Here is a 257,807-nt window from a genome sequence, read left to right as displayed (position 1 = left end):
TCATTAATTTTCACTACTGTATTCCAAGCATATATAGTAGCTATTTTCCACAATTTATGTATCCATGTTTGAGCCCAGAGACATTTGGACGATCTCCAGGTTTATGCTATTGCAAACAACACTGCTATAAACATCATTGTATATGAGGAGTGATCAAAAACTACAGTGAATGTTTAAAAAAATTATTACAGTAAAAGACACATTGCCATTAATCCCCCTCAAAATACTCCCACTCTCTTCGAACACACTTATCCCATCATTCTTGCCTCTTTCTGAAGCAGTTCTGGAAGTCCTCTTTGGTGAGTGTCTTTAGTTGCGCTGTTGTGGCTGCCTCGATATTCTGAATCAATTGAAAACATTTATCTTTCATTTTGACTTTGGGGAAGAGCCAGAGGTGGCACAGCACCAGATCTGGTGAATAACGTTGATGAGGATACACCGTAATGTTTTTGACAGCAATTGCCATACCAGAATCGATGTGTGACATGGAGCCTTTCTGTTATGATCAACAAATAAGTTGAATGCTGCTGCCGAGTGCCATCCAACAGAAAGGCACGGATCTTCAACATGGGAAGTGGCACATGGAACCTTAGTAACAGTGTGTGACAAGTTTCTGTGCAGTCAGTCAGGTATGAGCTACGGTTGAGAGAAGGTGTATTGTTAAGTGTGCAGTAAATCATCCCCCATCACAAACACTCTGTGTCACACATAGTTTCTGGTATCATATAGGGTGTCATACAGGGTCTCTGGTCCCACTCCCCACATAAGAACGCAGGATATGGTGAGGCCAAAAAGGAACACCCACGGAGCCATAGATAGGGGAGTCATACCACTACAGTCTCACTGATGGCTGGGTTGGAGACACAGGAAGCAGGAGCCCAACTATCCACAACCTACCGTCCACTTCTCTGCCTGCCAACCAACCTCACTTGCTAGCTGCAATCTGCCGTGCTAACTCAGCCACCATCTTCTTGCTAGCCCCCATTTTCCTGCTAGTGTAGCCACGGCAGTTATTTTAGTGGCCAATGGCTCACTGGTGACAGCTGACGGCCAACTAGCCACAGCTGATAGCCATCCAATCAGTTGATGGCCATTTACTACCTGAGTGAGCACCTTTCCATGTGAGGCCAAGAGCCTGGAAACTGCACTCCTGGCTCTGTCCCCACACACCACCTCTACAGGGTCTCCCTTCACAATCTACGCAACAAGCAACTTCCACGAGGGGCCCTGTGCGAGGAGCCTGGAGGTGAATGCAATATCCTGGACACAGCCAGGGTTTCTCAGGGCATCACCAGTCCTTCTGGGCATAGCCAGACTTCCTGGGCTTCTTAGAGGTACTACCAGTCTCCCCGGGCACAACCAGGACCTCTCAGGGCACTGCCATTCTCTCTGGGCACAGCCAGACTTCCTGGACTCAGCCAGGGTTCTCAGGGCACTGCCACCCTCTCTGGGCACAGCCAGAGCCAAACATCCACCAGTTCCACTACATGGTGGTACGTTCCCAAGCTAACAGTCAAGCAGTCCATTAAATTAGGGATGGAGTCGATTCCCCATAGTCCACAGTCATTCGCCAGGGCTGTGCGTTAGCCTCACAATGTGTGCCCTCTCTGCAGGGCAAGGGCTCCAAGTCCTCCCCAATCTAGGGGTGAGGGCCTCAGCAAGCACTGCCCAGTCTACAGGTCTGCAACGACCTTCGCTTTCTCTGGCCTGTGCTGGTTGGAGAACCGTCCACATCTTCCCACCCCTCCACCGGGGCCCAGCTCCCCGGCAGCTGCTCCTCCTGGTCTTCCTGAGACTGAGCATTCATACATATAAACTGCTCCATTACCTTTTGGAGAGTTTCAGTGGACATCACACCCTGCTCGCTGTGCCATGTGCCATGCAGGATCTCAGCTCCCGCACCCCACCTAAGAACGCAGGATATGGTGAGGCCAAAAAGGAACACCCATGGAGCCATAAATAGGGGAGTCATACCACTACAGTCCCGCTGGCGACTGGGTTGGAGACCCAGGAAGCAGGAGCCACACTATCCACAACCTGATGTCCACTCTCTCTCTGCCAACCAACCTCACTTGCTAGCTGCAATCCACCGTGCTAACTCAGCCACCTCTTCTTGCTAGTCCCCATTTTCTGCTAGTGTAGCCACGGCAGTTATATTAGTGGCCAATGCCCCCTGGTTACAGCTGACGGCCAACTAGCCACAGCTGATGGCCATCAAATCACAGTTGATGGCCATTTACTACCTGAGCCAGCAGCTTTCTATGTGAGGCCGAGAGCCTGGAAATTGCTTTCTGGGGCTCTGTCCCCACACTCCACCCCTACAGGGTCTCGCCTCACAATCTATGCAAGAAGCGTCTTCCACGAGGGGCCCTGTGCCAGGAGGTGAATGCAATATCCTAGACACAGCCAGGCTCTCTGGACACAGCCAGGGCTCTCAGGGCACTGCCAGACTTCCTGGACTCAGCCAGGGCTCTCAGGGCACTGCCACTGTCTCTGGGCACAGCCAGACTTCCTGGACTCAGCCAGGGCTCTCAGGGCACTGCCACTCTCTCTGGGCCTCTCAGGGTACATGCTGGAACAACAGCGACTCACAGTCAAGGTGCTTAATATTCTCGATGGCGGCCGGTCAAGACACAAAAGCAAACATCCACCAGTTCCACTACATGGTGGTACGTTCCCAAGAAAACAGTCAAGCTGTCCATTAAATTAGGGATAGAAGACAATTCCCCATAGTCCATAGTCATTCACCAGGGCTGTCCTGGGGGTAAGGGAAGACCTTGACCTCACCCTCATCTCCCACAGAGGACTCAGCAAGCCTTTCCTCCTGGGACAAGTCCCGCATCCGGGCTGCCTCAGCAAGAACTTCCCAGACCACAGGGCCGCAACAACCTTTGCTTTCTCTGGCCTCTGCTGGTTGGGGAATCGTCCATGTCTTTCCACCCCTCCACGGGGGTCCAGCTCTCCGGCAGCTGCTCCTCCTGGTCTTCCTGAGACTGAGTGTTCATATGCACAAACTGCTCCACTGCCCTTCGGAGAGCTTTGGCCGGCACCGTACCCTGCTCGCTGCACCATTTGTCATGCGAGAGACCCTGCTCCCTGCGCCATGTGTCATGCAGGGTGCCATGCAGGGTCTCTACTCGCGCTCCCTGCACAAGAACACAGGTGTCATGCGGGGTGGCTTGCAGGGTCTCAGCTCCCGCGCTCCCCACATAAGAACGCAGGACATGAGGCCAAACAGGAACACCCATGGAGCCACAGATGGGGGAGTCATACCACTATATTCTCGCTGACAGCATCCGCCTCTCTGCAATCCGCTCTTGCTAGCTCAGCCACCATCTTCTTGCTAGCCCCCATTTTTCTGCTAGCGTAGCCACAGCAGTTATATTAGTGGCCAATGGCTTACTGGTTACAACTGACGGCCAACTAGCCACAGCTGATGGCCATCCAATCACACTTGATGGCCATTTACTACCTAAGCCAGCAGCTTTCTATGTGAGGCTGAGAGCCTGGAAACTGCTTTCTGGGGCTCTGTCCCCACACCTACTTTACCTGCAATAAGATGCCCCAGGCTCTCTTGTGCATTCCCTGCTCCAGACCTGGAACCAGCCATTTCCCCAAGGAGCCCTGGTTCCTCTTAATATTCGAAACTGAGATCTAAGCAGCAAGTGTGCTCATTACCACTGGTATGTTCTTACTACTAGAGCCTCTGATAAATCTGAAAATATATTTATATCTATGTATGTATATACATGTATGCATGTATCTGCACACACACACACACACACACACACACACACACACACACACACACACCTGTCTCTCTTTCAATAGCTATCTATCTATCTCTCCGAAAGAGTTCATACTGATACCTTCAATTTCAGTCCAGCACCTCACGGTTATTTCCAGGCTTCCCTCTTGCCATTTTGGTAAATCTCGTCTTCAACAGCAAGAAAACTGGCTCCCTTTATTCTCAATATAGTTTTTTCTTTTTTCCTTCCTTTCTCCCCCCCTCCACCCCAATTCCCCTGTACCTGACTATCTCCCTAGCACAGCAGTTGCCTTCTCAGCTTCCCAGCCTCTCTGCTGGGCCTCCACTGCCCCCCCCTTTTTCCCAAAAGCAAGGCAGGGAGGGGGAGCCTGGGGAGGGAAAATATGTTTTTCATAGATTTTCTTAAAGACTAAATGATCCCAAATAACACAGTGCCTGGCAAAGAATAGGTGTTCAATGTCTTTAGTTATTGTCACTCCTCCCTTTGTGTTTCATTTGCTTGTTGTCTATAGATACCCCGAATCTTCACCTTTCATTCTAGGTCCTGTTGGTTGGGAATGTTAGTCCTAGCAGTGTGTTTATTTGGACAGAATTTTCTCACAACAAAACAAGCTGGCGTCCCATGAGCTGATCACACAGACGTGGTATCTATACTGGATTTGTGGATACTGGCTTATCGGAGAAAACATACCTCATGCACACTCAATCCTGCTCTCCTACGTGTAAGGCATGCCGTGACCAGTGACTGTGTCATCTGCAGGCCTGGAGATAAGGTGGCCACAGGATGGATAGAGACTAATGGTGGCCAGTCCACCCATGTGGGCAAGACTGGTCCTAATTTGGTCATGTCAGGCAAAGCTATAACTGTAAACACCACCCTAAATCCAGAAATTAAGGTTTCCTAAACAATTCTCGGAAGGCAGTTCCTGCCAGTACTTAAACCCCAAAGAAGCTAAAAGAAACCTGAAACAAAATCCAGATGCATTTCATGGATCATTAGCTTTGTTATGGAGGGCACTGCTGCCAAAGAGAAATGACTTCTCAGGCTTTCTGTATATTGTCCCAAATGGTGTCCTCAGAAAAGTAAACTTGGTGCCACATAGATTAATGTGCTGCAAAGTAAAAATGTCCAGGAACCCTGAGAGCCTCTGTGCTCCAAGAGGTGGGAAGGCAAGTCCTGAGGCGTTCTGCCACCAGGCCACCTGAAAGGGGTGGGCAGATGGGCCTGGGCACTGCAGTGCATGCCCAAGGTCCTTTGGGGTCCCTGTTTGTGTGGTGCCCTCTGGACGGGGTTTGGGTATTTCTAAATCAGCATCCCTGAAGAGGGCTGTAATTGGACACAGTAGAAATCAACAGAAGGGACTAAACGGAGGAATAGGGGTGAGAGGACAGAGAGGGAACTAATGCTGACAGAATATCTCTATGCATCAGACACCATATGTAACAATAAGAATAATAGTAATTATAATAGTATCTTACATTACTGAGCACTTATTATGTTCCAGGCTCTGGTCTGGCTACTTTTCATATATTATCTCATTTATGTCTTCCAGCAGCCTTATGAAGTGGGTATAATTATTATTATCCTTACTTACAGGATCCAAGACATTGAGTAACTTGCTCAAATAGGTATAGCTTGAAAGGGGTGGGAGTAGGTATAAGTGTACATTGCTTCATTTCATGCTCACAACAACCCCATGATACAGATTTTTATCATCTCCATTTTATAGGTGAGGAAACTAAGTCCCTCGGACCTCTAACATCAGCATCACTCAGGAGCTTGTTAGGGTGCAGAGTCTCGGGCCCCCCTTCAGACCCACGGAGCCAGAGTCTGTACAGAACCCCTCAGCTGGACCAGAGGGCTCCAGCGAGTCCACCATCATTAGCTGATGTTGAAAAGCAAAATTTTCACAGTAGTTCAGGAGCAGGTATCAAAGTTTTATTTAGCTCAGGGGCTGGCAAACTTTTTCTGTAAAGGCCAGAGAGTAAATATTTTAGGCCTTGCAGACCATTGGGTCTGTCTTATGTCACAAAAGCAGCCACAGACAATATGTAAACAAATGAGTGTGGCTGTTTTCCAATACAACTCAGTTAATGCCTCATTTAACTCATAACTGTGGGAACCTCAGTTATGGCAATGAGACCTAGTTCAAAGTGTATTTGAGGAACAGGGATTTCAATACTTGGACAGGAAAGGACTACGTAAAATAGTGAATATTGTAGGGGAGGAAAAACAATTTTCCCTCTACCCTTCTAGGTTCTTGGCTGAGACCCCTCCACCCCCCTAATAAAAGAGATTAACAAAAGAAAAACAATTTTGATTAAGCTTGTAAGGGAACCACACAAAGATGTGAGACCCAAAGCAGCCAGGCAATTGAGGCTTATATACCATCCTGAGCTAAGGAAAGGATAGGGGTCAGGCTTCAAAGGGGAGGAAGCCAGTTCACAGGAAGACGAGAAGAGCAAATGTTTGGGAAACAAATGTTTCCCTGCTGTGCAGGTAAGTCTCTCAGATGAAAAAGTCTTCTGGTAATAGCTCTCCTCCCTGTACAGCCTCCCTGTCTCATTTCTTTTAGGCAGCTAAGAGGGAGATAAAAAGTTTTTCCTGAGTCTGCTGGGCTTTATTTACCTTCAGGTCAAAATAATTCACATGCCAAAGTGGCACATTCTGGGGTGGCCTGTTCTGAATTCCCCCAATATAATATGCCTGATTAACTTTCTTCAGGCCGATTAAACTATTAACACCTCTGGGTTAACTTTTCTACTAGACTTAGAGAAAATTATCAGTTTTTGCAAGGTAACCTCTCATCTTACGGAGCCATAAATTGTCATCGCTTCTATCAATTGTGTGTTATTAATTTTTTAAAAAAGAACTGTGACAAATTTGCATTCAAATAAGAGTCCCATTTGACACGGTCCTGCTTGTATTCAAGCAGGCATATTATTTTCTAATAATAGAAAATGCATAGCAAAAAAAAAAATAAGTAATCACCATTTTATCATTTTCCAAGTGTGGGATAACATTTCTCACTGGCATTATAGGAAAAAGCCCTATGACATTCAGCACTGTTGTAAAGAGTGTCATTGAGGACATGTGTACAGATGTAGATATGAACAAAACCAACTCCATCTCTGTGTCCTGGATTTAACTTTCATGCTGTGACCTTTGACCAACTTCACTGTCCTTAGCAAGTATATCGGTGCTTTCTAGTTCATGAGTATCTGTGTTCCATAAAATGTAGCCATAAATATTTTTGTTACGGACAGCCAGAATGGCATGACATCTGAGGTAAATATCAAACTGGTGATAGTATTGATTATAAACAACCATCAGCAGGTATGGCTCCTGGCTCTACCTCATTCTTTGTCTTGTCAGTTGTTACTATCGATTTATACTATTAACATAAAAAAATTACTGTAACAGGGGTCTGTTAGTGGAGAATAATTTACACAAAATCATTGGGTCCTTTTCAGCCCAATCTTCCCATGAGTAAGTTACCGTATAATAAATTCTGTTATATTCTGTGGAGTTGCCTGCTTCATCTTTGGGTCTGAAGATACCTTCTTGTTATGGGGGCCAGTACACCGCTCCTCTTCTGTTGGACAACATGATTTTCTAGCTTATAGGATGTTATGTTGGAGTCCCCACAGGACAAATTCTCCTGTGAATCATATAACCTTCCTAACCAGACACCAGGGCACGAATTTTGTGTCCTCACTGGCTCCCTGGTATTATCGTATTTTACCTTCTTCATTTTTACTTAGTTCCTACTTTCCCCATTTACTTAATTTTTATCTATTTTGCAATTTTATAAATTGCCTTCTATCCTTTTTGGAATACAAATTATTTTTTAAAGGAGAATGTACAAATGTGAGGATTGTTTAGTTCAATGTGCCTTGAGGAAGAAGAGGAAGTGAAGCTGATATTTGATGCTTTGAAGACAACTCATACAGTATCTTTTACAACCACTTACCTGTAGTGTCCGCACATTTACATTATCTCTCACATGACAGAAGTTGAATGCTCCTACTTGGCATGTGCATCACACCTGCCTCACCTGGAGGGACCTGGGTAATGTAGACAGTTACTCTAGTATCTCTTCTTCATCTTGTTTTTTAAACAATTCACATTTTATTGGATTGAAATTAACTGCACAAAATTGCTTTCCCTTCCACACAAAAAAGCAATATTTTCTGTCTTATTCCTAGATAAATCACAAAACTCTTATTTTTGCAATAAGACCAGTGTTTCTGGTAATGTACATAAATAGCAGTAGATATGGTCATGAAATGCTCCCCCCCCCCCCGACCATCAAAAAAGGCAAAACCAGACAAATCAGTTGCCAGTGTCTGTGGATTCAGGTTCTGCCTTGTCTGTAAAACAGCGTTCACTACATCTGCTAAAAGGCTGATGGCCCAGGTAGGGCACCCCTACAATGACAGGGATACAGGTAACAATAGCAGTGTGGATACAACGCCCATTCTTCCATTAATGGTAAGAGTAACTTGTTTACTTATGTTCCCTTGATGAAGACAAAATCTACACTGAAGTCTTCTTCAGGTGAGTACACGGTTTCTATCACTTTCTGGTAATTTCCATAACCATCCATTACAGATTTTGAACAATGTACTTAAAATACACTGTACTCAAGTCAGAAGCTTCATTGCATCTTAGAAAAATTTTTCCCTCCCCCTTCATCCTCTACTTCTTCAACATTTATTTCTTCCAAGAACTGATAAGTCAAATCCTGGTCATTAACTCAACGATAATCAACGTCATGCCCCAAATGACTTCAACCCCGCCATCATATGACAGGAATCACATAGCAGCACTTTCAATACTGTCTTCTTGAGAACACACCAGTCTTCAAAATGTGTGAGTTCAGACCCTGGCCGTTCACCCGGTGAGTTCTCAGTGGCTGCTGGAGTCAGAAGGAGGTCAGAGGGCAAATTCACCTTCAAAGCATAAGTGGCCTGCATGCTCCTTACGGCTTTGCCTCCTAATAACCAATAAAGGGAGTTTTAAAACATTCTCTCAGGTATCTTCAGTGATTTTTGAATTCCTTTAAGGAGCTCTGACACATTTGTATAGAGTTGGCCAAGTGTCAATGATAAAATCCAGATCATGTTTTGTATTGAGTAGTTAACAAAGCCATGTGACTTGGCCTCTGTTCAGTCAGTGTTTTGGGGTATGTTTTGTGAGGCTTGTATCCATGCTTCTTCTCAGTCTTCATCCTGGGAGAATCCCCAGGACCTTAAGCCATGTGGAAACTTTACGAAAAACACATGTCAGGCAGACATAGAGCATCATAAATTGTGGAGAGGAGCTCTTTATCTTTCCCTCTGCTTCCACTAGATAAGAAGCTCCACTGAGTGTCTTGATTGGTAAGTCACTCCATATGTGTTGACGCAGTGTTGGTGTGACATGTTAAGCTGGTGATGTCCCATGTTCTGATGTAAGGGCTTCGAGGTGCTAACCTGGGAATCTCTGTTACTAAGTAGCGTCCTCCACTGAGTATTTATAATAATGTCAAAAGTTAATTGAGATTCTAGGTTCCCTTGGCAAGTCCTGCAGAACTTCCCGGACAGTTTCATTTGAACATCACATTTAATGGCCAAACTTGTGGCTTTCTTAAACCAAAAATCATAATAAAGTTCATTATTTTCTATCACTTCATTTGTAAATCTGACACTAGTCGAGCTGCTGGCTGCCAAGAAGATGCCAGAAGTTTGCTGTGGGAGTTTTTTTTCCCCCCTCAAAGGCTCTTGTTAAGATAGGGCATTTTTGAGAACAGTAAATAAAATCAATGAACTAGAAGTCTGTTCATGCGCTACGGAGCATAAATGCTTGACCAGCTATAAAGCCAGTCCACCTAGCATGTGTGCCAACCTTTATACTGTCTAGATATAAAACAAATGCTTGCAAGAGCTCCACTTCAATTTTAAAAGCATCATGCCTGCCTGACTATTGAGGAAAGCCCATTGCCTCATCACAACATCTTTCTTCACTGCTCTGAAAAGGGGCTGATACTACATTGTTGAACCCTAAATGCAGCAGCCGTCACCGTTGGAAAAAAAAGATCTTCCTCAGTTGTTCTCAATGCAACAGACACCCCATAACAAGCCCAGCCCTTCCAAGAATGGCAGAGTGTGTGGAAACCTTGGACATACTTTTCTAAAAGCCCTTAGGCAGGGCTTTCATGTTGGAAGGAAACTCACTGGACACAAAACAAACCTCAGCACCACATGCCCTGACCATCCCCCACCGTATGTGTGTGTGGAGGACATTACATAGACAGAAAGACTGATTCTTTCTAACAAGTGAAAGTTAACAGAACAGGAACTGAGGGCAATGTGAGCTCACACTTCCTGAGGGTTACCACATGCCAGACAGTGTGTTATTGCACAGACATTGCAGTAATTATAATTAAACATTCCATTAGAATACTGCGATACAGTAAGTTTTTAAGAAATCGGTCTTTCTTCCTGCCCAAATATGTAGCATCCTCCATGCTCACGTACGTACTTTGGTCAAGTCCCTATTGTGTGCCAGGCACGGTGCTGGGTGCTGTACATACTTCTACATCTTCATCATCCTTCATGGTCTCAGTTGTCACACAGAGTTAAATTTTTTTCAGAATGAGAAGCCCCCCTCTCATTGTGAATTAATTGGTCATTGAACAATATGTCATTCAATCCCTTTTGCAGAAAGGAAAAATAAAGCCTTAAAAATTGCCAAAGTCTACAGAAACACTCAGGAACACGTTATATATATAAATTAAACTTATTCAGTTTAACATCTTTTTATTACACACTATGTTCCAGGAGGTTCTGAATCAGAAACTTATTTATTCAGTTTTGTGATTTAAAAAACATCAGCATGGGTTGCAAATACTCAGCACTTAGACGGTAGGTGCTTTCCCACTGCAGGAAGCTTGGCCACAAGCCAGAGCGAGAGAGGCTGGTTTGGGCCGGGCTGCGAGTCAGAACAGGCCCAGGACCAGCAGCAAAGCCCCTTACTCAGGTGCTGGGCTCCCTGCACAGGTTCCCCAGGCTTGGGAATGCCTATGCCCTGTTGTTTAGCAGCCAGTTCCTCTGTCACTTAATCTTCCAGCTCCTGACCACAACACTCCATTGAAAAGTTCTCCATGTTCCTTCCTTTTGTCAAATCCTGTGGCCTTTCTATGGCCCTTATTCTAGGGTTACCAGATTTAGCAAGCAAAAATACAGTGTCCAGTTCAATTTCAATTTCAGATAAATAACAAATGTTATTTTTAGTATAAGTACATTATATTTACTACACTTACACTAAAAAAATCATTTGTTGTTCATCCAAAATTCAAGCTGAACTGGGAGTCCTATATATTATCTAATACCCTAATTCATTCTCTTTGTGTCGTCTGTGGTATTGGAGCCCATGTCCCCCGATCATCCTGGAAAACTCTCTTCCTTTGGGTCATATCACATTTGTCACTTTCCGTTATTTTGTTTTGTTTTAATTTTTATTGGGGAATATTGGGAAACAGCGTGTTTTTCTAGGGCCCATTGGCCCAAAGTCAAGCCATTGTTATCTTTTTTTTTTTTAATTAAAGTTTATTGGGGTGACAATTGTTAGTAAAGTTACATACATTTCAGGTGTACAAGTTTGTAATATGTGGCAGGCCAGCCGCAACAAGTCGATGGGTTCCTGAATGGGGGAGTGGGAATGAATAAAAGACACTCACGCATATGATGATGATGGCGATCGCGGACTCCAGTGATGCTGAAGCCGTCTGAGTTTATTTTACTGCACCAATATAAGCAGTTTGAGTACGTGCAACTTAGCAACGAAAGTATGCATTAACATAGCAAATGTAAATTCTTTAACTTTCACATAGAGGATACAAAATTCACTGAAACTCTCGCAAGCAATTATCTTATCAATTGCCCTGATAGGCATCAGCCTTCTGTGTCCGGGAACTGGCCGTTCCCACCACATTCCTCAGCAGCTTACAAGCGCAAGCTCCCCCCAGGTGCAGGCAGAGACAATTGCCTCAGGGGAGGAAACAGGTTAAGCATAAACCGAGCCATTCTGTAAAGCTTCGAGTCACCTGTAACCATGGCTCCCCACAGTAATATATTATCTATATCTCATATTGTGTGTTCACCACCCAGAGTCAGTTCTCTTTCCATCACCATATAATAGACCCTGTTTACCTTCTTCTAGAGTCCCTCTCCCCCCTTACCCTCTGGTGATGCCTAAACTATTGTCTATGTGTATGAGTTTTTGTTCCTTCATTTGTTTGTCTTGTTCTTTTGTTATTTTCAGTTTTATAAACCATATATCAGTGAAATCAAATGGTTCTCTACTTTTTCTGTCTGACTTATTTCGCTTAATATTATAATCTTAAGATCCATCCATGTTGTCACAAATGGTATTATTTCAACTTTTCTTACTGCTGAATACTATTCCGTTGTGTATATATACCATAATTTCTTTATCCATTCATCTATGGAAGGACATTTTGGTTGTTTCCATGTCTTGGCCACCGTAAATAAAGCTGCAATGAACATTGGAGCACACGTGTCTTTATGGATAAATAGTTTTCTGATCTTTTGGGTAGGTACCCAGGAGAGGAATTGCTGGGTCATATGGCAATTCTATTCGTAATTTTTTGAAGAACCTCCACATTACCTTCCATAACGGCTGCACCAATCTGCAATCCCACCAACAGTGTATGAGGGTTCCTTTTTCTCCACAGCCTCTCCAACACTTGTTACTAATTGTCCTGTTGATAATAGCCATTCTAACTGAGGTGATTTGATATTTCATTGTGGCTTTTATTTGCATTTCTCTGATGATTAGTTATGTTGAGCATTTTTTCATATGTCTATTTCCATTTGTATGTCCTCTTTGGAGAAATGACTCTTCAGGTCCTCTGCCCATTTTTCAATTGGGTTGTTTGTCTTTTCCTTGTTGAGTTGTATGAGTTCCTCGTATATTTTGGATATTAGCCCCTTATCAATAAGAGGCACTGTTTGCAAAGTTCTTCTCCCATTCAGTTAGTTGCCTCTTTGTTTTGTCGATGGTTTCTTTTGCTGTGCAGAAGCTCTTAAGTTTCATATAGTCCCATTCATTTATTTTAGCTTTTACTTCCCTTGCCTTTGGAGTCAAATTCATAAAATGCTCTTTGAACCCAAGGTCCATAAGTTTAGTACCTATGTTTTCTTCTATGCTGTTTATTGTTTCAGGTCTTATGCTTAAGTCTTTGATCTATTTGGAATTAATTTTGGTACATGGTTTCAGATAGCAGTCCAATTTCATTCTTTTGCACGTGGCTTTCCAATTCTCCCAGCATCATTTATTGAAGAGGCTGTCTTTTCTCCATTGTATGTTTTTTTCTTCTTTGTCAAAAATTATCTGTCCATATTTATGTGGGTTTATTTTTGGGTTCTCAATTCTATTTCATTGGTCTGTGTGTTTGTTTTTCTGCTAGTACACTACTGTTTTGATTATTGTTGCCCTGTAGTACAAGCTGAAGTCAGGGAGTATGATACCTCCAGCATTGCTCATTTTTCTTAGGATTGCTTTGGCCATTCGGGGTCTTTTCCATACAAATTTGATGATTTTTTTTTTGTGCTATTTCTTTAAAAAGTGCCATTGGGATTTTGAAGAGGATTGCATTAAATCTGTAGATTGCTTTGGGTAATACGGCCATTTTAACTATGTTGATTCTTCTAATCCATGAGCACAGAATGTCTTTCCATTTCTTTGTGTCTTCTTCAATTTGTTTTAAAAATGTCTTATAGTTTTCAGCATATATAGGTCTTTCACATCCTTGGTTAAGTTTATTCCTAGGTATTTTATTCTTTTTGTGCAATTGCAAAAGGAATTGTTTTTTTTTAATTCCTTTTTCTGAGATTTCATTGTTAGTATATAGGAATGCAATGGACTTTTGTACGTTGATTTTGTAGCCAGCAACTTTACTGTATTCGTGGATTGTTTCTAATAGCTTTTTGGTGGAGTCTTTAGGGTTTTCTATATATAACATCATATCATCTGCAAAGAGTTAGAATTTAACTTCTTCATTCCCAATTTGGATGCCTTTTGTTTCTTTCTCTTGCCTGACTGCTCGGGCGAAGACTTCCAACACTATGTTGAAAAGCAGAAATGATAGGGGACAGCCCTGTCGTGTTCCTGAATGTAAACCAAAGGGCTTCAGTTTTCATCATTAATTATGATATTAGCTGAGGGTTTGTCATATATGGCCTTTATTATGTTAAGGTATTTACCTTCTATACCTATTTTATTAAGTGTTTTAATCATAAATGGATGTTGTATCTTGTCAAACGCTTTTTCTGCATCAATTGATATAACCATATGATTTTTGCTCTGTATTTTGTTTATGTGAGGTATCACATTGATGGATTTGCATATGTTGAACCATCCTTGTGCCCCTGGGATGAACCCCACTTGGTCATGATTAATAATCTTTTTAATGCATTGTTGCATTTGATTTGCTAGAATTTTGTTTAGGATTTTTGCATCTGTATTCATCAGAGATACTGGTCTGTAGTTTTCTTTTTGTGTGTTATCCTTACCAGGTTTTGGATCAGGGTAATGTTGGCCTCATAAAATGAGTTAGGGAGTATTGTCTCTTCTTCAATTTTTTGGAAGAGCTTGAGTAGGACAGGTATTAGATCCTCTTTGAAGGTTTGGTAGAATTCACTAGTGAAGCCATCTGGTCCCGGACTTTTGCTTTGGGGAAGGTTTCGGATGACTGATTCAATTTCCTTACTGGTGATTTGTCTATTTAGATTTTTCAGTTCTTCGTTATTCAGCCTAGGAAGGCTACATGTTTCTAAGAACTTGTCCATTTCTTCTAGGTCATTGAATTTGGTGGCATATAGTCCTTCACAGTACTCTTGGATGATCCTTTGTATTTCTGTGGTGTCTGTGATAACTTCCCTTTTCATTTCTAATTTTGTTTATTAGTGTCTTTTCTCTTTTTATCTTAGTGAATCTAGCCAAGGGTTTGTCAATTTTATTAATCTTTTCAAAGAACCAGCTCTTTGTCACATTAATTTTTTTCTATTTGTTCTCTATTTGTCTTCTTGTTCTCTATTTCATCTAGTTCTGCTCTGATTTTTATTATTTCCTTTCTTCTGCTGACCTTGGGTTTCATTTGTTCTTCTTTTTCTAGTTCTTTAAGGTGTAACGTGGGGTTATTTATCTGGGATTTTTCTTGTTTCTTGAGATAGGTCTGTAATTATATAAATTTCCCTCTTAAAACTACTTTTGCTGCATCCCCAAAATTTTGGTAGGCTGTATTTTCATTTTCATTTGTTTCTATGTATCTTTCGATCTCTCCTCTAATTTCTTCTTTTACCCGGTTGTTCTTTAAAAGTATGTTGTTTAATCTCCACATATTTGTGGTTTTTCCTGCTTTCTTTTTGTAGCTGATATCCAATTTCAAAGCCTTGTGATCAGAGAATATGCTTGGTATGATTTCAATCTTCTTAGATTTCCTGTGGCTAGTTTTATGTCCCAATATGTGGTCTATCTTTGAGAATGTCCCATGTACACTAGAAAAAAAATGTATAGTCTGATGTTCTAGGATGAAGTGTCATTTATGTCCATTTCATCTAATGTGTCATTTAGGGCTGCTATTTCTTTATTTATTTTCTGTTTGGATGAGCTATCCATAGCTGTCAATGATGTATTTAGGTCCCCTACTATAATTGTGTTTTGGTCAATTTCTCCCTTTAGTTCTGTTAGCAGTTGCTTGGTATATTTCGGTGCTCCCTGATTGGGGGCATAAATAGTGATAACTGTTATGTCATCTTGTTGTATAGTCCCTTTTATCATTATAAAATGTCCATCTTTGTCTCTTATTACCTTTTTTATTCAGAAGTCTGTTTCATCTGATATCAGTATAAATATACCTGATTTTCTCTGGATACCACTTGCTTGGAGTGTCAATTTCCACCCTTTCACTTTGAGTCTATGCTTGTCCTTGTAGCTGAAATGTGTCTCTTGGAGGCAGCATATGGCTGGGTTTACTTTTTTGATGCAATCTGCTACTCTGTGCCTTTTTATTGGTGAGTTCAGTCCATTTACATTTAGGGTGATTATTAATATGTGAGGATTTCCTATTATTCTATCATTGGTTTTCTAGTAAAAATGTGTCTCCATTGTTTCTTTGCCTTTTTGTTGTTGTCTATTATTTCTGTGTGGTGGTATTCTATGATTTTTCCCTCTGTTTCTTCTTTTATTACAGTATGTATTTCAGTTCTGGATTTTTTTTGAGTGGTTACTATTAAGTTTATGTAAAAGAAAGTTTAATATTTAGAGTATTCCATTTTCTTCAGCATGCCTACTTTCTCCAATTCCATATTCCAGTTCAGGCCTTACTCTCCCCCCTTTTATGTTTTGGTTGCCACAAATTATCCCTATGTATGCTGGTCAAATATCCTCCTTCAGTGTTTTTTGTAGTGCAGTAGTGTGTTAGGAAATTCTCTCAGCTTCTGTATGTCTGGAAAGGTCTTTATTCCTCCTTCATATCTAAAGGATATCTTTGCTGGATATATTATGTTTGGCTCATAATTTCTCTCTTTCAATAGTTTGTATATTTGGTTCCACTCCCTCCTGGCTTGTAGAGTTTCTGCTGAAAAATCTGATGATAACCTAATGGGCTTTCCATTTTAGGTTACCATCTTCTTTTCCCTAGCTGCCTTGAGGATTCTTTTTTTTTTGAGGATTTTTTTGTTTGTCATTAATTTTTTTTTTTTAATTGGGAAAGGGGAATAGGACTTTATTGGGGAAGAGTGTGTACTTCCAGGATTTTTTTTTTCCAAGTCAGGTTGTTGTCCTTTCAATCTTAGTTGTGGAGGGTTCGGTTCAGCTCCAGGTCCAATTGCCGTTGCTAGTTGCAGGGGGCGCAGCCCACCATCCCTTGTGGGACTCGAGAAATCGAACTGGCAACCTTGTGGTTGAGAGCCCACTGGCCCATGTGGGAATCGAACCGGCAGCCTTTGGAGTTAGGAGCACGAGCTACAACCGCCTGAGCCACTAGGCCGGCCCTTTGTTGTTAATTTTTGACAGCTTCAATACAATGTGCCTTGAAGAAGGCCAGTTGGGGTTGAGATAATTAGGTGTTCTATTTGCTTCTTGGATTTGAGGATCCAGTTCTGTCCACAAGTTTGGGAAGTTCTCATTGACAATTTGTTTGAATAATTCTCTGTTCCCTTCTCTCTTTCTTCTCCTTCTGGTATGCCCATTATTCTTATATTGCTCTTTCTGATGGAATCAGAAAGTTTTTGTAGAGTTCTTTCATTTCTTTTAAGTCCCAAGTCTCTTTCTTCTTCCATCCGTGTAATTTCCAGATTTCTATCTTCGATGTCACTGTTTCTTTCCTCCATCTGGTCAACTCTACTACCTAAGCTGGCTATTTCATTCTTCATTTATTTTATTGAGTTCTTAATCTCCAGAAATTCTATTTGTTTCTTTTTTCATATTTCAATCTCTTTGGTAAAATGTTCATGTTGTTCTTTGATTGTGTTTCTGAGTTCATTAAACTGCCTGCCTGTGTTTTCTTGCATTTTGTTGAGTTTTTTTAAGACCTGCAATCTTGACTTCTCTGTCATTTAAGTCACGTATTTCCATGTCTTTAAGTTCATTTTCTGGAGACTTTTCATTTCTTCCTGAGCTGTCTTGTTGCCTTGGTTATTCATGGCAAATAAAGATTTATTATTTCTCTTCCTAGACATCTACAGGAGTGGGTTCTGCAACAGGTTGATAGAGGTCTTTTGTTTTCCATTAAGTGTTTATTCTCTCTCACCCTGCAGTGTTATATTTTCTCTGCACTGTTCTGGCTTCTCACACAATGGAGAGTTACCTGGAAGGCAGGCTCCTCCTTTGTGAACAGTTCACCTGAGTCATAGGGTGTCGCCTCCATGGGGGGATGTGGAGAGCTTCTGAAATTCCATATCTCTTCCTGCACCAGATTCAGAGCCCGTGTGTTTTAGCAGCTCTGTTTCCTCCTGCAGCGATCCACCCATATATGTGGGGACAGGGGCGGGGTGAGTTGTGAGAGGTGGCCCAGAGCAATGGCGATGACCACCACCACAGCCAGTCCTGCTTCCACGGCTCCCTCCCCTTTGCTGGAACTAGTTGGGCTTCATATCTGTGTCTGCGGACCACAGTTCTCAGAATTGCAAATATTCTGTTCTTTTGATCTGACACTGCTACTGTTTCGCTTCTAGCACTGGGCAGGTGGGGGCAGGGCGAGCTCTGGGAGGGTAGGGAGAGGGCGGCTAGTCTCAGTGCCTAAGGCTTCCGTTCTCTGCTTGGCAGTGAGGGCTTAAACCACCGTTTTCAGTCTTCTTCCCTCAATCTTTGCTCCAAGGTCTCTGCCGTGAGCATTGGGTTCAGCCGTGTTGTATGCTGCCCCCTCAGCCCTGTGGGCCATAAGCGGAGCCCTAGCAGTCCGAGTTCTTCCCTCTCCCGCAGCTGTAGTAGTTTCGGGAAGCAGCAAGCTCGGAGCACTGAGCTAGGTCTGCGTCCTGCGCCCATGCGGCTCCGTCTCCGCACTTCTCCCTTCCATCCTCCCCCCCCCGCTCGCGCACTTTGCCCACCTTTAGATGATTTCGGTAGTGCACCTCTTAGTCTTACCTGTTTGCTGCACAGGGAGTCCTTTGTGGAGTTAGAGTTGTTCAATTTGTTGTAAATTCCAGGGGAGGTTTCAAGAGGCTCACCTTACACCGCTATTTTATGACGTCATCAGCCATTGTTTTCACTCTAGTTGTGGAGGGCGCAGCTCACCGGACAATGTAGGAATCCAACCGGTGACCTTGGTGTCATGAGCACTGTGCTCTAACCACCAAGACAATCTGCTGCCCCTAGCTTTCCCCTTTTTTACTCCTCCTGCTTGATTCAGTGACTTCTGCAGCCTGCGCTGGGATCATTAGCTTATATCCCTAAGCCTCTCGTTTTATGTCTATCTGCTTTCTCCTTGGTGCAGTCATCTATTCCTATCACTCAAATCAGTGGTTTCTATAGTGTGGTCCCAGACAAACACTAGCAGCTTCACCTGGAAACTAGACAGAAATGCAAATTCTCAGGCCCCAACCCAGACCTACAGAATCAGGTCTTCTGGGGAGTGGCCCATCAATCTGTATTTTAAGAAGCCCTTCAGTTGTTTCTAATGTAAGCTAAAACTTGAAAACCACTGGTTTAGATGATCACTTCCACGTTGTTGATTCCCAAATCTTACAAGCCTTTATTTCACACTCAGACTTCCCTCTAGTATTTCAAACTGGAGTGTCCTATGGAATGTTAATATAGGAAAGAAAAGAAAAACAAGCTCTGTGGTCAAGAGGAGTTTACACAGCATTGCAGCATTTCTTAAAATTATCTGACTATTGGGACCTATTTACAGGAAGTTGTAGAAAACGCAACAACAGATGGATGGCTTCATGGGAAACAGTAATCAAAATGGAATTCATTATCGTCCCCTGGTAAATCATCTCTACCTCCGACAGCCTATATCTTTCACACAGAACCAACGTTCTCCTAGCTGCATAGGATTAAAATATTGGAGTTAGAACTTCCTCTTCTCTCATATCCAAGCAGCCTCTGAGTTTTAAGGACTCAGTCATGATAGTGTTGAAAGGTCAGAAACCCAAGGTGATTTCTGAGGGGCAAGCAAGCTGTTGTTGTGGCGGCTTACCAGAGTCAAGCCTCAGGGGACGCCCCTTCACTGTGATGTGGAGACCAGTCCACCCACCTGAAAGGCAATTCTGGCTGGTCGCAGCAACCAGCACTGGGCAGAAGTCTGGGAGGCAGGTACATAGCTCCAGAGCTGCCCACGGGGATACAGGTGTCATGGAGTCAAGGAATCAGAGATAGAAGCCAAGAACCCAAGAGAACCATGAAAAGCTGAGCAGGCCTGTCCTGGAGGAGCTGCGGAAGAGGGCAAGGAACCAACCCTGGTATTGAACAAGGGAAAGAAAGACAGAACAGGTTTGGAAGAGCAGGAGCTATGGTGGAGGCCTAGTTAGTGGAATGAGCAGAGACCGTGGGCTCAGCCTGGCCTCAGGCAGAAGGACCTCAGCATTGGCAGTGGCTGGGCTGCTCCCGCAGGGAGAGATTAAGGGGACTGAGGGGCTAAAGAGCCAGGGAGTCATTATTGGGTCACAGTCATGAATTTCTGCTGGAACATGTGACTTTCATGTCTATACACCACCCAAACCCACCTTTAGTATCTTTGTTTATTATCTTTGTTTCTCTTCCTTTATCCTGGGGTAAAAACGGGGACATGAAGGAAAGGGGTGGGAACAGGGAGTGTGGTAGGATGAGTATGGAAGAGGTTGGGGAGCTTTAAAAAATTATATCTGTGTCCAACCCCTTAGAGATTCTGATGGCATCGGTCTAGTCTCCAGATTAATGCCTCTCAAATATTAATGGGCATTGATTTGGAAGGTTTGGAGTGGGGCCTCAAAATTTTCATTTTGAAGAGATCCCAGGTGACATAAATGCTACTGGTCTGTGGATCATGTTTTCTGTAGCAGCAATCTACAGGAGAGGTTCTCAGAGTGTGGTCCCCAGACCGTCAGAACAGTATCACCAGGAACTTGAGAGATACGCACATTCTTGGGCCCCAGCTCAGACCCACCGAGTCAGAAACTCTGGGGGTGAATATCTGTACATGCAGACCAAGGGAAAAACCTGAGATTGAAAATCTACCTCTGGAAGCAGAGGGCAGGGAAAGACTGAAAAAAAGAGGCTGGCCACTGCAGTCTGGTAATTAATAGAGTTTATTAAGAGAGACTTACATACAAGGCATGTCTTGGGCGGCTGCAATACAAAATGTATCCCTGCACCACTTGGCAGGCACCAGCGAACTCCACAGGGTAAAGGGGTGGATAGTCACGTGGATGCTACTGTACCTGACTGACTGGGTCAGGACAACCACCAGTTCCAGGAGCCAGCACGTAGCAGGAGGCAGGAGAGGGGCGCTGACGCTGACTTACGTCAGAATGAACGGCAGTTACCATCAGACAGTCTCTATGTGGGGGGGGGGGGGGCAAGGGGGGCTGTTGCAGAAAGGAACTTCTACTGTGGCCCGAGTCCAGCTTTTGGGACAGACAGCGGTCATGTCATGGAACAGTCTCTCCTGCACAGTGGAGCCCAGCAACCTGTTTAACCCACCCTCCAGGTGATCCTTATGAATGCTGAAGTTTGAGAACCGCTGCTCTAAAGAATTTAGGAAATAAAAATCTAAAGGGAAAGATGCTGAGTTTCACTATAAGGACAAAATGATGAGTTACTGTGGGAGTAAGACAAAGAAAGAAAGATGAGGTTGGCTCTCTTTGTGTTCTAATTATGAACAGGTATAATCATTACAGTAAAATGAAGACATTATAACCTTGAAATATGCACACATTTGCTTTTTATTTTATATTATTATTATATTTTTAAGGAGGGCGCAGTTCATAGTGGCCCATATGGGGATCAAACCGGCAAACTTGGTGTTATTAGCACCATGCTCTAACCAACTGAGCTAACCGGTCACCTCTGTATTTGCTTTTTAAAAATCTTTTTTTATCCCCCTATCATCTCAAGTAGTAGAACCTTTTTGGAACTAACACACTCACTGCAAAAGGGAGAGAAAAGACATAACAAGCTGTGGCCCTTTTTGCTATGGGCATACCTGGGCCCTGGTGGGGTGCCGCTGGTACAAAAGCCGGTGGGAGTGCCTGAGGCTGGGAACTAAGGATGGGGAACGGGATGCTCGCCGCTCTGAGGCCACAGTATTGCTGAGGTCTTGGCGATGGGAGGTGCTGAGTACGGTAATGTTACTGCTCCAGTGTTACCACGCTAACCTAATGAGTGCCCTGTGCCTGGATTATGGCAAATCACTGGTCCCAACTAGCCTCCCAGGATCAAGCTCTACCCCATCCACTACGATGGGAGTGTTTTGCAGGCTCCTGATTACCCCAGTGCCCTTGCTTTCCCCCTCTCATCTTTCTCCAAGGCCCTTCCTCCACTCCCTTCAGCACCACCTCCCTGTGTGTGTCCCTTTTGCTTCTGTCTTGCGCTGTCCCTTGTGCAGGCCGGTGGCTGAGAATGGACGTCCCAGTCATCTGCTAATTCAGCCTCTATCTCTGTCCATCCACTGGGGTGCAGGTCCCTGCCCCCTCCTTACAGCCAGCTGAGTTCACCACATGTTGTCTACCTGGGCAAGCGATGCCAAGGGGAATAAAAACACAGTCTGTCCTGTGGCAGCCAGATGGCTCAGTTGGTTAGAGCAGGAGCTCTGAACAACAGGGCTGCCGGTTTGATTCCCACATGGGCCAGTGAGCTGCGCCCTCCATAACTAGATTGAAGACAATGAGCTGCTGCTGAGCCGCCGGAGGGGCGGCCGGATGGCTCAGTTGGTTAGAGCACAAGCTCTCAGCAACAAGGGTAGCAGTTCAATTCCTACATGGTATGGTGGGCTGCGCCCCCTGAAACTAAAGATTGAAAATGGCAAATGGACTTGCAGCTGACCTGTGCCCTCCACAACTAGATTGAAGGACAATGACTTGGAGCTGATGGGCCCTGGAGAAACACACTGTTCCCCAATATTCCCCACTTAAAAAAAAATTTAAACATTAAAAAAACAATAACACACAGTCCTTCCTTTAGGGAGCAAGTTACAAACTCTGGGAACCAGCCATCACCATGTAATGTGCGGAGTGTATAATGTGCTAAGTGCTAAGTGCCATGAAAGAGATTCCAGCCCATACTCTGTTCTCCTGGTCTGGCTGGCACTTTTTAGCCCATGTTACACAGGTGCACATTATTCTTCAAAAGGGGTGTGCTGTTTTCCTAAGGAGGCAAGCAGAGTCAGCCTCTGCCACGTCCTTGTAGCTCACACAGAGCGAGGGACATGCTGAGTGACTGGCCACAAACATGCCTGTGGAGCACACTCTGGCTCAATGACAAATGTGTCCACGCTCCCAGGAGAGGAAATGTTGAGAGGTGAAGGCTGCTCAGAGCTGACCAAGGTCCATGTAATATTTACAGTTTGGAATCTTTAGAAAGTTTGTTCACAATTAAAAATTGCCTCACATCTATGTTTAGGAAAAGGCTTTTTAAAGCTCTACTTAAAACACTCGACCTGTACAATCACTATCACTGACATATAAAAGGCTTCCACATTCTGGCAAATGTTACTATTACATGAATAGAAATGGTCAGGAGAGGCCGTGTTCGAATTTCAAACATCATTAACATGCTGCTTTCAGGTCCCCTTGAGCACCTGGTACAAGGGACTCTGGGTTCCTAGGAGGTGCTGTGCAATAGCTTCTTTGAACATTTCCTTCAGAAGTGAAAATGTCTCATGCAGAAAAGAGGAAGAATGTCTGTATGGATGACCCTAACCCGATACTTGGCAGGTCCAGCTGATGTAAGTGCTTTTGTTAACCTGTGAGCTGAGTCTGTGGTTCATCTAGAAGACAGAATCACATAGTTCAAAGCAAAAAATGCATTAAAAAGTTGATTGATTTGGACACCCTGACATGAGCTCATTTTTCTGTGTATTTAGTCATACACATCTAGCACTTAGCAGTTGCTTGGTAAATATTTGCCAATCGAATGAATGAAACACAAACCCTTGCCCAACGTGATGCCTCACCTAACACAGCACTTTGGCCGGCAGAATACAGAAGGGCTCAAAGACAACCTCGCAGGGCCATCGGCACATGTCTCAGTCCGGGTGCAGGGAGGGGTCGTGGGTCACAGTCTCTGTGATACGGCCCTCGGGGAGGAGGGAGGCCCAGGACTGAAAACCACAACTCACTGTCTCTCTCCAGGGGTCCCCGACGGCCACCTGGGGTCTTCCCAGGACTCCCCTCTCCCTTTAAAACCAGTAGTCAGTGCCAGAGAAGGACACTCTCAGTTGGGGTAGAGAACAATTTTAGATTTTAGAATAATTTTTCAAATATCTTTGCCCATGACCCACAATAGGAAAACATTTTATTTTGTGAATCAGGAAAGACACCAACCAATATACAATTGAAACGAAAGTTTCACAACACAACAGAGCCCCTGACACAATATTTTGAGTTGTGACTCTTGGGGAGGAAATACAGTATGCAGTGTTTTCCTATCATATTGACCACAGAATCTTTTTTTCCAATAATCCTCGAACATCTGCAGAACAGCTTAGGGAATGCTGCCCCAGGTGGCTGCTCCCTGCTTTCTCCACTAGCTGGGGGAAACATCGTAGACAGAGACTTCTTCACTGCTGCTCCAGGGGAGGACAGGACCAGGGAGTTAGGACGCTTGAAAGGGACTTGGAGGCATCACTGTACTTGGCTAATCAAATGACTAAGCAGCAGAGCTTTGTCAGAATGTTGAGCGACCCTTGCACAACTGAGTGAGTTGTGCCCTGTCCACCTCCAGGGGCGCCATTCACACAGACTACGTTGAGAATGAGGCCCTTTATACGGTTTATGTTTTAAACTGTATAAAACAAAACAAAGTTATAGAGTCGATCAGAATGTCTAACACATTCTCTTTCTCCCTTGACTACATCCACTGACTCTGGTGTTTTTCAGTAAGAGCAGCTTCTCGGGGTGAGAGTGGGTATGAATCTTAAAGACTGGACTTCTTACTCAGACCCATCAGCTCCTGTTTGGGAAATCGAAGAGTCAGTTCCATCACTGCTAAAGCAGGAATGATGAGAACACAGCCCACCAAGCTGAGGTGAAAACGGATATTAAAGCTCTTTATAAATGTCACTAGTAGTCCCTGTCAGGAAGTCAAGTCCTGCTGCAGCTCCCTGCCCTCAGACTTCGGTGCCCAGGTTTGCTTGCTACCTCATGGTCAATGGTGCTGGGATAGCCCCATGGGCCATCTCAGGGAGAAGTGGGTTGCAACACGGTTGCTTATGCACAGTAGTGGTTCTACAAAAGGGTATTGTGCCTAGCTAAACTTTATGATTTGCTCTGAGCCAGGAGAGGTGGGACTCCTGAACATTGGACTCTGCCTACAAGTCCTTTCACTTGCTGCCATAAATAGGCATTAAATAATTTTTTGCATCAAAATATCATTATCCTGGGTTCTTTGTATATGTACACAAAAATACATGTATATCCACAACATAAAAACAAAATACACCTTTGATCTCAGAGGCGACAATTTTTATGGCAGCATCTGCCTATATCACTTATTGACTGTAAAATGAGCAACTGTATTTCTAAAGACTAGGAGAATGAAGACTTGTAAAATCTCCCCAGAGCACATTTTGTGACGTGGGATTTCATGAGGCTAACATGAATGTCCCAGAGGTGGTCAATGAAAGGAAAACTAGAAAGATTGGTATATTTACTTTTCATACTTTGGTTGGGAAAAAATCATGCTGACAGAGTTGCTGGCCATCTGGCAAAATGTCAACCACTCTTTCCAATTCTTCCTAAAAGCATCAATTTCCTCCCCCGTTCAGTCTTTATTTCCCTGCAGACTTGTTTTCTCCGAAGTCCCAGAACTGCGGGAGGAGGTGACCGGCTGGGCCGTGCTGACGGCAGGTGTCAGCATGTTAGCGCTGGTCTCCGTAGAGCCAGCTATTTCTCCTCCCGTGTCCCCCTCAGTGTCTCTGCTTCTGCAGAAACCTGTCTGTACCGACTGTCTGGCCCGCAGCAATTTCCAGGCAGCGGCTCTATACTTCTTAGAAATGAGGTTGTAGAGGATTGGGTTGATGGATGCACTTAGATAGAAAAGTTGCAACGCAACAATGTTAAAGTACTGAGAGAAGTACATCATCTGGGAGTCTTCCGTATTTATGTAAATGATTCTGCCAACGTGGAAAGGCAACCAGCAAACTATAAATGACAGAACCACCACCACTGCAAAACAAGACATGGGCACCAGAATTAGCTAAAACATCTGAAAACACCCCAAGAAACCACCGGAAGTAATAAGCAACAGCAAAACAAATTAGACAAAATTTTGACCTAGAATGTTTATCCCTACCCCAGAAAACTGCCAGGCTGCAGACAGCATCGATATTTGCTTTAAAGCTGCAGATTTGGCTCATATATGTGTCATCAAGGCTGGACCTAAAGCAAAAGGACCAACTTCTACTAACAAGCTGTTCTGTTCTGGTAAGCTTCCTTCTACACAGCCACTTAGAGGCAAGTTCTCTGCTTTCCGTTGAAAAGAATTCTGCAATGGGTCTGCACAATCTTTTACTTTTTTGGTGTGGGCATGGTTCACTTTAACCTTCAGAATAACCTAACATTAAGTAAGCAAATTTCAGCTTAATGTGATCTATCCTGTCTTCTCAAAGGTGCTGTGAGAATCCACATCTGCTGCATCTAACGGAGACAGGCAGTGGCTCAAGAGCCTCCAATTACCCCTCCTGGATGAGCCCAGCTCACTGATCCCAGCAGCTCTGGAAAATCATTGCGGTTTACGGACCTGGGTATCCCACTCTCAGTGACGCCCTTGGGGACATAGCTAGGGAAGGAGCCAAGGGCTGCCAGATCAGAAAATTGGTGTGCTTGTAACAGCGGTAGCGCCACTTACGCAGGACGCGGACAGTCTGCCGGTGGCCCTTCTCCCGCCCCGAGGTGGCTGGGCCTCGCAACGGTCCCCTGCTCCTCCACAGCTCCCTCCCGATGAGCCCGTAGAGGACGCTGAGGCACAGGAAAGGCAGGAAGAAGTAGGCAGTGGTGACCCACAGCATAACGCGCAGCGCGCCCAGCTGCGCGGGACTTGGCCGGCACTCTCGGCTGAACAGCGCCGCGGCCGCTGCTGACTCGCGCCCCGACGGCGGGGACAGAGGTGGCGCCTGCGAGGACCCGAGGGGTGGCACCGGTGGTGGCCGAGAAGCGCGGTGCGAGGGGGTGAGCTGCATGGTGCTGTTACCGTCGAGGAGCACGTGGACATCGGGATCCTGCTCAACGCCCACCAGAAAGAAGAAGGGCCCCGCGGAGAGCAACGCCACCACCCAGAGCGCAGCGATGAGCGCGCGGACGCGGCGCCGGGTGACGAGGACGCGGGCGCGGAGCGGGCGACAGATGGCGAGGTAGCGCTCCACGCTGAGCGCCGTCATGTGCAGCAGCGTGGCGTAGGTGCAGCCCTCGCCCACGTAGAGCGAGAGGCGGCAGAGCAGCGGCCCGAACACCCAGGGCCGTGAGCGCCACAGGCGGTACAGGTCGAAGGGCAGCCCGAGCAGGATGAGCAAGTCGGACACGGCCATGCTGCCCAGGTACAAGTTGGTGGTGGTCCGCATGTCCCGGTAGCGCCCTATCAGTAGCACCGTCACCACGTTGCCGCTCACCCCGACGACGAACAGGCTCAGGCACACGGCGGTCACTGTCACCAGCGTCCCCAGGGGGAAGGGCGAGCATCGGCGCTCATCGCACGGCGGCAGCTCTGCCCACGCCGGATCCCGCGCGCCCTCCGCGCCCTCGCTGCTGTTCCAGGGGCTGCCCATGGGCGCGCCGCGCAGGCCGGACGCAGGGACACGCTTGGGGTCCCTCGGCACCGCCGCGCCCCCTGTTGGGCCGGGAGCCTAGCGCATGGCCCGGCTGGCGAAGTGCTTCCTTTGGCAGCCCGCACGCGGCGGGCGCGCCCAGCCTCTACCCGCGCTGCCCGAGCCCAGGCGACACTGCTTGAGCCCTGCCGCGCCAAACGCAGCTCTGCAGGGTCCGCTTCGAGGCGCTCCCCTGTGGGTGGTGCGCAGTCTCCGCCCCCGGCCACCACCCGCCCCACTCCCGCGCCCTCTGTCAGGCCTGTCGTTTTCCAGAGCGCTTCCCTCTCCACCAACTGGAACACAGGGGGGCGGCCATGGCGCACCAGCCCCGCCCTGGGAAAGCGATTTCTGGACCCCAGTGAGATTGGTTGCTGCACCTAGGAGAGCCGATGCTTTTGTTGATCGGGTACAGAGGGGACCTTCGAAGGGACCTGGGCTGGCCCCTTAGTTCTGGAAGGCTGCCACAATATGAAAGAGTAGGAGAGGAATTTGGGGCAGATTCTGGAGTCCCTCTCGGGTTCTAGTTATGACTCTACAATCGAGTGATCTCGGATCAGCCCCAGCCTTGCCCATCCCAGTTCTTCTCTTCTGTAAATTCACGAGTGGCGGTGGAGGGAGATGACCAGATAATTTCAACGATCTCTTATCTTTTAACTCTGAATATATGGCCACGACCCTGTTTACTCATCTTAAAGAACAAGATGTGCTTAGGTGTACATTTGAGTACTTAAACACGTGCTATATTTGTTTCTATGTACAAAATATTTTATAAACTTGAAAAGTAGAGTATTTGCCAACACCAGAAAGAACTCAAATTCTGGCAGAAAGACTAAAACTGATGTATGAGTCATGCATTGTGGTCTTGATGACAACAGCTGTCACTTACTGAACACTCAAGCTGTGTTTGGCTCTGTGCTTTCCGTTTAATTCTCATGTCCTTCGAAGCTCATTTTACGGGTGAGCAAAGTAGGACTCTTCTGGAGATCACACAAGCAGAGAGACGCAGGACTGGGATTTGAACTAGGGTCAGCCTGATTCCAGAGCCTGCAGGCCCTAGATCTCCCACTGAACTGCCCGGCTGTGCCCCCTCAGTCGCTCTAGCTCTGCAGTCCTCCCAAAGCACCACAGATTGCTCTGGAACTTTTCTGGAAGTTCTTTATCTCTTTGTGTGCATGGACACCTATAGCAGTTTCCCCACCCAACCTGCTGTGGTTTAAATCCTCAACTTCTTTTCCCAAAGTTCCCTTCTCCTCTCTGGAACTGAAACCTGGCTTTGCCCTGGGGACATGCTTCCGGACAGTCCTCTCACACACAGGAGCTGTGGGCTTGGAGGAGGGGTACATGTCTCCTTCCTCATCATTGCTGTTCCCAGCTGCCCTAAAACCTAACCTTGAATCTAATTTCCTCAGACCCTGCCCTCTCCAGCCCCCCCCAATCACACCCTCATCCCCTGAGGATTTGGGTGCCTGCCCCTCACTGTCTCAAGCACTCCTCCTGATAAAATTCACACCCACATGAATGAGTCTTGCAGTGCTTCATTTCGCCTTTCTGTCAGTGATCTTGTCCTCCACCCCATCTCCGGCAGCAGCTCCTGTGGAAATCCCTTACACCCCGGGAGGGACCTGGGAGCCCTCCTTCATCTCCATTTCATGCATCCCAGTTTCTGACCTTCACACCCATCTTTCTAGCTCGTTTTCTCTAACACCTCAACTCCTGCAATCCTTCCACCACACTGGAGCCTCCAATTGGCTGCTCTTCCTCCCTCTTCCTTGACCCTCACCTGTCTCAAGCGCTCACTTTCCCAATTTAAAATCCATAAGCGAGACTGACTGCTCCCAGGCCAACACCCTCAGTTCCTGTGCCCTTTCTCCATTGTCATACTTGTCTCCCGGATCAGAGCACAGTCACCACCCTGGCTAAGCAGAATTCTCTGCTTGCTCCACGCACACTCTCAAATAACTGTTCACTTGAAATATACAACCTCTAGAGTGGTGCTTAGTTTTCCCTCGCCTTCCTCATACTTATCCTAGTTCACTCACTTTCCCACCCTCCAGACCACTCTTTTACATCCTCCTCTCTCCTCAATCCCCAACACCTCCTCCCCCATCCTTACTCTCAGCTGGTGAGCTTGCACGCTGATTCTCAGAAAGAGTAGAAGCAATTAGAAGAGAACTTCCACCTGCTCTCACCACCACGCCTACCCACCTCCCCTCAATGCCATCCTCCCACACATACAGATGACTGGGGGGGAGGGTACTTGTACCTAAAGTCAGCTCTGCCCTTCAGTATGTCATTCACCTCCTCAAGGACATCACCCTTGCAGTTCTCTCTCTGTCTTTCCTGAATCATCAAATTTTCTCTCTCTTCCAGTTGGATAAAGACGATGTTGTATGTCTCGTATACAATGGAATATTACTCAGCCATAAAAATGAAATCTTACAATTTGGGACAACATGGATGGACCTAGAGGGTATTATGCGAAGTGAAATAAGTCAGAGAAAGACAAATACCATATAATTTCACTTACATGTGGAATATAAAGAACAAAATAAACGAACAAACAAAACAGAAATAGACTCATACGTAGATAAAGGGAACAAACTGATGATTGCCAGATGGGAGAGGGGTTGTGAAGCTGGGTGAAAAGGGGAAGGGATTACAAAGTACAAAATAGTCACAGGGATGTAAAGTACAGCATAGAGAATCTAGTCAATAATGTTGCAACAACTATGTACAGTGTCAGGTGGGTACTGGACTAATTAGGGGAAATCACATCATTAATTACATAAATGTCTAACTACTATGCTGTACACCTGAAACTAATATATCATTGAATGTCAACTATAATTGAAAAATAAAATAAAATTTTTGTCCCTTTTCTGGTTCCATGTTTTCAGCAAACTCCTCAAAAGTTTTTGTCTCACTGTCTCCACTTTTTCTCCCTCCCTTTCCCCTCCCCTAAGCAGAGAAAATGTGATTTCTTCATCTGTAGTTGATCTGATCTTACCTTGAGTTCTCACCTGCTGGGTAGCAAGAGAAAAAGTCATGTGTAGTCAAGTAAAGTGTAGTCCAGTTGGATGAATCAAACAGCCCCTCTAGGTCGTGTGCAGTTCTCTGGGGTAACACACGGATCCCCTCCTACAGCCTCCTCTCCCTTCCCTCGCTTTACCTAAGGGTGTCCAGGTGCATGGCGAGGGGAGGTCAGGTGGCTTAAGATCCTTATGAAACCAGGAGGGAGAGGGGCACCTAGCTTCATGATGGTTCCTGGGGTGCCTGGGCTAGCATTTGCTAGACTCCAGTTTGGCGTCTCCTTGCTGCCTGGCCACCAGGTGCTCTGCTAACCCTGGAGATGGGTCTGTGACTCATGAATTTCTGGTCCCTTTCTTTGACACCATTGATGCTCCTGAGAGCCTCTCACACCTTTCCCCTTGGTTCTCCTGGGCTGCCAACTCCTGGTTCTTTCCTTCCCCCCTCCTCCCCCTCTGCTCTATGGCCTGGTGGTCGCCAGACTCTGCTGAAGCCTCCCTCTGTCCCTCCCTTCCCCACCCGCCACAGCTCCGAGAAAGGCTAACTGGCTCTCAGTCAGCCTGTGCCACACCAGCTCGCCATGCCAACCATGGACCCTGTCCGACTGTTCCGTGTGGCTCACCCTCCTTTCAGACCTCCCATGTCTGTTGCACTCACTCCACACAGCTCATTACCAACTGACATACTGTTTGATTTGCTTTGGGATTTATTATCTGCCCTCCACCACCTCCCAACATCCTGCGCTCCGGAAGGCAAGGCTTTAATCTGTGGTGTCCCTTGCTCTTTCCCTAAAGCCTGGGCCAGTGCCTGGTACAAAGTGAGAGTTTAATAAATATTTGTTAACTCAGGGAATGAATAAAACTTCTGTTCTTTCCCATTTCCAGCAGTTGCGAACAGTACTGTGATTACAGTGGTGTTCGGTAAGTGCTCACTGATAACCTCGCCTGAGCTAGACTACTGATATGGAGAGGTGGCGTCACAGCACGCTTTGTCTGCAGCATGGGTCATGGCGGCTCAAGTGTGACTTGGCCCGTAGGGCAGATCTGAGCCCTCATTGTCATGGCTTGGCATTCCATGTTTTAGGAAGAAATGGGACCTGATATCTGGAGAATGACTAAATCTGCTTTCTGCTTTGTATTTCTAAGGTTATCCACCAGCTTACTGACTTCATACTTCGTCTGAGGAGAGGAAGAGGACATTCTCTGTACACCAGGTATGTGGACACCGCTTTCCTCTACCCTGTGGATACCGCTCCACCTGGTACCTGTGCGGGGCAGGAGTGAGTCATGATGTGGCCCAGCAATGGCTCTGTTCCCCTGGAAGCACGAGGTTGGTGTCATCCTTAGGCTGGAGGCCTCACTGGTTGGCTTTGGACAGGTTGGGATGTCCTGAATAAAAATAAAGCTAACAGGTGCTGTGTGCAAGGCGCTCTTCCAAGTATTAGGTTGGTGCAAAAGTAATTGCGGTTTTTGCAATTATTTTTAACCTCTTAAACCGCAGTTACTTTTGCACCAACCTAATACTTGCATAGGTTGACTTGTTTAATCTTCAACAGCAGTACGTCCATTTTATAGATGAGAACACCAAAGTACAGACAAGCGATCTCAGGTCACGTGACCAGTAAGTGGAACTGTTGTCTGCTTCCCAAATCTGTGGGCACATCCTCTGTGCGGTGTGGCCTCTTGCTTTATAGACACAGGGCTACTAACTTTAGAAGTGGTTGGTGGGACCTGGATTCTGCTGGGAGGCTTCCATTTTTATTCCAGAAATCAGGTTTTGTGGACAAATGGAAGGATATGGAAAATTTTAAGGAGTGTTAGGATACATCTATAACTTGCAAGGTACCTGCTGAAACTTACACAAACTCCATAGGTTTTACACTCTTCTCTCCACAGAAGAGCAGCGTGTGGGGCAGAGGTTGAAAAGGGTATGTGTACAGTAACTGATCACACATTTCATAACACTTTGAGCCAACCTTTTACAGTTGGGCAATTTCACATAGAGTTCCAGATTTTCAGCTTGTGGGAAGATCTGGCAGCTCTGGGCCCACATTCCCTGAAGGTAGTGGCAGTCTAGGCTGAGCCGCGGCCCCCACAGCCCTCAGCACTCACATGGGGGTTGGGTCGGCTTCTATTCCTCATTTGCAAGACCTGCTGGCTCCTCTAGACCTTTTGTGCCAACAAATGCATCCAGTTTAATAAAATGCAGAGATGGCAAAGCTGGCCCCGAAAAGGGAAGTCCTGCCAGAGAAGACCAAGAGCCAGCTCTATCTGAACTCCACCTCCAGGATCTGAGTGGGTCTCAGGCTTTGCCAGGTTTCTTCTGCACAGCAGGAAGGGACATGGCAGGGCAAATACAAGCAAGGGTGTGTGGGCTGCACAGATTCCAATTACTCTGTGACTGTTGTTTCTTTAACCATTTTCTCTTGGTCCCAGTTTCTTCTGAGAGACAGGCTCGCTATGGCAGCAGTTATCAAGCGGGTGGTGGAGAGGGAGGGAGTCCCTGTGAGGGGTGTCTGGGAAGAGGGTATAGGACTTGAAAAAATGAAAAATGCTCTCGGAGATTCCAGTACCCCCCTATGGCCTCAGTTGACAAGCCCTGCTCAGCAATGACCATCTTGGCTCCCATGATATAGTAACTCCCCCTGGGCCCAGCTTCAGCTCCCCTCACCTCTGCTGTGATGTGACATGGTTGGTGACATTTTCCACACCCATCAGCCACAGGAACACAGCTGTCTCAATGCTGCCATTTGTAGATTTAGAGCACTTCGCTGCCCTCAAAGTCAAGGAGGCTGTGAGATGCAAGCCACAAGTCTCTTAGTGCTATAATTGCAAAAATCTCAACATTTCCATGAAGATGAAAATAAAAGTAAAGAAAAACTGTAAACGCTGTTTATGATGCAACTGCTTGAACTGCAGCATCTCCTGGAAAAGCCTATAAGTACCATCTCTGAGTAAAGGGCTTCTGCCGCCCCTCCTTCCGATTTTTAAAAAACACCATCTGCCTGCCCTGCAAACCTCAACAGAGCCCAGTCTGAATGCTCGGTGGCTGTGGACACCCAGTAAGAAATACTTTCACAAAGTAACAAGGAGTGATTTCTGGGCACCCCCTCACCCCGTTATTCATCATCGACAGAGTTGTTATTGTTGGTTATTTTTTTACCTCAGAAGGGGGCTTCCTGGATGTAAGATTCTGTCTCAGGAATTAGGCGTATGACTGAAGTGAGAAGGAAGTTCATCCTTGGGGATCCCTCCATCTTCCATGTGTGGCCCAGTGTGGGGACTTCCCTCAGGGACCCTGAACAGAGAGGGATGAAGAGTGTGGATGGGAAAGAGCTTTCAGGGGCACAGCCTGCCACTTAGTGTGTGAACTTGGGCAAGTTGCTTAATGTCTTTGAGCCTTGTACTCCTCCTCTGTGAGAAGGGGTGTGTCGTGCGGGGCGGCCTGCGGGGTCTCAGCTCCCGCTCCCCACGTAAGAACGCAGGATATGGAGAGGCCAAAAAGGAACACCTATGGAGCCATAGTAGGGGACTCATCACTATAGTCTCGCTGGCGGCTGGGTTGGAGACACAGGAAGCAGGAGCCACATGATCTGCAACCTGCCGTCCACTTCTCTGCCAACCAACTAACCCGACTTGCTAGCTGCAATCCGCTGTGCTAACTACAATCTGCTCTTGCTAGCTCAGCCACCATCTTCTTGCTAGCCCCCGTTTGCGGCTAGCATAGCCACGGCAGTTATATTAGTGGCCAATGGCTCACTGGTTACAGCTGACAGCCAACTAGCCGCAGCTGATGGCCATCCAATCACAGTTGATGGCCATTTACTACCCGAGTGAGCACCTTTCCATGTGAGGGCAAGAGCCTGGAAACTGCACTTCTGGTTCTGTCCCCACAGGGTGCTAATACCGGGACGCCCCTCGCTGAGCTGTTCCATCGAGTAAACATAAAGTCCTCAGCTCAGTGCCTGGCACATAGCGAACCTATAACTATTAGTTCTTATTCATCATTATAATAAAAGGAAGAGGCTATCCCTGGATCCAAACTGGCCCCCTTTCTGGTTTTTTCTTCTATCAAATCTTATGCTTTCTGGTCCCCATGCCTTCGCCCCTTCAACTCTACCTGTTGAAAGTCCAACCCACTTGTCCTTCATAGGCACCCCAAACGTCACCCTTTCCAGGCCAAGGTTCCCAAGCCCCTTAATGGGATTTGACTGGTCTCCGGTGCTCCCAGAGTCCTGTTACCTATCTGACCCCTGACATACTGGGCTGAGGTACAGTTGAGCAGACTTCCCTCTCACCTTACTTCACTAGAAAGCGGCCCCTGTGCTGTGGCCTCTCGTACCTGTGCGCGTGTCTGGGGCCGTGTCTGCAGGTGGGCCGTGTGGTCAGCATGGAGGACAGGTGAGGTTCTGCCACCTGAACCAACAGCCTCCAGAAGTCAGCGGCTAACACCTCGCGTTCATTTCCTGCTCCCCTGGACTCTGTTTCGATTCTGGGGGATGGTCCAGAGCAGTTATCTCCATTTGCTGGCTCTCTGTTCTAGGCTGTGCTACGTGGCTTTGATCACGTGGCATCTCCGTAAGCGTGGATGCTCCCGTGAACTCTAAGGTAGGGGAAGAGAGAAAATGGAGGCCACCTCTTAAATGCTTCTACCTGAAAGTAACTGTGCCAGCTTTAAGCCATTGTCTCTGGCTCCAAACTCAGCCCTCAGTTTCTGCAAACTACTCATCTGCTTTGCCCACTGGCTCCGTTAGGCTTGTCAGTGGGGGTGCTGGAGGGCAGCGGGAGGGGAGAAAGCATTTGCTCCTCCTGTGTGTTCTTCTTCCTCTCAGGGTCATCCCACCATGGCCCTGTACTCTCCCAGCAGCACTGGTTCCGGTCTCCGGCAGCTTTGTGCACAAACAAGCCCCACAAGCAGCAGGCAGCAGCCGCCCCACACAGGTCTGACCCCCAGCTCCTGAGGCTCCTCCTCTAACAGCTTTGGCTCTGATACCCTCAACATCTTTTGCTCCCAACACAAAGGGTGGCAGCTTTTCCCCGCAGTTATTACCTCTGTCACCTCAGTGTCACCGGCTTGCTTTTTCAGCCCCCTAACACTTGTTGAAACAATGCCCAATGTTGAGTGACCTCTGTTAAATACCCAGTGTGGCATCTGTTTTCCTGACTGAGCCCCAACGAATACAGGGACAAATATCTTTTCTGCTCACATTTCATTGACCAAAAGTCACCTGGCCTCTTCCAACTCAGCAGCATAGGGGTGGGGTTGGTGGGGAGTGCCCTGAAGGAGGAGAACCACTATTTGGCAAAGGTCTTCGTATTTTGGAATCCAAACAATGTCTTCCAGTAACTATTGCTGCACAACAGAATTTCCGACACTTCCGTGGCTTAAGGCAACCATTTTATTATGCTCATTAATTTTGTGGGTTAGGAATTCAGGGATGGCTTGTCTCTGCTCCACGATATCTGGGGAGAGGCTTGACAGTGGCTCCACAGCTGGGGGCTGGCATCATCTGAAGGCTCATGCACTCACCTGTCTGGTGCCTGGACCCAGGAGACTCAAAAACTACGTCACCTGACCAGAGTGCCTGCATTATTCTGCACTTTGCTTTTTTTTTTTTTTTTTTTTTAATTTTATTGGGAGAATATCGAGGACTGGTGTGTTCCCCAGGGCCCATCAGCTTCAATCTAGTTGTTAGGGCGCAGCTCAGCTCCAAGTCCAGTCGCCATTTTCAATCTTAGTTGCAGGGGATGCAGCCCACCATCCCATGTGGGAATTGAACCAGCAACCTTGTTGCTGAGAGCTCGCGCTCTAACCAACTGAGCCATCCGGCTGCCCCTCCGGAAGCTCAGCAGCAACTCGTTGTCTTCAATCTAGTTGTGGAGGGCACAGCTCACTGGCCCACATGGGAATCGAACCGGCAGCCCTGTTGTTTAGAGCTCGCGCTGCCCCTGCACTTTGCTTTTTAACTTAATAAATTCTGGTGTTTCATCCAGATCTATAAATACCAGGTCTGACAAGTTCGCGAACTTGTTGCAATGATGTTGCTAACCTTTTTTTTTGATATCAGAGGGATTATTCATTATGAACTTGTGCCAACTGGACAAAAAGTTAACCAAGTTTACTATTTGGAAATGCTGAAAAGGCTGCGTGAGTTAGACGACCTGACCTTTTCACCAACAATTCATAGCTCTTGCATCACAACAATGCACCAGCTCACACTGCAATGTCTGTGAGGAAGTTTTTAGCCAGTAAGCAAACAACGTATTGGAACACCCTCCCTACTCACCTGATCTGGCCTACGATGATTTCTTTCTTTACCCAAAGATAAAGGAAATATTGAAAGGAGGACATTTTGATGATGTTCAGGACATCAAGGGTAATGTGAAGACAGCTCTGATGGTCGTTCCAGAAAGAGTTCCAAAATTGTTTTGAAGGGTGGACTAGGCGCTGGCATTGGTGCATAGCTTCCCAAGGGGAGTACATCGAAGGTGACTGTAGTGATATTCAGCAATGAGGTATGTAGCACATTTTCTAGGAGTTTGAGAACTTAATTGTCTGACCTTGCGTAGAAGGCTACCACATTCTTTTTTCTACAGCTGCACAGTATTCCGTTGCATTAGGTGTGTAATTAATTTTCTAGTTTCCCACTGTTACTCACTTAGGTAATTTTCAGTCTTTTGCTGTTACAAACAGGTTTGCAATGAATAGTGTTGTCCATTGTGGCACAAGTGTGGGAATACTGATCAGTAGGGTAAATATTTGTCAATGGACTTTCCTGATCAAAGAGTATACGCAATGAGTAATTTCATAGGGATTGTACAGCTTAAACTCCACAGCAGTGCAGCTTTTTTCTTTACCAACATAGTGCGTAACCAAAGTTTTGCATTTTTGCCAATGACTGTGAAAATTTTTTTCCATGTTTTATTTTGCATTTCTCTTATTATGTGTGAGATTGAGCATCTTGTCATGTTTGAGTCCTTTGTAGTTCCTTTGAACTGCCAGTATCCTTTGCCTGTTTTTATATTGGGTGATTGGTCATTTTGTCTCATTTCAGAACTCACTACGTTTTCCTGTATTAGAGATTAGATTAGTCCTTTTCTGAGATATGAGTTGAAAATATTTTTTTCCTGTGTGCGATTTGTTTTTGTTTTTTTTTTTTTTTTTTTTTAACTATAGCAGCTTTGATTTTTATGGCATTAAAATGATCAATCTTGCCTTTTGTGGTTTCTGTATTTTGAGGCATGATCTGAATGGTCACTACCATTCTAAGATTAAGTTCTCCCACATCTTCTAGTCTTAGTTTCATTGTTTACATTTAAATGTTTAATTCATGTGGAATTTATCCTGGTGTAAGGTGTGTGTGATATGGGTCCAAGTTTAATTTTTAGATGGTTACCCAGTTGTCCCAACGTCATTTATTGAATTGTTCATTCTTACTCCACTGATCTGAGGTGCCAGCTTTATAAGATGTCACCATACACATGGGATCCTCCTGCGGAGAATCTGTTCATGATGATGATAAGGTATCTGTGTTGGAAACCAACCCCCGGAATGCTCAAACACACTGTGTGTATTTCCTATTTCCAATCTATGGGGGAAAAAAGGTGATGTGTTAACACTGTAAATCAGTATCATATTAATCTCAAGGCTGATCTCATACGTAGTTGCTTCTGTGGGCTGATGCTCCTACATCCAAAATCTCTCTTCCCCAGCCTAACATTTTAAATTTTATTGTGGTACCTGCAGTTGTGGCGATTAGAGAGCCACTGGGGTTTTAAAAAGCAACGGATCCCCGGATGAGGTCTGTGAAAAGGAAATTTTCACAGTGCAAGGAGAGGGAATGTTGAGCTCTCTGGTGGAGGGCAGACCTGGGAGGTGATGGCAGTGCCAGTAACAGGAAGGTTCTGGGGGTGGGAGAAGGAAGGTGCTGGGAGAAGGTGAAGAATACAGGAAAAGTGAGGAGAGGTCAGAGATTTTCTTTCCAATGGAAGTTTACCTCAGACCCATCCTTATGTATGCAAAGGAAGCAAGATGTCAAATGAATTGTACAAAATCAAGTCACTAGCATAAAACTTCTAATTTAATTATCTAGTCTACTGGTCTTTATCTTTTTGAATATGCGTGCTCTCATGCTGAAGATTTGAATAATGTTGGGAAAATTTTTGCAAGCCCATTGCAAGAGGGGAGACCTTAACATTTTCTAAAAGAGGCAGGAAATAATGAATGCATATGAACACAATAAACATATCTCAAAAAAGAATGATACAACTTTTATTTTCCATGGATTTTAAAGATACTTTTACTACATATTTTATGCATTTTTATGAGATTATATTTTTTCATTTGTATGAAGTTCAACCTTATACAATTTTAAGGTGATATGTTTGGTAGTGTATCTATAATCTTTAAAAAGTTTAGAGTTTTTGGAATGTACAGTATATGAGGTAAAATCAAGATTACATTAAAAATTGTTTTCTCTTCTGCACTAATTTTGCAGTGAGGTTCAAATGGCAAGTACACTATTAAATGACATTTACTATCAAAAATAGGAGTTCATTTGAGTTACTATGAAAAACATAAGCCACCGTAACTGCCACAGTGGCACATTTACCATTTTAGACATTCAACTATATAGAAATCTCTGGGCTATTACACTCAAACTCATTTGTACTGCCAAATGTGGCACTTTTAAGAAGTTTCTAGAAAACAATCGCAATCATTTGTTTTTGGGGAAAGTTATCAGGCTATATATAAGAGATTAAATTTAAATAAAATGTAAACATACAGTATATTATAGTGACAGATCATTCTTACCACTTGGAAAGGCCAAGTTTATCCGTTTCTTTTTTGAACAAAGGTTAATGTTTTTTCTACAGCACAGATCATTTGACACAAAACAATTACAACACATGCCCATTCTAATATAAGAAAAATTCTTCAGAGATCTTCAAAGCACAAAACATATGTTCTTTATCAGAAACTGACAGAAGTGCTTAGTAATCACTAAACTGCTAACCTCAGCAACTAAAAATTAGTGATTCGCTATCCTGAAATTCAAATAATAAATTAAAAAGGCTAGTTACAAATGTTTTACAGATAACAGATGTGATAAAACAAGAATTTTAGATAGTTTCATTACAAAGTGTATTATTACTGGCAGTCATTGACATCTATGCAAGATGTACAATGTGACACTTGACAAAATACAATCTGATCATCCAATAACTCACAAATGCAAGCTCACAAAACATTAATGAATTATGTAATTGCAAAGTGCTCTAATGCAACATTAACCACATGCAATCAACAATTTGGAAGTATCCAAACAGACATTACATTAAACATTAGTTTTTCAAGATAGAAAGCAGCTTGAAGTTTACTGGTGCAAATTAATTTTGTCTTTGAATTTGGTGTCCCAAACAAAAAGGTCAGGTTTGATTATGGATTCTGATGATGATGGCAGTAGTTATGGGAGAAGCAGCAAAACTTATGGGAGTTCTTCAAAATTAGCCTATACCAGATGGATGGAGCAAGTGTGTGTGTGTGTGTGTGTGTCTATATATATTTCTACACTTGGTATGTATAGTTTATATGTATGTCACACATGTATGTGCAGGTTTTTATACACATACATAAATAGTTCAAAGGGTCACAAAACCAAATTATATAGGTTTGAAATTCAGAGTTGATTATGATTACTTTAAAAAAGTAATTATCTAAAAGCTCTCTGTTCTTTTCCACGTTCTCAAGACCTGAAGAAGTGCCTGTTGAGTAAACATTAAAATATTTAGGCCAAGTAAACTGTCTGTGCTTTCTTTAAGTGACTTATCTGTGAATTCATGAATATATAGTTGTAATGAAGAACTCCACATTTATCAAACAAGGAAGTTTTTTTTATGCATATTCTTTCATCCAGTTTTTGTTTGCTAAGCCCCTCCAGTTATTCATCATAATCTCACTTACCAAATAATTAAGACAAATGAGGAGGTAGAAATATAGCACTAGATTGCTTTCACAGCATCAGACTTTAACATTTTTATATAGCATGTTAGTGTAAATTTTAATCATTCTGAATCATTTTACTAGGTAAAATCTTTAAAACAAATAGATCAGGTTGTCACTGTTACACTCATGCTGACTGGTCAAAATATCAATTATACATTGTTACCTCTTAGAAAGTTGTTTGACAAGAAGGCATGTCAAAAAAAAAAAAAAAAAAAAAAAAGGAGAGAGAGAGAGAGAGAGAGAGAGAGAGAGAGAGAGAGAGAGAGAGAAGAAAAAATAAGGAAAGAAAAAGCCCCAACCAAACAAACCCCCCCAAATTGCTATTTCTGTGGCTTGCAGTCTAATAAGTTGCCAGCCTCTACCTAACAATATAAGCACTGAAAATGGCAAAAATGATGTACTATAGTCTCAATGCCAGTGCTAAATGCCACTGTTTTTGTAAAAGCAATACAGACATAATTTTAGTACATGACAAAATAAAATGTAATACAGTATTAAAAATAAAGTTATATTTTCACTTGATTACAAAGTACTGAATGATAAAGGCGATTAAAATGGAAAAGAAAGCAAACAGCACAAGGATGACGGCTGCACACTGCTCGTCGCTCAGTGCCCGCCGGGTCCTCGTGCTTCCCTCAGTGTCTCTGTGGGCACTGGCTGCTGGCTCAGTCCTCTGAGAGATGAAGAGCACGGTTGTGCTGTAGGGACCGACCAGGTCCTGATGCCCCATGGGGTCTTGGCACTGGCGAATGGCACACACGCGGAAACGATATTCACAGTTCAGCTGAAGGCTTGAATACCGGAATGAAGAGTCGGGGCCTTTGTAAATCTGTTTAAAAAAAATTATGTGTGGAAGCTGGGCAGAAAATCTGGTTACTTTTAAAATTGGCTAGTTTTAGAATTATTTTTTGACTTGAAAGTTAGTGAGTGCCACTACTTTTATCTTTTAAGTGGTATTTAAAAAAATACCTATCCATTAAAGGACTTACCTGTCTGCTGCATAAGGGCAGGAGAAATTGGAAAAGTGAGGATGTGAGATCTCCCCTACCCTCATAGTAGCTAGAGAACAAGCACCATCAACCCACAGGCATTTCCCTGGTTTCCTCAAATGTAAGAAGTCAAACTTTTGTGAAATCACATTTCATAAAAGGAGGAAGAGTGTCTAATCTTGCTGCCCGATTGTATCTTTTCAAACATATCTGTTGAATGAAATAATTAATGAACAAGAGGAGCTTTCTATAGCTGTCTATGGCAAACCATTTTATAAACTTGAAAGAGATCACTTAGAATCACAGAATTGGATCTTAAAACCCAACTCCTCTGCCTATTCCCGAGAAGGGAGATAACAAGCATGGAACTCCATAGATTTCCAAGAGTGTGCTAGTGATTCAGAGAAGATGTATTGGAATCGGTCACCCCGGGTCCACGCCCTGCTCTACCACTCTACACTCCATGTGATCTTAGAATAACTACCTCAGTGTAATAAACATAAGAATAATTACCTTGTATGGGAATTCTGAGAATGAAATAAACTAAGACTTGTAAAGCCCTTAGCACAGCCCAGCATATAGTGAGCGCTCAAAACACGAGGCTATCATTCCCACTGATGGTTCCCTCCCTGATTCTGTACACCGGAAACCAAGGCTCCCAGTGACTTCCCTGCTGAGCTCTCCCAGCTGGCTGGTGGGCCGTGATTCAGGTTAACCAGGACCTGGGCTGGCATTCCTTCAAGAAGTTTTAGCTGCCTCAATTGCATGTGTTGTAAATCTACATTTTTACATACTGGTTTGCTTCTAAAGGAACAAGGTAAGATCTCTGTCTCATTTTTGTGTCTCCAGAATCCAGCACGTAACAGGTATGTAATAAAAGGCAACTAAATTTGTGAATTACTATTTTTACTTCAAAATGTGTATCAGTGAATGCTGAGAAGATACATAAAGGAACTTTTATTGGCGGAAGTAAACCTTAAGATGAGTCTTAAAGAAAATGGTGAATATATACATTAGTTCCGAGGATGCAATGAGCGTTTCAGAAAGTGGGACTATAGAAATGGTTCATGTCTGGGAGGTGGTGAAAGGACTAACTTAAGTAAATCAGAAGGTTGTATTAGAATGCAGTATGAAATAGCACATATACAACAAGGTCAATTTAGTAAAAGTAAAAAATATGTGTTTGTCTTATGGATATAGAGGCTGATATTTATTTTTGTCTTTAAATTTTTCTTTACTTTCCATTTGTCTCCAAATGAGCATGGTAATATGGTTGGGAGAAAAAAAACTCAACAAATGGCATGAGGGCCATAGGTGAAGAGCTCTGCCAGAGAGGAATATACTAATACACTAGTTGGAAATTTAGGTTTAATTCCACAGGGGCCAGCTCAGGGGTGTGATATTTAAAAAGTGATCAAGGAATCCGTATCATAAGGCTGAGTGAGGGAGTGAGGGAGTGAGGGAGCTGGGCAGGACAGGGCCGCTTCCTGTATAAAAAAGCACAAGGTTATGAAGCTTTGGTATTGTTTTTGTGGATCATTTTTAGAAATGACTTTTATTTGAATAAGAGTTAACAGCTATCTCCTCCCCTCCCCAATTCTTCTGAGAGTTTAAAGCTAGGGGACCAAAATGATGTTAGTGCTCATGACACTGAGGAAATAAAGGAAAGGCTAGAGAGGAGAGGCTGGGAGGAAAGATGACGCGATGAAGTTTTCAATTTTGTGTTTTAGAAGTTGGGAGGATATCTACACAGGGAGACATCTTATAGGGAACTGGAGATACCGGACTGAAGAAAACAGATGAACTTGCTAAAGCTCATTTAAAAAGTTTCTATATCTAAGTGAAGCTATTCAAAATAAACCTCAAGCTTGAGATGAGCTAAGGTAGGTCTTAGAAAGAGAAATAAGAATTAAAATGAATAACACCATTTACGCCTCCCTCACCCTTTTCATATTAACAAGGTAAAATTGTAGTGATTTTAATAAATAGAAAAGGGCTAGTAAAAGCTCTAATAAATTCATAGCTTTTTGGCCTGTAACTTTTGCTCAGATAGTTTAAACATATAATTAAACAAAATAAAACAAAAATAAAGCAGCCCCTTATATTTGCTATCAATCAACTATCCATTTATACGTAGAGTGTAGCAAATATCAATTAATGCAAATTTATAGTTAAGAGAATGGCAGCCAAGGGATTACTGTTTTCACTTTGCATTTTAATTGAGAAATGCAGACTAAATTTAAGCTTGTGAAGTTCGGGCATGCCTAGCTGGCCAAGAACTTTGAACAAGTATGCAAACTGCAACAAAATTTTTATAGGGAAACCTTTAATTTACCAAGTACTTTTACTAAAACAGTTCTTGTTCTTATCTTTTTAAGGACAAGTGTACGTGTTTACTATCAAAGACGACCACTTTTGAAGCTGTCAGTACAGAGGAACAAATTCTGTTTAACTATTTGTACTTTCTGTGCACATCACATATCCACAATCTGATTTACATTGAGTAATATGCACAGTAGATATTACTGTAGCAGTTAGTATAAAACAATGATTTCAGCAATGCATTATTTTTAGAGTGCACTTATTTAAACCTTTCCTTAATATTATGCATTAGATTACAATTAAAAGTAATTATTCATTATGACATATAATAAGGCATATACTCTTAAATAATTTGGTACATACGGTCACACAATGTGATATTTCTGTAATTTATGAATATACTATTGCAAATAATTATTTTGTAGTGATAAATACATGAAGAGAGCAGTAAACACCCTAATAACTGATTGTAGACACCACATAGCTTTAGTCTCTACCATTACTTCCCCTCTATTATTGCTGAGAGTTGTACGTGAACTTGGAGCTTTCAGAGCAGTTCTTAAATTTATTGTGCACAAACACCACTTGGAATGAAAACAAAAACAAAATAGAATTGTGGGTCCCACTTCCAGACATTCAGGTTCATTGGGTCTGCAGATTACTCTGAGGAGCGCTGTCTTTGAGAATCTAAGTTCAAACAGGAAGAAGTTGTACAGAATCCAACAGGCCAAGGTCCTAGTACCCATTCTTGACACTGCCGACAGTACGCTGATTTTGAACTGGGAGTCAAACTCTTCGTACCCAGCACATATGCTAGGAGAAGCTGGCCTGCTTCTTAACTCTAGAGGTTGGCTTAAGCCCTGGCAGTCACTGGTTCAGGGATAGCTTTGTAATCCAAAGCGTTCTAGTAAGTTCCCCATGGCTAAGGGCAGCACTGAAGACACAGAAACAGTGTTGCTGAGGACTTCACTGAGCTCCTGCATCAGCCAGTCCTGAAATCTGACTACCTTTAGGCTGCTCCTTAAGAGGATTTACACTTAATTGCTTATAAACCAGTTTGAATTGATTTTCCTGGCATTTGCAACATAATGACCTCTGACACAAGAACAGCCTGCGACTCCCGACTCCCTCCCGCAAGGGATGGTGGGCTGTGCCCCCTGCAACTAGAAAACGGCAACTGGACCTGGAGCTGAGCTGCGCCCTCCACAACTAAGACTGAAAGGACAACTTGACTTGGAAAAAAGTCCTGGAAGTACACACTGTTCCCCAATAAAGTCCTGTTAAAAAAAAAAAAAAAAAAAAGAACAGCCTTAGGAACAGACTCCCAGTGGAGTTCATCTGCTTTGAAAGTGGCCTACTGTCCCCCGATATTGTCACTTCACCTTGTTATATACCATTTGAAATGTCACTTTGGTTAAAAAGCACTTGCTTTTAAAAAAGTATATACTTCTGAGAGGATTAAAGAGCCAGAAGACACTTGACTTTTGGTAAGCAAATAGTCTTTCTTTTAAAGCCAAAAAGGTCAACTATACTGTGCACATGGGAGTTATGTGTGTGAGAGAAGGAGGCAAGCGTCAGAGAAAGAGTATAATTGTAGAGAATGGGGCAAGTCTAGGTGAGGTGCTACATAGCAGGGTACAGAGCCGCAAGAAGGCAGCAAGGGTTGGTCAAAGGCAGAATGCAAAGATAAATTTGTTTCGTTTGAAGTTTGGCCCAGGGTCCTAAGTGCTGGTTGCTGCCACACTCATTGGCTTCTAAACCCCCAAACTCAGCAACATTACAGGTTAAACAGGTTTTTATAGGCTAGCCTAGAAACTCAATTACCAACTTATAAATAATAATCCTCCTTAAAAACATCAACAGTTTCTACTGCTATAGAATAAAGACCCACCAAGACCTGGCCTCCTCCACCACACTCTCCATTTCTGAGCCTTACTCAGGTCACACTTGAGAGTTCACGGATCCCCCTAAGCTCCCCAGGTCCCCTGAAGACTCACTCAAACAACATTCTGTTTGGAAAACATTCCAAAGTCTAGCTGGAATAAATCATTCCTTTTTATAAAGTAGGTTTCATCTTTATTATGACCTGTTATTTGTTTGGCTATGTAAAATGTGTGGCTATGTGACATTTAACTTTCTTGAAATCAGAACAGTAACTTAATATAGTCCCCGTAATTCTCCACATACTTAATACATGTGCGGTGAATGTCAAATTTTAAGTAAAATATTAAATTCTATGAAGAATTAAAAAAAGAAATGACCTTCAAACTTTTGGACTATAACTTGCCAATAAATTGTAAAATTTTGTGAACATTTAAGAAATTTAGGTGAACATATACCGGATGAAATTCTAAGGAAATCAGTTTTATAGTGTGCTTACAATCTAAAGTAAGTGAAAGTGATGATAGGGTTTAGCTTTTAAGTTAAATCAGAATTAGCATTGCTGTTTCATGTAGTGATATGTTTATTAAAATTCATATACTACTCAAGTGTGGGGTCCCTATTTCCTTTAAACATGTAATACAATTACATTTTCTTTAATATTAATTTTGCTTCCTCCTTGGAAGGAAACCTGCTTATCTGTAAATTATATTCAAATCTAATTACCATGTCAATTTGCAGATGGATTAATAAAGAAAAACGATCACATGCCAAATTTAATATGGCTCTTTGGGGCCTTTTGTAATTTCAGTTAAGAAATTACACTTCCATACTGAACAAAACTTGAAAGAATACCTATGTTGGAAAATATTCTATTATTAATAGTTATAATGGAAGACCGAAATAAAGATGAATGATTTTCTAGTGGGAAAAGAAAATACAAGATGAGATACTAAAATGAAAACAGTCTAGCTTAAAATCCCTCAAAATCAAGAAGGTTGACAGCAAAAAGGGAAAATCAGATGAAATGCATATAGAAATTAGGCTTTTGAGTTAACATAAAAAGTTCTTTATTTTTGAAATTTCTCGGCCAGGAAGGTGAAACTTCCTCTAGGCTTCCACAATAACTGTGTCTACTGTCATATTTACAACACTGCAATATAATTATGTCCATTAATATTATCATAAAAACCTCCTTTATGGTCTCTGTGCTGCTGCCCTTGTCCGACTCTAGCCAAAATGACCGTGTCCAATCATGTGACAACTCTAGTCAAAATCCTCCATTATCGTTTCTGATTTTACATGGAGTAAAAGTCACAGTATGACCTATAATGTCCTGCATGATCTCCATCCCACTCACTGACCCCCTACCATGAACCATCTGACTTCATCTATACCTTTCTTCCTCTGGTTCACAGTGCCCCAGACACACTGGCCTCCTGGTTGTTCATGAAATTTAACAAGCAAGGTCCTGCCTCACGACCTCTGCACCTATTGTTTCCCCTTAACACTCTTCTCTCCATATTCATTTCCTTCGGGTCTCAGTTGAACTGTCATCTGACTGCCCTGTATGAAACAGCACTAGCTGTCCCTTCCCCCAGTACTCCCTATTCATTTTATTCAGTTTTATTTTTTTTTTTCCTCTGCAATTATCACTATCTAACATCTTATATATTGGTGAGTTTCATTGCTTTTTAGTATCTTTTTTTTTTTTTTTACTAGAATGTAAGCTATATGGAGGCAAAGACTTTTTTTTACTCAGTGTTACATCCTGATTGCCTAGTGCAGAGTTCAACAAATACTTGTCAAATGAATGAATACTCTGTTTAAGTGTAGTTCATTCACATCCAAAAGATTTTTAATCCTGAGATACTGTGTAGTTACTAATCTTTGGAACACAGTAAGTACTGAACAATTTTTTTTCAATTATAATTGACATACAATATTATATCAGTTTCAGGTATACAACGTAGTGATTAGACATTTATGTAACTTGTGAAATGATTACCCCGATAAGTCTAGGACCCTTCTGACGCCACAGTTATTACATTATTAATGACTTTATTCCCTATACTGTACTTTATATTGCATGACTATTTTTATAACTGCCAATTTGTACTTCTTAATCCCTTCAGCTTTTTTATCTCCACTCCCAATTGGGTGACCATTAATTTGTTCTCTGTATCTATGAGTTGAAGAAATGTTTTCGAATTAGGAAGATAGTCAAATCTTGCATTGAAAATACATAAAAATGCGAAACGTAAAATATATATATTGACAGAATTGTATCTTGGTACATACCTGTTTGAATTCTGAATCTTTTCCCACCATAGCTTGAAGACTGTAAATAACTGGATCACCTTTCATTGGCTGCAAACACTCCCATGAAATTTCACAAATGTGATCATTTATTTTTTCTATTTTGGGGGCTATAGAGAACAAAAAAATAAGTAAAATCTGCTCTACTTGATTTTTAACTTGGAACATCACACAGACACTTATTTTAATCAAAATCAACAAACATTTAAATCCCAGTTCTAAATTTGAAATAAATATCAGTGAAGTTTTGAAATTTGCAGAGAAATGGTCAATGGTTCACTCTTATTAACTCCAGGGCATACAATGTACAGATGCTATAATGGCTTGATTGACTAAAACATCTGTCAAGGTAAGCCCTATTTTCACAGAGCCAACAGAAGGGTAGATGGAAGTTTAAAAATAATTACTATGATACTTTTAAGAGTATAACTAGAACATAAAAATTTACAATTTAATAAGACAATGAGTTGAAAAGTTATTCAATCCTAAGGCGATGAGTTGAAAAATATCCTAGTTGCTTGACCACATAAGACTTTTTCAAAGGGGTTAAAATCAGCAATATTCTAAGGTTAATTAAGAGACACTAAACTAAAACTAGATAATGGAACAGAAAAATTACTCAGTGGAACTCCATCAACATTATTGTAAACACTATTCAAGAACAGTTCTGTTAACTATGGATCTGCTTAACAAATGATATATTCAAGTACATGGTCCAGGACACTGTATTAGAAGTGTTTGTCATTTGTCCTCAGAGTGTGAGGAATTTTAGTTGTTTTGGCTAAATGCACAGGTACAATCTTGCTGGGGTCATTTTAAAATAACCCCTCTGAAATTAATATATATACGTGTGTGTGTGTGTGTGTGTGTGTGTGTGTACATTTGATTTAAACATTCAAGTTAACTAAGAATTTATGTTTTGCTTAACAGACAACCTGGTTCTTTCTTTGAAATTCAAATGAATGAATGACTCAAAACAACCAAAGTTTGTTTATTAAAAACAGCAAATGACCCTATTAGAAAACCAGCCTATCTATTCAATTTAGTATTTTTATGTTAGATTATTAAAAAGATCAGTGACAAAAACCGGTACTTGTCTGAGTATCAATGTGCCAGATAAAACAGCTTTTATTATTGAGTGAAACTACCAGTAGGTGAGTTTGTATATAAAATTTCTTTCTTATAATTTAAATGTTGGACATATACTGGATGATAAATTTTAATATCAGTACATAAAGCACTTTATGCAAATGCATTTAAAATTAACTTGTTATTAAAGAAAATAACTTGAGGATGTATAACATACCTTTCAAGGCAGCTGGGACAGACTTTGGAGTAGTGAAAATATATTCTTGGGAGAGAGGACCTTCCCCTGCTTCATTACAAGCTTGAATACAGAATTTATAGGATGTTGACTCATTAAGTCTTTGTACTTTGTATGTATGACATGGACCTCTGTACAAGGATACAAACCTAAAATGGAAATGATTCATTTAAAATAATCCTTGAAGTCCGTATGTTTAAAAACTATTAAACAAGTACAGTTGGGACATTATTTAGGAATAATAAAGTACTCCTACAATTTAGTCCAAATAAATATGTGTTTTTCTTCAGATGATGAAAATCACAGAATTGGTAAATATCCCAATTTGACATGGTTTTCTGAAAATTTACTGCTAAATTTCGTATCCAACCATGGTAACTGTTTCTTTTCAGGCTTCTGATTGCTCTGTTTTAATGTACTTATTTTTAAAGATGTTCAGAACCCCACAATTTTCATTATAAATTATTTCTAACTGGAGTCACAGGCATATACTTTGTCACATAAAAATGGGAATTCTCAACTCCCAGGCATAATTTTAGATGATTTGGTGATGTTTTGTAGAGATTTACATAGCAGTATGATAGAATATATAATTTCCCATAAATTATCCACTCGAACTATTAGATGGGAAATTTAACATCATATATGTTACCCATAAGTTGAATGTTCCCCAATATTTTTGATGGGCTGTTTTTTAAATTTTTTAAAAAATTTAATTGAAGAGAAATTGGGAAATGAATAAGTATTCATATAGTTCTAATAGTCTGAAAACTATAGTCAGGTTAAAAATGAAATATTTAATGACCTGAAATAAGAGTATTTCCAAGAAGCAATAATTGGATAAGCCTTTTTAATCTCCAAAATGTTTTATTTTTTATTTTTTGGGGGGGTTTCTTTCAATGATAGGAAAAAAACTAGTGGCAAAACCACTGTTGAAAAAAGCTGAACAGTGACAAAACCTGTGGTCAGGGAACAGATGAAGTAACCTTGGGGCAGCAAGTGTAAATAGTTGTGAAAAATCATTGAAAAGTAACTAAATTACTTATTATTAAATTATTTATTAAATTTATATAGTAAATTTAATAAATTATGGTAGATTCAGTGTCATAAAAATTTTTGATTTATTTTCCATAGCCAAAGGCCACTAACCATACTCATACCCTATAACAATTCTCTAGTTTCTAGCTAAATATTAAGTTTGAAGTTCTATAATAGCATACAGAATATAGACTATAATATAATCTATATTTAATAGGATCTTTATTATTCTATTATCTTTCAACCAAAGACTTATTTAGATCTGTTTTTTGTAAACCTTTTTATACTATCCCAAATGTAAATGCTGGAAATGGGATGAAAATAACTTAAAAAATTAATTCACAACATATATTAAAGATAAATGGCTATACCAAAAACCTGTGGCAAGACAAAGAACCTCCTTTTAGACATAAGGATACAACGAGTACATAAAATTTTGCAGAACAAAGGCTAACATTCACAGAAGCACAGATTTCAGGAAATGACCAATACTATTGGTTCTGTGTAATGCTCCTACTGGTGATAAAGTATTTTTAATTCCATGTGTCATTTTAAATGTGTAAGTATTTCCAATAGAGGGTACTCAATACTTGGTTAAGAAACAAACCCAACACAAAAAACAAAGTAACTGTGGGAAAAACTGTTACCTAGTACTCTGAATCTATCAGATATACAAATTGTTTCTAACAAACTGACTGAAAAGTAGAAATGTAAAATTCTAATTCTTAAAATATTAGAAGAGTAACAGCTGTGGCGGGTATATGGCATTGTTTATGTGGGATATACTGTCAATTAACAGTCCCAGATTGGTATTTGAATAATGTATATTATAAATATTTTGAATAACATTGTAATTAAAATGCATGATTTAGTGGGGGTAATATACAGTATGAATGTAATGAAAATGTGAAGGATGGCAGCACAGGGAAGAACCTGAGCAGTAAGGGAACTGGATAACTAATCAGAGTCTGACAGATCTGACAGTGAGGAACTGCCAGATTCATTTAGTGTGCAGGCCCTGTGACAGGGGTGTGGAGGAGAGTAAGACATAATCCCTGTCCTCAAGAATCTCAGAGGCCTTAAGTCATTCAATCATTTGCCGTAAAAATTGCCTCTTGCTGGAAGTAAGCACTAGGAAGCTAGCAAAGACTGTGTTTCTTTTACTAGCATGAAGAGAGTAAATGGGTTACAGAAAGAGACAAGGAATAGTCCACTTAATTTTTTTCTCTTTTGGCATCCCACCCACCAGTTAAAAACAGGAAATCTTCATTATGTCTTGATGTTTCAAAAATGGCACACTTAAAAATTATTTCTTAGAATTCTAACTCTATTTTTGAAAATTTATTTTATTTACTTATATTGTTTATAAAAATTCACATGCTTAAGACCTAAGAAACTACACAAAGAAGCAATTACCTTCCGTTCTTATCCTCCATCTGAAGATGGTACTGAACAGAATCTGTTGACAATGTCTTTGGGGTTCCTTCTCCCCATTTCAGCTTAAGGTTCTGGTGGCTGAAGGCAACACATTCCAGACGAGGTGGATCAGGAGGGAGGGGCTTGGTTTTTAATTTTATCATGTGGCTGAAAGGACCAGCTCCAAGGCTATTCAAGGCTTGAATTCGTATTCTTAGTGTCACATTAAAAATAAAAATAGAATGTTAGTTTATGATTATTCTATTTAAAGTGTCTCTGGTCTAGGCAAAAATTAACATAGTTTTTATAGTGTACCTGTATGTTGTATCTGGTTGTAAATTGTCTATAATATAGCTTGTAACTTTTCCTACTGTCAAGGGCTGTTTGTCTCCAAAGTCTATGCTATAGGCAAGGATTTCTGAACCGTGGTCACAAGGCTTTTCCCAGCTTACTGCAAGGCATGTAGAAGGTGAATAATGGGGATTGTCGATATCATCATCACTTATTTCTTGAAGACAAGTCACAACAGCAGGAACTGATGGTGGAGTCGCACAGGCTACTACTTCACTGAAAGGGCCTGCACCCACAATACTCAGAGCCTACAAATTAACAGAGCCCATAATTAACAAAGACATGACCATGAAAATGCCCCCAAAACCCCGGACAGATTAAGTGACAAGGCCCTGATCGCCTTACCTGGACTCGGCAATAATAGGTAGTTGCTGGTGAAAGTCCTTTTAATTCATAACTGAGACCAGGCCCACAATAACATAGCTGCATGCTTCCTTCAACTCCTCCCCACTCTAATCGATATTCAGTGACATCAGTTCCATTACTCAAAGGGACCTTTAAATTAAGAAAAGGATAAAGGTCTTAAATTTTGACATTGATTAAATAGCTTTTGGGTAAAAATGTTCTTTACCTGAGCATATAAAAAATTGGATTGCTTTTGAATTTGAAAAAATGTTTAAGCAGAATTAAGACTTCAATATTGTACTTTTATTCGTTAAGGCCTCCTGAATTTAAGATTGGTTAAAAAAATAACTTTGTTTTCAATTAGAAGTAGAAATATGACTGAATTACTTTAGAAAGAGTATTTTAAGGTAAATATACTTCTAAATAATTCTGTTTAGTAATATAAAATGTTTAATCATACAAGGACATTTTCTTTGTTAAATTTAAAAGGAAACCGAGAATGTAATTATCATTACTGATCATTACTATGCACAACAAATACACTGTAGATAATAAATATGAGAAACAGTATTATACTAATTACTATGAATGTTTGTTCTAAATGTTAGTTAAGCTCACCAATGCCTAAATACCTCAGTACTGAGACAAAGCCTTTGATAAAATACAAAGCACATCATGAACAAGAATCTAAGTACTTGTCATGAAATTATACCTTACTTAAATGCTTCAAGGAGAAAAAAGAACTCATTTTTCAGTGTGAATTTAACTAGACTTACTCTTTGTATAACTTAGGAGACAATACGAATAGTATCTTTATTCTTTTATGCAAACTATTCTAATAGCTTAGAAAGTAAATACAGGTCAGTGGAAATCACAGTACCTCCCAATTCACTTGAGCACAAGTTGCAGACCTGCATGTCACGTGAGGGGGCTGGCACTGATCTGGTGGTCCAGGGGCTGTAGTAATATCACATTTTTCCGAAAATGGTCCAAACTAGAAACACAAATTTAAACAGGGCTTTCATTTTTCACCTACTGATTGCATAGCTCTCCATAAAAATTCACAAATAATTAAGCACATCATTTCTCTCCTTTAAGACTAATTGGTCATAATATAATTCTAAAAGTTCACAGAAATTAAAAAGATTTAATCATCATGGAAGTGAACATGTGCGGTATTTTTAATAAAGTTTCATTTACTGTACTTTCTTTTCTTGTCCCTTATTTCTTCATGAACTGGTTTTCATAAGAAGGGTGGGACATTAGGGAATTAGGTAGATAGAATCAATCAGAAGAAATTATGTGAGGAAAGCACAGGAGATGGTAGGCATAAATTATATCTTCAAATTTAGAATAACTTCAGAAAGGTCTAAAATGCATATTCTCTGGAAATACAGAAAGCAAGTATTCACTTAAGATAATTTCGATAAATTATCAGAAACCTGGAAACACAGATTAAAGACAGTAGTATGAAAGATGCTATCACAATGTATTTAGAGCCCTGTAGGGCTGACAAGATGATGACTTCAGATAGGAAGGGATGACTTATGTAAGAACTGCCGAACAGTATATAAATTTGACATATAAGAAATTTAAAAATAAGTTTACAGATACAAATATTGAACGCAGTTGGAGGATGTAAAATATAGTACAGTTCACTAAAATTTGAAATAATGGGGAGGGAAGAAGCTTAGTTTAATTTTGTGAAATTTTAATTTATAGTTTAAAGAAATAGTGTTACTCAGTTGAGGTTAAGGAGTCACTGCTTTGACCTTAGATGCTTTGACCTTAGAGAACCTGCTTTAATGCAGAGAGATGAGAGGTGTCACTGGTGAGTGGAAAGGGCTCCCGCTCTGAAGTCTGACAAACCTAAATCTGAGGCTTATTATCACTTCTTAGTTTGTGTGACTGTGGGCAAGGTATTTAGTTTTTCTTAGCCCCAGCTTTACTCAGTTGTAAAATGGAGATATCACCTATTTTGTCTATTTTATGGAGTTGTACACATATTTAGATAATATTAAAAAAATCCACACAAAACCAGAAATGCTTAAAATGTAAAGTGTTTCTCCTTAGGCGAAAAATGAATCACAATTAGTTGCCAACTCAAAGCTGCATATAACCAGCCTCAAAAAGAACAAGTATTTCATTATATGATCTTGTTTCTACTCTTAAATTTACTAAGTAAACCCTATTAGCACCACCTGAAAGGCAAACTTTAGCCCAGATCAAGTCCAAAGTGTCACGAATTCTAAGTGGGATTTGAAAAATACCGAGATTCTATAACAATTAAGTTACGGTATATACTGATCTTGCTCTTATTTATCAATATAGGGTTATTAAAAATTGTAAAATATGGAATCACATGTTGAAAGCCAAACAGCCACATAATGGGTACATTTACGTATGTTCCATGGAACACCACTGGGATTACAATTCAGTCAGCATGGTATACCTACCCCCATTTTGTTAGCTGCACGCAGTCTGAAGCTGTAAGTCTTTCCAGGAAGAAGGTTGTTCACTGTACATTCTACTTCAGAACCTTGGTAAACTTCTCTGGGTTCATCTTTTTCTACAGGAGACATTTCCACACCATAGCAGGAAATGGGCGATCCACCATCGACCAGAGGGGGTCCTAAAGGTGGAAAGATTTATGCAACTTAACAAAGGGAATATATTTAGTAGTAACTTAATTATAATTTATTACCAAAATGGAAATTACCCCATCGTAATTGTATTTCTTTTGCTTTGGGTCTACCCTGTAATCTGGGAGGGAGGCATGGGCCAGGAGGCACAGCTGGAGTCTGCACAAGTAAAGTTTCAGATACCTGCCAAAACAAAAGCAAAAACAAAACAAAAATGCCCCAAGCCAAATAATCAGACTACTTGTATTAAAGAAAAATAACATGAACACAAAGATTGCACCAATAATTTGAAACTGTACTTGACTACCAACTGAAAATAAAGTTCTCAATAAATCAAAATCCAATTAAATCATTAAAACTCAAATTTTATATAGTAAATAAAATAAAGACAAGTACTACGTGACCACTATATACAAAGAAAGTTATCGAAAAAAATGAAACAAAAACTTTTCCTTTTCTTCTTTACATAAGTAAAAAACAAAAACATCCCAACCTCCAACACAACCTAATGGACATTATTTTTTACCCTGTCCAAATGGATTTGCGAATCTCTTCCAAAGAAGGATGTTTTAACATTCTGTAAATGCTGTCTGCCATGTTTTCAAAAGGTTTAGACTATTTTGAGTACTTGACTGTATACGGTATTTTTAAACTAAACACTAGTTTATTTATTTTAAAAAAGCTCTTTCCTTCTTCCTTTCTACCTAAAAATAATTAAAAAATCAGGTAACCTTTTCCAAATATTTGTCATCTTTTCAGGTGTTTGGTACTGTTTTTAGCTTCTATGCTATTTAAAAAATTTTTTTCAATTTATTTTAAAAGATATTCTCTTAAAAACATTGATACAAACCCAGTGCCATATTCCTCATCTGCACTGTATTAAGATTTATACTTAACTTTCTTTCCAAACATAAATAACATCACCTTATTCAGAAGGTATCTTATATAAGAATGCTATAATGCTGTTTTAGACAAATGGGGTTTTTGTTTTTGGTATGTAGGAGGGGTTTCCTTTTTTTTTTTTTGAAATCCAGGAAGATTTTCTTATTAGATAAAATGAAATGACTGGATCCCAAGCCTGTGGGACAGGACTTGCATTCAGTTAGTTTCACAATACCTGCATTTTCAACAAAAAATTTATAATTCATTTTTAAAAGTACTTTTATTGCATTAAATTCCATTTGAAAAATAATACTGAAAGCTCCAAGAAACCATTCTTAGTTAAACTCACTTAAAAAAAATGACTCCTATTAAAAAACATCTCTCCAGAATACTACATCTGTCTCATATATAGTCAATGGCACACTGTAAGTCCATTTTGGTTACTGGGTCTCTAATAATAAAAACAATTGCCAACTTTTCTGAAATAATATGAGAATCTGTGTTTAAACAGTAAATGATATTTTACAGTTTGTCCTGATACACATAATTTATGAAGCAGTAAATTAGTCTACAATTATTTTATTTCTATTAGGTATGGTTATTGAGCATCATCCGAAAATTTACCTTTTTAAATTTTCTGCAATGTTTTCATTTACTTGTTTTTTCTAAAGCTCAACACCAAGCAGAAAATAGGTATTCATGGAATCCAGACTGTGAGCTAAGTGGTCACTATATTCTGGTCACTATAAAATTAACCACCTGGGTTACAGATATTACTTTTATACATTTGTGAATACATTTCAATATTTGAAGTGGCATCTGGTGATTTGACCAAACTTAAAAAAAAAAAAAAAAATCTGTGTAAGTATTACCGCACTCTGTCCTCCGTCGCTGATACAGTAAACTCGTAAACGATAGAAACAGCCTGGACTCAGCCGATCACAAAGATGTTCCCTAGTAGCTCCACTGTAAATCATGTCCCATTTGTTTCCTGTAGGTGAAGAATAATGTTCAATCAGCTACAAGATAATGTTTAACGTTTTGGTATCATGGACACGGCAGGTATCCTAGCTTCACTAAATAAGTTTATGTAATTTGTCAGAAACAATTTAAGCTTGTTTCGAGTTTCCTGGAAATGATCTAATTTTCTTTGTGTGCAGCTTCCTAGACAAATTTTGCATGGCTTTGTTGAAGGGAAATATCTCTGTAACTCTGTACAGACTTTGGCTGAGATTGATAATTTGCTTTTAATTAAGCATTTTAAATGTGTTTACTGGTCCAGTAATAACATTATAACACACAAAGAGTAGAAAGAACCAAAACCACAGGAAGTTTAGTCTTAATTAAAAGACATCCTTATTTTTCGCAGGCAATAGGTCATTTCACAGAAACAAAGACTAATAAATGTGTCATTCAAGAATAAATTTTACTACGCATAGACTTTATTACTAACACTAGTATAATGTAAGTTAAATAAGTTTTAGAAGATAATTTTTCTCTGATACATCTGGGTATAAATCTAATTATATAAACTAATATTCAGAAGACTAGGTATACTGGAACTGAGCAATGCAAACAAGAAAAAAAATAAGAAAATGTAAATGTAATAATATAGGTCTTACATTTGATCCACTATATTTCTGGAGATTACAAGCTAAAGTGGGTCACAGGCAAAATCCTAACTGCTACAAACAAAGGAAAAAAAATCAAGAAGAAAAGAGATCATAGAAAATGTAAAGTCATGAAGAGTATAGGCAGACTGACTGGTATACATCTGTTATTTTGTAATAGTTTTTCTTACCATTAGAACCTTCTGCCATCTCCACTACGTATTTATTGATGGCTGCCCCTCCGTTGTCTTTTGGTGGGTCTATCCAAAGAAGTAAAAGTGGCATTAGGAAAAGTACATGCAATTTAAAATGACAGAAAATCCTAACAAACAGAATACTAAACCTAGGATTGCTTAAAAAGAAAAAAGAATCGCCTGCAATGCTTTTTTAATATCAGGATTCCATTATTCTATTGTTTTTGCATTAAGTAGTATATAAGCATATTCAATAAATGTTTGTTTTAAATGAATAAGTGATTTTCATTTCTAATGAGAGCCAGGAATGACCCAGGTGACATTTGCTACAAGTTCAGTAATCTTTCATTTCACACAGTGCTATCCCTGCTAATAGTTCTACAGTAGATCCCATAGCTTTCCACAAAAAAAGATCTTCAAACAATGACTCTCACATTTCCTACTGAACTTGCTTGAGCTAACACATTTACTCAAATATCGTAAAAATTATCTTAATATTCAAATATTTTAATCATTTTAAATGTAAAAGTAGTAATATACAAATACGCATAATATCTTACCCCAAGTTATTTTAAAACTGTGTGAATGTATCTTTCCTTTAACTGAAGGCTTTATAGGTACTCCTGGCTTATCAGGGCATGTAGTAAATTCTACTATTTCACTTGGATTACTTTTACCTTCTGAGTTGTAAGCAATAACCTGTGACAAAACATAAAAATATAAAGTAATTAATGTTTGATACCTAATGATATTGGCTTAATGAATGATGACAGACCTAAGGACTCAAAATGATAAAAGTTTTCACACTGTGATGGCTTATTTATGTGAGAACTGATTCTCTTCAATAGGGACTCAGCATATATGATGAGCAGTCAGTATAATCAATCTCTTTTTAGAGTCAGCCCTGGGACTACAAATGTGAGTCTAACAATCTGATACTAAACAAGAGTTATCACAGGAACAAGCTACGTATAATCGCATGATACTCGATGGGCCTCAGGCTCGTTTCACTTATTCTTTCACGTTCTTCAGGGGTTTAACAAGATGCCCACAAATTCTTTGAATAGCCTTTTTTCAAAAGAAAAAGGCTAATTCTTCTTCCCTTTCAATTGTACTTAATGCCTTACTTCTAACAAACCAAATGTAGCAGATATGATGGTGTATAACTTCCCTGTGGAAAAACTTATGTGGTGAAGAACTGAAGCCTCTGATCAACAGTTAGCGAGGAACTGAGGGCTCCTGGCCAACAACCACTTGAGTGAACTTAGAAGCAAGTACTCCAGCCCCGGTCAAGCCTGCAGATGACTGCAATCCCAGCTGACAACTTGAGAGCAACCTCACAGAAACCCTGAATCAGAACCACCCAGCTAAGCTGGTCCTGAATTCCTGACTCATAGAAACTGAGAGCTAATAAATGTTCATTTTTCCAAGCTACTAAGTTGTGCAGCAATAAATATAATTCACATCTAGGTATTATATTTGACTATACTAATTTAATTATATTTATATTTTAACTTATCTCTTCTACTGAACTTAAACCTCAAGTCCAATATCAAACTTGATATGATTTTCTCTTTTCCAAACCCGCTCTATCTCTGCTCTTCCCCATTAGTTAAAAGCACTACCATCTACCAACTTGCTCAAGTGAAAAATCCAGGAGACATCTTTGATTCTTTCTTCTCTAAACCTACATATCAAATCTATAGTAGTCTCCTCTTATCTGTGGTTTCACTTTCTGCAGTTTCAGTGACCAGTGGTCAACTGCAGTCTGAAAATATTAAATGGAAAATTCCAGAAATAAACAATTCATAACTTTTAAATTGTGCATTGTTCAAGTAGAGTGATGAAATTTCGCACAGTCCTGCTCCAGCCCAGGATGTGACTCATCCCTTTGTCCAGCATATTGATGCTGTATATATTAATACTACCTGCCCATTAAGTCACTTAGTAGCCATCTTGACTCAGACAGAGACCACATTCATATAACTGTTGTTATAATTGTTCTATTTTATTATTAGTTATTGTTGTTAATAATTTACTATGCCTAATTTATAAATTAAACTTTACCACAGGTATGTACATATAGGAAAAAAACACAGACACATGTAGAGTTCAGTACTATCTGTGATTTCAGGCATCCACTAGGGATCTTGGAATATACCCCCCACAGGTAAGGGGTGATTACTGTATCAATAAATACTGTCAATTCTACCTCTTTTCTACTGCTACCACCAACTTAGTCAATTCCTCCTTTATCCTATCTTTTCTGAAAGACTACCATATACAACTAGTTTCCCAGCTTCCATTCCTTCCCTCAACCCCACCTACTTTCTACACTGCAGCCAGGGGACTTTATCACTTCTCAGGTTAGAATCCTCCAATGGCTTCTCAGAATAAAATCTAAATTTCTTATCATTGGCTATCACGTCCTATACGATCTCACCCCTGACTACCTCTACTTTAAGGTCTTTTTGTATTAGCAGTTCTTTTCCCTTGCCTGGAATGTTCTTTCTGATCCTGACCTGCTACCTCCTTCTTGTTATTTAAATCTGTTTAAATGTCATTTCTGAGAAGACTTCCTTGACTACCCAAGTCACTCTGTGGCACCTCACCCTATTTTAGTTAACTTATCACTATCTGTTATTTGTTTGTTAATTGTTCAGTCCCTCCACTAGAGTATTAGCTATTTTGACTACTGTTGTATTCAAGTGTTTAGAACAGTGCCTATCACAGAGTAGATGCTCAATAATTATTGGTTGAATGAATGACTCATTGATAGGGACCACTATGGCATGACATGACACCACAGATGAGCCTCCAAATAAATCTACTACCCAAATAACTCACGCAACCCATGAGAACCCAGTAAAATTCAGTCTAATTGTTCAACTTTGCTCAGGCTTCTTCAGTCCCCACATATTCATATGGATTTTCAGGATATTTTCTCACTCTGGGCTTTACAAATGAGACTACGAAGGGGATCAAAATACCTCTCAATATAGTACAGAGTATTTACTTAAACCTAATAACCAAAGAAAACTTTAAAAATAAGAACAGATTCCCTAAAAATCAGAAAGATCCACTAATTATGTTTTTAAGGCTATATAATATTGCAGCATTGCCTCCTTTTACTTCAGTTAGCCATAAAAGTATAAAGCCATAAGGTATCTCTCCTACCCCAATTTTTACAAATAATCAAAACATCCACTTGGAGCACTGTGCTAGCAATTCTAGGTGTGGTGCACCCCCTACTTTCAATGAGTTTAGAATCTTTATGCAGAGACAGGCAATATGCATGTCAAAAGAATTAGGCAAGAGAGGAAAGATGACTATGGTCCAGGGAAGCTTTGAAAAGGCAAATGGAAGTGACATGGGTCTTCATGGGCAACAGCAATGAAAGGGAAGCTTGAGTAAGACAGAGAACAGAAAGCCCTGAGTATAAAAGCAGAAGAGAACAGTAAATAGTGAGCTCTGCTCAGGGAAGGATGCATAATCAATCTGGTGAGGTAGCCAGCGCAAGAACGGAGTGAAAGGCAGTACATTTAAAAACTGAACTGATCAGAGTATAAAGAACCTTATGTCAAACTACGGAAATGGTTGTTCAGAGAGAAAGCTGTGTTTCAGGAAGGTTAATCTAGGTATAAAATAGAACTTAGATTACAAGGCGAGAGAATAGCCTGAAAACAATACAGAACAGGTTTGGTATTCTCTAGAGTGACAGCTGATATAAGGCAGAGATGATACCCTGTTTCCCTGAAAATAAGACCTAACTGGAAAATAAGCCCTAGCATGATTTTTCAGGATGACATCCCCTGAACATAAGCCCTAATGCATCTTTTGGAGCAAAAATTAATATGAGACCCGGTCTTATTTTTGGGGAAACATGGTATATCCAAGAGAGAAAGGGATACCAAGAAAAACTAAGGACTAAATTTGGGCACACTTAGATTAGGGCACAGGAAAAAGGAAGATAGCATAAAATAATACTAGATTAAGATGAGAAAAAGGAAGGGAACACAACCAAGTACGGTCATGGATGCTGACATATAAGTGAATTTCAAGGATGAAAGATAAAAGAAGTTAATGGATTCAGACACTAACTGTTTTGATTTCTCTCCACCCATGAAAAGGACTCAAAAACAAGTAACATGCTGAAGTGAAAATATCTAAGGGCTCTCAGCTCAAGGTACTCAGACTTTGACCTTTAGAAGCCTTGTTACTTGAAAAACTGTATTTCAGGAACTTCAGGAAACAATGTATCAGCTTTCTAGTGGCTCAGTCATAGGGACTGGCCACTAGTCTCTGAAGCTTTTCTTTTCTTTTTTTATTTGGACACCAGGTCCTGGCCCAGCTTCCAATCAACCATTTGATGGAATTAGCATTGTTTGCTTGTTTATTAGTGTGAATTTTTATGATTTTAAGAAATAACTGCTTTCTTATGCTTTAAATTATTATTTCCATTTTTTTAAATCTTTCAAATTTCTTTCAAATGTTCTAATTTTATTTTAGTATTTTGAGTGTTTTAGGATTGTCATTAGTATAGATAGCATCTAGACACTGGCATTTGGAGAATGTGGTCATATTATAATTTTATTTTATGTTAATCATATCCTTATTGTTTCTTTACAAACAATAACATACTATCTAGTCATTACTTCCTGGATTATATTTTTTTTATTGCTTTTGCTTAGTATTCTAAGATTTTTTTAGAGTGTTAAGATTTTATTTTGTTATGTTTCCTTGAAAGGTGTCAATGTCAAGCTAGAAAAGGTAGACTGAGACATAGCAATAGTACTTAATGATTTAAATCCCTTTCAGCTCGTACCCAGTACATGGCAGATTCAAAATAAATATCTGGGCTTCTAAAAAACTTCATACAGTCACCATTTTCTCTTTCCTATTATTTTTTTTCTTCTCTAGATCAGTGGTTCTCAAAATTTCAGGAAGCATCAGAATCACGTGGAGGGCTTGCTAACACACAGACTGCTGGACTTTACCCCCAGCATTTCTAACTGAGTAAGTCTGTGGTGTGTCAGTGAATTAACATTTCTAACAAGTCCCCAGATGATGATGATAGAATGGTCTGGAGGTCACACTATGAGAACTACTGTTCTAGATCTTATTTTAATATGCTTATTTCATAAGCCAGTATATAACTCCTTCCTAAAATCTAGTAATTTGTTAAGATGTGTTTTAGGGACAGTTTTCCCACACCCTCTCTAGCTTCCTGGGGGGGGCGGGAGCTTTTTGGAAAAGCCTACAGTCTCCTTGGAGATAAAGATTGTTTACCCTGCGATTTGAGAGTGACTGCCACAGTGAAACAGTATTAAATAGAAACTGGTGATCTGTTTATAGTGGCTCAATAAGGAATTTAACTCCTATTTGTGTGTACACATTCTTGTTCCTATGCGGTAATAACACCATGGTGTTACATGGTAGTAGAATTCTAAGAATTTAAATAAACTTATTAAATTATAAAGAAAATTAACAACTTCCCCTTAGATGATCTGCTGGTATGATAATCATTACTGAAGCAAAAATACAATCCAGCATCATAAGAGAAAAACTGGAATAAATGTATGCATTTCTCAGGTTTGTAAATCCTGTAAATATGAAAACTGTATTTAGAAATTAAAATGACCTCATGTTATCAGAAGTTTTTAAAATGAAGCTAACATAAAGTGTAACAAATATAATTATGCACTGCATAATCAAATTTCCCATTATCATTAAAATATTCTTTCTAAGGTTCTTAAGGAGTAATAAATTTATCTTTGTTCTTTAATAATGAAAACAATTTACAGTGGCTTCTGTCATTTATTTGAAATGATTTGATTAAACAAGCACCGGTAGGAAAATTCAAATGCTTAATTTATCAATTAATGAGTATCCTGTTATATTTTGGGAAAACTGCACAGAAAAGTAGGCTGGCTTATATCAATTGGTGTATTAATGAATTCAAGCACTGGCTGTGAAGAAATAGCAATGTCAAAGCTAAAATATATGGTAGAAGGGGTGCTACACTAGGAAAGATGCAGAATTTCCATACAGGAATCTCCACAGTAGAAGAATTTTCAAAGCTTGCTGGTGCTTCAAGAGAGCAAGAATAAAATGTAGGGTCTCCATGTCTCAAGCAAGCACGAATAACATGCAGAGTCTCTCTGCCTTCCTCCAGAAATAATTCAGTCCAAAAGCCAACAGATGGGCTAAACAAGGCAAATACTTGTGCTGGGAGGCAGGGGTGAGTTAGGTGGAGACAGGAGCATTTGCCTAGTAGGAACTCAAGCATTCTGATTAGGGAAGGGTATGAGGGGAGGGGAGGAGTTTGATCCAATAAGTAAATAAATTGAGCATAACTGGGACAATGTTTCTCAATGATAATAAAGGGAGTGAGAAATAAGGAAAGGGAGAAAACTAGAATTAACCTGTGGTATTGGATTAAAACTGGAGGCATTTGGTGTGAACTCATGATTAAAAATCACACACACACACACACACACACACACACACCTCTGTCCATTGAAAGGGTGCCCAGGAGTGGCAAAACCCTTATAGCAATAAGTATACTGCCATAATACCGCCTTGTAATCTAAGTTCTATTTATACTTGGCTTCTAAATACCCATCTACTAAAAGGAGCCAGGTACTTTGAGAAATAGCCCATTCCAAGGTTAAAGAAGGGAAAGTGCAAAACTGGAATACTATGTGTCAGAAAGAAAGAGTTCAAAGAGTAATGGGGGGGGGGGGGTTGGAGGGACATGTCACCAGGATTCAGAAGCTAGATTGAAGGGGCTCCCAAATCTGAGACAATCTGATGAGCCTCATAATTGATAACCATAGTAACACAATATAACCCTCTCAATAAAAAATAATCTGAGTTCATACTGATATAAATAAATGAGAAGAGAGAGAGAAAGCTTTTCCTTATAAAACAATGCCAACTAATAAATGTAGAAGGAATGATAAAATTAAAAAATCACCACTTGGCAACCATTAATTATAGTAATGATTCACGCAAGAATTATCAATGGGTGTTAAAACTAGTGGGTAAAGGTTTGACAAGGAACAAGATGTTTACGTATTTACAAAATACTTTTTAATTACAAATGGAATAAGAACAACTCTGCAGTGAAGAAACATAATAGATATCACTTTCATCAAGTGACTACCAGTAATGGGACAAACTGAAATTGTGCACCACTTGATATGATTGATGTACTGAGAAAAAATTAGCATTACTCTTTCTGACATTCCTGCTAAAAAAACATACTTGAGTATGTTTGACAACACGTATATTTTAAAAGATATTTGTTCACATTATATGAGTCTTGTAAAATATTAAAACAGTTTTGAATTTAAATACAGTAGTCCCCCCTTATCAGCGGGAGATACATTCCAAGACCTCCACTGGTTGCCTGAAACTGTGAATCACATTGTCCTATATACACTGTTTTTTTCCCTATACATATATACCTCTGATAAAGTTTAGTTTATAAATTAGGCACAGTAAGCAATTAACAATAACTAATAATAAAATAGAACAATTTTAACAATATACTGTACTAAAAGCTGTGTGAATGTAGTCACTCATTTCAGAAGACCCTTTGCTGAAGTCTTCACACAGGCTCAATGCTTTCTGGTGCAACATGTTGCTGACAACTATAACATGTTTTCTGCTCATGTTTTCCACCCACAAATTTAGTGCCTTTTCCACCTTTTCTTTTATTATGCACTGTGGCCGTTAACTTTTGCAGTTTGAGGTGTGATAGCAAAAGTAGCATGAATTTTTTTTCTTCTTCACAATTTCACGGATAGATTCATTCTTACTGTAGATCTTAGGGACCTCAGCATGAGATTTCTTTTTTCTTTCCTTATTATGTGAAGAACTTTCATCTTTTCATTTAAGGATGCACTCTATAGCTTTCTTTCACACATCCAAATTGCCAGCATTAGTATTTTTGTGCTTCGGGGCCATTATTAAGTAAAATTATTAAGTGACTGAAACATGAGCACTGTGACAGTTGCTCTGATAATGGAGATGGCTATGAAGTGACTAAAGGGGCGGGCAGCATATACAGCGTGGAGACCTGGGACAAAAGGAGGATTCCCGTTCAGGGCCTGATGGGGCAGGAAGGTGTGAGATTTCATCATGCTACTCAGAATGGGGCAAAATTTAAAATTTATAAATCATTAATTTCTGGAATTTTCCATTTAACATTTTCAGACCTCAGTTGACCATGGGTAACTGAAATCGTGGAAAGGGAACCCACAGATAAAGGGGACTACTATATATAAAGTTTAAGAGGCATGTTATATAGTAACAAAGTAAAACACAGCTCTTTAGAAAAAGTCAAAATTATTTAAGATTTAAAACCAAAGGAGTGAAGTATATACTTGGCTTTAAAACAATAAGATTAATAAGAACAGCAAACAAATCATTAAGGGCTTTCAAAGCTCACCTTAAATTTATACTTTGTACTACGTCTGAGATTTTTCACTGTGTAAGCAAGATCTTCTCCATCATATTTAGGCTTAAAACCATATCCCTGCAAAGGGAAAACAAATCTTCATTAGATGGCTGACAGAGGAAATATGAGGAATAACAAATATGTGAAAAGATCCAGGTCCTCCTCATCTACTACGTACAATGTGATCGACGCTCTGCGTGCAATTCTCACCTTGATGCTTCCGATTTGAGTGGACGGATCTAGAAATGCTACTGAACGTTTGCAGAAGGGTGACCGAGATCACTTACTAGGAAGCGAAAACAGTAGCCAAGAGATTTTTGTGTTGAGGGACAAGTCAGATGGATTGATAACTTTACCATCAGTAAGCTTATCCCTAGAACTAACAGATGTTGTAAGAGCTAAACAGAACATAACGTATTTAACTTGCCCTGAACACACAGCTGTGTTCAGGTGAATAAATGAATGGCTGGTTGTGCTGGGAAGTAGGAATAGCATTTAGTTTGGGATTGCTATTTATAGCCCCAGTGACAATGCTTCATTACTTTCCCAATGTTATTTTTAAAGTATAAAAAAACAAGAGAGATATAATCATGTACCATAAAATTCCCATTTAAAAGTATACAACTCAATGGTTTATAGTAATATAAACGTTGTGTAACCATCACTTAATTCCTAATTCCAGAATAAAGCCTGCACTTTATTTTTTCGTTAGCAGTCACTTCCCTTCTTTTCTCATCCACTAATATGCTTTCTGTCTCTATGGATTTGCCTATATCTATACAAACGAAATAACATAACATGTGGTCTTTTGTGACTGGGTTCTTTTACTTAGTATAGTATTTTGAAGTTTCATTCATGTTGTGGCATGTGTCAGTACTTCATTCCTTTATATGGCTGAATAACGGTCCATTGTATAGATATACTACATCTTCTTTATCCATTCATTAGTTGATAAGACATTTGGGTTGTTTCTACTTTTTGGCTATTATGAATAATCCGCTTTGAACATTTGTGTAAAATTTTTTGTACAAACCTGTGTTTTCATTTCAACTAGATACACACACCTAGGAATAAAACCATGCTATTTCTGATTCACATTGCTTCAAAATTGCTCTAAAAAGCTAAGGAACTATACAGAACTAGCAGAAGATACCCTCACTCTTGTTGAGCTTGGTTCTAGCTCACAGAGAAGAGCCACTAGTACCTAGATTCAGGTTGCACTATATAATCACATGTGCGGCTCTTGAAATCTTCTGTGGCAATTGGGAAAGCCGTGTATAAACTAAGTTGGAAATGGGAGACAGACACATTATTTCCTTATCTTTTAGAGCTGCTTAGACTAGAAGGCTGCGGTGATCTTCCCCTATCTTTATTTCCCTCAAGACACATACATTTAACACGCAGTCCATGTTATTCCCTGGCACAAACATACAAACACATAAAAAACAAAACCTATTCCTACACATGAAGAAAACTAAAGACTGAGTTCTCCCTTACTCCCAACCCCTCCCAAACAATAACCAACGAAGGATTCAAACAATTTGGGTAAGGATCTAACTATTGTGGCAATATTTACTATATTGGGATTAATACTATACTGAAATTTGTTTTAAATACCCTATTTAAAATACTTATTCATACTTACTGAAGTTTCTTCCTCCATCTCTAAAATGTAAGAGATTCCTTCATCTGATGGTGTTCCTGCGGGTTTACTCCACTGTAAGGATAACCATGTGACCCCGGCCTTAGTTAGTATAGGACTTGCTGGCATAGAAGGGGCACAGCCTGAGGTGTAATATAAAACTTCTTCACTAAGACCACTGTTGAAACAAATGGTTTTTAAGAAGGAATGAAAAAAAGTTTATTTTTACAGATAAAGAATTTTTGATAATGACATTTTGGGAAAAATGACAATTTTTGATAACTAATTATAATCTAAATAATATATCGTGAATTTGATAACATCTTTATGGTAATCAGGTCAGATATCTAAAAATGAATTAGCATTCTTTTAAAACTGTAGTTTATGTAACAAACACATCCTCATAACTTTTAATATATTTTAACTATATCAACAAAATGATAAATTAAAGCAGGATTTTAGTGGATAATTTAATATAGATTGTGAATAATTTACACAAATGAAGCTAACTAGATAATTTAAAAATCTGTATTAAAACATATCTTACCTTGTACCATAGTCATTTTTGGCTGATAGTCTAAATTTACAACCCATTGCTGGTGACAGTTTAGTAATTTTAAATTGTTTCTGTGAGCCCATATAACACTGACAAAATTCTCCATTTCCTTTTCCCTAAAAGAAATGGCTGATTATTATGTATCATGTACATTATTGTAAAAGGATAAATCCACATCAATTCCTACTTGATAGATACTAACATATTAGCTAGCATACATTAAAAGTCATCTTCGTTGCATGATCTCAAGAGACAGCTGAGAAACACACACCTTTTATATGATACTGTTCGTTAAACGCACAATTCAAAAACTGGGGAACAGGTATCTTTGTATAGATTCTGGAACTAAGTACCCTGTTTTAGCTGATGCTAAACCTTTAGTCAAAGAATATTTTTCCAGGTATGGACCCCACAATCTCTATGGGGGACTGACTGGTAGTGGTGGCAACAGTTGATCTTTGATATGCACAACTGGTCATTCTTCAACCTATGAAAAGTTCTTTGCAAACAGTTTTAAGAAAAGGTCCCCCAAATCTCCACCTAGATAGCCGCTAAGCATCTTTATAATCAAGATTTTGGAGATACTATAGCTTAGATTTAACACTAGACGAGTATAAGCAGAGAGAAAAGCCCAATTACAGCAGGGAGTTAGGAGAGAGAAAAGTCTGCAGCTTGGGACAACTAGAGTTTTAAAAATTTAGGTTGCTACATAAAATGGATGAATTTCTCATTCTCCATTTTTTCTTTATTGTGGCAGTAGAGGTAAAGGGTGATTAGGGTGACTTCTGCTTCAAAGAAAACCTTCAGTATCAGGCTGATTTAATGAACTCTCTTATTAGTTACAACAGTGTTTATAGTTGATTCGATTGAGTTGTCTAAACAGAAAATCAAATCATCTCTAAATAATAATTTTGCCCCTGAGTCCAGCCACCAGGGCTGTACCTGGTTTTGGTTCCAAATCATACTGCGTTAACTATAACTCCCTGAATAATGTTAAATAAAGTTGGGGATAACTGGTAACTTTGATTTGTTTCTGCTTTGACTAGAAATTCTTTTACTTTTTAGTGGTAGTACTTCGCGTAATACAAAAATAACTATGAAATAAGGAATTACCTTTCAATTCCTAATTTGTTGTGAATTTTAACTGGAATGAGCGCTAAATTTTTATAAAATAGTTTTTCATAATTTATTAAGATAATATGGTTTTTCTTCTAAATTACTATCATATAGTAATAGGTTTCCTACTTCTGAATTCTCTTAGAACTTCTGGAATAAAACCTACTTGTTTGTGCCCCATTACTCTTAATTATACTGCTGAATTCCCAAATTCCCAATGAAATTTCCTCTACTCCCCTTTGTCCCTCCTCTTAGCTATGGAAAGCAGTAGGGCATGAGAGAACATGATAAATGACAGTAAAACAAAGTATTAAACAATAAAGCCCAGTATGCTTGCTGTGGTAGGCTGAATAATAGCCCTCAAAGATATTCACGTCCTAATACTTGGAACTTGTGAACGTTAGGTGGTATGGTAATAGGGACTGCACAGATGTGATTAAGTTAAGGCTCCTGAGATGGAGAAATTATCCTGGATTATCCAGGTGGGCCTTAAATAGAATTACAAGTGTCCCATTTAGAGGGAGGCGGAGGACTTGAGGACAGAGGAGGAAAAAGGCAATGTGATAATGACAACAGAGGGAGAAAAGGTGATCTGATGTAGCCATTAACCAAGTAATGAGGACAGTCTGCAGAAGTTGGAAAAGGCTATGCAATGGATTCTCCTCTAGAGTCTCCACAGGAAGCATGGCCATGGTGACATCTTGTTTTTGGCTCAGTGAAAGCCATTTCGGATTTCTGGATTCCAGAACTGTAAGAGAATTAACGTGTGTTGTTTTAAGCCACCAGGTTTATGGTAATTTGTTAAAACAGCCATAGTAAATGAATAAGCTTGCCTTTAAGGCTGATGTAAAAAAAAAAAAAAAAAAAAAAAAAAAAAAAAAAAATATATATATATATATTTAATCAAGGTAATTACCCAAATGACAGCTTGATGGCAGTTAGTTGGAAAAAAACCCAAAAAACAAAACAAAGCAAAAGCCCTGAAACATAGGGAAGTCCAGTTAGTAATGTTTTCTAAGAATATCATCAATTCACTCATGCACCAAACGAAATCATGCACATTGTTTTTAAAGAGGAAAAAACTTAACTACCACACACAAAAGTTATTTCTGCCTGTGGATATGCACACAATTTTAGCCTAATTTAAAAAGATTCAATTTACTTACCTCATCCCACTCTAAAATAAAGCTTTGGATTTTAGAACCATTGTCACTAGGTGCCTAAAACAAACAAAATAAGTATAAATTAGTACTTTTGTAAAAGACTACTGCGATGATCTTATCTAACGACTCTACAATGCTGATGTTCTCTGTGACTTAGCCCTAGAAAAATTTGCACAGAGAATACAGAAATATATGTTTTGTATACCCTCTAATCCTTTTAAATGCAAGGAAAGGAAACAAAGCAACAGGTTACTTAAGTTTTTCTGAGCATTGACTATTTAAGCAAGAACTATCCTTTTATAATCCTTAAAAAAAAAAAAAATCAGCTTCAAGCTCCTATGATGAATCCTGTCATTTCCATTAAAACTCACCTTACGGTCTTTCACCAAAGAGTGAAAGAACTAGGGTGCTGAAAGACGGCTTACTGTCTGGATCTCTGCTTCTAGACTCTGTGCCAATTACTAAGACTGTTAATTTATCAATCTGTTAATCTTCAGTCTCCCTTGGCATTTTATTCCACTATTTAATCAGTCATGGATTTCAACCTTATTCCTACCTGAATTTTCTATTTCAATCTATTTCCTCTTTAGTCCTCACTTGGATGCAGAACAAGTGATCACTACTGTCCTTATAATAATAAATTCATTTATTTGAAGACAACTGACTCAATTAATTCTCTTATCAAAGTGAAATAGTCTTAACTTTTTTAAATGGTTCTCCAGAGACCTGTAATTTTCTGGACTCTATCCAGTTTTTATATAATATTGCTAACAAAGTTAAACAACAATCAAGGATCATCAAGTTTTTAACAGAATATTTCATTACATGGAGGTCCAAATTATTTGTTGAGCACTAAGACAAATACTGTATTTAAAATATTTTTTAAATTCTGATTTTTAACTGGTTAGCATGATCAAAATTTGCTATGTAAGTTACAGGAACTCAATGACTGGCACAGCAGGGGTAGTTAAAAGTGATTATACAGAGAAGGGGGCAGAGGAAGAATCCCTGGGAAACTCCAACTCATACACAGCAGGGAATCCAAAGATAGAGAATGTTGAAAGTCTCAGCAGGAAGCAAGTGGTGTAAAAATATATTTCCCCAGAGTAAATGACTCCAGATTATTCTAGTCTAGTTGCTAAGGTCTCACATTTACTTTGCTTAATTTCTTCTACTTCTTTGTGAGATTGTTAAAATGTCCTGTGACCTGTCCCTCCAGCTTTTCTTTGAGTCAGAGGGGAAACTATTATGTGTAAAGTGTTTTACCTTATTTAATACATCGATTCTATGAAGTACTATTATCCAACTGTACGAAACAAGAAACGAGGCTTTAAAGAGCCCAAATAAGTAGCCCCAGATCGCACAGTCATTAAGAATGGAACAGAACTGAATTTGGTCTATCGGACACAAACCCGGTGGTTCCTACCCAGCAGTATTTCCAAGGGCTGAGCAATAGTACCCAGGTATTAGCAATATTAAGCGAGTAAAAGACCAACTTCAGTCAATTTTTTACCAGGCACTTCTTCACCAGGCACTAGCAATTCTAAACAATGTCAGTTGATACAGTACTTCTCTCACCTTGCCAATGTTCTCATAACATGTTAACCTACAGTAATGACTTTAATTGTACAAGGCAGCAGATTAGAAAGATCTGATATTTAAGTCACTAAAACTAAGCTAGGTTTCTTCAATTTTAAAAGTTATTATCCTTATCATGTTCCAGGGATTGTGCTATAGGCTATACAGGTATTATCTGATAATCCACGCAAAACCTCTGAGATACAATTGTGCACTGCTTAATGACGGGGATACGTTCTGAGAAATTCAGCGTTAGGTGATTTCGTTGTTGTGCGATCATCAGAGAGCACACTCACATACACCTAGATGGTCTAGCCTTACACACCTGGGCCATAAGTATAGCCTACATTCCTAAGTTACAAGATTTACAGCATGTTACTGCACAGGAAATTAAATAAGAGAAAACGAGACTTAAGAGACGTGGTATACACAAGAGGTATTAGGCTGCTGCTGGAGTAATGGCATACTGTTCTACAGTAAATTTCTTTAAAATAAGTAGAATAAAGTAATAAAAAATATAGTATAGTAAATACATAAACCAGTAACATTGTCATTTATTATCAAGTACTATGCACTGTACATAATTGTATGTGCTATACTTTTATATGACTGGCAGTTTGTCTACACCAGCATCACCACAAACATGTGTAATATGTTGTGCTACAACCTTATGACAGCTACGGCGTCACTAGGTGGTAAGAATTTTTCAGCTCCATGATGATTTTATGGGGACCACTGTCATACATGTGGCCTATTGTTGACCGAAATATCGTTATGTGGCACATAACTGTATATAATCCTATTCCCAACAACAAAAACAGTATCCCTCTCTTTCCCTAACCAGGCTGATTACTGTGAGTGTACACTGGACCATCTCTAGTAGGGTGCAAGCCTGGGCCAATCCGCGCGGGCAACCAAGAGGTAGCACTGTCTACATCTTGTCTAGGCCTACTGGGATATTGTTAAAAGACAGTTGAAAATTCAATTGTAATTATGATCAAAATAAAGAGGAGAGCCCTAGAGAAATCCCAACCTACACGAAGGGCATTGGGCTGCTACCCCAATTACCTACCAAAGCAAAGGGCCTCAGCATATTGATAAATAAAATGCTACCCTAAGTAACATGAAATAAAATTGAGTCATACTTATCAATATGTATATACTTTTCTGATTTACATGTGTTAATAGTAGTTTTTAACTACACAAATCATCTAATATCCTCAGAAGAATTAGGAACCAACAAGCTCCAAACAAGGAGTAAGCTCCCAATATTCAAAAGCTTTCAGAAAGAATGCTAGCCCTGAGTTTTGCTCTTGAGGTAAGAGTAGATAACTAAATCAAGATGAGTAGTTATTTTCTCACTGCAAATCAATGGTTGCTAATAGGGGTGGTACACCTTTTAAGGTGATGTTCTAAAATTTTATTGGGGGGGGGTTTCTGATCATTACAATACGAGGGGGAAGAGCAACTGGTGATTAGGGGATGGGGATCAAGGATGCTAACAGTTCTGCAGAGTGTGGGACATTCAGTACAACAGAGAATTATTCTCTGCCTCTAGGAGAGACTTCGGATGTCCTACTGGACATCTATGTAGGTGAAATATCTGTTTATGATTATATAAGTATAGAACCTAATTTCATTTTACAAGGTATTTTTTTTTGGTATAGTTTTAACAGTTACTGAATTTTCCCAAAGTGCAACTACTGTGCAATTTGGGAAAGACTATACTTAATTTTGCTCAGAAATTTCCCAAGACCTATATATTATTTCAGAAAATCGTGTCACCAATGACTGCTGTCTGTGGTATTTGAATTACCAATTCTATCCACAGTGCCTGTCCACTTTATTACATCTTGTGTAGCTAGGTCAAAACATTTACACAATGAAATATATATTATTCTATTAAAAATAATTTTATTCCTCCCTTTAAGGCATCATACTGATATTTTTAAAAATGAGTCTAATTATGAATCTATTTAGGATAAAATTCAGGATATAAAGTTGTTGTTACAAAATATTATAAAAAGGAGTAATGAATTTGAGAATCACTGTTGTAACACTCAATAACATCACATATCCAGTATAATAAGAAATGCTAATTATAAAACAATCTTTCTGGGCCAGCCCGGTGGCTCAGGCGGTTAGAGCTCCATGCTCCTAACTCCGAAGGCTGCCGGTTAGATTCCCACATGGACCAGTGGGGTCTCAACCACAAGGTTGCTGGTTCAACTCCTCGAGTCCCGCAAGGGATGGTGGGCTCCGCCCCCTGCAACTAAGATTGAACACGGCACCTTGAGCTGAGCCTCCCGGATGGCTCAGTTGGTTGGAACATGGGCTCTCAACCACAAGGTTGCCAGTTCAATTCCTTGAGTCCCGCAAGGGATGGTGGGCAGCGCCCCCTGCAACTAAGATTGAACACAGCACCTCGAGCTGAGCTGCTGCTGAGCTCCCGGATGGCTCAGTTGGTTGGAGCGTGTCCTCTCAACCACAAGGTTGCCAGTTCGCCTCCCGGTTCGACTCCCGCAAGGGATGGTGGGCTGTGCCCCCTGCAACTAGAAAACGGCAACTGGACCTGGAGCTGAGCTGCGCCCTCCACAACTAAGACTGAAAGGACAACACCTTGAAGCTGAACGGCACCCTCCATAACTAAGATTGAAAGGACAACAACTTGACTTGGAAAAAAGGCCTGGAAGTACACACTGTTCCCCAATAAAGTCCTGTTCCCCTTTCCCAATAAAATCTTTAAAAAAACACACAAAAAAACACACACAATCTTTCCTGCTATATTTACATATAGCAAAAAAACACACAAAAAAACACAGGAGTGTGATTTTAAGACATAAGAAACAAATGCCTATTTAATATATGTAAAGAGCAAGAGCAAGTTAGCTTAAAGCTCTTTTTGCCTCCAAAAACAATTGAAAATTAATACTGTGGTGGTGGTGGGGGGGGAAGGAAATAAATGTCCAACTGGAAATATTCTAGAGAATATTCTTACCTTCCATTGCAAAGTGAGTGAATTTTTGGTCCGATTGGCTATCCTTGGTGGATTAGGAATGTCAGGTTCACAGCTCAAGGTGGTAAAGCTTTCAGCTTCTGAAGGAGTGCCCTTTATAGAATTGTATTCTGCCTGGACTCTATGGTGATAAAATGAATAGTTTTATCCTGCAGAAAAATTGTATCCTGCCCTTCAATAACATTTCCTTTAAGTATCTGCAAGTTAGTAAGGTGCCCTCTAAATGTTCTACTGAGAAAATATGCATATTAGAAGTAAAGGGTGGCTGTTAAAAAAACAACAACAAAAAAACACAACCAACCAACCAAACAAAAAACTCCAAAACGATAGACCAGTAGCTTTCATCTTTGACTGCAACCCAAAGTAAAAAATACATGTTAAATTGTGACAGAACGGTGTGCAACATGGAGTTACACACAGGCTCACAAACACTATCACACATGCGCGCAACAAGCGTCCTGAAGCAATATCCTTAACTAGGGTAATATACCGATACTTTCTATTCCATTTGATTTAATTTTTTTAAAATGCTGAATATAACCTACAACATTAATTACATGATTCAATAATGCCTGCAATCCAGTTTGAAAAATACTAGGTTGGACAATAGTTTGGGTTCCTCTATAGGAAGTATAATTGAAGACTTCATTTAATAGGAATAATCCTAACCACAAATGTTCTTTTTAAAAATGGAGGTGACTAACTAAATGCATTATACTGAGTCCCAAGCAGGGAAGTCTCTAGAGTCTATAAAATTTTGGTAAATTACAATGGAAGATCTATGCAGAGTAAAACAGTATCTAAGTTACCCCAATTAAATATGAAATCCTAGGAGTTTTAATATCTCAAATTCTTTCCAAAACAGGATATAGTAAAAATATGTAAGTACAAGCCAAGTATTACTTGATTGTGTTTTGCAAAAATTTCAAAAGCCAGGACAATTTTCTAGTGCTAAACTAGATATTGTACACATATACATATTATCTATATTCATTCCAATCCCAACGCACTACAAACAGGGTGCTGTAACCCTTCAATATAATATCTGAGTTAAATGTTTTTGGGAAAGTGTTGATAATTCTATCAAAAGAAAGAGCAAAGTCCATGTTTTTAATACCAAGTAAATAATTAAACTATATTCTAGACTTTTAAGGAAACGACTGAAAATAAAACTACCTATGCTCTATCATATAAAAGCAACACATAGGAGTTCCTTACTTTGCATGGTAATCCGTAGCTGGTTTGAGATCATTTAAAGTGACACTTGTTTCTTCTCCTCTGGGGGCGAAAAAAGGTGGTATTTTATTGATTGATAAACATAGCATTTCCAGAGGATACGCACTATAGGTACTTCACGAAATTACACTGCTTCTTACTTTATCAAATGTTGACCATACTGAAATTCCACTAATATGGAATTGGTATAATTAGGATATGTGCCAAACTTAAGTATGTACCTGCAGACCACTTTAAAACACGTAGGTATGCTAAGCAAATCAATTGTGTAAGCCAGACTTTTTTGATTGGAGTTAACAAAGATATTTAGCTTATTGAAGAAAGGGAACCATTTTTGATTATTTAAAAATCCATTTTGCACATCTTAGAATGTGAAATAACACATGTATTATCAAAATCAAAACGACCAAATTTTACAAGGAGTCTGCCATTATCGCATTTTATTAGAATATAATGTGGAACTTTATTTAAAATGTTACAGCTTAATGAGTAAAGTGAATCCTAATTTAAAGTAAAGCATTTCACATGGCCACTATTACATTTTTAAATACAACAGGACACAATCTTCTTAAAATAATCATTTGATACAACTATTACTTGGTATGTAGCTAACAAACCAGCCTGTTTTCTATTTCTTTTTTTAAATCACTGTTCTCTGTTTCATGTCCTTCAGCCAAGTTTCTCTTCTCTCCACTTTATGGACTTCTCCCCCCCCCCCCCCCCCCCCGCCATCTTCCCTGCTTTCCAGTTATCCTGTTTCTCAAATCAAAGCCAGTAAATATTATGGGAAAGAAAACATGTCTCGTTGGTGAAAATACACTTTAGTGAATTAGGCAGTTGCAGCAGTATCCTCAGAGACCTTGAATTGGTCAAGGGTAAAGACGACTGATGTCCCTCTTGTGCTCTCAGGCTACAATTGGAGATAAATCCTTCCTCTTAGCACAACCGTAGCTAACCAGAAACAGCCATTCACACACACACACACCTCTTTATGTTGATTGTTCTTTATCCCCTATTAACCCCTTAGGTAGGCCTGTCTCTTTAAGAAAAAATGACTAGAATAAACACAAGGAAGTCTCCATAGAGATAGGGAGACAGAACATTTTTATTACCTTATGTTACTAGATGATAGTAGTCACTAGGGTAGTTTCACTTTCCTTTCTTCCCTATACTTGCTATTTTTTGAAAAAAGAAACCAAGGCTGATGTAACTACCCTGTGTTCTGTGTTATGATTATTTGAATAACTAACCACTCGTTTAAAATCTTCCTCGTGCTTAAATGATAACTAATAATCAACTTTACTCTATTTTTTCATTAGAATAAGCAACTTCTATATAAACAAAGGCAGAAAAATAATTTATTTTATAACTGTCAATCATAAATTTCACAATTTTAGCCACTGACTCTTTCTAAGGCTTCTTGGTTTGTCATAAATACTCTTTTGAACCAAGGAAAGAGAACTATGATAGGTTTTCAAAATGCGATTATTAACAAACCAACATACAAATGAGGAACAATGATATTAAATTCATTTTACAGTAAGACATGAGCTTGCACATATAAGAATTAAATCCAATTCTTCAGAGGAGCAATGCCACATTTTATGAGTTCACAGTCTACGAGTTTTCCATTTCTGGTCTTGGCTTCCACATACTTTAATTTATATTTATGCCTCAGGAATATGTGAATAGTGAAATATCTGTTAGAGAGCTTACCGAAAAACAACAAAGCTGAATATGGCCAATGAAAGCCATTATTATTCCAAGGGCATAGACAGAAATGTGTACCGTCGGCATTTGGACTATTTATATTGAAATCACTATCACTAGTCAACTTATACATCCAAAATAAAAGCATGAAGAGAGAAAAATAGAACAAAATTAGTACTAAGCTCTTTATGCTAAATCATTAACTCACATAATGGGAGGGAGTAAAACATAACAAATACCTACGCATATACACTTTTATATTTCCCATCTTTTCCAGTACTCGAGACCAGAATTTCATAACCATAGAGCTCTGGTACAGTGGTCTCATCTGTTTCGCCGTTAATGAAGCTTGAGGGAGGTGACCAGGTAAGTACTACTGTCCTTGCCTGGATGTCTGAAGCCTGCAAAAACATAATATGTAAAAGCTATTTGAAAGAACTGTAACATGCACAATGAACAGTGAAAAATCTAATGGGGTTTCAAGATTAAATAAAATATATCTGTATCTACTTACATACAATGGCTCACAAATAGAAACCTGTCCATTTATAGATGAGATATAATTTGTTCTGAAAGGGTGGATGGGTTAAATAAAAGTTTAAAGACCATTTTGGACCATTCTACTAGGTAGAATTATTATTGCAAAACTGTTAGTGTAAACACCATATACAGTCAAAAGAAAGAATGGGAGAAAAAACTCACTTGTTACGTATTTGAAATCGTTAATTTCCTCAATTTACAAAGTATCTTACAATAAGGAAAAAAACAAACAAACAAAAAACAAAACAAGCAAAGAAAAAAACCTCAAGAGAAAAATGAGGCAAGGACATGGACTATCCAAAGAGATGTAAATATACATGGAGAAGATATGAAATGATGTGTAACTACATTTACAAGTAAACAAACGTAAGTTAACACAAGATACCACTTTTTATCCACCAGCATGTGAGGACTCACGATTATATGGAAGCAGCAGCAGATTCAGAAGGTTAAGTGACCTGTCCTAGGTCACTCAAGCCCTGAGCACCCAGTTAATGCTGCGACTATAGCCATGCTCTCCCTACACACTGCACTTGGGTCACATGTGAGCTTTTCTTCCCCTTTGGTTCCTCAGACGTGCTGTGTTCAGTTCTTTTCAAATACTGGTGAGTGTTTGCAACACTGTCCCCACACCTGCACTGTTCACAGTGCTAACCACTACACTTTTCTTTAAATTTCAGCTCAATCAAGGTCTAGTCCCCTATTATTATGTATTCTTACAGCACTGTATCTCTTTGTTCTGACACTCGACAGATATAATTTTATATTTACTGCATGACGCTTACTTACTCCACTAACAAGTTCTGAGGGGCAGGGCCCTGCCTGTTCTTCCCATTCTATCTCCAGCTTCTAGCACAGCATCTGACATTTTGCAAATGGCTAAATATTTATGGAATGAATACATTTAATTTGGCATTCTGAATGAACCAGAGCATGCAAAAACCACACACACACACACACACACACACACACACACACACACACACGTCTGACCTGTACTTCACAGCTCATAAGAAATCTAACAAAAAAGGCATAGCTACACAAACTGTAAAAAAAAACACCTAAAACAAACAAGCAAACCAAAACCATCAGTATTACTTTATATTAACTTAATACAGGGCTTATTATTTTATTAAATTACACCTTCCTTATAATATTGGACAACAAATTCTTTAAAAGAATTATTTCAAGCTTTATGTGCCTTAAAAATTATACTTTTAAAATAATATACAAGTAAATGCTGCTAGCATTAGCTATTGTGTCATTCAAATAATTCTATTAATGCTATCAAAATTCCTTTTCTAGTTTATCTAGTCATATACATTTGGATATATATAGATCTTGGCAGGATAATGCCTGGATTTCAATCCCAGCTTCAATTCTATTTATTAAATCACCTCTTGCTTTACTTTCCTCATCTGTAAAATAACGAAAATAGTAGAGGGTTGTTGCAGGACTTAAAGACAATAATGCATATGTGCATTCAAAGCTCTTTAGGAAGAGTGTGACACTAGTAAACTTGTGTTAACTTTTATTATGAAATAATTCTGTATATGTTTATATTACTTTACATGTACACTCAATTCTTAAGAGAAAACAAATTAGAATGAAAGAAAATTAGAGCATTCAAATCTATTATTTAGAGTTGTTAGAAAACATAGGACCATAGTAGCCTATTAGATTAGTATCCTATTAGATTAGTCTTATTCAAATTTCCTAAAACAAAGTAAAATTAAAAGATAACCCTTTGTGGAGAAGGTTTAGTTAAGAGTAACAATTTTTTTAACCTTTTCTTGTACAAAAATTAGAACAAAGTATTTTTTGGGTACTTAGCGCAAAATATTTTAGCACGGAATTTTTTGGGATAACAGGTAAGCTTTCTGTTTTGGAAACTAAAAAATATTTTTATCACTGTTTAATAAATGGCCTTATTCTGGCTGAAAAAGCCTTACTGTCTACTTCTTCCACATCTTGTATTACCTCTTCCTCCATTTGCCATGCTTATTCCTGCTCTCCCTCTCCTATTCCTTCCAACTTTTGTGTCTTTTCTAACTCTTCAGAGGCTCCGAGAAAGCTTTCCTGATTGCTCTATTTAAATTAACTCTTCTCTCCTCAATAACTCATAATCTCACCCTATTCTGTAATAGCACTTTTTATAACCACACGATTTTGTCTGTATATTTGTTTTTTATTTACTGGCATAGTAAAGGCTCAATACATATTTTGATTGGTTGTCATGATGTCAATAAATATTTTGATTGACTTACTGAATGCATAACTATGTAGATCTTCAAATAATGCAATGACACAGAACATAAGTTAACACATGCTAAGGCATAACATGTAAGTGAAAAAATCTTGCCACAGAGCAACAGGATACAGTACAACCTCTTTTTCATAGTCAAAAGAAAAAAATTAGTATTTTGGTGGATGGACATATAAAAATGAACTGAAATAGGACTGGAATGAATCCCAAACTGTTAGGCATGATTAAATTGGAGGAGAGGGTAAAGGAGATTTATTTTTACTCTCTATTTTATACTTACGTATTTTAACACATTAATTATAAAATATCTGGGATTCAATCACTGGCACTTCTATTAGCTTGCTTTTAAATCGGAGTCAAGTTATAGCTCTTACAAAAAGCAGAGGAAAAAAATACTAATTTGAACTACTGTGATATTTTGGTTTTCCTTCTATTTTTATCCTAATTTTTTCTAAAGCCCTTTCTTCATAAGGCTGTAACTACAGTGTCCAAATAGTTTGATCTCCAGCATTTTTACACACAAAAGCATCTTAGTGTGTGTGTGTTTTTTTTTCAAATTGGGGAATATTGGGGAACAGTGTGTTTCTTCAGAGCCTATCAGCTCCAAGTCATTGTCCTTCAATCTACTTGTGGAGGGCACAGCTCAGCTCCAAGTCCAATAGCCGTTTTCAATCTTTAGTTGCAGGGGGCACAGCCCACCATCCCATGAGGTAATTGAACTGGCAACCTTGTTGTTAAGAGCTCGCGCTCTAACCAACTGGGCTGCCTCTCTGGAAGCTCAGTAGCAGCTCATTGTCTTCAATCTAGTTGTAGAGGGTACAGCTCACTGGCCCATGTGGGAATCGAACCAGCAACCCCGTTGTTCAGAGCTCACGCTGTAACCAACTGAGCCACCCGGCCATTCTGCATCTTAGTGTGTTTTTGCAGTCTTCAAAACTGTGTTTTAAAAATGGCTATATCATTCTGTCCAGTAAAATCATTCCAATTTATCTATATATTCTTTTGTTTTATTTTTGTTAATATTAGTGTTGCAACATACATTTTTGTTTGTGTAGCTTTTTATTGACAAATAGGACCTCACAGTTTCAGAAGTTTAATTTATAGTTCTTTTAATTACGAGTGAAGAACCTTTTGGGGTCTTAACAGGTTTAAAAATTACAATTTGTATGAGCATTTACTTAATCTTTTTGTTGTATCTGATATAAATGTTTTTCCTATTAGAATGATAGCCTTTATGTAAGCTATTTGAAAAATATGCAGAAAACTTTATGTAGCCAGTTCTGCGGCCATACCTTTTTCTGACTTGTATTATATCTATACTTATAAAGCATTAAGGAATATTAACCTTCTTCTAAAGCTTGATTTTATTGATCTATTTTTGCATCTGGAGTTACCTGGATATATTTTATATGGAAATCATATAAATGGGTTTTTAAGAAATTGCTAATCAGTTGTACCCACACTCTATTAGATCTTTGCCTGGTTTAATGATTTTCAATGTCATTTAGCATATATTAAATCTTTGTTTAAAAAAATGAATTCTTGGTTGAATATTCTGCTTCACTGATCGTTCCTCTCCTCATGTCAGATCAATATGGATCCATTATCGACCTCATATTCTTTATATAGAGTTAAGTTTTAAGGCCTTAACAAAAATATACCAAAATCCTTTATGAATACACTAAATATGAACACACAAAGAAAATACATAATATACTTACCACTGGTTTGACAATGTTGGAAAGAAGTGCTTCAAACGCTTTAGTTTCTTCATCTTTTTCTTTAAAAAAAAATTAATATTTAACAATGAGCTTAAATGAAATCAAATCCTACTCCCTCCCCAATGTCTTCTGAAACTAGGTTAGTATTTGAGATTTTTATTTCCTAGTTTTGACTCTTTAGTTCATATCCAGCAACTTGTGGCTCTTCAGGATTCTTCTGTTTCAGTTTCTATTTTTATTTTAACCATGATTATAAATTATAATCTCACTATATATATATATATATATATATATATATACACACACACACACACACACACACACAGAGTACAGTATATATATATATATATATATATATATATATATATATATATATATATATCTGAACCAGTCAATAAGTTTCTTACAGAAAGTATATTTTTATTCATAGTTGTAAAAATACTTTCTCTCTGCAAAGTTCTCATGTGCCAATCTCATACCTCTTAATGACAAGTTAACTGAGTATTTGTTTCATGACATGCCTTAATTGTGGTTCCCAAAATAGGAATATGACTGATTTGACCATAACTTATAGCCACCACTGATATATCTCAAACTTAAAGTTAACTCTTATGAAATATCAGTGTTGAAAAAGAATGATCAGGAGGTCTCAAAAATATGAGAGAATACTTTTGTAAATGTTAACAAACAAGCCATAAGACTGTTAAAGCATTACAACTTGTTGATGGGGAATGGAAATTTTTTTAAAAAAGGAAGTAGCTGTCAGAGTTCATGTGGTGCAAGTCACAGTTAGAGGAAGGATCCAAAGGAAACATGGGAATTTTAAAAGAAAAGAACTTTTGAAGAAAAGAATTGAGAATACTCTATCCTAACTATAGAGTATATACAGAGGGCGCCAGAAAATGCATACACATTTTAAGAAAGGAAACATCTGTATTAAAATTGTAATACTCAATATATACCCATAACAAAAGATGAATACAAGTCATATTTGACTTCTGCAATTACAAGAGGTGCTCAAAGTGGTCACCATCAGCGTCCAGACACTACTGATTATGACGAACTACTGCGTGAGAATAGATAACATCTCTTAAAATGTGTATACCTTTTTTGGCACCCCTGGTAGATGGGTGAATGACATAACGAGTTGCTATCAGGATCTTACATATAAAGAAGTTGGGAGAAATAAAGAGTTTTGATAAAAACCAGCATAGCTTTATCAAAGGCTCAGAAAGAAATCTGGATGAATGTTATCTGAGTTTTCCTATCAACAGAAATTTCTCTTGGTTAGTAAAATTTATGAGATAGGTAAAATTACTAATTGAATTTCCCCCCAATTGTAAAAAAGAAGTTCCTAGTAACAATTTCAATTCTAAAACATATTTAGGAAGTGTAAGGCTATTAATCTATAGTTAATTTGGAGCATGGAGAAATGACTGAAAGGTTAGAATGTACTTTTAGTAGATTAAACATTGACGAAAAGTAACAAAAATAATAGCTGAGTAATTTAAATAGTTACCTTCTATTTCTGTATCAATTTGTGCACCACCTTTGCCTTTCCCTGACTTGTTCTTTGCTGATCCTGTGTTTGCCCCACTAGCATTCTGCCCTTTTATAAGTCCATTATGTTCACTTATGGGAGAAGGGCATTTCTGGGGTGACGATGGTGGGCTGCTCATTTTATCTTTCTGTGTTCCCTGGCGGTCCTTCAATTTTTTCTGCAAACGTTCATACGTTTTACTAGATCTTTCATCTCTAAAGTTGGACCTTCCGTGTGTAGAATGAGCATCTAGGAAGAAATAAAAACATTTTAAAAGGTCACTTTCTCTAAATACACTGATGCAATCAGAAAAGAACAGGAAATAAATCTGTCATAATTATATAAAACAAAATATTTCAAAGAATAATTTGCAAAAAGAAGCTATTTCTGTGTCTACCAACTGACACAACCAAGCCTTCTGACTTGATTATAATTTTTTTATATAAATCTTTCTTAATTAAATATACAGAGACATTTCTCTCCTTCATCTTTCACCTATTATTACTCGCCATAGAAATAGCTTGGTTGTATGCTATGATTATCATAGGTGAGGACAGTTCTTTTTCTTTCACGCTTTGGTAGGCATTATTTTTAGCATCTCTTTCAACTTCAAACATACAAAATAGGTAAAAATAAAACCACCTGCCTAAATTCCCTTATGATTCAAAAAAGTAAATCACTAAAAAATAGTTTTAGGAGTTAGCAAAAAGAAATGAGTGGATTTATTGCTACTAACAGAATCTAGGTTACAAAATATTACATTTCTGGATATTGTAAACTCAAGATTGTTTATTTAGAAGAATATATTCATTCTAATAAAAGTCACACAATAATATAATAAAATCAATATACTCAATAAATATTGTTAAATCAATTGTCCTCACAGTTTATTTTTAAATTTAAAATCTGTAATAAGAAAAATATTTTTTAAAGTTTCAAAAATCTTAGTAAAATTTCAATGTATCAGTGCTTAAGGAAAATTAGTATAATTTTCTTGAAATGAGTATTATAAGGATATGTACAATAACATTAGAATAAAAAAACATAGGAATTTCGCTATCTACATGTAAAAGAGTGAATTTGAACTCTTCCTTTACAATATAAAATAAAAATTAAAATGAGTTAAAGACATAAAGATAGGCACTAAAACTATAAAACTCATAAAAGAAAATATAGGTGTAAACCTGCATGACATTTGATTAGATAATAGCTTCTTAGAACAACGAAAGCACAAGCAATCAAAGAAAAAAAACCTGACTTCATTAAAATTAAAAACTTTCCTGCATCAAAGGATACCATTCAAGAAAATGAAAAGACAATCTGAGAGAAAATCTGCAAATCACATATCTGAAAGAGACCTCTATCCATAAAAATTCTTACAAGTCCACAATGAAAAGACAAATAACTCATTTAAAAAATGGGTCTGAATAGACATCTCGCTGAAAAAGATACACAAATGGCCAATAATCAACTAAAAAGATGTTCAACATCAGTAGTTATTAGGGATAAGCAAATCAAAATCATGAGGTAAAACTTCATACGTATCAGGTTGGCTAGAATCAAAAGACAGACAATAATACTGTGTTTTCCTGAAAATAAGACCTAGCTGGACCATCAGCTCTAATGCGTCTTCTGGAGCAAAACTTAATATAAGACCCGGTCTTATTTTACCTTATATTATATAAGACCCGGTCTTATATTACAGTAAAATAAGAGCAGGTCTTATATTAATTATTGCTCCAAAGGACACATTAGAGCTGATGGCACAGTTAGGTCTTATTTTCAGGGAAACACAGTAAATTTTAGCAGAGATATGGAGAAATTAGAGCCCTCACAAATTGCTGGTGGGAATGTAAAATAGTGCAGTTACTATGGGAAACAATTTTGTAGTTCTCAAAAAGTTGACTATAGAATTACCATATGAGCCAGCAATTCCACTCTTAGGTATATACCCAGGAGAAATAAAAACATTTGTCTACCCGAAATTTGTATACAAATGTCACAGCACTGTTATTCATAATAGACAAAAAGTGGAAACAACCCAAATATCTATCAACTAACGAATGGACAAATTTATACCTACATAACGGAATATTTTTCAGCCATAAAAAGGAATACTAATTATGCTACGATCTTGAAATAAATCTTGAAAAACAATACGATAAGTAAAGAAAGCTAGACACAAAAGGCCACATATTATATAAACATTTATTATCAAATATACATATTTTATGTACATTTATATGAAATGTCTAGAATAGGCAAATCAAAAGATAGAAAGTAGATTAGTAGATGCAAGAAAGGAAATTGGGACCAACTGTTAATAGGCACAGAGTTTCTTTTTGGGATGACAGAAATGTTCTGGAATTAGCAGTAGTGAATATATAGTGAATATACTAAAAATCACTGAATTGTACACTTTAAAATGGTGAATTTTGTTATGTGAATTATATATCAATAAAAAATACACTGAAACTGTAATTAGTACACATTTTTTAAATATATCCAAAGGTTTTATATTTCACTTAATTACTCAAGAGATTAAATAATAAAGCAACCATAGAAGGGGGAGAGGAATAAAGAATACATAGTAGAAAGGGCAAGAATTTTATTATCAAAATGATCTGAGAGGGTTAAAATCCTCAGCAATGAACTAGCATTGACCTTGTAGGAATTACTTAATATCTGAGCCTCAGTTTCTTCATCTGTTATTTTCAGCCTTATCTTGAGGCTTAAGTGAGATAATACATGTATGAGCACAGTGTCTATCTAACCAAGTTCAGGCTCAATAATAATAGTTATTGACAGTGAAATGTTGGATTAGGTCCCACTTTGGGAATCCATACAAAACATGTATGGAAAAGGGTCATAGAGGCAGTTACTGGTTATAAAACTACTGTCCATTATTAGAATCCAGTGGTAAATTCCTTGGCTTACAACCTTAAATACAATATGACCCTTGTCTTCCACTGTTGGCTAGCTAGTTTTAGATTTGTACTCTTTGTAGATTTGTATGCTTCACTTTCCTTCGCAGCATTGTGAATCATATTCATGTACTCTAATGCGTATCCCTTCTGAGAAACAATGGATTTTAATGATGCAAAATAGTAATTGTAACATCTAGTTTTTTCTTATAATTTTCTTGAACACATTAAAAACATTAAGTCATAATTAGCGGTAAGAAAATGGAAGAGACTGATTTGTACTATAAGTTCTTGCTACAAAAAAATATGCTTATTCTAACACTGCATGAGCTTTACCTGGGAGTTTCTTAGAAATGTAGAAACCCAAACCTCAACAAGACCTACAGAATCAGGATGCATTACTTGGGCAATAGAAATAAGTTTGAAAAATATATATGACATATGTAATGTACCTACTACTTACAAGTTGGGTTGCACATTTAAAATTTTATATTTAGAGTTATTTCTTCTACAAAATTACTTAGCATAAATGACAGGGACTGCTAAGTGCAAGGGAAACAGTGATGAATAAAACAGACTCAGTCTTAGGGGGTTTACAGTCAAATAAGGGAGAAAGTCATGAAAATAAACAACAAAAAAATCAAACCATGTCGAGTTCTGTGAAAGAAACAAGTTTCAGTGCCAGAGATCGATAAAGCAAGGTCATGGAAGGTTTCACTCAAAGCTAAAATCGAAAGGAAAAACAAAGTTCCAAGGAAAAGGGGGAAGAGCATTCCTGGCACAGAGAACGCCAGTGCAGAGGCACTGAGGCAGGAGAGCTTGGGGGTTCTGAAAAACTGAAGCCGGGTAGTGGGGACAGTGGGTAAGGTAGTCAGAGGCCACAGGACAGTGGTTTGCAACCAAGGCCAATTTGGGTTCCTAGGGGTCATCTGGCAACGTCTGGAGATATTTTTAGTTGTCACAACTGGGTGGGGGTGGGGAGAGGGCTGAAGTTGTGTGCCATTGGCACCTAGTGGGTGGAGGGCACGGATTCTGCTGAACATTCTACAAAGTACAGTCCTGTCCTCCGTAACAAAGACTTACCAGTCCCCAAACACCAAGAGTGCTGAGGCTGAGAAATCTTGGTCTAGGGGAAGGATTTAGGATTTTATTGTAAATGCAACGGGAAGTCACTGCAGTAGGAGAACAGTCTGATTTATATTTACTCTGGCTGAACGTGGATTTTTGGGACCAGAATGACAGCAGAAAAACAGCTGTAAGGCTGTTGCTGAGGTTGCCCTGACAAGAGCCGAGGGTGGACTAGATCCGAACAACAGTGGAGAAAATTTGGGAAACTTCTGAAAATGAAACTAATACCAAATGATGTGGAGGAATCAAATTTTACCATCTGGTTTTCACGTAAGCAAAGTGGATAGTAGTACCATATATGGTACCATTTATGGAGATGAAGGTGACAAGAGAAAAGATTTATATTTTATTAATGCTATAACTGAGATGAATGAGGCATGGAAGTGGAGTTATCTATCAAGAAGACAGAAACATAAGTCTGGAGTTCAGAGGAGAGGTTTTGGTGAAGATACAAATTTGAGAGCTGACAGTATAGTATGCGAATAGTACTTAAAGCCATAGGAAAGAATAGATTACTATTTTGTGTGTGTGGCTGTCTATTCTTCCCAACAATTTATTAACTCCCTGAGGGCAGAGGTTATGTCTTGCTGTTTTTCTCAGTCTCTCAACAGAACCTAGCAACTTTGGTTAGTGGCATCGCAGTCTTCAGGATTTAATAATGTCATGGTTATTCCTGGCTGAAAATTTTCTTCAGAGCCTAGACAGCAGAATGGAGAAGCCCTTTTGTTTGAATGTGTCCCCACCAAATATTGCTCGATGATATGTTACTTCCCCCTCTTTAATTTTCTGTTTACTCATGTTCCTTGAAAGATGACCATGAGGATGAAATACTTAACATAATGCTTGGGTAATAGAAAATGATTGTGATATTGTTACTATTTTTTGTTTTCTTTCATATAATATGATAATAGCATCTATTATGTCCAAGCAAAGAATAGCCAACTTCGTAACACAGGAATATTTTTAGATGTCTTACCTACATCTCCATATACTTGTGAAGACTGATACTGAGGCATATACTGTGTTGCCATGTCTCCAGCTCCAGTGACTGGTGAGTACATATGGCGCGGTGGAGGGGGCATCATGGTTGGGACAGGAATGAAACCGGGCAGAGGAGGATGTGGAGAACGATGTATGACTGTGTGACCACCAGGATGAAACTCTGGTGCCTGAGGAACCACAACAACTCTTCGGACACCATTGTCCTCAATAACCTATAAAATGAACATGAGATTAAAAATTTCTTCCATAGGATGCAAGCAATTCTTTTGAAATATGTTAGACTACAGTAAGAATTTTTACACCATTAAAAGTTAATTAAAAAATATTACAGAATCAACATGAAGACTATTAAATACATTAAGTACATATGAATTAGCATTGAACATGAAATTGTTTTTGTTATATAATGCAAAATATATCTTAAAACAATAGGAATATAAACAATGAGCTCTGATATTAGGTATTTACCCTGTGTGCTACGTGCATTTAATGATGCAGTAAAAATGAAGGGAGACTCAAAGGAAGTTTTAGTTTGGACACAATCAGAGTCAGGAGTCACTTTCTTTTTCCATATTATGGGTGGGAGTTGGGGGAACACAAGTTGCGGAAAGAACACAAGTCATGAAATAGAAATGGGAAAAAACCTGGATTCTGTCTCCTAAGAACAACCATATATTGAATTTAGGTACAAAGTTCTTATGACCATGACCAGTACAATTTTAACGGTTGAAGATCCTTTTAACGGAAACAAACACCTAATATGTTAATTTCCAGTTAAGAAAAGTATATGTGGCTTCGAATTTTAGAAGTTACACATTTTTTAATAAGGGTCACGCTATGGGGAAAGACTTTTTTAAATGACAAATTTATTCCCTTTGAACCTCACTAGGGCAGCAAGGACATACAGGAAAGCCTAAAAGGATATAGGACTTTACCTCAAAATGTGGAATCCCTCTAAAATAGGGCCCTTACTTAGCCTTTTTAGACTTAAATGATTACTATTCGAGATATATATATACATATATATATATATACATATATATATATATATATATGTATATATATATGGCTAATAATACCTTTCCCAAGGAAACAGAAAATAATTAAAATGTAAAGTGCTAACGTAAAGGCAAATTATGATATTTTCAGGAAAAACAAGCTTTATTATGCTTAACAGCAAATTTTGTACATAAAGCTATATGTGCTTGGTAGGTACATTAGAAAACACAGATAAGCCTAAATTACAAATAAATCACCGCTTTACAAAGTAGATAGCGGCTAATAAATAGTTTATTAAACTATTCTTACCTGTTCGAGTGTGAGATAACTTGTCTGTAATATGGAACTAGAAGATCGAATGAATTCACTGTTTTTTATGCTAGCGCTAGAACTACGCCTTGCTTCCAGCAAAATGAATGGCTCACATGCCACCTTTCTCCCTTATTTAACTTAGTTCTGGATTCAATCCTCAGACAAGTACCTATGATAGTAGACACGAAATCATATCTGAAGCCCTAGCTCAGGAGAATCTGGAAAACGTTTATAGCTTTTCAGCCTGTAACCTACAGAAAGGGGCACTAGAAGGATTTGGAATGAATTCTGAGTGGCCAAACCACAGAGTCTGTCACAATATACTATCACCTGTACTAATTCTCCGACTCACAAATTTCTGACAGGATTTCCGTTTCTGATAGGATTATAGTTCACATTCTTCAACCTGACATTCAATCTGGTTCCAACCTACCTTGCTAGCTGTATCTTTCTTCTACACCAAATCCTGAACCCTTAACTCCAGATAGGCTGGTATACTAAAAAATCCTATCTTCATACTGATTTATACAGTTCTGTATCTCCCCTCTTCACTTTGCTTCCCTTTAATCTATAACGATGTGAATCCTATCCTTCCAAATCTAGTTCTAACTTTACCTCCTCTCTCATTTAAAAAAAAAAATTGAATAAAAACAACGACACTGACAATTTAGGAGAAAAAAAGTGATGTCTTTGTGAGGGCTCATATACACGCGGCAGACAAACACAACAACGAAAGGTAATTATTTAGCATTTAGCATGCTGCAAGACGATAAATACTATGGGAATAAAACAGAGTTGAATTAGAAGTATTGTGGGAGGGGTGACAGGTTGTAGTATAAAATAGGTTGATCTGGACAGGCCTTACTGGCAAAATGAAATTTGAATAGAGGCTTGAGGGAACTGAAGGAATCAGCCATGCAGAAATCTAGACGAGTGTTCTGGGCAGAAGGAACGGTTAGCACAAGGCCCCTAAAGTAGAAGTGACTAGAAGGAAGCCAGTGTGACTGGACTGGCACAAAGGAGGAAGGACAGAAGCAGATGAGGTCAAACAGACAGGGGATGGAGAGGTGTGGCCAGGTCCGACAGAGCCATTTAGACTATTAAGAACTCGGACTATAGTATCTACTCTTAGCGAAATGGGGAATGACCAAAGTTTGGGGGAAAAGAGGGATAGAAGCCACGTGGTTCCCAGCCAGGGGTGATTTTGCCCTCTAGACATTTGGCAGTATCTAGAGATATTTTTGGTTGTTACAAATGGGGGCAGGGGTGTATTACTGTCATCCAGTGGGTAGAGGCCAGAGGCCAGGAATGCTCCTAAATACCCTACAACACAGAAGACAACCCGCTACAACAAAAAGTCTAAAATGTCTACAGTGCTGAAGTTGAGAAATCGTGTTATAACCTTACATTTAACAGGATTACTCTGGCTGGTGAGCTGAGAATAGATTGTAGGGCAAGAGCAATATTGGGAAAACCGTTCAGGAAGCTATGGCAGTAATCCAGAGAAGAGATGGTGGTGGCGTGCACCAGGGTGGCGGCACTGGAGGTGGGGAGATGTGGCCTGCAATCTGCATATATATCTACAGGCTTTTTCTTTCTTCTCTGATGGAATCAGCTAATCTTGTTCTACCTTTAGAAGTGAGAAAAGGCTATAGAAGGGTGGTTTTCCACTAACTGTGATGGAGAAAGCTGTAGAGGGGAATGAATAGGTTTGGAGGTTTAGGTTTTAGACATGTGAGTTTGATAAGTCTACGAGACATCTAAGTGGAAATGTCGAGTAGGTAGTTAAATACAGTCCTTCACAGTTCTGGAAAGATTGGGAAATGACAATCAGTTGAGGTAGGAAGAAAACTAAGAGAGTGTGTCAGTAATGTCTCCCTCCTATCATTTCTATTACATTTATTCTGTATCACGTGTTTGCTATAACACTAGTATTTGTCAATTTTCCAAATGTGTATGTCTTACTCTGTAACTTAACTGTAAGTTCCTCAACAGACATGTATTAACTATTTAATCCTCATACCAATACTATAAATAGGTACTATTATCATCTCCATTTTTTAGATGGGAAACTGAGGCATAGAGATGTTAAGTAACTTGCTAAGGTTATACAGGTAGTAAGTGGAGGAGCTAATATTTGAACTCAGGCAATTTGGCTTCAATTCTATGTTCTTATCCACTTTATGGGCATAGAATCCACAAGTACCTGTCTTCTAGTGTCTTTTTTTTTTTTTAATTTCACACACAAGTGAGATCTCACTGGTTAAAAAGGAAATGGCTAACACCTAAACTACATAATAAAATTAGAATCATTTTTTTTTTTCTGCTGAAAAACAACACTTAAAATACAAAGATAAGCTGGGCAAAGGGAGAATGGGAGTTATTGCTTAACAGGTACAGAGTTTCAGTTTTGCAAGATGAAAAGATGGCAGAGATGGTAGTACAACAGTGTGAATATGCTTAATGCCACTGAAGTGTACGTTTAAAATGGTTATGGTTAAGTTTTTTGTTATATGTGTTTTAGCACAATTAAACAAAATAAAAAGCTACTAAGATGCTGGGGGCTGGGGGGGGGGGGGACCAGATCAGGACTAAGAGAGTGTGGAGAACTCCACTACTTCAAATAATAACCATCTGAGTGTCCAGTGACTTCAGAGTGAGGATGGAGACCTCAAACTACCTGTTAAGTCTCCAGCCGCTGAGAAATGGCCAACCATGTAGACATCACATTTTACACCAACAAGGTACACTGATGGTGATAATGAAAATGAAATCAACAAGTTGTGAAAAGTAAAAAGTAAAATATTATCCAAATTAATGTATGTAAATAAAAATTAAAACAAAGACAATAAAATATAAATTAAATGAGGCTATCAGCAAGGTTTGACCACTTAACCACGTACTCATATGTCATGCAATTTCTAATTAGGTAAAGCTCTATTTCTTTTCTTTGTTGAATAGAGACATAATTGAGAGAGGCTGCAGAGAAAGGAGGTTGTGTTTACTATCTGACATTTTATTTTTTGTGTCTTCTCCACCAGAATACACATTCCATGACAACTTTGTTCTATTTACCATTTTCTCCCCAGTGCCTGGTGCAGTACACCTGGAATATGCTCAAAAAATTTTGTTGAGTGAATGATATGACCAGCAATAGGTGTATTCCATTAGTTCTACTAGAATGCTGTACTTCTTTCCCCTCCTAGTAACACCAAGCTAATAGGGTTCTGTGAGTCTTCAATTCCTACAAATTTTGCTTCCCCTCCACTCTATGGTCTCACCTTGAACCCAAAACGACTCCAACTTCAAGCTGTTAAACAATAACATAGGTTTCTGACCATTCATTCAAAAGATCTTTATTTTATGTCTAACTCTACGCGCGCGTGCACACACGCAATGTCAGTGACCACAAACTTTCTCTTTAGCTCTCTAACTATAACTCTTCGTCCTCATCTAAACTTCTAAGTGGTCCTACTTTCCAGTCTCTTACACCGCTACCCATCTTTTTGTGGCCATTTTCCCCAAGAAAGACTGAGAAGACTGAGATCAGACTAGTTTACAGAATCTGAAAAATTTACTGACCTCATTGCTGCGTGCTGCCATAAAGGCAAAGTGACATACCAAGCCCAGCTTAAAGTCGTAATCTGACACTTTTCCTGAGTTGATATAGGCCCTTTCCTAGCATTATGCGATCTCCAATCCCCTCCTTGTTAGGTACCCTTTCATTACCGTAACAACCCATGGTCCATAAAAAACAGAGGAGCCATTACAAGAAAGGCAGAAGAAGAGAACTTTCAATATTGCCTCTCCGGAGTCCCATTCCGGTTGTCTATAATCTTTTTCTGATAAGTCATTAACTTAATCATTAAAATATCAAGTACTGAAAAAGCAAGTTAAAATATCAAGCTGCAATGCTGTTAGCGACTGTAAGTTAGTATTACTTGCCAGAAATTAAGTTCCTTCTTTTTCTGTCACCTTTTGCTTTCTGTGTCATCAAAACATTTTGTTTGAGTTTTATAGTTTTTGTTTCCCCATTTGATACCTCAGTTAAGTTGGCACATATTTCTGCCTCTATGCTCTATGTCAATCTCTCACAAATTTCCCTTTCTTATTTGTTAAATTACAATAATAAAGCTCATGACGGATATACCTAAAATTGTTTTTAGTTAGAAAAAGGGCTAATGGGAAATATACTAAATGTTTACAGAAAGTATCTCTGGGTTACAATATTCAATGTAATTTTTTCTCTATCCTTTTATATATTTTCCAAGTTTTCTACATAATGATGATCAGAAAAATAGTTTAAAATATATAACTATATTTGTTCTTTATCGCTAAACATATTTTCCATTGCCTTGTTTGCAAAATTAATATTCCTTTATATTTAAGATTCTGGTGAACAATTTCATTTTGCTTTATGTATATCATTTTAATTAGCTTTAGGTCTCTGTATCATATCGAACAGTATCTTATGTATTTTATATAGTGTCATGGTGAAAACAAGAATTTCTTTTTAAAAATAATTATGTTTTTTATATAATGATCTTTTTTTTTAAAATATAAATTTTATTGGGGAATACTGGGGAACAGTGTTTCTCCAGGGCCCATCAGCTCCAAGTCGTTGCCCTTCAGTCTAGTTGTTAGGGCGCAGCTCAGCTCCAAGTCCAGTAGCCATTTTCAATCTTTAGTTGCAGGGGGAACAGCCCACTATCCCATATAGGAATTGAACTGGCAACCTTGTTGTTAAGAGCTTGAGCTCTAACCAACTGAGCTAAGGGGTTGCCCCAGTGATCCATTTTTCTGATCCAGCAATAAAGTTGTACGTATAGCTAAAAAATTAAGTCTCACTATTTCCATTACTGTTGAGTAGAATGCTAAAGTATCAGAGCAATAAAGTATAAAGATTATAAAATAAACAATATTGTAGAACCCTTGAATAAGAATGCAAAAGATGTATAACGCATTGGCAATTTTAATAGCAGGTTTGGGCTTTGCAAATTGCAAATGAGAAAAACAGAATTATTCCCAAAGTTACCCAATGTATGATATCTTGTCTAATGTTATTCTCAAAAACGAAGTTAAAATATATGTATGTTAATAATGAGTTCATATCTGAAGTGGTTCTAAACTTAATAGGGACATGCCATTAGTATAAGCATCACAAATTTGAAGGTTGATATATGCTATGTAAATCATGATTTCTTCATATGCTTCTTCTATAAGTACTTTCATTAAGTCTTGATCTTAATATTAAATTAAGATCTATCTATCTTTTGCCTCAATATGGTCTTAGGTATGCAGGTAGTATTATTATTTCCTCAGTGATAGAGCTAAACAGTCCCAACACTGGACGTTCATTTTTTTCAGTCCTTGCTTGCCTGACCAAACGTTTTAGGATACATAAATTTGCAGAATCCCATTAGTATGTACTAAATCATATGATAATATAGCAAAAATATTATATGATCCTCCTTGGGACACTGGCCTTCAATATCAGATATGCACAAGGCTAGGGATGAAGGTGATTAAACCTGTTGCCATGAGGGGAGATTAGCGCATAAAAATCTAAAAGGAGACTATAGATGACAGCTATTCATGGGTTTAGTGTATGTGCTTCTTGGTTCCTGCTGAGCCAAACACAATCTGTATTTTATTATAGTCATTTATGTGTCTTATTTAGTTCAACTCCCAGCTTCTGAATTTGATAATATAATTATGTTTGCTTATATGTCAAGTTTTGGACAATTATCAAGTGTTTAGTTGTGCTAGAATATGGGTCTTAATAAGTATTTTCTAACATCAGAAATTGTATATGTCAGGGAATAAGAGGTGTTTTGACAATGATGTCAAAATGCTAGAATCCATTCTTAACATGGTGGGTACTTAAATTATTTCAATAAGGATGAGATTACATTTTTGTCTTTGGATTATCCTGATTGAAAATGATACATTTCCTAGAGATAATCTTAAATTAAGATTGATAACAGTAGCCCAACTAACCTCACATAATCTGACCAGTAAGATTATTGTTAAAAGTTCATTCACTTATTTGACAAATATTTATGTAATACCTACTATATTCACCTCAGAACAAAAATAATTAAAAGGTAACTCCTATTTATAAGGAACTTAAACTCCCATAAGAGAAAAAATATATACATATACAATCATAATACTAGGTGGTACGAAATACATAACCAAGAAGTGGTACACATAACTTGATCTAGGTCTTCAAGGATACACAGAATTTCATAAGGCAGAAATAAGGGAATGAGTAACATCCCCCAGATTACAGCATTAACAAAATCATGGAGAAAGGAAAACATCAAGTGTCCACGTGAGTAGTCATGTTTGGTTGCAAAAATGGGTCTACGTGATTAGACATATCAATAGAAAGGTACAAAGGTGACTAGGACAGAACTGTGTAAGGCCTTATATGTCAAGAAATCCAAACTTCATTGAGTTAACAAGCCAACTAAAGGCTCTTTATGAGGACAGAAGTGAAGGTCAAAGTAATATAAGATTATTTTAGTGGTTCTTGGCCTAAAGATAATAGAACCTCAACTTGGATGATTATTTATTGATTTATAAGTATTCACCGAACCCCTACTATATGACAAGCACTGTACTCAGTATTGAGGAAATAAAGATGAGTAAGAGTCCTATATCATCTGTCATGTTACCTCTCCGACCTCATTGTTTACTATTTTTCTGCCTTGAGGACTCAGTCTAGCCACCGTGGCCTTCTTGCTGTTCCCAGGCATGTTCTCATCTTAGGTCATTTGAACTGGCTGTTTCTGTTCCCAGAATCCTCTTCCCCCAAATAAATGCATGGCCAACTCCCACCTGTCCTTCAAGACTTGGTTCAAATGTCACCTTTCCAATGATACCTAGTCTGAGCACCCTGTTTTAAAATGTAACCAATTCTATTTTTCTTTCCTTCCCCCCCATATCCATCACCACCTAATACATTATATAATTTATCCATTTATTATGCTTATTATTCGCTTCTCCCCACAAAAATGTAAACTACAAAAGGACAGAGGACTTTGTTGTATTCATGGATATATCCCAGGCACCTAGAAGAGTGCCTGGCATCAATGGGCACTCAATACATATTTGCTGAACACTGTTGATATCTTCTCATTTACTGAAAGAGGGATCTACACAGTGTGCCACAAGAACCTAAAAGGAGAGGCAGCTGGAAAGGTTCAAGGAAAGCTATTTCTAGGAGTTGATGATTGTGTAAAATGAGAAAAGTAGGAATTTGCCATAAAATTAAAAGGTACTGTTAGCTGAGTGAACAGCAGGATACCCTATAATTACACTGAAATAATTTGTCTTAATTATCTTTATGTCACTAGCACCCAATATAGAGCTTGGCACATGGTGCCATTCAATACATATTTGTTGAACTGAACTATGCCAGAGAAAAGGAAAAAAACAGGTATGGTCTTACATAAGTGAGAAAGTTCTGAGAAGAAGCAACCAGAGAAGTAGAAAGAATCAGGGCAGCATTATGTCAAGGAAATCTGGAGTAACTCATATGAATGGTGTCAAATGTTTAGAGATCAAAAAAGGATCAGGCTGGAAAAAAGCCCTTTGGGGTTGGTACACATCAGGGAGCAGATTTAGTCAGCTAACATAGACAGAATGCACAGCACAATAAATTAAGGAGTCAGTGTATTAAGAAAAGTGGAGATGGTGAACAGAGTATTTTTTCTGAAAAGTTACAAAGTACTTTCATATGTGATCTCATATATGTTATCATCTCACCTTATAGTGAGGACACTGAGACTCAAGGAAGCTGATTTGTCCAAGGCCATGTAGCCAGCAAGGGTTTGAAATAAGACATGGATCCAGCTTTTCTTACTCTAATTTTCAGACTACTTCCATTCTCCTCACCACCATTGTCTTCTTTTACAGCCTTTCATATAGTGGTGGGCTTCATAGAGTGCAGAGAATCCACCATAATATCCCACCAATATTCTGGCATAATTAGGGAGAAAGTAAGAGAGGGCCTGAATAATATTTCAAGTGTACATTCATTGCTAGGAAAAGAAATGATATTTCCAAACGGATTTGAGCAATGAGTACAGACTATACAGAATCTCAGTAGCAGAAGATATTGAGCACCTACAGAGCTTACAATTTAGTTCAGTTTGCCTGTGCATATTAAGTTAGCTATACTTGATTCTTTCAGTCAGAGCTTCCCAACTGGCGTGCACGAAAGGGTTACCGGTATGCGGTGACACTGATCCCCTTAGCCCTCAGGGTAGGTCTATAGGTCTCAATTCTCTTCTATTCACCATAATGTGCCATACAATTACTATGAATAAGGTTGGAAGCATTATCTTGGATTACTTCTAAGCAAATCATTAATTAAAAAAAATACTAGTGTAGGTGCCTTTAACCCTTAACATATTATTTACATTATTCACATTTCAAGGAGATAAAACTCTCGAATTAATTATCTATTATAATTCAACACCCAAAAACAAAGCCAAACGATGAGTGCTGCCAATTTAATTTTTCCTTCTTTCCAAATATACTAAATGCACTAAAATACTTGAAACAGATTTACCAAAGATGTACTTTATTAGGTAAACTTTAGCACTTAAAATTGTAGTTTTTAAAATCAGAATTAAACTTAAATAGTAACATTACAATCACTATTACATAGGAATAAAAACAAACATAACATACAAACATACCTGTGGGGCATATCCAGGAGGCACGTAAATAGGAGGCACAGAACCATTTGGAGACATCATTGGAACCTGAGCAGGACCTGATGGGCCACAGAAATGATGTATTAATCCAGGATTACTTAGCAAGTTAAAGTTGAAAACAATTTGATTTACACTTTAATACTTCATCTGAACCAAACACTCAAACTAAAAGAGACCTGTATTACTATGAAAAGAGATTCAGACGACTCATCTGCTACAAAATAAAAAAGTTTGTCTCATAAAAGTGCACTGACTACTCTTTTACCTGTAGTTGTGTTTCTCAAACCTGCCTGGTAATTGTAATAGTCACCTGGGAGCTTTTTAAAACACAAAGATTTCCAGGCTCTCCTAAAGATTCTTAGTATGCTTATAGTAAATAGGGATCTTGAATCAGTATATTTACTTTACAAATATCCCAAGTGATTCTGATTATTGTGCAAGTTTAGAAACACTGACCTCCAGGAAAATAAAATTAAACTTTTGGGGCCAGCCTGGTGGCTCAGGCAGTTGGAGCTCTGTGCTCCTAATTCCCAAGGCTGCCGGTTCAATTCCCACATGGACCAGTGGGCTCTCAACCACAAAGTTGCTAGTTCAATTCCTTGAGTCCCGCAAGGGATGGTGGACTGCGGCCCCTGAAACTAGCAACGGCAACTGGACCTGGAGCTGAGCTGCGCCCTCCACAACTAAGATTGAAAGGACAACAATTTGACTTGGAAAAAGGAAGTACACACTGTTCCCCAATAAAGTCCTGTTCCCTTTCCCCAATAAAATCTTTAAAAAACAAAACAAAACAAAAGGAGTAGGAAAAAAAATCAAGAAAAAGTAAAGAGGGAAAAGCAGTACGAGGAAGAATAGTTAGAAATTCAGAATTTGCTTTGTTAGGCTTAAAAGCCTTTAATGTAATATGTAAGTCATATCTGTGGGGGCTTGAGAACAAAGTTAGAGAAATGCCATACATATAGATTTGGTCAAAGAAAAATTTTTTGTTTCTTACACTGAAAAGTTCTTTAAAAAAAGAGAAAATCCAGCTTGTCTTATTCTACATTTTCTTTCATTTTTATGGTGTTATCCTTTCCAAACAACTTTCATAAATATCTCGTTTACCTTCTCTCAATCTTTCTGGGATAAAACAGGCACTTTTGGAAGATGTGTTTTATTCTTTCTGGGAACTAAAGTCTTAGTTGCTTTACATAACTTAAAAAAAAAAAGCATCTCACCTCAGATCCTTTTTCTACCTGTAACTTTAGACTGCACTGTCCCCTCAACCGCTAGTTTTAATAACTTGAAATGAAACCTCAAAGAGCCTTCCTCATTTAAAGAAATAAAGGTACCCAAGAGTCAGATGAAGAACGCAATGGGGAAGAAGTTCATTTTATATGTAGAATTTCAACCTGCAGTACACAGAATGGATCTCAGTTACAAAAGAAATGATGGAGGAAAAGGGCAGAAATCACAGGCAGAAAAGAAACAATTTTCACTGGTAACATTATGCATACTTTAGAAAAACAATAAAGAGCACGGAGGTTATAGACAAATCCAGATTAAAGCCACTCTCCTCTTTCCAGCAAAGGAGAAGGGGTGGGGAGCAAACCACAAAGTGGTGGGGGTAGGGAAAGGGATGTCAGAGGTAGGCAAAGAAAGAGAGAATATAGGAAAAAGGGAAGTCCAGGAGGGGAAATACTAAACACTGGTAAGGAAAGAGGGGAGAGAAGAAAGGGCAAAGGAAGAGAGGTAACTGAAGAGGGAGGGTAAAGGAGAAGACAGGAAGAGAGTGAAGAGGGTTGGGAGGGAAGAAGAGAAAGAGAGGGAAAGGGAAAGGGGGGTGGAGGAATGGGAGAAGGAGAAGGGGTAGGGAAGGAAGAGAGCAGAAAAAAGCCTCAAGTGGTCAAGAGGAAATAAGGAGTGTATGTGTATGTGTATGTGGGTGGGGGGTTAGATTATCAAATTACGCTACGTACTATAGGATTATAAAAATAACTTCAACAAAACAGTCTTCCCATCCAAAACAAGTCCAACATATACATGAAGTTGTTCTGAATATTATCTAACAATAGCTAATTACGTACATAGCTAATACTACCTTACTGTGTGCCAGGCCCTTTATGTATTTTTTTCTCCTTATACTATTCTATTAGGGAATATTATTATTATTACTCCCATCTTCCTGATGTGGAAACTGAGGCAGAGAAGTTAAGCTTACCTAAAACCAGGCAGTTTCATTCCTAACAATGTATCTCTACTACACTCTACTACATATTTAGTAAACATTAAAATATTATGCATTATTGGCAACTGATATAATTTGAGACTTTAGAATGCTCTGGTGCTTCTAAGGAAAATTAAGGACTCATTATCTTTATTTATATCCTTGAAAAACAACAGAATAAAATCTTCTTAAATCTAAGACATTACCTATTAATTTACTAAATAACATTTGTGAGGTGCTTTATACCTCTAGCCAACAAAGGCTTCATCCAAAGCTCACCTTTTAACTTCTACATGCTGGACTCAACAGAAAATGAGAATAGTTTTACACTAATGCAGGTTTACTTCAATTAGCTAATTTACATAAAACTATAGTAAATTAGCTTTCAGAATCCAATAGTTGCCTTAGATGTTATTCATAATATGTCAAATTTAGCTGGGCATCAGAAAGAGAATTCCTTGAAAATCCTGTTTGTAATCTTAACAAAGGGATTTAACATTTCTTGAGCTTATAGATGCCAGGGACTGTGATTCCTTTCAGGTGTTGTCAAATTCAATCCCTATCAGCATAGGTTCTTTTGTTTTTGCTTTTTAGCAATCAGAGTAAAAGAGCTATTGCTAATCACACTTAAACTTGTAAAACGATGTAACTGCTTTGGTTTGTCCTTCTTTTACTAACAACACGAATATATAAATACTATGTAGTTATAATTCAGATCATATTATACTTTGAAAGCTGCCAAATAGTTTATAATTTACTAGTACAAAATTCTACTTCATCCTTTAATTATATTTAAGTGTGATAGTGAAAACAGAATCAAACAAACACGACCTAAAATAAACCAGCAATAAATACACTACTAGTTGCAGTCCAGGAATAATGATTAACTCATTTCCTCAAGAAGTAATCATTTCATTCTAGCAAGTAAATTTTCTATCCTGAGGCAGAAATGGTACATAGTTAAATCTTTTTCTTTTTTTAAGACAAATTCATGGATACCATATTTAATATCTAAAATAGTGGTGCGAAGTAATATTCAACACCAAACACATAAAACTCCCATAGCACAAACACAGTAAGTACAAGTATTGATGTGTGGAACTACAATATTTACAGCACCATTTTTGTTGCTATTCCTGTGTATAATAGCAAAACTCTAAAATCTTACATACTTAATGATGCAAATGTTTGATTATCTCCTTAGATCCAATAATACTTGTTAATTTAAGAAGTAGTAAAAGATTAAGGACAAATCCTAATTAAAAGCAGTGTGGGGGATTTTGTTCCACCCAAGAAGCTAAATCTGTTACAGACTGTACCATTAAATGCACATCTGCACAAGAGTAGCTATATCCTAGCTACTATACACCTAGTAGTATACACCTAGCAGCTTCTTAATAATCTACATGATTTGAGCAAAATCTTCCCCAAGTCATAGATCTATTGATTATTTGGAGATGAGGGGGCATATTCCCTATTCCAAAACCTTGCGGAAGAGGAAACAATTCTATTCACCAATGGTCTTAAGAAATTTGAGAAGCCCCTCACCTCAATTCCTTAAAAGTGCCATCAATGACTTAACAAAGATGATATTTCATCTAGTGTAAGTTAAATTCTTTTTCTTTATTAGCATACGTTCACATTTAAGTGTTTTTTTATTAAACGAAACTACAAATTTCTCTTAGTTTAAATTCTTAAAATGCAACGGGTCTGCTGACGTGCTACCTAGTCTCTCTATAGGCAAGCTTTCACAATGGCTTCCAAATAATCTGACGCCAATTTTCAGATTTTAGTTGCAAAAAGAAAAACCTAGTAAAATAAAAACGCCGGAAAGGAATATTCTGTGGAATATAAAATCAGCCTAACTCTAGAGTTTCATCTTTTTATAACTACATGGCAATAATTTAAAATATTTTTATAGCGATAGATTTGGCATCTATTGAAAACACACACACACACACACACACACACACACACACACACACGGCATGACTTTAGGTTAACACAATGGTTTCTGTGTTTTAAAATAAAAGCAGAATGTTCAAAAACAGCAAATCTTACCACTCATTTTGTTTTTACAGTAGCAGCAGAGAACAAGAAAATCCAACAAGGAAACAGCGTCGTACACGTTAACAGCTTTAATTGGAGAACGGTTCCTGTTTTTTTTTTTTTTTGAAAAGCTGTGAGGAAAAGATCCTTTGACCGAGCCACGTGATATCTATCACGTGACCCGCAGTGAGCCGCGTAGAAGGAAGGGGGAAAAAAGCAGACGTTCCCGCTGGCAGCGTTTCGGATATAGTAAATGATTACATGATTCCTAGTGCCGCTGCCTTGAATTTGACCATCTTTCAGACTTACTTATCAACCAACTCAAATGGCTCTCATCAAAATACACGTACATAAATATATACTTGATGTAAATCGATTCTCTTTGTTTACACTTTCTTCCAATAATACCAAAGGCAAAATCTTCTAATTCAAATTTTATTATCCATCCTGCTGCTTTTCATTTAGAAAATTTAGGATACATATAACATTAGTTTGGAAGATTCGCTCCGAAATATCCTTGTGTAACTTGATCCACTCTCCACACTCAACCCTCTCAGGAAACGCCCACAAAGAACTAAGAATGTAAGCTTCATCAGCGTGTTCCTTAAACGTGGGGTTTATGAGTCAGGGGGGCATTTACCTCCCAAGCTAACAAAGGCTACCACTTTCACTGTCGGTTTTACTTTTTTTCTGATGTGGGGTTTTTGTTGTTGTTGTTGTTTTTTTAGGATTTATTTAACCTGGACATTAATACAGATATTTGGTAGATAAAATTCTTACTCATATCCATGAAATCTAAAAAGACTTGGGTTCAGGCTCAGAGCACTCTACCCAAGCACATGTGGAGACCAGGAGTGATACCACAGATAACAAGACGGGGGGAGAAGAAGAAAAACTTTTGGAGGTCTTTTCATTACTCTATGGTGCTATGTAAGTTAAGGAAATTTATTAATAGCTAACACACATATACAAGTAATGATAATGATTGTGATTTGTAACAAGTTGCACAGTGGAAAATGGATTTTGGTATCAAAAGATGTAAGTTTTAATAACAGCTTCGATATTTATTAGCAAAACAATTTACTGCTCTTCTTTGAATCTCAGTTTCCTTCTGTAAAAAGGTTAAAATAATCAACCTCATAGAATTGTTGTGAGAATCAAATTAGATAAATTTAAAGTACCAAATATACTGGTTGGCATCACTCAATAAATGACAGTTAATATTATAAGTTAAAGTATGATCGCTATGTTTTCAAAATTAAAAATTACACAGTACACGGTATGTGCCAGGCACCATGTAGAGTGTTTTATATGTGCTGACTCAATTTTCTCTATAACTGAAGTAGGCATCATTTAGGTAAAGAAACTGAAGCAGAATAGTCAAGTAATTTGCCAAGAGCACATAATGAGGCAAAGCCACTATTATCTAATAATAAGGCTGTATTAAAAAAAAAAAAAAAGTAAACCACGTTCAAAAAGCTAGTCTCCCAAAAAAGTGTGAAAGAACTGGCAAGGGATAACTTGATTTCAATAAATATATGCTAGACACTCCAGAGGAGTTAAGACACTCAAAGACCATTCCCACACATGGGGAAGGGAAATTGTTAACTTCTGAGTTCCTACTACCAGGCAAGGCTGGCCTAGCTTGAAGAGCAAGACTTAAAGGCAACAGAATCACAACAGAATTGCTGATAAACGCTGGACTCAGCCTCTCCGTAATTCCAATCATACCTCTGATCTTCGGTCCCTAAACAAAAAGCAAACAAGCCCCCTGTAGCCCACTTCCTCACAGCTGTGTTTCCATTTCTTGAGACTTTCTTTAATTGATGATCTTCTCAATGCTTTCCATTGTGCTCACTAGAACATTTCCCCCTATTATAAATTCTCTTATGTCCGCAACCTTTTCACAGAACACCTCTTCATGTGCTTCCTTTAAATCAAACCTGGCTCTCCCCTAGGACAGTTTTCCTAGCAGCCCCTGAGAGCTAAGGCTCCCCATTCTCTCCTGAGGCAGTCTCCAGATACCCAAAGGCTGCTTCCCATTACCACTGTTGTTACCATTTCATGCTCAAGTTTCTTTTTCCTTGAAGTCATGCCATGTGAGTACGCCACCCTTCTCACTGCTGTCATTCTCAGTCTTCACTTATTAAGAACCTTGACACCATGTTCATAGTTGTTTTTTCTTCCTATCCAAATTTTGCCCATCAGCATGACTTTAATGTCCGAAAAACCTAGCCTCAAACTTTCTTGAAGTCTTCCAAGTTGTTTTTAGTTACTCATGTTCAAAGATATATCCTGAAACTTATCACGTAGAATCCCACTATCTCATCTCTGGAATCCTAAATTCTCATGTTTCAGTCTCTAGCCACCATACCTATCTTTCATCTCCAGTTCTCTTTCTTCTACAGAATTTTCTCCTGATCCAACACTGCCTTCATAGACTGATTTCCTTTCCCATCCATGTCTTCCTTTTACTTCCCCTCCTCTGAAAATGCCCAATTTTAATCAGATAATTCTCTTCCCTTAGACCTGAACTGTAGAAATCAAATAGTACTCAGACTGGCATGTTTATAAATTTCGTTATCTCGAACTTTAACTCGGCTGTCAGCATTGCTCAAGAACGTTTGCAGGAATTTATCCCTGATTTCTGGAGTGGTTATCAGGGATCCTCACTACTCTGTAAGGACCTCCCCAACCTGACCTCAACCACAGGTCTCAGCATGAAATTGAACTCTTTCAATGTTTTTTTCAGAAGAATCATTGTCCCTTCACTAGGTCAAAGCCATTTCTCCACTTCTCTTGATCTGATCTCTACTTCCTCCTCCATTGGGTCTTTACTTTATTGGTCGTTTTTGTCCTGTTCAGTATTTTCAACTGTCTTCAGTACCCTTCTAACAAGACCTAGCTCTATACCCTTACTATCATTAACTCACAGTTGCCACAAAATTCTAATGCCCAAGATGAGTGACATCATCCATACTTTCAAGGATCTTTCAGTTATAATAAGGAAATATGAGATAGATGTATTTTATGTTTCCTAAACGACTTTGTTAATTCAAGAACGTGCACCAAACAATTTTCTATAGAAACAAAGTGAGAGGATGCATTGAGAACATTACAATTACAGGAATGCACTATGCAATGAGGAGTATATTTTTCATTTTCCCTTTCTTACCTGATTATATGACAGTTTTAGCAAACTTAAAATGCACCTGATTTTTATTTTCACAACACTGCATCAAATATTTTGCAGGAGGCTCTCTTAAATTAATAGCATGACATGTTATAACAATTGTCTGGACTTCTTGATGACATTTTAACACATTAACTATTAGCATTCCTAAACTACTGATTTCTAGGTAGGCTTGTCAACACAAGCACTAGCACTATACTTGGGTGACATTGTTTATAAGTACTTACTGGGTACCAGGCATTGGTCTAAGTGCTTCACAGATAATTAACTCATTTAATCTGCATAATATCCCTATGAAGTAGAATAACAATTATTTCCATCTTACAGGTGAGGAAACTAAGACAGAAAGAGATTAAGTAACTTGCAAAGTCTCACTGCTAGTAAGCTGTCAATAGAATTTGGCTGTCTAGCTCCAAAATCATTCTCTTTACCATTACATTATGCTGCCTCTGTTGTTCAGGATATATTACAAATTATAAAATGAATGAAACAAATGCAGCACAATACCAAAATTCACTTGAAGAGAAACCACGAATAGAAAAGCACTGAACATTTGGATGTAAGACCTTACATAATACACCCCAAATATCTGTTAGTTACCTATAATGATAACAAAGCGAAATGTATCTATATCTGACTGAAACTGCTGCGATGAAAGATTCTACAAATTTCTTAAGTGAGGGATATTATATGGAAAACAATCAGTGAATGACTTAATAGCCAAACCTGTTCTAAAACATAATTTAAGGAGATTTAAGAGATACACACACCACCAAAAACAAAAGCTAATCCTCCCTCCCAACCCAAACAAAATAGGGGACAAACTGAAGAAAAGGGAAAACTAATATAGGGAAAATTAAGATAGAAAATATATATATAAATAAGGAGTGAGGCGGGCCTTATGGCCTTTCTAGAGTTGGGACATAAAACCTCTCTGGTTTGTATGAGATGAAATTAAAATGAAGTCACCAAGGACCACACTGTCAAGCTAGTCCTGCAGATCACGAGCTGTGTCGCAAACTGCCGGAAAGCTCAGCCCCACTGACTTGGCTGAAAAAAACTAAAGCTGAAAAACTAAACCCAGCGCTGACTTCTGCTATACAGTATATAATATCCAGTCAAGCACCAATAAATGTCTAACATTAAGCAATGTACCCTCAAAAATAACTAGTTGCAAAATGAACAGCTAAGATAGCAAGACAGTTGAATCAGTTGATTTGCAGAAAGGGATTTATTAACTATGAGGCAAATTAAAAGTTGGAAAAGTTGATATTGACTTTATGAAGTTCTTTTTAGCAATAAATAAGCAAGATCAGTTGTTTATTAAGGCTGCTCTTAGATGGTAACAGTGAGTTATTTCCGTGTCAGAAAATTTAAGAGCCAGACTCGTTCAGCTCAGCAAAAAGTAGTTTCAAATCATTAAGATATAAATTTGTTAACAGTGGGGATGTGAAATACGTCCCTCTTCTACTTCTCTGCAAATATATATCTAATTCAAAAGACTGACTCTGACCATGATGGTGAACCTGATTTTGTGGCAGTATTAAGGTACAGGTTCCGAAGAAGAACCCACATTACATGCACTAAATTCATGAAGCGTAGATCACAACTGATGCCATGTCCATGGAAGAAAAGTCAAATGAAATGTGCAAATAATCACTACTCCACCAGAAGTAGTCTATTCCTGAGGAGTGACTGACAATGACATATGCAAATCATCTCAGGAAGATAGGGGCTCAAAAGATTAGAACCTGTAACTTTGTTCCTCGGCACGAAACTTGTTTCTATTAAGTCTCTCTTATTGGCTTGCCCATGTTTTTCCCCTTTCACTTTTCAGGCGCTTAGTAACCATATAGATCTGAAAATACAGTAGCATCTTCTTCCTCTGTCAATTTAACAAAAGTTTTATTTTATATGGTGCATGCCAACAGGAAGCAAATGTGAGGATCATCCTAAAACCAGATATATTTTGGATTGCTTTGGGAGAGAGGGTGGCTGGATGAGGTTAGAAGGCTAGACATTAGCCAGAAAAAGGTCCATACAGACAGATACCGATATTCTAATGTAGAATTTCCCAAGTTTTTGGATTTATGTGCCAGTAAAATTTCAAAACAAATCCTGGTGACTCATTAAGGTAACCAGCTTTTTTATTAGGCCAAGTAATGACACTGAAAGGAAAGAAGGGAGAATTAAGGACAGATAGAAGGAAGTCTATCCTGTATTATCACATCATTTCATAAAGAAAGGTTTTTCTTTGTTTTGCAATTTAGAAACTTTGTTTCCTTGAAAAACAAAGACTAAAAGAAATAATTCATGTCAAAGGTCACAGGTTAGAAAATCAATTTTTCTTCTGAGGCTCATTTTAGCAAACCCTCTGAGAATCTCCAAATCTTCTTCTGGCTGAAAGGCCACATCCTGAGAAGGGGCCTTCCCCACCCCCTGCTCTAACACTGGTTCCACACAGGGCAGGGCTGCGTCCCCAGGAACAGCAGCCACATCACCCTGTTTTCCACCAACTAACTTGGCTCAGCTCTTCCACACAGACAGAACGTTTCCCAGCAGCAGAGAACTCAGAGTACCATGCTTTCCAGTGTTTTCCAGACTCAGTGTCCTCAGAGGGCCAAAGCTGTATACCTCAAGGCTTTTAGGAAAGGTTTCTGTCAGCACGCCCAAGTGCCCTTCATGGGACTCACAGCTCTGGATGCCACAAGCGCTGCTTCACATACCCTTCACTCGGGGTAACTTCCCAATTAAATGGCATTACAGACACATTAGGTCAATGAAGAACTGAGAAGGGCCCCCAAGTCAAAGAAATGATATTTTAATCTGAAAACAGTAGGAGGGGGTTAACTTTAGGATCAAAAAATGTCTTTAAAATGAATAAATTTAGCTTAATGAAAAACCACTGCATCATCCTTGTTTTTCCAATTTTCTAGATTGGTGAAATTTCCCCAAATCTATGGACAAGGATTTGGGAGTAACTTTTAGTCGTAAGAGAGAGAAAGATTTGTCCACAAGGCTGGCTAAGATCTGATGATGAAAGAGGGAGAACACAGAACAGAGGTAGGTAGTAACCACATTATCATCATCCAATCAAGGACACTTCTGAAAGTGAGAGAGGGAGCTAAAAAAAAAATCATTAAAATTTACATAATTTGGAGTAATTCTTTATTGACTGACAAATGCTTTTATTATATTAAGGGACATGAAAAGGAGTTCAACTAAAATATTTTAAAAATAAAATGTTTTATTACAAAACACATGACAGTACATTAAAGAGCATTTTATTAACTTTCACAGATTTTTATTAAAACATAGCTAACACAACATTATATTAGTTTCAGGGGCACACCATAGTTATTCAGCATTTATATACCTAAAGAAGTGATCACCGTGTTATATACCTAAAGAAGTGATCACCGTGATAAGTCCAGCAACCATCTGACACTGTACCATGCTGTCACAATGTTATTGACTATATTCCCTATGCTGTACATTACATCCCCATGACTTACTTGTTTTATACCTGGAAATCTGAACCTTATTCCCGTCACCTTTTCCCCCAACTTTTAAAATTTTTCAGTTACAGTTGACCAAACATCTTTATACTGAATATCTGAATATTAAATAGTATAAGCAGAGAAATTTTTTAGTACATATCCATGCATTTTCACTAGCTATATCTGTCTAGAATTCCAAATCACTGGTATTTAACTGAAAATTTTCTTTTTTCATTACAGTCTGTCTGCTTTTTAATTTTTTCATGAAACTGCCTGCAACTATTGCATTTTACGGTTAATAAATTTGAAGCTGTTGATTCCTTCAATTGACTCTTTTCTATAATATTTTAAGACTATAATACTTACATTAAGAAAATACTGATTCTGAGGTGCTGTCTGGTAACCTAGGAACAAATTCTGCTAAGTGGAGGATATTCTCAGTTCTATTTTTTTTTTATCTTATTGAAATGTGTATATATTTCAGTCCAAATATTTTCACTGGTACTATTAATACCTTTAAATATTTTTACAAACAAAACTCAGTGAATTCTATTTATGATTCTTTTGAATATTTTACCAAATTTAATTTTTCTAGCTCATTGTTGCTGAAAGCACTGCCAATAAAAAAAGTTATAGATTTATATAATAAATAAAATCATGAAGACTATTTTTTATATATTCGGTGGCAGGAATATTTAGATTTTATTTACTGCATATATTTCACATTCATCTAACGTATAAGCTTCTGACTGATCCCTCCAACTGGTGGCCTGATGACACCAAGTGGCCAGCAGGGGCAGCAACGTCACATACTTCCACCGCCACCAGCACCACGGGGAGACTGGAAGGAGTTAGCAGTCCCCAGCTTTCTACATCCAATAGTTGTTTTACAACTAAGTCCCTTAACTGCTCTCCTTGACTTGCTTCTGGCAAGAATCAGTACAAAGAGAAATGGTTTATTCTGGTTGCCTGTAAGTTTTAATCACAGGTTAAAGTGAAAACAAGAGATGATGGATTAACTGCTTACTTAGAAGAGATCATGGCAGAAACTGGAAATACAACATTGATGGTCAACCATATAAATCATAGCTTATTTTAATGCAACTACTAATTATACTCTATTAAAAAAATGAAAAGTCTGGGACAAATGTTAAACTGGTTAGATACCAAGATGAAAGGCGTGAACTAAGACTGTCCTAGACAAACTGGGACATAAGGTCACCCTATTAGTAGGAAATGCTTATTTGTTAAGGCTACAAAACACCTGGCAACATTTATTCACGAGGCAGGCAACTAACACAGGCCTTGAGTCTAGGAATTTAACAAGTTGGTGATCATAATTTGAAAACAGAATGAGGCAGGAAGTTACAGAAGAAAGAAAAGATCAAGGTCATTATTCACTGCTTAGATGATCAGGGCCTCAGTGTGAGTCAGAACTAGGGGCAATTTCATTTATCTGTGTACAGGTAATTGAAAATTTCTATAATTAGTTTTGCTAAGGATTTAGATGTATCATCGATAAGTACATGAAGAAAGTTCAAAGAATGACTATCATATTATGGTTAGAATCCACCTTTAGCACAAAACTGAACTGGATATACAGGTAGATAAAAAACTTGAAGTAGGAGATGTGTTTACCAAGCACCTGTTTCTAAAGAAGTTGTTTTTAGTATTTTTGTTTAAAAAGCGCATGGATACATCAGGTTGTGGACACTGCTATTTTTAGTATCAGTCTAATGTGAACATGATGAATCATTCTTTGTTATTCTAGCAAGCAACAGTGCTTGGGATTTACAACAGCACATTAAGTTAACTATGTCTCAACGGGACAGCCACCCATACGCTGACATCACACAGGCAGTGATATGGATCAATGACGCAAATCCTGTCAGAATCAAACATTAAGGCCACCAGGGTTGAAAAAAAAAATGAGCCAAAGTAACAGGGCAGACCAGTCATCCAACATGTACAGACTGCATTGAATCATTACTACTTATGTTGAAAAGGGTTATGCTAGGTTCTTTTTGCATAATAGCTAAGCTTTTTAAATTTTAATTATAGATTTCCCACATAACAGACTATATTTACCCTTAAGTTTCCTCATGGTTTCAGTAGTTTAAAGTCTGGACCTTTTAAAACATGTCTTAAAGTTCCACCAGCCACATGAGTTATCTGGAAAATGGCCCTGTAGTCAGGTTCTTTAGACAAATCTTTGGCAAAATATGCCACCATTAATTAAGCATTTAATTATAAAACAAGCTGTGCTTGACAAATAACATTTGTCATGGTGGCTTCACAACTCAGTGCTACCTCAGAGTCTTCTTCCCACTGTCACCTTTTTCTTTGGGCTTTTATTATTTTCTTTTATTGATATCAAAATAGTAATTTTTTTATGGTTACAGATGGATCGGAGAAGATGGCTTATTATGAGTAATAACCATATTATGAAACCATATGTAAGGTTTCAAAATATCTTCTCCCTGAATTAAACATACCCACCTGGAATTAGAGAGTCCCTCTTCTGTAACAGGAACAGAACCTATCTGTGGAGGCTTGCCACAGAATGTTCACATCCTGCTGTAGTTTCTTCTACAAAGCAGCTGGGTCTCTAGGCTAAAGCATTACCCTTCCTTCTACTCTATGTTCTCCTCAAAGATTCACTTCCCAGGAGAACTCGACAGCTAGATGGAGATGAGAGCTGGAGGTGTTTAGTAACTTTTTGTTGTATCACCATTAACCTTACATAATCAGACTAACTTGAAAACATGCCAAGGACCCTTTGCCATGCTCTCAGGCACTTGCTTTCATGTTGTTTCCTCAACTAGTGTTTCTTAAGGGAAATTGTAAAAAGAAAAGAAAAGAAAAAAGGAAAGCAAGGGCTCCCCGACTCCATCCTAAGGTTCATTTGTTTTTTAAAGTGTTAATCATCTGAAAGAAATATCTGGAAAACATGAAAATTACTGAGACAATTGTCTTCCTATTTCTTTGTGAGGGGTACTCTTTAAATCTGGATTTTCCGTGGTAAAATCCAAATGCTATTTCACAGTTGAAAACATTTCTATACTTATTCACTATACGTCAACTTTCATAAGGAGAAAACTGGACTGTAAGTTCTTATTTTTCTCTCCATGATTTGTATATTCTGATCATCTGCGGCCGGTCCCTCTTTCACCCTACTCATTTCAACCTTCCCAGGGTAAGTCACGGTCTTAAACGTTGCTGGCATGCCAAAGACTACAAAGAGTTAGGGAAAAAACCTCTACAAAGCCAAAGACAGGGATAGAGACCTCATTCTTTTCAGGTTCAAACATTACCAGACTGGGAAGCAGAGTTTTTGAATTTATGTAGATAATTTATAATAAGATAAAGCAGAGAAAGGTAGGAGACAGGGCTTTTCCCAGGTTCCTTGCTTGTTACTATGAAACATTTTGGAGATTTTTAGATTGGGGCCTTCCTTTTCAACCTTGGGCCCCAGCTATACAGTTTCCCTCTGCAAAGCAACCATTCTTTGTATCTTTTAAAACCTTTCAGATATATTCTATGCATATAAAAGCAATTATGTGTATATTTAAACAATACAAACAATAACAGAACACTGTACATACTGTTCTATACCTTAATAATAAAGCTTAGCAATCTTTCCATATTGGTACCCAGAGCTGCTTCAAACTCTTAATGGCTACAAAGCATTCCAGTGTAACAATGTACCTTAATTTATTTAATTATCCCCTTACTGATATTCAAGTTATTTTCAACCTTTTGCTATTATAAACAATGCTGCAAAGAATATCTGTGTACAAACATCATTTTATAGCTGTGTTAGTATATCTGTATGATAAATTACTAGAAGTGGAATTGCTGTATCGAAGAGAATTTACATTTTTAATATTACCAAATCTCAGAATTTGTACTGATATATTCTCATCAATATACCTTCACCAGTAGTTCACACTTTTTGATATTTGCCAATCTGAAAGGTTAAAATAGTATGTCAGTGTAGTTCAGTTTGCATTTACTTATGAGTAAGATTGAATACCTGTATTAAACATTCATTGATTTTTCCTTTACTGTGATCTGTGTGTTCCTAGCCCTTGCTTATTTTTCTGCTGGATTTGCAAGGACTCTTTATATAGGTAAGATGTATAAAGCGCTTTGTGATAAGCTGCAAATATTCCTCTTTATCTTTTTACCTTTCTTTATGTTGTTGCCCTCCTCTCCCAAGGGGGAAACACACACACACACTTGGTGCGTTGGAATGGCACTGTGCATTAGTATCGAAATGTTTGAGGGTGGCCTGTTAGCTCAGTTGGTTAGAGCATGGTGCTAATAACACCAAGGTGGCCAGTTCAATCCCCACATGGGCCACTGGGGGCTGTGCCCTCCTTAAAAAAAAAAAAAAAAAATAATAATAATAATAATAATAAACATTGGAAGCTGACAGCTGAAACTCAGTTTCTCAAGGACAGTGTTTCTGAAAATGTATTTTATAAAATCTGGTTTCATAAGGTGCTTCTAAAAAAGAATTCCATGTTCAAAATAATTTAGAACATACTACAAACGACAAGCACGTCTGGAAACCTCATTATGAACATTAGCACGTTACAGGCACTGGTAAGGTCTACAGCAAATCAGCTTCTTTTGTTTTCTTAACACTTCAAACTTACTGGTTTTTTGTTTTTCATAGTACCTATTAACAGTCCTACAGTACCTGTTATACTGCTCTAGCCTTCAAGGAAATACATTAAAAAAAGACCGTACATTTCTTTGTATGTTATCTTATTCACTCTTCTCCTTTTACCCATCTCTTAAACGTTACATGTTTCTCATGCCTCCAACTTCGATCTTCTTTTTCTTACTTTGCATACTTTTCTTGAAGAACACATTCAAACTCACAGCTTCAAATTACATACTGACAGGTTCACTATTTCCGTTCTGTGATGGTTAATTTTGTGTCAACTTGACTGGGCTAAGAGATGCCTAAATAGCTGGTACAACATTCTTTCTGGGTGTGTCTATGACAGTAACATGTTTCTCCGAAAATGAAACCTAGCCGGACCATCATTCTATTGCTTCTTTTCGAGCAAAAATTAATATAAGACCTGGTCATATTTTACTATAAGACCGGGTCTTATATTAATGTTTGCTCCAAAAGACGCATTAGAGCTGATGGTCCGGCTAGGTCATATTTTTGGGGAAACACGGTACTCCTAGAAGAGACAGCATTTGAATTGGTGAGCTGAGTAAGGCAGATGGGCCTCCCCAGTGGGGGTGGGTACCATCCAATTCCACAATGAAGGCCAGAACAGAACAAAAAGGCAGAGCCAAGACATCTATCTTCTCCTGCCCTTGGACATTAGCATTCCTGGTTCTCAGCCTTTCAGACTCAAATCCAAATTTGGTCAGCCCACCGAATTTGGATTTGGACTGAATTACACCAGCTTTCCTGGCTTTCCAAAGAGTTAATTGCCATAATAAATCTTCTCTCATCTAGCTGTATTTACTCTATTGGTTCTATTTCTCTGAAGAACACTCTAATATACATTCCAAGCCTTTCTTATGATCAAGAGGTAGAAAACCAAAAGGTTTATTTTGAACCTAATAAATTCATCATTTCCATCCTTCTACCCAAACCAATTCTTTTTTTCTTCTATATTTTTAACATAATAAAAGGCTCTGTCGCTTATCTTTCGCCCTCAGGTCACAATCTTATTACTATTGTTTTAGTTATTTCCCTGCTTAAAATCCTTTGCTGGCTCACCATTCCTTTCAGGATAAAATTGGAAATCTTTAGCAATGACATAGAAAGGTATTAGTAACATAGACTACGTTTCCATTTTTAGTCTATTTTCAGATATTCCTTTATGTACTCTGTTCTCCAATCTCTCTCCATGATCATACCTTTTCAGTCTCCTCTAATTTCTGGGTGCTATCCTTTTGTACATACTATTCCTTCTGCCTCTAAGACATTTTTCTACATTTTTTTCTTCTTGGCTAATTTCTATTTCTTTAAGCATCACCTTTTTCTGGAAGTATTCAAAGACTATCCAAACTGAGTTAGGCATTCTTCCTCTGGGCATACCTAATTCCTTCACAGCACTTATTACTATTTTCACTGTGGATTACTTGCTTGTTCCCCCTACTAGGCTGTGAGGCAGTATGTTTCAAATGGCTGTCAAGAATAAGTTGTCCTTCAGGACAGGGAGAAATTTAGGGTAAACTCTCTCGCCAGGAAAAGAGCATACATTTAATTGTGTTTTCTGTGTTCTGGCAAGTGCCTGGGTACGGGAGACTGAGTACAAAAGGGTGAAGAATTTCAACATATTAAGACTGAAAATAATGCTAAAATACTGAAATATGATCATCTTTTACTATAATGATTAGGGGATTTTCCAAAAATGTTGAAGGATTATATGAAGCAGAACAGGATGTCAAAGACAGAGAACTTTGTTGATCCATAAAGAATTGGAAAAGGATTTGATTAAAATTTACTCTCTAAAAGTGAAATTAACATCTTCAAATAATGTTATTTCACAGGTTTTGATATTAGAGACCTAAAATTATGACTCTGGCAGAAAACTACTTAACCTCTGGGGTCTTAGATAAATTAATACATTCCTGCAAGGAAATCTTTCACCACCACCATTATTATGTTATTGCTTGATTCTTATGATTAATAGCGGTATGTTTAGATGTGCTTTAATATAATACCATAACCACTGTAGAGGGCACAAGTCATACTTTGTAAAAGGGTCTTTCTGAGATATGAAATTATGCCTACTGTTGATTGCTATGAGTAGAAAATGAGAATAATGAGGATGAATCCTAGATAAGTTGGAGAAAGAATGATTTTCCATCTCTATATATCTAGGTATGTACTAAAAATTACATTCAACATGTTGTCACAAGGAAAGGAACCAGGAAAGATTTTCTTTCTGTTTTCTGGGACAGTCTCTGCAGATGGTATAAGGGTATGTAAATCAGATTCCGTAAATTCTTAGTGGTCTCTTTATATAAATGTTCCCTGTATATCCTTGCCTTATTCAAGCTATGCTTCGGTGCAAAAAAATAGAAAGGTTTATACTTAGGTTAGAATGCTTGATTAGCACTTCTCTTAGTCCAAAATTGTAATTGCAGTAACTACAAGGCTAAATTAAGGTAGATTTCTGTATTTGTAATTCAGTTGCCCTTCTCACCATATCCTTCTACTGAAGTCAACTTTAGAGTTTGGTTTTTATTTTTAATACGAAAAGTGATCTTTCTAGACACTCTTACATAGGGTTAGGAAAACGTATCCAAATCACAAAGCAGGTTTGCAGAAAATACTGGTCTCTTTTCCTAGCATTCCTTTACAGAATGGTTTGGTTAAATACAGAGGATCCAAATACTACTTCTTCCATAAATACACCCTGGCTTATACTGGTACCTTTTTTGGGATTGACAAAATCCTCAATATCTAAACTTTTTTTGCCTTGGGTTTCTTATCTGTCCTTCTTACAGTCAGAATTGTTTTAAGCCAGTTCTATAGCATGATATCAATATTACACATCTTTTTTTCCACTCCCTTGATTGTCAAAAATTGTCAGACTATTATTATACACAGACAAGCTTGCTGTGTCCCATTTTTTAGTTTTTACTAGTTAAAAAATCCACTTATCTGAGCTCAGGGTATCAACTTTAATGAAAATCTATGAATGGTAAAATAAAATTGGACTAAACTTAAAAGGAATTAAAACATCATTTATATGATTACTTAATCAATTAATACTTGTCAAAATTATTAAATTATACAGAAAGTATAAAGAAGAAAAAATCCCCTGTAATCCTACCACACAAGATAGGCACTTGAAGGAAATGGGTCAGAATTATTTTTTGATGCATATATATTCAGTAAAAGTAATTTTTTCTGATTACAAAACAGGCTAATTTTGTTGATATCCTTAATAATGCATAATAAAATCAATGGTTGTAGAGACTCAAGTTCTGATCAAATCAAACCACTAATTAATAAAACTTTTTAATCTTCCATTTTGGGAAGGTAAAAAGTAAAGAATAGGACTCATCTTTTGTGTGTCCTCTAGAAGTATGTCCTAACCCCTGGACTAGTCTGAATGCTCCTGCAGTGAGCTTCCATAATCCCCTTCCTATTCTTTTCAATCATAGCACTTCTCTCACTTTATTGAATCCTTTTACTGTCTTCTCTAGGAGACTGTAAACTTTGTGTGGGGCAGGGACAGGGTCTATCTTACTCATCACTAACTCTTCAGTTTTGGAATAGTGACTGTACCTATTAAGTTCATAATCATTTATTAAATAAAAGACTAAGTTTAAAAAGAAACCTCCAGGCCATATTCTAATCTAGACTCAGTAATTTATTCAACTCAATCTTCTAAACAATCTACACTACACTACCATACAATCAGTATGAATGCTGACAATAATTTTGGGCACTGGTATAGTCTGAATTATTTTCAGTATATTCTGTTTACTAAGGTTACATTTAAGTGTTTATTTTGTAAACATTTTCAGTAAAGTGAATTGGAAGGTTTCTTGGTTTTCAGTGTTATAAGAACACCCTGCGCTAGTTACACACTTCTATGCCTAGAGATATTAACTCTAATAATATCATCTTCAGCAAAAATAACTTGAAGCTTACTGATGAAGATTTCTTCCCCCAAAATGAGAAAGTGGAATCAAATGATATTAAGCCCCACTCACCCACCTTATAGGTAATAAAAATTAAGAACTTTTTCAAGTATAAATGAGGAAGGAAACTTTTCAAATTATATTTAGTGTTTTTAATATAAAATATAGGATTGTTTACTCCTTAAAATTCTTTTAGTGGACTATCTCTTCAAAGAACAGAATTAGTAAATGAAATAAAACAAGTTCTTTCTTTTCTGTGAGAAAAAATTACATTTTGCAGTTATAAGCAAAAGAGATTTTGTTTGCCCAGCATTATGTAGTCCGATGTGTATAAAGCCAAGTGGCACTTTTGGTAGGGTTGCTCTTGGGATTGGAGATGAATTATGAGTAAAGTTCATAGCTCACAGTAATTTGCTTTTAGGTATTTAGAAATCAGATACTCTAGTTTCTAGCATACAATTCTGAATAGCTTGCAGTAAGTATAGAAAAACGTATCAGGAAGAAAGTATGTGGTTGGGAGGAACTAGCCATTGTTGAGCTATGAGTCGAGTACCATATTATGTATTTATGTTTGAGAATCCGCTGCAAAGCAATGGTTAAAATGGTAGACTCTGCAGCCAGACTGCCAAAGTTCAGGTCCCAGCTCAGCCACTCAGTAACTGGTAACTGGGCAAGTTACTAAGCTATGTCTCAGTTTCCTTGTCCATAAAACAAAGATAGCAATAGCTATCTCACAGGGTTGCTGGGAGGATTAAATAGGTTAATTACATGTAGAATGTTTACAACAGTGACTGGTACAATAATTGTTCAATAACCATTAGCTAGTATCATATATGCTAATTAAATTACAAAGTCACTTTCTCCTTTTCCATTACTTGAGGAAACTGTAAGGCATTGTTCTTACAATTAGAAATGAGTAAGGGCTAAAATGAAGATTATTCTGTTTTTATTCCTAAAATAAGTCAATAAACATTTATTTGGTTTCTATACATGTAAGGGGCAGCTCTAGGTGCTATGGGGAGGGGGGAGATATAGCACATAAGGAGAATACCGTGTTTTCCCGAAAATAAGACCTAGCCAGATCATCAGCTCTAATGCATCTTTTGGAGCAAAAATTAATATAAGACCCGGTCTTATTTTACTAATATAAGACCAGGTTTTATATAATATAATATCCAAATTCGTTTTTCTTTCTTGCCTTTAAAATTATAGAATTTTCCATGTCAATCTATTTTCTTAACCACCTCATTTCCTAGCTCTTATCTACCTTTAACATGTGGCTTATTTCCTAAAAGGGAAAACTGGACACTTGAAAGGGAGAGAGAACTGCACCCAAAATAAACATTTTATATCATATTTTTGCCTGTTTAATAAAATACCATTTTGTGAGACCAGTTCAGAGAGGGCACAGATCACGACAGGTCCATTTTATTATAGTCACTAACCAATATAAAAAGTGCCAAATGCAACGGGTTTATAAACATTTATTGAAAAGTTAATACAAACTATTTCACACACTTATATTTTTGAGTCTTAATTTCCTTTTGCCATCACTCAGTACATTTTTTTAAATTGAGATTTTTATCCCGTTTTTTATAGAACTCACTAAACTGCTTTAGATTTCCTATGTGCAAAAGAATAACTGTAACAGTGACATTTTATTCACTAGGAACATAAAGAATAGATGACAACTTAATTTCCCTATATTTTCCTTTTTAGCTTAAGTGTTACAATTTTCTCTTAACTAAATCACAAATAACATGGTTTCTCTGGAAAGTTGCAGGGTAAAAAATCAACATACAAAAAAATCTGTTGTGTTCTAGACACTAACAATGTATTATCAGAAAGACAAACGATGAAAACAGTCCCATTCAGAATTGCATCAAAAAGAATAAAATGCCCAGGAATAAATTTAACCAAGAAGGTGAAAGACCTGTACACTGAAAATTATAAGACACTATTGAAAGAAATTGAAGAAGACACATAAAATGGAAAGATATTCCATGCCCATGGATTGGAAGTATTAACATTATCAAAATGTCTGTATTACGTAAAGCAATCTACAGATTCAATGCAATCCCTATCAGAATTCCAATGGCATTTTCACAGAAATTGAACAAAAAATCCTAAAATTTGTATGGAACTACAAAAGACTTCGAATAGTCAAAGCAATCCTCAGAAAAAAGAACAAAGCCAGAGGTATACTCTGTGATTTCAAACTATACTTCAAAGCTATAGTAGTCAAAACAATATGGTATTGGCAGAAAAACAGAGTCAATGGAACAGAGTTGAGAGCCCAGAAATAAACTCAACTCGATACAGACAACTAATTATCAAAAGAAGCTAAGAACATACAATGGAGAAAGAAAAACCTCTTCAGTTTTAAGTGGTGTTGGGAATACTGAACAGCCACACACAAAAGAATAAATCTAGACTACTATTTTACACCACACATAAAAATTAACTCAAAATGGATTATAGACTTGAATGTAAGAACTGAAACTATAAAATGCCAAGAAGAAAACATAGGCTGTAAGTTCTTTTATATCAGCCTCAGAAATGTTTGTGCGAACTTGACTCCAACGGCAATGGAAACAAAAGCAAAAATAAACAAATGGGACTAGATCAAACCAAAAAACCTTCTGCACAGCAAAGGAAACCATCAACAAAATGAAAACGCAACCATTTGAATGGGAGGATATATTTACAAATGGTATTTTCCATAAGTGGTTAATATCCAAAATATATAAAGAACTCGTAACTCTCAACAAAAAAACAAACAACCTGATTTAAAAATAGGCAGAGGATCAGAATAGACATTTTCCCAAAGACATACAGATAGCCAATACGCACGTGAAAAATGTTAACATCATTAATTAGGAAAAGGCAAATCAAAACTATAACGAGGTATCACCACACACCTGTTAGAATGGCTATTCTCAAAAAGACAAAAAATAAGTGTTGGAGAGGATATGGAGAAGAGGGAACCCTTGTACATTGTTGGTGAGATTGTAGATTAGTGTGGCCACTATAAAAACGGTATGGAGAGTCCTCAAAAAAAAAAAAAAAAAAAAAAAAAAAAAAAAGAATAAAACTACCATATAATCCAGGCATTCCACTTCTGGGTATTTATCCAAAGAAAACGAAAATTTTAATTTGAAAAGATGTATACATTCTATGTTCACTGCTGCATTGTATACAATAGCCAAGATATGGAAACAACCTAAGCGTCCATCAATGGATGAATGGACACACACACACACACACACACACACACGAATACTACTCAGCCACAAAAAAGATGAAATATTGCCATTTGTGACACATGAATGGACCATGAAGGTATTATGCTAAGTAAAATAAGTCAGATGGAAAAGGACAAAAATATATGATTTCACTCATATGTGGAATATAAAAGAAACAAAAACAAATAAACAAAACAAAAACAAAATCAGAGACACAGACAAGAGATTGGTAGTTACCAGAGGGGAAGAGGGTGGGGGCAGGGTGAAAGGGTAAAGGGGGTCAAATGTATGGTGATGAACAGAAACTAGACTTTTGGTGGTGAGCAAGCTACAGTGTATACAGTTATTGAATTAAGGTTGTATACCTGAAACTTATGTAATGTTATAAACCTCAATTTAAAAAGTTTCAGATATGGCATAAAATATTGGCATAGTTATGAATACTTAAAAATTTGAAAACTGGTGGAAACTTTTTAAATATAATTTGCACTAGCCCATCCTCATTTCATATATGTACAAAATAATGGCCAGAATTTAAGTTATCTATCCAAGGATATACAATTATAAAATTTGAGACTTGTGAAGAACCTTAAAAGGCATCAACTCCAACCATCCACTCAAAAGAAATTAAAGCTCCTGTCTAACTAATAGCACCACCAAGTGAGGAGCCAGCACATGTAATGCCACCTACAAAAATGAATGGGGACCTGACTGCTCCGGAGCCTCTCTGACAGATGTTTGTGACAAAGTTCTTCCACACACTGAGCGAAATCACCTGTTTTCCTATAACTCCCACCCATTGGACCTAGAAACCAGGTTGCCTTACTGCTATATCTGTGCCTTTTACAATATACCATTAATTCATTCACATATTTTGCTATTTCTTTAAAGTTTTATTGCTGTGAATTTAGGAAAAAAGTTGTATGTATAATATTTCATGCTGCTGGTTATAGTAACTGTAGCAAAAAGTTATAGTGACCATGATACGTAAGAGAATAAATATTTAACTTCTAATACATTTCAGAGGTATTTTTAATATCAAAGCTCTGACATACAGAACAAGAGTCATTGGGTTGAGGTTAGTTTGTATACATGTCTCAGGGATTCCAGGATATCAGAGCAGGTCTCTAGGAGTCTTAGACAACACCATCTTCCTCTCCCCTCCCTCACACAGACATCCTGGGGAAAAGGGCTATGATTAGATCCGATGGGCCTAAGAAATCAGACTAGAATACAAATGAACAAGATGAGGGAATCCTACTTTGGGAAGGCGGAGAACTTTGAGATGAAAGTTGGGATTAATGGTATACAGAGCTTATAAGTATTTAACAAAATATTGTATTTATTAATGACCTTAAAATCATCTGGCTTGTTTGTCCAGGGGACTTGCTGAAAAAATGCTCTGCAAAGGAGATGGCAAATATGAAAGAACAGACTAATTGCAGGAGGGAGGACAGACATCTTGTTATTCTCACCGTGATCCCAGAACACATAGAGGACCAAAGTGGTACTTACCGTGTTTTTCCGAAAATAAGGCCTAGCCAGACAATCAGCTCTAATACATCTTTTGGAGCAAAAATTAATATAAGACTGTTGTGTTGTGTTGTGTTGTGTTGTGTTGTGTTGTGTTGTGTTGTGTTGGCCCCAGTCTATAAGACCGGGTCTTATATTAATTTTTGCTCCAAAAGACGCATTAGAGCTGATTGTCTGGCTAGGTCTTACTTTCGGGGAAACACGGTACTACGTAGTTGGGACAAACCTTTCTTAACTTCAAAAACCCCTATAATGGCAGGAAGAGTCAGGATCAGGGGCATGAGGAGACAAGGTGAAAGCAGAAAAGCAGTGATCAACAGCAGCAGCGCAGAGAAGAGAAATGGGAACAGAGGTCCTGAGGTAACTGCGCCAGGAGCAACGTGGTAGTCACTTCTTGAATGAGGTGACAGTAGAAGCAACAAGAACCAAATAAACCCCCGCTGGCCAACTACACCAGCAGCAACAATGGTAAGAAAACAACAGTAACTGCTGAGAAGTTGGTCAGAGCCACTTGGAAGCAAAAAAGAAAAGGAGCAGGACTTGGGAGGTGGGGCTTGATGTCCTAACTCTGGTGGGTGAAGGGGCTCAGAATCAACAGTCTGGGATTGTTGTTTAGGTTCCTGGCTTCCCTAAGTAAGGTAAGATATGAAACAACAAGGGTAATACCTCTCAACAAACTTGAATTCACCTTGACATTGTTTTTACACATTAGCATGAAATCGTAAGAAAATAAGCAGAAACCCAGGATCTGATCAAATGATCAACATCCAGGCATTATCTATGGCTCCCTATTTACATACTTAACATTTCTATACTACTCCACAATCTTAACTGGAGCTCATATTGAAGACTCAGAGGCACTAAAATATCCCTATGGATAAAAGTATATTTTTAGTATAAAGGAGTTACCAAGGCAAAAAAGTACACCAATATACCTAAAAATATTTTAGTAGTTAATTTTAATAAATATTGACAGTATACCTACTAAGCAAAACGCATTACTTTAGCACATGGAGTTAGAGATGAAAAAGACGATTTCTGTTGTTAAGGAAACAAAATAGAAGGAAGCTAATATTCCTTGAACACTTTAGTAAAGTAAGGTTTTATGTACCAAGATAAAGCATCATTATTCCTGCCCCTATAAAGATTCAGAAGTTTAGTGAAGTTTCTCTCCCAAGTGTTTATTTCATTAGAAATGCAAATTAATAAATTTACTAGTTGGCATCCTGTTTATAGGTCTATTATGAGCAATAACCATTCACTAGCTCAATTAGTTTATAAAATGTGCCTGTGCACAAATATACTCGTTAAATTTAAGACTCTCATTCAGAGTATTCATTCCCAGAATTAACTAAAGAGATCTCAGTCTAATTAATAGATTATTTTGGAATCAAATAATCTTTAGTTAGAATGAAAGCTGACCCTTATTCAATCAAATTTCTACACAAAAATTACTTTTATAAAATCATCTAACCAGTGCATGAACACATATAATGCTGGAATTCTGGCTAACAAAGCAATGACTCCATTTTTATATAGCCATAATTGTTGGATAGTTCTTCCTGGTGAGTCAAAATTTGCTTCTCTGATTCTCACCTGTTAGTCTAAAGTCTGCCTTCTAAAGGTACAGAAAACTATCTTCCAAGTCACAGCTCTTTCTTCTACGTTAAACATCCTTCAATATTTTTATAGTCTTTTATAATAATGATTTCATGATTCTATGCTCTCCTAATTACCTTCCTGGGTTCAATCTCAGTGTATCAATACTTCTTTTAAACATGGTAAAAGGATACCATCTAACTAGAGTACTACACCATCTGTTTTGAACTTACATTTGTTTTTGCAGTCTAAGATTTTATTTGTTTTCATTTTTGCAAATGAGATTCAATAGGTAACTTATATTTAGCTCTAGTTCTACTGAAACATGTAAGTTCTAATCATAAAGTCCTCCACTCTTGCATGCAGTGGACACTGTCCACTTGTTCTGGTGCATAGGCTCTGTGTGCTGGCGGCGTCCCCAGCGGTGACCACTGCTCCTCCAAGTGCCGATCACCTAGGTGGCAGTGGTGGGGAGCCACAAGACCCTGCTGCAGAAGTGCCTTCTGTGCTGACAGTAATACTGAGTTCTTAGTGAAGAAATGGCACGCGGGCAATCATGGCACTGAGGGTGATTTCCTGGTAAGACCAGTTCTGTAGCACGGTTTTGTGGCACTGCTCCTGAAGCTTAGTCTTGAGATAAGTTCTCTAGTCCTCCCAAAGACTCGGAAAGATATCAATATCATTTTCTTAAAGTCATGTATTTAAATTTTTTTTTGAAACTATCACTGCTTACAAAAAATGTTGCATGTCCAGAGGCAAAAAGAACTTTCTTCCCTAAAAGCATTTGAAAGACGCTGACATGATGGCCTATCACCCATGGGCTACTTTGATACGCATTTCCTATAAATAAGAACATTCTCTGACAGAACAACACAACCATCAAAACCAGAAAATTAACATTAATACCTTATTACTACCATTACAGGTTAAACTGTGTCTACCCAAAAAGATATATTTAAGGACCAGTACCTCAGAATGGGACTTTATTTGGGAATAGGGTCATTGCAGATATAATTAATTAAAATAAGGTCACACTTGAGTAGAGTAGGTATCTAATCCAAAATGATATCCTTGTAAAAAGACAGCTGTGTGAAGACAAAGAGACACAGGGAGAAGGTCACATGAAGATGGAGACGAGACTGGTATGATGCATCTACAAGCTATATTCCGAGGATGCCCGGCCATCCATCACCAGCTGCTGGGAGAGAGGTATGACTTCTCCCTCAGAAGGAACCAATCCTGCTGATCTCGGACTTTTAGCTTCCAGAACTATGAGACATTGAATTTCTGTTGTTTTAAGCCACCCAGCTTGTGGTACTTTGTAATTAGACATTAATAAACTGTCTAATTTTAAAACCCAGTCAAGATTCACCAGTTGTCCTAATAATGTGCTTTTTAAGAAAAGGATCTAGTTCAGAATCACATATTGCATTTAGTTGGCATGTCCTTTTATTCTGTCAGTTTGAATAGTTCCTCAGTCTTTCCTTGACTCTCATGATCTTGACTTCTGAAGATTATAGGTTATTTTGTAGAATGTCTTTGATTTGGGTTTGTCTACTGTTTTCTTGTGTTTAGATTCAGATTATACATTTTTGGCAGGAATGTCACAGAATTGACACCATGTTCCCCTCAATGCATCATATAAGGTAACACACAATTTTGGTTTCTGCCATTACTGATGACATACAATTTATTAGTTGATTGACACGGTGTCTGCCAGGCTTCTCCACTCAAAGTTACTTTCTTTTGCATTTAATCAGTTAAGTATTTTGTGGGGAGGTACTTTGAAACTATGTAAACAGTCCTTTTTTCCCATCAAAGTTTCAATGTATACATTTATTTATTTACTTATATTTGTGTGGACTCATAGTTTCCTATTTTATTCAGTAGGGTCTAATCCATTTCTATGATTATTTTGATGCTCAAATTGTGTATCAAATCTCGTTAGTGAAACCTCCTTCAAGTTGGCTACTATGTTCTTTTTGACATATCTCCATCCATTTTTGAGCCCTTCCTTTTTTCTGGGGTAATGATATGTTCCAGTCACATGTTGTACTTTCCCTGCCCCAGACATTGAATCAGAAATGTCTGATTTTTCTAATTCAATAGCCATAGAATTCATTCCAGTTTCCTCCCTTTCTACATCTAAAACTCCTTCTCTGATAGTAAGAAACTGGGAATTTTGTAATTTTTAATATAACTGCTTCTTTGATTAGTTCCCAGTGTCATATAATCAATCCTTTCTTTCTACCACCATTCCCACCCCTGGCAGAGGTTCCTCTAAACCTAGTGTGGATATAAGGCTCTGACTTCCCATGTTGAGCCCACCCCCACTCGCCACACGTGGATGTTATCGTCTCCTTGGCTCCATGTGGTCACACAGAAGCTTAACACCCTGTGTTGGGCTATCCACTCTGTTTTCGTGTACATTCTCTTCTCACGACCGTATAAGCTCGGGCTCCCCGTACCAGGCCATTCTACCCCTCAGCCTGCACGTGGACTACAAACATCCTTACTCTGCTTAGCCTCTGACTGTCCACATTAGGCCATTCTTCTACGGGGACATATGCCCTCCTCACCCACCCAGGCTCTCATTTCCTATGCTGGGCTGCCCTCCCTGAGTGGACAGGGGTTTCCTTGGGCTTTGATACCTCCTGCCTTGCCACAGGGATCCCCTCCTCACCACGCTCAGGATATTCTCCTTGCTGGACCCCATCTCCTACTTCAATGTAGATAATATCCTTCTCACCTCTTTTGGGCTCTGCTACCTCAACCTAGGTCACCTCCAACCCTGTGAATGTCCTCACACTGCTGCCTCCCATGCGTGGACACTTTCGTCACCCTGCTGGGGCTATGGCACCCCTGCCAGGCCGTGCCTCTGTGCAGCTGTCCTCCCCACTCAGCAGCAGGCTATACTGTGTGTGGATGTTTTATCCAACTCAGGCTCTGACTCTACTCCAGACCACACCAGCGTGTGAACGATCTGACCCTGCAGGCTCCCACAACCCATGTCAGGGTACCCCCAGCACCCCACCCCCCAATGGCCGCCTCACTGTTTGACCTCCGTGTCTCAATGTCAGCTTGCCCTCACAGGTGAATGCTCTCACCTTATTGAGGCACTGACTCCCCGTGTTGAGCCACCCTACATCCTGACGACTTCCTGATCCTGCTCAGAATCCCACACCCCAGAGTCCCGCACCCCACACCACACCCTCTCCTCAGCCTGCTCAGACTGAGTCCCTGTACCGGTCACTTGCATATTCCTTCCTTGCTCCGTCTGGGCTCTGCCTCTGCACTAGGCTATTCTCCTATACAATGAACTCCTCACCTAGTTTAGGCTCTGAAACCCTACTCTGCGGCACTGCAGCTCCATTCCCACTAGCAGTGCTGCTATAGACGGAATGTTTGTGTCTCCCCTAAATTCGTATGTTGAAACCCTAGGCCCCGTATGAAGGTGTTAGGAGGTGGGATCTTTGGGAAGTGATAGGGTCATGAGGATAAAGCCCTCCTGAATGAGATTAGGGTCCTTGCTGAAGAGACCCCAGAGGGCCCCCTAGCCCCTTCCACCATTAGTCAGTAGTCTGCAACCGGGAAGAGGTCTCTCGTTAGAACCTGACTATGCTGGAACCCGATCTGGAACTTCCAGCCTCCAGAACTAACGGTATGTAAGACCTAAGTTTCTGTTGTTTATGAGCCACCAGTCCACGTATTGCTCTGGCAGCTCTCATGGACTAAGACCTCTATATCGTTCTGCCCACCTGCTGGTTTTAGGACTGAATTGTCAAGAAGGAAAGGGAAGAAGGAATGGAAGAGTCTCAGTATCATCTTAATAAACTCCTTTTGTGTTTAACTGGCAAGAGTTAGTTTCAAAAGGAACTCTAATACACATAAATACAGCACCAGTGTAGTTAATTTTCAAATCAAAATGTAGAACTTTATATTTATTCCTATTAAATTTTATTGGTTTTGATCTATCATTTCAAAATATTCTGATCTTTTTGAGCTTGACATTTACTTAGTGTTATTAGTTGTCCGTGGTAACTTTCTGGCACCTCAAAGTTTTATAAACATGTTATTTATTTTTGTCAAAGCTACTGATTAAAAAATGCACAGAAAGAGGGCCCCAGAGAAGAAAGTCCTGGATAATATAACTTAAGACACATCTTAGACTGGCAATGGGCCAGTGATGATTTTTTTACTTTATGTTCTCGTAAAGCTATATAAGGCGTGACAAATAAGCTTGAGGAAATAAGAGTGCTTGCTTATTCTCTTGGTCTCTTATTAAATGAATGAATAGATGAAGAACATAAGGTTCTCGTTGTTGCTGAAGTGCAACTGTGGAAGCAATGTTGCAAAACAAACCATCAAAATGTGTATCTGATGAATTCATGATCAACATAATTAGGGGTTATATGTAACTGATGTTCTTGGGTTCTATGATTCCACAGATAGGAACAGTATGTCCAAAAGGTATGGTTTAATAATAATCTCCATGACTAATTATATGCCAAATCCTACATAACAGACGCTCTCTCTTTCTCTCTTTATACAAACAAGTTTAAAACAGACGTAAAAATAACCACTAAATTGCTTAATATAATCTGACTAATATAATACTAAGTGGCAGAACTCACACCCAGGTAACACGTGCTTAACTACTGTCCTATCAGGTTAATAAAACTAAACAATCATCAGTATCTTTGTTTGTTTTTCTAAAGTATATAATTGGAAGGGGCCAGGGCACATAAACTATTCAGGCATAATTGATCTGTATATTCTTTTTATTTTATTTTATAACTTTCTCTCTTGTATGTAGCAGCATGGAATAATATCAAAGCAGAAGTGATATGACAACGCAAAACCAATAGATATTTAATTAACAAATTCTTATTCTTCAGCCCTATTTATTCATTTTGAGGTGTCACGAAAGAAAACAGAAAAAGAAAGCCATATCTTCCTCTCAATAAGGAGGGTTTTTAGACAGAACTGTTTGTCTATATAGACTGTATTTACTTGGCACATAAAAATGCTCTAGAAATGTTTATCTTGCTCATTCAATTTAATTAAACATTTACTGAACATTCTCTATGTGCTGGGTGATATGAAAAGCACCAGGGCTACAAACATAAGTAAAATTTAATTCCTGCCCTCAATTATTTTTGTATGTGTCTCCAGGGTTAGGAGAGGAGTGGAACTGAAGAAAGATCTTGTCTGCCAACAATTCACAGAACAGATGATGTCTAAAGCACGGGACCAATTTATCGTGAGGAAAGCCAGCTCTACAACAGAATCTTAAGAGTTTATCACATATTCTCTATGAAATATGCTTCTAGGACCTTCCCAGTAACCCAAATTCGGAAACCTTGACTAATTCCCTATTCTGCATACCTCCCCAAAAAAGCAAAACTAAGAAGCAGCCTTTAGCACATGTTCCAAAGATCTATTAATACTAAACCTAAAGATATTCTCATTCAATACATTTTTACATTCCTAGGTAAAATTACCAGGCAAAAACAAATTACTTTTCACAATATCTATCATCATACAAGACAATCTGTTGACATGCTATCAAAGCACTTCACTAAAAGAACAGAAAAACATCAAGTTGTTAGATCTGTTTTAAAATATCTTTTAACAGGGAAAAAAACCTGAGATTCGAGGTAGTACTCTGATTTCAAAAGTAATAATGTATTTGTGCTCAAACCAATGCACATTGGCTTAAAATGACAAAAATGAGGTATGGGTCTGAATCAGGCAGTATAAATAAACCTAAACGATGAGCAGAATAAAAGTAATAACTACACATTCAGATATTTAAGAGTTGCGCAGCGTCTACAAGGACATGTAATAACACAAAGAGTAAAGGAAGACAGATTTTGGACAGGACTCAGAAAGAATGGCATGGAACAATAAAAAATGATCAAATCAAATGAACAAAGTATGTTTTTTTCCATTATAAATATGAAACACATTTTGAAAAACAAATATTGAAAAGTCCTTGTTTCTGGCCCATAATTTATTTCCATTTCCCTCTCTCTTTTTTGCAGGGATCGTAGAGAGGGAAGAGAGAGAAGGTCAGCAATGCATTTCAAAGAATATTTGTGACATTTTATTGAACACTTCTAGATGTTTATAGTAGGAAGATTTTTAGGTAACCACGTATTAACAGAATAGGCAGACATCACTGATCTTTCAGAACTGTAAATTGGATGTTAACTTTCCTTCAATGGTTCTTCATTACCTTTACAATAAAGTTCAAAGTTCTTAGACTAGCAGATAAGCCATTTCTAGATCTGAAGTTTTCAGATTCATCTCCATCCATACAACTTTTTAGCAATTCAGATTTCTTTGCAGTTATTCAAATAAATCAAATTATTTTTTCCTTCTGTAGCTTTTGTACACTGTTTCTTCTGCTTGAAATGCTTTCTTAAGCCCCTTTTCCATTTGACCAACTACTATTTTCCTTAAAGACACTTTTGTGTCTTTCTCCTTGAAGAATTTTTTCCCTGACATATTATTACTCTGTGTTATAATACCCCTCTTATGCCCCCACAACACTTTATGTGTATCTCTTATGGCTCTTTTTATACTGTAATACAATTGTTCATTTTATCCCTTTCTTCCTTATTACACTGTGTTCTTGGCAGAAACCGTATCTTAGTTTTCTCTGAGTCCCCTGCAGCTGGCAGTTACCTCAGGAGATACTTAGTAAACTCATGAAAACAGTATCAGCAATTTGTCTCTCCAAGCGTTATGTTATAGCAGAAAAAGTACTATATTGAGTCTGCCCATAACTAGCTATAACTCACAAATCCTAACTGCCAATAAAATAAGGGGATTATTTAGATCTTTAAAGTTGCCTATGACCTCTGTCAACTTTGTTTTTGTTTCTATAAACTCTTAATAGGTAATAAAACTATTTTTAAAAGGTAGCCTTTAATTCAAATGCTTATTAATTTATACTTGATTTATCTCAATTCTTTGGGTTTCACTATAGAGCTTTCTTTTATTAATATAGTGGCTGTGAAGAGAAAAGCTTTCCTAATTTGATGGCCTTTCAGCCATAAGATCCTATTTTTCTCTCAGCTTCACTGGCATTTGATTTTTCTTCCCTTAAGACATTCTCTTTGTTATCTGTTGCCTTCACCTCTATTTCTATTCTTAACTTTTTACTTAGCTCTAGAACTAGTTCAGGAAGATGAATGCCACGTGACAGAAATCAGTGATGGCAAAAATGAAGAAAAGGAAGAGGATGAACTCCAGCAGGCAGACTTTTTTCGTCCTACCTTCTTTTCTTGCGTGGAGTGAGGGCACACTGGTCTTTACAAAGACTGAAACCCCAGGCCCTCGTTCACTACTACTCCTTCCACTATCACATCTTTTAATTTTGGAAAAACAAAAACATAAACAAAGAGGGAAGAGCTTTTTACTTTATGTCTGGTTGCCCTCACCCTTTGCTGTGTTTTTAAACTCTGCCCTGTCATTTTAAGACAAAGTCTCTACTCTTATAACTGGTCACATAGAGAGAGGAGTCTCCCTTTTCCTAATCAGACCAGTCCTACTGAAGCAAAGAAATGTGTTTCTGCCTAAAAATATCTTCACATAGTAGTTAGTTTCTACTATTAGGATATTGTTAGTACTACAGTCATATTATAAATCAGATAGGTCCTGACTGAAGGGGTAACTGCCATATAAAAAAATCAACTTAATTGATTTTATGAGGGAGAGGGTTTACAAATTACAGTTACAACTGACTTTTACAATATAAGTTATTTAAAAATCAGACTCTGGCTATCCAACTGCAATTAGCAGTTTTTATATTTTAAATCACACTAGAATAGTAATGAATATCCTCATTTGCAGATGTGTTTGAAAAGACCAATGTTATATTAGTTAAAGGCTTCTACTATAATGGACATTTATTGAAAAAAATTTGAAAAGAGATGTACACATAAACCTAAGGTGTGTGTTCTATTAGAAACTTAAATTCTAAGAGGTACCCAGTATAAAAAAAAAATTATCTCTATGAAAACCTAACTGACAAGTAAAGACAGGCAAAGTTTATTATATTGCTTATAAATTCTACTACCTGGTTTCTTTTAAGCCCATAATATGTGGACCCTTCCTATTTTGAAGTTACCTTACTTGTCACACAACAGATTTAAATTAATTTAGAGAAAGTGCTAACTCTAAAACATGTAAGGTTTAGATGGCAGGCTAAATATTTTAATTGTAATTACTGAGCTAATTGCCTCTCTAGAACGAGGTGTATTTCTTCTTTGATTAAGTCAAGTAGACAGTCCAGGAAAAATGGGGTCCTGGTTTGCCTGGGACAATCTTGGCTGACACCATTTGTCTTGGAGTAATTGCTAGTGTCCTCTTTGATTCTCAGAAGTATCATGGGTTGGATGATAAAGCATATATGGTCACCCTATTTCTAACATGCTCTTTTCAAATGAAAGCACAACTATTATTTAGGTACCCTAAATATGTAGAAGGCCCACAACTGAAGGGAATATAAAGAAATGTAAGAAATGCTATCTGCCCTCAGAGTGCTTAATGCTTAGTTGAAAAGACTGAATAAACATACAAAATTTAAATAGCTTTTAAAATATAACTAGAAGAAATGTTACAACATACGTAGTTACTTGCTAATGAATGGCACAATAACTAGTATAACGGGATTTCACAGGAGGTGGGGTAACTTTCTATTAAACTATTAACACCACGGGCACCCAACATCACCATTCTGAGTGCCTTATATGTGCCAGGTCTGGTTTAGAGAGCTTTACACATAGATGTTAAGCCTCACAATTGTCCTATGAGGTCTACTATTATTTCACAAGGATGGGAATTTCACTGATGAGAAATGTTTCTGAGAGAGGTTAAATACCATATGAAACTTCATACAGCTAGTAAGTGACAGAGTTGGTATTTAAACTCAGGTTCTCTAATTAAAAGCCAGTGACCTATTTATTGCTCTTGTTTTCACATAGGGTGGTAGTTTTCAACCGGAGGTAATTCTGCCCCTAGGGACATTTGGTGATATCTAGAGACATTTTTGTTTGTCACAAATGTGTGTGGGGCGGTGGCTAGTGAGTAGTGTGGAAGGAATGCTCACTAAAGACTTCACACACAAAAAAACCTTTTAAAGATAAGATCTGAGCTCAGTCTGGAAGCACTGGTAGCATTTGGATAGGCCGGGGGATGGTGGTGATAAGGGTGAATTCTAGATAAGAAGAATAGTACACAAAGTACAAGACAGATTCTAGAGATAGTGAATAAGTCAATTTACCAAGATTGAAATAAAACAGCATTGAAAGGCAAGTGGGAAGACTAGAAAGATGAAATGATCTTTTAAAAAGACTAAGGAACCTGAACTGGATTCACTGAAGATTTCGGACCAGGGGGGTGACATGAACAATATAATATTACAGTCAGATTAATCAAGAAACCAGGGCAAAGAGACTAATTAGGATGTTACTGCAATAAATAGGTAATTCAGAGTTTGTGCGTTGGTGTGGTGGTATTGAGAAAGAGGAAGAAACCACAAGCATACACACTTTTATGTATCATAAATTTTTATCTTGTCTCAAACAATAAATTACCATTCTTACCTGTAATGCACTGAAACTGTCCATCTTCTCTTCTTATTGTAAATGCTTCCCCTGGGTTAACTTGTACCAGAATAACCTTAAAATAAGGGGAAGAAGTATTAATCAAAACAACAACAGAGCAAATTAGTATATCAAGATATTAAATGTTGCTAGTAAGAGAGTAGATGTGAGCTATCTAACCATATGAAACTGGGAAGGAAAATGGGACTTACACATTTTACACATTTGTTAAAAAAGTATCATTTCATTTTTCTAGAGGCCAGACTTAAGCCAAAAGTAAGGAACTAAAAATAGATAATGGCAAACTTCTATTAGAAAGTCAATAAACTTCACTCTGAAACAAAGATGGAGTCAAACCATAGACTATTTGGGTCATCGATGCTTACATAATTTATCAGTTAATTGCGTTTTTTAAAAAAATAAATTATAAATTTATAGGCAGAGCATGAGATAAGCATACTTGAATTATTATGACATCTCAAATTATATTCGAGAATGTGTTAAATCAATCCCACAATTTAGTTTTCTTTTCATTATATAGGTAATATACTAATCTGATGATGTTTGAAAAACAGAAAACTGGAAAATCTGAGGTCCTTCTATCCTAAGATAAACATTATTAATATTCTCATACAGGTCTTAGTCTTGTTCTCTACATATGCAGGCTTCACTTTTTCCCCTTAAATATAGATATACGAGTAAGATCTCCAATTCTGTATCTTTTTGTAGTTTAATATATAAAAAGACTTTTCCATGTTATTATTCAAACTATTTAATGAAATGACTATACCATAAATCACTTCGCCATTCTCCTAATATAAGGAATTTACGTAGTTTTCAATTTTCCCATTATTATAAATGCAGAAGTGAGCATTTTGGTATTGTAGTTTTTCCCTCTATAATTAGTATTGCTCCCTTATGATATATTCTCAGAAATAGAATTCTTGCTTCTGTTGCTGAACTGTTTAAAAGGGTTTTATTAATTCATATTCCCCCTCATAGTCTATGAGAATATCTTTTTGCCCTATTTTTTGCCACCCTGGAAAATCACAGTTTTAAAATCTTTGCTACCATGATAGATGAAAACAATATACTACTATTTTCTAATTTATACTTGATTATTAATGAGGTTAAATGTTATCTTTATGTTTGTTACTAGCGCTTTTGTAAACCGGCAGTTTATGTCACTTTACCCATTTCTCTTTTGGGGTCTTAAGCATTCTTAGCGATTTGGATGAATTCTTTGCATATTGATAATGTAATACTGTACTACATCATGCTGCAAATATTTTTCCATTTTGTTTTCTCCTTAATTTTTAATACAATTATTTTCTTGCAGCCAATGTTATCTATTTTTGCCTTTGTGAACATTTTCTATTGCTTCTAAATTTAACTTGCACTGGCTATCAAATACTTGAAATGTGGTTAGTCTGTATTGAGATGTGCTGTAAGTGTAAAATACATAACTGGTTTTCAAAGACTTAGTACAAAAACACCAACAATGTAAAATATCTTGTTAATTTTTATATTGAGTACATGTTGAGATAATGTTCTGGACATACTGGGTTAAATAAACATTATTACAATTAATTGCACCTGTTTTTAGTTTTTTAATGTGGTTACTAAAAATTTTTAATTTACTTATGTGCTCGTATTATATTTCCATTGGACAGTGCTGACCTAGAGGTTTGATAAAAATACAAGTTCCTATTTTCTTCTAACTTTTAGATAATTTAATTGCATATATTTATTTCTTTAATGTATCTAAAATTTATCTGGAGAAGATTCAAAAAAGTATCTTTCCCTAGAGAGCTAACCAATACAATTTGCTACATTTAAGATATGTCCTCTTAACACACAACATACTCCTGCCTGTCTTACCCATACCACTATCTATTTTGACAAAAGCAGCTTTGGAAATGTTTTAATCATTTTAAACACTATAGCTTTAGAAATATCTTTTCTGATGGTGTCCCTCAATCACAACTCTTCTTGTTCAAATATTCCTTTTGATACTGACTGGTGATAAGAAAAGTAAAGTGCTACTGAGCACACAGGACCAAGTATCTCAATTAGCCTGTTATCGAGCATGTGTGTGTACTTGTGTGCACGTTGTATATGTTTGCACGTGTAATTGCTTTCTAGAGAATGTAAAATTTAAGTTCAGTCATAGAGACTGAGCAGGAACTAATTTGGCAAGAAGAGTGGGAAGGCCTTTCAGGTAAAGAGAAGAGCAAGTGCAAAGCTCCAGGAAAGGCAATGTCATAAACAGTTTATCATATTCAATGAACCAAAAGAAAAAAGAAGTTCTATAGCTCTATATGGGTGGAGCACGGGGCGGGAACACTGGAAAAAAGGTGAAACATGCTGGGAAAGATACACACAAGCCAGGTTATGAAGCGTCTTGTGAGCCATTTTAAGAGCAATGAAGAGTATCACTTAAGCAGGTAGTGCTATAGAGGATTAAAAAGTACAAACGGACAGTTACAAAATAGCCATAGGGATGTAAAATAAAGCATAGGGGATATAGTTAACAATATTGTAGTAACTATGTATGGTGTCAGATGGGTAATAGATTTATTGGGGTGATCACTTTGTGAGTTATATAAATGTCTAGTCACCGTTGTACACCTGAAACTAATATAATATTGTATGTCAAATGTAACTGAAAAATAATAATTATTAAATGCAAGAAAAAGTAACACAAAAAGGTATTATAATGAAAATGTCACTGACTATAAGTGATAAAAATACCCTTTTATGTACATTAATGAAGACTACAAAAATCTAAAGAAAAGTAATTAAAATTTAATGCTCTTTAAATTTCCTAAAAAATAACAGAAAAGATACAATGACTTGGAGGTTATGGAAGAAGAGAGATTTAAAAGGATCAAATATAAAATTTTACTTAGGGAAGGAACTAAGTTTCAAAAAAAGAAGGATAGTAGAAAAAGACATCTTTGGAGTGAGGAAGGAAAGAAAAGGACCAAGGGAAATACATATCAGACATCGGCAAGCCTGATACGAACACGTCTAAACAAACAAAGCAAACAAAAGTAAGAGCTGAAGGAGACTGAGATATCATTTAGTCCAATCAAGATTTACTTTTTAAAAAGTGAATATTCATATATCATATCTGATTATTGCTGTGATTGGGTAAACAATTCAAAACCATTCAAATAACTGTTCTCTTACATAGTCCACTCCTAATGCATTTTTAAACTGAATTTATAGAAACTAAACACTTCAAATGAGGCTAATTCAAATGAATTTATTATAAAAAATATAGAACTTAGGTACCACCTTGGAATCTAACCTACTGAATAAAAGTGCCAAAATGTATTTATTTATGTTTTGTCTGCACAAATAAACTTTACTGAAATGTCATAAGGCATATATGTTTATTAATAATATTTGCATATATTTTAATGGAAACACAGTAATAAGTGAACAATATTTTAAAAATATAACCACCTAGGTATAAATTATACCTACTATCTAGTATTCAACCGCAATTAACCACTGCTAAATACAACTGAAAATATTCTTTTGCATTTCAAAGATAATACAATATTCTTTGGTCACTTGCTGCAATTTTACTTAATTGCTCTCAGTCTAAGATCTTTACATGTAAAATGAGAATAAGAAAAACAGCAATCTTTCACCTGACCCACAGCACCATTCAAGTGTATTAGATAAGAAGATGTGCACTAGATGAAATGGAATACATCTTAGAATCACCCTGGGAATTTTTCGGAATACTGTATAGGTATTATCCAGAGGATGATTAGTCTGGTATTTTTACCCTAATCTCAGGGAAATAATCAGGTTTTCTAATGTAATTGATCATAATTTGTTAAGGTGGCCATCAGAATAATTATGCTATTATTTATTGCTCCATAAAATATCACTACTTTAAATACTAAAGAATTAGGTAAAAGATATAAGGTTAGTTCTAATATTCTATAATCTCTAAAGAAAACAATAGGGGGAAAAAACTACCTTATTAAAAGTGATTTGTTGTGTGCAGTTAACAGAAATTTAACCTTTTGAATTTAAGAATTGTTTTATTGGTTTTTTTTCAATTATTTTTTCAGTTACACTTGACATTCAATATTATTTTGTATTAGTTTCAGGTGTACAGCATAGTGGTTAGACATTTATATAATTTATATAGTGGTTTTCATATTACTCTAGTAACCATCTAGCACTATACACAGTCATTGCGACATTACCGACTATATTTTCTATGCTGTACTTTACATCCCCATGACTATTTGCAACTATCAATTTGCGTTTCTTAATCCCTTTACCTTTTTCACCCAGTCCTCCAACCCCCCTCCTCCCGGCAACCATCAGTTTATTCTCTGTATTTTAGGAAGTAATTTTAAAGTTTGTTTCTACAAAACTCTAACAGTTGAAATTGTTTATTTTGAGGAATATACACTTAATTGTAAAATATTTAAGGATGTATTTATTTCTAAAAATGTTCACCTATATTATTATAAAATATAATCTATGAAAACACAGTCATTGAAAAAATACAGAAAAAACATTTACAGACAGCGTCAATCTTGCAGGTATTTTTCTCCTCTCCACCCCAAAGGACAGGCAACTTCCATTCTTCACTGTATATTAGGAATGACATTAAGTTAGATCCGAGGAGAACAAGGTAAGTACCTCACTACTTTATTTCTAAAACTCAGTAGAGGGGTTAGCAGACAGAGCAAGAAAACCAACCCAGAAATCGAAAACATGTTCATGCTTTCCAATATTTGCAAATGTATGAATCTTGGCTACCACATCAGTTGGTTAAGGCTGCCATAACTAAGTACCACAGACTGGAATGCTTCAACTGAAATTTGTTTTCTCACAATTTTGGAGGTTAGAAGTTTGAGATCAAGATGTCGGAAGGGCTGGTCTCTTCTGAGGCCTCACTCCTCACCTGGTAGATGGGACATATTCTGCCTGTCTTTTCACATGACCTGCCCTCTGTGTGTGTCTGTGTCCTCATATCCTCTTATTATAAAGATACTAGTAAAAGGGAAATTCCTATTGGATTAGAGCCCACACTAATGACTTCATTTTAGCTTAATTACCTCTTTAACTATTCCATCTCTACACAGTCACATTCTGAGGTACTTACTGGGTGTTAGGGCAGATGTCAACATATGAATTTTGGGGTGGGGTAGGGAAACACAATTCAGCCCATAACAGCAACCCTCAAATTACAGAAAGCACAAGAACAAAACTGTCTGGAATGCCTAATCTTTTTCCCCCTTCCTTATCCTACTGCGTCTTTGTGCGTAAGGGTCCAACTTAATGAGAGTAACAATAAAAGGGAAAATCCTTTGGGCCTTGTACGCTTGAATAATAGTTAACGTACCTTTAGCAATGTAGTTTCTAATCCATGGTTGAAGGCCTTCAAATTAACTCAATACTCACTGGATTGTTGTTAATGACTAAATGAGTTAACATAGCTCAAGTGCTTGGGACAGTGCCTGACATATAGGAAGCACTAGTTTTATGTACATGTTAGCCGCTGTTACTGTAAGCACTGTATGTGCAGCTGTTAGTATTATTCTTAATATTGTCAGTGCAGACCCACTGCTTTGAGGATTTGCCCCTAGCCTAGGAGAAGTAGACCAATTTACATGGAAGAGAGGATAATATACCCAGAACACAATGTTTATGAGATTTCTCCTAAACTGGTCTGGGACCTATCTGCTTCTTATTTTCTATTACTTTCCTGTACTGATCACAAATAACTGTATTGGTCAGATCTACTCACCTGATCTGACCCCCAATGACCTCTTTCTTTACCCAAAGATAAAGGAAATATTGAAAGGAATGACATTCAGGACATTAAGGGTAATATGACAACAGCTCTGATGGCCATTCCAGAAAAAGAATCCCAAAATTGCTTTGAAGGGTGAACTAGGTGCTGGCATTGGTGCATAGCTTCCCAAGGAAGGAGACCATTGTGATATTCAGCAATGAGGTATGTAGCACGTTTTCTGGGATGAGTTCTCGAACTTATTTGTCAGACCTCATATATATAATTTAATATTTAAAATATTAGTACCCTTATAACTTTAACTACAAAGTTGTTTGTAAGATTTAAATAATTTAAACCATAGTGTTTTTTTCAAACTACAAATAACTATAGATTTAATAAAATTATTCTAGGGTAAGCACAACGAGTGATTGATTTTAAGTTTACTACAAAACTGGCAAATCTGTAGCTTTTATCCCCTATTTGAAGCTGTATATATTTTTTAAAAAGTATCATGATTTTACTTCCTTAACATATAAATACAAAGGCATTAGCTATAAATTACAAAAATTTATATAAATTACAGTACTAAATCAGAAACATGCTTATCTAGAAAGCTACTTTAAACCTTAGCACTTTACATCTTGTTTGCATCCTCTTTAATTTTCTCATTCAACTGCTGCTACGTCTACCAAAGGCTGCTGTAAGATTCAACAGATTCTGCTCCAGGTGTTCCAATTTGTTCCATTCAATGAATACTAACGTAAAACATCACTGGCAATTTTAACCTCAGATTACCCTTAGTCTAATAGGTCAACTTTACAAATTTCATTCTGGGTAGTATCTTAAACCATTTTATACCTATCTGGTGAAGAGACACATAAAGGCGGGATGTTAAAGGTATAATCTATCAGTATACTCATTAATTCCTACTTCAAACCTTGCTTTCTAATCAAATTAGCCCATGTACAGTAAGCTTCCTGTTGTACATGAATGTATCAAGTCACCATAGCAACCAAATCAACGAAGAGCTGTAGTAGCATCTGTTTCTGGATCATCCAACATCAGTTAACAAGTTGGAATTGAAGTGTGCTGTTCCCAAATACATTTTATTTTAAAGCCATAGTTTTATTTATTTTTGCTCTCTGATCTTGGAGTATGTCGGTATATTTACAGTTTATAAATACTATATGCAGATACATACCCCTGTACAAATAAGAAAGTTGACAGTCACTATGCAAACAGTTTAACATATACTTAGAAATAACCTATTAATGCGTTAATTCTGCAACTGACTTCAAGTTTAACAGATTTATCAATGAAAATTGGTTAACAGTCTTTTAACAGTAATTTATTTCTGGATTCTAGCAATCACATTTATATTACATAAATACATACCTAAAACATGCAGAGGGGTTTTAAAATACTTGAGATATAATCCACATACCATAAAATTTACTCTTTAAGGGGTACAATTCAGTGATTTCTAGTACAAATGCTGAGTTGTACAACCATCACCAAAGTAAATGTTAGAACATTTACATCACTTCAAAAAAATTTTTTGTAGACTTTTGTGACTGGTTTCTTTCACTTAGTATAAAGTTTTCGAGGCTCATCCAAGTTGTAGCATATATTGAAATACTTCATTCTAGTTTATGGCCAAATAACATTCCATTGTATGGATATACTATTTATCTAATCATCTGTTGATAGAAATTTGGATTGTTTCCATCTTTGGCTATTATAAGTAATGCTGTGCAAGTTTTTACATGGATATAGGTTTTTGTTTCTCTTGTGTATATACCTAGGAGAATTGCTGGTTAATCTGGTAACTGTATGTTTGTTTAAGGAACTGCCAGACTGTTTTTGAAGTAGATTTCCCAGCTTACATTCCCACCTGCAGTGAATTTATGAGTATTTCAATTTTTCCATATCTTTGTCAACACTTGCTACTATCTGACTTTTTGATTCTAGTTATTCTAATAAGCGTAAGTGGTAGGTATCTCATTATGGTTTTCATCTGCATCTCCCTAATGACTAAGGATGTTGAGTAACTTTTCATGTGCTTATTGGCCATGTGCATAACTTCTTTGAAGAAATGACTATTTAAAACCTTTGCCTACTTTTTAATTGGTTTGTCTTTTTATTGTTGAGTTGTAAGAGTTTTTTTTTTTTTTTTTGGTGTGTGTGTGTGTGTGTATACACTAAATACAAGACCCTTATCAGAGACATGATTTGCAAACATTTTCCCTATTTTGTGGGTTGTCTTTTCAGTTTCTTGAAAGTGTCCCTTGAAACACAAAATTGTTCAATTTTAACGAAGGACACTATATTGCATTTTTTTCTCTTACTGTGCTGTTGGTAACATCCAGGAAATCAATGCCTCACTGAAAATCATGAAGATATATCCCTATATTTTATTCTAAGAGTTTTATACTTCAGCTCTTATCTCAGGCCTTTGATTCATTTTGAGTTAATTTTTGGATATTGTATGAGGTAAGAGTCCAACTTCATGTTTTGCCATGTGCATATCCAGTTGCCTCAGTACCATTTGTTGAAAAGACTATTCATTTTCCATTGAATCATTTAGGCATCTGTCAAAAATCAACTAACCATAAATGTAAGGGACTGTTTCAGGACCCTCAATTCCATTCCATTGATCTGTATGTCTATTCTTATGTCAGTATCACAGTCTTGATTACTGTAACTTTACAGCAAGTTTTGAAATTGTAAAATGTTGAGTCTTCCAACTTGGTTCGTTTTCAAGACTGATTTAGCTATCCTGGGTTCTCTTCATTTCCACATGATTTTTAGGGTCTGTCAATACTTAAGCTGGAATTATGAAGGGTGATGTGTTGCATCTGCACAACTTAGATAGCACTGCCATCTAAACAATATTAAGTCTTCTGATCTAAGATCACAGGGTGTCTTTCCACTTATGTAAGGCTTACTTTCAATAGTGTTTTGCAATTTTCAGTGTACACGTCTTGTACTTCTTTTGTTAAAATTTCTTCCTATTTTATTCTTTTTGATACTACTGTTAAGTGGAAATGTTTTTATAATTTCATTTTCAGATTGTTTATTGCTAGTATAAAAATACAATTGATTTTTCTATACTGAACTTGCATTCTACAACCTTGCTGAACTCATTATCATTCTAATAGTTTTTTTAGTGGATTCTTTAGGATTTTCTTTTCATAAGATCATGTCATCTGAGAATAGAGATAGTTTTATTCCTTTTCTAATCCAGATGGCTTTAATTCCTTTAATTGCTATTTGCCCTGGCTATAATTCCCAGTATAACATTGAATAAAAAGAGTGAGAGCAGGATATCCATGTCTTATTCTTGATCTTAGAAGAAAAACATTCAGTCTTTCACCATTACGCATGTTAGCCGTTGTGTTATTATAGATGTTCTTTATGAGGTTGAGGACTGAGTATTTTTATCATGAAAGGGTGTTAAATTTTGTCAAATTCTTTTTCTGAGTCTACGGAAATAACAATGTGGTTTCTGTCCCTTTTCTATAATGTGGTGTATTACACTGATTACTTTATGATGTTGAACTTATTTTGCATTCCTGAGATAAATCCTACTTAGTTGTGGTGTATAATCCATTTTACATGTTGCTGTATTTGGTTTGCTAGTATTTTTTTGAAGATTTTGTCTGTACTCATAAGGGATATTGATCTGGAGTTTTCTTGTGATATCTTTATGTAGTTTAGGTTTGGTGTTAATTCTCCTTTAACCATTTGGTGGAATTCACCAGTGAAGCCATCTGGGTCTGGGCTTTATTTTGTTAAGATTTTTGGTCACAAATTCAATCTCTTTAGTTGCTATAGCTCTATTCAGATTTTATTATTTTTAAGTCAGTTTTGGTAGTTTGTGTCTTCCTAGATATTTGTCCAGGTCATCTCGGTTATCTATTTGTTAGTGTGTAACTGTTCATAGTATTCCCTAATTATCTTTTTTATTTCTATAGTATCTATAGTAACATCTCCACTTTCATTCTTGATTTTAGTAAACTGATTCTTTTCTTCTTGATTAAAGGGTTGGCAATTTTTCTATCTCAAATAATTAACCTTTGGTTTTGTTGATTTTTCTCTATTTCATTTATTCCCACTCTAAACTTTACTATTTCCTTCATTTTGCTTGCTTTGCATTTAGTTTAGTCTTATTCGTCTAGTTTCTTAATGAAAGGTTATGTTATTGATTTGAGGGTTTTTTTTGTGTTCATTTTTATTAGAAACTAACTGAATACAAAACAAAATCCAAACAGCAATATTTCAAAAACAACCATACTCTCTTCCTGAAACAACTTGAAAAAAAACACAACAAAACACCTGCTCCAAACTCATCAAGTCATATACAAGGGCAAACAATTAACTTCGAGAACTCATCCTAGAAAAAGTGCTACATGCCTCATTGCTGAATATCACTACAGTCACCTTCGAAGTCCTCCCCTTGGGAAGGTATGCACTGACGCCAGCACCTAGTCCACCCTTCAAAACAATTTTGGAGTTCTTTTTCTGGAATTGGCATCAGAGCTGTCGTCGTATTACCCTTGATGTCCTGAATGTCATAAAATGTCTTCCTTTCAATATTTCCTTTATCTTTGGGTAAAGAAGAAGTAATTGGGGGCCAGATCAGGTGAGTAGGGAGGGTGTTCCAACACAATTATTTGTTTACTGGCTAAAAACTCCCTCACAGACAGTGCTGTGTGAACTGGTGCATTGTAATGATGCAAGAGCCATGAATTGTTGGCGAAAAGTTCAGGCCATCTTTTTCACACAGGCTTTTCAGCACTTCCAAATAGTAAACGTGGTTGACTGTTTGTCCAGTTGGTACAAATTCATAATGAATAATCCCTCTGATATAAAAAAAGGTTAGCAACATCGTTGCAATAAGTTCGCGAACTTAATTGTCACACCTCATAAATTTTATATACACACACACACAGCTTTTTGGATTTCAATCATACCTCAATAAAGTGGTTTAAAACATTTAAAACATATAATACACAGTTCAAAAATAAAACTTTTTAAAAAACCAAATGACCTCTATCAGTTGCAAGGGGGTGGGAGGATAGGACAAAGGTTTATTTCATGTGAATCCTCTAATAACTTCTTGCATTAATCTAAAACAAACTCATATCACCCAGTTCATATTCTTTTTAGAAATCAAGTTGATTTTTTTTAACTGAATCTTTTAATTTATTTGGGGGTTGGAGAAATTAGCTATATATTATTTAATATTTCTTGATGCATAATATTTGCCCAAATTTAATGGTATCTCTACAGTATCTTTGTCAACCTCTGTGCGTTTAACTTAGACTGGTGCACCACTACCACTAACCCCCTATTTTTTTCAATTTTTATTTTTCAATTACAGTTGACATTGAATATTACTTTATATTAGTTTCAGGTAAACAGCACAGTGGTTAGACATTTATATGATTTACAAAGTGATCCCCTCAGTCTAGTACCCACCTGGCACTATACACGGTTATTACAATATTATTAACTATATTCCCTATGCTGTACTTTACAACTCCATGATTATTTTGTAACTACCAATTTGTACTTCTTAATCCCATCAACATTTTCACCCAGCTCCCCAACCCACTTCCCATATGGTAACCATCAGTTCGTTTTTTTGTATCTATGAGTCTGTTTCTGCTTTGCTTGTTTGTTTAATTTTGTTCTTTAGATTCCACATATAAGTGACATTGTATGGTATTTGTCTTTCTGATTTACTTCACTTAGCATATACCCTCTAAGTCCATTCACATTGTTGCACCTTTCTTCTTTTTTAAGAAGTAAACAAGTGTAAATTTGCATCTAAGCCCTGCTTTGGCTATATCTCATAAATTTTTGATACGTTGTTTTTGTTTTCATTCATTCTAAAGTATTGTCTAATCCCTTGTGATATCTTCTTTGGTCCATTGGTTATTTATAAATATACTGTTTAATTTTTACATGGTTTCCCAAATTTCCTTTTGTTATTGAGTTCTAATTTCATTCCATTGTGGCTGGAGAACATACTTTGTATTATTTATGTCTTAAAACACATTGAAATTTGTTTTATGGCAAGACTACAATCTATCATGGACTGATCCATGTGCACTTGAGAAGTTTTATGTTCTGCTTTCAAATGGAGTGCTCTACAGATGTGTTAGATCTGGTAGACGTACAGTGTTATTCATGTCTTGTTTCCTTGTTTATCTTCTTCTTAGTTGCTCTATTCATTATTGAAAGTGAGGTATTGAAGTCTCCAAATATTGTCCGGTTGTCTATTTCTCTCCTCAATTCTGTCAATTTTTACTTCAGGTATTTTGGGGCTCTGAAATACCTGAGCCTTTTATCATTATAAAAATTCTTCCTTTGTCTCTAGTAACATTTTTTTTGTCTTAAAGTCTATTTGTTTGATATCAGTATAGCCACTTCATCCATCTTTTGGTTATAATTTGCATGGTATATCTTTTTTCCATCCCTTTAATTTCAACCTACCTGTGTCTTTGATTTAAAGACTGTCCTTTGTATATCCAGCACATAGATCATTGATTTTTATCCATTCTGTCAATCTGTCTTTTCATTGTCATGTTTAATTCATTAATATTTAATGGAATTACTCATAAGGTATAATTACAGTTGCCATTTTGCTACTTGTTTTATGTAACTCTTTTTTTGTTCAATTCTTCCATTACTGCCTATTTTTTTGTTGTTAAACATTTTGTAGTGTTCCATTTTAATTCTATTGTTTCTTTTACTGTACTTTTTTGAGTTATTTTCTTAGTAGATGCTCTGAGGATTACAATTAACCTCTTATAATAATCTAATTCAGATTAATTCCAATTTAATTTCAATTGTATATAAAAACTTTGTTTCTTTATAGCTCAAGTCCTTGTCCCCTGCTTTGTTCTACTATTGTAATACTAATTACATATTTATACATTATAAGCCAAAAAACACCATGTATAATTATCACTTTTCATAAATGTCTTGAATGAGATAGGAGAATTAAAACAAAAAATATATTTATACAGTCTTAAATTTATCTATGTAGTTACTTTTACTGGTACTCTTATTTCTTCATATGGATTCAGTTACTGTCTTGTGAACAGTACTACTGAATGCAAGGAAACAGGGTTGAAAAAGCAGTCACTAACCATTCCTATAAGCCAACTGCTATTATTTCTGAATTGCTTTATTAGTATCAACTGAATCATTATTTATCATTATCATCAATGTTCCAGTTCAGTTTATGAGCTTTTTAGTTTTAAAATGCCAGTTTCTATATTATATAGGTATACAGGCTTTAAGTGCTCAATATGTTTACAGACACACATGAGACACTGGGATTGATGATTAGTAGTTAATAGCTACTTTATTCAGACATTCTCCAAGACAAGGGTTAATGCATCATTTAGAGCCATGCTGAATATTCTTGGAAAGAGAAAATACTTTCTTCAAACATAATCAAAGTATTTCCAAGGCAATAATGATGAGAAAAGACTTTTAAATCACTCTTGACCTTTATTCATATACTGGTTTATAATACTATGTTTGTATGGGGGTGGGGAGTGGTATGCTCACACACTTAATTATAAATCTTTAGGAGCAAAAATTGTATCTTGTTCTTAGTATTTTTCATATGACTTAAGTTAGTAGAGGTTACCCTGGAAAATGCTTGTGAAGTTGAAATATATTTCAGTTCTTAGAAAAGGACTATTTGAGAACTAACCATAATATCTAATCAATTTTGAATCTAATGTTTTATGATTTGTCACACACATGAGTCCTACCTACCCATGTGGAGCGGGCAAAAGGAAGATATTTAGGAGACCACTTAAAATACTGAAGAAAATATCAAAATATTTTTTTTCTAGTAACATTTTGAGGGAGGGATAAAATGTAGAAAATATGAACTATGACTGCTTTAAAATAATGATTATTAAATAAAACAACAGTGTGAACTGGCTAATTCTGAACTCATCAAAGCCAATTATTGTAAAGATTGCATCATAGAGAAGATGACTTTCCCAGTGTCCCCCTCTCAAAACAAACAAACAAAAACCCCTTAGAAAATATTCATGTATATTCATTTTTTAAATTTATATTCATTTTTGTTCACACAGAAGGTACATACATATTCTCTCTAAAACTCAATAATACACATACCCACTATGATAGCTAAAATGAAAAAGACAATTCCAAATGTTTATCTGACTGTAAAGCAACTGCCAACAATATAGTGTTTATGGAGTATGAAGTGGTACAGCCTCTTTGGAAACCTTTTTTTGCCATCAGTTGGGTGGGGAAAAATAATCTTACCCTAGAGGGAGGCAGTACATATTTGATGAAAATAATAGTCCTCTACAAAAAGGAAGTAGAAGTAGCAAATTTGGTATTTCAGAGAATATAGGAGGAGTTCAATTGAATTTGAGGTACTTTGGGATGTGTAAGTACAGATAAATAAAATAATAACAGTTATTATTTGAACATACATATTTCCCTATGACCCATGCATCCCACTTGTAGGTTTCTATATTATAGGTATATGGACTATTAAGTGGTCAATATGTTTACAGACACATATGAGACAGTGCACGCAGAGGTACAACAAAAGCCATGTACAAGAATGTTCTTGAAGAATTATTTGTGATAGCCCCAAACTGAAAACAATCCAAATTTCCATCAATATGAGAATGAAGCAGTTAAGGTTTATTTGTATGAAGGAATATTATGCAGCAAATACTATGTTATAGGTGGTAATGTGGACAAATCTCATATACATAATATGGAGTAAAAGAAACCAAGAGGCAAAATAATATATATTGTATAATTCTTTTTACATAAAATTAAAAAACAGGCAAAATTATCTTTGGTTTGGGAGAAAAAAAAAGAGGATACTGCTTGGAAGACAGGGGGATACTTCTTGGAAAGGGGTAGGAGGGAAGCAAGTCTAGCAGGTGCTGGTAAAGTTCTCTTTCTTGACCTGAGGGTGGTTCTACGGATGTGTTCACTTTATATTTTTATCTGGGTGTACAGAAATGATTTGTGCACTTTTCTGATGTATGTCAGTCTTAAATAAAAACATACTTAAAATTTTACACAGTTTAGATAAAGTAAAATGTGTCTTTCTACCTCTGGCCAACCAATCCCTCTGTCCTGAGAACAATCACTGTTAACAGCTGAGAATGTAACTCTCCAGAGGTTTTTCCCCCCCTGTGATATATGTGTATGTACATTTGGAATTGCAAGTGTTTGCTTCTCTTTTTTCAATTGTTAGAGCTTTTTCTTTTTTAATTGAAAAAGTAATGAATTCACACGATTTAAAAATATTCAAACAGTACAAAAGACTATAGGTAAAATGTAAACTGTTCTTTCTGGGGTCAGTCCCTGTCTATAATTTCTTAAACATTTTTACATTGTGTTTATATGTGTGTGCATATTTGTCCCATTTTCAAAACATTTTTGAAAAAAATCACACAAATGCAGGATTTCAGGAATCTGAATCTTGAGCATTCTCTCTGGGGACAGGGACACATACAACGGTACTTTGAATACATAATCACCATAGTTTATTAATGAAAGGGAAATGTAAGACGTTAAAAATCAGAACTCAACTTGCATTTCTACAAACATCTTTGCAATTTTTGACAAAAAGAAAAATCTTTCTTTGTATTAAGCTAACGTAAGAACATACAAAACATCATGGGAAAAATCATCTTTGTAAGAAGGCTCCTTTTCATTTAACAGCTCTTATTACAGAAGTTTATAATCAGATTCACTTTTTAAATTTTTCAATATTCTCTGGATAATTTTCATTTGAATGTATTTCCCTATTTACTCAGTGCTATTACAAGTTATTCTTTATTTTCTCCTCACTTGATCCTAAATTACATTTTTTAAAAGTCAATAATTTCTACAGGATACTAGGGGCACAAGAACTAACTACAAAGTCACTTAACTAGAGGGTTAGAAATTAGAGGTTTAGAAATTATTCTAACTGTAGAATATTCAGGAATTAATAGAATATCAGTTATTTTTAGGTCAGAATCCATCAACATTCCATGGCCATTATGTTTCATTTGAAGATGTTGTTCTCTGTAGAGTCTGATGATTCTGTCTTTCACAGTAGATTTAAAAACATACATATTTCATTAAAACATTATGAAACTTTTAATATTTTAATTTATAATTTTGTCATATTGGCTTAATTTGCTATTCAATTTTCAGATGAAATTATTTGTCAATGAAACACAAAATAATTTGTCAATTTTATTTTCTTGGAAATGAGAAGAGAGATATACTTTAAAAACAAATGAAATGATAATGGTCCCAGTCGTTCAATAAGACTACTACTTTCATGCCGAATATAAAAATAAATTCTACTTTGTTTATAATCTCTGGAACTTTCCTTTTTTAACTGACATTTTAGGAAGCTTTTTTTCTTTAAATAGAGTACCTTAAAATTTGCACCCAATTTAGAAGTCTGGTTATACTATCTCTTAGTAGAACAAGAATCAGCATGATATTATGTATATCGTATGTAAAGAGTACTTAGATATATGAAGCTAATTTTTTTTCAGAGCAGCATAGCTGAATCTTTATCATAAAGCTAACTTTTAAAAAGATATACTTATAAAAAATGTGATACTGTAAGCAAATTTTCAGATCGGTACCTAGTGTGTAAAGCTTTTATTTTTTTAATCTCTAAGGAAATAATGTTAATACTGGATTTTTTTTTTAAGTATCTGATTTTCTCATGAAATATAGAAAGTGGCATGGTGTACACAGGTAGAAGAAACAAACTCTAGTGGGAAAGAGGAGACTGTTTTAATGTTTAAATTCTAGTTTGTCCAAAAGCCTTTAAGAATGAGAAAAATAGCAAATATCTATATTATTTGCCATGCAAAACTACACAGTAGTATTAGAAAACTAATTTGGGCAGTGAAATTCTGGATTAGAATTCTACAGCATAAAATTATTGTCATAAAGCTGTGAGTTATTATTTTAGAGTCTCAGTAGTCTCACCCCAAGATTTACTGAATGTTTATAGTTTGTATTTACGCTATCAGAATTTTTCATGAAAAATTTTTTTTAATGAAAAATTTCCTTCTTATTTCCATTTAAAACAAATACAACTTGCAAGGCGAAAAATTTTGATCCAAAGTAGCATTAGACAAAAGCTAATGCTAGAAAATAACATTTTAGGATTTGTTTTAGGTGGTGTACAAAGGGAGAAGCACCTTTACTTTCACATACTCTGCTTTTCTGGTTTGTCCCTGGTGCTTACTGGGCAAAGAGGCTCTGAATATTTTTGAAACAATTATCAATAAAATGTCCAACCAAAGAGTCTGCTGCATGAGCTCTTATCACATATGAACAAAAATAATGAAATCCCTCAAGTAAGGAAATTTAGTGACCCTTTAAGGTCTATTTATTCTGAATTTCTAAGGTGAAGATCTGAGTCAGCTGAAAAGACACCTTCTTTTTACAATCATTTGTCCTACCCGCTTAAGTTTATTCTCTATATATAGTCACGTATTTATATAATGTGGAAAATGACTATCTCATACACATTGATAAACAGTAAACACATTGTTTTTCAAAGTTTAGATGTCAATAAAAAATCTGAAATTACACTAGAAAAATATTACCATCCACATAGAACCTGTTCTCTGACCATTTTGCATGTTTTATTTCATTAACATTTTTTGATGATGCCACCAGAAATGTACATCATCACATTGTGAAACTTGTGAAAATCAACTTTCCCCAAACTCTGCAAATTAACCAAAGGCTTGCAACAATTCACTCGAGTAAAATAACTGAATCCTGGTAAGGACAGTGAGCTTTGTGCCATTTTATTTTACCCTATTCTGTTCTCTCTCTCCCTAGCATCATGGTAGCCTTGAAACCAACAGCCACAGACTCACAGTAGCAATAAAAAACCAGCAGACTAGCTGCCCCGGAAGGGAACAAAATATGTTTGGAGTTTCATAAAAGTCCCATCTCCAGAGCATTATCATTATCTGACCAGTCTGACAATTCTCTGGAAACACCATTCCCAGGACTCGCTTTTATTTGACCTTCTCAGAGCTCTCACACATAAAACAGCTTTCACCCCAGGGAGTAAGTCTCAAACAATCAATGGGAGGTGGTTGACAACACAGTTGCCAGAGGTAATGATGACAATTATGGAAAACAACAAGTTGACCAAAGAGCAGAAGATACCCCATCAGAACAGGAAAAAAATGTTTTTTTTTTAAATGAAGGTAGTTTAAGGGATCTCTGGGACAACATCAAGCTTACCAACATTTGCATCGTAGGAGTACGAGAAAGCAAAGGGAGAGAGCAAGGGATTGAAAACCTATTTGAAGAAATAATGACAGAAAACTTCCCTAACCTGGTGAAAGTGACATATGACAAGCCCAGGAAGCAGAGTCCCAAACAAGATGAACTCAAAGAGGCCCATACTAAAACACATCATAATTGAAACGCCAAAGGTTAAAGACAAAGAGAGAATCTCAAAAGCAGCAAGAGAAAAGCAGTCACTGACATACAAGAGAGCTCCCATGAGACTCTCAGCTGATTTCTCAACAGAAGCTTTGCAGGCAGGAAGGAACTGGCATGAAATATTCCAAGTGATGAAAAGCAAGGACCTACAACTCAGGTTACTCTACCCAGCAAAACTATCATTTAGAATCAAAGGAGAGATAAAGAGTTTCCCAGACAAGGAAAAGTTACAGGAGTTCATCATCGCTAAACCAGCATTGCAAGAAATGTTCAAGGGACTTCTTTAAGATGATAAAAAAATATGAATAAGAAAATATGGGAAAGAAAAATATTCCCCCAAACAAAGGGAAACACATAATAAAAGCATTAGATCGACCAACTATAAAGTTAAAAGACAAAGTGACAGAAAAAAGGCAAGTACAAAGATTAAAAGGCAAAAGTAGGAAGATCATGTGTAATCACTGTAATTAAGGGATACACACAAAAACACACAAAAGTAAAAAATAACGACAAAAACATAAACATGGAGGGGTGAGTAAAAACTGTAGTGATTTTAGAATGTGTTGAATTTAAGAGACCGTTAACTCAGGCCGGCCCAGTGGCTCAGGCGGTTAGAGCTCCATGCTCCTAACTCCAAAGGCTGCCGGTTAGATTCCCACATGGGCCAGTGGGCTCTCAACCACAAGGTTGCCGGTTCAACTCTTCGAGTCCCACAAGGGATGGTGGGCTCTGCCCCCTGCAACTAAGATTGAACACGGCACCTTGAGCTGAGCTGCCTCCCGAATGGCTCAGTTGGTTGGAGCGTGGGCTCTCAACCACAAGGTTGCCAGTTCGATTCCTTGACTCCCACAAGGGATGGTGGGCAGCACCTCCTGCAACTAAAATTGAACACGGCACCTTGAGCTGAGCTGCCGCTGAGCTCCCAGATGGCTCAGTTGGTTGGAGTGCATCCTCTCAACCACAAGGTTGCCGGTTCGACTCCCTCAAGGGATCGTGGGCTGTGCCCCCTGCAACTAGAAAACAGCAACTGGACCTGGAGCTGAGCTGCACCCTCCACAACTAAGACTGAAAGGACAACAACTTGAAGCTGAACGGCACCCTCCACAACTAAGATTGAAAGGACAACCTGACTTGGAAAAAAGGCCTGGAAGTACACACTGTTCCCACATGCAGTCCTGTTGCCCTTCCCCAATAAAAAAATCTTAAAAAAAAAAAAAAGAGAGAGACTATTAACTCAAAATATACTACTATAAACAATTGGTATATAGGAAACACATGGTAACCACAAACCCCAAATCTGTAAGACGTAATACAAGAAAAAAAGATAAAGGAATACAAAAAACACTATACAAAGTCATCAACATGCAAGAAAAGAGAGCAAGAGAATGTGGACAAAAAAGGGGTCCTATTGAAAGTAACTTCACAGGGTGATTTGAACATAAATTCCTAACTGGGAAGGTCATGGTGTGTAGTCATGCCCCAGGCATGTAACTTCTTTAGTGAAAGGTTTTATGCCAGCCCTGTCCATTGTTCTTGTGCATTTAGGTTAATACACCTTTGAAATACCAAAGTAATACCCTTTGAAAGGGTATTTCCTACCTCATGTAATTTTCCTTAGGTTCTCTCCTTAATTTCAAATGCATAAAAGAAAATGTAAAACTGTTATTCTCTGGAGCATTTGATACCTGACTCCCAAGCATATGTCATCTTTTTGCCTCAAACACACACTTTAAAAAGTTCTGTACAGGTTTGGATGTTCTTAAATTGACAAGAATAAGAAATGAACAGAGAAGAACTACAAAAAAATCAGAAAATAATTAATAAAATGGCAATAACTACATACCGATGAATAATTACTTTCAATGTAAACACACTAAATGCTCCAATCAAAACACATATGGGGGTTTAATGGATAAGAAAACAAGAACCATATATATATTGCCTGTAAGAGACTTCAGATCGAAAGACACAAACACACTAAAGGGATGGAAAAAGATATTTCATGCAAATGGAAACAAATAAAAAGCTGGGGTAGCAATACTTAGACAAAATAGACTTTAAAACAAGGACTAAAGCAGGGTATTTCATGATGATAAAGGGATCATTACAACAAGAGGACATAACTCTAGTAAACATCTACGTACTCAATGTAGGAGTATCAAAATGTATAAAGCCTATATTGATGGACATAAAGGGAGAGATAAACATTAATACAGTCATAGTTGGGGACTTTAACTCCCCATTGACATCAATGGATAGATCATTCAGACAGAAATCAACAAAGAAACAGTGGCCTTAAATGACACATTGGAGCAGATAGTCTTAATGGATATTTTCAGGACATTTCATCCCAAAACAGCAGAATATACATTTTTGTCAAGTACACATGGAACATTTTCCAGGATAGACAAAATGTTAGGCCACAAAAAAAAGCCTCAATAAATTTAAGAAGACTGAAATCGTATCAAGCACCTTCTCCGATTACAACAGTATGAAAGTAGAAATCAATTACGTAAAGAAAACTGAAAAACACATGGAGGCTAAATAACACACCATTAAATAATTAATGGGTTAACAACAAGATCAAGGAAGAAATAAAAAAATACCTTGAAACAAGTGAAAATAAATACCCAACAATCCCAAAATCTATGAGACACAGACAAAGCAGTTCTAAGAGGGAAACTTACTCATATAACATAAAGGCCTACCTCAAGAAAGAAGAAAAGTTTCAAGTAACAATCTGACCTTACACTTGAAGGAACTAGAAAAAGAACAAAGTCCAAAGTGAGTAGAAGGAAGGAAATAATAAAGATCAGAGCAGAAATTAACAAAATAGAGTTTAAAAAACACAATACAAAAGATCAATGAAACCAAGAGCTGGTTCTTTGAAAGGACAAACAAAATTGAAAAACCTTAACTGGACTCATGAAGAAAAAAAAAGAACCCAAATAGATAAAATCAGAAAGGAAAGAGAAGTGACAACTGACATCACAGAAATACAAAGGATTATAAGAAAATACTGCAAACAACTGTATGCCAACAAATTGGACAACCTAGAAAAATGGGATAAATCCCTAGAAATATACAATCTTCTAAGACTGAATCAAGGAGAAACAGAAAATCTGAACAGACTGATAACTACTACTGACATCGAATCAGTAATCAACAGGCTCCCAACAAATTCACAGGTGAATTCTACCAAACATTCAAAGAAGAATTAACACCTATCCTTCTCAAACTATACCAAAAAATTGATAAGGATGGAAGCTTATTTTACGAGGCCAACATTACCCTGATTCTAGAACCACAAACATTACAAAAAAAAGAAAACTATAATTCGATATCCCTGATAAACATAAATGCAAAAATCCTCACTGAAATGTTAAACCAAATTCAGCAATACATAAAAAAGATCATACACCATGATGAAGCTGAATTTATTCCTGAAATTCAAGGTTGGTTCAATACCTGCAAATTAATTAACGTGATACACTACATAAAATGAAGGATAAAAATATGATCATATCAATAGGTGCAGAAAAAGCATTTGACAAAATCCAGCATCCATTTATTAAAAAACTCTCAGCGAAGTGAAAATAGAGGGAACCCGTACCTCAACATAATAAAGGCTATGTATGACAAACCCACAGCTAACATCATACTCAATGGTAAAAAGCTCAGGAACAAGACAAGGATGTCCAATTTCATCAATTTTAGTCAACATACCTACAGCAATCAGACAACAAAAAGAAAGAAAAGGCATCCAAACTGGAAAGGTAGAAATAAAACTATCATTATTTGCATATGACATGATATTATATAGAGAGAACCCTAAAGATTCCACCAAAAAACTATTAGAACTAAAAAATGAATTCAGTAAAGTAGCAGGATACAAAATTAACATTCAGAAATTTGTTGTATTTTTATAAAGCAATAACAAATTATCAGAAAGAGAAATTAAGAAAACAACTCCACTTACAATTGCATCAAAAAATAAAATACTTAGGAACAAATTTAACCAAGAAGGTAAAAGACCTGTACTTGGAAAATTATAAGACATTGAAGACAGAAACTGAAGAAGATATAAATAAATGGAAGCATGTACTATGCTCATGGATAGCAAGAATTAACATTGCTAAAATATCCATACTATCCAAAGCAATGTATAGATTCAATGCAATCCCTATCAAAATGCCAATGGCAATTTTCACAGAAGTAGAATAATCCTAAAATTTATATGGAACCACAAAAGACCTTGAATAGCCAAAGCAATCTTGAGAAAGAAGAACAAGTGTGAGCAGGATGTATCACACTTCTTCATTTCAAGTTATATTATAAAGCTATAGTCATCAAAACAGTATGGTACTGGCATAAACATAGACAATAGACCAATGGAACAAAATAGATAGCCTAGAAATAAACCCACACGTAGAGGGTCAATTAAACTATGATAAAGGAGGCAAGAATATACAAGGGGGTAAAAACAATCTCTTCAGTAAATGGTGTTAGGAAAATTGGACAGATACATGTAAACAAATGAAACTAGACCATTTTCTTACACCATATACAGAATAAACGCAAAATAGGTTAGATTTAAATGTAAGACCTGAAACCATAAAACTCCTAGAAGAAAATATAGGCAGTAAACTCTTTGCCATTGCTCTTAGTAACAGTTTTTTGGATATGTCTCCTCAGGCAAGGGAAACAAAAGAAAAAATAAACAAACGGGACTACATCAATCTAACGTGTTTTTGTACAGTGATGGAAACCATCAACAAAGTAAAAAGGCAGCCTATTGAATGGGAGGAGATATTCACCAATGATATATGCAATTAGGGGATAATATTCAACATATATAAAGAACTCACACAACTTAATACCAAAAACAAACAAACAATCGAATTAATAAAAAAATTGTCAGAGGATCTAAATAGACATTTCTCCAAACAGGACATACAGATGGCCAACAGACTCATGAAAAGATGCTCAACATCACTAATTATCAGAGAAATGCAAATTAAAACCATATTGAGATATCATCTCACACCTTTCAGAATGGCTACCATCAATAAATCAACAATAAATGTAGGCAAGGATGTGGAGAAAGGGAATCCTCATGCACTGTTGGTGGGACTGCAAATTTGTGCAGCCAGTATGGAAACCAGTATGGAGGTCCCTCAAAAAATTAAAAATTGAACTACCATATAACCCAGCAATCTCACTTCTGAGTATTTATCCAAAGAAATCCAAAACACTAATTTGAAAAGCTACATCCATCCCTATGTTCACTGCATCATTATTTACAATAGCCAAGATGTGTAAGCAACCTAAATGTCCATCGATAAACAACTGGATAAAGAAGATGTGGTACATACACACAACGGAATATTGCTCAGCCATAAAAAAAAAAAAAAAAGAAATCTTACCATGTGTAACAAGGATGGACCTACTGTATTTCCCCAAAAATAAGACCTAGCTGGACAATCAGCTTTAATGTGTCTTTTGGAGCAAAAATTAATATAAGGCCCGGTATACGATATGAAATTATATTAATTTTTGCTCCAAAAGACGCATTAGAGCTGATTTGCTAGGTCTTATTTTTGGGGAAACACAGTAGAGGTATCATGCTAAGTGAAATAAGTCAGACAGAGAAAGACAAATACCATACGATTTCACTTACATGTGAAATCTAAAAACAAAATAAAGTAACAAAACATAACCACACTCATAGATACAGAATACAAATGGATGGTTGCCAGATGGGGGGGGGGGGGTTAGAGGGGAGGGTAATAAAGGGAAAGAGATTAAGATACACACATTGCCAGTTATAAAAACAGTCATGAGGATGTAAAGTATACCACAGGGAATACAGTCAACAATGTTGTAATAACTATGTATGGTGTCAGATGGGTACTAGACTTATACAAGGTGATCACTTTGTAAGTTATATAAATGTCTAATCAGTGTATTTTGCACCTAAAACATATAATATTGTATGTCAATAACAATTTAACAAAAAAGGAAAAAAAGGGCCGGCCTGGTGGCTCAGGTGGTTGGAGCACCATGCTCCTAAACCAAGGTCACGTGTTCGATTCCGACATGGGCCAGTGAGCTGTGCCCTCTACAGCTAAGATTGTGAACAACGACTCTCCCTGGAGCTGAGCTGCTGTGAGCAGCCAGAGGTTTGCGTGGGCTGCTGTGGGTTACTGTGTGCTGCCATGAGCAGCTGGTGATCAGCGTGAGTGGCCAGCAGCCGGCAAGAACTGCCGTGAGCTGCTGTGAGCGACTGACCAATAACCGGCAACCAACTGCCTCAGCGGGGTGGGGGGTGGGGGGTGGGGTTACAAGGCTCATAATACCACCAGGATGGGCCAGGGAGCTGTGTCCTACACAACTAGACTGAGAAACAATGGCTTGAACTGGAGTGGGCGGGGGGAGACGGAAGAAGGGGAAAAAAAAAAAGCTGACCAAAAAAACCTTGAGAGGAAAATCTGGGGAATAAAATAAGCTCCAACAAGTACAAGTCACGGTACAATATAAACCTAATTTCATTTGTCATCACAACCGTGTTCTATTAGAATACTAACATTTCCCCCCCAACATCAACTCAAAATTCCCTCAGGACAAATAATCTCATTCATTCCTATGACTTCACTACCTCTAATACTCTGACTTCCATGTCTGTCTCAAATCAGGTATTTCTCCTGAACTCTAATCCATTAATTTATCTACTATTATAGTGATTAAGACCATGACATATTATTGGTTTTATAAACTTGGTTTTGAATTCTAGTTTTTGTCTTTCAGAAGCTATGTTACTTTAACCCAGTAACAAGCAGCTTAACACCTTTCTAATTCTTAGTTTCTATGAATGGGAATATTAAAGCAGTTCTTAGGACTGTTATGAAGATTAAAGACAAGATGGACTTGACTGAGTATCTGACACATAGCAAGAGCTCAAATGGTAGCTGCTAATATTTTTATTATTTCTACTCACACATCCCCCAAACACCTCAAATTCTATTGACCTCTTACACTCGCTCAAATCTCAAACTTAATGTTACTTCTGTGTTCCTTATTGTAGAGGACTATTCTTTCCTCAAATACTTACTGCGTCTCCCTACGGAGATTCTTCTTCCCCGCCCTACTGATGTCAGGTTTGGCCATGTGAATTGCATTGGTCAATGAAACATGGATGGTGGTCAACACGTAGTTCACCATCATCTTTGCTACAATAACAGCAATATTCTTCATAGAGACTGGATCTTAAGTGAAAATTATGAGTTGCATAGCCACAAATAACCTGTGAAGGACATGTAGTATGAACAATAAATTTTTTGGTAAACTGAGATTTATAGTCTGTTTGTTACCATGAAATAACCTTCCCAATCCTGACTGATAAGATTTATCTTAGTAAATAACCCTGCTACACACCTAAATATTCAAAGAGCGAGCATGGGAAATTTTTTATATTTTCTCTGTTTTGCGCTACGAGCAGTTGTCCACTGATTCTAGTCAATTCTACTTTCCTAATATTTCTCAAATTGTGCATCGTTAATATGACGTTAATTTAAGTTTTCTTTTTTATCTATTACTACGGTATTTTATTTCTCTAGCCTCGCTTAAACATTTTAATTTACATTAATAAGATTAATGTGTTTATTTTCTTTTAAATTTTTCAAATGTCCAATCACAAGTGCTGAAAGTTTTTATAAACTTATAAATGTAACAAATCTTAAATTTTCTTAAACATTTTAATACTGCTTAAATACCAAATACAGTCATGTGTCGCTTAACAACAGGAATATATTGAGAAACGTGTTGTTAGGCGAATCTGTCACAATGCAAACATCACTGCACGCACTCACACAAAGCTACATGGCACAGCCTACCACACACCTAGGCTTTATCGTACAGCCTATTGCTCCTAGGCTCCACGCCTGTGCACCATGTTACTGTACTGGATACTGTAGGCAATAGTAACACAATGGTAAGTACTGTGCATCTAAACACAGAAAAGGTATGGTAAAAGGATGATATAAAAGATTTAAAAATGGGGCACCTGCATAAGGCACTTATCATACATGGAGCTTGCGCGACTGGACATTGCTCTGGGTGAGTCAGTGAGTGAATGTGACGGCCTATGGGACTGTACGCTACTGTAGGCTATAAACACTGTACACTTGGGCTACACTCATAAAAATATTTTCCTTCAATAATAAGTTAGCTTACTGTAACTTTTTTACTTTGTAAACTTTTAAATTTTTTAAAACTTTCTAACTTTTTTGTAATAACACTTAGCTTAAAACACAAACACATTGTACAGTTGTGCAAAACTATTTTCCTTCTTTATATCCTTATTCTATAAGCTTTGTTCTATTTAAAAATTTCTAAATTCTTTTTACGTTTTAAACTCTTTAGTGAAAAACTAAGACACAAACCCACACATTAGCCTAGGCCTACACAGGACCAGGATCATCAAGAGCACTGTCTCCCACCTCCACACCTTGTCCCACTGGAAGATCTTCAATGGCGGTCAGACGCAAGGAGCTGTCATCTCCTATGACAACTAGGCCTTCTTCTGGAAGACCTCCTGGAAGACCTGCCTGAGGCTCTTGAGGAGGTGCCACTCTTTTCAGAGATATGTCTATGGTGATTTGCTAGATTTGCTTTCTTCATCATAGATTTGCTTGTAAGCAGACAATGCACCCTGAACATTCCTCTCTATTAAAGAAAACCTTTCGGTGTTAGGGTTTACGTTTTCAAATTTTTAAGGAGCTTGTTGATGTCTGCAAAGGCTTTTGCTAAACTCTTCATTGTGAATTTTCTTGGAGGTTCTTCTTTTTCTTCTCCTAAAGTTTCCTTCTCTCTTGACTCTTCTTCAGCTATGCATTCCTGTTCCAGTTCCAACAATTACTCATTAGTCAATTCCTTAGGAACCACCTCTAGGAGCTCCTGGGTATCATTCCCATCCACACCCAGGTTAAAGTTGTTTGCCATCTCAACCACACAGCCTTGTTGGTTTTTGCAGCCTCTTTACTGTTGGCAGATCCTTTGAAGTCATGATGAGCCTCTTTAGTGTCTTCTTCCAGATGCCACTCACACACTCCTTGGTCACATCACCTCAGGCCCCAGCAAGGTTCTTAATGCAATCGTAGATGTTGTAATCCTTCCAGAATTGCATCAGTGTCTTCCTCAGTTACAGCAATAGCCTGAGCAAAGGAGGACGCCAGTAAAGCTGCTATAACTCTTTGATCCATTGGTTGGATCAAAAGAGTTGGTGTTTGGAGAGAGAACTACTAGTTTGATATTGGGATAAAGATCACCAATAAAAGAAGAATGTCTAGAAGCATTAATATTAAGAAACATCTTAAAAGGTATGTTATTCTCCAAACAGTTCTTCAACATCTTGCTGGCATAGCAATTTAGCAGGGCATCTTGAAAGAGAAGCTAGGTCACCCATGATTTCTTGTTGCTCCTGTAGTACCCTGGCAGTGTGTACTTACTGATATGCTTGAAGACCCTGGGGTTCTCACTGTGCCAGATCACAAAGGGTTTCAATGTGTAGCCTGCAACACTGCCCCCAAGCAAGACTGTTACCCTGTCCTTAAAAGCCTTGAAGCCTGTCGCTGACTTGGCTTCCTCATGGGTGAAAGTCCTTTCAGGCATCCATTTCCAGCATAAGATTTCATCCATATTGAATATTTACTTTGGCAAGTTATTTTCCTCCATATTATAATCAGTTTATTAAAGCTCCCACCAATTGTTCTATTCGCAGACTCATCACTCACTTTCAAGTTATATAATGAATAAAAATTCTTGGATTGTTTAAACCACCCAGACCTAGCTGTGAATTCAACATCATAGTGCGGTCCAGCCTTTTCTTTCAACACTGCAAACAAGCTTTGTGCTTTGGCCGTGATTATCATGGTGGTGGTGTCCAGTCTTCAGTGCAGGTCATTAGAAGTTTCTCCATGTAAGTTACGAAGTACACCACAGAAATACAAAGGATCATTTAAGAACTATGAAGGACTACATGCCACCAAATTTAATAACCTAGTAGAAATGAACAAGTTCTTAGAAATATATAACCTTCCTAGACTGAATCACAAAGAACTGAAAATCTAAACAGATAGATCAACAGTAAGGAAATTGAAACAATCATCCAAAAGCAAAAGTCCAGGACCAGATGGCTTCACTAAGTGAATTCTACCAAACATTCAAAGATAATTTAATACCTGTCCTCCTCAAACTCTTCCAAACTACTGAAGAAGAGGCAATACTTCCTAACTCATTTTATGAAACCAACATTACCCTGATACCAAAACCTGGTAAGAATAACACACACAAAAAGAAAAATATACACCAATATCTCTGATGAGTACAGATGCAAAAATCTTAAACAAAATACTAGCAAATTGAATACAATACATTAAAAAGATTATACATCACAATCAAGTGGGGTTCTTCCAGGGGCAGAAAGATTGTTCAACACATGCAAATCGAACAATGTGACATACCACATAAACAAAATAGAAAAATCATGATTATATCAATAGATGCAGAAAAAGCATCTGACAAGATACAACATCCATTAATGATTAAAACACTTAATAAAATAGGTATAGAAGGAAATTACCTCAATGTAATAAAGGCCATATATGACAAACCCTCAGCTAATATCACACTTAATGGTGAAAAACTGAGAGCTTATCCTCTAAAAATAGGAACAAGAAAGGAATGCCCCCCGTCATCACTGTTATTTAACCTAGCACTGGAAGTCCTAGCCAGAGCAATCAGGCAAGAGAAAGAAATAAAAGGGATCCAAATTGGGAACGAAGAAGTTAAACTGTCCCTTTTTGCAGATTACAATTCTTTATATAGAAAACCCTAAAGACTCCACTAAAAAACTATTAGAAACAAAACAAATACAGTAAAGTTGCAGGATACAAAATCAGTGTACAAAAATCCACTGCATTCCTATATACTAACAATGAAATTTCAGAAAATGAAATGATAAAAAACAATTCCTTTTGCAGTTGCAACAAAAAGAATAAAATACCTAGGAATAAACTTAACAAAAGATGTGAAGGACCTATACAATGCAAACTATAAGACATTATTAAAATAAATGAAGAAGAAATGGAACATTCCCATTTCCAAAGAAATGGAAAGATATTCTGTGTTTATGGATTGGAAGAATCAACATAGTTAAAATGGCCATATTAACCAAAGCAATATACAGATTTAATGCAATTCCCATCAAAATCCCAACGGCATTTTTTAAAGAAATAGAACAGAAAATTACAAGATTTGTATAGAATCACAAAATACCCTGAATAGCCAAAGCAATCCTAAGAAAACAGAACAAAGCTGGAGGTATCACACTCCCTGACTTAAATTTATACTACAAAGCAACAATAATCAAAACAGCATGGTATTGGCAGAAAAACAGACACACTGACCGATGGAACAGAATTGAAAATCCAGAAATAAACCCACATATACATGGGTGTAACACAACATACTGTTATAGTAAACTTTTTTTTATAAGCAGAGAGTATACTCTAAAACAATAAAAACGTATAGTACAGTAAATACGTAAACCGGTACTATAGTCATTTATTATCATTATCAAGTATTATATATACAACTGGCAGCAAACTCGGTTTGTTTACACCAGCATCACTCCAAACATGTGAATACTGCAATGTGTTACACTAAGATGTTACAATGGCTACGATGTCACTAGGCAATAGGAATTTTACAACTCCATTGTAATCTTACAGGACCACCATGGTATATGCCATCTGTTATTGACCAAAACATCATCATGGGTCAAATGACCGTATATCAGATTATCTCACTAATACCAACGCTTACTTCCAAACTTAACAGAAAAGTATTAATAGCATGAGTTTGACTTACTTCATCAATTCTATACTTAAAGAAAACTCAAGGCTTCAATAAACCAAATAGTCAAGGAAGAAATAATTTTAAGGTTACACAAATTTACCCAGTGAATAGGGGAAAAAAAGGGTCTACTCCCCAATTTATTTTATGAGGCTAGCATATCTTTGATACCAAAGACAGGATATTAGAGGAAAAAATTATAAATCAATCTCTCTCATGAATATAGACTAAATATAAAATCTTAGAAAAAAATATTAGCCTACCCACCTCCAGCAATATATAAAAAGGACAATATAAACAAGTTAAGTTTACTCCAGGACTATCAGTTAAATATTAGGATAATCAATGTAAAGTTATCCTATCAAAATTTTAGGAAGAAATATTATATGACCATCTCAAGAGATGTAGAAAAGGGCCGGCCTGGTGGCTCAGGTGGTTGGAGTGCCATGCTCCTAATGCCAAGGTCGCTGGTTCGATTCCCACAAGGGCCAGTGAGCTGCATCCTCTATAACTAAGATTATGAACAACGGCTCTCCCTGGAGCTGGGCTGCCGTGTGCTGCCCTGAGCGGCTGATGGACAATGTGAGCAGCCGGCAGCCAGTGTGAGCGGCCAGCAGCCGGTAAGAGCTGTCGTGAGCTGCGGTGCGCAGCCAACTGACAACTGGGACCGACAGTCTCAGCCAGGGGAGCACAAGGCTCATAATACCAGCATGGGCCAGGGTGCTGTGTCCTACACAACTAGACTGAGAAACAACAGCTTGAACAGGAGTTGGGGGCAGCAAGGCGGAAGAAAGGGGGAGAAAACAAAAAAAGAGATGCAGAAAAAGAAACTAAAAGTATTCAACACCCACTTATGGCAAAAAATTCTTAGCACTCAAGGAACTGAATGGAACTTCTTTAATCTTATGAATAATATCTATGAAAATCTATAATAAATATCATGCTTAATGACAAAATGCTAAAAAACATTCTCTTTAAGACCAGAATGAGAATGTTTACCATTATAACTACTTCTATTCAGCATTATATCAGATGTCTTACCACAGTAATGAGAAAAAAAAGGTATAAAATTATAAAAGAAAAAAATTGTTATTTGCAGATATGATTTTATACATAGAAAATTAGAATCTACAAATTACAAATAATAAAGATATATGAAATTATTATTATCCAGCAAGATTGCTAGGTATTAAAGCAATATACAAAAAATAAACTATTTCTATTTACCAACAACAGAACATGAAATTTCATACACAAAGACACACAATAGTATAAATATACCAACTTCAAGAATTGAAAGACTCAACATTGTAAAGGTATCAATTCTCCCCTAAATTGATCTACAGTATCACAGTAATCCAAATCAAAACTTCAGCAGGCTGTGTGTGTTTGTGTGTGTGTATGCTGATAAGCTAATTCTAAAAGTTGTATGTAAATGCAAAGGCCAAGAACATCAAGTCACTCTCAAAGAACAAGAAAGTGGGACAGTCTGTCCTACCAGACACCAAGACTTTAAGTGAAGTAAAGTCTTGGTATATTCTTGGCATAGAGATAATCAAACAGACCAACGGAACAGGATTAAGAATCCAGAAACAGTTCTAAAATAAATGGTCACTTAATTTATGACATCATTATCAATGTAAAGCAACAGGAAGATGAAAGTCTTTTCAATATATGGTGCTGAGATAGTTGGGTATACATATGGAAAAACAATCAAATGGAACCCATGCTTAATGCAATTCACAAAAATCAATTCCAGTGGATTTTAGGATAAAATGTTCAAGGCAAAACTGTACTTTTTAGAATGCAGAAAAATATTTTCATTGCCTCAGTGTAGGGAAGAACTTCTTAAACAACACTAACTCTAGATGGAAAGAACTGACAAATTTGACCACATTACAACTACGAACTGTTCATCTAAAGACACTAAAGAAAGTGGACAAGCCAGGATAGAAGAAAATATTTATCACATTAAGTGACTAACAAAAGATTTATAGTCAGAATATATATCAAGAGTTTCGACAAATCAAAAAGGAAAAAAACACACACAAAAAACCCCCATTATCATTCATAATAATCCTAAACTAGAAACCACCCAGATATCCATTAAGAATAAAACATATAAATGAATATATTGTGATATATTCATACATGGAATCCTATACAGCAATAAAATTAGAACAAATTTTAGCAACATATAAGGTTGAATCTTAAAAACAATGTTGGACAAAACCAGCAAAACCCGAAGGACAGTAACAGTAAAGCTTAATGTAGGTCAAGATCAAGAATAAGCAAAACTATTACTGCTTAGTAATATATATGTAGATAAAACTAAAAGAAAACTTAGGAAGCAATTACTATAAATGTAAAGATAGGGGTTCCCTCCAACTACAGAGGGTACTGTGATGTGGAAGGAACACAGGTGATTCCTAGGGCATTGGCAGGCAGTGCTCTGTTTCTTAGACAGGCTGGCACTTGTAAGACTCATGCTGTACAATCATATGCTACACTACATACTTGTTTTATGTACTTTTCTATATATGCTACAGTTCACAATTTAAAACAGGTTTTTTTAAAAAAGTAAGCTGAGGGCATGTACTGTGTTTTCTTAGATTCTGTATTCGTCTATTTGGCATCCATTAATCACAGGGCCAATTATATTAACTGTTTTCTTATTTTTTGTGTTTTTGATGATCTGGCATTGTGGCTGAGTTGGCGAGGAAAGGGACTGCCCCTCCCAAAGGCTAACTATTTCCTAGAGCTAGCAAAGAGTGGGCCAGGAGCACACCTCTCATATGTAAACCAACCAATTCCATGTCTACAACTCCAACCATCTCCTTATTGAACTGGTAACACACATGCCAGTGTTTCCCATGCCTTACAGCAACTAAAGGTCACACTGTATATATAACCCAAGGCCTGCCAGAATTATTTTCCATTTTTATTCTTTTATTGAAAAATAATTAACATATAACACTATTAATTTTAACTGACTTTAATGATTTGGTACATGAATATAGTGTGAAATGATAACCACAGTAAGTTTAGTTAACATATACCACTATACGTAGTTACACATTTTTTTCCTTGTGATAAGAACTGGCATGATTTCCTTCTTTTTCATGTCTGAATATTCCTGTGTGTGTGTGTGTGTAGACATCACAATTTCTTTATCCATTCATCCACTGATGGACACCTAGGTTGTTTCCCTATCTTGGCTATTGTAAACAATGCTGCAGTGAACATGGGGGTGAAGATACCTCTTTGAGATAGTGATTTCGTTTCCTTCAGATAAATACTCAGAAGTGGAATTGCTGGAGCATATAGTAGTTCTACTTTTAATTTTTTGAGGAACCTCCATTATGTTTTCCATAGTGGCTGCATCAATTTACATTCCCACCAACAGTGTACAAGGGTGCCCTTTTCTCTTACATTCTTGCCAACACTTATTTCTTGTCTGCCACAATTATTAAAAGCAGCCAATCCTAAACTATTTATCTGCTGTGCCTTTCCTGCAGAAATACCAATAACAACTTTCGGCTAGCCTTGCCTCTTGCTTTTGCTTCTGACCAAAACTGATACTTTCCCTGTGGCCTGGTGTGGTATGCTCCCTTCTTTCGGAAAACATTAAGTCAAAATTTTCTTTCAATGGCTTTAGCCTCTCCATGTCACTACTCAGTCATCTCCATAAATTAAAATTCCACAGGTACAAGTGAGACACTTACAAAATAATAACAACAACAACAATAATAATAGATTAATGAAATGGAGACGACTGATAAAGAAACTAAAGAGGCAGACTGAGTTTTGAAAAATCTTCACCAAAAGTTTAAACGCATTCATTCTTTTTGGAAGGTAAATGAGTAGACATTAGAGAAGGTAAAGTTAAATTAGGAAAACTTAAGCACACAAGAAACTGAAATGTGTGAACTTTTCTTTTGATGGTAGCAACAGTGAATAGAGCCGGGAGCATTCCACTTGGGCTTGAAGCTCAAATTCCCTACAGCAGATTTGGAGGTTCTAACAGGGCAGCACAAGCACTCATATACTTGTGTGTTTTTACCTCCTCTAGCAAGAAAGGATATAATCTTAAATCAAGCACATGCTTGAGAATGCCAAATGGTATAGCCACTTTGGAAAACAGTTTGGTAGTTTCTTACAAAGCTAAATATAATCTTACCATACATGATCTAGCAATTATGCTCCTAGGTATTTTACCCAATTGAGTTGAAAACTTATGTCCATCCGAAAACTGCACATGAATGTTTAAAGCACCTTTGTTTATAATTGCTCAAACTGAAAACAACCAAGCTGTCAATGTGTGAATGAATAAACAATCTGGTACATTCATACGATGAAATATTATTCAATAATAAAAAGAAATGCATTATTAAGCCATGAAAAGAAATTGTCTAGACTATACTGCTAAGTGAAAGAAGTTGGTCTGAAAGGGCTACATACTGTATGACTCTAACTATATGACATTCTGGAAAAGATAAAATAGGGACAGTGGGTGGGGTAAGAAGTGAGAGAGGGATGAACAGGCGAAGCACAGAGAAGTTTCAGGGCAGTGAAACTATTCTGTGTGATATTGTAATGGTGATATATGACATTATCCATTTGTCAAAACTCACAGAACTGTGGAATACCAAGAATGAACCCTAAGTAAACTAGAACTTAATAATAATGTATCAATTTACTGCTCAGTAATTGTGACAAATGTACCACACTAATACAAGATGTTAATAAGAGGGTAACACTGTGGAAGAGGCATATGAGAGAACCTCTCCATTGACTAAAACTGCTCTAAAAGTAAAGTCTATTAATTTTTAAAAAGGGGGATGAGGATTCTTCAAACATAAAAAATGGTTCAAATGCTGCTAGTCAAAATGAATGATAAATGTCTGTTACAGCTTCCCTAAAAGCAACACTAGCAACAGTGATGTCAGGAGGGATTCCATCTAGTATAATTCATAAGCCAAAAGATCCACTATGTATGACACAGTAGCAAATATGTTTACTATATAAAACCAGAAAATATTGAAGGAATAATAATCTTGATGGTCAACTATAAAGAAAATTAGTTTGATTTCAAGAGGTGAAACAGAAATCATCCCATAATATATTCCCAAGAAATAGTATAATATTCCCAAGAATGTCAAGACAAGGGGCAAACTATCTGTTATCCTGAATTTTGAACATGCATGTACTCGTCCATGACATTTCCTCCCATCAGAAACTGTCTCTGAGTTTATTTTCCCACTCCGGGCACATGCCCAACCAGATGTCGGATCTCCACAGGCAAGCTCTAACTTGGTAATGCTTGGCATACCAGTAAGTTCCTCAGTTAAGACAAAGAAATAACTGTTGTCAACTTTACTGACCTCTCACCTCTAATTGTTATCTACTTTTGTTCAGTTCCTTCCATTCCTACCACCGCTATCAGTCCACTTTTACATTTACACTTTAGTATAACTATCTCCTAGTTTTTTTGATCCAATTTCTTCAATCTTCTAAACATTTATTGAGTGCTTCAATTTAGATTCAGCAAACATTTTCTGAGCTCCTTCAGGCTCATTTCACCCTCAGTTACAGCTGCTCCAAGACACTATTATTACCTCCATTTTATAGAGCAGCAAACGTATTCAGAGAAGTAAAATAACTTGTCTGAGGTCATCCAAATCAAACCTAAATCTATCAACCAAGTCCTGTGCTCCTTCCATTCATCTTTATCTCTCCCCGTAAAACTACAAGACACTCGGCTAGTTAGAATTTAAGGCTTTACTTCACCTCCTGAAGGCCTGTTTTTCAAACCCTGCCTAAAAACACGTCCTCTAGACTCAACGACCCCACCTGATTCTTTACATCTTGCTCTAGTAGGTTCTTCTATCCCCAACTCCTTTCTCTATATTCATCTCTACCACTACGGCTATATGCTAACCATGGTGCCCTAACATTTCCAGAAAAATTCTGCTTATAGAATCTCATTTTGGGGAAAAGAAATAAGTCTTGAGAGGGCATCATGGTCTTGTTTCAGCCTGCTGTCTTCTCTGTAGCAACATCAAATTACTGTAATTAACTGCTTAATAGATTATTTTATGGATTAGACTATATAAACAATGTGAAGCCAGTGACCTGCCTGAGGCAATAGTAACAGCTAAAGACACTCCTAGAGCCTCAAAGTAAATGAATATGTGCCACATTTATTATTTTTTCAGGAAAAGAAATCTTAACAGACTTAAATTTGACAAAAAGAAGTTAGTGAAATGAAGTTGCTGCTAAAAACTATCTGAGCACATGTGAAGATTAAAACCAGGATATACTTTTTATGCCATGTTTATTCAAAACAGAAAAAATTACAACTCAAGCCAATCGCTCTTGATTTTTCAATATCAAAGTTAACAAAGTAGCCCCTTATCTTATAAGCAAATCATAACTGTCCACTACAGACACTAAGTTTGTAAAATAACAAAATATAACTATTTTTTTCTTAGTTTCCCAGAGAGGCAGTATGAGTAATGGTTAGGAGAAAAAGCTTTGTGTGATCTTGAGCCTTTCATTTTGTTTCATCTGCAAAATAGGTACAGGTGTACCTACCTCATAGGATTGCTGAAAGAATTAAATAAGATCATAAAGTTCTTAGCACAATGTTTTTTTTCACACAGTGAGCGCTCAGAATGTTCCTTCGCCTCCTCATTATTAGTTATTATGTTGTTACCCATTGGAGAGGAAAGGAGAATAGGAATAAAAAGTTTTATTATTATATAATTTGACAGTCATTTAATCATATAATTATAATAATCATTAAGGTACAAGGTTAAACTTAGATTAAAAAAATAAACCTCAGGGCGTAGTACATTGCTTGCCTAAAGTAAAACAAAACAACTTTAGTGGCAACTAAATATATACACAAGAAATTTAAACATTAATTAGTGAGAAATTTTAGAAGTGACTTCAAAAACAGTCTCATTATTTCATTGTCTTATGAAACCAAAACAACATTTTGAACTGGATTTAAAACATGAATTAACAAGAACCCACTGTTCTGAAGTTTTTATTGTTTAAAATTTTGCGTTCTTCTGAAAGAAACACATGTATACTAGAATAAAAAATAAACATTCAGATTCCTTACCTGTTGTGTTCCATCTGCACTTACAATAGGGGCAGAGAGAAGAGAAATATCACTACTTAAAATCTGAGATGTATCCAGTAGTGGTGGATGTTCTGCCATTATCAATAAGACATTAATATACCGGATACCCCTTCAACTCTGAAAAACAAAAATATATAGCCATTGGGTGTATATTCTTAAAATACTATATTAAAATACAATATATTCAAGATTTGTCTCATTCTCCTTCTTTAACCTAAAGAGATTCTTGTCAAAGGAAATTTTACAATATCCTGTTGACTACTTTTTCTGTCAAGAGACCATTTAAGGAAATATATTCTTACAACTTAACCAACTATATGTCAGTGTAGACAATAAAGTAAGATATAATAAAGCAGCTTCTATTTAAATTCCCTGTTTCTCTATCCCTTTCATCTCTATACAACATTTATTTAATTTAACCACCACTAATTTAGCTAAACATTGGGATAGGCACCTAAATGCAATGATGGAGTGAGGCAATTCTACCACTGACTTTTTTTTCTATGAGTAGAAAAGTTGATTATAAAGACCCAATTCTCCCTCATCGTCCTATCAGTCTCTAGGAACTAAACAAGAATTACAATTTTTCACTTATTCCTTAGAGCAAAATAGTAGAAAAATCTGCTCAGGATTAAAATAAGAACCTTCAGGTTTTAAGTTTTACATTCTGACATTGGCCTTCCATCATTCTGATTTTATTAATCTTTTCGAAGTCATACCTACTTTAGGTAAACCAAATACTTTCAGTGATAAAAGCACAAACATTTAGAAATCTTTAACTATAGACAGAGTATCACTTTATATAAAAAGTAAAGGACTTGATGATGTAAGCAGTATTAGTCTACCATATACAACGTCAACCAATAAAACATCAACAAATTATATGTCCAGATGAGCATAATTGAGCTCAATTATAAATTTTATCATATCTACACTGAAAGGCAAAATAACATTTTTAGATGCTTGCAGCATTGCACTATTCAGTAGTATCAAAATGCTTAACTTTTATAAGACATTAAATCATGTTATTTATTTTAAAATCTTAAATATTTGCAAACTCTAATACAAGTTGATTTAACCTAAAAACACCTTTTATTTAGATATATAAAAACTGCTATAAAGTATTCATTACAGGTATCTATTTCAAGATTTTATATATAACACCATAACATGAAACATTTTATATTACTTATCTCATAAAAATGCATGCATTTGAACATAACATATGTAAGTATTTAAAGTATTTAAACATATATGTTTAAATATATACACACATATATACACACATATATATAAAGGGCAAATCTAATTTATGACTATTTAATCTGTATTGCTATGTTTCTTAAAGTTCAGTAAAATCACTGAGTACTTTAAATCATTTCAAATAATTTCAGTCTGCAGAACATACAAAGAATTATAAGATGGGAAAGTGTCAATGTGTAATTTATCTCTTGCACGTGACATAATTTAGTTTAAGAAGAAATATTTTAGGGACGCTAACTCAGGATTAACCAGAGAAAGTTTATAAGTAATTTATTATTTTTGTAAATTAGTTAAGTTAAAAAGAAAACTTCCATTGAGTAATTTTTATTTTGTCATTTTACTATATTTGTAATATGTTATATATTTAACTAAAACTGCAAACCACCATTATTACTTAAATTTTAGAACATAATAATGAAGATACAACCATAGTCTGGTTTCAGAAGATAGACTGGAAGCTTTACAAATACAAATTTTTTCTGAACCTCCAGTTCATCCCAAGCTCAATGATATTACAGATTGGATCTGAAGCCACACGCTTTGTTTCCATATTATCATTCCACTTAAGTGTTTTCTCTAATTTTATTCTTTGCAAGGCTATAACACATCAAAAGTTTCATTTATGAATTGATTTCTTGTACGGCCATATTTATCACACTATATGCAAAACAGGTGGTTTTACTTCAGCTTGCAAATTGGAAACTTCAATTATGCAACTAAAATGTTGCTTTTAGAAACCTAAAAGTTCCTTTCATTCCTGCTTAGAAACAGTCAGCTTCTTCTTTTAATCAATTTCTTTTAATTTTGTTACTACTCACTTCCTACATTTTCATCTTCTCTTGTAACCAAATACCCACTTGTTTTAAGTTATGCATTTGTTTCTATTTTTTTGTAAATTGAAAAGAGTGATACATGCAAAAATTGGAAGGAGTGATTTCTTTTGTTTGCTAATTTCCATGAGATAATATTTCCCCATGGCCCATTTCAAGCTATCATGATTTACAAATTGACCTGAAATATTCTGAATTTTTAAAAATCAACTTGTGTATACGAGTGTAAGATAGCTCTGACATCTCACTGCTTCTATCTATATATCAATACTTAAGTATCTTTATAGTCATAATAAAAGACTAACATCTCGGGAATTTGGGTACAGAAAGGCTAGATGTCTTTTCACTACTATTGCAACTTTTCTGTATGTCTGTAATTTCAATTAATGTCATATTAAACAATACTTTAGAAGTATTAATCCCAGGTAAAGAAGGTAAAACCAAAAAGCTTCTAAAAGATATCGCCATAATCATGGGACAGAGGAAGATTTTTTTTTCTAAACAGGGTGTCAATTATATTTCTTAAATCATAAAGGAAAAGAATAATACTTTGAACTTCATTAAAACTAAGAACTACCATTCACTAATAAATATATTTAAGAGAATGAAAAGGCAAGTTAAAGATATTTATAACATATATAACTGGAAAAGACCACATTTTTAGCACATATACACGCCTCTTACAAACTGATTTAAAAAAATAGAAAAATGTCAAGGGACTTAAATATGCTCTTCACAAAAGTATAAACTCAAGAGACCAATAAACATATGCAAAGATTGTCAAATTAACTAATTACTAGGAAAGAGCTAATTAAAAATCATAATGAAATACCCCCGCATATTCAATATGATAACAAAAATGAAAAAGACTGGCAACACAAAGTATTAATAACATTACAGAGCAATTGGCACACTCATATGGAATGAAAACTCATAAAATCATTTTGGAAACCAATTTGATATTATCTACCAAAGTTGAACATATAAATATTCTATGACTCAGTTGTGATCCAAGACTCCTAGGATATACCAAGAAGAAATGTATACATGTGTGCACCAAAAGCACATTAAGGTACATAACAGCATTCTTTTTTTTTTTTTTTACAGGATTTTATTGGGGGACAGTATGTACTTCCAGGACTTTTTTCCAAGTCAAGTTGTTGTCCTTTCAGTCTTAGTTGTGGAGGGTGCCGTTCAGCTTCAAGTTGTTGTCCTTTCAGTCTTAGTTGTGGAGGGCGCAGCTCAGCTCCAGGTCCAGTTGCCGTTGCTAGTTGCAGGGGGTGCAGCCCACCATCCCTTGTGGGAGTCGAACCAGCAACTTTGTGGTTGAGAGGACACAGTCCAATCAACTGAGCCATCCGGGAGCTCAGCGGCAGCTCAGTTCTTGTGGTTGAGAGGATGCGCTCCAACCAACTGAGCCATCCAGGAACTCAGCGGCAGCTCAGCTCAAGGTGCCGTGTTCAATCTTAGTTGCAGGGTGCGCTGCCTACCATCCCTTGTGGGACTCGAGTAATTGAACCGGCAACCTTGTGGTTGAGAGCCCATTGGCCCATGTGGGAATCGAACCAGCAGCCTTCGGAGTTAGGAGAACAGAACTTCAACCGCCTGAGCCACCGGGCCAGCCCTGCATTATTCTTTAATGGCCCCAAACTATAAACATCCTAAACATCCCTCCACAGTAAATGGTACCCTGTATCCGAGTCATCCAATTGGACTACTATACAGCAATAAAAATTAATGAACTAGTGATACAGAGAACATGAATAAATTCCACAAATAAAATGTGAGTGAAAAACAAACACAGAAGAACACATACTGCACAACTTTATTTATAGAAAGTCCAAAACTGGCTAAAACCAATCTATGGTATTAAAAGCCAGGACAGCAATTGCCTTTGGAAAGGAGGAAAGGATGGGGATTGGAAGGTGCATGAAAATAGTTTCTGGGGTGCTGGTATTGTTGTATGTCTTTTGACTTGGGAGGTTACTATTTGGTACCTGCCACTCCATTATGCTATAAGCTGTGTACTATGTACTTCTCTGTGTGTACTTCAATAAAATTATGTTTATAAGTTAAAATGACTACATGATCATTTCAAATGATGCAGGAAAACCATCTGATAAGATTCGATGCCCTTTCATGATAGAAACAGTCAATAAACTAGGAATAGAAGAAAACTACCTCAATATAATAAAGGCCACATATGAAAGGCCCATAGAAAAACATCAAACTCAGTGATGAGAGACTGAAAGCTTTTTCTCTAAGATCGGGAACAAGGCAAGGATGCCCTTTCTCACCACATTTATTCACAGTACTTACTGGACATAGTACTGGAAGTCCTTGTCAGAGTAATTAGGCCTGAAAAAGAAATAAAAGGCATCCAAATTGGACAGGAAGAAGTAAAACTATCTTTGTTCACAGATGACATGATTTTACATGTAGAAAACCCTAAAGATTTTTTAAAAACAAACCTGTCAGAACTAATTCAGTAAAAATGCAAGATACAAACCCAACACACAACAATTAGTTGCATTTCTATATACTAACAGAATAATCTGAAAAGGAAGAAAACAATTTCATCTACAATCGCATCAAAAAGAATACAATACTTAGGAATGAATCTAATCAAGCGATAAGACTTGTATACTAAAAACTACAAAATATTGCTAAAATAAATTAAAGAAGACATCTGGAAAGGTATCTATTCATAGATTGGAAGAGTTAATATGTAATATGTCTACACTACCCAAAGAGATTTACAAATTCAATGCAATCCCTCTCAAAATCTAAATAGCATTTGTTGCAGAAATAAAAAAATTCATTCTAAAATTCGTAGGGAATCTCAAGGGACCTCGAACAGCCAAAACAATTTTGAAAAAGAACAAAGTTGGAAGACTCAAACTTCCTGGTTTCAAAACATATTACAAAGCCACAGTAATCAAAACAGTGTGATAATGGCATAAAGACAAATACACCAATGAAAGAGTAGATAGAAGCCAGAAATAAACTCTCCTGTATATGGTCAAATAATCTTTGACAAGAGTGCCAAGATCACTCAATGGGGAAAGGACAGTTTCTTCAACAAATGCTGATAGGAAAACTGCATATCCACATGCAAAAGAAAGAAATCAGACTCTTATCTTACAACATATACAAAAAGTAACTCAAAATGGATTAAAGACCTAAATGTAAGACCCAAACCTATAAAACTTCAAGAAAATGGGAAAAGCTTTATTGACATTGGCCTTGTTAATGATTTCTTATATGTGACACCAAAAGCAAAGGCAACCAAAGCAAAAACAGGCAATTTGGACTAAAATTTGAAAACTTCTGTGCATCAAAGGACATGTTCAACAGAGTGAAAAGGCAACCTGTGGAGGGGAGAAAATACCTGCAAACATTGCTCCAGCTACTAGTAGACATGGGTGGCTTAAACAACAGACATTTATTTCTCCTGGTTCTAGAGGCTGGAAGTCCAAGGTCGGGGTGCCAGCATCTTCAGGTTCGTGCGTGGGCCCTCCTCCTGGCTTGCTGAGAGCCACCTTCTCGCTGTATCTTCACATGGCCAAGAGAAAAGGAGCTCTGGTCTCTCTTCCTCTTTTTAGATTATAAGGACACTATCCCATCATGGGGGCTCCACCCTGGTGACCTCATCTAAACCTAATTACCTCCCAAAGGACCCATCTCTTAATGCCATCACATTACAGCTTAAGGCTTCAACATACTGATTTTGGAAAGCCACAATGAGTCTATACATTCTTTCCCTGCCCACCCCCCAAATTCATGTCTTTCTTGCATGCAAAATACATTCATTCCAACCCAGCAAGTCTTAACTCAAGTCAACATAAACTCTGAAGTCTAAAGTCTCATCTAAGTCAGATTTGGGTGAGACTAGGGGTGCAATTCATTGTGGGACAAAATTCTTCTCCAGCTGTGAACCTGTGAAACCAGGTAAGTTACATGCTTCCAAAATACAACGATGGGACAGGCACTGGATAGACATTTCCATTCCAAAATCATAAATCAGAAGGAAGGGTGACATGTCCCAAGCAAGTACAAAATCTAGCAAGGCAAATATCATTAGACTCAAGTCTCACTAATAATCTTTGGTTCCATGCTCTGCCCTCGGGACCCAAATGGGGTGTGGCACCATTCCCGTGGACATTCCTTCAGCTTGGTGGAGCTCCACCCATATGGCTCTGCTGGCAGAGGTCCCATCCTTTGAAATTGAGGTGCAGGTAGCCCTCCCCTCACGCCTGTGCACTCTGGACCTGTGATGGGAGTAGCACCCCTGATGATCTCGGAGTCTCCTTTTGGGTCCTTCTTCCCTTTTCTTGAAGGATAATACAGGTTTGGAGATTTCCTTTATTCCCTTCCATTTTCTCTGTTTCCTTTAGTCCCAACTGGCAGTGCTTCTGCCAGTATAATTCCATCTCTCTGCCTGGTTTCTGTGGAGATGCTGATTAGGTCCATGACTCACATCCACACTAACATCCTCATCAAAGGGCTAGTCAGCCACTCTTGGTGTTCTCTTCCCAACATGCTTCCTCATTTTTTGCAATATGGAAAGGCTGAGAATTTTCCGAATCTTTAAGTTCTGGTTCCTTGTTGGTTAACAAATCCTTCTTCAATTTGTATCTCTCCTCTCACATTTTACTATGAGTGGTCAGAAAGAACCAAGCCACTATTCAACTTTGCTTAGAAACCTCCTCAGCTAAATATCCACTTTCATCACTCACGAGCTTTACCTTGCGCAAAACACTAGACAGAACATGAATATAGGTGAGCCTAGTTATTCGTCCTTTTATACTAAGGATTGCCTCGTCTCCATTATCCACTAACAACGCCTCCTCATGCCCATCTGAGACCTCATCAGAATGGCTTTTACTGTCCATATTTCTACCAACATTCTGCTCATGATTATTTATGTATTCTCTAAGAAGATGGACGCTTTCTTTCAGCTCTTTCTGAGTTCTCACCAGTCGCCATTAGCAGGCCCTTAACAGCAATCTAGGCTTTTTCTAGCATGCATTTCAAACCTTTCCCAGCCTTTACCCACTACTTAGTTCCAAAGCTGCTTCCACATTTTTAGGCATTTGTTACAGCAGCACTCCATTTATCAGTACCAATCACTGTCTTAGTCAGCTCAGGCTGCTGGAACAAAATATGTACCACAGACTGGGTGGCTTAAACAACAGACATTTATTTCTCACAGTTCTGGAGGTGGGAAGTCCAAGAACTGGGTGCCATCATTATCAGGTTCTTAGTGAGGGCTCTATTCCTGGCCTGCAGGTGGCTAGCCACCTTCTATCTTCACAAGGCCAAGGGAAAGAGGGAAAGCTCTCATCTTTTCCTCTTCTAATAATCCATCATAGGGGCTCCATCCTCGTGACCCCATCTAAACAAAAATACCTCCCAAAGGCTCCACCTCTAAACACCATCACATTGGGGATTAGGGTTTCAACATATGAATTTGGGGAGTACATATTCAGTCCATAATTCTATTAGGTTTAGAAAACAGTACTGTTTCTCTCTCAGTCACTGCAATAATTCTGAATCTGCACTACTTTCCTTACTCAAATATTCTGCCACAGTTTTCCTTCCTGAACCTCCTCATTCATACCCATCCCTTCTACCTGATTTTTAGTCTAAGGATGCTGTTGTTATAATAGCCTACACCTAGAACCTAAGGTAGCTAGCTCATGACAGTGAGCTTGGCCTGAGGTTTCAAATTTTGGCTCTACTTGTTTAAAAAGTATGTGGGAAAATACAAAGCAGTATCTTACTTGGATTACAGCCATAGCATAATTGAGGGACCCATAGGAAAAATATGTACATTTTGATTGAGAAATCCAATGTATTTTTCTGGTCTTTTGATTTGTCTAAATCAAAGAAACTAAAAAGTATGATTCCAAAGGCCATATCTGAAATCACAGGACTATTATACACTCCAAAGAATTTTAGTATCACATTTAAAACTAGAATTCAGGAGTACTTGAAAATATACATATAAAAAAAATTAGGTAAAAACATTAAAATCACAGTAGGGATTATATTAAGATGGTGGAATTACCATAATATTTTTCTCTATTTCCCCGTTGTTTTTGTAATGTGGATATGACTATGCCACTTTCATAAAAATTTTGATTTAAAAGTGGTCTTACAGAGCCCTAGGCAACTACAGAGTCACATTTGGCTTATCAACCATTGAAATACCTTTTCAGAAATACTTCAATAAATTTTGCTTGAATTTGGACCTTATCCAAATGACTAATTCATCTTACAAACTGTTATCCTAAAATGCATTTTTTCCAATTTAAACCTCGATTTCATTTTTTAAGTTTTGGATTTTCTAACTTCTAAACTTGACTAGGTTTTTAAAAAGGTACTTTAAATCACCTGTAGTGGAATTTCCTGAGATGAAAGTTACAAGAATCAGTCTGCAAAATCATCTTATCATTTCTTATCAGAAACTTTAATATTTTATATTTAATAAAACCACATTAAATTGTTTTATTTTTCCCTAAGACTAATTAATTCTTACAATTACCCTGTTGGATATTAACTATATTCCAGAAAAATGACTGTTAAAAATATACACAATTAAATGCATCATTTTGATTCACCTAAATTTCCACATCTTAATGTGAACTTTCATTAAGATGTAAAAGAACAGTTGTGCTTTTTTTGAGTTTATAAAAGAAATTGATACTTGTACAGAGAGTAAGACAGGAAAGGGATAGTAAGGATAGTGCTATCAATAATTTTAAATGACTAGTATCAATAGGAAAAAAATAACACAACTCTTGATCATTCAAAAGACTTATGATTAACTCAGGATTTTTCTTGGTCTTTCTCTCCTCATTTTTCATTTCTTTGGTCACTGGAAGTATAAAAGGAACACTGGTACAAGGTCTGGTACCAAAAAAGACTCCAACTAAGAGTACTATAAAAAAAAAAAAAATAGAGGCAATTCTTAACTTAGAAATAGGTTGCCTTCCTACCCTGCATTTATAAGTCAGAAATACTTGGAAATTATTCTCCCAGAGAAATATGTAGTAAGATCATGCTGCAAAAGTTCAATTTAACCTCTAATGTATCTTTAATGTTATTTGTGGAAAATTTCAAACATACTCCAAAATAACCATAATAGTATAATGAACATCCAGGTTCTCATCACCCAGTTTCAACCACTTCAACTCATGGCCAAATTTCATCTATACCACCTCCTACATCTTCCCATCTTGTGTTATTTTCAAGTACATTATACAATTTCATCTGCAAATATTTCAACATGTATTTCTGAAAGATATGGACCCCTTTTAAAAAACATAATCCAAAACCCTTTTAAAAAACATAATCCAAAACCATTACCAAACATAAAAATAATTCCTTAAATCAAATATGCAGTGTTCAAATTTCAAATTCTCATTAATTTTTATTAAAATTTGTTTGAATCAGGACTCACACCAAATGCACACACTATTGGTTTTCATGTCTTTTAAAATCTCTTTTAACCTAAATAGCTTCCATTTGATTGTTCTGACTTCTATAAAATATTTTTTAGAAACAAATAATTTGTGTCTGTCTCTACAGGTGACAATAACTAGATCATATAGGTATAACTGACGAACCTTTTCATCTTGATATATTTTTTTCATCTTGATATATCGAGTCCATCAATGGAGGTAATTTAGAGAACATTAGTGAGATCACATTTTAACATCTAATTTTAATTTGACTAGAAAAATCTCAAGTAGCCAATTAGTAAGATAAATAAATGCAGTATCAATGTATTAAAACATAGTCTTCTGTATCTATAATTATTGTTAAGATACTAAAATTTCATTACCACCCACCATTATTTTGTCAAAGAGCACATCTGGACATATTTCATTCTCTTGCACATAAACTGAAAAAGGAGTCATGTGAGGATTTTATTTTATCACAAAAAGTTTCAAACCTACAGGAAAACTGAAATAATTATTAAACAGTGAATGCCATACACTTGCTATCTAGATTCTAAGATTAACATTTTCTTTATCATATGCATTCCTCTATCCATCTTTTTTTTAAAATAAGTTGCAGGCATCAGCATATTTCACCCCTAAACACTTTAGCCCATGTTTCATTAACTACTATTCAATTATTTGTTTAGTTCTTATTTGTAGGCAAAATTCACATATGAGAAACTACACAAATCTTAAGTATGCCATCATGTGAGATTTCTTGAAACAAATTCCACCACCACCAGTATCTAAGTATTTAAAGTCCCACTGCTGCTCTAAGACCGTGTTTTTCAAACTTTGGCATGTATCAGAATCACTATAGGGCTAATTAAAACACAGATTATTGGGTTCCACATGTAGAGTTTCTGATTCAATAGGTGTGAGGCCCAATAACTCACTTTTCTAGTAAGTTCCCAGGTTAAGCTGATGCTGCTAGGACCATACAAATCTAAAACTAATTTGTACATAAGTATTAAGTGATAATGAAGATGTCAAGCTGTTATCAATGTAAGGGATACTTCATTCTTGAAGGCCCCATCCCAGATGTGAATACACTATTGTTCTTTAACTAGAAAAAGATAAAAATAGTTTCCTTAAAGAGAAGAAAGTGTTTATAAAGTAATCAAGTTTAATGAGGCCTTTGAAATTACCTTTGGATATTTCAGCCAAATAAATTGAGCCAAACCAAATTTCCTCTCAGACTGAAACTGCTATTTCCTATAGGTTAAAAAAAAAAAAAAGAAAAAGAAAAAAGAAACTTTCAAATGTTCTTGGGAAATGGAAGAGTAATAAGTTAAATGTATTAAACAAACACGTATCAAGCATGTACATGGCAACTACTCTAGATTTTAAAAATAGCTTTAATGAGGTATAATTAATATAAATCAAATAACCCATTTTAAAGTGTACAACTTGATAAAATTTTGACACATGAATATATCTATGAAACCATTACTACAATCAAGAAAAGACCCTACCCATCAGACCCCCCAACTTTCCTAGTATTTGTAATCCCAGCCTTTGCATTTTCATAACTAATGATGTTCAATGTGTTTTCATGTGCTTATCTGCCACCCTACAGATTTTTGGTTAAGTATCTGTTCAATACTTTGGCCCATTTTGTTAGTGGACTGTTCTGTTTTCATATTACTGTTTTGATAGTGCTTTACATATTCCGGATATATTTATCAAGTTAAGTGGTTTACAAAGATTTTCTCCCACTCTGTGGCTTGTCTTTACATTCTCTTACCAATGTCTTTTGAAGAACAATTTAAATTATGATGTCTAACTTATCAATTTGTTTTTGTATGGATATTTTTGGTGTTGTATCTAAGAGATCTTCGCCTAATCCAAGGTCACAAAAATTGTCTCCTGTTTCCTTCATAAAATTTTATAGTTTTAGGTTTTACATTCTACTTGTTCTAGCAATTATTGAGAGAGGGGTATTGGAATCTCTGCTAAAATTGCATATTAGTGTATTTCTCTGTACAGTTCTATCATGTAATTTGAAGCTGTTTTATTAGATGCACAAAAATTTAGGATTGTCCCCTTGAAGAATTAATCGTTATTATTAAGAAATGACCTTTTTACCCCTGGTATCAGTCTGCTCTGAAATCTAACTTCTGATCTAATATAGTCACTCCAGCTTTCTTTTGGATAGTGTTAGCATAGTCTATCTTTTCCAACCTTTTAACATATGTGTCTTTATATTTAAAGTAGGTTTCTTGTAGATATGATACATACACTTGGGTCTTTACTTTTTAAAAAAAAAATCTAATCCAATGATCTCTGCCTTTTAATTTAGTGTTGAGATCATTTAAATGTAATGTGATTATTGATATGGTTGGATTTAACTCTACCATCCTGCAATTTGTTTTCTATTTGTCCCATGTGCTCTTCATGCCTTTTTCCCCTTTATATGTTTTGATTATTTCTTTAATATCATTTTATTTCCCTTGTTGGCTTAAAGATTATAATTGTTTTGTTACTTTAGTGGCTGCTTTAGGGTTTCTAACATGCATCTTTAACTTATCACAGACTAACTTTTCAGTCTAACTTATCACCATACAAGTAGCATAAGTTTAACTTATACTACTTCAGGTATAAGAACTTACAACAATGTACCTGCAATTTCCCCACTTCCTTGTGGCATTATCATCATATATTTTACTTTTAGATGTTATAAACCCTACAGTCATTATTATATGTATGTTAAACAGTCAATTGTCTTTTAAAGATATTTAAAAATTTTTTAAAAAATCTTATATATTTACCCATGTATTTACCATTTCCAGCGCTCCTCATTCCTTTCTGTAGGTCCAGGTATTCATATGGTTTAATTTTCCTTCTGCTCGAAGGACTCCATTTAACATGTCTGTTACTAAAGTATTAACAGACTTTTGTACATTTGAAGTCTTTATTTTGCCTTTGTTTTTCAAAGATACTTCTGCTGGGTAAAGAATCCTAGATTGACAGTTTTTTCTTTTAATGTTTTAAAGATACTGCTCCATTATCTTCTAGTTTACATTCTTTCTGATGAGAAATCTACTGTTACCTTTACCTTTGTTCTGTTTTTCTTTGGCTGCTTTTAAAACTTTTTTCTCTTTATCACTTGTTTTAAGCAATTTATAACGTTCCTTGGTGCCATTTCTATTCACCTTTCTTATGCTTATTGTGTTTCTTGGTTTATAGTTTCTACCAAATTTGGAAAAATTTGGCCATTATTTCTTCAAATATTTTTTCAGTTCACTTTTTTAAACAATTCTCTTTTCTGTTTCATTTGGATAGCTTCTATCACTATGTCTTCATGTCCACTAATCTATTCTTCAGCAATATCTAACATGTCATTAATCCAGTGTTGTCTTGTCTTTGACTGCAATTTTAATCTAAAAGATACCTCTAAACATGTTCAATCTTCTCCAACATATCAAATACAGTCATAACTGTTTAAATGTTCTTTACTATTTATCACCTTAGTATCCAGGTTCACAACAGATGGATTTGAGTTCCTCTGTAAAAGCTACTGCCTTACTATAAATTCACCAAGTTTAACATGTTTTCTTCATTAATTCCTTCCAAATAAGATAATTTTATCACAAGATATAAGAAAATCAAGAAACATTTCTGTATTTATCAGGAGAAAAAAGATTTGTCTATAGAACCCAGTATTTCAATGTTCTCATTTCTGAGGTAACCAAATTCTTTGTTTATAAATCTATAACTATGTCTAAGTTAAAATTTACTGCCTAAATATGCTCATATTCCCTCGTGTTATTTTTAAAAAATCTTCCTCCTCTTTAGTCTGTCTTCAGCTTAAGCTGATGACATGTCTCCTGAAATTTACCCCCAACTTTCTTAAAATATTAGGTTCTAATATTAAAAGGGGGGATAAAAGTATCCAGGTATATGAGACTGCATTTTGTATTTGAAAAAGAAAATTACTTTTATATTTAAAATCCAGAAAATAAAGTACACTAAAATTGTCTTGGTTGATAGACAACCTTTGCACGTACATAAAGATTGAGAATCACTAGTCTACTAATTATCACTCATTAAACACTGTAACACAGCTTCAGACACAATACTAAACTGAATTTGCTGTTTTAGAAAGTACCAATGAGTCAGACACAAATTGGGAAGCTTTTGAGAGTGAAAGGAGGTGCTACTAAAAATTACACAGGGAAGACAGACATAAATTAAGGCAGTCCACGCAGGTATAGGTCTAACAAGGATTAATCATAACCACAAAATCCAAACCCTCTTATGTTTTATTATTTTTGTCACATCACAAAAGTATGTTTTATACAGTATTTAAAAACATACATAGACATTATTTTTAACTCTTCCTCCTCCCAGCTCCCATTTCTATAGCTACTCACTATGGAACGTACCCTTTTAGACTTCTTATCTGCACTTACCTGTGCCTGAGGTTTTCTGGCAGTGGTTATATAAAGGAAATCACATGTACTGGTCAATGTCTTGTTTTTTCACGTAAACTATCTTAAGATATTCCTAAAGAAGTACATCTGTATCTATGTGTTCTTTATCATGACTACCTAATATTCCACTGTAAGGTCATACCATAATTCCACTATTCTAATAATGAACACTGAGATTGCTTCCATTTTTGTCATACACTTCTTCTTCTGCAAAGCATAAACATGTAACATTTTCTATGTACCTATGATAGTGTTTCTGTATTACAGAAATGGAACTTCTGGTTTAGAAGTATGCACTTTTAAAACAGCAAAATTTCCTCCTAAAAAGATGAAGCTATTTATACACAGTCCAATAGTTTATGAGTACATACTTCACATTTTTGACACTTAACATAAAAATTTTCCAAATTTTGTCAAAAAAAAAAATAAAAAAAAAAATTTATTACTAAAGATTTTTTAAAAATCATGTCTCACTGATGTTTTAATTGGAATTTCTCACATTACTGGTGTAGCTGAGTATCTCTTCAAAACTTTATTGGCTATATTTCTACTTCTATGAATTTCCTACCTACATTCTTCTCATTTTCTACCAGGTTGTCTTCTTCACAGTGATTTGTAGGCACACCTTGTATAATTTGAAAATTAACTTTCTCTATTACACGTCAAATAATTTACCTCAATCTACCACTTGCCTTTTTAAATAGCATCTAAGTTTGATGTCTCACCTGAAAAGGCTTTTTATACCCCCCAATTTTTTTAAATTCACTTCTTTTTGCCATTTTGTTTACTTATATTTAGTCCATTTGAGAATGCCACAAGGTGGGTACCTAATTATCTTTACCTCAATTGGATAGTCAATTGTACTCCACCATTAACAGACTAGATCTTCCATTACTCGTTTATCATATAAGAAATTCTTCTGTATCCATGGAGTACCTCATGAATTCTCTATTCTGTTCCTTTGATCAACATACCATTCTTACTCCAAATTCTTATTATTTTAATAATTGTAATTTTACAGTATATTTTGATCTCTGATGGGTAGGTTCCCCTTTGTCATGCTTCTTTTTGAAATTTACTTGGCCATTCTTGCGTATTTTTCTTTCTTAAAATTTAAAAATTCAACTTGTCAAATTCCATCTTTAAAATCCTGTTGGATTTCTAACTAGGATTACACTGACTTTATTAATTTGGTGAGAACTGCCAATTTTATAGTATCAAGTTGACACATTCAGGAATATAGTATTCCTCCATCTATTTAGATCTTATAATTTTATTCATACAGCTGTTCCATATTTTTAAAATTTCTTAAGTATCTTATAATTTAGGCTTCTACTTTTTGTTTTTCACAGTTGGTTATTGCTGGTGTATGAAAAAGGCAATGAGTCTTCTTAGTTTATCTCACAGTCAGTTGCTTTACTGAAATCTTTTTGAATCAAATAATTTTGTTGCTTGTCTTTTATTTTCTAAGTAGACAATCATATCAACTGCAAATAGTAACAGTGATATATCCCACCTCATTCCCAGTCCCATTATTTAGAGGTCATTTTTTCTTGTTAATGCATTGGCCAAGACTTTTGGACCAATGTTATGTTCCTATCTTTTAGTGGAAGTACTTTTAATATTTCACTATGACATTTAATATAGGTTTCTGATAGAGATCCTTTTCAGGTTTATTTCTTGTTGATAAATGGTTATCAGGAACAACTGAATTTTAGAAAATAATTTTTCTTTAGCACCAAAGAGATAATCATATAGTTTCCCTTTTAAATTTATTGATGTTTTCTAATACCGAATCAATATTACACTGCTGGGATTCAACATATCAAAACTGGTATGACTTAATGATTGAAAACTCAGGCTCTGGAGTCAGAATGCCTGCGTTCAAATCTCAAATCTTTCACTAACTAGTTGTATGATCTTAGGTATGTTATTTAACTTCTCTGTGCTTCAGTTTCCTCATTTTTAAAATAGTTGACAATATATCTACCTCAGAGGGTTGTTCTAAGGCTTAAGTAAACTGATACCTCTAAAGTTATTTAGAACAGCACCCAGAACATAAAAAGTTTAATATACATTATTATTTACTGAGTGCCCTTTATTTGTCAGGCATGGGGTATGCAGCATAGTCAGAGTCGGCAAACTAAGGCCTGTAGGCCAAATCTGGCCTCCTGTCTATTTTTACATAGTTTTATTAGAATAGAGTCATACCCAATGTTTAGAATTTATCTATGACAGTTTTTATACTCCTACAGCAGTTAAGTAGTTGCAACAGAATCCACATGGCCACAAAACCTAAAATATATATTATCTGCTCATTTAAAAAACCATTGCCAACCCAAGCGGAACTGTTCAAACTCAAGAAATTCAGAATCTAATAGCTGAGAAAGACAAGTAAAGAAATATAAATGCTGCACTATTGAGTACACAACCATGATATTGTGTTATTATGGAAACATGACAATTTAATACTAACTGACAGGAATGATTCATGCAAGTAAAAAGAAACAAGAGAAAAATGTATTTTATCTACTTTTATTTTGAAATATATATTTGTTTACATATCTTTATCTCTTATTCTAGTGTGTGATTTACTAGAGGAAAGGGAGTATGACATTCATTTTTCTGACATTCATATTCTAAATATTTAGGACATTTAAAGTCTTTGACAAATGACAGATGAATAAATAAATTAGCGAAAACAAGAATAGGCTACCTGGGTGACAATAATTAGACATGTCTGTCAAAGTTCTAGATATAAATATTCTAAATAAATTAGCAAAAACAAGAATAGGATACCTGGGAGACAATAATTAGACATGTCTGTCAAAGTGCTAGATATAAATATTCTATGGCAAGCATTTTACTTGCCATGTTAAATGGGCTCTCTCTTTTAATCTTTCTAACAGCCAAGACTCATAGAGAGGTAAAGTAACATGCTCATGTTTATATATAGCCAATAAACGCCAACAAACAAACCTATTATATATATGCCTAATGTAAAACATATGCTCTTTATACTACAAAGTTGGAAAGTGGTGGGAAACAGACATAGTCACAGGGTATCAACAGAGTACAGATTCTAAAATAGAGATAGAAGGCATAATCGATACTGCAGAAATTGTGGTGTGATTTTCATTTCTAAAATTGAGCGATGATTTGAATAAATTCATGTCTTTGAAATATTACCCTGGAAGCAGCCTGCAAGATGAATTAGAGGGACAATTAGTTGCCTCTACATTTTATCCAAAGGCTACTTTATCACACAGATTATGCCAGTTTTAGCAAGGTTCAAGTAATAGATTTTTAAAAAATTGCTAGCATACTATGGTATTTAAGGAATAATGATTTACCTACTAATCTGAAGTATTGGAAATAGCTGGTCTTAACACTTATGGAAGAAACAAAAAGGTACTTCATAAACTATTAACTAAAATGTAACAAAAAAGTATATATTGCAAATGAAAATATTACATGGAAAAAATCAAGTCTTTAGAACAAAAATATAATTGAGAATGGCTGTCTTAAGCAAACCAAAAAATCTAGAAAAATGTAAACATAATGAAATCACAAATTATAAATTCTCATTTCTTTTTACTTCAGCAAATGTTTACAAAAACTGATTTTGAAGTAGATTAAATGACTACTTCTTTAAGATAGATCTCAACAAAAGTAGCTACTAAATATGACATCTATTTCTACAAAAGAAAGCACATAATTAGTTTTTAAAGAAAAGATTTAACTGTGCTTTAAAATGTACTTAAATATTAGTTAAGAAGTAGGAAGATTGTTTCCCCCTCACTGAGGTACTAGATAATGAAGAAATCACTTAAACTTTTAAAATTATCTTGTTCAAATATACCTTAAAATGTGCACTCTGAAGAAGGAAAACAGAAAACAGTACTTTTCAGATATTTCTGATAAATGTTGATTAACACAATTTATCAAATTTAGATAACTTTTACACCAACATTTATTTCAAAGTACACATTATACTTACTTTGTATTTCTAACAACTAGCGCGACAGATCTCAAGAAGTGAGGGACAAAGAGAAATACAGAAGTCAATCAGAATAGCTTCATCTGTAAAATGAGAGTACCACACTTATCTGGCAGGTCTGTATAGGATTTAAGAAATAACCAGAGCCTAAAAGTACAGGGCCTGAAATCCAGCCAGAGTTCAACAAATGGATCTTATTACTATTGATACAGTAAGTCTTCTACTTGAGAAAAGAAAACCTTAAGGAATTCATTTTTGCATCTTTTTAACCCCAATTTGGAAAGAATAGCTAAAATTGCTTGGAATTGATCAATATTCCCTTGCAAAAAGAAACAGAGGCATTGCATGTGCACTGCACTGAAAGATTAATAAGAATGGAAGGGAAAGAAAGCTTTTATATGCATTCTCTATGCCAAGAAAGCAGTTAAAATGTTTGAGTAAACCAAACGTTTATTGGAAGCATATTTACAGACCTTTGGAGGAAAAACTTGAACTCATGATTTCTCGTCTTACTACAAAAAGGTGGCACTGTTTCCAAAATAGCAGTACTAAGCACTTATATGATATGGTACTTAAACATTTTCACATTTTTCAACGTCTCTTTGGGTGCTCACAATATTTGTGGAGAAAACAGGACAGATGTTATTCTCCATTTTAAGGATTTGGAAACTAAGACTGAAAAAACCAACCTGAGATCATTATGGCTAATAAAGGTGAAGTTGGAATGAAGAGCCAAGATTCTTTTATCTATCTTCTAGGACATGGAAATAGCAGGAATAATGAAGCTGACAAAAGGGAGGTGGGAAAGTGAACCGTTAATTTCTCCTTAAAGCAAAATTTAAAAACCAAACTTTTATTAGGTAGCAATTTATGAAGGCTGAGATTTAGTTCAAAAGTTTTATACTGCCTTAAAACTTAATATACTATATAGATTTATAAAGTATTGAAAATGAGCGTATAAATAAAAATACAAAGTGAACAAGTTTTGGGGGTTTGTTTGATTTTAATGCTTTTAAAAGGGGGAAAAAAAAACAAAAAAAAACCCCACTGATTTTATCCAGGCAACTCCCTATCCTCTATATCTTTTCTTTTTCCAGTACCTAATACTGTCCCTAATATATAGAATATACTTATTAATGCCTGCTGAATGAAATAATTATCTTATGCTATATTCTTGCTTTCTTGATGGCACAAAATATGGAGTAACCCTAGGCAATTTATTCATGCAACCATAACCTGAGGCACCACTATTCATGCGCTAAAGGAAACAGAATTGCCTTAGAAATATACATCTATAAATTTAGAAACATCAATGAGATATTTTATGTAAATAAATTTTCAAATAACTCATAGTTACCCTTTAATTCACCATAACTTATCTTTAAACAATCTTAACGTGAAATATTTTAAGAGATTTCTAGATCTTCTCTGCATTAATCTGTACACAATACAACCTTTTCTTGATGACTCAAGCTCATCAATGTAAATACTAATTATTAGACTATTCTATGAACAGTGATTCTTCTTGGAGTGCTTGAAGGATGTTTCATATCTTCACTAACTCATCCTAGACTACTTTTAAAAACAAGGTTTCCTACTGGCTGCTCCCCTGTTGTAATTTATAGGCCACCAGCACCCTAGTCAAGGTTTCTAAAATGCCAACTATAGTTTAAAATATGTAAAACTAGAACAGGCAGCTAATATACTTTAACCATATACAAATTCTAAATTAAGCCTCAGTGTAGTGATTTTCACTACTCTAAGGCCTGGTTCAAAAGCTTTTCTTTCACTTCCTAGTTCTGAGACTTAGTCTGGGCTATTGCTGCACGTGTGGCCATAAAAATAACAATTACCATAGTAGTTCTTTCTGCATATTTTCTTTATTTTTACTATAACACAGGGAAAAATATAAATGATAGCCATAACAAAACACACCAAGCAATGATGTAGACAACTGATATAAGACATCTCATTATTATGTGCTATGTGGACAATTACCTAGCCAATTATTAGCCAATAGTTGGGAAGCTAGGCCCACTGGCTAAATCCTGCCCAAAGGTGGCTCGTTTTTGTCTGGCCCTTTAGCTGAGAATGTTTTTTATATTGTAAAATAAAGAAAGAAAAAAAAGAATATTCAACAGAGACGCTAAGCGGCCTACAAGGCCTAGAATATTTACTTCTGGCACAATACAGGCAAAGTCTGCCACCCCTTATCTAAGGTATCAGCAACACATGTAAGACAATATAAACTATCTTATACATAAAGCTTAAGCTATGAATATGTCAAAGTAGATGTATAGTTCTTTTAGTAATGGGTTCATAATGATAAAGCCAAATTGGATTATCTAGCCCTGCCTATTCCTCTCTTGACAATGCCCTAAGGCTTAGCCAAACTCTTTACCTAACCTTTCTCTCTTCTTCCTGATATTTGTCCTTGGATACTCTCAGAATGGTCTCCTTGCTACTACTTCCAGCTGTCTGTCAATCTTTTCTGGTATGTCTCTTTTTGCTCTGTAAATCCTTCCTAAGCTTCAAGTCTGACTTCCTTCAAATGCCTTCCAGGATGGTTCTAGTGGCCTCATTTTCCTTTAAATTACAGTCGCTGCCAAACAATTTAATAATACCATCTTATTTTTTCCTAATGATTTCCTGTGTGTTAGCTAGTATCCCTAACTAGTTTGTAAACTACTTGAAAGAAGAAAACACATCCCATTGCTTTTGTCTGTGCATCCCCATTTTAATAATAGCTTATCATCCTCTAAAATACTCTGAAATAAGACCAAAGTATTAATTATAAAAGCTCATAATACATGTAAAAAAACAAAATCTGCCTTCCAACACTATTGGCCATTCATTTCTTTTTAACAAGAAGCTCTTGACATTGATATCCATAGGGGCCATTTTTCTTTTCTTTTTTTGCAATGTCATAAACTGAAGCACTAAAAGATTCAATAGACTAGACATGCACAGTATTCTAATTCTTTGGATTTACAATACTGTGAATTTATTTGAAGTCTGCTAGAAATTGCTAGGAATAAAAAAACCAATCATTTATCTTTTGATTCTCTGGCTAATAAAATTGGAAATCACGTACACATCCATACATCACTCTCAAAGACACCACCGACACTCATTTTCATTAAAAAAAAAGCACCAAAAATATTTTTTAGAAGACTTTTTAGGTTACTTCATCAAATTGCATTTTAAAAATATAGGTAAACTATAAGGTGCACAGGCCTTGGGAGCACAAACATAAAAAAATATACATTTTAAAACAAGTATAAATATTACCCATGAGTGTAAACTAAAAATAAACACATTATAAATTAAATGCTCTTTAAGTAAAGCTACAAAAGACAATGAGAATATTAAATCATGCATCCCTTTTTTTCCCCTGGGTTTATACGGTATTTTCTGAGTCCTGATCTATGCCTGACTGGTCGATAAGAGGGAGAAATTTTTTCTTAATTAGTAATAAAATATGCTTAATATTATACTGTAGAAATTTCACAATTGAAACAATTATTAAATGCATGATAAAATAAATCAGCTCTCAATTACTCATATAAAGGGAAGTGATGACACAGATGACATCAAAAGGTAATCCTAGAATCAGTTTTTTCAAATCAATTTGGGAGAAGCAAATTACCCTCGTAATTGTTTGGTTGAAGCCAATGTTAACCAGAAGTTTATTTTTCCTGAACATTAAATGATTCTGAGGAGTCAGACAAAAAGGAAAAAAGAAGGAGTTAATTTAGAAGCATACAGGTGGCTAAAGGCAGTCACCCAGGGATAAAAATATTTTCAGTTAACCTACACAAGAAAACTTAAAGATGATCTATGCAGGGAAAGAAGACCATATAGTAAAATTTACTGTGATAGTGCTAAAGATTTTAAACATAAAATTATTTATAAAAATTTTAACAAGACTGTGTTCCTATCATCCTCCCTTCTTCCCAGTAACTGGTATTATTAGTACTGGCAAGAATTATCAGTGTGCTAAAAAGCTGAAAGCAAAATTTTAGGTTCTATGTTATAAAAGCTCTATGAAAAATCCTTTTTATCACTGTTTTGTGTGAAGTCTGTCTCAGCAGGCACTTTATCTCATCAGCTGAGAAAAAACAATTCAACCAAGAAAATATCAAAAAGGCAGGGGACTCATTTCTCTTGAACATTTTTAGGTGATTTAAACAAAACACACACGATGGCAAAAATTACGGATTTAGCGAATACATAAAAACTAAATATTCATCCAAATACAAGATCGTAGCCACAAAACTCAATTAGTTTCTGCCTAACATATGGCTCCAACTCCTGAGTGGCATATGTTTAGCACTGGTGCTGGTAACAACATAGTGATAAAATATTACAGTAACAGCTCAACTTCTGCTATTTCATTCTTATAATACAGAAAAGCACACACCAACTTTGGTTTCAAGAACTAAAAACACACGTCACAGTTAAGCAAAATAATTATACAGTTTTAAAAGTCCACAGTCAACACATACATGAGGATGACAACGTAAAAACAAAACAAATCGTGTCTGTCTGCTTAGTTAATATATGCTCACACACAAAGGTGTCCAAAGGAACTTAAATAAAATTTTACAAAAGAAAATCTCTAATTCATGATTCTTAGCATCCCAGCACCATTATACATTCCCCCCCCCCCAACAAAAAAAATCCCAAGGCTTTTAACGCTAACAGTTCAATAAAAGAACGATTAACGACTACATTAATTAAAACAGCCGCCGCTATACCCGCGATTTTATGACTAAATTATTTGTTCATTTTTCTTTACCTAACGCATGACGTCCCTCCACAGCCGTGTCAAAAGTTCAAAGATTCAAGCTGTTAAACAGGGCGAGGACTGCAGCCTCCAGTCTCCCTCCTGACTGAACAGGTGGTTAACTCCGCCGGGTGGAGGGACGGGCAGGTACAGCCACCAGCCCAACAGGCTCAAACACACAGGGCGGGTTTTCGAGGTTTTAACCCCAACGTGAGCGGGGGAAATTCTCTTCAGAAAAGCGTTTCAAGTTCAGCGGCTGCCCGGCGGCCAAAGCCGAAGGCGCAGAGGCCACTCGACGATCCTCTCCGGAGCTCTGATCCCTCCCTACCCCCGCGCCTCCAGGAGCGGCGCTGCTCGCCTCCGGCCGCGGGCCAGGGGGGCGGAAGGAGGGCCGCCCGCACCCCCGCGCCGCCCCCTCAGGCTGGTGGCGGCGCCGCGCCCCCGCAATCTCCTGGCCGAGACCCTCCGGCCCCGCAGGTGCCCAGCCAGTGGTCGGGTCCCGTCCCCGGCCCCACTCCCCTCGGCTCACAGCGCAGGATGGGCCGGGCCCTCGACGGGCCCGAGCCCCGTTCGGTACCCCAGCTCCTCAGCCCCAGCCTAACGGTTTCCGTGGTGCCTGCTAAGGGGCGGGACGGACAGGAACGGGTAGGTCTTCCCCACCTTTCCCGAAGGGAGCGCCCGCGCTCTCACCTCAGAGTCACGCCGCTCTGGGGCGGAGGAAGGCGGCTACCCCGGCACCTCTTCTTCGGGTTCCTGATCGTTCTCGCTCTACCTCAGCGGCAGAGCCGGCTCTCCGGGCCGCCGCGGCCACCGGCGCACTGACTATTGGGGTGGTTTCCCGACAGTGACGGCGCCGCTTCAGCCCCGCTCTTCGCTCCCTCTCCGCGTAGCTCCCGCTTTCTGTTTCACCCGAGGGACCACGAACGCTGCCGCCGCCATGCTTACTACGGAGCCGGGAGGAGGAGCCCGGAGTCGGAGCGCCGAGTGCGGCTGCGCGAGTTCCGCCGACGGCGTCCCCGGCCGGCTCGGACCCCGCTTCCCCGAGCCCTCACCCGCTGCCCCAAGGGTCCTTCAAGGGAACCCGAGCCGCCCACTGAGCTAGCAGCGCGTGGCGCCCGAGCGCCCCTCGCCGCTCCTGGGGCGCCCACCGCCCTCCGGAGCTGCAGGCTCTCCCCAGAGGCCCGGCTGCGCCTGGTTCGTCGTAGCCTCGGCGGCGGCCAGGCTGCGAGCCACACTAGGGAAATGTGGAGTTAATTGACGTCTTAGTACCACTCACACAATTCTCAGACCAAATTGTAAAATCTCCCCCCCCCCCCCCGCATTCTCTCCCCGCGGGACGCAGCCGGTCATCCTCTTTCCGAAAGCACAAGAACTTAACGTGGGGCAGGTGCCTCTAAAGACACTCCCCCCGGGAATAGAAAGCCAACTGAAGTGGGTGGGCTTGGGTGTTTACAATCCTAAACACTCGGAGCCTGGGACCTCTCTAGCAAGCAAAAACATTCAGATAGTTACTTCAGTTGAGAACGTGGAGGTTAGTTACTTGGTCTCTTCCCGGATTAAATCGCGTGGAAACCCATTACCTTAACTTGCACAACAGCACGAAGACTTAACAAGTGTACGCAGCGGAGATTCCTTAAACCTCCAGCAACTGGGGGCGCTGCAATATTGCCTGAGGGCTGGCCAGGGCCGCCTACTTCTGCAGTTTCCACTGGAGGACTTGGGAAGGGGGGCGTCCAACCCCAGTAACTGTTCCTTCAGAAACAATGAAGGATGTAAACAGGATCCACGTTTTAGCTTTATTGCAGTTTATTGATTGTGCTGCCTTTGAAAATAGCAGTATTTTTATTTTAACCTTATCACAGAAGTCCTTTTAAAATGTACTAATTCCCTACATTCTTAAAGAATACAATGGTTAAGGAAATCCTTTGTTGATGATTTACCATCAGATAGGATACCTTGGCCATATGCTAAAGTCCCAGGGGATTGCTGAGGTATGTAGGATCCCTACTTTACTGATCTCTTTTTCCCTTTGGAATGTTCTCATCAGCTTTCCTAATATTTGTCACTGCTTCTCATCTCATCTGCCACTTTATTCACTGATCCTTCTCATTTTTTTCTATTTTACAGTTTACTTTTTACTCTTTTCTCCTTTCTTGACTGCCTTTCTCTATAGCTTCAGGTGATGATTGATCGGATGTTTATATCCGCAGCCAGCTAATGAATATTTTTTTCTTCCCAATAGTAAATAGGACAGTGACTCTATCTCAAGCGATATCTTGAGATATTTTCATTGCTGCTCACTATCAAAATTTCTTTCCCTGTGAGAGGTGTTTTGTTTCTTTTTAAAAATTATGTTTAATTATAATTGAGCTACAGTGTTGTATTAGTTTCAGGTGTACAACATAGTGATTCAACATTTATATACCTTATGAAGTGATCAACACAGTAAGTCTAGTAACCATCAGCCATTATATTATTGACTCCATTCCCTATGCTGTACATTACATCCCCATGACTTATTTTATAACTGGAAGTTTGTATTTCTTAATCCCCTTCCCCTTTAGGTGTTTCCTTTTCTTAACGTCCAGATTTGGCCCTCTTCCAGACAAAATTGCTGGAAAACTGATCTCTGAATAACTGAAACATAACTATATTGTTTTAGAATATGAGGATTTATCAGAATGTGTGTGAGTTGGGGTGGTTTCTCCATATTGCTGCTGCAGTTCTGTTTGGTCTGAGACTAAGCTAGTGGTTTCCAAACCTGACTCTAAGCTAGTAATTTCCAAATCTTCCTACTTGGGAGCTTTTTAAGAAGACAGAATCTTGTAATTCAACCCTCAAGATTTTGATTCCTTTGTGTGTGTGTGTGAGTGGGGGAGAGGGTCCCAAAACGGCATTTAAAAAACAACAACTATGTTTTTGAAAAATATGTTTGGACATACCTACATGTGTAGGCGCAATAACGAAGAACAGCTATTCTGAAAGAGAGTCAAGACGTAATTCAGGAATATCATTGAATTACATCTTGATGGATGTAAACAGGATCCATGTTTTGGCTTTATTGCAGTAAGGTCTAGAAATTGTAGTCAACAATATGCAGTGCTGTAAGTTTGAGTCAAGTGAGGACTGCAGAATTTATGTCCTGTTGAGAAAATGAACCACACACATAACCCTAGCTAGGGCACCAGTATGAATTTTCTGGGAATCCAGAGAGGGACAAGAATTTACGTTGGCTATAAACAAGTCACTTTTGAGTGCTTCCTTTTTCTTATCGATAAAATAAGGGTCATTTCAGTCCTCATATTCCTTGAGCTTTCAACAATACTCAACACTTTGACCACTTATTGAATATTTTTTCTTCCTTTGGCACTATACTCTTTTGGATTTTTTCCTACATTTCTGGGTACTGCTTCTCTAATTCCTTTGCAGATTCCATCTCTTCTCCCTAGCTATTAAGTATAGGAGTGCCTCACAATTCCATTTAGGTTCTTTTCTATTTTCATTATAATCTCTTAGCCGAAATATCATCACCCACACCAATGGCTTTAGTTATCATCCATAGGCCAATGATTTCCACATGTGTGTCTCTAGCCCAGACCCTTTCCCTAAATTCCAAGTCTGATATCTATTGCTTCGTCATTGTCATGTTCACTTAATGTCTTAAAGTTATACAGTTTTACAGTTTAGTCCCAATGTGTTCATAAGCTCTTGTTTTTCCTTTCCTCTCATCTATCCGGTTTCAAATCAAACATATAGTAGTCATCCCTGATATCTCCTTCACCGTCAGTCCCCATATTCATTGCACCACCGAGTCCTGGCAATTTTAGCTCCAAAATGTCTCAAATTGGTCTACTTCTTTCCAGTTGCCACCAATCTAATCTGGTCTCACTGCATGTAATTGGAACCCTTCCATTCATTCTCCACTTAGCAGCCAAAATGATTTTTCTAAAAGCAAATACGATTATAAGACTTCTCACATAAAATCCTTAAACAACTTCTCATTTTTCTGAGATAAGACTAGAATTCTTAAGGTGGCCTGACCATGTGAAGTTTCGCCGTTCCCAGTTTCATCTCACAACACTCTCCCCTTGCTTCTTATATAAACTTCTTAACCTTCTTTCAGTTTCTCTAATGTGCTGTGACCCCAACAGACTCTCTGCACATGCCTTCTCCTCCCTTTTAACCATCTCCTCTGACTCATCCAGGTAAGGAAAAACTTTAATGAACTCCCAGACAAGCCCTTGATCCCTTATTGATGTGAGCTCTTCTATTACCATGTACCTTTCTCTCTGACTTACCGCAGTTCGTAATATTTTGGTATGTGTGAGTACTAGATATATATCTGTTGCTCCCTTCATGAGGAGAAAGACCATGCCTATTTTTGCTTACAATGTAGTAGGTGCCCAATAAATAATTCTTGAATAATTTACTGTTGTTCTTTGAAGTCCCTTTCGGGATTCTAGAAGGTTGTTGAATCATGTAATTAGGAGATTACTGATCACTATTGAGAGAGCAATCTTCTGTATGATTAGTCAGAAGAGATACAAGAAAATGTTGGGAGACAGTTTTCTCCATGGAACTGGCAGACTTCTGTACATACTGTGAACAGAAGCACTAGCAGCTTTTGTTCCAGACTACCGTCTTTTCTAGGTTGCTTGTATAGCAAACAGTCTTGGAAAATAGCAATAGTGTTTCCCACCGGAGTAACAGGCATCTTTGTTTACCATCCAATATGATGATGTCTCCTTCTGTGGGGAAGGTTGAACAGGTTTGCTTGCAACCCATTATAAAAGATGGTGGGGATTTCTAAGCTTCGGGTTCCTCAGCTGTGATGCAAACACACTGTGTATACAGCATCACCTGGGCCACTCCATGTTGCTCCCGAGTAAGCCCTGAGAAGTCAGGAAACTGACATGAACATGAAGCTGGTTCTGCTTGCTGTGCCGTGTATAATACAGTCCTTTGACCCAGGAGACTCAGAGTTTCTGCTAGTATCCAAGAAACTGTAGCAGGCTAAGTTACTAGCTTGTAAGGAGCATAAAATATCAGACCCTTCACCGCTCTTGACAAGATACAGTGGGTTGAAGAGAAAGAAGGAGATGGAGAAATCAAACAGCAAGTGGAGACTTGTCTTTTAAGAAATTAGGGGGAAAAAAGTTTTGTGAGGAAGAAAGCTAGGACAGCAAATTGACGTGGGGGGGTTGTACTGACTGAATTCTCTAGGCAACATTGGGGTGTCCTAATTCTGATCAGAGCCAGAGAGAACACTACTGCCACTGCTTTTCTCTTTGGATGGGGAACTGGTACGAGTCTGGAAGAGGAGAGGGAGGTGAAAGCAGTTGGTATGAAGGTACTATTAAAGCAGCCAGAAGTTTTTTGTTTGTTTCTGAGGAGTGTGATGTAATATGGGGGAGGAGAAACAGGCTTTGGAGTCAGGTAAGTTAGGGCTCGAATCTCAGCTCTATTACTGACTGACTTATCTTGGATGTGTTATTCTTCTGAGCCTCAGTTCCTCACATGTAAAATAGGGAGAAAAATACCTCCTTTGCTGGATTAAATGGTGTAATGCTTGAAAATGCCTGGCACATGCCTGATGCTCAATAAATAAGTGGCAGCTATGTGATTAAGGTGTCCTGACTAATTGTGACCTGGTGAGGTTAGAGAAGTTCAGAACCTTCCTTGATATTGCCAAGCATACTTGGGGAGGGATTTGACCAGGGTCAACTCTTGCTCTAAATTCTTGATCCTGTTGTAGTCCCTATCCCTCACTGTGCTTTCCCAGCCATGCTTTACTCCATGGATGGAACAGCTCCATCCCCCAAAGCAAAGGAAACAAGGCACAAAATAGGAAACAACTTGATATTGAATGTTGGCCATTTGCACCACAGGGAATTTTTCATTGGCCATCATTTTTCTTCAGACCCCACCCTGCCATATTGTCGCTATGGACCCTCATTCTAACAAGGATATTTTCCACATTTTTCTAAATTTCTGGGACACCCCTAATGCCATCTCCCTTGAAAGCTACCTGGGGACAATTCCCAAATTCTGTTAATTTATTGTTACTCAGAGCAGTTTGTTTTCTGTCCTCATTTTTATCCAGAATATCCTTGGACGCCTTAGCTTTCTTTTCAAAACCAAAAAATCCATTCAAGTGATTTGTTAAACTAAAGAGTAACTGTGTCCTAGAGAAGTAGTTCTTAAACTTTGCATGAATAAAAATCACCTGGGTGTTCCTTTAAGATATTGTGGTTCTACCATGTGTCCCCCACACGAAGATTTGGATTCAGGAATCTGCATTTTTAAGCACTCTAAGATTCTGACGGTAGTCCATGAGCCATGCTTTGAGCATCTTAGAGCAGCTCATAAACAGTCAGCTTTCACAAATAAGATAGGTTTTTTTCTCTCTCTATGGCATGGAGTTAAACTAGGATTGACTCAATTGTTCAAGAAAACCACTCATCTATGGTTCAAGTCTTTTACATTGTTTCTTCTTTATAGAGAAACCAATTAGGAAAGGCCAAGGAATTCCTTAATCACAAAAGATAATCCTAATAGTCCCAATTTGTCGATGTTAATGATATGGTTTCAAAGCATTGCTACTGGAGACAGTCTTACATCCAAAGAGGGGAAAGTCTTATCTGGTTACTGACCAGGACTTATTGAATAGGTTCCTGACCTAAAGGGGCTATACAATAATAGACAGATTATAAGGATTTTCTCTAGGTTGAAAAAATAAGGTTTCTATATCTGTCTTTATACTGTCAACAGCTCTTTGATGTTTTGTACAGCTTTGGGAGGCTCTGATGGAAGCCCTGGGGTTGAACATGCCACGATCATTATCCAGCATTACCAGACGACATATGAATCAATTTTAAAGACAGAAGAAGGAGATAGGCATCTATAAGGATAATGAGGCTGAAGATAACCTGGGATTTGAAAAACCTATCCCAAAACTACCTGCCCTTTTTTTTTTTCCATAAAGAAAATTTCAAAACCAGAGCAATATTTTTTCAAGATAACAATGAGATTTTAATCTGGAAAAAATAAAAATAAAAATTAAATGAATTAGGAAATGAAAATTCAGATCATCTATATTCAATTGTCACCAAATTTGAAGCTCTTCCTCAAACTTCAGAAGTAAATAGTTAAACCAAATTGCATTTTAAAACTACCAGACAAATCAACTATTTATGGTAAGTAGAGTAAATATCCTTATACATTAAGTTGCCTCTAATTTTTACATATAAATTACAAATGAAGCAGGCTTCTTTTAAGTAAGGACAATGACATATAGTAATGGGAAAAATTAGGGAAATCATTTATAAATTAAATAATTTTAATGAAATAAAGTACAAATTTTATTTATTATTTCAAATTGTTATGTATGAAAAGTTTTTAAGTCAAAGCACGTCTGAACTTTGATCTTAATTTCTTTCACTGTACATACAAGATATAAACTATTATGTTGAAAAGACAAAAGCTAAAATTAATTACTAATAGCAATTACCATCACAAAAAGAAAGTAAAACAAAGAGACTCTTATTTAGAAAATAATAAAAGATGACTTCACCAGAGATACTCAGCTTCAAATTTGAGAAGCTAATGACTTAAAATATTGGAAATTAAAATGTAGCCCATTTTCCCAAGCTATAAGACTAAGAATAAAAATAGCGTCGTGGTAGAACTCTCAAATAGTAGTTCACTCTTCTCCCATGTATACTCAAATTTCTTCCAGGTGATTCTAAGAATCCCCAGGGATTTACATAGGTGCACTCCAAGAAGTAGTCCCCTGAGCAACTAACTACATGACATCCACCATCTTCCTCCTTTCCTCTTCTGGCTTATTGGGATGTTCTCTCCTATTGTTTCCAAAGCCAGCAAAGCTGCCCCGTTGCAGTGCTGTTTGTGCTAAGGCTGTCAACCCCTGACTTGAAGGGCACCCATACCTGTACCATGATACAGTTTTCCATGGGCACCATCTCCTGTGGCAGTGCTTTTAGCTCCAAAACTCCCATGTCCATCATAATGAAGTATATAATTATATAATTTGTTTGCAGCTCTAAGACTCAGGTATGAATTCATGGAATAGACAACACGTTCCAGTAAGCCATTTACTCTAACACTAGGCAATTGACCTTGAAGTAAACTTTTTATATCTCTCTTCACTTAGGATGAGGGTTTTTTTTTGTTTTTGTTTTTCCCCCCTCCTTTGTAGAGAGGCCTGCTCTACTAGCTCTATAGACATGCCCGGACATGCTTAAATCCTAGGGCAAAAAATAGTTTAAGCTCAAGCTCTGACCCCAGCTACAAAACCAATTAAGTACTTTGGATGAGGGATGTGGATGTTAGTGAAATGATTTACTATATTAATTTTCTTAATAACAGTGTCTATTGAACATTGATATTACACTAGGCATCTTGCTCAATATAAAATAAGAGCAAACTCCTTTCTTGTAAGAATCTAATTTAAGTTGATAATCCAAATATGCTCCAGAGACAGGTTCACTGTAAAAGACAGAATCCATCAAGAAATATTTATAGAATACCTTTTATGTTGAAGACTCTGGACAAAGAACAAATGCCTTGACAGTAACAAATTTACTTTTTGTGCTAATTATTTATCTTTTGCTCTCAGCTCCAAGCCCATCCTTTAATACTCTGCTTGGGGATTCTGTGCTAGGTTTGGAAACTACATTTCCCAGTCTCCCTTCCTGTTAGGATTGGCCAATGGAGGCTGGAGTAACTAGGGAGAGATTGGAAGGCAAGTGAAGGAGACACAGGACTTGCTTCCTATTTGCAAAAAATAGCAGCTACAAAATAGCCTCACTGTCTTTTGGCATATTTAGCACTAGCTATCCCGCTTCCCTTCATGACTACCAGGGCTAGCTAACTGCGCCCCTTGTTAGCATAAGCATAAGCACTAGCCATATAACACCTCCCTCAGAGACCTGAGTACTAACCATATGAGTACTGAGGACCCCTTCCTCCAAGCAACTGGTTTTTTTGGTTTAGTTCCCTGCTCCCCTCCCCGAAGCCCAGCAGGTCCTTGCTCCCTTCCCCCAAAAAAATCCCCCATTTGCCCTTTCAGTTTTTCAATATCTATGTGACTAATTTCTTGAATTAAATCCCTCTGTTTGAAATACCTAGCATGGTTTCTGATTTCCTGCTTGGACTTTGACTTGACAGATTTTAACCAGATAGATTTTAAATAGCTGGTTAAGGAGACAAAATACACTCATGCAAAAAGACATTCAGAGAGATCATATTTGAAATGAATAGCTCAGGTAAAATTTGCTGCAGGGATTAAAAAAGGCAAGCAATCTGATGATGGAAGGAGAACTGACCCTGGATGGTGAGCACGCAATGTGATATATAGATGATGTATTATAGAATTGTACACTTGAAGCCTATGTGATTTTACTAACTATTGTCACTTCAATAAATTAGAAAAAAAAGGCAAGCAATCATTGTTACGGGATGACTAGACACAAGCATTGCACTTTTTAAATTTAACTTCTTTTAAAGAAGCTATCTTACAGTATTGCCAAGGTTTGATAGAGTCACTCAAGAAAACGCCAAGTTGGTAACTGCTTTCTTTTACAGCGAGCTCCCTAGAAACAGACTTTAAAGATCATTGACTGCCACTTGGAGATTTTGTTTACTGGAAAGGACATCAAATACAAGGCACTCTCCAGCCTCACTGGAAGAAGGGAATTTATCAGGTGCCTAACAATGACTGGACATCTACTCCTGTCTACGTACATCAAAGACTCCTTGAGGATGAGAAGCTGCCAACGCCAGAGGTAGTAGACAACTATCTCAAGACATCAACAAGGCCTGTACACGTATGGATTGATATTGAACTCAGAATCCATTTTGTTTGGTTGCCTTTACCTATTTGCTAATGATATTAGTCATAATAATAGTTATATTGTTCTTTGGGTTTTTCTATGTAGTCCAACAGTTTATGAGTACTAAACATGTATAAGATAACTGTTAATACTCTTTTTGTGGCTTATGTAAATGTTGTACAAGATGTCAAATACAGAAAAATGAGACAGAAAGCAAAACTCAGATCATGATAGTTCACAGGTGAGAAATAATCCAGAGTGGTTTTTTCACAATGAAAGTCATAAGACCTGATTGCCTTCCGTTTACCCTGGAAAAAAGTTCGGCCTCCACTCAGATCCCATGGGTATGGTATTGCTCCATCCCCAATGGTCAACAAGACAAAGGCAATACTGAGACCTCCTAGGGATGAGCTTTCCTACTTCTGTGAGACCACACTGTCTGATCAAAAGGTTTGTAATCAATACAACCTTCAGATTGATTTATGACAAAAAGGGGGACTGGTGGACAAAAAAGGGGGCTCTATGGAAAGTAACCTCACAGGCTGATCTGATCATAAATTCCTACCTGGGCAGATTATGGTGGGTCGTCACACCCCAGGCCCTTAACTTCTTCAGTGAAAAGTTTTAAGCCAGCCCTGTCCAGTTTTTCTGTGCATCTAAAGTTAACACACCTTTGAAATAAGCCTTAGCCACAATCAGGAAAGTGTATAATCTTGTCAACTATTCTGTAATCCAATCCCCACCTTGCTTTTTCCTACTTTCATGTAATCTTATAGTCCGCCTTAATTTCAAAGCATAAAAGAAGCTGCAAAACAGTTATTCTGTGGAGCATTTGAGATCTTGTTCCTTGGGTATATATCAACAGTTTGGTTCAAATAAACTCGTATAAAAATTTTTTAATTTTTAAAAATATTTCTATTATTTAATCTTCAACACTGTGCTGTACTCAAAGTACTATTAGTCCCATTTTATAAATGGAAATTTGGTTATGAGAGGCTAAACATATGTTCACATATATACAGCTAAGAAAGTAGTAGAGCTGGGATTCATAGCTAAGTCCATGTGACTAACTCATTCTTTTCATTATTCCATGTTAGATCAGAAGGGTTGAAATTTGAGGTGAACCTTGAAGAATAGCCTTCAAATAAAATGGTCAGAGGACAGAACTTTAATGGGAACGATAGCTAACAAAGGCATAAGATTGGGAAAATGCCAAGTGTGCCTAGGGTTAAGAAATAAGCCAGTGCAAAAGTTTGTGATGGAAGGTATGGAGCTACAGGGCAGAAAAATCAGGTTAGGTTTGGATGAAGAAGGGCGTTGGTTGACATGTGAGGAATTTAGGAACCACTTATTTTTAATCAAGGCTCAGAAAAGTGAAATGGCAAAAGTGAAAACCTATTTGGAATTGTTGATTAATGAATTTCATCACTGATATTTGTCAAGCCACTGTTGTTATCAAAGGCTTTTTAAATAACCAAAAAATTAAAAGAGAAAAACCTTTATGGATTACTGCTATCAAAACAAGTGATTAGAAAAGGAATTTTAACTCTGCATAAATTTCAGGATAAGTAAAAAACATACACCAAGTTAAAATAAAAACTTTTAAAGTAAGAAACTATGATTTTTATCATAGAGAAAGAATACATATTTATTCCTTGGTTTAACATAAATCAAAGTCCTAAAATAATCTACGTGGCTATGAGAAATGAATTAAGCACATTTTATAGAAAGGCATTATTATTTGACTAACACATCTTTAGGGGCTAAACTAAAGAAATATTAAAATGACAAGCCAACAACACTAAATTGAGAGATACAAATAATATGGGTCACCAATCACCCTGTCAATGGACTATTATGTTGGTTACAAACCTCCCCTTGAAGCAATTGGATTCAGACACATTATAGGTTAGATAGGCTTTTGTGGGCTAGCCTGGAAATTCAACTGTCATTTATAACTTTGTTTCCATGGCAAAGTGCCTTTGCAAGTTCTAAACAGCCGACTTTCAAATTAACTTTTAGAATATAACCCATTTGCAACTTGGGGACTGTCTGTGCTTTGAATGTAGATGGTCTATTAAAACCAGGGCTTTAACACCATTGAATCTCAGAATTTCAAATTAGTTAGTACCTTTCTTTCAAATCCAATAACTTATTTGAGAAAAGGGGATTAGAAAAGTAACCCACCTGGTGTGAAGAAAAGGCAAATCCAATAACTTTTTTCCATTCAAGTCCTGGTTATAAGTAAGCAAATATTTTGTCTACAAGTATAAGAAGAAAGAATAAAAGGACTAACTAAAATATACCTAAGTGTTTATATTTTTGCATTATTTATTTGTTTATCTTTTTGCATAGTCTATAATTCAAAGGTAATACAAAGTAAGGAATTGAGTTGATTATCCTTAAAATGCCTGCTTAACCTTTACTTAATGACATTTGTATACTGTAGGTGAAATTTTTCTAGGCTAGAATTGTAAAGATTATTGTAGTAATTTTCCATTGAACAGTACAAAACAAGATGCAGGGAAAGACCTGTTAATGATACCTGGCGTTAAAGATTGTCTCTTTTCAAGAGGATGAAATGCTTATTGTTTAGAGAAAGGATATAAAACATTTGATTGGATTTCCAGTTAATTTCAGTCTTTCAAGTAATTTCTTTTTTCCTCTTTAACAAGAAAACACTTGAAATACAAACAAGCAAAATGAGAAATATTTCTCTCTTCCATCAACTCGTACTTCATTGAAGACTTTAGTTAAGCTCATTAAATTCATAGCTGATAAGTGTGTGAGGTACTCCAAAAACTTACGTAAAATTCTGGTATTTTTTTCAACTAGGTAAGCTAATAAATGCTGGTGTTTTTAATGAAGGCTCATTTGTTATTTACTCCTGGAATTTTGTTTGTTTGCTTATTTTATAAACCATATTTCTTCCTGCTCCATTTATCCCATAGGTTGGTAAGAATAATACCGTTTATAGTGAGATCTTAAAAACACTTACTCTATTAGATACTCTAAGTATCTATCAAAGCTTTAGTCCAGCAGGTTGAAAATCATTATCTTTCATTAGAGTTTATCTGCTCCTAGTTTTACATATTGCTTTTCAAATACTTTCTTTAGTATTCCTCCTAAAGGCAATTGAAATCCATCAGCCTGAGAGAGTCAAAAGCCCTGGATGCTAGTTTATTCATTCAACAAATCATTCCTGAAGGGCCTTACGTGTAGTGTGTTCATTGCCATTCAGTTCTACAAGTGTTCTAGTATAATTTCTACTATGACTTTCTCCATAATCCATAGAGTTATTTAGGAGTTCATTTTCTGTTTTCTTTCCAAACATTTTAAATTTACATTTTATTCCTGAATTCTAATCTTTTGTTATCCTGAGCAGAGAACATGTTTTATATAATAGCTGTTCTTTGAAGTTGTTGAACTCTCTTTGGTGATGTAACATGTGGTCAGTTTTTTAAAAATGTGCACTTGAAAAGAATGTATGTTCATTATTTGGTGTGAAAGTCTACTCATATCTATTTAATCAAACTTTTAATTTTGTTGTTCTTATTAATCATTTTGAGTTTGAACTCCTAATTTAAAATTTAAGATGGTCAGTTTGTCCATGTCTCCTAATAATTTAGTAAGATATTGCACTATATATTTGGGGGCTAGGTTTTTAAGCACATACGTGTTGAAGATTGCTCTATATTCTTGGTGGATTATTTTTTCTTAGTATTATTCAATGTCTCTCTTTATGTTATTAATACTTTTTGCCTTAAATTCTATGTTGGCTCGTTTTATTGTTGTTCTAATTTTTTTTTTTCTATTTGTCTGATTTAGCAAATGTTATTTTTCTATCCCTTTACTTTCAGTGTTTTGGTGCAGTTATGTTTTATTATAGATGTGTAACTTACAGGAAGTATAGAGTTAGATTTTGTTCATTTTTTTATCCACTCTGATAATCTACCATTTCATAGGTAAGTATCATCTATTTTATATTTCTTGTGATTCTTTGTTTGTTTAAATGTATTTCCACATTCTTAGTTGTATTTTCTTTTCCCCATATTTTTCTTTGCTTTCTACTTCTTTTCTGCTTTCTAATGGATTAAATGATGTTTTCTATGTGACCCATAATTCTCTCTGATGCCTTGGAAATTAAAGATTATTTTTCTGTTCTTTTGATGGATTTATTTATTTACTTCCATTTCTGTTTCTTTCCTCTTGCTGAGCACGGTACCCATTTTGGTATACTTTACTCTTTAGTATATACAACTTTCCTACTGCTTCAGTGCTCTCATTTTCTTACTGTTTTTTGTTACATCTAAAGTTTTACTATACTTCTTAATTGAACATTAATATATGTATCTATGTGTTAATTTATACTAATTTATATTGACTAACATATTTAAGCTGTTTCTGTACTCCTTGTTAATTCTCATATCCTCCATTTTCCCCCTAGGATCAATTTTCTTCTTGTGGAACAAAGCATGTACTTTAGCAGCTCTTTTAGTGAAGGTTTGTGAAAATTTTGGACTGGATCAAATGATTCTTAAACTATCTCAGACTGAGATACATATTTTTGTAATAAATATTTTATAATGTCTTCAAGAAATAAAATACATAGATATTATAACTTAATAATATATAAAATTTCTTAGCAGTTAATACAATGCCAAAACTACTACATAATGTATTAGTAAAAGGATAGTAAGTTATCAAAAAGAATGTACATTTTGATACGTATAAAAATGCTTGAACATGACCACAGTAGAAGACATAATGAAATAATCACATACTTACACCTACTTATAATATTTAAGTTTGGATTTAAGAGAAATAAAACAATATTCAACTGAATATTATCAGTATTTTTTCTCTATATTTTAATTTTACACTTTATAATTTATTTCATTTACTAATTTTATGTTTTACTTTATATTTGACATCTTAAGAAAAAGGCTATATATGTATATACCTACCCACATATGCCTGTTCATACATAAAATCACCATGAATATATAACTATAAGGTACAGGTGTGTACCTTATTGAGACTCAAATTCCTTGAGTGATCTTGCTATTGGTGACGTATTTTTCCAAAATGGTGAACAACTCTTAGTAAAGTTTCAAACAAAACAAATTCCAATCGTTCCTCAATTTGCATCCTAGTTGCATTCCTGACTAACTTAGCATATATTATTGTTGTGTTCATATGGAGATAGATTTTAGGTTCAGGTGATTATAAAGAGGATTTTCACCTACACGTAGATGTGGCAGGTTATTAGAGAGTCATGCAGGACAGCACAATAATGAGTAAAGAACAAGGAAGATTCATTAAGACATTCTAGTAAACATTTTGACTGCTAAAATCGAAACCACACCATTTTGTTTACAAATAGATCACTTAAAAGTAAAAAAAGAAGTCAAGGTACATGATTTAAGTGGACCTTGCTATTTCTCATTGTTTTACAGAGTGATTATAGTCTCTAGTTATGCTAGAACTGCTTTCATGTTTAAACTTCCTATATTTCACTGTGACTCACTGCATTCTTTAAAAACAATGAAATGATAAGGTTATGAGGCCACCATCACAATGTATAAACTGAATTAGCCATTCACAAAACTGTTTTTTTCCCCTTGCTCACATTCTCTAAAGTTTTTTTTTCTTTTGTAACAAACATATTCCTTTTGTAATAAGGAAAAAAGAATATTAAATGTTATTGAAAAATGTAGTAGATCTTTAAGAATATAAAAGGTCTCAGGATTTTAACCAGTCACTGTGCAATTTTCATAGTATGGGGTGATTGTGGATCAACTATTTTCTTCCTATTTTCCTCTATCACTGTACTTTAACATGTAACATTCAACGATTTAGCTGGCTTTGAGGTAAGAGGCTCTTCTGGCCTGCTGGGAACAGATTCTAGCAGGTTGTTACCGTATTTAAAACTCTTTGAAGAAGAAAGGTATTATTTAAGTATTAAGCATTGTTGTGAACATCCTGCCTTTTAAAAGCTCAAAGGGAAAGACAAAAGGACCTGTCCTTATTAGTATTTCCAATTAAACTGGGAAAGATAAATTATTTCCAAACCATCTAATCTTTCCTACAGGCCCCACTACCACCCCCAACACTACATTTCAGTCATATCTACATGTGGAGAGAGACATGAATCCAACCTCTAATTTTCCTTTTAGCTGTAATAAACACATTTATTACAGGGTTTCCGCATGTTTGTTTATATAAAATCTTAGAGAAACCTGTTTGCTTCTACTAATGAGGTTTAACAATACCCTCATAATTAGTACTACTTGCCCCTCAAATTGAGTAGATAATACAAGATCATGTAGCTGTTTAGTTTGGGGTCTCATAAAGCATTGTGCCAAGTCCTTTAACTGAGGCATTTGGGTATAATAATCATTCCTGAAAGAATCATCAAATATACCTTTAGAGATTATTATAGTTATTGGGAAGTTTTTCCTTTTTTTCAGGGAATTAGCAACAGTCTTAACACAATTGCCAGTTACGGTAATTGAATTATCAGTCCCTTTGTATGAAGTCAATTTTTATGACTTGTATGCTTGATATTTATCCAGCCATTACCCCTAGCCTTCAACCATCTGACTTATAATTCCAAAGCCATCCAGCTTGAAACTGGCCAAAGAGCTCATGATTTGATAAACTGATATTCTGAGGGGTACATATTGAATTTCAAAATGATGTTAAGGAGTCCCAAATAACAACTGAATATCTGTCACAAGCACAGTGATTCAAGAAAGAGTATGTCTAAGCAGATTAGAGACTCGCCTGAGACCATCATAAATTTAGAATGGATAATTAGAGGATATAATTTTTGGCCCAGTGGGGTGTGTTTCGAATTCAACACCAGTTATTTTTGGTAGAAGGTTGAGTCTGAATATTTCAAATGAAATGGCACCATGTTAAATTACCTGTTCTAAAATGAGAACCTGTGTTCTTTTTTGTGAGATTCCTTTTTAGAAGTGCAGTGTGATAAATTAAAATTTAGACTGTGTACTAAATTGAAAGCATGAAATCCCATTTTTAATTGCTTGAGGAATCAAGGGTTTGCAAAATTATGGCTTTTCAGAGGGCTTTTTTGCTTCCATGTGTGTAAATGTGTAAAAATTCTATGAAGACCAACCTTCTTGCCTCAGGACAAGGGTAAAGAGTTTCAGTTAAAATATAATTTCCTTCTGAATGTATGAATTTAAAAGCCTGAACTCACTGTGTTGCTAGTATTCTTGTAGCTCTAATAGCAGCGTCAGGTTCATCAAGAACCTGTTGCACCATTTAGGCCACCTAGGGAGTCCCTTGCATTATGTTACTGTCACTGGGGAGCTCTATTAAGGTGATTAATCATTGAATAAAAATGTGGCTAGGTATTAGGGAATAATACTAATGTCCACTCTGTTAGTGGGGGAAGCCTAATCTTAAAAATAACTTGGGAGTTAATTAAGAGCAACCTGAATATTAATGAGTGCTCCCCTGATCTTGTCTTATACTCTGGTCCTCTCTCAGGTTCTCTCTTCAGGAAAGACACTTCCATCCCTCAGCTGTGGACATATTGGCTGCTGTCAGCTCACACTGTGTTTCTCACTGTAAATTGCCCTCTGCCACAGGGAACTGCCTTGACCAGGGGACCACCCCCGCTACGGGGTGGCTTGTGGCCAATGACTGAATGATATGAGAATAAAAGGTCCAGCTCCCATGCTTCAATTTGGGACAACTCTGAGGGGTCATCCTAGTCCAAGAGCTCCTTAAAGGATTGGTTAAAACCTCAACTGCAAACAGGTTTTTGGGTCAACTCCTCTGTTCTCAACTGCATTCTTCACTCGTTTACAGGTAAATCTACTGGGAGCACTCTCCAAGCGAAGTTTTTGCAATTAACATCTCATTTATTGCAATCAACCCCTCATCTATCCCTATTTTCAAGGAAGCCAATTTAACACAGTGATTGTCTTAATGAGCCATCCTATTGTGTTGGCAGAACATGTTGCTACATAGATTGACTCTGGTCAAAAATACTGATACAACTGCCCTGCCTAAGTTGGTGTTGAATATTACTATTGTCAAACCATTTCCTTTAGTCCAGAAAGCATGTGATATGTAGAAAAGTTTACACCTTCAGTCAATATATGAATTTACTAGCAGAAAACAAGACCCCAAGAAGAAGACAGTATACTGTATAAGTAAGATTGAATGAGCTATAGGAAAAGGAGAGGGAAGAAAGATCTTATGTGGCCTGCTTGGGAAGAGAAAGTCCATAGTGGGGTTCCCTGAACCAAATGGTGTTATATTTGTGGGTGGCAGAAGGAGGAATGGAAAAGGTTACAGGAAGACAGTGAGTACCTTCAGTTAGGGATGCTGAAAGGAAAGCTGTGAAAGGGAGCTGTTTGAGCACTTTTGCTTTAAGATGACTCTAAAATGAAGCTATTCTAGACCACTACTGCCCACGCAGTTTTCTCTTTGAACTCCTTCTCCCACTCGTTTTGGTACTAAATCTTATTTCGTCTTATATCATTTGAATATTTAGTAGGAGTTTGCCTTTTTCATACTTCTTTTGAATGCCTTATAGTACTAACACAGAACCATGCACATAAGAGGGATTCAATAAGCATCTATTAAATGAATAAGTGACAACATAAACCAAAGATGGAAAGATTATTGAGTCAGAAAAGAAAAACATATTAGTGATCCAAAGGTCCTAAATCTATGGTTTCCGAAACCTTTAAAATGGGGGATTTAACATAATGTTTCTTGATAGGAAACAATGGATAGATGTATTTTTATGTCAACTGAATCCAAATGATATTTTTGAGATGGCAGTTTTAATCCCAAATCGCAAATGATCTAAACATCTTGTCATAAGAGATAATAGACTTCATGTAATTTCAGTACATGTCACAGCTCAGTGAGAACAAAGAGACCTACTGGAAGGTTACATGCATTTTGTAAACCCTGAGCCATAAATGACTTCTTTTTGTTCAGGACGTTCCAGACGTCCCCTCCTCCACTTGAACACAAGGTTCTGCCTTGTGACAGAGAACAAAGATGTGGACCGCAGAGCACTTCTGTGTCTAGAAGGCTAAATGGCTGAAAAATGACTCCATTTCCAGATGAAATAACTAGGCTCCTATTTCTCTTGGACAAAGTCCTGATACATTCCTTTCTTTCCCTTAATCCCACTGACCAAAATACTCAGGTTAAACATTTCTAGGAATAGTTTGAAATGAGGATAATAACCACTTCCTTTTTCTTTACTCCACTTTTCCAGGAAAGATAATTTCTTCTTTTAATTGATGCTTATTAAGAACACTCCACAGTTTCTTCTTCCTCTAAAATGAAATATCTAGCTAAAAGTATTAAAATTATTTTGCATGTATTCATAAAATAAAATCTGTGGACTAAATTTTTTAGGACGTGATTACTTAAAACGTGTAGGTCTAAATGTGAGTGCATGTAGTAGTGAACCAAATAATGCTCTCTTTCTAAAAGGTTAAAGCATTTATGTTTGTAGCTCCTCCCTTGAGTTTATAGCCATAACCCTTGAAGTGGTCTGCAATGACACTATTCATTTGACATGGGACAAGTTATTTTTTAAAAGCATATTTAAGATCACATTCAATAAGTGGAATCTATGTTGAAAACTTGTTAATCATTTATAATAGCAAGAGCTTAATTACCTAGCAACATCAGTTAACCTGATATACATTTGTTGCATTCGATAGTTGGGAAAGATGGGAAAGTTACAGAAAAAGCTGGTGATGATAATGACTTACTATCAAAGGCAACTTCTGGAGGAAAAGTTTTCTTTAAAAAAGAGTGTGCCCTTTTGGGACGATGAACAAATATGTGATTGAATTCCGAATGTTTAACCCTACTGAGCAAGAGAAACAATTTTAGCCAAGAAAAATCTCAATAATACTTCAATGGAATATATATATATATATATATATATATATATATATATATATATATATATATGTGTATTTTTAAAATAAAATAACTTTCAGATGAACTCACAATGTAATTCAAGTTAGTAAATGGATTAATGTTTTGTTTGGAATTATAAAATATGAGTCAATTACCTTTTGAAGGACATATTTAAAAGGTAATTTTAGTTTCAAAGACTTATATGAAGCCTTTTTTCCTCAAGATAATTAGGTACAAAAACATTTAAGTAAAATAAACAAGTAAACAAGTAGAATAAAACAAAATGAAACAGAAATATCATTAGCGTTATTGGAGGAGAGTAGAAGCCACGCATTCAAATTATTGAAATATAAGTTGAATACTTTTGTCTAAACTATAAGGGGATTTTCCATTTGACCAGCAATATTAAAATGCAGGCTGTATATGAGGATCAATAACTGGGATTTCATTCATGTTGCATGATCCATAACCAGCTTTTGTTTCTCAAACCAATGGAAAGTAAAGTCCACAAAAGGTTTATAGATTTATGTTATTCTTGACAGCTTTATTCACGAGGTAAATAATGCAACAGTAATTAATAAACGTCTAACTGTACCTAAATCCTTTTGCTTCAAGAACAAAACAATGAACTAAGAAACCCAGATCCATAGTTTGAGAAGGAAAGCTGTTCTGTTTTTGACAGAATGTCCAACAGTTGTTGAGGGAATTGTTGAGGGAATTGTTGAGGGAATTGTTGAGGGAAAAGAGCATTTCCCTTTAAAGAATAAACAAGAGACCACATTTGCATTCTTGTATGTGAGAGTTTACCTGTGAAAGTAATTGAGCTAAACAAGAAGGTAAGTATGACGGTCCATGAATTAGAGCAGGTTTGAGTGGTTGTAACAGAAAAGTCTTTAGTTATGTGTGCCATTTAATTTTAAAATTTAAATCAGGTAATTAATGTGACTATTCTATTTAAATTTGTTATTTGCTAAAAATTCTCAATTTTTGCTTATGTGATTGCTCAGAGTTTAAGTATGTTATTTTAACAAGTAATGAAGTTACTTCCCTTCACTATGAACTATAAAATGCCTTCCATTACTTATTAGTTATTACCTGGGAATAGTTTTCTTCTCTGTGTGGCTCTTTATCTTGTCTGTCTTTAATCTAATTGTTCTGGCCAGCTGCTGTGATATGTTGCCTAGCGGGGATGGATAGAATAATTTCTTAATTGGGGTCTGAACTGAAAACAGCATTTCCGTTAGGCAGAAACAAGAGTGCCACAGCAACTTCTGGGTCAGATTATTGAACACAACTGTGGTTACCCAGGGATGTTTATGCTTAGACTCTTCCATGGCCAATGTCGCTGACAAGGTTAGTCTATTAAGAACCTTTTGGTTTGAAGCCGTATCCCGAATTACAATATCTCCAAATCTGAGTCATTAATTGCTTCTAATGGTCAGAACTAGGATTTCCCACACTGACCTAGTACAAATTTTTGCACATGATAATAAGATTTAAACTTTATTCATTTATTAAATATGAGCGCAGTTCATGTGTGGTATCCTGTATAAGAAGCTGGGAACCCAAAAATGGAAAGGCGTGTCTTGAGTTGTCTCTTTCAAATCCCATTTTGCATGTCACTTTGCTATCCTGACTTCCCAACAGGCTTTATAAAGTGAAGAAATAGGTCTGTGAGGCTTACGAGTATGTTTGGGGATAAACAGGGAAGCCACTCTCTCAAGGTAAGCAAAAGGAAACTTCAAAACAGATACCACTGAACCCATAAACTTACAAATTACTCATGGAATTGGAGAGCTCTTTATTTCAAGATGATGATTGTAAGGTATTGCAAGACTATCAAAGGATTCAATTATATTTTCTGTTCTCTGTTTAATCAGAAAGAAAATCATGTACCCATAAAATCCCAAGTTATTATCTTCTCCCAAACCTGTTCTTTCCCCCGTAATCCTAACTTAGATAATGACACCACTATCACGTATTACCCAAGTCACCTCCTCCACTATTGGTCCCTGAGTCATGTTGATTCTACCACCCAAATATCTTTTGAATCTGTTTGCTGCTTTCTACCCTCAGTGCCATTGCAGAGGTTTGGATCTTCATCACCTCTGTCCTGCACCACTTTTCAGACTCAGGATTTCCTAACTGATCCCATTTACCTCCAGCGCCTCCCTCTTCAGTCCATTCTCTACACATATTTGTCTTTTCAGAACTCAAATATGATCATGTCTCTTCTCTGTTTTAGAAGCTGCATTGGCTTCTCATTGATGATTTAGCCATTCATTTTATCTTTCATCTTCATGTCCCACCTGTACACCATATACCCAGGTCACATAATACGCTCTTTGTACTTCTCTGCCCTTCCATGTACGATTCTACCAACATGGACTGCCCTTCATGTTGTTTGCCTTGTTTTGTTTTAAGACACCCTTCAAATACCATATTGTCTATGTCTTTTATTGCTTTCTCCAGGCAGAGCATGTTGCATTTTTCTTTGTGCTTCCAGGGTACTTTGTACATATTTCTAATTTAACTAATCATTTTATCTTCTAATTATTTGATTATGCTTTGTTTTTCTCTTGTAAATACAAACTACTAGAGAGTAGGGGCTCTTATTTAGCGTATATCCAGACTTAGCACATTGACTGATCCAGAGTTGCCACCCAATAAATATTTGATGGAATGAAGAAACCAGAGTTGATATGTTCCTGCAACTTATTTATGAGATTTGTATGGGATATGGCACCATCGGCAAAGTGCTGATTATGAATGATATTGATAGCAATAACATAACCAGAATTTTCTTACTATTTTGTACTCCACAGAGGAAAGTCATGAATATACATCTAATTTGCTTACATTCTGGAAATGAAGTAGCACAATTCCCTAAAATGCTAGATGTGAAAATTGTACATCGCTCAGGAGAACACTGTATTACCTGACATTAGCCACGAAAGCTTTCAAAACAAAAATATAAATTCTCCCCACCCCTGGGTTGTTTCTCCTGATCTCTTTCCTACAAGAGATAACATTTTTCTTCCTGTTCATATAATATTTTTAGAGTGCTCTGCTCTTACGAAGCATTCTGCAACCCCTGGTTAACCTATTTAGATTCCAGTGTCCTTATCTGTATGAGGAAGCTAATGGTACTGAGCTGTTCTCCCAGGGATGTTTTGATTAAATATGTTTCTTGACATTACACAGACTCAGCATACATAAGCAATTATTTTCAAAATGAAGTATTCTATATGCACAGAAAATTGTTTCATTTGGCATTGTTTTAAAAGCAAGCACATTTCCATGAGGAATGTTTGCACCATTAGCAAACATTTCAAAATGGATCTAAGGTAAAATTTGTTATGACTGTAGTGAATGTTTTATTTGGGGCTGATAAGCTAGGCAAGTATTTCAAAACATCTCCACCCATAATTTTTAATGGGAAAAGTAAGTTTTGGTGGAATGTAAGACAATTTTATTGTTGCTCAGTATACTGGCTGTCATAAGGGATTTCTTAATATTGTTTACTCGAAGACAGCCCTATGTTGGGTTGTATCTTCTTACAATGCCTTCTTTGCCACTTCAAGTGGGAATAGAGTCCAGAATTGCTGATGTAACACCCTTTCCTAGCAATTTTCCTGTTATTTTATGTGGGAAGAAGGGCTGCATTGAACCCCCATATCAACAATGATAGACTAGCTTAGGTGGACAGGATCTCTTTTTTCCACACCTCTAAATTTTCTGTCCATATGACTTTTCCTTTACCTCTACCACTTTATATGACAGTGTCTTTCCCAGTGATCGGTAGACCCAGACAAGCAGAGAGGAGAAGCCAGTAGACAAAGGGGGACATGGATAGAAACCAAGAGGAAAATATAAACAAAACATATCCTAGATGCTTTTGACATGCTGAAAAGTGGTAAGATAAATTTAGATTTTCTTAAAAAATTATAGGGTAACATTTTAACTCATACTTTTCTATCATCTGTCCCAAACCTAGATTCAGTTAACAGGTGAAGAATGAATGCTTCCTTCAGTAAAGTTGGTGTAAAAAATAATGGCAGTCTAGCCAGGGGTAATAGCATATGCAAAAGTTCTGACTCCAGGCACTGGATATGTTTGATGTGCAAAGGAATCATCTGGAAATGTTTCATAACATAAAGAAAAACCCTTTTTATTTAAGCATAATATACAGAAAGAAAAATACATATAGTATAAGTATAAACTTGATGAATTTTCACAGACTGACACACTCATTAACCAGCATCATTGGGAGAGTTTTTCGATTTTGCTTTATAGACATAGTTTTCAGGACATTTTTTCCAGACCCATTGAATCAGAATCTCAAATATTTAGACCCAGGAATCTATATTTTGAGTAAATTCCTTAGGACGTGCTTTTGGAACTAGCTGGGCACTGGGTTAAATTTGTGAACCAGTTCTGGATCCCAGGGTGCATGAGTTGGGAAGAGAGAGAGAGAGAGAGAGAGAGAGAGAGAGAGAGAGAGAGAGAGAGAGAGAGAGATTAGGGTAAGTCATAGAGTCCTAGAGGAAGGTAGGGGAAAGAATCCCCCAGCTTTGAGAAGAGTTCCAACAGTTGTTTGAGGAAGGAACGATGGCAAAAGCTCCCATTTGCCTCCCAGTATTGTGTTCATTTACCTTTTATTGTTTAGGAATAGAATTTTCAGTAAGGCACATAGTAGTTACCTGGAGTAAAGACTAAATCTTGGCCTGTCTTGTAGCTAGATGTGGTCATATAACCAAATTTTAGTCAATGGGGTAAAAGTAGAAGTGTCATATGTGACTTCTGGAAAGTCTTTAAAGAATTGGGGTGCACTCTTCTTGATCCTTTCCTTCAGCTAGCAGCTGTAATATCGAAGTGTTGGCTAGAGCTCAAGCAGCCTATTTGATCCAAATGGACAAAGGCCATAAGCTAGGGGTGGTAGAGCAGAAAGCTGGAAACAAACTTAGGCTCCTTAGAATGTTATGAACTTCATATCAGCTCTGTAGTGCCAATTCAGAACTTTCAATAGAGTGAAATACTTTGTGTTTTGGCTATTATTAATCTGGGTTTTCTAATACTACAGCTGAACCTACTCCTAACTGGTTAGGATTTTCCTGTTCTGTATGTGGATGTCTGAAGGATCCCAGCAAGAGGTGGTGAGCTCTCAAGAACAAGGTGTTCTATTCTTTGCCTAGAAACTACTGAGAGCAAGTTTGGGTTTTGATAATTGATTCTTAAACAAGACAAGCTTGTTCAATATTATACAGTAGGAGTTTGTTTTCTAGGACCTATTTATGTGGTTGGTCTCTTTTCATAGGCTTCACCTGAACCAGGTCTTATCTGGTATCTGGAGCACGTTGGTGGGATTCTCCAGAAAGTGACTTGTCTTGTGCAGGTGAGTGTTAGCCTTATCATATCATAGTTTTAGGGGAATTCTATGGGTTAGGGCAAGTTTCTAGCAGCAGTAAGGATACTGGGTCCAATTCCTAAAGAGATGAAGCTGGCACAGGCTAGGTGTGTTGTCAGGTCTTAGGCCAAGGTAAGCAGGAGTGGGCTCTCACTACAGCTCTAGTGCCAGTGGGAGAACTGGGATATGAACCAATTATGGAGACGGGACTGAGGCAGAGGCAGAGAAGAGCAGCAGGTCTGAGGGCATAAGATTGTCCAGGACCAACTGACTCAGATCTGCAGCAAGATCAACTCCAAGGCCCTCTTAGCTCATGCCTGGAGTTCCTAATGCATCTATACTCTTTACTTTAGGCAGAAACTGGACAGGGCTGAGGTTACTGGTAAAAGATGGCACTGTCTGAGGCTGAGATGTACAAGGGAATGGTCATTGTCTGACTTTGTGCAAGTTACTTAACTCTTCTTAACCTCAATTCCTTCATCTGTAAAACTGGGAGTAGTAATACCTAGTTCATAGGTATTCCATCATGGATTTTTTTAAAAAAAGTTTTATGAGAAAGGAATTTGCAAATTGTGATGAGTTATACAAATGTAAATTATTATTACTATCTGGGGAGAAGGATGGCAGCAATTTAACTGTGCAGAGCAAATCTCCATAGCATTTAAAATGAGATGAGTATAATTCATTCATTTGAAATGAAACAGTGTAGATTTATAGAGTCAGGATATAATTACAAGATTTGTAATCTGGTCAGGAAACTTTGGTCAAAGAGATACTGTATTCTTATTTGAGAAAAACACAAGAGTTTTAAAGAGATGTGACGGCTTTCTTTACTCTCTAATCATTTCATGGGCAGTATGGTTTATCTTAGGGCAGCTAAAATTCATCATAGTATAGTTTATGATTCACCAGAATTAAGAATAGCCACATTGAGAGTTATTGAACATTGTGTGTTGCTCAAGACAAACATTAAGGATCAAATACAGGAGTCTAGAGTGCTTGCTTTTTTGTCATAAAAGCAGGATTGGGGCGTATAGGTTTACAATAGTATTTGTTATAATGAACCACACTTCATAGGCAACAGATATAGCTGACTTATATCCTAAATTGTGTGAGGTTGTGCTGTCAGGCTGGCTCTACAGGGATTGGGAAAGATTTATGAGATTGAGGTGACAGCCAGAGTGATTCTTGAAATTGAATTTTTAAGGTGTCATTTTGGTGAATGACAGGTTATAATTACTAAAAAATATAAACCACTTCATTATTTAACTAGAGTTTGGCATATTTTGGACATTCTATGAATCTAATTGGCTTTGAGCATATGGCCTAACTTCTCTAGACATTCAGAATCACTTCTACTCCTAGCCAAAGACCACAGATTCCTTCATACACGGTTGTAATGTACTCACACTGCTTAAAACAGAATTTGTTCTTAATTAGTGTCTTTTCTAACTATTCCAATTAATTTTAAGATAAAGAAGTCAGTTGAGGGAAGAGGGGAAAAAAAGAGGGAAAAATGTATTCCATGCTCTAGTTAGATGAACTCTTTCCTTCACTGCTCTTTAACTGCCATCCTGCCCAGGGGCCCCTATGCTTGCTCCTCTCTTGAGATAAATCATTTTATCTCAATCTTCTCATATTTCAGACTAGTCAGGTAGTCTCACAAAGGTTGTCAGCATTTGAACTTAGCATTTTCACGTTGAATAAGAAGAATTTTTCTTTCATTCTTATTTGCTGTTAAATACAATATTATAATAACTTTAAAGAAAATTTTAGAGAAAAAAGGGGGAGGGAGGTGGTAAAAGAGGGAAAAAGGGATCAAACATATGGTGATAGAAGAACTGACTCGGTGATAAACACACAATGCAATGTATAGATGATGTATTACAGACTTGTACCCTTGAAACTTATGTAATTTTACTAACCAATGTCATCCCAATAAATTTAACACTAATTTTAAAAAGATCTATAATTCTCTTTAATGTAATTGTTTCTTTTGTGTTTACATTGATTCATTTGTTTATCTGACAAATATTTGTTAAGAGGCTCCAATAGCCCAAGCTCTATTCTAGACCCTGGGGATATAGCAGGGAACAAACAACCCTGCCTTCATGGCGTTTTCATCTATATGTGAGGAGAGAGAAAATAAACAAACAGATGCTATGTCAGATGGTGTTAAGTTCTAAGGAAACAAATAAAACAGGGTAAGGGTTGGGAATGTGGGGTTGGGTAGTAGAGCTACTATTGGCTTTCTACCTTTTTCCAACCACACAAATATTCTTATTCTGTATTCTGTAAGAACATGTACCCTTCTCCCTGAAAAATGCCAAATCCTTACCCTCCCCTGAAAACAACAACTCATAAACATACATTTAGTGATATGGTCTGTACTTTTTTTTTCCATAGCATTTGCATGGCATTTAATGCAACGAACCCTAACAAGAGCTTTGATGCTGACTCTTAAATGGAGAAAATAAAAGGAAATAGATATAGAAAGATAAGAAAGCATCAAATAAGAGAGGAAACTGGCAAGAGATAGAGGAGAAAAAGTTCTATTCATTGAACGTTTGCACTCATATCTCAAACTCTTGAGAATTTTTGGCAAGACCAGATTAGGGTACAGAAATCCTGAGATAAAATTAGAAACAAATCAAGTAAGATTAAAAGCAGTTTGTTATTTCAGAGTTAACAGTCTTAGGCAACCTGCATATCATCCATTGTTTCTATTTTGCATACAGTTCCTGGATTTCCTTTTTTACTTTCTTTTTCTAGAAAACAGTGAAAGGTTTAAAAATGGGAAGTCCTGCCTACCTGGAGATATCAAGGCCATTACCAATGTGACAGATACAGAAACCCTAATTGAAAAGTCTGAGATCTGATCTGAGCTCCACCGAGAATCTACTACAAGTTGAAAATCAGTGGTCTAATTCTCCCTGTCCCCTTTAAACACAAGTATGCTTGTATATGGCCAATTTTAAAGAGAACAATGGTTAGAATCATTATGTGTGAAATTGAAGAGCCCCATTTATTTTGGGAGCCTGTGTGGACCATCAAAATGAGCTCAACATTTGTAACAGGCAGCTTTGGATTTGAATTCTGGTTTTACCAGATACTCATTGACCTTAGACATTTTAGTTAAATTCACTGGGCCTGATTCCTAGCTGGTAGCAACTTTTTTGGTGTTGAAAATGATATACATTCAAGGGTTAAGTCTTGGGTTGAACCATACGAAATTGCTGACATTTGACAGTCTTCGACTATCATATGGCAATTTCATGTGGTCCAGCTTGGCATATAGTGGGTACTCAATTAAGAGTTAGTCATTATTATTGCCATGTTTATTCAGTGTTTTAAAGATTTACTATGATTCCCCGAAAATAAGACCTAGCCAGACAATCAATTCTAATGCGTCTTTTGGAGCAAAAATTTTACTATAGACCCAGACTTATTTTACTATAAGACCCGGTCTTATATAATAATATAACATAATATAATATAAATGTAATATAATATAATACTGGGTTTTATATTAATTTTTGCTCCAAAAGACGCATTAGAGCTGATTGCATGGCTAGGTCTTACTTTCGGGGAAACACGGTATTTACTTGAAAATATTAGAATATTTATATATTGATGAAGGCCGTTAGCTGTCCAAAGGACAATCATAAACTACTTTCTTTTTTCTTTTTTAATAATAGCTTTATTGAGATATAAATAATATTTCATAAAATTAATCATTTTGAAGTGTACAGTTCAGTAGTTTCTAGCATATTCATAGAACTGTGTCACTATCACTGCTATCTAATTTCAGAAATTTCCATCCCATCACCCCAAAAGAAACCCCATACCTATGAGCAGTCATTCCCCGTTGCACCCCCCCACCCCCCCACCCCCGTTCCTGGCAACTACTTATCTACTTTCACGGTTTATGGTTTTGCCTGTTCTGGACGTTTCATATAAATGGAATCAGACAATATGTGGCCTTTTGTGACTGATTTTTTTCACTTAGCATAATGTTTTCAAGATTTTTACTTGTTATAGCATGTATCAGTATAATAGCAACATTATCAGTAATGAAATACTGAATAATATTCCATTGTACAGGTAGACCACATTTGGTTTATCCATTCATCAGTTGATGAACATTTGGATTGTTTCCATTTTTTTGGCTATCATGAATAATGCTGCTATGAACATTTGTGTACAAGTTTTTGTATAGACATATGTTTTCAATTTTCTTAGGAAGGGGATTGCTGGGTCATATGATAACTATATGTTTAGCACTCTAAGCAACTGCCAAGCCATTTTCTTTATTCTAAATAGCTAAGAAGTGTGTGATTCTAGCAGAGAAAATACAAGATGAGCTTAGGGCATCTGTAGTGCAAGAAAGCAAGGAACTGCTAAAAATATAAATATTGGGGGCAAATCAAAGGGACACAGGAGCCAACCTAAAATAGCTACCAAGTACCAAGGACCAAACCTAGAACAACTTGAACAACAAAGAAAATAGCATGGTATTGGATTATAACCCAAATATAAAATAAATGTGCATTAGTCTACACTGATATAAATAAATAATTGAATAAACAAGTAAATGGGCGAGAAGAGACAAATCTTCCTTAAAGAAGAATTCCAAATAATACAAGTAGATTCACCCCCTCCAATAGGTGGAGCTTAATCACTTGAGTATGGACTGGTTTTAGTGACTCCCTACCAGAGGATAGAGTACAGAAAGGAGAAAGAGAGTAACTTTATAGAGAAATCTGGTAACACTACCTTAACTAAATGATCAAGGTGAACATCACCAACAGGAAGTCACGTTGAGAAGGTGTGCCCTGTGATACGATGTGACCAGAAGGGCACTTCCCCTGTGTGGTATTCTTCCCTAAGATCCATGCCCTAATTTAATTGTGAGAAAACATCATGTAAGTAAGTGCACACTGAGGGACATTCTACAAAATGCCTGATTAATACTCTTCAAAACTATCAAGGTTACGAAGGATAAGGAAAGACTGAGAAGCTGTCACAGAGCAGAGGAGACCAAAGAAACATAACGACTGAAGCAACATGGTATCTTGCTTGGGATTCTGGAACAGAAAAAAGGACATTAGTAGGAAAACTGGTAAAATCCAAATAAAGTCTGGAGTGTAGTTAATGGTAATGTATCAGTGTTGGTTTCTTCGTTTTGACAAATGTACTGCTGTAATGTAAAATGGTAACTTTAGGGCAAACTGAGTGAGGAGTATAAAGGAACTCTGTACTATCTTTGTAACTTTTCTGTAAATATTAAATCATTCCAAAATAAAAAGTTTCCTTAACAAATAAATCAATTACATGTAAACATAAATGATACATTTTAATTGAAATAAAGCTATCTTTGCCAAAACAAAAAATATTTAATTTTGAAAATTTAGTGGGTATAGGAATGGTTATCCAGGATTTCAGATAAAAGAATTTGTTACTGAGAATGAATGTTGAGATTTATCTAAAGTGGTGGTTTAAATGGATTAAATTTACCAAGGACTTGCTTATCTTTCTATCAAACTATCTAAAGTTACAAGATTGGTTGGCTAAAGCAACAGCAGCCACTGCAGCAACAAAGATTTTTAGCATTTGATCCCTAGCACCGGGCATTTAGGGCAGAGTTCTGTTGTCTTCTTCTGTGGATTAACTTATCTCTTTTCTTAAGCAGTATCAGCATTTACCAAATTAGTGAGTTAGTATTACACTCAAGAAGATATTCATTTACCTTGGCCTCCTTTACCTGGGGTTGCTAAAATGTACTTTACACGTGCATGCTTGTTGATCTCATTGCCAGTTCAGGACTCGGCTCTCACGTCAACAATAATGACTTCCAAATCTGTATCCTCACACTGCTCTCTTGAGTTTCAGTCTTGTGTATTTGATTCTTTTCTGGACATAAACTGGCTGTCCCATTGGGACACAACTGAAAAGATCCCAGCCAAACATAGTCTCTTGCCACCTTTCATTCCTGTTAAAATGATTCCTCCGCTTATATTCCTTTCTTCAAGTAATGATTGTCAATCACTCATGGCCAAAAAGAAACCTGGGAGTCTTCTGAGGGATTCCAAGTGGAATTATGGTATAGACGTTAGTTGCTTAACCTCATCCTTGCTTTGTAGGTCACAGACTGAACCCATTGGCTGGTCACTGATTTTTTTACCTTGATCTTGCACTTCTGCAGGCTTTGCTTTTTGCATAATCCCAGTCTCCCATTGAGCTAGGTGCAATAACTAGAATTGGAATTATCAGTGTAGGAGAGATTGTTTAAACCAGGGTTCAACAATTATTTCTGTAAGGGGTCAACTAGTAAATAGTTTAGGCTTTACAGATGGTCTAACTACACAACTCTGCTGTTGTAGCACCAAAATAGCCCTAGACAATACGCAAATAAATGAGTGTGGGTGTGTTTCAATAAAGATTTTAAAAATAGACAGTGGTTGAGACTTGGCCTGTGAGCTATAGTTTGTTGATGCCTTATCTAAATCATAGCATTGGATGAGATTGCCTCTGCCGGCAGACTGAGAAGGCCAGGGGGCTCTGGAAAGAATCCAAAGGAACATCATTGTTAAAATAGTTGGCTTGGGAAAAGAATTTAGTGAAGGAGAATGAGGAAGAATAGTCAGAGAGGTAGGGAGAAAATTAAGACATAGATGTGTCTTACAAGTCAAAGTAGCAGTGCATTTCCATCATTTTCAAAGGCTGTCGAGAGATGAAGTAGGACATTTTGAAATTGGGTGAGCTTGGGCAGAAGCCATCTTGAGACCATGGCACTTTGTGACAAAGGTGGACAGAAAGCTAAAACTAAGGTAACATAGGCTGACGTTCAATTCTGGGGCCCAGGCCATTCAAGGAAGTTTAGGTGTAGAAAGAAGAAAACGTGAAATTCTCAGGATATCTAAGACCCAGGATAGCTAAGACTCAGGATGCACAAAATATCAGTTCTAGATAGAAAATTTTCTGTGTCCTAGGGTGGAAGAATTGTGAAATATAGGGCCTTATTTCTAATCCAAAAAATGTGGATACATGTCCTGAAAAACATGAACGTTGACTTCTCTGTAAGTTGTCACTGTAAGAAATCGTGGTCAACTTTCTGGTGGGGAAACTGGAAATAGTTTCTGGAAATCTTGACATCAAGGATAAAGCCAACTAATCAACCAAACTCTAAGTGCACCTCAATTTCTTCCCCAACCCTGCTTTTGTGGGGGGTGAGGAGAGCAATCAGACAATTTGAGAAGAGTTTAATTCTATACAATATATCTGAAAAACCCTTTTCTGTCATCATCATCTAAGAACATGATTGTATTTGTCATATTATAATTAGAGAGATAGATTATAATAACACATATTCACTGAGTTTACTTTTGAATGTTTTTACTTTTTTGACTATGGAAACACACCATTCATCCTCAATGTACAAAGACTAAAGTAATCTCACATGATTAATGGTTTTGAATATAAATCTTTCTTTACGTATATTTTAGAAATAATTTTTAAAAGGAAGAGTTGACAGCATTTACTGGAAATCTTATACATTTTATGCATCATTCATAGACCACAGTTTTCAATTAAAAAAAATCCTTACGATGGAATTCTTGTTTTTCTTCTTATTTTTCCATGCCCTTATACTTCTGGTACATAGATCTGAAAGATTAACCACCTCAGAAACATCCTGAGGCTCAAATCACAGTAAATGTCCAAAGGAAAAAACAATCAAATCAAAAGCCTATGACCTTCTATCTTTTTGTTCTAGGAATTCTGCTAAAGAGTTCTTGGAAAACATGAGAAGTGGCTTAGTGTTACAGTCCAAGGTTTACTTGGGAGTTAAAACAGAGACACCGAGAGAGGCCTTGTTTTGCCTTTTGATCAGTGGGAGTAAAGTCTGGTACTGACGATTTCACCTCATTAGTGGGGCTCTCTGACCACACCTCTCTCTTTAATTCTTTCCTGAGTGAATTTGTAATTTGCCTTTGGTTTCTGCTTTTAAAACAACAGATTGTGAAGGATCAAAGAGAAACTGGATAATGACAAGGAGGAAGTGGCAAGTTAGTGACATCTTTGCAGAAGGAATAGTCAGTATACACAGAGTGATTACTCAAAAGTAGGCTTCTGAGAAGTGACTATAGAATAAATTCCAGTACAATAAACTCCAAAAGACTGCCCAAGTATCTCATTTACTCTTTAATTCTCATTCAGCCATTAACATTTTATTGAGCATCTACTATATGTAAGAACTGGCAACAAGAAAAGTGTAAAATAGTAGGTAAGAGATTGAGATCTTAAGTCAAACAGAACTGTATTTGAATTCTCAGTTTTACCATTTACTAACTGTAGTGGGTTAAATTGTGGGCCCAGAAGATACGTCACTGGAAACTTCAGAATGTGACCTTATTTGGAATAAGTCTTTGTAGATGTAGTTAAGGCTCCTGAAATGAGACCGTCCTGGGCACTAAATCTAGTGATGAGTGTTTTTATAAGAGACAGAAAAGGAGACGATACAGAGATATACAAGAAGGCCATGTAAAATTCGAGGCAGAGATGCAGCCCAAAGGCAAAGAACACCTAGGGTTGTAGGCAGCCACAAGAAGCTAGGACAGAGGCATGGAACTGATTCTCCCCTACAGCCTCCAGAGGGAACCAAGTCGGCCAGCATCTTGATTTTTGGACTTCTAACCTCCAGAACTATAAAAGAATAAATGTCTGTTGTCTTAAGCCACCAAGTTTCTGAAAATTTGTTACAACAGACCTAGGAAACTAATACGCATACACTGGCTTTATGCCTTTGGGTTGACTAATCCTCATGAAGATGAATTGCTCCTCCCAACTGTGCTGGCTGTAGAAACTATATGGACTCCAGAAGCTCCGCTCCTATGACAAGAGCATAGTACACATTCCTTGAGGGGCTGCTGAGTTCATTAAAGCAGTAAGGACTTGTAAATATTGTTTACAGACTCTAACGCACTTTTATCAGACTGTGTCATTTATGGTTCCCTCTCCAAGTTTATGGGAACCCCAGCAGTCCTCCAGGGCAAAGATGTGCAAGAAAAAACAACAAACCCTCAACATATTTAGTCTTAAAATTGTGCTTAGGGAACTACTTCTTCCTTTGTCTAGGTCTTTTTTTAAATCATCTTCAATAATATCTTAAATATTTCTCCGTGAAGTTCTTATAAATTAGTGTTGATTTATTCCTAAGTATCTTACTCTTTGCTATTGTAGGCTGTATCTATTTTTAAATTATGTTTGCTAAGAAGTTTTTTTGTGAAGGAATGGATTTTATCCAATGCTTTTACTGCGTCCATTAAAGTGATCATATGTGTGTTCTTCTTTAATCAGTTAATGTAGTGAAATACATTTATAGATTTACTACTGTTAAATGACCTTTGAGTTCCTGGGATACAACTATTTTTGTCATTCATTCATTCAAAAAATAATATTGGATGCTCATTTATGTTCCAGGAAAAACAAATAACCGGAAATCACTACCTTCATAGAGCTTACTACTGTTTTACACACAGCTGGATTGAGTTTGCTAAATTTTATTTATAATTTCTGCATCTGTGCTCTTGAATAAAATTGGCCTGTAAGTACACTTTCTTGTATTTCTCTTGTCTGTGCAGTTGAAAATCATTGCAGGCAACGGGTCATAAAGCATCACTGGGTGAGATGGTGAACATCTTGAGTTACAGCTTCTCTTGCTCTGGTCTGTGCTCAGAACTGATGGTCTTACAGGTATTTTGTTAATGAATTGAAATAGCATACTCAAAAGTGATATAAATTGCCTACAACCCCCTACCACCACAAAAAAAAATGTACACTGAGCATCATGACACTTTTTTAGTGTTAGGTGGTGGAAGATGCAGTAACTTGTTTTTCTCCTCAGAGAGGAGGGATATCTCCGCATGTTTTAGATCGTCGGAACCCAGAAACTTTACTGAGGTGATGGGTCCCCAAATTGTCATGAGGTTTATCTTTCACTTTCTGGTTTGCATTCTCTTGCTTTCTGCAAGTCTTTGTCAATATATTTAGCGACTCGTGCACTTCTTTTGATTTATAAGCCGTTTTCTTTATGATCAGACTACGTACTTTCCCCCTTTGAACATTTGGTCTGCATTATGAACCTGGTGGCAACAGGGGGTATTCAGGCTCCTTAGGAGAATGAGTACCACCTTGTAAGGCAATTGCTTCAGATGAGGTTATTACAAGGTACTCAAGCAAGGAACATATAATTTCCTTAGATGTGCAGGGCCGGCTCCTTACACTGGGAGCAGAATCTTACAGTGATTTATTTGGTGATGGTGGTAGTGGGGTTGAGATCCTCCATGTCTTCTGAACCCAAGCAGATGTTCCCATTTCAAGTTTCCAGTCTCACTCTTATCCAAACAGTGTTTTAATTTTTACGTTTCAGACTTAGAAAGGCTATGGATTCAATTTATATTGTAATTCTGCTACCTGTATTCAAGTTTGTGTTTGGTTTTCCACACTATTTCCTCTGTGGCTACAAGAAATAAGAGCGTATTTTAGGGATATAATAAAAATTCTCTGGTAATCTGTGACTTAAGCTGAGTGTGTAAAGACCTGATCTTGTAATTGTCTTTCTGTAAGTGCTCCAGTGCACTCAGAAGAATCCATTCAATGTCACAATCGCTGTAGTCAACATTATTTCATTAACAATTAAATGAAGCAATCACTTGTTTCCCCAAGGTACTTAATTCATTAAGAACTTTATCATAATCAACCACAGGTATAATTTGAATAATTGTAATACCAATGCATGGATTGCTAGTATCCCGTATTCCATTGTCCCGTATTCCATTGACAAGGAGCTCAGCACTGCATTCAAGTCCAACGACACAACCAAATCAATCCCCAAATCACATTTATAAATATTTTCCCCCCTAGAATGACTCCTGGTATTAATTTATCTATAGTTGGTGTCCACTCAGGAGACAGAAATCATACCAGTTACTTTGAGAGATAATTTGATATAAAATTATTACGTATGTATTAAATTGTTAATTAGGTAACTGAAGAGGTAAAAAGAGAACACTAATATATCATGAAGACAGCAACTATGGGAACAGCTACTATCCCTATGGCTGGGGGTCAAAGGAAAGAAGTTGGAATTATTAGAACTTAGAAGTTTGGAGGGGAGTCCCCGTAGAGCTGGAACTCACACCTCTGTAAAGGGGGCACAGCTTAACAGTCTCTGACATCTCTGAACTTGAAGGAGAAGCCCTGTGAGACTGGGGTCCAGACCTTTGAGGTGGGGACACTGGCCGATTGGTGCTGGTGTCTCTGAGGGAGTATAATATGGCTTGTCCCGCAAGTGTTGGTAAATTGCAAAAGGATCCAACTGCTACTGCAGAAAGGGACTGTACTTGCCAAGGTGTAGAGGTGATACAGGAACCAGAGGCAGACGAAAAATAAAGAGGAAGCAAACAGGAAATGCAAGTCCCTTCTCTAGTCTCCAGCCTTGCTGTCTTGCTGTCTCCCTCTAGTGCTGCCTTATGGCAAAGTCTGACAAGGAACCAGCTGGCAAAGCAAAAATGGGGTTTTCAGGGTCCCCGGCCTGGGCAGAGAATGGAAGGGTGGGTCTGGAGTTATGGGACAATCCCACAGTCCTTTGTTTGACTCTCTGATTTTCTTATTATTCTGAGTCTTTGAGAAAGCAAGGCAATGACAGAAACAAAGAAACATTTATTTACAAACCATTAGAAATAATTATTACTTTGGTAAGGGTAGCTGTTTACTCAGACATTCCATAATACAAAAACAAAAGGCCTTTAAAGAATTATTGCTTATAAGAACTGGAATTCCTATCCCAATGATGGAAATACTGAAAGCTGAAAAAAGGTGGGATTGAATGGTTTAATTAGAAGGGAAAATAAGAAAGAAAAATGCAACATGGCATTTTAGTTTAAACATAGAATTTAGTTCTGTTCTTATTCTATAGTTTGCAGGCATTTGACATTCTACTGATTCCTTATAAAATCTTGACCCTTATCATGATAAAACTATTTTAAAAGGCAAAATTCAAATTAAATTGATACATCACTAGCTAAAAGAGGCTCTTTCGTTTTAGGCTCTTTTGTTTTAACTTGATACATTTGTTTCAATTCAGTGATTCATAATAGATTCATGGCTGATGAAGTTGGCCTTAAAAATAAGGAACAAAATATGGAAACATTTTAGTCAGGGATAAGTTTCCTACAGGGTCTTATTGCAAGGATACTCTGTAATTAAGCTGCTCTGACTGTTGGCTTAAATTTTAATAAGCTGATGCCTAACGTTCCCATGATTGTCCTCATTCAACACAAATCAGACCTAAGAAAAACATTTTTTCCCCCTGAAACTGCCATGCATTTCAGAGGCAGACATACTTAAAATCCATTCAAACAATAAAATTCAGTACCAAATACTGCATTTAGTCTTCGGTGTGTTTAGTACTTCCAAAGCAGCCTAACAGCCTTTTTCTTTAGCATTGTCATAAATCACAACACAGATGGTGTTTCTTGATACCTTTCAGTCAGATTTCAGTCCTGTGCCATAGGAGCATCCTCCATCAATATGGCTTTGCGGTAAATGACTTCATTTTGCTGTTGACAAGGCTGATATAAACAAGTTGTGTAATTTACTCTACCACCAAGTAAATCACATGTGAACATTTAAGTTTAACTGTGCTGGCTTTATAGTCTGGTAAGTGTTTTTGTCTGCATGGAGAATATTTGACATTTAAGCTCAACCCAGGAAAACAAAAATGAAAGCCTGGGTTTATTCTCTTATATTTGAGGAGAAGTCTTGTGTGAGCAAAAGGTGGTTTAACTATGCCAAATAAGGAGGTTAAAGAGGCATCTTTTCCAAAGGTTTTTCTAGGCAAGCTGATTTTAAAGAAACCCTGAGCCTTCTCCTGAAAAACATACATGATATTACAGGGTGTTTTTGAGGTAAGCTAGAATCTATGACCAAAACCTAAGAATGTTTGTTTCCATATTGGTGAAATATGTATAAATTCTGAACTGCTGCTAGAAGGAATTCAGAAGAGACACAGGACAGGTATGCCCAGCATCTCCTCCATTATTGAGGAGATGTTTTTATGTCTCTCATTTCTTTAGAGTTCGAAGTGATGGTTGGGTTGATAAGCAGGTTGAAAAGATGCTCATGAAAAGACGCTCAACATCATTAGTCATCAGAAAATGCAAACCAAAATCACAACAAGAAATACTTCACACCAACTAGGTTGGCCACAATGAAAAGGAAGGAAAATAACAAGTGTTGGTGAGGATGTGGAGAAATTGGAACCCTCATATATTGCTAGTGGGAAAGCAAAGTGGTACAACTGCTTTGGAAACACATTAGCAGTCCTCAAAAAGTTAACATAGAGTCCCTGTATGACCGTAGGTATATACCCAAGAGAACTGAAAACAAATGTCCACACAAAAACTTGTACATGAATGTTTATAGCAGCAGTATTCATAATAGCCCAGTAGAGACAATGTCTATTAACTGATGAATGGATAAACAAAATGTAGATCCACACAATGGAACATTATTCAGCAATAAAGAGGAATGAAGCACTGATACATGCCACAATGTGGGTGAACCTTGAAAACATTATGCTAAGTGAAAAAAGCCAGACATTTTGTCTGCTTCCATTTATATGAAATGTCCAGATCAATAAATCCATAGAGACAGAAAATAGATTAGTGGTTGCCAGGGATTTGGGGGTGGGAGGGTGAAAGGGGAGTGACTGCTAATGGGTATGAGGTTTCTTTTTGGGGTAATGAAAATGTTCAGGAGTTAGTGGTAATATATTCACGGAGGCACAACTCTGTGAATATACTACAAATTAAAGCTCATACTTTAAAAGTATGAGCTTTATGCCAGCAAATTATGTCTTAATAAAGTTATTATTTAAAAGAAAATTTTAAGGAGGCATTCATGCTCAGGTGTGAAGCCTGCACTTGCACGAACCTAGTGCTTCATTAAAATTTGACCCCGGGTACCTTGCTTGCCTCACCCTGGTCCAGGCCTTGCTAATGCACTGTGGAACTCTGCCACTGGTCTTCATTTAGGTCTTATACTTCATTTACTTGCACTGCTCCATTTTTGGAACCCCAGTTCCCCACATTTCTATCCACTGATTGACCTTACCCCAAAATCAATGTCCCCCTCTTGCCAATTTTGATTGAAGCAGAAAGGTGGGTTCTGTGTCGGTCTTGTTCTGAGGCAGCCACAGACAGTCTGGTATGCAACAGGTGCTCCAATACCTGTTGAGTAGATATTACATCCTTAGAAAATATCAGCCAATGACTTCCCATTACTTTCAGGTTAAAATGCAAACTTCTTCGTAGGGTGGCATGTGACTGTGCTCTTACTAACCTGTTCAATCGCCTCCTACCTTGCACTTCAGCGCTCCCTGCATATTGTTTCTGTCGTACTGAATGCTTTGTAGGTCATGGAATGTTTCATGGGCTCTCTCTCCTCTCTGGCTTTGAATTTGTTCCTCCTTTTCCTGGAACTTTATCTCCAAATAATAGCTTGGACGCTACTCTATCCTTATTCCTTCCCCATCTCCTTCATAGATGTCATATCTGCATCACAGTTTGAAGGGTGTTTTTGCAGTATCTGACTTCTCCTCTGTCCTCCACAGGCATTTCCCCAACAAATCTCTTGCATTTCTAATCCTGTTGTCGTGTCTGCTCCTCAGTGGACTTGAACTAACATACAAGTTTGATAGTCACATCATTATTTTTATTCTTTTAGTTTCTTACTCCAGAAATTACACCATGAATCCTAACTTATCTAAATCTAAACTTTAATATCTTTACTTTCTTTCCAAACAACACAAAGACTTTAGATTCTTAAACTGCATTTGTTCACTCTCCTCACCAGTATGATACAGGTGTCAAATATTTTAATTCTTGCTTTGTATTAAGCATTATACAATAATATTACTGTTGTTTTATATGATGTTCATTTATTTTTAGTCAATATGTACCATTTTCAGTGCTTTCCATTTCTTCCACAGGCAATCACTTTTTTCTCCCCGAAAGTACATCCTTTATAATTTCCTTTTGTGAGGGCCTGATAGTGGCAAACTCTCTCTGTTTCTGTTTGTATGATGATGTCTTCATTTTTACCTCATTCCTAATAGATAATTTCACCGGGTATAGAATTCTAGGATGGTAGTTATTTTCAATGACTTAAGGATGGTGGGAATTGGAGAGACAGAAAAGTGCATAAGCAGATAGATATTCTTCACTCTCAGTTGTCACCTTCTTGGACCCCAGCTTACTCAATTGACAAAGGTGCCCTCCAGATGGATTAAAGATGTAAAACATAAATTTATTAACTTAATACAAGAATGTGTAGGAGAATGTGCTTGTGACTCAAATACACTTAAGCCATAAGGCTAAAGTCTAAAAGATTTGACTATATAAAAATTAAAGATTTCTACTTAACATATGGCATTTTAATAGATTTAAAAGACAGATGCCAAAACAAGAGAAGGCAACTGCAATGTCAAAAATCATCAATTTATTATCATTTGCTAAGACTATTGAAAAATAGACAAAGGACATTCAGAGAATTTCTGGTCAAAATGGCAGAGTAGATAAACGCTGCGCTTGCCTCCTCTTACAACCACATAAAAATTATAACTAAACTACAGAACAATCGTCATTGAGAATCACCAGATATCTAGCTGAACATAAATCCTACAACTAAGGACACACAGAAGAAGCCATCTTGAGACTGGTAGGAGGGGTGGAGATGAGGAACAAGCTGGTCTCACATCTGTGTGCGGCAATTAAAAATCAGGAGGGTTATCTCGCTGCAGGGGTCCCCCGAGGAGTGAGAGAGGGGGACCCCCACAATAGGCTCCCCAGGCCAGGGTTACAGTGCCAGGATATTGTTTTTCACAACTTCTGGCTGTGAAAAAGAGTGGAGATTGTGGCTGATTGGGACAGAGGGCTGCTGGGGTCCCAGGCATTTCTCTTAAAGGGCCCATGCATAGACCTACTCATTGATGGACTCACTTGCTCTGAGCTGTAGCACTGGGGCAGCAGGTCAAAAGGCACTAAAGACATATGGGGAGGAACTGAATTGTCTGGCCTCTGGGTGTAGGCTAGAAGGACAGCTTTCTCCCAAAGAGCAGTGCTGGAAGAAGCCACTGTCCCATTGTTGAGCCCTCCCCGCTCCCAGCATGCAGATGTAGGGACTGCCAAAGTTGAGTCTCCATCAACCTAGTTGATATCATGTGCCCTGCCCTGGCGATTCTCTGAAACCATGCTCCAACCAACTTGTGGGCCCAACCAAGCCATGTCCAGGCGTTTTTCCATACAAACAGCCTGTCTACAGACTTTCTTAAAACATTCTCAAAGGTTCACAAACCCCAAATAAGCAGCACCTGGCCTTGGCAAGCACCATACCTCTTACTAAGCAGCTCCAAGCCCAGCACTACCAGCAGCCAGCCTCGGTTTGCAGCTCAGAGTCTCCCAGGTACTTCTAAGACCAGCACATGTGGTGGCCATCTGCAGATTACTTTGTGGCACATTCCAGGTGGCCTCTGGCAGGACACAAGCTGCAGCTGTACTTGGCCTGTGGTGGGGTCCCTCCCAGGAGGCTGTGGGGCCAGCACACCTGGAGGCCAGCTTCAGACAAATTTGGAGTACCACCTGCTTCCTCTGTGGATGACACACCCGAAGAGCAGACTCAGCAGGCACCAGAGTCCTGCTAAAAACATCCTGTAGGTTCAGCCCCAGCACAATAGCTCCTCCACTGGAGTCACAGCCTGTCTTCTTAACCAATCAGCCTGAGGGTCAATCTCTCTGAATGACGTGCAAGTAGCAACCGAGACTCAACTACAACAAGAAGTCCCACACAAGGGACACACCTAGAGCACCTGACTCAGGTGACCAGGGAGACTGTGCCACTGGGCCCCACAGGACACTTACTACATAAGGCCACCCTACTAAGACCAGGAGACATAGCAGTTCTACATAATATGTAGAAACAAACACAGAGGCAGCCATAATGAGGAGACAAAAAAACATATTCCAAATGAAAGAACAGAACAAAGCTCCAGAAAAAAAAAAAAAAAAAAAAAAAAAAAAAAAACTAAACAAAATAGACACAAACAATCTACCAGATGCAGAGTTTAAAACATTGGTTATAAGGGTGCTCAGTGATCTCAGTGAGAACTTCAACAAAGAGATAGAAAACATAAAAAAAGAACCAGTCAAAAATGAAGAATACAATCAGTGAAATGAAGAATACATTAGAGGGAATCAATAGTAGATTAGATGAAGCAGAGTATCGAATCAGCAATTTAGAAGATAAGGTGGCAGAAAACATCCACTTAGAACAGCAAATTGAAAAAAGAATCCCCCAAAATGAGGATAGTTTAAGGGAACTCTGGGACAACATCAAACATATCAACATTCATATCATAGGGGTACCAGAAAAAAAAGAGAGAGAACAAGGAATTGAAAATCTCTTTGAAGAAATAATGATGAAAATCTTCCCTAATCTTGTGAAGGAAATAGATATACAAGCCTGGGAAGCACATAGAGTCCCAAACAAGATAAAACCAAAGAGACCCATACCAAGATACATCATAATTAAAACGCCAAAGGTTAAAGACAAAGAAAGAATCTTAAAAACAGCAACAGAAAAGCAGTTAGTTACTTACAAGGGAGCTCCCATAAGATTGTCAACTGATTTCTCAACAGAAACTTTGCAATCAGAAGGGATTGGCATGAAATATTCAAAGTGATAAAAAGCAATGATCTACAACCAAGATTACCCAGCAAAGCTACCATTTAGAATTGAAGGTTAGATAAAGATCTTCCCAGATAAGAAAAAAGTAAAGGAGTTCATCACCACCAAACCAGTATTACAAGAAATGTGCAAGGGACTTCTCAAAGAAGAAGGAGGAAGAGGAAGAGGAGGAGAGTAGTCAAGAACATTAATAAAATGGCAACAACTACATAGCTATCAATAATTACTTCAAATGTAAATGGATTAAATGCTCTAATCAAAAGATATAGGGTGGCTGAATTGGTAAGAAAACAAGTCCCTTATATATGCTGCCTACAAGAGACTCACTACAAATCAAAAGACATACACTGACTAAAAGTAAAGGGATGAAAAAATATATTTTATGAAAATGGAAATGAAAAAAAATGCTGGAGTAGCAATATTTATACCAGATAAAATAGAATTTAAATGCTATAAGAGGAGACAAAGAAGGACCCAGTAATCCCGTTTCTGGGTATTTATCTGAAGAAACCCAAAACACTACTGCAAAGGGACATGTGTATCCAAATGTTCATTGCAGCATTATTTACAATACTCAGATATGGAGGCAACCTGGCTGTCCCTTAATGGATGAATGGATAAAGAAGAGGTGGTACATATATACAATGGAATATCACCGAGCTATAAAAAAGAATGATATCTTGCCTACTACAGCTTGGTTGGCATAGAGGGCATCATGCTGAATGTTGAAAATAAGAGAAAGACAAATGCCTTATGTTTTCACTTATATGTGGAATCTAAAGACTTAAATAAATGAACAAACAAAACAGAAACAAAGTCATAGATACAGAGAACATTTTGAGGGTTGCCAGATCGAAGGGGAGTTGGGGAGATGGGTGACTAAGGGGAAGGGATGAAGAAGTACAAACTGGTAGTTACAAAATAGTAGTGGGGATGTAGGGTAGAACATAAGATATATAGTTGATAATATTAGAATAACTATGTATGGTGTCAGGTGGATACTAGATTTATGGGGGAATCACCTCATAAGTTATATAAATGTCTAATCACTATGTTGCACACCTGAAATTAATATAATCTATGTCACCTGTAATTTTAAAAACTATTTTTAAAAGTGTTCATTTATTAGTGCTATTGCATGGTGCCACAGAGACATGTCCTGGTGGAAACAGAGGCAAAATACACATATTCTGACTCAGTTCATACATTTCCCCGGGTATCCATACCTTGTCATTGGGATCCAATCAGCTGAACAACCATTTAGCAGCACTCAGTATTTATCAGCCCATGTAGGACTCTTGGAAGACAAATAACCATAGCTAACCACAGCTTAGTCAGTGCTAGCGATTGTGGTCAGAGATTTACAGGTGATTCTTCTACTTGCTACACTATGACATATTACTAATCTTATTCTACACAATAGAAAACTGAAAATTTAAAGTTTAAATAACTTCTCCCCAAATAACAGAGCTATTAAGTGGTTAATAGAAGTCTCCCAAGCTGAAGTCTTATGCATATGCTCTTCTGCTCCATAAGTAATGATTTAGATAATTTTTGTAAGGAGACTATTAACTTTAACACATTTAATTCAATAAATATTCATAAATTTCTTAAAAAAATGACAACGGATATGAACTGAACAGAAGTGCAAATACAAATGGATGACAAGTGTATGAAGAGAAGTTCAATCTTATTCATAGTCACAAAAATGCAAATTAAAACAATAATGAAATACCACTTTTCATTCAATGTTTTGGTAAAAATTAAAAACATGGATAACATGTTGACAAAGATGTGGAGAAATGGGGACCATTAAGCACTATTGTGGGGTGAACTGCTACAGCTATTCTGGAGAGCAATTTGACAGTTTTTAGTAAAAGTAAGTGTGCATCTTATGACACTGCAGTTCATTTCTTGGTATATGGTCCAGAAAAATCCGTGCTGAAGTCCGTGAGGAACAGGTAAGGCGCTATTTCTGCCATTGTGGTTATTAGAGGTAGTAAGGAGCTAGAAGGAAGCTACGTCCTGTAGAGAAATGATAGCTAAAGGGTTGAGTACTATGCAACAATTAGAAGCAATGGACTAGATATACTGTACAGCATTACTGATAGGTCTTAAAAATATAGTTGAGTGAAAAATGTAAAAAACAGAAATATCAATAGCTTGATACTATTTAAGTTATAAATATGTACACACACGAAGTAGCACTCCAAATTTTACAAGGATGCATGTATATATACATATATATTGCATATATATATATATATATATATATATATATATAATCACATGGTATATAATGCATATATATATTCAAAGACAAATATTGAACATCTGAAAGTGAATGCTTGTGAGAGAGAGAGGACTGTGGGAGTAATTAATGGGAATAAATGGGAAAAAGCAAAACAGAAAATGAGTCATAAACAGAAGAGAACAATAAACTCATTTTTTTTTTGCCTCTGAGGTCTAATACTCACCGCTACGCCCCCCAAATTACTAAATATCACCTCCTCTGTCAGGTCTTTTTTGACTCCTCTGTGAAGATGGAATTTAAAGCTGTTTCCTCTGGTCCGTCCCATATCCCTCCCATTATACTACAGCCCAAATTCTATTTTAATACGTATCATACTCTATCATAATTATTGTTTCCCATGTTTTCATTCCCTAAAAGCGTGGTGAGAATTTTGAAGGTGGGAATTGAGTCTTACTCATCCCTGTGTCCTTGGCAGCAAGATCAATGACTGACATATTAAATGTTTGTTGAGTGAATGAACTGCTGATGGAAGGGAACCATGATGGAGAAAAACTTGTAGGAATAAAGGAAAATCAACAAGGTCAGTAGTTAGGAAGTGGGGCAAAAGTAGTTTACATGTTTGAGCAGCTGTGGGCAGATCGGAAAAAACTGCTCGGACATGAGTGACTGAGAAAGAAGATTAAAGAATCTCAGTAAGAGATTTCTATCTATTCTTAGAGTAGGGAGATAGGAGCCCAGGGAATTGTTCCCATCAAAATAATCCTCCCTTAACTTCCATATTTACCCCCAACTACTGCTGCATTTCTCTACTCTCATTTTCAGCAGAGCTGTTTGTCCAAGTTGTATCCACTCACTCTCTTTACTTCCCAACTCCCCCTTCTCTTTTGAATCCACCCCAATCAGGCTTTTGCCCCATTATTTTACTGGAACAGTGCTTGCAGAGACCATTAATGAACCATAAATTGTCAGGTCTGAAGGCCAATGCCTTCTCAGTCCTTATTTTACTTGTTCAGCAACACCTGCAAACAATACTCCTTCCTCCTTGAAACAGTGACTTCTGCAGACCGCTTTCTTGGTTCCCCTATCTAATACCTCTCCTTGAATGACTAACGGGCATTTCACACTTAATGTGTACAAAACTTAACTTCCGTTTTCCATTTTCAAACAGGATCTTTCTCTAGCCTTCCAGTTGCTCAGGCCCCAAACATGAAGTAATGAGTCTTTCTTCTTCTCACACTCACATCAAATTGTGTTTTCTCAAAATCCTCCTCTGGCTTCCCATCTACTCCAGAGAAAATGCCACTGGCCCTCCATTACCTCTTTGACCTTACCTCCTACGATTGTCACTGAATTACTCTTCTCTAATCATACTGGTCTTCCTGGTTGTTTCTTGACCATACCAAGCCCACTTTTGCCTCAGGAGTTTTGCATCTGCTGTTCTCTGCCTGGAATGCTTTATGCTCCACGATAGCCTTACGGTTTATCTTGCCCTCCTTCAGCTATTGGCTCAAATGTCACATTATCAAAAAGATCTTCTTTCTTAACCTTTTCTTACATTGCTTCATATTTGTTTGTAGCTTAGCACACCTTATATGTATATATATATATTTTAACTCCCCCCTCTACTATGATTTTCTCTTTTTTTTTTTTTCACTGCTGTAGCTCCAAAATCTAGAACAGTTCAGGTGCATATTTGCATGCTTTAAAAGTATTTGTTGAATGAATAAATGACTCCCTTCAGAGAGGAAAACAAATTATAAAGAATGTTGAAGTCTTTCCGGATGAAGCATCCAGGGAAACTATGGTGCAAGATTTTCCAGCCAAGACCAGGGACTTGGAATCAAGCAAAAAGAACTAAGAGCATGAAGCCAAAAAGTATTGGGCTGATCAAGTATTAGTAAAACAGATTAAACTAGCCCAGTGGAAATCTGATGAGCCTCATTCCAGCCTTTCTGTCTGTGTCCCGTGTGTCTTGGGTGTGGCTTCTGAGATTCCTCCCTGCAGAGCCAGTGTTGCTGCTGCTGTGACCTACGGGTGTTTTGTGGCTTTTTGTGGAGGACTTGGGAGTATACAGCACAGTGGGATGGAGTTGAGTTGGTCCCAAGCACAGACTCTTCCCTGTTCCTCTGGTGATGAAATAAAAGACCAGGGAGGAGAGTGAGAATGGTAGTTCCTTTTTACCAAATAAATGTGCTGAGACTTCTGTCTCTGTTTTTAAACATTTCATTGCCATATTTGGGTGCCTTTTAAAATGAAGAAATATTATTGTAATTTTATAGTTTAAAGCAAATAATATTGACTGAGTAGAGTATTTAGATTTCAGCTAGATATTATGGGGGTAGATATTGAATCAATCAAAATCAATAAGTAGTGTTTTGAACAGGCAATATGGCAAGTATCTTAAAAGACTGGAATAGGACCTAGGTCATTGATTCATACAATCATTGTGGGTCTACTGTGAAGATTTCTGTAAGGCTGACTGTTGACTTTTTGTATTCCTGGTGCTCAGAGCCTTGAATATGGTGCAATTATTTATGAAATTGTTTTCCAGTCTCCCCTGTTGGTAGGGAGGCCGTTAGACACTGCAGCAAATTTGTGCGGTGGAGAATGGTCTCTCTCTCTGAGATCTTGTAACCTTGAGTATATAAACCATTAGTCAAAACTGTCCTTCCATTTCTCTGTAAGTCTTTTAGAAATTTACCAACATATGTTTGTGATCTACTGGTAACCATGTAATGTACTTTTCAGAGACATCAATAGGATTTCCAGAGAGTCTACCAAGTTCTTTACTGAGGCTGTTGATAAATAATCAAAGTAAAAACATAAACAAACAAATCTCTAGTTTATTTCATTCCCAGAGAAAGGTCTAAGGAACTACAGAATAGAGAAAATCTGGTTTGGTGAGGTCAAGAGAAAAATGAGTCTTCAAGCAAGACAGTAGCTATCACCTGAATTAGAAAAATGTGTGCCCTCCAGGTGACCCAGTTAGAAAAAGATAGAGCACGCAGTTTGGTGCTGGGTTTTGTACCTCTTTTTGTATTTCTGTCCCCACCCCTTGAGGTCCCTTTGACTGGGTGCCATCACATGGTGCTAGAAGGTTTAAATAGAACTAGAGAAATCCTTGGATAGTGAGCAAATAGCTGCAAGTTGAAGCTCCTTCTCTGTATTTCTTTCCTAGAGAATACTGTACCTGAAGTGGGGAGACTTCAAGTTTCAGGGTCCAACACGTGGTGTGGTGATTTTGAGGGAGTAGAATGAGTACTTTGTGCTCAGCACTGCGTTTACATAAGGATGTCAGCTACTATCTTCTCTTGATCTTTCTTGCCAAATCTTTCCATTAAACTCCTTCATTCGATGCCCCACCATATTGGTTCGGTCTCATAACTTTTGCTGTTTCCCAATTTCCTTATATGAGTAGGTATGAACCAGTAGATCTTAATGGACAAACACATGGTTTACTGATTATTGTAAACCTAATGAGTGATGAGGCTTCTCCCAACCCAATCCACAGGAACAGGTGTCCTTGGGTGTCTTATTCAGAATATTAAGAAGTGTTTGACCTAAGAGCCAGGGTTATTGATGAGACAGACCCAAGTTCAAGTTTCAGGTTTGCTCCTTACTGACTGTGTGACCCTGGGAAGTTGCTTAACTACTCACTTTCTTCATTATGAGGATTAAATAAGAATGCATGCAAGTGCTTATGCCCAGGGCCTGAGCACTAAACATTAGAATGTCTCACTGGCATCATTATTGTTACTAAAAGCACCCTGCCTGGTGCCTTTTTTATGGCAGATCTTGCCAATCAGTCATGGTATGCTTTGTAGCTGAGCCTCAGAATAGTTTTCAAGAGTGGATTTCAAGCACTTACTACTAAGTGGTTGGTCTTGTCACACGACAGTGCCCACATTGTCATCCTTAATTTGGATAGTTATTTGTGCTTGTTCAAATAAGACATCCTATCGTGGGGACAGTGGGATGAGGTGGGCCAAGCCAGGAAGGGTTGGGGATAGGAGCTCCCTCAGGGGCAGGAAGGTCTGTTGGAATGAAAAGGAAGAGGCGGAGTGAGTGCTATGAATCAAGAATATGAAACCATGATAAAAAACCATGGCCAAATCTTCTTATGGCTAACAGGAGCCTGAATGTCCATTGTTGAATTCAGGCCCAGGGAAAAAGGAGGAGGATGAAATCTAGATAAAAGACACCCAAGAATGATGACCCTTATCTGTTGACACAAAAATGAATCATCCTAACCATGCCCCAAGTTCTGACTTGACTGAAGACAGGTTTTTTGAGTAGCCCCCAAGGACAGTGTGTTACTCTACAACATGAGGTAGGGCTACTCAGGTGACTGTATTACCTTTGATCCATTTCCTCATACATAGATGAAGGTAGTGCTCATTTGAAGTAAATGTTTCCTTATCTGCGTGAATCCTCTGTTCCAAAAGGAAACCACATAGCTGATGAAGAAAGCCTCCTATGAGTTGCATAGAGGATAGAGATGTGTTTTGTTGTTTTGAGCTGGACTGCAATGCGTTTTCTAATAGATGTATGTTCTACTTAGGAGTTGAGAGCAAATGCAATATTGGAGCAAGTTTCTTAAATTTTAAATTTTCAAGAACTGTATAATTTCAAATATTTTGTCCTATTGTCCTTGAGAATTTGAATATTTTCAGTATCCCAAGTTATTTTAAATCCTGAAGAGGCACAAAATTCCTTTGAAAGACCCCATGCTTTGGAAAATATGGTTACTATGATTATAGTTTAAAGGGGTTCCTGAGTGCTTATTTGGCAAATAAACCATTACATAATATTGTTTCTTTGGAAAAATGATCATGAAGTGATAGGCAACTGACTTTCAAAGAAATATTGTAAAGACAATCTGTTCATTGAGAAAAGATGAACTGTTTACACAGGTCCCTTCAGAGGCTACATAAGTCCACCTAAGCTCAGTTTACTGAAAATGCAGCTATATCACCTGAGAAAGAAACTGCCAACTTGTGTGTCCTTGTCTGTCTACAGGACAATTCCTTCCCTACAAGCTGGTTGGATGGCTCCAGGGAGCTGGCCAGGACCCATGGCCTGACTGTGTCCTAGACTTGCTGGCCCTGCCCTTGCTCTGTCCTGCTCTGTATTGCAGGGGCTGAACCCTGAGGGCCACATATCCCAGGCTTTCTTTACCTGGCCAATGGTAGGCAGTAGTGGGAGACAGAAGAAAGGAGGAAGGAGAAGCAGGAATATTTCTCCTTTCTCTATTTCAACAGTGTCTCCACCAGTAGCTGTATTTGTCCAGCTTCCACAGGACAGGCGTAGGGCAATCCCAGTTTCCACTGGCTCCAAGCTCTGGGAATACTATCTCTCCTCCCTTTGTCCCTTCAGCCTGAGATGGTGGCAGCTTCCTGCTGTGGATAATAGCTTGTTGCTTCACTGTTCCCTGGTTGGATTCCCAGCCTCCTTTATCACTTATTAACTAATTTAATGCCCTGAATCTCCCCTAGTTTAAATTCTCTGTCTCCTGATTAGACTCTGACTGCTGTATTCTTTTCTATTTTTGCGGTTTCATCAAGACAGATTAAGTGCTGCCCAGGTCAACCAAGAGTGTGACATTCAATGAGAGGTGTCAAGATGTGAGAGGAGATTATTGCAAATGAGAACAAAGGCAAAACTGTCAAGTCAGCAGTTGCTTTTGGACCCCTTTCCTCTACCTCTTTTTCTATATCTTTCTTCGTTAGCCTCCCTCCCCATTACTTTGAATACCTGGACTCTCTCTCCATTCATCTTTGTCACTGCTTTCCCCGCCCTCGCCCAGCCTGGCCTATCTCATTCTCCTGCGATAACCTAGAAGACTGGAGTGCAGGGCAAGGGGACAGGGCTGTACTGCTAATTGTTCAAGTCATCAGAAAAGCCCCAACCTGTGACTCTTGTCTGTTTGCTTTCTTATCTGTCTTCTGGTGTTTCATTGTGCCTTATACCATTTCTTCTGAAGTCTTTCCATCATTTTAAGGTTAACATTTTTAAAAAGGGGCTTGCCTACAGAGTGAAACTTGGTAAATGTATGATGAGCAGCTGTAAGGCAATCTACAAAGCGCTGTGAGGTTGTAAAAGGAAGAATATGTCATACCTTCGAGAATGTGCTAGGGGTGGGGCAGACAATTCTTCCTGTTTCCCTTAAACTATGTTTCTGCCCAACCTCATTTCCCAATCTGTCACTGTGTCAGTGCACTATTTTAACCTGTCAGTAAAACTACTTGCGTCCCAGTTTTACTTTACAAGTTATTCATATTCTGATATTTTGTCCCCTCCTCAAAACCTCTTTAGAAAAAGCTGGGGCAGAAATCCATAGTCACCGGGAGTCCCCAGGGACATGCTGCCTCTTGGAGACCTGGGATACAGAAAAGATGACAGTTTGTTCAGCTCATGGATCTTCAGGGAGCATGTTGGCCTCATGCTTCTGATGGCGTTATGGGAACAAACACTTTAACAAGCCCAGCTCAGACAAGTGCATTTAACCAAGTGAAAAATTCCTGATTCTATTGCAATATTTTTATATTTTCCTTTTAGTTTCTTCTCCCTCCCGACACCATCTTCATCACCATAACATATGTCAAAGGAAGATTCTGAGACAAACCATTTAGGAAGGAAAGAAACTCACAAAGAAGGTTCTAGAGAACCAGCTTATTGAATATTTAAAAACCCCAACTCTTTAACGGAGAAAGCCTACAACATTACTTAGATTATACACCTTGCAGTTGTTTAGAGTTGAAGACAGGCAAATTTCTCCCATGATTATCATAGCCACAAGGGTTGCGATATATTACGGCAATCACGGAGGTATGCCATTCAAATCTCCCTTCAAGAGATAACCTGAAAAAAGTAGTTAGTGGGCAGCCTCCAGCTCCACCACACCTTTGGGATCTGCCACAGCATTCACACCAAGGCCATATTCTCCCTGCGTCGCTCCTAGCTAATGACTGAGCACCGTACGGGAAACAGAGCCTGGCCATTCTTCTAAAGAGCAGTCTTTTCTCTGGAGCTCCCCACTGGCCTGGCCGAGACTTTCCCAAAGCTGTACTGGAGCCAAAGGCTCTTTCTACACAATGCACCCTCCTTCTTCCTCTCCTTTCTCAGATATCTCCCAGCCCACTCCTGCTCCCTTGTCCCTTAATCTTTCACAAGCATCTCCCCTAATACGTATTTGCATCATTGTCAGGGTTGAAATTTTTGCTGAGAAAATAAAACTTTAACATTACCATTTTGTTAAAAGAAAGGCTTAAGTTCTCATTTATTTTGGTGACTAGACCTAGGTAAGGTGATCCAGTCTTTTATTTTTGCTTTATCTCAGGCCCAAAGTGTTTTATTTTTCCTCTGCCTGTGGCATGTGCTGTGCACACTTATGCATTAAGTCATGAGGGCCCAACACAGGGCCAGTTCTGCTTTTGCTCAAACTGCAAGAGGTTTCGTGAGCAGACATTGGAGGGAAAAGCCTGGTAGATCAGTTCTATTTATCCTGAAGGTCTTTGTGGTAGTCAGAAAAGGATAGTCCCTCCTCAATGTCTGTGCCCTCATCCCTGAAACCTGTGAATGCTACCTTGCAGGGTAAAAGGGACTTTGCAGATGTGATTAAGTCAAGAACCTTGAGATTGGGAGATTATCGTGGATTATCCAGGTGAGCCAATGCCATCACGAGGGGCTTATCAAAGAGAGGCAGGAGGGTCAGCCAGAGAGAGATTTGAAGGTGCTGTGGTGCTGATTTGGAAGATGGAGGAAGGGGCCACAGACAAGGGATGCAGGTGGCTTCTAGAAGCGGAAAAAAGCAAGAAATAGATTCTCCTCTAGACTCTCCAGAATGAATGCCGCCCTGCCAACACCTTGATTTCAGTCTAATGAGAGTGATGTCCTCCAGAACTTTAAGATAAATTTGTGTTGTTTTGAGCCATTAAGTTTGTGGCAACATGTTACAGCAGCAATAGGCAACTAATACTGTCTTATTCAGGACTGTAATGTTATCTTCTTTGGCACATTCTGACATTTGTTATCAACCTGTGGGCTCTGAAAATTTTCATACCAAAGGTATCACTTGGGGCCATCTTTATGTCATCATTTCACTCACTGACTCAACAAATATCAATGTGGCATAGTGATGAAGAATCACTCAAGAACCCGGTTTTAACCTTGACTCTGCCATTTGTCAGCTCTGTGATCTTGGGCAAGTTATTTAACCTCCCTAGGTTTCAATTTCTCCATCTTTGTAATAGGAAAGGGGTTAGCAAATTATGGCCTTTGGCCCAAACCCACCCTGCTGTTCATTTGTATAAAGGTTAATTGGAACACAGTCATGCCATTTATTCACATGTTGTCTGTGGCTGACTACTTTCACATTACAACAGAGTAGAGTAGTTATGACAGAGACCATATGGTTCACAAAACTGAAAATATTTACTATCTCACCCTTTACAGCAAAAGTTTGCAGACCTCTGAAATAGAATAGCAATATTACCTACTTAAAGACATTTTTACATAAACGAAGTGCTTAAAAGAGTTCTTGACACACAGTAATCCACTAGCTCTTGTTGTTATTACCATAATTATGTAATTTATTATCATTATTACTATTATTATTATTAGTCAATTCAGCACCAACCATATACCAGGCATTGTGGGGACCCACTACCTCTGTTGTCATTGCCAGGAGACCTCTGACCCTTCTTGAGCCTGAACTCTAGGGCTTCTCCTGGAGCTCGCTCTGTCCATGCCAATGCCCACTTCTAGGTTTTGGGTTGCCTGAGTCCAGGCCAGGGGAGGTTTAAGGGGGAGAAATAGAATAAACTCACTGTGGGTGTGATGGTACTTTGAAATTTATCTTCTTTCCCAGTCTGCCTACTACTATTTACTCTACAGACTCCTCAAACAGCTGTCCCATGCATTCTGTAGCTGTATTTAGTGGGAGAGACAGATAGCATATGCTTAGTGCATTTTACCTGGAACTAGAACCTGTCAATACAGGTTAGAATTATAACTGTCAAGGCATGATGCTGAGCATTATGGGGTTATGAAAAATTAATGTGACTTGGTCCTTGCCTGAAACAAGCTTGGTAGAAAGCAGGAGAGATCAGGGTAATCCCCACATGTCAGAATTTGGTCTTTTTTCCGGTGTATATGTCAGGGGAGGGCAGAGTGGATTGCGATCACAGCCAAATGGAGCTGGTGGGGAGTAGTTGAAGCAGGAACAGGAAAGGATGGGGGCAACAGAACTGACAGGGAGGTTTCCTTGAGAGGAGGGAAGCCCTGGATTGTCTGGACACAACGCGAAAGGCTTAAGGGATCCAGTCCCAGATCGAAAGGTGCTGTCCTGGAATATTGAGTTATGGGTATGTTTCAACACAGGAGAAATTCATGAAATGGTGGATTGCTTGGGAGTCAGGCAGACTGTGTGGTATGATTCTGGAAGACCTGTTTATGGGCCCTAGCATGTCAGGTAGGCAGAAAGATCTGCTTCCCAAGGGACTTCGGGTTCAGTGTCATGCTTCCATCCTAGAATGGGGCAGAGTATGAGGCCGGGTAAGAAGGGGTTCTAAGGAGGGGAGGGCTTTAGTTAGAAAGTCTAGTTTTTTATATAAACTGACACTGTGGTATGGCATGCTGAAAGTTTGGAAGCTACATAAAGAACGTGGACTAGCCCAGACTGGTTAACAAGAAGAAGACAGGCTGAGGAGACCCGCAGTCCTGACTGGACCACCCACACTCGAGAAGGTGATTTAAATTTATGCCCGACCAACAGAACTGTGATTCTCAAAGTTAATGTGCACAGAGAGCATCTGGGGCATCTGCTTTTTTAAAAAGCAGATTCCTGGAACCTACCATCCTGGGAACTCCATTTGGGGTGAGGCCCAGAAATCTGCATTTTTAGCACATGATTCTGGCTCAAAGATCACACAGTGAGTTTTCCTTCTCTGTCAGGATTGGCTGATCCATCTGAACCACAGGTGAGACTTACTAAGTTGATCATTTGTGCTGAGCAGGTGACTGTGGATGGATGAGACAGGGGGCGGCACGGGGGCAATCATGTGTCTTATTCTGGGATGTTGGGATTTAGAGCTGGATTTTCCTGATTCATCACACTTCTTCCCCAGGAGCATGCATTGCCCAGGCAATTGCCCAGAAAAAGACAAAGTACTGCTTATTAACAGAGTGGTAAATACCCAACACTCTCCAAAGCAGGGTTCTCCAGTAAAAAGCTATATTTTCAAGTATGGCTTAGGCAGAGAGGCTGCGACAAGGCTTTTGATTGATTTCTGCTTGAAAATAGAAAGGCAGCTTCTGTGTCTATCTGGAATAGGAAAGAATGGATCTGAGAGAGGCCTTGGCTAGGCTGCCCTGGAGGCAAACCTTGCAGGTAGCTTGCATCTCAGGTACAGCAAGGGAAAAAGCAGAGCATGGCTGTGTGTCTTATAAGGCATAGTAAGCTTGCCACGTAGTAAATAATAGCCCCGTCAGTATTTAGCCTCTCATCAGATTGGTGATGCTCCTTCCCTTTCAGGAGGAGCTTATAATATACTGGAGAGAAGAACAAGAAATGTGACTGGACACTTCTTCATCTATGGGAGAGTCTGACTCCCCCAAAGGGATGAAAGTGATTTTGTTGTACGTTTGAATGGAGGAACTCCAAAGGATATTAACCCATGTTAATACTTCCTGGATTTATGGTAGTAAACACATAAATGAGTGTCTATCTCTCAGGCAACTTTGAACAGAGTCCAAAATCTTCATCTCTAATACCCATGCTTGCTACAGGAAATTTTTACAATGATTAAGAGAATGACAAAATACATTTCTTGATCATTTCTCTCAAAGCCCTCAAGCGGCCTTAGATCTCCCAAGTAGGTCTCTTCAGAGACAACTATGAAACCCTTAAGCTCTTTTAGAGCTCCCCAGGGCCAAATCTGGGACAATTTGAGCAACAGAATAAATAATGATAGTAATTGATTATAACCCATAAAATAACCATCCAAGAATCCATATTGATATACATAAATAATTGAATAAATAATAAATGAGAAAGGCCATTCTTATTTACAGAAGAATACCAATTTAAAAATGTACAAGAAATGATGGGAATAAAAAAGTCGCTCTTTGGCAAGCACCACCGTAATAGTTGTTACTGATGCCATAAATTGATGCTAAAATTAATGGGTGAAGAGATCATGAAAAACCGGTATTTGTAGTTTTAAAATACATCCCCTTCAGATAGTCTTAATTACAAAGGGAAAACAACAGTAAGTTTATAGAGTAGAAACTTAGCAAACATCCCTTTAACCAAGCGATCAAAGTTAACACTGCCATAAGAAGACATAGAGATATCAGGTACCTCCTGCTGTGATGCACCAGAATGGTTGAACTTCTGTGGTATTCTTGCCAAAAATGCATAACTTCAACTAACAATGAGAAGAAATCAGGCAAATTCTAACTGAGAGACATTCTACAAAATAATTGGCCTATACTCTTCTTAAAAGACTAACTGTTCCGAATCACAGAAACTCGGATACATGATTAAGTGTAAGGTGGGATCCTGAATTGGATCCTGGACTAGAAAAAGGATGTTAGTAGAACAACTGGTGAAACTCAAATAAGATCTAGAGATTAATTTCATTGTATTAATGTTAATTTTCTATTTTGAACAATTGTACTGTGGTTACGTAAAATGATAAATGAGGGGAAATTAAATGAAGAGAACGTGGAACTTCATGTAATGTTTTTGCAATTTTTTTGTAAGTGAAGTTATTTCAAAATAAAAAAGTTAGAAAAGAAAGAGCCCTTCTGAATTCTACGATGGGATTCCTTCACTTTTAGATTTATGCAATGAAATAAAGCAGAAATTATGCAGAAGATAAAAATTTGGTATATGACGTTAAGTGTTTTGTAGCAAATATTAGGTATATAATTTATAATCAACTAAATATAGTCTTTAGGTCCATTTTAATAAAAAGCTGGACGCTAAAATTTGATTAGGAATTTAATGACCTAATCTGACTATAAATCTGTGGAAATACAATTTTCAATTTACTTAATTTTGACTTATGACACCTTTCTAGAACAGTAACCCTCTACAAAAGTGAGATCTAATCACATTTATCAGGCTTTAATTAGATTGATAGAATCTGACTTTCAGGGAGGTGCTCTTACCATATTGAGTTTTTTTTTCAGATTACAAATTATCATTTACTTAAATGGATAAGTTTAATTGCAGCTAAAATGTAGCCATTATACTGAAGGGCTTTTGGCATATGTTGTTATTCAAGAATATACTGATTAAAGATAATAGAAAAGAAAGACTTTCCTACAGTCAGAATCAACAGGGACATTCTTTGGGAAAATTCATTACCTGAAAGAACACTTGTGTTCATTCAGAAGCCTGTATTACAGAACCAAGGAAGATGTATGAGAACATGCATGAATCTCCAAAAGGAAATGAAATTGGGTGTAGATGTGATTCCTGTCCAATTTGGGGGATGAATGTATTTCCACCTCATAGACTATAGAATACCAATCTATTGATTTTGGAAAGCACAGAGACCTTAGTACTGGGGAGTAGGAATGGAAGTCGTGTGCTATTTAGTGTGATTATCAGTGTGTGTGTAGCTGTAAGTCACTTGCAAGGACTCAGATGAATACATGGACTGTGTAAAAAATGCTGGTTAATTTTCTTTGGCAACTCTAACATTTATATACTATTTGCTGTGTTCTAGGGTCTGGGATAACACACTTTCCATATTAACTCAAGAAACCGTCATAACAATCCTATGAGGTAGATACTAATGATAATCTCCATTTTACAGATGAGGAAACTGAGGCACAGAGATATCCTAAACTTGCCAATTGGGAAAATCTTGGCAGTCTGACTCGAGTTATGCCTTTAACCAGTACACTGTATTTAGTGTAGTTTACGGTTTGCTTCCTTGGTGAATTATGTTCACTTTTCTCTTCTGGCCATATGATATCAATTTTCTGTCAGTTCTTGGTACACAGTAATTAGAGTCAGCATTTTATATGCACTTTGTAAGAATTAAATCATTTAATTCCTGTGACAAGTGTGTGAATTTTAACATCTCCATTTTGCAAACTGAGGTTAAGTAACAGTCCCTAGGTCAAACAGCTAATCATTAGCCAAGGTGGGAGTCCATGTGACAGAGCTACCGGGGCAAAGCTCTGATCCTTAAACTCTGTGCTCTGTGCTAACTTTGGAGGATGTGGCTGATTGCTATTTCTGACTCCAAATCTGTTCTCCCCTTCTTCCATATCACAGGGCTTGGGCTGTTACAAGGCTACTCTCCTTAGACTTCATTTACTAGATTCCCTTGAAGCTTGATTTGGCTGTGAAGCTAAGCTCTGACCAATGGGATGTGAGCAGAAGGGATGCCTGCAACTTCTGTCAAAAAATTGGTTAGTCTGGATTTCTCTTCTTCTCGTGGGGGAAAGAAGAGCTGCCAAGATGGCCTGCACCTCCGTACTGTGATACCAAGTTTTACCTGATCAAGAACAAGTCACAGTTCTTCCATCTGAAGTATTCTGATGATAGAAATGTTTTTTGCATTCTGACAAAGATTTGTTGTTGTTGTTGGTTATAGCAGCATAACTTCTACCATAATATGAAATGTTTCAATAGTCATGTATTAGAACTAAATATAAGTTTCCAAGTGGTCACCTATTAATCCAGGATCTAAGCATTTTGAGAACAACTGTTGCCTAAAGATGGTCTGGTTCATTAGTTTGTGAACAGAAATATTGCTGTTTGTTCAATTGTGATTTTTCCAATGATCTGTGTAAGTTTTATCATACATACATTAAAAATTATATGGTGGAATACTATTTAATAAAACAGAAGGAAAGATGTTCATGATATTTTTAAGTGAAAAAAGTGCCTTACAAAACAGTAAGCAAAATGTGATCCCTGTTTTATAACAGTACATCTTGTTAGGTTGAGTAATTAAATATTTTTTATTTCCTCTTCTTTGGGCTTATTTGTATTTATAGTATTTATTCTTCGATGAATTGCATTATTTTTATTAAAAAATTTAAAGATGAAATGAAAGCATACACACATGCACACACACACACACAGACACATACACACACACACACAGAGGGTACCAAAAAATGTATACATATTTTAAGAAAGGAAAAAACTGTATTAAAATTGTAATACAATGAATGACACTAGCATTCATTTGATTAACAACGTCTTTTGAACAAAAGTCATACTACACATTGCTGCAGAAATTCAATTCAACTTTGAAAAGTAATACATATTAGGTTGGTGCAAAAGTAATTGCTGTTTAAAAGGTTAAAAATAATTGCAAAAACTGCAATAACTTTTGCACCAGCCTAATAGATAACATCTCTTAAATGTGTACATTTTTTTTGGCATCCCCGGTGTGTATATATATATATATATATATATATATATATATATATATATATATATTGCTCTGACAAATAAAATTCCAAAATGTAGTGGCTTAGAGAACTAGAGGTTTAGTTCTTACTTATATAACAGAGCAGATTTCAGGTTCCAGACTGGTATTGGTGTCTCTACTCCATGCAGTCATTCAGGGCCTCAGACTGACAGAGGCTCTGCCATATGGAACAAATGGCTTCCAAGTCACCACAGTCATCTTCATTCCCATGAGTAGGAATGAGAAATGACCATGGAGAAAAGTGCATGGCAGGGTTTTTAGGGCCAAGCCTGGAAGTGACACATAGTCTACTCACATTCCATTGTTAAGAACTCCGTCTTGCCCCACCTAACCGCACACCATCATCATTCACCTATGAAGTAATATCACTGTTTCAGCTATTCATTCAGGTTAAACAAATGATTGAATAGTGTGCCTTTTAATCTCTAATTCTTAGACTATTTTTTTGGTTCAAACTTAGTGCTGCTAAAAGATAATTTATCAATTTTCCTGTCAAAACTTTCTTTTTCATAAAGAGCAGGGAGTGAGAATCCTCTTATCTCCCTAAAGATACAGGACTTAGCCTGTTATTTTCTTTTAGCTTTGTAACAATCATATTGATCCACCTTATTGTTATGCTCTGACTAAGTTTATTTCTAAGCAAGTGGCACCTATTATTTATAGGTCAGGAAAATAGTTGACATTCAGTCTTGTCTCTGTGGTGAAGCTAATGAATTGGCAGATAGGTTCATGGTGAATTACTTAGTTTTGAAACCATGGCGATTCAGAAGTTTGATATTTTCTTTCTTTAAATCCCACATTGCTATCTGTGACTCCCTGCTATTTGCCTTTTGATTTTATAGATCATATGAAACAAGCTCTTTGAATCCTTATTTCTACCCTCTTCTTTCTATTTTCTCCTCAAGTGAAGGGATAACTTGTTAAATACTAGATACAATCCCAAGAACTAAGTGGGCTTATTTTCATCTGGTGATGGTCGTGACAAATTTTTTTCTGATCAAGGATAAGTCACAGACCCTGAAATAAATAGTCCCTCTTACCTTGTCTGAAATATTCTGATAACAGAAATTTTCCCTGCATTCTGAGCATACTATTCTGATGATAACAGAGAGGGTACATGTTAAAAGACTTGAAATTCTGAGTCTAGAAAGTAGGAGTCACGGATGAATAGCTTTGAAGCTTTATGAGTTAAATTAGGAAAAATTAAATATTATAAACAATGTTTTGAAAGTTAATTAGCATGTCAGAGGACAGGTAAAAAAAGAACCAGACTTTGAAATGTATGGCTTTAAAAAAATGGAAAAACTGCTAAGAGTGGGTAACCCAATGCTCTAGAACCTATCAAATCTTGTATTCCTTCTCAACATATCCCTCTCAATTACTCTCATCTTCTCTTTCTCATTCTGTCCTTCCCCATTCCCTGACTCGCTTGTCCATTCCTCTTTCACATCTGCTTTTTCCTGGTACCATCCTCAACTATTTATACACCTTTCTAATATCTTAAGATGGCCACAAAATGGAATGGAATAATCTAAAATACATACATCATTCATAAATATTTTAAGTACTAAATGTCAGTGCCTGAGGTAGGTCCTGGGTATCCAAAGATGAACAAGATGTACTTCTTGATCTCAAACAGCTCACTGCCTGGTCTTATCTTTCTGCTCTTGTGAGTATGAAGGGCAGAAAAGATAATTTTGCCAGGGATAATCAGGGAAGATATCCCAAAGAAGGAGACATGTGGACTTGGGTCTTAAAGGACAGATAGAATTTTGCCAGGTAGAGAAAGAGGGAAGAATTTTTTAGGCAGAGGAAATAGCATATCAACTTTTATCTTAAAAAAAAAAAAAAGATTTCCTGGTACTAAACGAACTTCATCAAGAATTATCATATTCTTTCCTTATCTATCATAAGATATGTTACACTGACTAATGTCAAAACAAGCTTTTCCTATCCAGATCCAAGTTAGCTACAGTTCCCATCACTTGAGAACATAGTTGAACACTATGTAATAAGTGAACACAGTTCTCTGAGTAGCCAAAAGCTTAGTTGCAAAATTTCTCTGCTTATTGAAGAACCATTCAGTCAGAGCCTCTTTCTGAATATTATGGACATCATTCTAAGAAAGCAAACCAGAGGGAGTCACGTGAATTGGAGCAGGGAAAGACTGGGGCTATTTCAGGCAGGCTTGCTATAAGTAGGAAGAAGTAGTGGCTGGAACACTGAGAGTATGGAAGGAGTCAGAGAAACCAGCAGTCAGCCCAGAACCTCCAGTCATAGCTATCCAACAGCACTGAGTGAGCAGGCAGAGACATCAACGTGCCTTGGTCAGACCTGCACAGCGAACTCATTGCATCGGTGTTCTTATTGATGATAATGGGTCTGTTACAAAGGATATTAAATTCAGTCTGTGTGCTCTCTTAGAAAGCAGTTTATAATTAATTTTAGAGAGGCTTCCACCTAAAGTAGTTAAAATTTTCTTTTGAAAGGTGCTGCTGTCATCTAAAATAGTCTGCTAGCCAGCTCCATTAATTTCTTGCAGGTTTTTATGGTTTTACTGAATATTACTTAAAATCATTACTATGTACTTATATTTAAAAAAAAACAACAACTCTTAAAAGAAACCTCTTTTAATGGTATTTACTTCTTAACTCAAGCAGTTATCTAGGCAGGGCCAGAGAAAATACAGGCACCTAACCCTTGTTCCTGCCCCTGAGCCAGCTCCTAGCTTGGGGCTGGGGTGGGCACTGTGGTGAGCCAGCGTGTGCTGCCCAGGCGTGGGGTAGTGTTCAAGGGGAAGGATCACGTTAAACTAGACAGTTCTTCATTTAATTTGCAATGAAAATTGAAAGCATTTTCAAAGCCCTATTTATACTTGACTACCACTTGTTTATTTTAAAGAATCACTGTAATGTGAAAGATGCTGGCAAGCAGCATCTTAAATTACAGCGGATCATTGAAGCCTTGGCATAGCCAATCTGCCGAAGACCAGAGCCTCCTGGACCACCTCTTTCTGGATTGTTCTCCATTGCTCAG

General features: G+C 37.2%; 2 protein-coding genes across 6 annotated transcripts; both read right to left on the bottom strand.

Annotated features, from left to right (window-relative positions):
* Window positions 1-25,092: 25,092 nt before the first annotated feature.
* On the bottom strand, window positions 25,093-27,361 carry MLNR (motilin receptor). The gene is made up of 2 exons (XM_019748031.3): window positions 26,325-27,361; window positions 25,093-25,642 (listed from the first exon to the last, which is right to left on the bottom strand). The coding sequence occupies exons 1-2, from the start codon at window positions 27,235-27,237 to the stop codon at window positions 25,239-25,241; spliced, it is 1,317 nt and encodes a 438-aa protein (XP_019603590.2). The 5' UTR covers window positions 27,238-27,361; the 3' UTR covers window positions 25,093-25,238.
* Window positions 27,362-38,552: 11,191 nt separating this feature from the next.
* Window positions 38,553-196,409, bottom strand: FNDC3A (fibronectin type III domain containing 3A). 5 transcript variants are annotated; one of them, XM_019748011.3, is made up of 27 exons: window positions 195,738-196,253; window positions 182,971-183,037; window positions 172,198-172,335; window positions 134,855-134,930; window positions 99,252-99,328; window positions 89,201-89,438; window positions 84,152-84,421; window positions 82,633-82,691; window positions 78,349-78,506; window positions 76,378-76,437; window positions 75,142-75,280; window positions 70,569-70,622; window positions 68,278-68,402; window positions 67,734-67,908; window positions 66,080-66,166; window positions 58,182-58,320; window positions 57,619-57,687; window positions 56,690-56,808; window positions 55,013-55,118; window positions 54,750-54,925; window positions 53,174-53,287; window positions 52,294-52,443; window positions 51,913-52,196; window positions 51,598-51,810; window positions 49,126-49,292; window positions 47,802-47,929; window positions 38,553-41,137 (listed from the first exon to the last, which is right to left on the bottom strand). In XM_019748011.3, exons 3-27 carry the CDS (start codon window positions 172,294-172,296, stop codon window positions 40,823-40,825), a joined length of 3,597 nt encoding a protein of 1,198 aa, XP_019603570.2. In that variant the 5' UTR covers window positions 172,297-172,335; window positions 182,971-183,037; window positions 195,738-196,253; the 3' UTR covers window positions 38,553-40,822. The 5 variants fall into 5 exon arrangements, with proteins under 5 accessions (XP_019603570.2, XP_019603569.2, XP_019603571.2 ...); XM_019748010.3 differs by lacking the exon at window positions 182,971-183,037 and having other exon boundaries at window positions 195,738-196,409; XM_019748012.3 differs by lacking the exons at window positions 182,971-183,037; window positions 195,738-196,253 and adding an exon at window positions 195,060-195,263.
* Window positions 196,410-257,807: the final 61,398 nt, after the last annotated feature.

Source organism: Rhinolophus sinicus, chromosome 16 (assembly GCF_057876585.1).
Source record: "Rhinolophus sinicus isolate RSI-liver-muscle chromosome 16, RSI-T2T, whole genome shotgun sequence".
Classification (NCBI taxonomy): domain Eukaryota; kingdom Metazoa; phylum Chordata; class Mammalia; order Chiroptera; family Rhinolophidae; genus Rhinolophus; species Rhinolophus sinicus.
Note: the sequence above shows the minus strand (reverse complement) of the source record. Positions and strands in the feature narration are given on the sequence as shown.

What these genes read in the sequence shown, in the direction of transcription:
- MLNR (XM_019748031.3), bottom strand. Translation starts at nt 27,237, where the DNA reads ATGGGCAGCCCCTGGAACAGCAGCGAGGGCGCGGAGGGCGCGCGGGAT. An exon ending in GCAGACTGTCCGCGTCCTGC is followed by an intron (nt 25,643 to 26,324) that starts GTAAGTGGCGCT and finishes CTTGTTTTGCAG; the next exon opens with TGGTGGTGGTTCTGTCATTT.
- FNDC3A (XM_019748010.3), bottom strand. Translation starts at nt 172,296, where the DNA reads ATGGCAGAACATCCACCACTACTGGATACATCTCAGATTTTAAGTAGT. An exon ending in GTGCAGCTAACAAAATGGGG is followed by an intron (nt 53,288 to 54,749) that starts GTAGGTATACCA and finishes TTGTGTTTCTAG; the next exon opens with TTTGGACCATTTTCGGAAAA. An exon ending in CAACCAGATACAACATACAG is followed by an intron (nt 51,811 to 51,912) that starts GTACACTATAAA and finishes TGTGACACTAAG; the next exon opens with AATACGAATTCAAGCCTTGA.